This window comes from Mus caroli, unplaced genomic scaffold, assembly GCF_978045245.1.
Source record: "Mus caroli unplaced genomic scaffold, Mus_caroli_1 scaffold_7, whole genome shotgun sequence".
Classification (NCBI taxonomy): domain Eukaryota; kingdom Metazoa; phylum Chordata; class Mammalia; order Rodentia; family Muridae; genus Mus; species Mus caroli.
The window spans coordinates 135,524,527-135,812,884 of record NW_028227262.1 but is presented as its reverse complement, the minus strand read 5'-3'; the positions used below and the strand labels follow the sequence as shown (position 1 = coordinate 135,812,884).

General features: G+C 38.1%; 2 protein-coding genes, 1 long non-coding RNA gene and 1 pseudogene across 6 annotated transcripts; 1 reads left to right on the top strand and 3 right to left on the bottom strand.

Annotated features, from left to right (window-relative positions):
• Window positions 1–44,239: 44,239 nt before the first annotated feature.
• Window positions 44,240–49,817, bottom strand: Gpr85 (G protein-coupled receptor 85). Of its 3 annotated transcripts, none has more exons than XM_021165702.3 (3): window positions 49,547–49,817; window positions 48,472–49,093; window positions 44,240–47,005 (listed from the first exon to the last, which is right to left on the bottom strand). In XM_021165702.3, the coding sequence occupies exon 3, from the start codon at window positions 46,833–46,835 to the stop codon at window positions 45,723–45,725; it is 1,113 nt and encodes a 370-aa protein (XP_021021361.1). In that variant the 5' UTR covers window positions 46,836–47,005; window positions 48,472–49,093; window positions 49,547–49,817; the 3' UTR covers window positions 44,240–45,722. The 3 variants fall into 3 exon arrangements, with proteins under 3 accessions (XP_021021361.1, XP_029334059.1, XP_021021362.1); XM_029478199.2 differs by having other exon boundaries at window positions 48,472–49,089; XM_021165703.3 differs by lacking the exons at window positions 48,472–49,093; window positions 49,547–49,817 and adding an exon at window positions 48,203–48,305.
• Window positions 49,818–80,325: 30,508 nt separating this feature from the next.
• Window positions 80,326–82,056, bottom strand: Smim30 (small integral membrane protein 30). Its single transcript, XM_029478293.2, has 3 exons — window positions 82,015–82,056; window positions 81,630–81,722; window positions 80,326–81,232 (listed from the first exon to the last, which is right to left on the bottom strand). The coding sequence occupies exon 3, from the start codon at window positions 81,201–81,203 to the stop codon at window positions 81,024–81,026; it is 180 nt and encodes a 59-aa protein (XP_029334153.1). The 5' UTR covers window positions 81,204–81,232; window positions 81,630–81,722; window positions 82,015–82,056; the 3' UTR covers window positions 80,326–81,023.
• An 83-nt stretch (window positions 82,057–82,139) lies between these two features.
• LOC115031335 (uncharacterized) lies at window positions 82,140–261,175 on the top strand. Of its 2 annotated transcripts, XR_003836964.2 has the most exons (7): window positions 82,140–82,688; window positions 85,326–85,382; window positions 161,836–161,920; window positions 184,228–184,303; window positions 250,880–251,146; window positions 255,351–255,433; window positions 260,741–261,175. It is a non-coding gene; the product is annotated as an uncharacterized LOC115031335 (long non-coding RNA). The 2 variants fall into 2 exon arrangements; XR_015047695.1 differs by lacking the exons at window positions 161,836–161,920; window positions 250,880–251,146; window positions 255,351–255,433; window positions 260,741–261,175 and adding an exon at window positions 185,449–188,350.
• Window positions 126,437–126,737, bottom strand: LOC110296494 (fatty acid-binding protein, heart pseudogene; annotated as a pseudogene).
• Window positions 261,176–288,358: the final 27,183 nt, after the last annotated feature.

The window sequence follows — 288,358 nt, the reverse complement described above, 5'->3', positions numbered from 1 at the left end:
ATTGATATTTTCTGGTCAAGATTAAATCATGTACAGATAGAAGCTGACTAGGCGATGATAATAAACTCTCTCCTTCCCCTTTTCTTCCTCCCATTCTCTTCTTCCTTCCTTTTTGTTTTTGTTTTGTTTCCTTTTGAGACAAAGCTTTACTCTGTAGCCAGTGTTTGCCTTGAACGTGTGACTATTCTTTGCCAGCTTCTCCAAACGCTGAGTGTTTTAACTAAAGGAAGGAATATAGTATGATTAGATTCCATAAACTCTTAAATACATTTTTTAGAAACAGGGCAAACAACAGGATCCATCTTCCACTTTAATAATCTCTAGCTTTATTTTTTTTTTCTAGTGCTAGAAAAATGTGGGAATGTGTCATTGTTGAAAAAGCAGACTGACTCTTTGGGCATTTGGGTAAAAGTCAACTCCTGGTGTCTCATATCTGTGGGATCTACATCTATGGATCCAAAAAGGAAAAAAAAAAGATAAAAACATTTTTCTGTTTAAAAATGTGCAGATGTTTTCCTTCTTATTCTTTAAAAATACAGAAAATCGGCCTTTTTTAGCATTAGGCATAGGTGGGATTTTAAAGTATACAGGAACAGATGTACACAACTATGTGCAAACACAATGCCATTTGTATAAGTTTTATCCAGATTTTTGTATCTGCAGAACACATCTGGGAACCAGGCCTCAGTGGATCCTGAGGATTAACTATATTCATCTTAAAACAAACAAAAGCAACAACAACAACAAAAACAACAACAACAACACTTCCTCAGAAATACCCTTAGGCAAACAGAAAGAGAGACACTAAACTGAGATGGGTCTGGCCCTTCATTTCAGAGCCTTCTACATAAGTTGGAGAGCAGATTAAATTGGGAAAGCTTTTCAGCTCAGCTGCTCTGTGCGGACAACACAAGATTGCATTAGGACAAAGAAATGGGTAAACAAATTCTGATATTCGTGAAGGGAAAACATAAAATTTGATTTATTTGATTTGGACTTGATTTATTTTCTACGCCATTACTGGCAAGAAAGTGACTTGTTTGACACTGGACTCACATTGCAACCCAACTTCATACACATTCATGACAGTCAGAAAACACGGTACATGCTAATCACATACAGTCACAACTAGTGGGCATCGGCTCCATTTTAGATGAATATGGAAATCATTTTTTGTTATATTTTCTTTTATATATTACAACTATCATAAAGTTCCCAATGCCAAGCTAACCTTCAGAATCTTGCAATGCCTTATAAATATTTACTACATTTGGATAATTACTTGCTATGTGTGGATGTAAAATATAAGGTTGCAGAAATTTAATATATGCCAGTAAATATATTTGCTAATTTTCAATGTGTTTATTTTGAATATCACAGGATTTTGAGCATTTCCCAGAAAGCACATTTTTTTAAAAACATTATCTTATTTTAGCAATCTAATAAAGTTGGCTTTTTTCTATATAATTGAATTTGAACTTTATAGATTTTTCTGCTGTAGAAGTCATCTAGGGAAAATATATTGTTTTAACCAAGAAAATGTTCTTCACTAAAAGAGAGGCCTTTGGTTTTTCATCTTCTAGTTTAAAAAAAAGTTCTAATATGAAATAGCAGCTTAAACACAAAAACTTGCAAATAACCTTGGAAATTATTAAATGCCATTTATTTTTTATAGTAAAGATATATAATAGGGACATCTTAAATATGGAAAAAGTCACTAAAACAAATCTGTTATAGCCATGCACCCACTTAGAGCTTCTTCATATAAAACAAAGGATGGACTAGTTGACAGGAAGTTAAGATGGTCATAATGTAGACACTTTGCTTTTGAGGCAATGATTTAAGATCCATTAAACTTGCTTCAGTGTTCTAATAACATTAGATAGTCTTTAGTTTGGATTTATTGCCCCAAACTCTTTACACATACAAAGGAAGAAGAGATGATTGGATAATTTCACTCTTATAGGTGACTAATTATTTCTACACTGCTCTATAATTAGTTGGAAGCCTGAAATTATCTATATTTCTGTTTATTTTATTATATCTTCAGCTTTTCTTGTGAGATTGAACAATGGGAATATTGCTAAATTAAAGGCTACATACGTCCTCCAGATATATAGTATGTGAAACAGGCAAAACCTGGTTCATATTTGTACTAGTTATTTCTTTGCTGTGATAGAACACTATAACCAAAGCAGCTTACAGAGGGAAAGAAGGTTCACCTGGGCTGATAGTTCTATGGGAAAAAGGCTCTGTTACTATCAAGGCAGGGAAGCATGCTATCATGAAGGCATGGCAACTGGAAGTGCTGAGAACTCACATCTGCAAGCAAGAAGCAGAGAGGGCTAAATGGGAATGGCATGAGACTTTGAATCCTCAAAGCCTGCAGCTCCCAACTCTTAGTGGCAAACTTCCTCCAGTAAGGCATACCTCCAAAATGACCCAAACAGTATCATCACCTGGAGACCAGGTATTCCAATCTCTGAGACTATGGGGGACATTGCATTAAAACCACCACAACATTCAAATCCTTTTTTAGGAATCTAGAAATATCTCTTTTAAAAATTAATTTTCAAATAAATTTATCTTAAGTGAAAGATGTGTTTTTAAAATATATTTAACAAATAAATACAAAACTCTGATTGGTTTTTACAACTGTAGATTCTGGGCTAGAGTAATAATGAAATTGAATGTAGATCATAAGCAAATAGGTAAAGTTATTAAGCATGTATGAAGAAGATGATAAATCATACTTTTAAGAAAGTTAAAGAGGAGAGTGGAGGATGGTTCAGTGGTTAAGAGCACGTCTAGCTCACAACCAACAGTAACACAGTCCCAGGGCACCTGAGACCATCTTCTGGCCTTCCAGGTACTGAACAGACATGGCACACTTACATGCATTCAGGCAAACACAGAGAGAGAGAGAGAGAGAGAGAGAGAGAGAGAGAGAGAGAGAGAGAGAGAGAGAGAGAGAGAGAGAGAGAGAGAGAGACAGAGAGACAGAGAGACAGAGACAGAGACACAGAGACACAGAGAGACACAGAGAGAGACAGAGAGAGAGACAGAGAGAGTACATAAAACTATTTTTAAAAAGTTAAAGAAGTAGATACTGCGGAGATAGCTTCATGGGTAAGAGTATTAACTTTTCTTTTCAAGGATTTGGATTCAGTTCCTAGCATCTACAAGGCATCTCAAAACTACCTGTAACTCCAGTTCAAAGCCCTCTTCTGACCTCTTTGGGATCCTGAAGTTACTTGGTACACATGCATAAATATAGGAACATACATTAAAAAAAAGAAAATTAAAGTAGATTACAGAGAGATGGAAAGAAGAGTGGGTGTTATACGTTCTAGTTTATGGAGACAGGTTCAGAGAAAATTCTGAGGACAGTATAGGGAGATGTCATCAGTAAAAACTTAAAAGAAATGAAGCAGACCTAAGCAGGAACTTATTGGTGGTGTTTATTGGGCAAAGGGAACACCAAGAGAAAAAGCCTGGGTTTGGAGAGATGGCTCAATGGTTGAAAGCACTGGCTGTTCTTCCAAATCTTCTGAGTTCAATTCCCAGTAACCACAAGGTGGTTCATAACCATCTGTAATGAGATCCAATGTCTTCTTCTGGTGTGTGAAAAGACAGCAACAGTGAACTCACATATATAAAATAAATAAATAAAAAGACAGCAACAGTGAACTCACATATATAAAATAAATAAATAAATAAATAAATCTTTAAAAAAAGAGTAAAAGCCTGAGAATGTAGTACTATATTCATTACAATAGGAAAGAAGATTGAAAAGGAGATTGGGGAAGAATGGATAGGTAACCATTACAGTTACAGAACAGTTAATCAGTGAGCTGAAGTTTAATCCTTGGTTCAATAAGAGGTACAGGAAGATAGGACACTTTATCTATATTTGGGGCTCTTTCTAGAAATGCTGTAACATAAAGATATAGGAACTGAGCAAGGTGTGGCAAAGTCTAGGGAGTGTCATTAATAGGGTTTGAAAGGACACAGGTTGTATACAACAATGAGGATTTATAGTTTAGCCTAAGAGAGGGCTTTGGTCAGGAAGTGACATTATTTAATTATAATTTGCAAAGACATGATGGCGTATACTCTATAGAAAATGTGCCATAAAAGTAGCAAGGATACAATCAGGAGAACCATTTTCAGGGAGTTGCAATTGTACAAGCCAGAGAGGAAAGTTATTGTGGCTTGTTCTAAGGTAGTAATGGAGGAATATTGGACTCACTTTGGTAAACACTACTTATGTAAAGTAGATGTAATAAGAGGCTGTGTGAAAATATGGCAGCTCCTTCTGGTACTCTCTGTCAGTTCCCATTCATTTCTCAATGGATATGCTTATGGTTTGGACTGGTGTCAGAAAGGATTTTCCAAAGCTCATGTTTGCAAAGCTTAATCCCTAATGCAACAACAGTATCCAGGGATGTGATTTTTGGGAAGTGATTAGATCACGAGGATCTATTCCTTCATCAGTAGATTAAACCACCAATGAGTTCATAATTTGATTGGTTATTGAACAGTAATGATCACTTCAAGAGTGGGATCTAATTGAAGAAAGTAGTTCCTTGGAGGTAACCTTGGAGACTAACTTGTTCTCTTTATGTCTCTCCCTTCCCCAGAAACTATGTAGTAAGCAGTTTTTGCTTCCTTGCCATGTTTCTCTGTCTCATTTTCTGCATTGTACCATAGAACATGGAACCATGGACTGAAATCTCTGAAACCATGAGACAAAATAAATCTTTCCTCCTTCAAGAGAATTTTATTATTAGGTCAGATATGGAAGTCTGACAGTAGAGGAGAAATGGACTACTTTTAAAAATTAATTAATTAATTAATTAATTAATGTTTTACACTCCATATTTTATTTCCCCTCCCGTCCACATCCCATGCCTCCTCCCCATCCCCCTGTTTCCACGTGGATGCCCTCACCCCCCAACCCACCTGACCTCTAAACTCTCTGGGGCCTCTAGACTCTTAAGGGTTAGGTGCATCATCTCTAAATGAACTCAGACCCAGTAGTCCTCTACTGTATGTATGTTGGGGGCCTCATATCAGCTGGTGTATGCTGTCTGTTTGGTGGGCCAGTGTTTGAGAGATCTCAGGGATCCAGATTAATTGAGAATGTTGGTCCTTGTACAGGATCGCCCTTCTCCTCAGCTTCTTTCAGCCTTCACTAAATGTTGGTTAACCAAAGCTATGGGGAAACCACTATCCTTATTATCTTTATGTGTGTAAAATCCTTTGAGTTCAATATGTTTGTGAATCAAATGACATTTAGGGTGACAGGGTACATGCATAAATCTCTTGTTTCAGGCTTCATCCTACTTTTATTTTAAGACTATGGTCCCTTACCTGATTTCAGTTCTTTTAAAAAAATTTATCTCTAGAATTTCATATGTAAATACTGCATTTTCTTAACCTTCCCTCTCCCTGTCTGCCCTCTGCTTCCTCTGGTGCCTCTTCTGTCCTCAAATTCATAACTTCTTATATTTTTAAATTATAATTGTTACATATATGTACACAAATGCATAACATACCCACCAATACATTTATATTTACATGCATATAAATATGTAACAATAATTAATGAAAAAGGCCATGAATTTGATCATGAGCAATGAGGGATATATAGGAAGATTTGCAAGGAGGAAAGGGAAGGGAGAGTTAATTAATTATAATCTCAAAAACAAAGTGAAATTATGTAAAATCTATTTTAGAATTACATATTATATTATGGATTTATGTGATAACTTTTTTACTTATCTACACCAATATGTGCTTCTAGGAACTAGGTAGTTATTGGAGAGATATATCAATCTGAAGAAAACTTTGGAATTGTCAGTTTTAAGTTTAATAAACTATATTTGAAGAATGAGATGGCATATCTCTATCTATCTATCTATCTATCTATCTATCTATCTATCTATCTATCTATCTATCATCTATCTATCTCCTCAAGTGGGTATATAGTCTGAGACCTGGAGATAAATTTGAAATGCACAGTGGATTTTGAGATTTATATTAAAGCTGCCTGAAGTCATGGGACATATAGGAGTTCTGGGAATGTAGGAAAAGAAAAGTGCAGCCTGTGGATGGAGGAGAATCTACTGAGGCCCCACCATTAGCTGAGGTACTGGTAGTTGAAGGGTACTTGATAATATCACATTTGAGGGTGATTGTAGACGTTAGTTCTTGGTACTTTCTCCCAGCCCTAAGCTCCCAAAACTGAGGTTCAGACTCAAATTACATTTACAAACACTCTGGCCATATAGCTAGGTTCTTTTCTGACTAAATATAGCTTAAAATAGCTCATTGATTATAGCCACATTCTGCCATGTGACTAGTTATCTGTGCTCAAGTACTGTTCATTTGGCTCATTACATCTTCTTGGCAAAATTTCCCTGCCTCTTCTTCCCCAGAATTCTTTTTCTTGCCATGTCCAACCTATTTCCTGTCTAAATCATAAGCCACAGGCTTTTTAATTGGCAGATGATGCATCCATACAATACCCAAAATGTTTTCTCTACAGATGGTAGCAACTCTTAGACTGTGCAATCCCCAATCGATGACCCCATGTACATGTAGGCAGTACTAATTGAAATCCATAGGTGAAAATTACACAAATCCAACTTTAAAAGATGACCTGAATTTCAAAAATACATGAGTTGTCAGGCTCTTGTATACATATATGAGAATTTCAAATAATAAAGAAAAATTATAATATAATAAATAAAAATGGAAGAAACTATAATTTAAAATGAGAAATTGGTTATGATACAGTGGAGTCTTTTAAAGTGTCTGGGATGTCGATGAAGTGAAAAAAAATTGATTAGGATCGATTCACTTAGGCAGATGATGATGTTGAGAAATGGAGAATCATCAGAGCAAAATGTTTGAGGGAAATTTGGAGCAATAAGAAGGCTGAAAATAATTTATTCTATTGGGTATCAGGTCTTTAACATGATGGTGTCACTGGCATGCTGAAGATGAAACAGTTTCAGTGAACTCAGGAACAAGTCGGTCAGAAGTAAGCTGAAATTCAGATAACTCTTTCTAGAAGGTTGAGGGAGATACATATGTGGTAAACAGGAGAAAGAAAGGTAAGTTATCAAGGGTGAGGCATGGATATTGTGCACCAATCACAGAGAGACCAAGGCACAAAAGGAAGGGACAGAAGCTAGGTGTTGAGCAAAGATCACGCTGAAGTGCTCTGGGAATACAGAGCACAGGAAGGCGAAAGCACTTTCTTTTTGAAACAAAAACAGTGAGAATAGTTGTGAGTAGAATAGACTGGAGAGAGAAGATGCCTCTTTTCAGAGCTAATTATTTCTTCTTGAACTTTTGTTTTTAATTGTAATGATGTTGTCTATGTTACACTTCTATAATGTCATAAAACACTCTGAATTTATTTCAAAGCAATTAGTTGAGCTTCCTACTCTTTATCTCCTCCACCCCAAGATAACTATGTATGATTTGGAGAGTCTCTGCATGTGGCTTTGATTTCATGGTGCTAACATGTGAGGACAGTGAAAATGGTGGTGTCTAAACAGAGGAATACAACAATGGTTACTCTGTGTTTGCATGGAAGCAAAGGCTGTTAGCAGGCAGAACGGGAGCACTTTTATTTCACTTGGAAACATTATTACATTGACACGAAAATTGGATTTGTGAACAAGTTCCCTAGGAAATTGCATTTTAGAAAAGTAGGTCACCATGATTTCTGGTTTTATTGGGAAACCATGAAACATTTGAAAGACTGGTATCACCTTCCAGAAACTTCCAGTCTATCCCAGCCTGGATGCAAAGAAAACTCATTTCTTCTTCCCTAGTTGAAGCATCGAACACATAAAAGGAATGAGCAATATTATTTGTGTAGTGTGCAGTACGTATCTTCTTTACTGAGTAAAATTTGGGGAGATAGCTGTTTTACTAAGTGATAAGTCCCTGCTATTTCACTGTTGATTTATTGTGTTCCTGAAAACCCACTTCAGAATGCTCTGGAGAAGGCAGAGACAGCATTGTCCAGATTGTCCTCTGACTTCCTCTCTCTCTCTCTCTCTTCTTCTCTTCTCTCTCTCTCTCTCTCTCTCTCTCTTTCTCTCTTTTAGTCCAGTGAAGTACACAGCTGAGTTGCCTTGTGGAGAGAGAGAGAGAGAGAGAGAGAGAGAGAGAGAGAGAGAGAGAGAGAGAGAGAGAGAGAGAGAGAGAGAAACTGTATGTAGGCCAAATAGGATTATCCTCTTAATGATGCTAATGTGAATTACCTTTAATAGGATTAAATCCCCTGGGTTTGGAGTAATAGAGAGAATCATCTTAACTATTTCAACAGAATGTGCCTAAGTGGTGTAGAAGTGGTCTAAAAAATATTAGCATTCTGTAGGTAAAGCAGACCCTGGACATAATTAAATATCATCACTCAAAACTGGAAATTATGTTAATGTTTAATATTTAATTTAATGGTTTTGAGTAAAGTCATTCTTTTTTACAAAAAATGGAAAACTGGATAAAATATTTATATACAGCACCACCCTTTGCATATGCAGTGTGATATACCAGAAAAAAGTTGCTTGTGAATTATTTTCCAACAGATACCCTAAAAATAAATTAAATTCTTTTCAGCATTAGATAATAAGAATTTATGCTATAATAAATGTTGATCTCTAAAACATAGGAGAAAAAAATCTAATACATGGTGTTGGAAAATTGATTATTTGGTGAGATATTATCACCCTATCTTAGTTATACCTAGAATTTACCAATAAATTAAATTTTGTACTTTCAGATACTAGGAAAACACAGATCAGTATGGATACATTCCTGGGGGTGATGTATATTGTTTTAAGCATGTTTCCTTTCCTTTTAAAGAAACTATAAAGAAAAGATGAGTCGGGCAGTGGTGGCACACACCTTTAATCCCAGCAATTGGGAAGCAGAGGCAGGTGGATTTCTGAGTTTGAGGCCAGCCTGGTCTACAAAGTGAGTTCCAGGACAGCCAGGGCTACACAGAGAAACCCTGTCTCGAAAAACCAAAAACCAAACAAACAAACAAACAAACAAAAAGAAAAGATGAAAGGTTTTGAGCATATGAACTAAGTCTCTGCTGCCACATGTCATAAAGAATGTGAAAGAAAATATTTCAGACTAAGTACATTTGCATGGCTTACAAGAAGTCTTTTATCTTACTCTAAAAATAGCTCTCAAAAAATAGCTAGACCAACATTTCCCCTGGCAAATCACCGTAATAAGAAAATAGGTCAATATCATGAATAGGCAATTTATTAAAGGATGCAAATTACCAAGAAAGAAGACACATTATTCACTTTTTAAGTTGCAGAACTGACACAACTAGTGACACATGGAGATGTCAAAATAAGGGATGCTAGGCATACTCATGAAGTACTGGTGACACTAGAGTAGAGGACAATGTGATATGTCACTTATGCCATCCGTTAATGGACGCTTAGTAATCCAGGTTCTGGGACTGTCCCATCTATAGAGATTCATCAGTAAATACAGTAGAAGAAAGCCTTTATCCAAGCACACATCTGTTCCTTGCACGGTCCACATCTCATGACTGGCCAATGTGGTGGTAAAAGCACTCAGTCATGTCAGCTTAACTAAGAGTCATTATTGCTGCTGATCTCCTGGGAGTAAGCTAACCATCACTTCTGGGCCATACTGGACATTCATCGCCGCTCCTGTCCAATTCCTCCTTCCACATAAGCCAGTTCCAACAGTATATTCAGTATATTAAACTCCAAATCCTAGGTTTTCTGTTTAGGGGGAATTGGATCTGCTACTTGTAATTTCTATACTTTTCAAGAGAAAATTGCTTATGGGTATCAATAGCTTGCCATTTCACTTGGAGATTTCATTTCCATAAAGATAGTCATGAGAATAAGAAAAGTGTATCTCTAACAATGTTCATTAGCCAAAGTCCTGATGATGTAAGAATTACAAAGACAATCTATTGGCCATCTGTTATATATTGGCAAGTTGTTTCAACTGTACAGTTACCATAAGGTCATAAAAACCTTGAACCATGAACATGAAACTTTGGCAAGGTATTTCGTAAAATTGGAAAATAATTCATAATATGATATATAAGATGACAGATTTCTGGGGAATGTGTTCAGCATAACATTTTATTTTCATACATGCATCAGCGTAGACAAGAGAAACTGTAATTACCTACTGTTTTTCTTTGAGAATTAAACTTACATATTACTTGCAATTTTGTGCCCTAAAAATTAAACATAATTGAAAATGTGTTATAAAATTAAAGAAAGCAGGCTGGAGAGCTAGCTCAGCTGGTACTTGAGTTCAATTCCCACATGGTGGCTTACATGGTAATCACATGGTGGCTCACAACCATCTATAATGTGATCTGATGCTCTCTACTGGTATGCAGGTGTACATGCTGATAGAGCATGCATACACATAAATAATCAATCAATCTTTAAAAACACCTATTTTAAAAATGTTTATTTTCCTTTTTTTTTTTTTTTTTGGAAGGCTAGGGCGAAAAAGAAATTTGAGCTCAGACCCATGACTTTTAAAAAGGACACTACTTTTATTTATTTTGTCCTGCTTGGGAGACTCCCCAGAAATATACTTATCTTTGGAATCCTTTTCAAAACAACTTCTAAGCAGTGAAGACACTCACCCCTATGTATGTAAAAACTCCTTTGCCAAGGATCTTAAAATTAAAGGATGACTTCATACTCAGAGTTTGCCTAAGGATAGCTGGTGTGAACTCTTTTTGAGACAAAGTCACAGGATAATTTAACCAAAATTTCTGGGGCAGTGATTTTGGAGGTCTACCTTACTCTCGGAACTGAGGAAAGTTGGTGTTGGTAAAGTGAGAGAGAGACAGCATGCACACATGCATGGGATGGGGTGGGGGTGCCTTTATAACCATCAGCCAGCAGAGCAGGGACCTGTGAGAGTCAGGAAGGAAGTTTGGTTCAACACTGCCAGGTAACTGGCAGTGGTTCAAATTTCAAGAGTCTGACCCTCAGTAGTTAGTTTATTTTAGGCATACTTAAACAGCAGAGTTTATTGAAAAAAATTATGACAGTAACTCAAAATGCAACATGAAGCTTAAGACTTAAAAACTCTCTGTAAAGAACAAGTGACAACTTCCATAAAAATGAGTTCTATCGGTGGACTGAATGTGACAGGTTCCAAAAAAGTAGGTTCTATAGATTGGCAAACACACAATACGGGTCTGGGGAAGAATCTGGCGTGGTCTCAGACACAGAGAGTGCGAAGGTCACCAGGCCATTAATCATGTCTCTTTCCAGCCTCCCAGGCTGAAAATATATTATACATCCCTCCCTATAAAGGGACAACATGAAGTGTTTAAGGTTCCTGGGTGCCCTAGTGCTTATCTGTGAGCACAAGGACCTCTGTACCTCCCAAAGGATGGAGCTGGGAAGTAGGATCTTGGGCACTGCATGTTCTTCTTCCTTCAAAGTTGCTGCGTTTCAATGTTTTCCATTTTTAGTTCTGAGTACATTCAAATATCTTCCTTTGATTGACAACTTTGAATGCCAGTTTCCATGTTCTTTTAGTTTTATCTCTTGTAGTAACCTAGATCATTAAAAAAAAATATTTGGACTGAACTGGGTAATCTGCTTTTAGAAATGTTTTAGTAAATTACACTTTAGTATTTAGTTTATATGCAATAAAATCTGAAAAAGAAAACAATAAAATCATGTTTGTAGTTTTAAAATCACTTTCAAAAGACCATTTTGTTAATCTTGTTATTTCTCTTATTTAAGAAAGCATGTAGAAAGAATGGACCATCCAGAGACTGCCACACCCAGGAATCCATCCCACAATCAGCCACCAAACCCAGACACTATTGCATATGTCAGAAAGATTTTGCTGACAGAACCCCGATATAGCTGTCTCTTGTGAGGCTATACCAGTGCCTGGCAAGTACAAAAGTGGATGATCACAGTCGTCTATTGGCTGGAACACAGGGTACCCAATGAAGGAGCTAGAGCAAGTACCCAAGAAGCTGAAGGGGTCTGCAACCCTATAGGTGGAACAACAATATGAACTAACCAGTACTCCCAAAGCTCATGTCTCTAGCTGCATATGTAGCAGAAGATGGCCTAGTCGGCCACCATTGGGAAGAAAGACGCCTTGGTCTTGCAAATTTTATATGCCCCAGTACAAGGGAACACCAGGGCCAAGAAGTAGGAGTGAGTGGGTAGGGGAGCAGGATGGGGGGAGGTTATAGGGAACTTTCTGGATAGCATTTGAAATGTAAATGAAGAAAACATCAGGGTCCTTTCAGCAAAATTTTGCTAGTGTGTGCAATGGTGTCAGCATTTGGAGGCTGATTATGGGATGGATCTCTGGGTATGGCAGTCTCTAGATGGTCCATCCTTTCGTCTCAGCTCCAATCTTTGTCTCTGTAACTCCTTCCATGGGTATTTTGTTCCCAATTCTAAGAAGGAGCAAAGTGTCCACACTTTCGTCTTTGTTTTTCTTGAGTTTCATGTGTTTTGCAAATTGTATCTTGTATCTTTTATCTTGGGAATTCTAAGTTTCTGGGCAATATCCACTTATTAGTGAGTACATATCATGTGAGTTCTTTTGTGATTGGGTTACCTCACTCAGGATGATGCCCTCCACGTCCATCCATTTGCCTAGGAATTTCATAAATTCATTCTTTTTAATAGCTGAGTAGTTCTCCATTGTGTAAATTTACCGCATTTTCTGTATCCATTCCTCTGTTGAGGGGCATCTGGTTTCTTTCCAGCTCCTGGATATTACAAATAAGCCTAATATTAACATAGTTGAGCATGTGTCCTTCTTACTGGTTAGAAAATCTTCTGGATATGTTGCGGGATTCTCCGGTAGTACTATGTCCAATTTTCTGAGGAACCGCCAGACCGATATCCAGAGTGGTTATACAAGCTTGCAATTCCACCAACAATGGAGGAGTGTCTTTCTCCACATCCTCGCCAGCATCTGCTGTCACCTGAATTTTGATCTTAGCCATTCTGGCTGGTGTGAGGTGGAATCTCAGGGTTGTTTTGATTTGCACTTCCCTGAAGGATCTTGTGCTTGCCTCTGGCCATTTTGCTGAAAGAAATCTACAGATTCAATGCAATCCTCATCAAAATTCCAACTCAATTCTTCATAGAGTTAGAAAGAGCAATTCTCAAATTCATTTGAGATAACAAAAAACCCAGGAGAGGAAAAAATATTCTCAACAATAAAGGAACTTCTGGGGGAATCATCATCCCTGACCTCAAGCTGTATTACAGAGCAATAGTATAAAAACTGTATGGTATTGGTACAGAGAAAGGCAGGTAGATCAGTGGAATAAAATTGAAGACCCAGAAATAAACCTACACATCTATGGCTACTTGATCTTTGACAAAGGAGCTAAAACCACCCAGTGGAAAAAGACAGCATTTTCAACAAATGGTGCTGGCTCAACTGGTGGTCAGTATGCAAATCTATCCGTTCTTATCTACTTGTACAAAGCTGAAGTCTAAGTGAATCAAGGACCTCCATATTAAAACAGATACACTGAGCTGGGCGTGGTGGCGCACGCCTTTAATCCCAGCACTCGGGAGGCAGAGGCAGGCGGATTTCTGAGTTCGAGGCCAGCCTGGTCTACAAAGTGAGTTCCAGGACAGCCAGGGCTATACAGAGAAACCCTGTCTCAAAAAAACAAAAACAAAAACAAAAACAAAAAAACCAGATACACTGAAACTTATAGAGGAGAAAGTGGGGAAGAGTCTCGAGCACATGGGCATAGGGGAAAAGTTCCTGAACAGAACAGCAATGACTTAAGCTCTAAGATTAAGAATTACCAAATGGGGCCTCATAAAATTGCAAAGCTTCTGTAAGTCAAAGGACACTGTCAATAGAGCAAAATGGCAACCAACAGACTGGGAAAAGATCTTTACTAATCCTACATCTGATAGAGGGCTAATATCCAATATATACAAAGAACTCAAGAACCAAATAACCCTATTAAAAATGGGGTACACATCTTAACAAAAAGTTCTCAACTGAGGAATACTGAATGCCTGAGAAGCACCTAAAGAAATGTTCACCATCTATAGTCATCAGGGAAATGCAAGTCAAAACAACCCTGAGATTCTACCTCACACCACTCAGAATAGCTGAGATCAAAAACTCAAGTGACAGCAGATGCTGGTGAGGAAGTGGAGAAAGAAGAACACTTCTCCATTGCTGGTGGGATTGCAAGCTGGTAAAACCATTCTGAAAATCAGTCTGGTGGTTCCTCAGAAATTCGACAGTATTACCTGAGGACTCAGCTATACCCCAAATGGGCATAAACCAAAAAGATGTTCCAATATATAAAAAGGACACATGCTACACTATGTTCATAGCAGCCTTATTTATAATAGCCAGAAGCTGGAAAGAACCCAGATGTCCCTCAACAGAGGAATGGATACAGTAAATGTGGTATATTTACACAGTGGAGTACTACTCAGCTGTTAAAAACCATTTCATGAAATTCATAGACAAATGGATAAAATATCATCGTGATTAATTTAGCCCTATCACAAAAGAGCACACATGGTATGTACTCACTGATTAGTGGAAATTAGCACCAAAGCTTGGAATACCCAAGATACCATTCACATGAAGCTCAAGAAGAAGGAAGACCAAAATGTGGATACCTTGGTTTTTCTTAGAAGGGGGAACAAAATATCCCCAGGCCGGGCGGTGGTGGCGCACGCCTTTAATCCCAGCACTTGGGAGGCAGAGGCAGGCGGATTTCTGAGTTCGAGGCCAGCCTGGTCTACAAAGTGAGTTCCAGGACAGCCAGGGCTACACAGAGAAACCCTGTCTTGAAAAACCAAAAAAAAAAAAAAAAAAATATCCCCAGGAGGAGATAAAGAGACAAAGTTTGGAGCAGAGACCGAAGGAAAGGCCATCCAGAGACCGCCCTATCTGGGGATCTATCCCATATACAGACACCAAACCCAGACACTATTGCGGATGCAAAGAAGTGCTTGCTGACAGGAGCTTGATATAGCTGTCTCCTGAGAGACTCTCCTAGAGCCTGAGAAATACAGAGGTGGATGCTCACAGCCAAACCATTGGGCTGAGTACAGGGTCCCCAATGGAGGAGTTAGAGAAAGGACTGACAGAGATGAAGGGGTTTGCAATCCCATAGGAAAAATAACAATATCAACCAACCAAACATCCCCTTCCCCCTCCCAGAGCTCCCAGGGACTAAACCACCAATCAAAGAGTACACATGGAGGGACCCATGGCTTCAGCTGCCTATGTAGCAGAGGATGGCCTTGTTGGACATCGATGGGAGGAGAAGCCCTTGGTCTTGTGAAGGCTCGATGCCCCAGTGTAGGGGAATGCTAGGACCAGGAAGTGAGAGTGCGTGGGTTGGTGAGCAGGGGGAGGAGGGATGGAATAGGGGGTTTTCAGAGGAGAAACCAGGAAAGGAGATAACATTTGAATCGTAGATAAAGAAAATATCTAATAAAAAAATTTAAAAACTCAAGAGAAAGAAAGGAAGAAAGAAAGAAAGAAAGAAAGAAAGAAAGAAAGAAAGAAAGAAAGAAAGAAGAAAGAAAGAAAGAAAGGAAGAAAGAGAAAGAGAGGAAGAAAGAAAGAAAGAAAGAAAGAAAGAAAGAAAGAAAGAAAGAAAGAAAGAAAGAAAGAAAGAAAGAAAGAAAGAAAGAAAGAAAGAAAGGAATAAGAGAGAAGATTCTCCCCAGTGGGGCATGAGATTTTTAACAAGGGAAGCTAAATAACCAATTACATTCTCATTTTCTACAGTGTTGACAGACTCCCCAAATTGTGTTCTGTTTTAAGCACTTAGCTTATTTTTAATCTCAGTTTTGCAAATGTATTTTTTCTTTTCAGGTTGATAATCTCTGTTTTCATACTTAATGATCTGTGTGATATTAATCAATTTTTATTATAAGCTATCTTATATAATTTGACAATGAAAAGAGTATACATTATCAATGAAATTTTTGTCATATCATATAAATTCTTTATCGTCCTGACTGATTTGTAATTTTAGCACACATGTGTTCATTGTACAAATGGATCAGTATGGGTTATTAGTGGTAAATGAAAAAAATGTTTTCTTGCTTGTGAGATGGAAGACCAGGATATGAAGACTTTTCACAAAGACATGTGCAAATCAAATGCCAATACTTAGAAGAGAAAGTAAAAAAAACCCTTCCTTTCATGGATGGCAAAGGTGATTGTGGAAATCAGTTAAGACATGAAAGTAAGTCTGTGCTTATTAGTTAGGTGAAGAGGGAGAACTAGACTGTGCTAGACTACTTTTTTTTTTAATATTTTTATTACATATTTTCCTCAATTACATTTCCAATGCTATCCCAAAAGTCCCCCATAGCGCCTCCCCCACTTCCCTACCCACCCATTCCCATTCTTTTGGCCCTGACATTCCCCTATTTTGGGGCATATAAAGTTTGCAAGTCCAATGGGCCTCTCTTTCCATTGATGGTCTACTAGGTCATCTTTCGATACATATGCAGCTAGAGACAAGAGCTCCGGGGTACTGGTTAGTACATCATGTTGTTCCAACAATAGGGTTGCAGATCCCTTTAGCTCCTTGGGTACTTTCTCTAGCTTCTCCATTGGGAGCCCTGTGATCCATCCAATAGCTGACTGTGAACATCCACTCCTGTGTTTGCTAGGCCCCGGCATAGTCTCACAAGAGACAGCTATATTTGGGTCCTTTCAGCAAAATCTTGCTAGTGTATGCAATGGTGTCAGCGTTTAGAAGCTGATTATGGGATGGATCCCTGGATACAGCAGTCTCTAAATGGTCCATCCTTTCATCACAGCTCCAAACTTTGTCTCTGTAACTCCTTCCATGGGAGTTTTGTTCCCAATTCTAAGAAGGGGCACAGTGTCCACACTTTGGTCTTCATTCTTCTTGAGTTTCATGCGTTTAGCAAATTGTATCTTATATCTTGGGTATCCTAAGTTTTGGGCTAATATCCACTTATCAGTGGATACATATTGTGTGAGTTCTTTTGTGATTGTGTTACTTCACTCAAGATGATGCCCTCCAGGTCCATCCATTTGGCTAGGAATTTCATAAATTCATTCTTTTTAATAGCTGAGTAGTACTCCATTGTGTAAATGTACCATAATTTCTGTATCCATTCCTCTGTTGAGGGACATCTGGGTTCTTTCCAGCTTCTGGCTATTATAAATAGGGCTGCTATGAACATAGTGGAGCATGTGTCCTTTTTACCGGTTGGGACATCTTCTGGATATATGCCCAGGAGAGGTATTGCTGGATCCTCCAGTAGTACTAGGTCCAATTTTCTGAGGAACCGCCAGACTGATTTCCAGAGTGGTTGTACAAGCTTGCAATCCCACCAACAATGGAGGAGTGTTCCTCTTTCTCCACATCCTCGCCAGCATCTGCTGTCACCTGAATTTTTGATCTTAGCCATTCTGACTGGTGTGAGGTGGAATCTCAGGGTTGTTTTGATTTGCATTTCCCTGATGATTAAGGATGTTGAACATTTTTTCAGGTGCTTCTCTGCCATTCGGTATTCCTCAGGTGAGAATTCTTTGTTCAGTTCTGAGCCCCATTTTTTAATGGGGTTATTTGACTTTCTGGAGTCCACCTTCTTGAGTTCTTTATATATATTGGATATTAGTCCCTTATCAGATTTAGGATAGGTGAAGATCCTTTCCCAATCTGTTGGTGGTTTTTTTGTCTTATTGATGGTGTCTTTAGCCTTGCAGAAGCTTTGTAGTATCATGAGGTCCCACTTGTCAATTCTCAATCTTACAGCACAAGCCATTACTGTTCTATTCAGGAATTTTTCCCCTGTGCCCATATCTTCAAGGCTTTTCCCCACTTTCTCCTCTATAAGTTTCAGTGTCTCTGGTTTTATGTGAAGTTCCTTGATCCACTTAGACTTGACCTTAGTACAAGGAGATAGGAATGGATCAATTAGCAATCTTCTACATGATAACAACCAGTTGTGCCAGCACCATTTGTTGAAAATGCTGTCTTTCTTCCACTGGATGCTTTTAGCTCCCTTGTCGAAGATCAAGTGACCGTAGGTGTGTGGGTTCATTTCTGGGTCTTCAATTCTATTCCATTGGTCTATTTGTCTGTCACTATACCAGTACCATGCAGTTTTTATCACAATTGCTCTGTAGTAGAGCTTTAGGTCCGGCATGGTGATTCCACCAGAGGTTCTTTTATCCTTGAGAAGAGTTTTTGCTATCCTAGGTTTTTTGTTATTCCAGATGAATTTTCAGATTGCACTTTCTAATTCGTTGAAGAATTGATTTGGAATTTTGATGGGGATTGCATTGAATCTGTAAATTGCTTTTGGCAAGATAGCCATTTTTACAATGTTGATCCTGCCAATCCATGAGCATGGGAGATCTTTCCATCTTCTGAGATCTTCTATAATTTCTTTCTTCAGAGACTTGAAGTTTTTATTATACAGATCTTTCACTTCCTTAGTTAGAGTCACGCCAAGATATTTTATATTATTTGTGACTATTGAGAAGGGTGTTGTTTCCCTAATTTCTTTCTCAGCCTGTTTATTCTTTGTGTAGAGAAAGGCCATTGATTTGTTTGAGTTAATTTTATATCCAGCTACTTCACCGAAGCTGTTTATCAGGCTTAGGAGTTCTCTGGTGGAATTTTTAGGGTCACTTATATATACTATCATATCATCTGCAAAGAGTGATATTTTGACTTCATCTTTTCCAATTTGTATCCCTTTGATCTCCTTTTGTTGTCGAATTGCTCTGGCTAGGACTTCAAGTACAATGTTGAATAGGTATGGAGAAAGTGGACAGCCTTGTCTAGTCCCTGATTTTAGAGGGATTGCTTCAAGCTTCTCACCATTTACTTTAATGTTGGCTACTGGTTTGCTGTAGATTGCTTTTATCATGTTTAGGTATGGGCCTTGAATTCCTGATATTTCCAAGACTTTTATCATGAATGGGTGTTGGATTTTGTCAAATGCTTTTTCCGCATCTAACGAGATGACCATGTGGTTTTTGTCTTTGAGTTTGTTTATATACTGGATTACGTTGATGGATTTTCGTTTATTGAACCATCCCTGCATCCCTGGGATGAAACCTACTTGGTCAGGATGGATAATTGTTTTGATGTGTTCTTGGATTCAGTTAGCAAGAACTTTATTGAGTATTTTTGCATCAATATTCATAAGGGATATTGGTCTGAAGTTTTCTATCTTTGTTGGGTCTTTTTGTGGTTTAGGTATCAGAGTAATTGTGGCTTCATAGAATGAGTTGGGTAGAGTACCTTCTGTTTCTATTTTGTGGAATAGTTTGTGAAGAACTGGGATTAGATCTTCTTTGAAGGTCTGATAGAACTCTGCACTAAACCCATCTGGTCCTGGGCTTTTTTTAGTTGGGAGACTATTAATGATTGCTTCTATTTCTTTGGGGGATATAGGGCTGTTTAGATCATTAACCTGATCTTGATTCAACTTTGGTACCTGGTATCTGTCTAGGAACTTCTCCATTTCATCCAGGTTCTCCAGTTTTGTTGAGTATAGCCTTTGGTAGAAGGATCTGATGGTGTTTTGGATGTCTTCAGGATCTGTTGTTATGTCTCCTTTTTCATTTCTGATTTTGTTAATTAGGATGCTTTCCCTGTGCCCTCTAGTGAGTCTGGCTAAGGGTTTATCTATCTTGTTGATTTTCTCAAAGAACCAGCTCCTTGATTGGTTGATTCTTTGAATAGTTTTTCTTGTTTCCACTTGGTTGATTTCGCCCCTGAGTTTGATTATTTCCTGCCGGCTAGACTACTTTTTATTACAGGTATCTTTGAGTTACTGCAGAAATAAGAAAAGAGTAGTCATATTTACCATCCTTGCAACAATGATTTCAAAGAACATGTGATTTTATAGATGACTTTCTCTTTAGTCCTATTGCTGTTCGTTTGGAATGCTATATAGCAACTCTCATACTCATTAAGTTTTTAAGTATTATTTTGGGAAATCCCATAACAGATCAAAAATATAAAGGTGAGTATTTTCCTAACAATACTTACATTTTTAATATTGTCAGCTTTTCTAAGCCATTATTAGAATAAAGCTTTTTTAGAACTGAGTACTGGCTTCCTGAGATTACCATTTGTCTGATCTTTGAGCAACATCATTTATGAGGAACCATTTGTCAACAATAATTTCTTGATCTTGATATGCTTTAATTGTGGTCCATCAACAGGGTACTGATAATTCCCAAGACTGACTCTTTTCTCAGCACTGCATGGTGAAAAATACTACAAATACGTATTAAGAAAAAAGTTATAAACATCACAACTGCTTGGTTGGAAAATGTCCCTCCTGCCTGTGACACACAGTATCTCCCCTCTTTTTTTAAATCATAGAATTTACCATTCATTTTCATTTCTCTCTACACTTACTATGCCTTCACCTCTTTAGCCTCTATCCATCTATTTCACTGTCTTGCAAAAGCCTTCCTATGTCTTCCAAGTATTTCTTAGTGTGTGTGTGTGTGTGTGTGTGTGCATGTGCACACTCAGGGGAGGGGCTTGTGTATACCCTCAGATATGGATGCTGGGAACTGAACCATCAACTGCACTTAAGAACTGAGCCATCTTTCCAGCTGTCGCCCTTAGTCATGCAGCCAGTTCTGAAGAAGACTGTTCTAGGTGGAATGAATATCAACACATTTGAGGTAGTTTTGGAAGTGAAGACAAACTATGGCTGTGGATGAGAGCCCATGAGGAAAGCATTGTATATAAAGAGATGAATTGTTGGATGACAGATTCAACCTTCCAAAGGGTTAACAGTACTGATGCCTTTTTAAGCTTGAACCTTCTAGAGGTGAAATGATGCTGATGCCATAATCCAAAGACCATGATCACCCTCCTGAGGCCACCTGATCAAGTGTATCCTCTCCAAATCTCTATAACTTTCCTAGAGTTCCTGATGTTTATCCCTTCTTTTCATCAACTGCATGATTCGGTTGCATGAAGTGAATACTTGAAGAACTCATACATAGCAAAATGAACCTTTTGGAAGAATAGAATGATGAAATAAAAATAACTTATAAGAGGGTGCCTTTGACATTCATTTACATAATTAAAAAGGACCAATAGAAAATGCTATTAAAATATCATGCTCTTGTCCAAGAAATATGATACATCTCTATGATTTTTGCATAACTGTTAATCCTGAAGTGATACAATCCATGAACAGGAAGAAGAAACAGCAAAGGCTAAGAATTTTTTTTAACCAGTTGGCTAACTGGTTAGGTTTTACTTTTATAATTTTTTTTATGGCACAGCAAGAGATTTAGGGAGTTTTTTCCTGTTTGTTTTTAGACAAATATTATAGAAAAGATTCAGAATGGGAATTTGATAATGGCTTAGTATTGAACAGAGGCTTTTGTGCTTGTGTTATAATAGTTCTAGAAAAATGTCACCAGCTAACTAGGTTTATATTATATACTCATTTGAATTATTTTCTATTGGAATGAATATGTAGTGTTTCTGTTTCCTGATTGTCTCTATAATTATGAACCTTTTCAAGGCTACGTACCTAGCTCTGTTCAGCTTTTACATATATTTCTTAAATGGTAATTAGCTATTATCTTACATATTTGTGATTCTATAATTTATTTTTATGCATCCAATTGAATACTAAATTCTTGTTTTGTTTTTGAAGTGTTATTTTCTGATAATTGTTTACTATTACATTGTTTCAAGTTTTCTTGGCCACACAAAAATAAATTTTGAGGGCTGGTAGGGTTATTTTACCGTTGTCCAAAAATTTAAACTGTTATTTTGTAACTTGTTTTAGAGTGCACTAAAAATTTTCTATGCAGAATTTGATATTTGCTTACTGGAATAAAGTGTCACTAACTAGTCATGTCCAAATCTGCTGATTTCATTCATGCTGAGCTTATGATCAGAAAGTATGAAATTTGTTTTAGATAAGACTCAGTGAATTTGGTTCCCGTGAATGGTGCCAGGTTGGCAACCTTTGAGTGGTGCCAGATGGACAAGGGAGATGTTGGTTTTTATTTTAATGAGCAGAATAGAGAACCAGGTGCTGCACGAGTAGTGTCAGGTGTTGCAGAGATTTTTGACTTGCATTTCGTCTCCAGCATTTAGTCCTGTTTTGAAATAAAATATCGGCTAGGAATGGAAGGGAAACAAAAGCTTTTCCTCACTGAGAATTCCTGAGATCAAAATAACCACTGTAACTCAGGCTCTGCGGTAGTAAATATCAAGATTTCAATACTCACATGCTTTGTGTATTAGACGTGTTAAAATATTTGCATAACTATTAATGCTTAACTCACATACCATCATCACCTCTCAGAACTGAAGGGGATATTAGCAATCCTTTCTCCTAATATAATATTTTACAGGTAGAGAGTGTTACTACTGATCACGTGTCTATTTAGGGTTATAACTTCAATCCAACTCATACTTATGTCTATATATTTTATTTATCTTTGTTCTTTGTTGTTTGAGACAGGGTTGGCTGGCCTCCAACTCACTGTATAGCTAAGAATGATATTGAACTTCTGATTTTCTTGATTCCACCTTTTAAGTTCTGTGAATTCAGGCCTGTGCAACCATACTGGTTTATCATACTGGCCAAGCACTTCCTCAACTGGAGCACAGGCCAAGTCCCAAATCTTACTCTTCAGTCTTCACTTTGAATCCGTCACTGTTATCATTGCACTGAGTTGCTAAAAATGTTAATTACAAGGAAAATAAGACTAGCCTGTCTTGGAACTCTAGTTGTACTAAGTGAGTTTTAAAAGAATTAAGAAAATATATAAAGCTGGGAGGGAAAAGTGGTGGGAAGTCATAGGAGACGAATTAGAAGCAGGGGAAGTGGGATAGATTGCTCAAAATACATAAAGCTTGTAAGAGCAATCAAACAACAACAACAACAACAAAACATCTATTTAGATGGTGATGGTCATGTTCATCTGTCAACTTGATAAAATTTAGCATCACCTGGGAAGAGAATCTGAATGAAAGGCCATCTAGATCAGGTTGGCCAGTGAATATATTTATGGGGTTTTGCTTTTTTTTTTTTTCAAAATTACATTAACTAAAAATGGGAAGATTTATCCCACTATGGACAGCAACATTCTTTAGTCAGAAATGTCTGCACTGTATAATAGTAGAAAATGAGCTGAGTACTATGCATGCCTGCGTTTAGTTCTCTCTACTCTTCAATATAGATAGGTTAGGCCTAGCTGCTTCAAGTTCCTGCTTCTTTGACTACCCCAGATTTATGGACTGTATACCCTAAAATTATGTGCTGAAATAAATGCTTTCTCTCCTAAAACAAACAAACAAACAAACAAACAAACAAACCCAAATACCTTGTTGACTTATTTCCTCCATAATATGTATTTGGGGTTTTTTTTTGTGCTATAATTATTTATTTTTTGTTTTAAATTGGATATTTTCTTCATTTACATTTCAAATGATATCCCCTTCCCTGGTTTCACCACCAAAAACTCCCTCTCCCTATCCCCTCCCCCCTCCCCCTGCTTACCAACCCACCCACTCTCACTTCCTGGCCCTGGCATTCCCCTACACTGGGGCATAGAGCCTTCACAGGACCAAGGGTCTCTCCTCCCACTTATGTCTGACTAGGCCATCCTCTGATACATATGCAGCTGGAGCCATGTGTACTCTTTGGTTGGTGGTTTAGTCCATGGGAGCTCTGGGGGGTACAGGTTATTTCATATTGTTGTTTCTCATGGGGCTGTAAACCCCCTCAACTCTTTGGGTCCTTTCTCTTGCTCCTTCATTGGGGACCCTGTGCTCAGTCCCATGGATGACTGTGAGCATCCACTTGTGTCTTTTCAGGCACTGGCAGAGCCTTGCAAGCAAAGCAATTCACTGTCTACTGGGAACTTTTATCCAAAGGTAATTTTAACATTTAAAAATGTATTTATTGTTATTATTATTATTATTGTTTATGCATGTATGTTTTTGTATGTGTGTTTGCATGTAGGAGAATACTTGCCACACATGTGTAAACATCAGAGGATTGCTCTCTATCATGAATTCTGTAGATCAACTCAAGCCATCACGTGCCTTTCTCATGGAACCTTCTCACTGTCCAACTGTTGCTACATCTGAATTGAGGCTGAACATTATAAGATCCTCTATTAGTATTTCCAGGTAGATCCCCGCCTCCTTTGGCAGTTAGTATATCAGAAATGAAAAAATATTTTCAGCCTAAATTAAATCTTCTAATTAACAGTCATTATTATTTTTAATATAATCTGATTGCATTACAAACACTGAAGAAAACAATTAAATCATGCTGAGAAAGAGCTCATCACAATCACAACACATTAATCTCTTCCATATTTTCCTGTAGTCAAAAAAAGCATTTTCTTAATCTGTCCCCTAGTTGTGTGGCTTATGGCTATGTCCAGTTTAAGCAAAAAGAAAGTCTGTCATTTAATACAGCAGTGAAAATCCTCCCTCACGATAACATAGAAAGACCAAGTTAGTGGATTTAGAGTGAACAGAAAAGAAGGCACCTGCAGGTATGAAAGTTTAGCTTGGTTTATAGCTAGAAGTTTTGCTGAACAAATTAAATCATGTTATGGTTTTTGTCTTTAATGTCCCTCTGTGCCTCCTTGTTTAAGGGTTGGTCCCTAATTTAGGAATGTTCATAGATGAAGCATAGAAGAAGTTACTAGATCATGAGGTCTCCAGTCACAGTGCTTCATTATTGGGAGAGTTAGAAATTAAGTAGTAAAAATAAAATAAAATAAAATAAATGCAGGAAGAAAAATGTTTTGCCTGATATCACACATGAACTAAGAACCGAAGTTGAATTTTGAACCTATGTCCTCCTGTCTGCAGGAAATGGGTCTCTGAGGTATGCCTTTGGGAAATGTAGTCTGCCACATGCATCCTCTGTCCTCTCTTCTTCCAGGCGGCAGCAAGGCGCACAGATTCTCACTGCCGGGGACTCCTTGATATGATGGTTTGCCTCACGACACCCCAGAAAACAGAGCAAGACCGCATGGAAGCCAGTCTCTGAAGCTGTGAGTCACGAAAATTATTTCTTCTTCAAGATGGTTAGCTCGGGGATTTTTTCATACCTGGGGAAAGTTGATTGACATGAGTAGTCAAGATGATTTTGTGTGGCATTTTCCACCTTCCTTCTCTCTCTCCCTCTCTAATTATTTGTATCAGGAGTCCCTCATTTTCAGTTTGCTATTTAACTTGTTTTGTTATCTGTTATGCATTGCTGGAACCACATCAATCTCTGGACAGGTTAAGTCTAGTTGGCCTATACCTGCCCTTCCCTTCAGTCTTTCTATCCATCATCCCAGTACAATGAGGTTCTAATAAGATCAGTCATGGTCAGAAAGGGCCATAAAAAAACAGACTTAATCTCTTCTCTGGCACAATATATGAGGGGCTGTGTCAACTTACACCTTTTGGTCATGTCTCTCTATTTCTGGACCTCTCTTCTGATGAAGATAAGCTTTACAAAGCAGGATCAGCAACAGAGGGTAAGAATTTTTGGAAATAGGAACATTTAGGTTTAAAACCCAGCCTTAATTCTTATTTTCTATTTGACACTAGACAAAATACTTTTTCTTTCTAAAGATTGTCTTTCTGAGTGTCAGAGGGAGGCCTAGGCAGATCATTCATGCAAAGACAGAGAGCCAGCTGTAGTACTCAATGTAGATTATATTGGGAGGCTGAGGTGTAGAGGAGCAAGAGCTTGGGTTTTCAAGGCAGGAAGACAGATGTTCGGCTCTGGTAGGAGTCATCACTGGCAAGCCATTTTTCTTCAGATATTTAATTTTCTCATCTGTAATAACACCTATTTTCTCAGAGGACTTAGTAAAAATAATAGGTCAGCTGCCACTCAAGGTCATAATCTAGAAGAAGAATGAGTGAGCAAGTCCACATTACATTACATTCCTCCTCCTGTTTCTTCAGTGGTGTGTTTGCTTTCCTCCAGGAGACTTTGCTCGTGTCTCATAAGCCTCCCAGGAACTGAGTGCACTATCCAGGCAACTGGAAGGAATCTACACTCATCCATTCACCCACTTACTTATTCATGCATGCCACAAAGATCTATTAATAGCTATGTGTATCCTTACTTTGACCTCACTGTGCTGGACTTCCTCTCAGAATGGACAGGCAGGGCTGTTTGCAGAATGCTGCTCAACAACTTCCACTGACCCTTGTCCTGCTGTTGTTACTGGCTTGTCTTTCTTAGTTATACATAATTCATTCTAACTTCAACCCAGAACAGTTTGTTTTTAATCCTAACAGTCCCCTAAAATTATATTTCCTTTATTTCAGGTCTAGATTCTTGTGCTGTTCAACATAAAAAATTAACTACTTTGAGAAACTATTCTGAAAAGATATGAAAAAGTTAGAGGATATTATTCATACTTCCCGTATCTTACAAGGACTTATTAGGTACTGGGCATTGCAGTAGGCTTCATGGATGTCATTAGTGAATCAGTATAAGCAACTATGTCTGCATAAATCTTAATGTCTAGAATGGAGGAGAGTAAAATAAATAGACAATTAAAATGTTATGTGGTGATAATGTCTTTGGCAGAGGAAAAATACAGGTGGTGTACCTGATCCACAACTGACCAATTCAAGAACAATGTCTTAACTAAGAGAGAGGCCTGGATGAAAAAATGAGTCTTCCAGTTCAAAGGGCATGCAAACAGTGGCAAGAGAGGGCATCATGGGATCATGGCCCCAGACAACATTGTGTGTAGTTGGAGAGGAAACATCTAGTGATAAGAGACCAGGTGTTAGGGTACATAGAGCCCTGGTTACAAGTGGCTTTGTAAGCTACAACAGGGAAGCAACTTTATCCAAAGACTTTTAGGTAGACACTAAAGAGTTTCAAACAGAGCAGAGACATTGTCAAGTTTGTTTTTATAAGGCTGGTTTTGGCAGGAGTCCATACAACGATGTGGAAGGAGGGTAGTACTGGACACAGTCCATCCAGTTAGGAGTTTGCAGTGATTCGGGCAAACAATGAGATGACTCTAGCCAGAAACATGGAGGGAACAGGCAATGTTCTGCATGGATCACTTTATGAATTTGTGCAATAAATACATACTGATGCTGGGCCAGGCATTGTCTAGGTGTTGGAGTTTAAATTATAATCAGAAAAGGACTGTTTTAGGTTCTCGTGGGCTATTCTGAATGTTTGGTGGTAATGCTCAGAATGTACATGGGTGACTCAGGACAGGAGTTTGATGAGAACATGGAGAGTTCAACTGAAAGGCAAGTGAAACATGTGAAGGGCAAATTTAGGGGAGAATCCTTTATTCAACCTTTATTGTGTGCCCCAAACTCTTCACAATGTGAAAGAAGGAGCAACAGAAAATGGCAGGAAAAGTGCTGGAGTCACAGTGCTTTCTCCCACCCATTGGAAAGTGTCCTTCCTCATCTTGACCCCCAGCTGGGAGCAGGAAGTGAGGATCAGAGATGGTAACAGAAAGATGTAATGGAGCAGTATCCAGACAACTTGGGAATATAATCTAACTTGGGAAGAACTGATGATCTCAGATATATAAAGGTTGGATATGTTAACCTGAAAGATATCAAGCAAGACTTCAGTGAATAGTGCATTGACCATACTTCTGTACTCTGAATGGAGATTGCCTAGGTTCAAAGACTGGAACGTTAATCAAGCCTGGAAAGAGGAGACACTGTCAGTCAATGTCCAGACTCTGTACGACCATCTGGAGCTAGGGAAGTGCAGGGAGCATCGAAGTAGTCTGTGAGCCTAGACTGTGTGGGCTAGCCACTTTGAAACTGTCTAGGATGAAGATTCTAAGGGAACATCTGAAGTTGGTGAGTTGTTCGAACAGTCTGTAGTTGATTTAATATCTGCTGGGACAGATAGGCTAGGGACAGTAGATAAAGGTAAGGAGATCAGGGGGAAGCTTTTATCTTGGGTCTACATTTGAAATTTAAGACCCATGATGTTGGTATTTGGAGAGGTGAATCTCAAGATCAGGGAAAGGCAGAGAGAAACCCAGAAAGAGGGAGAAATCCCAGCACCAGGAATAGACAGGTGGGAAAATTTAGACTGTTGGTTAGCAGGAGTCCATTTGACCTGTGACATGTGCATTCAAGTTGATTTCCTGAAGCTTATAAGACTTGCATAAGTTTACAAAAGAGATGCAAATTTTAGATATATTAGTATCATCATTGTTTGTAATATGTATTGAAATTCATATTGTAGAAAGGGCAGTAGATTTATGTTTTTGAATTATAGTAAAAGCTTGGAGACCTAAACAGTGGCATAGAGAGAAGGAACCAAATCTGAAACAACTTTTCATATACCTTAAATCATTTTTAAGCATTAAATTTCTAATATAGCAAGCTTACAATTTAACTGTTTCTCCCAATGGTGATCCCACTGGTAGACAAGAAATTTCAGCCTTATTAAGAGGAGAGAAAAATATATGTGGGAAGAATTTGGCGGCTCTTCAAGCATTTAGTTGTAAGTAGGCCTCTGCTCTTTGTATATTGAGCCATAGCTAACTTTTGTCCCTTGCAAGCTGGCTCCTTCAATGGTGCTGTCTGATGGGCTGGACTGTGCACTGAGAATGCTATGCTGGAATACAGATATGGGATTGTGAGCTTTAAGTATTTTGTAGAATTTTCTTGATATTTCATGCGCATTATTGGATTCTACTATTGTTTGGTTCTTATAACCATGAGTGAAATAATAAGTTGCTTCCTTTGTACATGTCACCATAAGAACAGAATCCAGATACATCACTGTTTTATGAACTCTAATGAGCTGCTTCAGTTTCTCTCTATCTTATTAAAAATAGCAACCTGATATAATTCACAGTCTTTCCACATTAAAAATGTAAAATCACAGCATGCATGATTTTAGCACATATGAATATTTGTCTATGTTTAACCTCTGTTACAAGATCCTTTCCACAAACTGAGGACTTATATAGTTAAAAGAATTAGTTATAAATAGAAGTGACAATTTTACCTTGATAGTCCTAGATTAAAAATGCAAATTGAAACTCTGTTGTCTCACACATACTTGTATCTACAAGCACTTAGAATGCTAAGCCCCTCCTTAGAATTGGGAACAGAACACCCATGGAAGGAGTTACAGAGACAAAGTTTGGAGCTGTGACAAAAGGATGGACCATCTAGAGACTGCCATATCCAGAGATCCATCCCATGATCAGCATCCAAACGCTGACACCATTGGATTCACTAGCAAGATTTTGCTGAAAGGACCCAGATATAGCTGTCTCTTGTGAGACTATGCCGGGGCCTGGCAAACACAGAAGTGGATGCTCACAGTCAGCTAGTGAATGGATCACAGGGCCCCCAAAGGAGAAAGTACCCAAGGAGCTGAAGGGATCCGCAACCCTATGGGTGGAACAACATTATGAACTAACCAGTACCCCGGAGCTCTTGACTCTAGCTGCATATGTATCAAAAGATGGCCTAGTCGTCCATCACTGGAAAGAGAGGCCCATTGAACATGCAAACTTTATATGCCCCAGTACAGGGGAATGCCAGGGCCAAAAAACTGGGAATGGGTGGGTAGGGAAGTAGGTGGGAGGGTATGGGGGACTTTTGGGATAGCATTGGAAATGTAATTGAGGAAAAGATGTAATAATAAAAAAAAAGAATGATGAGGCAGGAGGATTGTTAGTTCAAGGCCAGTCTGAATTATAGCAAGATTCTGAAAAATGTAAGAAACAAAGAAAGACAAGACAAGAAACAAAAGAAAGTTTTAGCTGAAATGTGTATCAGTCTATTGTGAGATTTTTGGAGACATTTGCTTTAATATTAAAAGTGAAGCAGATAAAGACTAGGTATCATTTGTTGGCTTACTTAAGGTTAGCAATATCACAATTAAAATACTATGATATATAAAAGACATCTTTTTAAAGTATGTCATTATACCCTATTTAAAAGTGAAAACATAAAATATGAACACGTGCTGGATATTACAATATCTGTTAGCAGACTGAACTATCCTTGAAGTTTCCTCTTAGCAAACTGAAGTGACTTGCATCCATTGATAATGTCTGAGGATTGGCAACACAAATATTTCTGGAGGAGTCTTTTAGAATGGCTCCAAATTTTTCTTGCTCCCTTGACATTTCGCTCTAACCAATGACTGTGCACTTCTTTTATTTTCCTGAAACAATGTGATGTGCTATAATAAGAATTCAATCTGCTCTGATATTATTGCGTAGGAATATTCATAAGATGCATAAGCTTAGACACGATTAGGTCTATTCTTTTCAGAGCCTTTCACACTGCTCTTTCCTATAACCTCATCATTGATATGGTTTTGTCCCTTAGAATGGCCTTTTTAGTCTGTAGACTTAAGACAGCTGTTAACTTTATTCATCCATTCATTTTATCCACAGGCATCATGCTCTTTTTCTATTTTCTCTCCTATCACTTCGGGTGCTATGAGACCTTGTTATTGAGTGCCTATGGCACTGTGAGTGGATAACTTTGATTTGTGGCCATGATCTCTCCTTTGCAGGCACCAATGATGCGTGGATCTAGTTAAATTCCATACAAGAACATGGCATAGCCAACTGAGGTTAACAATCCTGTAATCCCAACTATCAGGAGGCTAAAGCGAGAGGATTGCCTCAAATTCAAGACCACCATGAACTAAGCAGTGGTTATCTGAATAGCCAGGGTTGAATAGCAGGACATTATTGGAAGAATTAGTCTTGAAAATATGATTTTAAGGTGTGCCCCTTACAAGTAAGAAGTACCAAGCAGATTCATGTCTCTGTGGTGAGGGGGAATGTGGAAGAGGAAGCTGCACTTTCCTTTGTCTCCTATGAAAATTAAAATGATTGGATCTCAACTCTAAAACTAAATGTACATTAAAAATTCAAAGGTACCAGTAGAAGTTCAAAGTGTAAGCAATATAAATTTTGGCAAAATAGGAGCATCATGGAAGCAAAATGGTGTAGAAATGCTTGTTTGCCACAGTCATTCAAAATATTCTATCTCCTCATCCAAAAGAAGGTTCCAGTATTTTTGATATGTTTAGCATTAGCCAGATGGGGCCAGGCTAAACAGCCTTTAGCCATTTTATGAAAAGATTGTGAGTAAATTATAGGATGACGACCAAAGGCTAAACACAGAAAACAAACAGGTGTCTGCACATGGCTTCTGCTTTATTTCACTGCCATGCCAGTCTTGGTTAGTTACGTTTCAAAAATTAAAACTAACCTGGAGATAACTAGGAACAATTCCATGAGATCTCTTCCAGTTCTTCTAGCCCCATAATGTGATGCCATGAAACAGAGCTCAGAAACTTGCCCAACAATCCACTCTAGTTGCACACTTGTCCGTCTTTCAGGGTTGTCCAACACTGCTTGTATTCATGGAAAGGGGGGCTTCAGGGTAGCTATCCCTAAGTTAAAAAGGAACCTCATGCCAGACTTCAGTTCTAGGACCCTTCCTTGCAATTTAAAAAGTCATTGTCAACATGTCAATAAGGATTTAGCTGTTCCCTACTCATAGAGAATATGCTGAGTTATGCAGCTTTAAGACGGGAATATGCTGTTCCAGCCTGACTCTCATGAGCACACCTGAGGAGCTGTCCAGGAGAGCCTCTTCACTGAATCACTGCAAAAGGCTACATACTCATCCTATCTGTTAGAAACTGTTTACTACAATCCACTGGTGAGTGTTCACATCCCTCTAGATATGTCTGTTATGTAGAAAATGAAGTTTTATGACCCACTTGATCTACTAAAGTTAAGATGCCAAAATCATTCTTCTTTTTTCTTCTCCTCTTCCTTCTTCCTTCTTCCTTCTTCCTTCTTCCTTCTTCCTTCTTCCTTCTTCCTTCTTCCTTCTTCCTTCTTCCTTCTTCCTCCTTCCTCCTTCTTCCTTCTTCCTTCTTCCTTCTTCCTTCTTCCTTCTTCCTTCTTCCTTCTTCCTTCTTCCTTCTTCCTTCTTCCTTCTTCCTTCTTCCTTCTCCTTCTCCTCCTTCTTCTCCATTTTTGTAGGATAAAACATCTGCTTTCTTGATTTAGGTAGCAACCATTTCAGGTATAAGTCTATGGGAGCTGACTCCTTGTAAACTTGTAAATTTTTTGATTGCTAAAATCTAAAAGTGTTGGTGAGAACCTTAATAATATCAATGCTTTTTAAATAACAAAATTTCTCTTTGGAGTTGAGATATTCAACTTTCCAGATTAATAAACTATGTAACAAAGCACTTCACATTCATGAAAAAGCTCTACATGACTCAGATATTGTGTTTTATCCACTATAATTTGTGCTGAATGTAGTGAAACATTGCTATATGTTGTATATATGTCAGTTTTACCTAAATTTTGTATGAATGAATACATAGAAAGAGATATGCATTTAACAATCTCCTTGGGGCTGGACAAATTGTTAAGAAGATGTACTGTTCTTTCAGAGGGCCTTCATACAATCCTCAGCATACAAATGAGATAGCTCACAACCACTTGTAATTCCTGCTCCAGAGGATCCAATGCCCTCTTCTGGCCTCTACTGATACACACATCCATATGCACATACTCACACACAGACAGGCAAACACACACACACACACACACACACATGCACGTGCGTGCGCGCACAAAGAGAGAGAGAGATATGGAGAGAGACAGATACACAGACACACAGAGACAGACAGAGACAGGGAATCAGATAGACAGACAGATAGGTACACATACACAGACATAGATTTAAAAAAATGTATGGTCTCTTTGTCAAGAACAAACAACAGCAAAGTTTATCTAGTTGAATAAGATAAAATTTCAATATTAATACATTAATACAATTTTAAAAATCAAGAGATTGTTCTTGATGCTTAAAATTATTTAAGTTTCAAAAGATCCCTTGACTGGATGGCTTGTGTAAAAATACATTTCAGTTGTAATACTAGGCTTATAGAGTTCTAAATTTTCCATCTTTAAAAATAATATAAAATTAAGAAACCCCACCATTCAGCTTTGTTACCAATAAAGCCTACTAATTTTTTCTGTGAAACTCAATGTACAAGTCTTTATCATGCCTATTCAGCTGACACTCCAATTGGCCATTGATTAGATGCACATTAACTATATCTATGACCCACTTTTATTTCTTTTTAAAAAATATTATATTTTTTATTATTTAAAAAAATTTAAATTCCAGTACATTTTCATTGTACTCTCTCCCGCCCCAAGTTCCTCCACATCCTCTTTCTTACCCACTCAATTTTACATTTTTTCCTCAAAAATGAAACTCACTACAGGAAAAGTCAAAATCAAGAAAAGAAACTAAAATCACACCCAGAAAAGAAAACAGTAATAACAACAAAACCCCACCAAACTCTAACCCGCCCCAAGTTCCTCCACATCCTCTTTCTTACCCACTCAATTTTACATTTTTTCCTCAAAAATGAAACTCACTACAGGAAAAGTCAAAATCAAGAAAAGAAACTAAAATCACACCCAGAAAAGAAAACAGTAATAACAACAAAACCCCACCAAACTCTAACCAAATAAGAATACATACATGCACACACGCACGCACACACACACACACACACACACACAAACTGTGGAGTTCACTATAAGTTCCTCAACTACTCCTGAACATGAGACCTGTCCTGTAGTGGTTGATGTACTTAGTGCTATTCTATTGGAGAAAACTGGTTTTCCTTCTTCCAGCAGGTATAAGTGATAGTTCAGTTGTTAACATTTATCCTAGTTGCTACGTTTTCATTTGTTCATTTGTTCATTCATTCATTCACTTTTTAAAAAATATAACAAATACATTATAATAATATAAAACAAAACTATCACATACAGGTTGGGCAAGACAAAGCAACAGAAGAAAAAGAGCCCACGAGAAGGCACAAGAATTGCTGGAGACACAGTCATTAGCCACTCGGGAATTTCATAAAAACATTAAACTGGAAGTCACCGTATATGCACAGAGGACCTGGTTCAGCCCTGTGCAGGCCCTGTGCTGCCTCTGTGAGTTTATAGGAGCTTTGATCATGCTGATTTAACAGGCCTTGGTGTTTGTGGTGTCCTCCATTCACTCTGCCTCCCACCGTCTTTCTGCCTCTTCTTCTGTGGAGTTCTCTGAGACCTGAGGGGAGAGATCTGATGGAGACATACCATTTAAGGCAGAATATTGCAAGGTTTCTTATTCTCTGTGTAGTATCTGGCCATGGTAGGCCCGATTTTATAATAACTTAGTCATTGTGGGAAATACTCTAATACATAGGCATTATTTGTTTGTTCTTAGTTCAACTAATGTTTTGGTCTTGTCCTCAAAAATATAATAAATGACATTGTGAATTTCCAAAAATATTGACTATAATTTGACTGGTTTCAAATATATTTTAACACCTTATGAGATACTGATTAAAACATAACATATAACATAGGTCCTTACTGAAGCATAAAGAGTTATCCTTGATTAATATAACATGCCCACATATGAATGTTGTCCCATGTAAATATACTAAGACAAAATATACTGAAATATTGTTCAAATGATTACATGAAAATTGTGGTTATTATAAATCATCACACAGCCTTTCTGACATCCAGGTCATTTGTCAAAACCACAAGGAAGGAAAATAGGTGTGAATCGTTCAAACGCCACCATCTTTCGACTTTCGGCTGAAGACTGGGGAGATGACTCAGTGGGTGGAGAGCTTGCAGTGGAAGCATGTGGATTTGAGTCAAATGCTGAGAACCCGTGCTCGAGGCTGGGCATGGTAGCACTCCTCTGTAGACCAGTGCTGGCCTGGAGGTAGAGAGAGGACGATTTTGAAGATTCATTTGTCAACCAGTTTAGCCTACAAATGGCAAACTTGGTTGGGTCCAGTTCTAGACTCTGTCTCAAAAATATGTTGGAGAGAGATAGAGGAATACACCTGGATTTTTTCTCCGTGGCCTTCATATAAGCCCATCTAGATAAGCAGACCTGCACACATATGCTTACACATATTTATAACACACCCCCCCTACAGTCAAACCACAGTCACACATACACAGCCTACTTTTTTTGCAGATAATATTTGAGTTATCATCTCAATTTTGAGGAAAACCAACATGCATGCCAATTTTTCAGAGCTAAAGAGTTCAAGGGTGAAGAGAATATGCTGCTGTTTCAGAGGCCCCCAGTTCCGTTTCTATTATCTATGTTAAGCATTTCACAAACATTTGTAAATAGAACTCCATGTGGTCTTGTGCTAATTTCTAGCCTTGGTGGACACCTGTACTCACCTGTACAACTCTAGCACACACACACACACACACACACACACACACAATTTAAAATAAAATGTGTCTTTAGAAGAATAATAGGTAGACAAAATTTCTAAAATATATATTTGCTTTTCTGTCCTAGTATGTAAAGAGTGTTTCTGCTTGTTAATATATTTATTGCCTAATACTAAACTAAACTTTTTGTGGGATAGTTCTTAAGCTCAAGATAAAGTGAATGGGCTTACAATTTTTCTCACTTTTCATCTTCTGGAAACAAATTTAAATTTCACTTCTCTGGGAATCTGAATGAGTTGAAGAACACTACCAGGTTATGTAAACAGATGACATACAGCCTAGGTGATCAGAAAACTGAGAAATAGATGTGGGTCAAAATGACACCAGTTAAAATCAGAGTGGGTCTGTGGACTGAGTTGGAAAGCTCAGGGGTAAGTATATAGCTGGATGCTACAGGAAGGAAGGGGCATGGTGCAAAATGGAAAAATAATAAAGGAGCAAAGAATTTGGATAGATGAGGAGGCACCTATCTTACAAAAGCTCTTAGGAATGAGCTTTGAATTTGGCCCCATGTATAGAAGGAGATCCTTTCAAACAGTCAAATTCTAAAGCACTTACAAAATTGGTTCAAACTTTCCTGCTAGTGAATATTTTTATTTTCTTCATGGCCTTACTAGATACCACCACTGGAACAACCCTGCCATTTTTTTCTCATGTTTTTCTGTGCCTTTTCTTGGCATCATTTGTGATAACAGTGGATATTTCATTTTTTCTGCCATGAATATATATCTAAAACACCAAATTGAATATGTAATTTACCTTCTGATAAACCCACTATAATTGATCATTGTAATCAATAGAAATATAATTTTTGTTGGTTCAAAGTAGAATAATTCTTGGTTGAATATTTGAGAATGTATTTTGTACTGTAAATTTAATTTAAACTGATCTTTTAAGAGTTTGTTCTTGTGGTGGTGATGGTGATGGTGTGTGTGTGTGTGTGTGTTTGTGTGCTATATGTGCACATGTGTGTATGTGTGGTATATTTGCACCTGCATATGCAGGTGACACAGGAGAATATCAGTGATTTACTATTCTCCACTATATTTCTTTCATACTGTGTCTCTCACTGAGCCTGGAGTGAGACCGGCATTTTACAAGCCCTAGTAATTATCCTGTTTTTTCCATGAAACATTACTAGGATTACAAGTCCCTCTGCAGCTATGCCCAACTGCTTATATGGTTGCTGGGATTTGATCTCAGGTCCCTATGATTGCATAGTCAGAAGCTTTACACACTAAGTCATCTCTCCAGTTTCTAAACTGATGCTAACACAGAGAGAAAATTTCCCTTAGCAAGACTCAATAAACAGAAAACGTCTCATTTTTTTTGTACTTTCTGAAAATGACAGATTTTCATGCTCACTATGGAAATACAAAGCACTCAAATTCATGCACTGCAGAAAATCCTCAAGACCTCCCAGGCATAACAAACAACAGCACCAAAGAGAAGAGCACAGCTTCTTTCTGCATCGAGAACCTGAATTGCATCATGTCTGGAGGCTTTGGTGCATGATTGTTCAGTTTCCAATGCACTGAAGTGTATGAGGACCATGTAAAAATAGGAACATTGATTCTCTTGAATTGTGAATCCTTGGATACATGAACATTTTCTCATTGAATCTTCCAAATCTATATCAGTCCCTAAAGTCACTACCATGATACAACTAAGAACCTTTCTACTTTATCCTCTTAAAGGTCAAAAACTCATAAGACTCAGCACTGTGAAATGGTATTTTATAATAATTAAATCATTTTGTTGCTCCGAGTAAGAAGTGAACATTTAAAAATTCACCATCACTTCTAGGCATTTGGTCCAATCCTTGAAGTTGACGAAGACTCATTGTAAAACACCTTTGCACTTGGTTGCATCTAAACGGTTTTCATGCAAATTGAACACAGCAAGCACAGATACAAAAAAACAAGTCTATCTCTGTTCATTTTTACAAATCTGAAGACTAAAACCCAAGCCAGTACCAGATTTAATGAAAGGATTTATTAAGCACTTTGTACAACTTTCAGTGCACAGTAGGTGCTAACGAAGTATCTGTTCAAAGGTGGGTGGTTCTGAAGTCACAAACTGTGGAAGTATTAAAATATCTTCCTAGATTTTATGCCTCATGTATTGGAATAGAAATTGAAACAGGTTTGGCTCCCTGTAAAAGAAATCCATGAATTATTTATAATCGAGGGCAGACCATAAAAAGGAATAACAGGGCACAAATATCCATAATTTGGTCATTTGCAATGGAAGCAGAGCATCGGATCTGTCTGATTAAAATTAAAAGTGCTGTTATGAACTTAGCACATGAATAAAGCAAAAGCCTAGTGAGTGTTTTAATGTGCTATATATAGATATTAGCCAGTGTTGATATCAATAAGCTGGGAGCAGGTTGGGCCTTCAGCTGCTTAGGTAGGGACCTAGTTAGTTAAAATATTGCACAAGAGAAGTGGCTCTCAGTGGACCTCTGCCAGTTGTGGGAAGCTCTGTTGGACAGGAATAACCATGACATTAATGTCCTGGAAACATCCGTGACCCAGATAGATCAACTATAGATTTTTCCAAGCCAGAGGAATTTTATTATACAGTGAGAGAACTAAGAGGCCCAGAGAATTGATCACAGCTTATAGCTGACCAGCAGACCAGCTCCTAATACTTTGACCCTTCCATTTTTTATACACTGAATGATTAAATAATCGCAACGTTTCCCAAGACACAGAGGCCACTGTATGGGGGCAAGGGGAAAATAGCACCTCTTACTTGAGAAGATGAACTTGCCTTGACAATTACTGCTGAAGAGATCAAATTGAAGAGAATGAAACACAGCTGTTAGGGGAACAGAGAAAATGGGCAACCCAACAGATTAAAAGAGGCAGTGACAATGGGATGTGTGTGTACCTGTCCATAAGTCAGTATAAGAAACTGTATGATAATTACCGGGCTACACGAATACCATATAAACAGGACTAGCAAGGTAATTCTACAGCACTCTCTATCAATTATCTCTTTAGTAAATATAGGTCTAAACATTGGTATGGAAGCTGTAGAAGGTTTGAAGGCAGGAACATAAATGGCCCTAGCTGGAACAGGGACTAGTAATGGTGAAGGTAGATCTTTAAGAGAGAATGAAAGAGCCTGAATGAAAAGATTTTGTGTAACCTACAACAATCCACTATGTTAACATCTTCCCTTTTGAGAATGTGACTAAACTTAAATAGTACAGAAAAATTGTCGGATCTAGGTAAAACTGCCCACCTGGTGTGAGCTGTGTAACCCACTTTTAAAATCTGAGCAGTGTCCTTCTGGGAAAAAAAAAAAAAAAAACCAACCCCTGGTGGATTCTCCTTTCTGCTGTAACAGGATCTCACATGAAAGTAAGGATGGATTTTAGCAATCTGGTACTCTTTCTTGTTTCTTTCAGAGCCTCTGTGTGAAAGGAAAGCAGGCAAACAAAGTGAAGCTGAGTTCCAAAGGCCCTGGGAGCACTCTCTTCTCTTCCTCTTCCTCTTCCTCTTCCTCTTCCTCTTCCTCTTTTCCTCTTCCTCCTCCTCCTCCTCCTTCTCTTCTCTTCTCTTCTCTTTCCCTCTCCCTCTCCCTCTCCCTCTCCCTCTCCCTCTCCCTCTCCCTCTCCCTCTCCCTCTCCCTCTCCCTCTCCCTCTCCCTCTCCCTCTCCCTCTCCCTCTCCCTCTCCCTCTCCCTCTCCCTCTCCCTCTCCCTCTCCCTCCCTCTCCCTCTCCCTCTCCCTCTCCCTCTCCCTCCCTCTCCCTCTCCCTCTCCCTCTCCCTCTCCCTCTCCCTCTCCTCCCTCTCCCTCTCCCTCTCCCTCTCCCTCTCCCTCTCCCTCTCCCTCTCCCTCTCCCTCTTTCTCAGCTGTGCTCCTTCTGTCCCCTGTAGTTTCTAACCTTCAACAATGATTTTCTTAACATAAACAGCAGCAGCAGTAGAAACTCCAGCTGCAGCCATTTATGAACATCCAGTTCCTGGGTATTGAATGAACGAATGTTTAGCTTGGCTGAATAAAGGTACTTGACAGCTACCCTTGCCTTTACTAACTTATGCAGGTTACTTAACTCTCTCTTACAGCCTCAGCCTCTACATTACAAATTATAATATTAATAATATCTACTTTTGATAGTCAAATGAGTCAATACCAGAAACTATGTTTAGGATATTCTTGGGCATATTGTAAAGTAAAAATAATTATTTCATATAATTTTTAAGGCCTAATTTTTAAAAACTATTTCTCTCCAATTTGCAGATAAACATATTGGAACTCAAAAACAAATTAACTAGCAAGAGACAGTATAAGGACTTCAAACTTCAAGTGTTTTGCTGTTTAGCTACTATCCCTCAGCTTCTGCTAAATCACATAAAATTGTTTGATTAGTTTTCTGTTGAACACATCAGGGGTTTTTCACATGTCTTTTTCACTTGCCCATCCTGTTGCTGCTCTATCTGAACAGCTCTATTAACTTTGTCAAGCCAATGAAATGAAAACTACCCTGCAAAGCTCGTTCGTTCAGTTGCCACTCTTTCTCCCTCACCTCCCTTCTCCCACCTTCACAGAGTTAATTGCTTGTCTGTGTTGCTTTAACACTTATCTCACCTGTCTCCCTCACAACACTTAGCACATTGTCTCAGATTCTGTGGATGTCTTCAGTGTGAGATGATGAGGCTCCTTTGCAGCATAAAGTAAAGTTTATTTAAAATGTTAGACTCTGCCAGGGCGGCAAAGGCAATCTTTCGCTGAGTCTTCTCAACACTTGCAGAACTCATAAATTATCGTAATCCCATTTCTATTGATAAATCAGAAAGGCAAAGTCACTTGACAGAGTCCATCTAAAATAGGGGCATGGTGAGTGATTATCACATTAAAATTATGTTTCAGTAAACAAATACTTAGCAAAGGGGGTAAGAAATTAGAAAAAGAAGTTTTTATGGGAAAAACAATATTAAATTCAACGTTTTTTGATGAAAGACAAAAGAACAAATTCTGCTTCATTTATTTAATTGTTCTTTTCCCGCTCCCTAAGTCTATAAAAAGAATCAACTGATTAGCTTTGCCTACTTCAAGCTCAGTTCTCAATCCAACTTTAACATTTTGGGTATGATTATCCTTTGCCTGTGGCATATCAGATATCTTTCTTACACATCCTATGGTCAACAGTACCCATACACTCTACCCACACACTGTTAAATGCCTCAGTACCTTACTAGTTATCAAAACCTCATAAACCTTGTCCTGAATTACAATACCAGTGTTACCATTTGTGTCAAGAATGTATTGTTTTCCATGCTAATAGGAAGATGTGTCCTGAGGCATCCAATGGAGGTGGGAACTGGCTGTAAAAGTCAGGTGTGAACCTCCACCAGACCTGTGGCTTCCTGGAGGTCTGTTTGTATGGCCAGGGCTAAGGAAACATTCTCCTGGCCTTCATCTCAGAGCCTTAGGGGATCTGGGGCTCCATCTGCTTCCTGGCTTGGTGAGAGGAAGCTGGCTTTAAAAGCCTTTTAAGTCAAAAAGTAGCAGCTAATGGGCAACATCCCATTGACAAAAGGAGATGATGCAAAAGCTCCCTTCTTTGTTTAAAAACAAGGCCTTATTTATGTAACTTGTTTTAAAGTTAAAGGCTTTTGGTTTTATTATTTGTTTTCGGAATATTGCATCACAAGGCAAAAGTTTTATCAATCTGGTTAACTCCAAACCTCTCTATCTCCCTATGTTGCTCTTTTTTGTTTTTTCAAAGAATATTCTTAATTTACTTGACTATTTTGATTTATGGCAACACTAAGCTGGCCATTTACAAATGGCACCTTACTTTTAAGTACTGTGAGGGCTTTGGAGTCACACCTCAGCTTTGAGCAATTCTATCATTTTAATATGAGATAAACAAAAGTTTCGAAGGTCTAGGGGAGTGACAGAATCAATGCATGGCCATAATTGAGAAGGACAATAACATTTTCATTAATGAACAGATAATAGAACTTGTAATTTCCATTCAAAATATTCATAAAAGTCTATTATCAAATATAAAAGAAATATATTGGTTTTTATGGAAAAACAAACTCATAAGATTTGGAAATCATAAATAACTCAGACTCACCGACTTTACTTTGATTTTAGTGTTGTTAGCCGGTGTTTGAAAGCATGAGCTATTATTTTAGCTCTTTTTTAAAATTTTTTTTTGTATGGAATTTATACAAGGTAAAATTTTGTGTATAAACAAGTTATAGTTTATGCTACACATGGAATAAGATAGAATAAAACCCCCAATTTGTCTAATGGTGACTATAGCAAAGTGAAGAGTTTGGGTTCAATGTACCACTTCCCAGCAGTATCACAGAGGCAGCCCAGTTCAGTAGTTAAATGACTTATGGGAAAGGTACATGTCTCCATAAGTATACATATATGTCATTATGCTCGAAATGGAGATAACTGCTGGAGTCCAAACCAACTTCAAGCTATAGGACACTCAGCAATTGTACTTTCACCTTGCCAATAAGGAACAGTCGAAATCTTACAGGGGCAGGATATTTGAATAATAAAAATGCAACTCATTTCACGTATTGTTTCCCTCTCTGGTTGGTACCAGGGAAGATCTCCTCTCCCCCCACCCCACCCCTGCCCACCTGCCCCCCAATGCTAATCACTAAGATGCACCGGGACAAGTTTTGTCATCTGACTGTACTTAGACATTTTCCTGGTAATTTGAGAGAACTCTTGACTATTGCAGAAAAGACTCCTCTCCAAGTCTCTTGAAGGAATTGAATTATGTCCTGTGGGAGTAAACAATTCGGACACAGTGGGGTGGGGAGAGGCTTCAGGTTTATGTTCCTCTGTGACTTTATACAAACTGTAAACAACATGGGAGCTGTTCCCAAAACACAGTGTCAGCAATACATCTAAGCTTGAGTGACAGGATCCTGACACATTCCTTAGTGAGTAGCAAACGTCTTCCCAGAGTTGACAAAGTATGACATATAAAACATTCCAAGGCAAACCAGGAGATAAGGCATTAGAGAGAAGGTGCAAACACTTGATTTGTGCTCATTAATTCTGACGCTGCTCTAGGAGTATTTATGATTTCAGCACATACCACTCATTGTTACTCCATATCTGTTGATCCTTTCCCAGGTGTCTAAGGGCAATGAGAGATCATGAAGCCCAGAGCTGAGCACAGATTTACTAGGTAAATGAGGACACTATTCAGATAAGCATCCATAGAAATGTGGCTATCTCCAATTGTTAACAATGACAGATCAGTTAATTCTATAGAGAATGATGACGTTGAAATTCAGTTAGCTAGTATGTAAAGAAGATAGTCAATTGACTTTCCTATTTACAATGAATGTTTTTCAATTATAATCCATTTTGTTATTTAATTCAAGCCTATGTAGAAAAACAGACAAGCGACTCACCTCCATCTGCCTTAGTTAATATCTGCATGGGATTCCACAGCCACGAACATAAAAATCTACTGTGTACAAAGTGGCAGATGGCAGAGCACAGGCATATCCACCGAAAAACATTACCACTCTGATGGAAAAACCATGTGAAGACTGTTCAGCTCTGTAGTATAATTAGTCCAAGAAGAGCCCATTATTTATTGATGAGGAGTCTCTCTCCATGGGAAGTTGGAATCCCCAGTGAGAATGTATTTTTATGGATTGAGGATTAGTAACCTTTTCAAGTTGAATTAATTACCAACTGTTTTTATTGACTATCGAAAGGGTTGCCAAAATAGCAAAATTTTTTGTCATAAAGACACTGGGGAACACTTTTACTTTTTTTATTACTACGATTATTTACTGGCTTAAAAACCTGATTGGTAGCCGAAGTTGTGACTGATCCACCGATTCAGCCTTCATCTGAAAATTTCAAGTTGTTCAAGAGAGACAGTCACTAGAGTTAACTATGTTCACTAATACCCTCCTGGGACCAGTCACTAATACAAACTGAGTTGTAGTCCAAGTAGCTACGTGGAGTCAGGCAAAATCATTTGCCTTTCTCTATTGACCTATCACCAATCCCCTTGATCCACACCTGTTCCCTTATCTAAATAATGGAAGTATGGGTTGGTGAAACCCAAGTTCACTGGCCTCAAGATCATTGCTGAAATTTCTGATTGATATTTGAACCTTTAAGCAAAGTTCTTCATGAAAATAATTAATGTCATATGTCTCTCCTGCAAATTTTGAGATGGAAATATGTTAGCAGACCATGCTTTGGTAACAGTGTTTTTGGTAATGGTTCTCGTACCAACAAGGAGCCTTTATTGCTGGATCCACCTCACTGCTGTGTATTAAATTTTGTCCCAGATCAAATCAGCTTTGGTGTAGAAATGAGGTTAAACTGCTCACTAATAATGGCTTGAGCAAAAACTTAATAGTTGCATAGACATTGAAATTTTCAGTTATTTGTTTTTTCTATTTATATTAAAATTCTGTTTATATAAGTACTATATCAATGAGAAATCCTGTTTTACTAGGTTCTTAACCTTATTTTTCCTATACAAAAGCAAAACAAACAAACAAAATTCCTCCAGAAGCAAGCAAAACTATGGAAACTGAATAGACTAATAGCAACTTTCTGTGGCTTTGTAACACTGAGCCTTTCTTAAAGGCAATAGATTTAGAACTCAAAATTTCTACTGTACATTAAAATGCAATAATTATATTAAAATTCCGAACCAAACCATTAGACATATATTCATTTGTAAATACTACTGGCATATAATAATAAATAAAGGAATGAATTTGAAAAGCTTAATAATGCTTTTAGATATTAAGTCAGCTTTTTGCTATCATTCATATATTTCCAGTTTCAAAGTATAGTAGCTACAAAAATAAGAATTATTATAAAGCAAGTTTGTCTAGTTTGTGCTTATATGCTAAATTAAAGAAAATTATATGCCAAATATGTAAAATTTATTCCACAAAAATTAACAGGCTACACAGATAAATTTTGGCAAATGCAACTTTATATTGAAGTTCACACATCTGTATCTTAAAGAATGAGACTCACAGAATCTAATGTATTTCTAAAATACCAGAAATCATATTATAAGCTTTCACAAGTTAAAACTGAAATAATTTAAAGGACCAATACACTGAATGTGCAGAAAGTATAAAGAAGACTGTGCCTTCCATACAATAAATGCTTCACAAATTATGCCAGATGTCATACTAAGGCTGTGGGCTCCCCTGACAGCTGACATACAATATAAACACATACCAACTGTCTGCTTCTTAGACCCCACTAAAATGGGCAGCACACCTCAGAAGAAAATCTCATTATACTAATGGTGTGCACCTTAGTTTCCAAACCATGTGAGGGAAGAGGGGAAAGTATTCAATCTCTTCCATGCACTTCCGGATGAGCAGCCAGGACAGGTTACTGATTCATTGCCTCTTGACTACTGCCCCACTGCTAAAGAAGATGAAGGATACTAGATAACCCTTTAAGGCAACATGTGTTTATTCTGCATTTTTCGAACTGCTCATCTCTGGTCAGTTGATTCCATTCATGTTGCCTCCCAGAGAGATATCTAGCATTTGTAAAATAGAAACAAACTGGAAACTTTTTCTTTTTCTTTTTTTTTTTTTTACTGAATCAACAAAAAACACATAATACAGTTCAATGCTAGCAATTTCACTGGTAGGGAAGGAAAGTGGTATTTAGAAATAGCAATATATTAATACAAAAAAGGTAAACTCTAATTGGAACCAATATACTGCTTTGGAATGCTCCCCCAAACTTACAAGGCGTGTTTAAAGTGGTGTACCCCAATAATTCATGGCACATCTTTTAAGAATTACAGTACTGTTAAGTCCCCCAGTAGTGTAGTCTTTGCAAAACAAAAATAGTATGAAATGTTTTAAAGTCTTCAAACTTCTAAAATTAGCTTTTATCAACACATTTACCTCATGTCAACTTAATTTATTAAAATGTCCAATGCTAATTGTTTTTTAAGTTTTTTTTTCATATGTAATGATATACACAGCATTTAGCACTGATACTTAGCACCTGCTACTCTCGTTATCTAGTGTTCACCCACAGAAAGAAACTTAGGGCAGTGGTTCTGTCCTTTCTTAATTACAAACCTTCGCCAGCAGTCAGCAGGATCACTCCGAGATTTAAAATAGGATTATAGGTGAACTATTGCAAAGACTGCAGAATGTTGCCCAAATCCTTGTCACTGCTGATCCCATCCTTGATTTTCTTCTCCAGACATGGCTACAGGCCACAATTGCTTAGCAGAGAGGGTTAGTGTTTCACAAGGCTAAAGATTTACAGATGCTCCCTCATATAACACAGTAAGGTTCCCTTGGTAACCTGGATTTTCTGCAGTAAAGAAGGGTTGTGCTGAAACAGCGCCTCAGCTCCCTGTTGGAGAAAATGCAGACAAAGGGATTGATTCCTGCTTGGGCGAAACTCATCCAGACAGCGGCTGTTAGAAATCCCCCTGGTACTACAGGCCCTCGTGCAAAAACTCTCCAATAGCAGGCCACCAGGTAGGGACCCCACAAGGTTAGGAAGAGGAAAGTCATTATATAGAACATTCTGCTGATTCTTTTCTCCATTTTGAACTCATCCAAGACCAATAGCCGCCTTCTGCCTGTGGTATTCGCATTTTGCCTGATGCCCAGCAAGGTGGGTGGTGTGGGACCCCTTCCAAATCCTGCTAGCCAATTGGCAGCTGCCTGGCCGCTAGCTCCAGGGCCATGAAAGGTCCAGTTCTGACTCACTGCTGCTACAAACTGGACTGGCTTCATTTTCCTTCGATCGTGGACAAAAAATATCAGCTTGAGGTAGACAAGCTGTGTGGCTAGGAGGATGAGAGCAAGGAGCAGCATAAATCCTAGGGAATCGTTAGCCCTGAAGGAGCGGTGTTGGAAGGTGCACTGATCCTCCTCCCTAATGAAGGAGTAGGTGCCTACATCTAAAACTGGGGGGAATGCCATGGCCACGGACAGAGTCCACACCATGCAGATCACAGCCAAACACGTCCAAAAGGTCAGCCTCTTTGTATAGAAGCGGTGATGGGCGATGGCTAAGTATCTGGTGACGCTGATGCAGAAGAGCATGAAGGCAGTGTGGAAACAGGACAAAACCCCCAGGAAGGCAATCACTTTGCAAGTCAGAGTCCCGTAAGTCCAGGTGGAGCCATTTTTGACAGAGTTGAATACAAATGGAAAACAAATTGCAGATCTGAGGATGTCTGAGCAGCACAGATCCAGCAGGAAGTAGTAAGGAGCTCTATGCAAGGTCTTATCTTTCACTAGCAAAATGGAGATCAGAAGGTTGCCCACCACGCTGACTCCTATTATGAAACCCAAGGAAGTCAGTTTCAGAAAGGCTGTTAGAGGCGAGAGATTTTGCAAAATGTTGTCGGCTGCATGGCTATAGTTCGCCATAGATGGATGGAGGATAAGGAAACAGCCTCAGTCAAGTCTCATGATCTAGATATAAGAACAAGGAAAAGATAGATCCATACATTTTACTGAAAATGTAATCCACAAAGAGATCAGATCCGATCTGTGGCCATGCTTCCTCTTGCCTTCCGTTTGATTTGCCATCAGAATATCTGAAGAAGAAGAAGAAGAAAAAAAAGAAGAAGAGAAAAAGAGAACTATCAGTTCTTCAGTTGGTAAGTTATGATGTCAGTGCTGCCCCAAAGCTGTTCCTTTATGAAGAAGCAAGTAAAGTTTCAATGTTAAACAGTACTGTTTGCTTCAGCTGCAATTGGAGATGTCAGAGTACTTACTGACTGTTTTAGTATTCTAAGCTAGGTGAATTTAACGAGGTCCTTATTCTAGACACCATATAGTCAGATGTGGGCATCTTCAGGAGGGAAGGGAATAAATTGTTCCACAGTTGTAATATATGCCAGCCCCCAGCTTTGCAATGGAATCTGCAAGGTTGCTGAGAGGAGGCAGATAGCAGGCTCCCCACAGTTATCTGAGCTCCTTTAATACCATCAGTATTTTAAAGGAAGCGTCTCAGCTCATATGCATGCAGAGATCCTCTGCAAATGTATAGCTTTTGAGTCAAGTGCCACTGTTCATGCTGCATAAAAGTATTTGTTGATTAATATTGAAGCAAAATTCTAACACCAGACTTCAAAATGACTAGAAACCTGTCCGGAGATTCAATGTGATTTAATCTTTTGTCTTTCTTTCCCTACCCCACCCCCACCCACCCCCTTTTGGGCAAATCCTGTCCCTTTTAAAGCTACATGATTATTAAAAAGGTTAAATGTAAATACTGTCCAGGGAAACACACCCAGAGGGATAATGCACTTCCATTTGTAAACCTTGGCTCCCTGTATTCAAATGAATATAACATGAAACGGTATCTCCGAGGCAATTAAGCCTTTCTCATTTACACTGATAATCTCTGTTGCAAATCACAAGTGGCTTTATTTTCAAACAAAATGCACATTGTCTCCTAGGTGCCACACCAGGGAAATCAGTTTCCTCTGTTATTCCCTTTGCCACTTCTCACTTGCCTGGAATATGCTGATGGAAGCCCAGGCAGAACTGCATCCGATGATGTTAATTTCCCAACCGGTACATCCCCGGGTAAATACCGATCGCATCATGCAACATTACGAAACCTGAAATCCACCACCCCTGGATTTATAACAGAGATGGGGGAGGGGAAGGGAGGGGGAAGAAGGGAGGGAGGGAAAGAGGGAGGGAGGAAGGGAAGGAGAGAGAGAGAGAGAGAGAGAGAGAGAGAGAGAGAGAGAGAGAGAGAGAGAGAGAGATGCATTACATACTCAAGGATGGGAAGAGATTGCTTCTGTGCTGCAAGGGAAGGGTTCTCCTGATTCGCAGTCTCACATTCCTCAGTTTTGCAAAGGTTTCCAGAAACCGAGTTCTCAATAAGCGTTAGAAGATGCATTGTCTGAATGTACTTCCATTATGCAGTTTATTGTCAAAAAAAAAAAAAAAACCCTCAGGGAGGGCTGTATCCTGATGAACCTGCAGTTTCATCAGAACGGTGCAACCCCCTCCCCCAAACTTAACCGAGAGTATATCCTCCTACCTGTTGGTGTTGGATATCCCGACAGACTATAGCTTCTTCTTTCTATAAATTGCTGATTTTTTTTTTCCTGAGTGCCTTGACTGAGCATCCAGGCAGGGCTCGGCGGCGCCTGCGCGTTGGAGCCTCCTTCAGCTCCAGCCGCGTCCTCCCCTGTCGCAGCGGCACCGTCTCCCCCAGTAACGCAGGGGCCGCGGCGGCGGCGGCGCGGTGGCGAGGGCGGCGGCGAGGCTTGCTCCGGCCTCCGCCGAGCCAGCAGGAACCCCTGCCTGACTCCGGAGCAGGCTGGCTTTGCTTCAAAGTCCTGTCCAGTTCAGCCGGCCCCAAATCAGGCTTTTGTTCCCTCGAGGCAGCTTCGGAACTTTTCCCTCCCCGCATGCATTGGCAGTGGGGGGCTCGGGAAGGCTCTTCCCGGACCTCAGGCCCATCCTCTTCCCCTAGGGCAGCGCACGAAGCCACGGTGCCGCGGACGGCCGCCTCCGCCCCAGCTGCCCCGAACCCTCGCCTTCCCCAAACATCGTCTTCCTTTTTCTGTCAGGGTGGTCCTGCTAAGCATTGGATGCGCCTTGTAGAATTCTTCTCAAATGATTGTTTCCCCCTGCTGATCTTTGATTTGGCACGCTAGCTGGGGAGAGAAAAAGAAAGAATGAAAATTAAAAAAAAAAAAAAAAAAAAAAAAAGGAAAGAAAAAATTAAGCACAGTCAAAAATCTTGCCAGTGGGGGAAGAAGGGAAGCAGGTTGGGGCAGCCTTGTCTTTGTCAGTGGTCATCTGTTCTCGAAGGCACGCAGATCTGCGTTTAAGGAAGGAAAGGCTAAGTTCAGGCGACAAGTGCAAAACCGATCTACACTCATTCTACCTTCTCGAACGTGACTTTTGTATCAGGAGTACAAAGATTTTACATGGCTGTTCCTCGCATCCCACCCCAAGCAACAAGACTCCTTTCTCTTCCAAGCTGGGATGACCAATAGGTTGCTGATGTCAAAGCGGTGGAGTGTATGAGTTTCCCTTTTCCCTTTCTTTGTTATTAGACATAAAAAAAAATAATACCAGGAATATGATGAATACCGGAAACTTACACTAGTCCACAAACACCACATAGTCTGACACCTGGTGATTAGGAACGCCCCAAGAATCATCCACGTCTCGATTCTCCCATTTCCAAAGAGTTTTTGCGAGGGTGGGGTAAAATTTTAAACAACTACCCACTCTTCACCCCTTAAAAGCTAGCAGACAAGCTTTCATTAATTCCCGAGGTAAAACGTCTGCTTGTCTTCCTGCAAGCTTATTGCTTTATAATAATCTGTTAATGAAATAGAAAAAAATATCCCTCTACAGTAATAATTCGATCTCGAGACAGCAGTAAAATACCTCATCGCTGGGTGGTGAGATTGTGACATTCAGGGGAAGTCAAGCCAATCAGCATACAGATAATATAGGTTAATTTACATATTGTATTTCTATTGGATACATAGAGGTAAAATGTTTAAAGCTTAAAAATGAATACTTCCCTGTCATGATGTCACAGTCGTTACACAAAGACCAACGTTAGTAATACTGAAATAATGTTGAATTGCCCTGATTTGATTGGAGATTTTTTTTTTAGCCAATTAAAAAAATAATGATTAGCTGTGGGGTGTGTGTGTGTGTGTGTGTGTGTGTGTGTGTGTGTCTGTTCTTTTGGTTATCCATAAAGCATTTGCTTAGGCATCTTAGGAGAGTCAATCCTACAACAATACTGGAAGTAACTTGAAAATATTTCTACCCAAGGGAGACACCCTGGTTTTTGTAAAACATGACTCAGAAGAACTCAAAACCATATGATGGGTACAACTTTTAAGTAAAATCTCAAATTTGTTTTTTATGAAACTACAGATTAATTTTCTACTTAGATTTTCTACTTCTCAATGCATTTTGCAAAGAATGGTTGTTTGCTGAACTTTTAAGATAAAAAAAAACTATATAGAAAAAGCGATTCAAGTAAGTTTACTTAAATATCCACCATTGACAAGTTGTTAGGTTTTTCAGATTAAGAAAACATTTAAAAGTAAATGTAAAGGTGAAAATAGATTGCCAGACCACAAGGAATAATTCATTTTGGCAAAAGCATGGGGCTAACTAATCTTACATTTTTCTTTCTTTCTTTTCTTTTTTTTTCCAAGACAGGGTTTCTCTGTGTAGCCCTGGCTGTCCTGGAACTCACTTTGTAGACCAGGCTGGCCTCGAACTCAGAAATCTGCCTGCCTCTGCCTCCCGAATGCTGGGATTAAAGGCATGCACCACCACGCCTGGCTAACTAATCTTATACTTTAAGAAGCATATATTGGGGCTGATGAGATGGCTCAGGGAGTAAGAGCACTGACTGCTCTTCCGAAGGTCCGAATCCCAGCAAGCAGAGTTGAGCGAGGCTAACAGGAGCGAGCAGAGGTCCTAAAAATTCATTTCCCAACTCACATACACAAAATAAAAATAATAAAATAAAAATCTTAAAAAAGAAGTATATATTGATTCCTTAAAGATAATAGAAAGTGATATGTATATGAAAAAGCCTTTTTTTTTTTTTACCAATTTCCAGGTATATTAGAGCAATTTTTCCTTTATAATTGAGTACAGTTACACTTATTTCAGGTCCCCCTCCCCCCAGTTATTAGATGAAAATGCCATTTTTTTTTTGTCTTGCAAGGGGCTCAAAAACTAGTGAGATAATTTTTAATTTAATTCATTAATGCTACAGGAGAAAAAGCCAAATTTTGCATCTTTCAACAACAGGGGTTTTAAAGATATATTTAGTGGATGGACAAAGTTTCATATTAACAAGAAGTTCTCAAAAAAATGTGTCGATTACTGAAGATTTGTCCTCACATTGTAGGGTTACTGATCTCAGCTAATTTCTCTTTTGATTCCTTGTATCACCAAACTTAGAAAAAAAAAATTTTTTTTTTGAGTTAAGATAAAGGTACAGAGCAAATGCTACAAAGTACTTTATAGCTTAATCTTTGGGCTTACCATTTTTTTAAAGTTATCCAACTAATTTGTGATTAGGATAACTGAGGTAATTTGATCAGTTTGGTCTTCATAATCAATAGAGATAATTTTATTTTAAAAAGAAACTACCTTCTTTTAGAGTTAACCTATTTCAGATTTTTGTCCAATGATGCTCAGCTTCATTACAGGCAAAATGATTTTATTCTGTGGATTTGTCATGTGCAGACCTATCAGCATTTGAATTCATAGAACAATAAGCTGCAGTAAAATATTCTAAAATCATATCTAGTTGTTCATTTAAAATATCAGTTTTTCTGCTTATAGCTTTATAGTCATTAAGGCTTTAAAAAACATGTAAAATTGGAGTTCTGTACTAGTGATTTCTGAAAGCTTTATTGATAGAAGTTTTCCACTGGGCCCTTTTGCATAGAAATATTTTCTGATAGACTATTGAGAAGAAAGAGCTAATTTGGCATAAGTAATTAATAAAGAAAGTATACACTTATATTTTAGTAATGTTTTTTAAAATCCAGTGGGTACAAATAAACAAGCTTTTTCACAGTGATGTAAGTAGTTAAAGGCTTCTAGGGTGTTGTATTTACATATTTAAAGGGTAGAAAGGTGAACTCTACACCTCAAATATGACCTGATTTTAAAATTGTGCCTCAGGTGTGTGGACTAACCAGAACTTTGAACATCTCAAACAATGAATGAGTTTTTTTCTGAATTTTAATGGCGTTTTTCAAAGATTGAGAATCTGGCATATTTTCTTTCCAAATCACTAAGAGGTTCATTTGTCAGATTTTTTTCCTTTCTTTTCTGCCACACAACAGGCTCCAAAGTGCTATTATAATTCACTTTTAATTTTAGAGGTAGCATCTTCCTTCTTGGTTTAAGATACAGGCTTTTGAAAACGTAGCAATTTACTTTCTGTGACCTTTATGTAGAAATTTCTCTTCTCTAAAAAAACTTAAGACTTGCCCTCTTACTTAATTCATCTATTAAGCATTTGTCAGGCTGATGCTCTGTGGATCATGAAGAAAATGAATGCTCAGACGATGGGACTAGTTTATAGGCAATAGCACTGCTACTCTAAGGAAAAGCAGAAGAGGAGGAGTGAACATTCTTTTAAATATATGAAATATGATATGCTGGGGGGGGCGTAATTTCAAATGCAGTTGCCTTTTATGCAGCCAAAAGAGAAGACCTAATTCAGGAAGCACCAAGGAATGATGGTAGGGCAATCTAAACTGAAGGGTGGCATTGCCAGCTAGGAAGATGTCAAGGAGTCTCTTATTCCCATTTCCCTTAGTTAAAAGGGTGTGGGGACTTTAAATATGTTGGAGGTATAGAAAGAGAAGGGCATCTTTAATGTCTTGGTTGCTTGGGTAAAAGGCTTTTGAGTATGAGTGACTGTCATCCATGCAAACTGTGACTCAGAACTTTAGACTCATGGTGAATGAGAAGATAAGCTTTGGGTCTGGTGGAAAGGTTAGCAACCTTTGAGAGATAAATTTGTGTGGATTAAGAAGGTAGTATACAAACAAAACACCCATGGAAGGAGTTACAGAGACAAAGTTTGGAGCTGAGACAAAAGGATGGACCATTGAGAGACTGCCATATTCAGGGATCCATCCCATAATCAGCCTCCAAACGCTGACACCATTGCATACACTAGCAAGATTGTGCTGACAGGACCCTGATATAGTTGTCTCTAGTGAGACTACGCCGGGGCCTAGCAAACACATAAGTGGATGCCCACAGTCGTCAGCTATTGGATGGATCACAGGGCCCCCAATGGAGGAGCTAGAGAAAATACCCAAGGAGCTAAAGGGATCTGCAACCCTATAGGTGGAACAACATTATGAACTAACCAGTACCCCGGAGCTCTTGACTCTAGCTGCATATGTATCAAAAGATGGCCTAGTCGGCCATCACTGGAAAGAGAGGCCCATTGGACTTGCAAACTTTATATGCCCCAGTACAGGGGAATGCCAGGGCCAAAAAGTGGGAGTGGGTGGGTAAGGGAGTGGGGGGAGAGGGTATTGGGGACTTTTGGGATAGCATTGGAAATGTAAATGAGGAAAATACCTAATTTAAAAAAAAAGGAAGGTAGGATACAAGCTTGTATGGTTAGACTAAGACAATTGCACTGTCAATTACAGTATTGTCTCAGTTATAGAGGTTTAAACCGCATTCTGTTGATATTATTTGATCAAAATGGCACTTATTTAAATGAATACAGTATTCTTTCTTCTCCAAGAAGGCCAGAAAACATTTAAATAGGACATTATTTAAGTAATGTCTTGTGATGAAGGGAGCAAATGCAAGTTTCCTATTAATGCCTGGTACAATTTCAGAGCTTAAAGAAAATCCTTGCTCAATTTATTATATTCAAAGTTGTCTCATTGGTTTGTATTTTTCTGTCTCACTTTTTGGAGGCAGTTAATATTAGCTAGGAAAAACAAATGGAGATAGATAGATAGGTAGATAGATAGAAAATTGCAGGACAGGGCACATGTCTAGAGGAATGGTGGATTGGTTGGAAGGAGAACCCACATGTTGGTAAAATGACTAAGGAGATCAAAGCTAATTTAATTGTCAAGTTAATGGAGAATCATACATATTGTACATGGATTATAAATTCTTAAGGAATAAAAATGCAGTGTAGTTTTAAGGTCTCTAGAAGTAGAAAGACTTTTCCATTTGATTATTCACAGGTTACTTCAATCTTGCAGTTCATTAAGAATGTTATTATGAGTACCAGTGCTGTGATAATGTAAGCAGATTATGATTACTGAAGCTTCTGTGGTGTTTAGTTTTTTGACAAATGGCGTAATTAAAACATGCTGGAAGTAAAGAGCAGTACTTTCAGATCTCAGAATGCCATACTCAACACCTTGGCCTGCATTCGAATTTTCTGATTAGCCTTTCTTTTACATTTCTCTTAACTTTCTAAACTTTATGTTTTCTCTTTACAGAGCTATACGTTCTCTTTACAGTTTTGTCTTGGGTTGAAAATGCGTGAGTATCCTCCATGAATATTATAAATATGGATTCTATTTAGTTTTGTTAACATTTGTTAAAGGGGAATTATGCTCTTATTTACTTCATTGTGAATCTAAAGTGACTTTATTGAGACTAAGTCTCTGGAGCACACAACTCCATTCCTATAAAATTAGCCAAGGCTTCACTAGATATAAACTCAGACATATTGGCATTTTTCTTTCCCGATGTCCCCAGATAACCTGGCCCAGTGAGGGGTGCATACTTTTTGTGTGGATGCTTATGACCTACTTCACAGCAGGTGCTCGTTGGCCCCTGTAGGATACAAAAGGGACAGTGCCAGAGGCTCCAAGGAGACTCCATGTTTTCTTAATTGAGCAAAATTGAGATATTTATTTTGCATAGAAAGCTATTTTAGCCAAGGGTTCACTCTGAATGTAGAGTTCAGTTTGCTTTTTAACATTATTACATAAGCACCTGTATGATTTCTTGTTTATTAGTACTCAGAGATTTTCATAACATTTTCTAATGTCTCTTCTGTAGATTATAAGACAAAACTGGATATTCTGTTACTTTATCACTAAACTGGTATTCAAATACAAGAAAAAATGTAGAGTTACTCTCTGACTTTCTATATATTATCATTAATCTTTTAATGACAGTGAATTTTTGAAAAGCAAGGAAATGAACAGAAACACATTTAAAAAAATCCAATCTAATAAATCCTTACAGAACTGAAAAGCTCAATAATATAAAACATTTAAATGATCATCACTATTTAAGAAAATGTGACCTGCTACTGTTTCTGAATTACATTGTATTGCAACTTCACTTAATATGCAAGGAAATCTATGCCTATAGTATTATAAGAAGATGCCAAGTCTCAACCAATGTCAGAAGCAGAGCTACAGCCAATCGCAGGCTTCCAACTGCTCAGACCACATTCAAACAGGTAAATGCCCCACTCTGCCATGCAAATTTCTGAGCCATATCCAATAAAACATTGGTTCAGAACACTTTCGTTTGTCTATAAATCAATCAATTTAACGTAACTAGTTTAGATTCCACTGAGACCCCCAGTGCTTCTGAGCTCTGCCCAGTTCGGGATTCCCTTTTTCTCTGTGCAGACCAACTTTGCTAACTTATCTTTGTAATGGCTTTCTTTAAATAATAACTTCTCTTCTAGTTTTGTTTCTGAATTTCTCATAATTATCCATAGGACAAGAAGGAAGAGAGGTTAAAACAGAAATTGCTTATTTATCTACTTGGATACAGACTTTGTAAAGATCGTATAACTCTTAGGTAAATGGCAGGATAATATTTTCTTGTGTTTTGTTTTCCTTTTGGAAAATATTCTCCTTTCTTTACTAGGCATAAGTTTGAGCCAAACATAAAGCTCTTATATAAAACAGTGCTGATTCATTTTATTAATTAAATATAGTATCAAAAAGCTGCCAGCCAAATTACTCTTTAAGTCCTCTTAGTTTGAACAAAGGCCAGAGCCAAGGATAGAGTTTATAATCTTTGTAACAAGGGAACACAGGTTAGTGTTCCCATCTGAAAACAGGGCAGCAGGCCACTTTGAAAAGGCCCTGGTGACTAATTCACTGCATAATATTGTGTAGGGCTGCCTTTTTTCTTTACCTGATCTAGAAGTACAACGTCCTGTATTGGCAGTGGGTATATGATTTACAATGGCTGTTTTCTGGTATAGTTAAAGGGTAGTTAATCATTTTCACCGGGTTTAAGGAATTTTGTTACATACATGAAATTATGGTGGAAAATGTGCCTTGTGTGTAGACTTGAAATACAAAGTGGGTTATGTCCATGAACTCTAGAATCTGGGCCTCTCTCAGTTAGTCATTGTCTCTTTGATTGCCATGGACGGGCAGCCCGCCTCAATCCGCAAGAGAAATCAGGGTCCTGGTATGGGTGGGCAGGAAGTCAGCGGAAAAAGTGACAGACACGGACACACAGAGAGTGCTGTATCTGAATGTAATTTCTCAAAGTGAGCATCAGACTTATAAGCGACTTTTACACAAAATAGAGGAATGCATACAAAAAACTAACAGGAACCAATTGGGATAAAAATCAATGTTAACAACTGGGATCAAAAGCAGGCCCACCTAAGGTCAGCTTAATCTTAGAAGCCAGGGCAAGGGCATGAAGCCCATAGTTCCAATTCTAGTCTATTGCATAGTCCACCTTCCCCCTAGGCCATTGTAAATTCCTGTGTATAGGAGTGGCTCAGCTGTTGTTCTAAGTATTTATTCTAGTTCCTTCTTAGACCACAAACTTCCTCTTCCTAGGTCATTGTAAATTCCTGTGTGTGGGAGTGATGATTCTGCTGTTGTTCTAAGTATAATTATGTAGACTATCCCTGAGATTACTACCTCTATTCAAGTAAATTGTAATGCCTGATTTCTTTCACTGTGTCTCTTATAATACTAGAGGTAATTCTGAATGTTACTGAATAGGTAACATTCTTACTAAATTCCAAACCCAGGGTTGGGCTCAAGGACTACCTAGGACATTGGAACACTGGTGAAGGCTAATCTAATTTAGCTATATGTCAAAATCAATCCTTAGGGGCACTTATAATAAAACAATATTGAAAGAAAGCACACAGATCGGTTCACCAACTAAAGCAAGGACAGATTTGGAGCATTCTTTATACAGGATGCCACAGTTCCAAGAGACTATGTTTCCATGAACTTTTCGCCTAGGGACTGCATCCAAGTTTTTGGGCCTGTCACTCGAGTCACTACTGGAGTGGGTGTGGCATTTGATGTCTGTGCTGAAGAGGGGTCGCTCTTGGTATTAGGTTTATAGAGGGAGGTGAGTGGGCCATTTGCATATATTATAGCTTTCAGTTTAGTATTTTTATGAGACTTTTGAGGGTGTGAATGAGTGTGTCTCTCATTCTAGTGCCTTCCCTTGCTATCCTTTCCTTCCATGGGTTTACCTTGTCCAACTTTGATGAGTTTTGGTTTTAGTTTATTACAGTTTATCTTTTATGTTTTATTGTTATCTCTTAGAACCCTATTTTAATGAGAGACAGGGAGGGAATAAATCTATATGGGAGAGGAGGGAGGGGTAGAGGGAGGGGCAACTGTAAACAAGATATATTACTTGAGAAAATAATCTGTTTTCAATAAAAGGGGAATAAAAGAATATAGAAGTTTGGAATGGTGCTATGCAGAGAGCTCTAACATTTATACATATATATGTATACATGTATATGTATATATGCATGTATACATATATATATATGTTTGATTATGGATTTCATATTCTTCAGTGTCAATTAAGACAGTAGAACAGAGCTCTCCTTGTCTCTGTTTCCAAACTAGTTCATAGTTAGATGTCTGAACAGTTTTCTGGGGCAGCTAAAGGACTAGATCCAGGTAAACAGTTTGTACTCCTGTGAGAATTCTGAATGTGGACATTCTGGCTGTTTCACTTATTGCAGTAGTTTTCTCTAGTGTAGTACAGATCCAAAACTGTGGTCATTTTGTCTGGTATATAGACATGACTTTTTGTAAGAATCAAGTTGCTCCTAGCAAAGTACTTTTGAGAGAACGTCGGGCTCTGGCATTTTATTTATAGAAGGTAATAGATCAATGAATAAAAACAACCCCAGCATATAAAATTCCCTCTCAACTAGGCATTCATTAGTTCAAGCAAGCACTGCATCATGTATGGATGTATGCATTGCTTAGCATTACATAAAGTCCTTTTAAACATTTTGACTCCTTTTGCACCTAAAATATTGGCTAATTGTTAGTTTAGGAACTAAATGAGTTCACCTATCGACTTAGTTCAGGAAGCATTTGTCTGTTGACCTTTTATAATGCTTAGTTGCCGTTAAACCAAGCTATCAAATACCCCAATCTACTCCATGCTTGCAATTTAAACAATTCAAAAATTATATTTTAAACCACTCTTATGAAAAATATCTATAAAATGCATACAAAAGTCTTGGAGCACAAGACTTTACTTTCCACTTAAGGATGTTTGTTCTCATTCATGCACTGTTAATTCCTGTAAATTCTAATGGGAATTAAGATCATAAATTCTTGGCACTTGCTTGAGAGACGAGGAATCCTGCAGAGACAGCACTTTCGTATGTAGCTTGATTATAATCCACTCTATAAATGGTTTGGTTTTCATGCCACCTGGCACCACATAGGTGAGAGGTGCTTGCTGGGATTTCATGAAGAGTCTTATTACTGTACTGCAGAAGAACATGCATAAATTGACATTTGATGAATAGATAGACTGAATATTTTACTACAAAGATATATTCAAAATATTTTATGAAACATCAACCTGAAGGGATTCATTCCAAGCTCAACCTCAAGTGTATGTATCTATCCAGATAATGGGCACTTTTAGGATTGTGTGATGCCATGGAGAGCTCAAGAATAAGGTCTTTATGATGATTGTCTTCATTTTCTAGGTGTCTAGAGTAGCACCTACCCTATGGTAGATAAGCACTAAGAAGCTATTAGTTCCATAAATAAATCAATATTTCCATTTTTAAAAAATTCAGCAAAGTTAAGAATTAAATTATTTTTCCACTCATTTCCATAGTCAATCTTCAACTTTTTAAAAAACCAAACCAACTTTTAAATAAAAAACAATGGCCTGGTTTTACTCAATACTTCTACCGGATATTATGGCTAAAATTTATTCTTATAGTCTGTCTAAATATTTCCAAAGTATATTGTAAAGTGCTCTTAAGTTAACATGAGAACTATGTGGTGTCCAACTTGTTGAGAACCCAAGCTAAATACTTAGTGAACAGACATAATGTGAGGCTGGAGTTGGCATTAATATTAGTTATGTTGACATTTTTTTCTAAACCTTCACTTGGGGCATAGTTTACAATGGGAGAAAAAGAAATATGTATCAACAGACATGCCTACTCAAGTTCAGGGTTAAGAGGTGGGAAAAATGAGCTCATGTCTATTCCAGCAGGACTAGAAAATTGCTATTTACATTTGCTAATATTTGCCTAATCTTGTGACATAAATGAATTTTTTTGTTTTGTTTTTTGTCTTTTGTTTGTTTTGTGAGACAGGGTTTCTCTGTTTAGCCCTGGCTGTCCTGGAACTCACTTTGTAGACCAGGCTGCCCTCAAACTCAGAAATCCGCCTGCCTCTGCCTCCTAAGTGCTGGGATTAAAGGCGTGTACCACCACGCCTGGCATAAATGAATTTTAAATGTATTATTTCATCATATTCTAACTTTATATTATCATTCTCCATTCACTATAAGTAAGAGAGATGAGTAGTTAGTTATAAGAATTTCCAATTTACAATGTTTGACTTGTAAATATTTTGTCAATGGTGTGAAAGTGCTGTGTTGGCTAGAAATCATACTCTGAATTGTGGTCTTTTCCTGGGTATCTCTCTTGATTCACTAGACAGCACCTGTGAGATGTAGCTCAAGTCAGTTGCCAGAGCGTGAGAGCAAAGAATCAACACTTGACAATGGACTGTGTTGATATTGTTACATCAGCTGTATGAATTTTTGTCCTCATAATGTTTTCAGATTATGCTAAGTATTATATTATATTATATTAGTGTTGAGGAGCATCTGCAATTATATATTGCTTATAAAATAAAAGGTTTTGTTCTATTCATTTGTAAATTTATTTGAATTTCACAAACCTTGTAAAGTTGATTCTGTAATTCCATTTTATTATGAGAAATTTCATTTTACCATATGCACACAGACGTTGCCAAGACCAATGCAAAGTTTCCATTGTGGTAAATCACTTACCTAAAGAAGTAATTCAAGTAAAGAATTCAAGTTTTTTTCCCACTGAATTTGTGTACTTAAAGTATGCCATAATGAAAGTAAAAGTGAACCAGTAATGCCCATAGATATGAAGCATACATGTGATTTAAACTTTTCTGAAGGCAAAAGTAAAAAAAAAAAAATAGAAGAAACAGGAAAAACAAATTTTAAAAATATACTTTATTTAAACGAGTATATCCAGCATGCTATTATGTCAATATATAATTAATACAAAAGTACCAGAGATATTTTTTCATTTAGTCTTCAAAATTTAGTATGGATTTTTACAACTTTTACAAATCACCTTAATTCATATTGAAATGATGACAATATGCTATTCTGTTCTGACTACATGTCATGTTTCTTACACAGTTCTTGGTCCACGTTTCTTACACAATTCTTCTCTCTGAAATTGCCATGTCTACCTTGGCAACATACTGGAGATTTCCATGGCCTTGATTGATCCAGATTTATTAACCAAAATACTTAAAGTAAACTAAAATAAGTAGGAAATATATAAGTGAAAAATAGTTGCCAGTCTATGTCTAAAATAATTACTAAACACTAGCAAGAAAGAACATTTCAAGGTTATTCTGACCTCATTTAACTTTGATGACTTTTGCCTTTGAAAACTCCATACCTCTTATCTTGAACAACAAGAGACTTTTGAGAGGCACAAATCCACTCTTGGCCTGGCCATCAATTAGAAAAGTTAAAAACTGTTCATTGGCTTAATCCATGTTGTCAGTACCTGTCCCACGAGGGTCATATCAATAGTTCCAATGTTGAAGCCAGTTCTACACCGTCTAGTCCATGTATGAGAATAAGAAGCTTTAAGAAGCAAATTTCTATTGGTTTGGAGTTAATTTAGATGCAGCAAATTAAGCAGATGAAGAGCGTTAACGAAAACAAACAAACAAACAAACAGAAATCAGTTGGTAAGACTTGAGCCATTGGTTCCAGTCAGCCTGCTGGCCCTGAGACTGTCTTCCTCAGTCACTCCCTCAGAAGCTAATGTATAGACCTTCATAACCGCAGCTCATCTTGGTGTAGTCCACATTTTGCATCATGAAGCTCACACTGGCTGGTTTCACACTCCAGAGAAATGCATGTGAAACACTATTTACTTATTTATTTTTGAAAAGTTGGATAAAATATTAAACAAAAAAATTCAAATCTCAGGAATTCATAGCCTAGAAACTCCCACTATTCACAGATTCTCTGTGAAATGTAGAAAGACTGTGGAAGGCGCATTTATATATGGCTTTAGTTTGGGGAAAAGGCCAAGTTCCTATAACTTCAAGAACTAATGTTTTAGAGAGAAATTCTGACTTCTTTACAGATGTCCTGGACTCTTCCAGATTTCTATTACCTTCTGGGAAACCAAAGGAACTCATGCACTGTCATGTCAAATTCATAACAAAACTCCAGGATCCATTACAGATACATATAGTAGAAGTCTAAACTAGCAAATTTCTTTAGTAGTACTTTCATTATCTTTCTCGAGCCCATGGGGTTTTAACTTTAGAAAGAAGAGGGACCTGACAGGCTTCACTCTCATGTACTTGAGCGTTTTTTAGATGGTGGCACATTTGTCATTTACACTGATCACACTGAAATTCAATATAAAATGAGGGCAAGCTGATCTGATCTGAGGGAAGTGGGACTGGAGCTGGGGGCTGACACCCATCTCTGCTGGTCATCTCTGCTGGTCTTCTTTTGTTTGGTCTGTCAGCTCAGAAGGCATCCTATACAGCTGAGGAGGTGTAGATTAACACACTCAAGATGCAGTGATAGTATTCACACACACACACCCTCCACTTCCCCACCCCCACTGCCCTGGCTGGATGAAAGCCAGAGACATTTATAATTTAAAATATTTGTGCTTGGAGACAGTTGTCCAGTCATGAACACTACTACAATGATAGAACAACCACTGGAAAGGACTACAGAGAGAAAGGACCAGTGTAGGTCAGAATCAGAGCCTGGATATGGGATTAGAATAAGTTCGAGGTTGGTTAGCTAGGAGATTGATGATCGCACACACCCACACAAGGAAATCAGACAAGACATCCAGTGTTGACAGATGAAGTTTAATTTTAGCGATCGAGCATGAATTAACAATTATCCAGTCTCACGGAATCATCTATAAGTAGCGGCTAGTATAAAATTTAAAATTGGAGAGCCAGAGCTGGCTACATATTGTCTGTACATAGTAAATTTTTAGGACCTTCTATCAGCAAGACAATATTGAGAAATTCTACAAGGGAGTCAGTGTAAGAAGAGGAGATTAAGGTGCTGTGTGTGACTATCCTTCACTAGGCAACATAATTCAGATTTTTTTCCTTCCGTTAGTTGTCTGCTTATGTATTCCCTAAACTGATACCTTCCCTGGCCTTTCTCTGTAAAACATCATTACTGCTCATCAATCTGTTTCTCTTCAGTGGCAATGTTTTATCTATCTATCTATCTATCTATCTATCTATCTATCTATCTATCTGTCTGTCTGTCTGTCTGTCTGTCTGTCTGTCTGTCTGTCTGTCTATCTATCTATCTATCTATCTATCTATCTATCTATCTATCTATCTATCTATCTATCTATCTATTTAATGTATGTGAGTACACTGTTGCTCTCTTCAAACACACTAGATGAGGCCATCAGATACCGGTATAGATTGTCATGAGCTATTATGTGGTTGATGGGAACTGAACTCTTAGGACCTCTGGAAGAACAGTCAGCTATCTTACCCTCAGAGCCATCTCTCCAGCCCGCTCAGTTACAATATTTGATTAATATCACTAACATCAACTAATATTTGTTTACTTAATAACATCAGTTTTAATAACATATCTTGACCAAGTATATGGTTATCTAGAACTATATAGTTTCTTAGCAGATATGTGTTCTATAAATAAGTAAATGCAGTTCTCAAAAGTCAAAAAATGAAGATAATGTTCCAAGAAGGTAATCAACAGGGTAAGCTTCATAAGACAGCTCATACAGAAATTAGGACCCGGCATTCTGAATGACATTTAGGGTAGCAGTTCCTGGTGACAGAGAAAGAAAGGAACTGTTCAGCTTTGATTCAGGGTTAACCATTTGCCAATCAGCACTTCCACAGATGTGCTCAAGAACCTTGTGTGGCATAAAATGTCTCATGCTTTGTACTAGGTATGGCTGGCATTGCCAAGCTCCATGCTGTAGGGACCTGGAAAGCTGGGGTTTTGATGTTTTTCAAATCATAGTCTATCTACCATTAGTTCTGTAACCGCTAAATTAATGAACAGCAGAAAGAATAGATCCCAGGAGAGAGGGCAGAGCAGTGGGCATGTAAACAGTGGATCTGGGCCAGACCAAGGAAAGTGTTTCGAAAAATGGCTCAACCGAATGGTGGGAGCATCATGGATTTTCTCCCTCTCTTTAGGCTGAATCCTGTAAGAAGTGTTCTTGGGATGTGGAAACAGTCTGGCTTTGATTCTCTACTGTTTACTAGCTATGTGTGTGATATTGGGAAATTTCGATCCTCTTTTTGAGTTTCATATAGGGTATTACGGCAGTAAAGTAGTAAGTAACCGAGGAGTTTGTATTGAAACTGCAAGAGACAATTATATTTATAAAACATTCAATACAATATTGGTGATGGCGAGTGCTCAATAAATGGTATGGTTATTACCACACAAATAGAAAAGGATATGCGTGCATATATGTGGGTGTCTATGTATTGTTATGGTGCAGTCAGGACAGCTGGATGGATGAAACTTCTCAATGATATGAGATAGAAATATCTTACTCAGTTTAGGCTGCTTATACAGACTATTATAGACCGAGTGGCTTAAAGATCAGAAGTTTATGTCTTACCGTTCTCTAGCCTAGAAATTGGTCAAGATGTCAGACAATTTGATGTCTCTTGAGAACCCTCTGCCTGGTTTGGAAAGGACTTCTTGTGTATATTCTTACATGGTGGAGAGAAAAGAAGTGGGGTCAGGGCAGGTGAAGGAGAGAAGAAACGGGAAGAAATAGAGAGAAGTGGAGAGAAGTGAATGTCACACTATATCTCCCCACCATAAGGTCACTAATTAAATTCATGACCTAATCACCTCCCACAATACATTAATTTGGGAGAAAACTGTCCAGAGTCAGCATCAAAGATATGAAAAGAGCTCAGATTGCTCGGGTGGAACCACAAGGATGCTAGGCCAAGATGTGTAGAATATGAGCCCCTTTACAGATTGTCTAATGAAGGTAGGTCATCTAATAAGAGATTTGTTATCTTCTCCCTCTGGATAAAAACCTCTCTTTTTTTATTTATTTATTTATTTATTTATTTATTTATTTATTTATTTATTTATTGTAAACACTGTAAACATATATTGAACTTTTTTTTTTTGATATAATAGAAACATTTATTTCTAAGAATCTTGTCTCTTCAGGTTCAGGGAACCAACCAAACTGTGAAATTAGCTGTTTTAATTCACATTCATTTAGCTGACCAGAGCTTTGTTTAAGATTTCTGTGCATCTTATAAGGAATTGTAGTGGTGGCATATTAACCTTTCCAATGAGATGTAATTATGGCACCTCTGTCAGAGTTTCATGAATCCTTATGGAGTTAGTTCATAGAACACTATTGCCAAGAGACATGTTCTCAATTGATCCTTCATCAATGCAAAGTTCTCCAACATTTTGGGAAATAGAAAAAGGAACATTTTTATATTCTTTTTTTTTAAATTTTTTTTATTACGTATTTTCCTCAATTACATTTCCAATGCTATCCCAAAAGTCCCCCTGGCCCCCCCCCCCACTTCTCTACCCACCCATTCCCATTTTTTGGCCCTGGCGTTCCCCTGTACTGGGGCATATAAAGTTTGCATGTCCAATGGGCCTCACTTTCTAGTGATGGCCGACTAGGCCATCTTTTGATACATATGCAGCTAGAGTCAAGAGCTCCGGGGTACTGGTTAGTTCATAATGTTGTTCCATCTATAGGGTTGCAGATCTCTTTAGCTCCTTGGATACTTTTTCTAGCTCCTCCATTGGGGGCCCTGTGATCCATCTAATAGCTGACTGTGAGCATCCACTTCTGTGTTTGCTAGGCCCCGGCCTAGTCTCACAAGAGACAGCTATATCAGGGTCCTTTCAGCAAACACTTGCTAGTGTATGCAATGGTGTCATCGTTTGGAGGAAAACCTCTCTTTCTATACCTAGAATCCAGACTGCCCTTTTATAAATACAGACTGGTAGCATTTTGAATTCAGTGGTGTGAAGTCCCTTCAATTACTTTCCACTTTTGGTGAAAATCAGTTGGGCAGACAGGTTAGACATATATTTATGTACATCTACATGAATTATTATGAAAAAAGTAATATCTAAGAGACAGTTTCTAGGCTGGAATGTCTTGTTCTTTTTTTTCTTTGATTTTTAGTGAGAATTGTCTGCTTTTTAATTATAGTGTTATCAATAATAGCGAGATGATACAAATCACTAACATTATTAAAGAAATAGCTGTTGAAGAAGCAATGGGACATGGGAATGTATGGCCAGGAATAGTGCCCGAGTTAACTATCTATGACTCATGTAAAAAAAAAAAAAAGTTAGAAAAACTAATGTGCGTGTTTCAATGTGGTTTAGTTAACTTATACATATGAAATGTGGTGTGGAAAATGGTTGTTTCTCGAAGTTGTTGGTAAGATATAGATTTCTTTTGTTTGGATTTTAAAGACAGGGTACCTCTTTAGCCTGCCATGACCTGTAATTTACTGTGCAACCTGGTAGGCAGCTTGGCTTTGAATTTGTGATTCTCCTGCCTTGGTCACCTACATGTGTATTAGTGCACACACAAAATCACACACACACACACACACATATGTAATATATGTGTAAAAATAATCAAAGGAAGAAAGGAGGAGCGGAGGGAGAGGAGCTGGGAAGGCCTGAAAGGACGAAAGGGAGAAGAAGAGGTATATAATTCTGTTTTAGTGAAAACATATTAAAAATAAAATAAAAATATGAAGTGGAATTTAAAAATAATTGACTAAGAAAGTTTCTTATATCAAATAATCTTATAATAAGTACATCTAATGTGGACAGCAAGGAAAATAAAGTTTTGTTAATTTTTTTCTCTGCAAAAAAGTAAACAGAGCTGGGAGTGGTGGCACACACCTTTAATCCCAGCACTCGGGAGGCAGAGGCAGGTGGATTTCTGAGTTGGAGGCCAGCCTGGTCTACAGAGTGAGTTCCAGGACAGCCTTGGCTATACAGAGAAACCCTGTCTCAAAAAACAAAAACAAACAAACAAACAAAAAGTAGGGAGAGAGTTCTGCCTTCAAAGCTACTGCTAAGTTGAGGTGGAGGCCGAGTTCAAGGCTAGGCTCATAAGTTAGATTCTTTCTTGAGTATGTCCACAGATCAATCCTTAGACATCCCTGTCATTCCTTCCAGGTAGATGCAATCTACTTAGTGGACAATAAAATAGAAGCTTAACTCTCTTCTAAGCAGAGGCAACGTTAAACAATAATAAAGTGTATGCTTTTAGTGAAACACGGACACAGGACTCCCTTATGTCCATTATTATGCTTTCTCCTCCTCCCTCCTCTTCCTCCTCTGTAGTCCCAACTTTAGGAGCATAATCTTACTTGAGAGTTCTCCTCGAGGTTAATGTTTCCACGTTAAGTCATAGCAGTGCTCACAGGGGGAGCCATTTGAGAAATGCCAGTCCCAGAATGAGCACAATCAATGGTGGAACTGTAGGGACCACAAATGCAATGGGTGCAAAGCACGTGCACACCTGACTTGTGGATTCCTATTGATTTTCTTTAATCACATCATCTCTCAAGTAATTATTTCTGTTGACTTTCTATTCCTGTTCATTTCTTTCTTCCCTTTCTTTCTTTTCTTTCTTTCTTTCTCTCTCTCTCTCTCTCTCTCTTTCTTTCTTTCTTTCTTTCTTTCTTTCTTTCTTTCTTTCTTTCTTTCTTTCTTTCTTTCTTTCTATCTTCCCTTTCTTTCTTTCTTTCTTTCTTTCTTTCTTTCTTTCTTTCTTTCTTTCTTTCTCTCTCTCTTTTTTTTTGTTTTTTTTGTTTTTTGTTTTTTCAAGACAGGGTTTCTCTGTATAGCCCTGGCTGTCCTGGAACTCACTTTGTAGACCAGGCTGGCCTTGAACTCAGATATCTGCCTGCCTCTGCCTCCCAAGTGCTGGGATTAAAGGCATGCACCACCATGCCCGGCTTGTTCATTTCTAAGTGAGCTACTTGCTGAAGCAGTCTTCATTTTGCACTATGTTCTGAAGAGTGTTCTTTTGTGTTCTGGGCCTGACAGAAGAATACTTGCTTTGGCTAGTGCATTTCTATTTATTTGTAGTTTCCTTTAAGAAAGTGAGGTATATGGTAACTTTCAGGTTGCCCATTGGCTTGCAGCCTATTGTTGCTGCTGTTGTTGCTGTATAGTCAGAAGTAAATACCAACATAAAGACATAGACACATATGTTGTGATGCTTTTTTTTATTTAAATTAGCTATTTAACTCTTCCACCAGTGCTCCTTTCAATGCAGCCTTTCTAAACCATAGGCTTCTGTCCCTTAGCAACAGTACCTGGGAAAGTAACTCCTCACTGTGTGGCACAGGGCATATTATTGTAACAATGATCACATTCATAGTATTTCCTGACAGCAGTCATTACTGTTGACCTTCCAAAATAACAAAATTAGGGATCACTGGAAAACTAATGCTTATTTCAATTATGGAAACAATAGGAGCAATCTCAAAAGTGACAACTTAAGAGCATGTGACGATTCTCGCTACTGTGTTGAGTGTCTCTTGACCCTCCTACAAAACTGCCTATTATAAAAGCACACCATGATTCTGGTCTTTCTATGGTTTCTTCTAATAAGAGATTTGTTATCTTCTCCCTCTGGATAAAAACCTCTCTTTCTACACCTAGAATCCAGACTACCCTTTTATAAATCCAGACTGGTAGCATTTTGAATTCAGTGGTATGAAGTTCCTTCAGTTATCTACCACTTTTGATGAAAATCAGTTGGACAGACATATATTTATGTACATTATATTTATGTACATTTGCATGAATTATAACATAAAAAGTAATATTTAAGAGACAATTTCCAGGCTGGAATTTCTTGTTTTTTTCTTTGATATTTAGTAAGAATTGTCTGCTTTTTAATTATAATGTTATCAATAATATTGAGATGATAGAAATCACTAACATTGTTAAAGAAATAGCTGTTGAAGAAGCAATGTGACATGGGAATGTATGGCCTGGAATAGTGCCTGAGTTAACTATCTATTACTCACGTTAAAAAAAAAAAGGTAGAAAAACTAATGTGTGTGTTATAATATGGGTTAGTTAACTTATACATATGAAATGTGGTGTGCAAAATGGTTGTTTCCCAGGGTTTTTGGTAAGATACAGGTTTCTTTTGCTTGTATTTTAAAGACAGGGCACCTCTCTAGGCCACCATGACTTCTAATTTATTGTGTGTACTGGCTAGTTTTGTGTCAACTTGACACAGCTGGAGTTATCACAGAGAAAGGAGCTTCAGTTGAGGAAATGCTTCCATGAGATCCAACTGTAAGGCATTTTCTCAATTAGTGATCAAGGGGGAAAGGCCCCTTGTGGGTGGGACCATCTCTGGGCTCTTAGTCTTGGTTCTATAAGAGAGCAGGCTGAGCAAGCCAGGGGAGGTAAGCCAGTAAAAAACATCCCTCCATGGCCTCTGCACCAGCTCCTGCTCTCTGACCTGCTTGAGTTCCAGTCCTGACTTCCTTTGGTGATGAACAGCAGTATGGAAGTGTAAGCTGAATAAACCCTTTCCTCCCCAACTTGCTTTTTGGTCATGATGTTTGTGCAGGAATAGAAACCCTGACTAAGACACTGTGCAACCTGGTAGACAGCTTGGCTTTGAATTTGTGATTCTCCTGCCTTGGTCTCTTACATTCTGAAATAGTACATGTGCATCTCCATGTCTCAATCATTTTGTTATACTATATCATTATTTAATATTGCTAACATAATTTTATTAGTTGTAAAAGAAAACATTACATGATATAGTGTTGTGGCTAATCTTCATTCTTGATTAGAAACGACAAGCTACATCAACAGACGTGTTTGTGAGGCATGTTTGTAGTGAGGTTTAATTGAGGAGGGAAGAAATACTCTGAATGTGTTTGCTGCCTTCTCATGGCCTGCCATCCAGGACTGAATGAAAAGTGAAAACAGAGAAAGCAAGCTAGCTACCAGCATTCAATTTTCAGCTTCTTGACTATAGACTAATAGTAAAGACCCACCTCACACTCTCACCACGTCTCCCTAGTCATGATGGACTGTACTCTCAAAATCAGGCCTTTCCTTCCGTAAGTTGCTGTTGTCAAGGTGTTTTGACACAGCAAGAATTAAAACAAATGTATGCATCAGTGAGCATGGTTTACAATTCAGGGAAAGTGCTGATGGCCTTACTGGGATGTCATGCATCTTACCACTTTGTTCAAGAGTGCTGCTCTAAGTAGCTTACGGTATCCAATTCTTAGTGTCTTTATCTGTAGATATGGAATGAGCTCTGTGCTTTTATTCAATTGGCAAATAACTCACTCAGTGTTGGTGCCCCTGTTTCTGTTCACCTGCCTCCTCATACTCAGCTTTGGTTCATTCTAAAAGCTAAATGCTTTAAGAACATTTGAGGTCACTTGAAGAAGCACGGCATAGCACACATAAAAATACTAAACATGGCTTGAGTGCTGAGAACATCAATGAAATTTCTACTTCCATAAGAGGACTGTTATAGAGTGCTCCAAATATGCGCATAAACAAGATGACATTTTAAAGCCTACTTTTGATGTTTTATTTTCTCTCTCTCTCTCTCTCTCTCTCTCTCTCTCTCTCTCTCTGTGTGTGTGTGTGTGTGTGTGTGTGTGTAATAATTATGTTCAGCTCTTGGTTCAGAAATCATAGTACCTGGGTAAAAGCCCAGCACTACAACAGGATGGACCAAGCAAGTAGCTCTTTGGGAATCCATTCGTTGTAACTGAAGGCGAGCAGTGGAACACTATTTACATTTATTTGAGATATCTTCGGAAGTAAAGGATTTTGGGATCCTGGTAGTTTTTTTCCCTTTTGATTGACACAGATTCCTTGTTTGCATGAATTGTAAATTTGGCCTCTCCTGTAGTAGTGTTATCTAAATACTACTGTATGTTGTCAATTTTCTTGTGAATATATCACAGAGAAAGAGGAAATATTAAGTTACAATTGATCTCAGGAAAAGACAGGTCACACATTTTTCTGTAAATGGAAAACTCCCAATGGAATGTCACTGAAGAGTAATACTCTCAGTTTTAATCTGGTTCTCTGTCAACATTAAGACTCATCTGTCCAAGACCGCTGCATTTCCTTGAGATTTTGAGGAACTAAATTAAGTAGCGAAGTAAATATAGACTGAAATTTCTTAGAGGGTAGATTAGGTTTGAAAGTGCCTGCAATGATAAAAAAGACAAACTTGATTGCTCAGAAACAATGTTAATTCAATCTCAGGGTGCAACAACTAAAACTTTATCTGGTAAGCCTTATTAAATTTGATTCCTCTAGTGGTGGATCCATGATACTGGGGAAACTCTAGCAGTTACATCTTACCCTTGTGCTATCCCTGTTCTAAAAGGACCTAACTCTCTCCTGCTTCCTCTCTTCCTCTGTCCAACCTGGAAGTCCCTCCTACTCACCCAGTGATTGGCTCCTTTATTCATAAGGGGATTGGTTCACAGGAAATCACCTGAGTATATGTGACTCACTCCTTGTTCTCAGTCCCTCCCAGGAGAGCAGAATTAGCATCAAAATACAAACAGCACCAGGTCCATCCACAAGTATAAATATATATATTAATAAATAGCTGTAAAAATCAAGGTTTAATGTAACATACACAATATATAGGGAGAAACAATGCATCATGGATTCCTATGGATGACTATCATTAATTCCCTTTAGGGAAAGCTTTCAGGAGGGAACCAGATTTTGCAACGTATACTAGCATTGAATTTGGAGGCCTGGGAAAGCATTTGACTTTGGTATCTCTGGCAAATTGTCTTTGCCTGTGAATGTTATGAACAGGGAAACAGGCATTGTGCAGAAGAGAATGGCCTTACCATTTAAAATGGCGTGTATTTCTCAATTGCATGGTACACAGAGCATTGAGTCATCCAGAAAATGCAGCTAAATTTTAATAAATATCAGTTAGTCAAAACTAGTAGGCTCCAAAAATTTGTTAAAATTGTGTTCTCCAATATAAATACCAAGGAATGAGATAAAACTAAGTGAATCTTAGACTATTCTATGCAAGGTCTCAGTGGTTAGCAGAGCTACACTGAGGCAGTAACAGCACAGATGAGTAAGGAGACATGAAATCATGCACTAGCTTTTCTTCTGGAAAACCCTGAATGTACACATTTGAGACATGGTTCTTCCTCCCACAGTTTATCATTCTGAAATGGGGGTAAGGGTGTTTGAAATGAAGATATACAGATGTAGATTCCAGCTCAGTGTGATCTGTGCCTGGTAGATATCAAAGAAACCCTGTGAGAACTAAGAAAGATGAGGTGAATGTCCTAAGTAGTGCTGTTTAAGCCTGTATCTATGGAAGTAAGTCAGCCACACTGGAGTAAGCTACCCTAGGTAGTGAAGAGGCCAAGGGAGCATGGTTGCACAAGTGTGAGACAGGGAGGGAAGGGAGGAGAATGCACGTTAGGTGCTGTTCCTAAGGAAGTGAGGATAGCGGTTGTGGATGTAGTCTGGAAAAATTAAGGGCAATGAAGAAATGATTTCTTCTAACATTTAGGATTCTAAGGAATTCGTACAAACAGGAAGCTTCGCAAAGGATTTAGGGTTGGCATGTTTAATAATAGGATCAGATTTGTGTTTGTGGTTGTTTAACTACTGGCAAGGGTAGAGTGTTCCTATAGACACTGCTGTTCAAAAGGCTTCAGTAGAAGGAAGGTTTGAACATAAGAGCTCAAGGCTAGGTTGGGTAGCTGAGTAAGATTCTCTCTTTCTTTTCTTTCTTAAAAAAGTTTATATTAATTCTACATAATGGGCTTTCTTAAAAATCTCTGTCTCCTTCTCTGTCTCTGTCATATATATATATATATATATATATATATATATATATATATATATATATGTAGTCTGGTGATGTCAGTTTCTTCAAAAACACAGAATTGTTCTTGGACTGGATTTTATACCTCTCCTTGGTCTAGTGGATAGGAGTGAGTTTGTCTTAGGTTGTTTACTACAGCTGGCTATTGTTGTTTTTATATTTCTAAGTAAAAGTATGTTTTTGTCACATGTGGCTTGTCTTTTTGCCATGTTTTTGCCACATGCAGCTTGCCCTTGTGATTGTACCCTTTACTCATGTGACGCTTCTTAACTCTCAGAGTATACATTGTCTGATGAATAAAGTTGGCTATTTTACGAGAATTTTTAGGCTCCACTCTCCCAGGTTCCCACTGGCAACTAGAGTGGTAAGCACACCCCCATTATTCTCTCTTCTTTTTATTTCCAGTGACCCCTTTCTTCTTTCCAAACCAGACTCCATGTGTTTTTTCTTTTTCTTTTTAATTGTTATTGATTCTTTGTGAGTTTCACATCATGCACTGCAGTTTTACTCATCTCCCAGTCCCCTCATATTCACCTTCCAACCTTGCAAGCTCCCACCCATAAGAAAAAAAAAGAACATACAAACAAACAAGAAAACAATAACAACAAAACAAAACAAAGCATAGAAAACATCTCGTCATGGAAGCTGTAGAGTGTCAGTGTGTCCTACAACATAAACATAACCTTGTCCACACAATTTTACTGGCGAATGGTCATTGCAATGGAGACTCTATTTCCTAAAAGTTCATTACAGTTGAGCTTGGAAAACGTTGCGGAGGAGTAAGATGGGAAGTCAGAAGACCAGCTAGCAGGTGCTGTTGATTTTATCCACCTCATCATAAGGCTCTTAACTGAACTCGGTAGAACCATGGGGATGGAAATGGACAGATACTAGGGAACTTTTGAAAGTGAATGAATAGGATTTAGTGATAGAAGGTGTTTAGACTGGCGGAGCAAAAGGTGCTCCATCAACTGTCTGTTTTAGACACTGGGGAAATGTTTTAGCCAAGTTCCAGACATACCACAATGTCAGTTTAGTCCTTTGGTAGGCTTTTGGATTCAATTCAGTAGTGTCAGGGCAGTACATTTTTTGATCTGAATGAACTTGATTAGGGATCATCTCAAGAAGCAAGAACAAAAACAAGCCATTGCCCAGCCACTCCCAATCAAAGCCAACAGCCCACAAAGTGACTCACCGATAGGGCTAGCAACATTTAGGAATAAAGAGTCTTTCAGTGTTTAGTATGCTAGTTGGTGGTGGGAACTTGGGAGAATGGAGCCTAAAGTGCCACTGTTAGTGAAGAGTTGGAAGATGGAATCCAATCTTCATTGCTTCTGACTGAAAATGGGCTACTGCAATGTTGTCAGCATATTAATGATCCTTACTATTTTTACAAATAAACAACAGGAAGCCACAACATTCTGCTAAAAGGAAGCCTTGTAGAGACTTCTGACATAATTTAGGTAACCAACCAACCTAACCAAACCAACCAACCAACCACAACCAACCAAACAATCAACCAACCAACCAACCAACCAACCAACCAACCAACCAACCAACCAAAAGACCTTACTGTTGAGGCTTGAGAGGTGTTGTCTGCCAAAGCATTACACAGAGAATTGAAAGCTAGCATATAACATACCAAGACTCATAAACTTGTTTTACATTGGTGTCAAATGCTCTGAAGTGAAAGTTATTCTTACAAATTGCATGAAATAAAATATGATATAGTTTTCATTCTTGGTGAACATGCTTTCTAAATTCTTTTGCTAAGTGATTAATGCACATTTAAGTGGAACATAATTATCATGACTAGCATTGTGAGAGAGAGTATTTATAATCCCAGTGTTTAACAAAGTGCTCCATGATTAGCCCTTTACGAATTCTTACCCTTCTTGTCTATAACATTTCACAACATTGTCTCAGATTGTGGAGAATCAACTCATATTTTCAATCATTCATAAATAATAGCCAGCAGAAATGAGCATTGGAGCATATACTTTGCCAGTGAGAAATTAAGTGGCCCTTGTAGCCCATTTTTACAGCAATTATACTTTTGGATAGAAAATATTTAGATAAATGAAGTTGCTAAAAATTTGAAAACCTAAATGTACTATCCTGCAAATCATGTTAGGGCTAGTCAATCAAGCTAGGAGCTTCTTTCCTGCTCATCGTCCTGAGGAGCATACATTAACTTTTAGTTTGCTTAATATTTCTTTAAAATGATTTTATCTTATGTGTACAGGTGCTTTGCCTGTACAAATGTCTGTGCACCTCATGCATGCATAATACCTTTGAGTCTGCATGAAGGCAATGGATTCCCTGGAACTGGAATTACAGATGGGTGAGTCATGACATGGGTGCTAGGATTTGAACCTAGGTTCTCTGAAGAGCAGTTATGTGCTCTTAATTGGTGAGCCCTGTCTCCAGCCCAAGTTTGCTTATGTCTTTATGGCTTTCAATGATTTGAGAACCAATCATTTTTCCTGGTGGACCATGGACCAGATCTATTCTTCTGAATATGCCAAACCAAATTCCATGTCCCATCTTAAATGGACTAAGGCATTACTGCTAAGCATTTGTCATGCTACTGTTAAGCACACTAAATACTTATCACCGACATAACAGAAATGGTATTATCATGTGTGGCAGATACTGAAGCAGTCACTAAGAAGGTTCTTCAGTGACCACTCAAAGACTTGCTTGAAACAAATGTATCCTAGCAATTGAACAAAAGATACAAAGAAAAGGGAAATGATATATTTTAACTGAAAAAAAAAAAACCAACCATAGGATTAGTGAATCTGTGGTTAGAGCACTAGAAATTACATAATCTTAATAATAGGAAAAAAAAAAAGGCTAACTGTTAGGCCTACAACAAACCATCCAATTTTGGGTCACTGGAGTCCTAAAATAAAAGCAGAAATGGTCAGGCTGAGAAATTATTTGAAGAAATAATGGAAAAAGATTCTCTAAATTTGGGGAAAAATGTCCAATTTTTTTTCACCAAAAAACACACATGATATGCATTCACTGATAACTGGATATTAGCTCAGAAGCTCAGAATACCCAAGGTACAATTTGAAAAACACATAAAGCTCAAGAAGAAGGAAGACCACAGTGTGGATACTTTGATTCTTCTTAGAAGGAGGAACAAAACACCCCTGGGAGGAGTTACAGAGACAAAGTGTGGAGCAGAGAGACTGAAGGAATGACCATCCAGAGACTGCCCCACCTGAGGATCCATCCCATTTACAGTCACCAAACCCAGACACTATTGTGGATGCCAACAAGAGCTTGCTGACAGGAGCCCGATATAGCTGTCTCCTGAGAGGCTCTGTCAGTGCCTGACAAATGCAGAAGTGGATGTTCACAGCCATCCATTGGACAGAGCACGGAGTCCCCAATGAAGGAACTAGAGAAAGTACCCAAGGAGCTGAAGGGGTTTGCAGCCCCATAGGAGGAACAACAATATTGTCAGGGTCCAGCACAGGATCAGAGTTCTTAACTGGAAGCAGGGATATCTGGAAGGCGCAGAAGAAATATACACAGACTACTTTTTTTGAGTACAAGCTGACAGGAAATCTTTCTCTTTCTTTCTTTCTTTCTTTCTTTCTTTCTTTCTTTCTTTCTTTCTTTCTTTCTTTCTTTCTTTCTTTCCTTTCTTTCTTTCTTTCTTTCTTTCTTCCTCTCTTTCTTTCTTTTTTACTGTTTTTTTAAACTGTTTACTTTTAAAAAATTTTTTATTTTTTTTTTTATATTTTTTATTAGGTATTTTCCTCATTTACATTTCCAATGCTATCCCAAAAGTCCCCCATACCCTCCCCACCACTCCTCTACCCACCCACTCCCACTTTTTGGCCCTGGTGTTCCCCTGTTTCAAGGCTTAAAGTTTCTCTCTCTTCTCTCTCATTCCCTGCTCCCTTTCTCTCTCTCTCATTTGCTTGCAGCTTGAAGCTGCACACCCTCTGCATTCTCTTGTGCTCTCTGCTTTCTCCTGTGTGCTTTTCTTTTCTTGAGCTCTCACACTCACACACACCTCTGTACGTTCCCCTTTCACTCTCACACACACGTCACACATATCTCACACCCGCACCACATGCACTCTTCACTCACACACACACTCTCTGTACATACCTCACATTCTCTCTCCACTCACTCTTCCCATGCTCTCTCTCTTTCTCTCTCCCTCACTCTTCATTCACACTCCACATTCACCTCACATACTCCTCACTCGAGTTCTACATGTTCTCTACTTGCTCTCTTGCCTTTCTCTTGCCCCAGTCTTTTATTGATACTCCAAAAGCAGGTAGGAAAAAGACATTATACAATCACTGCCAATCAAAATCAAAAGAATAACTATGCCCCACAAATAATCAAGAATTATAATTGATCCCCAAACTTTCAAGTTTCCTTATTCCATGGCCAATAACCAAAATAATAATAATCACAAACTTATTATTATTTAAACTTCAACTTATTATACTTCAGAGCTCAGAGCTCCGAGGCCAGCTACTGCATTTTCCCATGAAGCTCTAATGATACATGACATGGGCAAAGCTGTCAGGCAGTGGCCAGAAAGAATCAACTTAACCCTTAACTCAATAGTTGTGCTAGCTTTGCTCACCATTGTGCAAAGAGTCCCAGTCTTTTGACTCAGTTTTATTAATATAAGATTTTACATATTCTATACTTGCTTATCTAGGAACCACTCTCAAATATTATTCAAAACTTATTTCATAACTTTAATAAGTTTTCCCTTTCTTGGGGTCCCAATGTTGGCTCTATTTCATTTTCTAATAATTTCTTCAAACTTTCTTTCAAGTCAAGCATTAATCTGTAACTATCATTGTGCTGTTACATTGTTTCCAAGATGAGAACACACAGCAGGCACCTGGGACATTAGGACTGTGCTGTGCTGTGCCCCATGCCTCCATTTTTAATTGTTTAGGAATCATTACATCAAGGAACATCTAGTTTCACAGAATTCACCAGAGCAGGAAAAAGAAGTAAAGAAAGTCAATTATAATAGAATAATTATGCACACCAAGGCCAACTAAGAGGCAGTCACACACAAATGAAATCTATATAGCCGTTGTCCAGGGCTGTTAGGAGAAATGAGAACAACTGTTTTTTTTTTTTTTTCTTTCTTTTTTTTTTTTTTAACAAAGAGTTGCCTCAGGCTACTGAGATATCTCCATCCCGGCCTACTGCAGGCAGTCCCTTATTTCAGATGGCAGGTCCCTTGGAGGGATGTGTCTTCTGCTTCTAAGGGTCCCAGTGGGCTTCTGAGATGTCTCCATCATGGCCTACTGCAGGAAGTCCCAGTCATTGTATGCTGTCCCCACCATAATATGAACTAATCAGTACCCCTGGGACTCCCTGGGACTAAACCACCAACCAAAGAAAACACATGGTGGGACTCATGGCTCTAGCTGCATATGTAGCAGAGGATAGCCTAGTCAGTCATCGATGGGAGGAGAGGCCTTTGGTCCTGTGAAGGTTCTATGCCCCAGTATAGGGGAATGCCAGGGCCAGGAAGCTGGAGTGGGTGGGTTGGAAAGCAGATAGTTGGGGAGGGGATAGTGGATTTTCAGAGGGGAAACCGGGAAAGGGGATAACATTTGAAATGTAAATAAAGAAAGTAGCTAATAAAAAATAAAACAAACAAACAAACAAAACAACAAAAAGAACAGCAAAAATCTTCTAAATTTAAGAACTCAGAAAATCCCATCTAGAATAAACTAAAGATACCCAGGCCAATACATGTTACATTTTACCTGCTGAAGAGTAAAATTAAAGACCTGAAAGCTATGGGGCAGAAATAAAAAATATTGACAAAGACCTTAAATTCTTTATTGACTGTTTCTGGCTTTTAAAACTAAAGTCAGCCCATCTAACTAGCAGAACATTTATCATACATCAGACACTGTGCCAGGCACCGGAGGGACACCTGTCAATCCTACAGCTGTTCTCTCTGCAAGCAATGTAATGAACTGTGCAATTGGAAAGAGTTTGAACTTGGGGAACAAATGAACAAGCAAAACAGAAATTCTTAACTGTCGATTCCTAGATGGGCTTTAGCTCTGCAAGTTTTGTGAACTAATCTGAAGATGTGAGCATGTGTAGATATCTAGTTAGGGAAAAATAAAAATCAAAAGTATTTATCAGATTCTCAAAGGAGCTGATGGTTAAGATCTACCCTAAGACTTTGTGTGTGTGTGTGCTCGCACAATATGAGTGTGCACATAAGAAGGACAGAGCACCGAACCTATTCCTCACTCAGGCTTATTTTTGAGAGCAGGGCATCTCCATGAACCTGTAACGCAGTGCAGTGGCTAGTGGCTGGGCAGGAAGGCCCAGGGACACACCTGTCTCAATCCCTGGGGTGGAGACTTTACCCATGTGCTGCTCCCCAGGTTTTATAGGGATGTTAGGTCTTCATGTTTGTACAGGAAGCATTGCTATCAATGGAGCCATCTGCCCAGCCCAGGTTTTTGTGTTTAAGCAAAAACTTATATGTCTAAGTAAGAAAGGAAGCTCCTCCCTTTGCACATTTAATTCTATTAAGCAATAATTATTTAGTGTACATGTCAGAGGTTGGGAACATGTATGGCAGTCAGGGTGTTGTCGGCTGTGGGAGTTGGTTCTTTTCTTCCTTGATGTGGATGCTGAGGATCCAGCTCAGGTAGGTCATCAGTAAAGGGATTCACCTTTATCCACTGAGTCATCTCCTTGGCCCAGTGAAGCTAAAATGTTTGGAAAGCATATCCCTCTACCTCTGCTTTTAAGGATAAAATAAGAAATGGCCATTGTTGAAAACATTTTTTGGAGTAGTTTTGGAAACACACTGTCAGTAAAGACTGTTTTCCTGTAGGAAAACAGGAGGTGATTAAATGACTGTGGCTTATAATGGGCTTTACATTAGATTTTCCCCATCCCAGAGAAGTTGAGACTGGCAAGGAAGAGAAGACAGCCTCTCTAAATCTGCTCCAATGAGCTGGTGGACAAAAGATGACAGCCGTCCTGCCACCTGCATGTTCCTTTTTTCCCTAAGCATGCACGAACATGTTTTATTAAATGCCAATTTACCCAAACAAAGACTGTTAGCCTTTTCTCTGGTGATAAGATAAAATACCTTCAAAAAACCAGTAAACCCAGTTGGTTTCCATGTCTTTAAAATGTAAGCATTCCTCACTACTTATTACTGTTAACTGGAACTCTCAGGCATGCCACATCAGTTCAGAGGGGAAAGGGTCTGCACACTAAATTTTATTGGCCACAGCCTGCTTCCTGACAAAAGTCAGGGCCTCTAAGGTAATCTGGAGAGTGAACGACTGGACAAGGCATTTTGGGGAACAACTGGATCATCCACTTTCCTTGAGAACATAGACTACTTTGACTTACTGAGACTATTTCATTCTTCAGAATCAAATAAAGGTCTGAAGATCCTTGCCAAGCTTGGGTCTTCGGGTTCCAATTTCTCAACTTCTATGCAATACAGACAGAATTAAAGGTTCTGTTTGGAACAAAAGGACCTGAAGTGACTCTTGGGTACTAACAGTTTGAGTAGTTTTTCTTGAAACTATAACATTCAAATTTAAATTCTAGCCAAAATATTTGTCCCGGGCCCAAAAATGTAAATTAAAAATCTCTGTAATCTATTGGTTTGGGGACTCTTGGGATTACTAGGGCAAAGAGGGTACACCTTTTTAGCTGGTGTACAAATCAAAGCAGGCCAATATACTTCCTTTCCTATTTGTGGATTTTCTATCAGAATCCTCATCTATCTCAAAGATGCCCATTTCTTGCCCATGGTGATCTTTTAAGGTAACATAACCAGTCCTTTTTCACTCAGATTATAAATAATTAGCTCACACATGGATACAAGCAGACCAAAACAATAGGTGAACTGATGGCATAATAGCTATGTATTTGATACAATGCATCTGACAAAGGAGAAGATACTCAATGTAAAGTTATCTTTTAACAAATATTTTCTCTATTTTAGTATTAGATATGTTTAGTACATTTTTATTAAACTTTTTCTCAGAGATAAAAGTTTTTGGCTAAGATCTAAGTACAATATCAACTTGCGAGATAAAAACTGAAGCATTAAAAAGAAAAAAACAGTAACAACAATAAAACAAATCCAAAACCCACCCCAACACTCTAACTGAGAGAGAGAGAGATCCCCAGAATGCAAGAGGCAGTGATTATAACAATATAGATTTACTAGATTCTGAACAAATACTTCCATCTTCCAATTCCATGTGCTCTGACAACTTGAAAGTATGAAATAATACTTTTGCAAACTTAAGCCCTCTCACTTTGGCCCCTTCCTAAGCAGCAAATACAAGTTATGGGCCACATTATTAGTGCACTCTTTGTTGTTAAGAGACGCCCTCCACCCCCATCTGTCCCCATTGTAGAAGAAACAAGTATGAACATGAAAGCATCGTCTTAACTGAGGGTGTTAACTCTTGGCTAACTGTAACCCTCTTGCTGAGAAGGGGAGAGATCAAATCTTGGGGTTGGCCTCGACAGAACAATGATTTTCAGCACACTGGTCAGGGTGCAGTCTAATTCAGAAGAGTCCTTCAGAGTCACATCTGTCCATTTCGCTTTCTTGCATATATCCCCAAGCAAGCACAGATGCCTGTAATGCTGAGAACCACAGCTAATAAGAGTGCAATCGCATCTCCAGCTTCTACTGCTTCAACAGCAGGCAGGCTCAAAAGCAGCGACGTGAGGACTAAGATCAACTGTGTGCAAACTGAGTTCATGATGCCAGGATCTGGAGGGCTGAACTTGCCTAGAAATTAAACACGGAACAAAAGAAACTGTTAAAAAAAAAGCCTAATTCTTTTCGAATGACAATATTAATATAAAACAATCTTTTAGACTGGAGTTTGTGAATCATTTCAGATGTCAGTTTAAGAAGACAAAACTAAAAACAGTCATTTTAGGTTAATCTCATGACAACACCCTCACATCGGCAATTCCAACAGGAATTCCAACAGTATATGCATCGACCAAACTGAAACTGGACAGCTGTACATCTTTAGAAAAGAGAGGGAAAAATGCACAAGATACTTGCCAACTAAAATACCCTAACAGGTAAAAGTCACATTTTCTTAGCACGTCTCTTATCTAGAAAATGCAACACAACACGTGACTCTGTGAAGTTGTAAGGAATTAATAAGACTTACCGAAACAATTGTATATGTAAAATTCTATCCAACGTGAAATATTCTCTTTGGAACTTCCGGATGCTGAGGCTAAGAGGTTACTCGTGACACAGCCTATTTTAAAGAGGAAGCTAGAGTCAGTGAGGAACGAACAGCAAGGACAGAAATTGGTAACGAGTACAGAAAACACTCCCTAACAGTTCGTTCAAAAAGAGACTACTAGATTTAAAGTTAGTTCTCACACACAGATTGTTAAATGAAACCAAGCCGAGAAGCAAATTCATCCCAAGATCTAACATAAAGATCTGGAATTCCTTCGCCCTGGGAGGGTGCAAATTTGTTGGGTTGTGCAAGTACACTAGGAGAATCAATCCTGGAATCCCCGGGAGCGGAGTTTGTACCTTACCGGACCCAAAGCAGCCATTACAGGAATGGAGAGCAGGGCGGTGTCGCCAGACTACATTTCCCACAAGCCCCGCTGCCTACTCCCGTCATGCACAGCGCGCTCTGGGATCCCTGACTGAGGGATAGACCACAGGCTGCTAGTTGTCCGGGTTTCGCAAGTTTGCCCTCTGGTTTTACTGTTAAAGAGAGGTTGAGTGTCCAAGAAAAGGTTTAGTGAGTTCGTAGGACTAACGAAACAACAGTAAGTGTTTTCTGCCCTGTAAAGGAATTCTAGCCGCATAAATATGTCTTGTTAGTACTCTGAAATGAGGAAGTAACTGTGGGAGAGGGTAGCTGAGGGGAGCCATCTGTTTGGGAATGTTTCAAACCTGGGGCCTTCCAACATTTCTGCAGCAGAAAATCCCCGTTATCATTTTCCAAATGTGCCTAATGACATTTGCTAAGTTTTTAAAAACTAACGGGGAAAATAAGCACATTTAATCAGAAAGTTTGGAAAATATTGAATCATTTGTGGTGCAAATCAGGTTTAGAAAATATGGTTTCAGCTCTATACCCAGATCTTTTCCGATTCGAATTCTTGTCTTTTTCAGAATGTTCACTCTCCACAGCCTCCCAATATTTTAAGATGCCAAGTTTAGTACTCAAAACCATTATAAGTATTATTCACTTGCATCTGTAAGTATTAACTTTGAAAAGTTCTTGAAGTCTTGTTACCTGGGATATCCATACTAAATGTTCCTTCTGGCCCGAGCACTTTCATACTTACTGACAATTTGCCATCTTCTCATTCTAAGTTACTCACGGTGCTGAGTTAGAGGTGCCCGAACTTGTCCTGAAAAAATCATGCGGATACTGTGGGCACACTTAGTTCAATGTCTATAATCAGCTCGTATTCCTGTGTTGTTGGTTCTCCTTTTAAACACAGTTGTATCTCTCTGACAGTAAAGATTTATACTTCTGGTTCCCAAAAGACGTTTGGCAGGAACTTCAGCAACATTAGCTAGGAACAATAATTTGATGAAATAAATGTGCCAAGATTTTACAGGAGATTCACAGAGGTGGTGAACACATTAAAGCAAGTTGTGTCTGATAGATTGACAGTGTTGTTTTTCTAAAGTTAATTATTTTAACAAATTCATTCTAATTGCACTTGTCTTATGTTGCTTTTGGCTTTGTATCTTTCCTATCAATTAGTTTTGGAATAGGACCTCTTGCTTTTATGGCTTCCAAAATATCCTCCTACATTCCAATGTTTTCATTTGGGAGGTTTTATTTTTCCTTATGTATTTGTTTCAGCTAGTGGAAGTCTGCAGACTAAAGTTAGTGCTTGTACATATCTTTTCTGTTCCTGAGTCTGTAAAGTGTCTTGCTTAAGCTTTAAGTTTGCAGAGTCTATGCATGGTAAAGATGCTCATCTTTTCAATTATTGTAGTTAGAAATTAACTAATGACTTGGTCTATCTGTAAAACCATGGTGCAAATTGGTGTAGGGATATTTTGGGCTCAAATATAGTTTTAAACTGAAATCTGTTGCATTTTGCTAATTAGGTTCTCTCCTTATTGGAAATCCAAGGAAATGCTTTTAGAACAGCACTTTTAGGTTAGAGGCCATTATAATTCTGTTTTTTTCCCCTCATTCCATTCTAACTAGTCTGTTTTTCTTTTAATGGTAATTTATTCCTTTACTTAAAAACTCCAGTTCCACCATACTAGACTAACTTTCAGGTTACTTGTCAAGATGCAAATCTCAGAACTACTCTCCTTACCTCTGAGGGGGTTCCACCACTCACATACTCTTTCCATTCCATGCACATTTAATGCTCGACTGTTTAATAAAAAAACTAATTTGTTTTCCTCTATTGACATTTTGCTCTTGCTGTTTTCTCTGCCAGTAATACTTTCCGACAGATTTGTCATAGTTATTCTTAGCATCATCCAGGGTTCAGAGCTTTGTTCAAGCTTCCCTTTCCATCTCTGTTTAACTTAGTTAAAACAAAAACACAAAATTAAACACACTCTACCATTATATTATGTAGATAAACACATTCAAGGAGAAATTCCATGTGAGGTAGAAACATTTTCATCTCGTTCATGGTTGATTTTTAATGTAGTAGAATAGTCCCCTGTATGCTAGATACTTAGTAGATACCTTGTAAATGAATGAATAAGGATAGTACTATACAGGATGGTATTACTCTTGTTACTTTTTCTGTTCATAGTAGAAAGTATCTTACAAGCAAGAAGTTTGCTTTTGGAAAAATTTATGAAGATGCTTAATATGTTATTTTGAATCTCCATTCAAAGTTGATTATCAAAAATGTTTCCTATAATGAAATATGAAAATCTTTCTTATTAATAATAAGACTTCTGTGAGAGTATAAGATGCAATTGAATCTAAAACAAGATCCTAAATATAATGCTTTATACTTATTTTCTCTGCCCAGATTTGTAAAATATATTCATTGAGGCCACCTAGATGACTACACTAAACATTTAGAGATACAGAATTCAGAATTTAGTTTCTCAATTCAGAAATCTAAGTTAATGGCATTTCCACTAAAATAAAGATTCCTGTTAGCCAGTGATAGGGACAAAGAATACTGTGGAAGCCACTGATCTCAGCAGTTGAAAGTAAATTTCCCAATCAGCCATTACTAAGAAACAATATTAAAGAAAGAAGTGGTTTGTGCTGATTTTATAACCATTAGAAATGAGTCACCAATGGGCCTGGAAGGGAAGGCACCTCTGGGATCTATCAGAGGAGGCAGAATGTGCCTACAGGAGAATTTTTCAGTGAATCGTGGGTGTCAGGGAATTCATAAAACCCAGACTTCCTCATTAGCACTTGAGCCAAACCAAGTGAGTGGAAATATGTTAGATAAATTTCACAATTATAAAGGACTAACCCAGAGCTAGTCAGTATTTCTCATCAATAATGGATATTTGACAGTGAGAACATTGTGTTAGGATAATTAATCATTAGAGTAACCAGATAGGATGTTACATTTTCTACAACTATACAGTTGGTCAAAACAGAACAAATGAACAAACTTCAGTACCTGCTGATCCTAGATTCCTCTTGTAGTATTATTTTATAGAGAATATGAAAGCTAAATAGTCATTGATGTTGAACTCTCAACTCCTCTTGCACCATGCCTGCCTGGATGCTGCCTTGCTCATTTATGGATGATAATGGACTGAACTCCTGAACGTATAAGCCTGCCCCAATTTAATGTCCTTATAAGAGTTGCCTTGGTCATGTTGTTTGTTCACAGCAGTAAAAACCTAACTAAGACAGTCATTTTGTATGTAGACCCAGGTGCCATCTAGATTCCTGGAGGATGTGGTCGTATCTCATCAATGAATCATGGTAAGGTGGGAATCAAGTTGGCAACATGATGCAATCAACATTCACCTGGCAAGGGATTCTCAGTGAGAGGTTGACAAATTAGGTTGTCTGTGGGCATGTCTCTGAGAGATATTCTTAACTTGGTTAGAAATGAGACTACTTGCTCTAAATATGTGCTTCCACTATTTCATGGTATGGGCTTGGAGTGAATGATAAGAAGAAAGCAAGTTTAGTATTGACAAGCATCCATTCATTCACATACTCTCCTTCCTCTTGAACGTGAATTTGAGTAGCTGCTTCAGGTTCTTACTAGCTTGATTTCCCTGAACAATGAACTATAACCTGGAAGTGTGAGCTGAAATAAACTCCTTTGATCCCAAGTTGCTTTTGAGTAATTATGAGCATTTTATCATAGCAATAGGAAGTGAAGCCAGGATACAGTTACATTTATAACCTTATGTTGTCAAGGAAGAGAGGGCATCTCTACCAACAACAGTGGCAGACTTAAATTTTATTTAAATTCATGGGTTCCTAATTCAGAACGCCTATGTGAGAGAAACTGATAGTTTCTTGAGGTGAGAGATTATATAGCATTTTATCTACAATAATGAACTGATAGACTTTGGAGACCATCACTACTTGTCACAAAACTCACCTCTCTCATTTATCTAGAAACACAAATTATCTAGCTTCTTATTATGATTTAAATTTTAATTGATACATGTTTATATATACACCTAATGAGGGCACTGTATATATAGTATATAGTATATATATATGTATATATATAATTATAGTTAATTTTCTCTTTTGGACATTTATAATTTCTATATGTTAAGAAATTTTAGATTATTCTCAAAGATATTTTGAGTTTCCAGTAGTAAATTGTAGACTCCAGCTGCTCCACTGTTGAAGAGGACATTGGAACACATTCCTGGTATATATCTGTACGTTGCTGTCCACTATCCAGTATTTCTTTATCTCCCCCCTTCCCCCACTTTGTAGCTTCTCATGAACACTATTCTATTTCTACTTCGATGTTATCAACTTTTTTAGTTTCCATAACTGAACAAAAGCATGTTTGTTTTTAATGTGCTGTATTTGTTTTGACTATTGTGATGTCTTCTAGTTTATCTATGTTATCACATATGATAGGATGGCCTTTTTATGGCAGATTAGTATTTCATGATGTATAAATGCCTTGATCTCTTTGTTCTTTATCAATGGACAACGTAGTTTATTCCTTATCTTAGATGCTGTGAGTAGAGCTGCAATACACATTAGAGTGTATGTATGTATGTTTGTCAAGTGAGTACATATATCACATACACACATATATGTGTGTGTGTGTGTATATATATATATATATATATGTATATATATATATATATGAATGGTAGTGCTTTTATTTATTTTGACTATGAACTCATTAGTTCGATTGTTGAGCTACATGATAGTTTTGTTTTCAAGTTTTAAAGACCCCCCATACTGTTTTCCATAATGGCTATAGTAATTCACCTCATTAACAGAGTATAGGAGCTCCCCTGTTGTGTTTCCTCACAAGCATTTTCATTTTGCAGTCTTCTTGATAACTATTTGAATAGCAGTGACACAAAACTTCAATATTGAATTCTCTTATTGATAATGAGGATATAACCAATTCATGGGAATGGCAATGCAGCTTAAATGAGGTGACATATGAAATGCCTGAGTATAGTCAGTTTTAAAGTATTATTATTAACAACAATAAGGATGTTAGAGGTTTTCTCTTTTTTTTTTTTTTTTTTTTTTCGAGACAGGGTTTCGCTGTATAGCCCTGACTGTCCTGGAACTCACTCTGTAGACCAGGCTGGCCTCAAACTCAGAAATCCGCCTGCCTCTGCCTCCCAAGTGCTGGGATCAAAGGTGTGCGCCACCACGCCCTGCAGGTGTTAAAGTTTCTTAGCAGAATGGTTTCATCCTCTATAGGATATGCCAGTCAGCTTTTAGTTTCTATAATGAAATACTTAAGGCAGCTAACTTTATAAAAAGAAAAGCTTGCTTGAGTCACAATTTTGTAGGCTTACAACTTATAGCCTTAGTCTTTAAGGACATAGAGCTGGAATCTGCTCAGTTCTTATGAGGGTTCTCTCTCTTGGCTGAGTCACATGATGGCAGAAGAGAACAACTGTGGCTGAGCTTGTATTGTTCAGTGGGAAGTCCGAGGAAGAGACTGGAGTCCCACATTCCCTTCATAGTGCTGGATAAATTTATGTCAGCTTGACACAAGCTAAAGTCATAAAGAGGAGAGCCTCAACTGAGAAGATGCCTCCATAAGACCTAGCTGAAAGCAAGCCTACAGGGTCTTTTATTGATCAGTAACTGATGTGAGAGGACCTAGCCCATTGTGGCAGGTGCCATCCCTGGGCTGATAGTCCTGAGCAAGTCATTAATGAGCACTCCTCCATGGCTTCTGCATCAGCTCCTGCCTTCAGGTTCCTGTCCTGTGTGAATCCCTACCCTCACTGCTATTGATGATGAACTGTATAGTAGAACTGTGAGTGAAATAGATCCTTGCCTCCTCGATTTTCTTTTGGCTATAGAATTTCATCACAGTAATAGTAACCCTAATTAAGACACATTCCAATGATATATCCCTGTTGAACCCCTCCCCTCCACCAAATCCCCATAAGTTTTGCCTCCCAAAAGTTCTGGCCCCACAAGAACACAATCTAGACACAGCTCTTCTATTTAAAATGTTCCTCTATAGGCATAAACTCTTTTTAAACTGTAGCATGAGGTAAGATTGTTTGACATTTATCCTTAAGAAACTTTTAAAATGGTGACTAATATATACCAATATGATCTAAGCTTTTCTTTACACGAAACTTACTCTATGCCAGCCTGACCTTGAACTCAGAGATCTGCTTGCCTCTGTATCCTGGGATTAAAGGTGTGTGTGTATTTCATCGAGATCACACAGCCCTAGAAGGTCTTTGGATGTGATCTTTTGCTACAGCAGCCATATTGCTAGATTAAAATTCCTCTATACCTTTTCCCTTTCTATTTATGCTAAAAATTGTACACTGTATAACTTTTATAATGGAAACAATTATCAATTCCATAGTAGTCTGAATGTCTTTACGAAGATCTGTTGATGCTGGGATTCTTCATAACTGCTTGTTCTGATCATCTGGCTTTCATCAGTTGTCCATTTCACCATCCAAGGCTTTACAGTCTGCCAGTCTGATGAACGCTCTGTTCTTTTCCATTCAGTTTACTGAGCTATCTCCCTGCCATATTTCAGCGTCTCTTCATTCCTTCAATTCTGTCTTTCATGCGGAAGCATCTCTTACTCAGATCAGATCTTTGTCAATTTTAATGGAACCCATAGTCTCTCGTCACCTGTGGAAGTTTAGACAAAACCTTTTCCCCAACATAACACATTCCCTGACTTCCATTCTGATGTTAAAACATCTTAAAAGTATACAGGTCTATCTAATTAAGCAGGTTTTCTTTTTTTCCTCCAGCTAATCTTATTTCCGATTTTTATTTATCAAGGTACAGTTAGATGTTTATCAATCCCCCATAAACTAGACACTTGGTATTTGAATACTGTGCCCAGATCCACACTAGCAGTCTGGGATTCTCACCTGTTTAAACAGAAACAATCAAACCACATTCCATAAAATATCAACATGCAGTGTCAGCTAAAATAGGTCTCTAATGCCTGAGATTGGAGGAATATTAATCTGTGTTCCCCATTGTTATAGTAGACCAATTCCCCATGGGTTTATGGGCATATCTGCTACATAGGTTTTAATCTTCCTATTTGACCTTTGATCTCACACATTTAATTTTGCTTACACTTTGTTTTATTGGGATAATGTTCCAATTCCAATAAACTGCGTGTATACCTTCAGAAGGGGCCTAGGTAGATGACATGAGTCTTGTGGGATTACAGTTACATTAGCTCCTGTGTCCATTAAACCTTCAATTTCAATACTATTTAACTTTAATTTTGAGTTCTGCTCATTGTTAATACTTAAGAAAAAAAAAAAACTATCTTCTGGAACCTCCAAATCTTCCTGTTCTTTCAACTGGGGCTGCTTTGCCTTTGACTTACAGAATTGGCAGAAGGTGAGAAGTCCTGTCTCCTGCTTTAAACCTGCTTTAAACTTCATATTTATTCTTTACATAAACCATAATTTCAATTTCTCCCTTGAAGTCTTGATCTATAATTCCTGGATGCACAATGAATCCTTGAGAAGTAAGGCTAATTCTTTTAGAAACCAGTTCCATTGTCTTTGGTGATATTCACTCCAATGGTTATTTTATAGCATAGAATTTTAATTGATAGTGTGATATTTTTACTTCTGGATAAGTCTAGGGCACCGATTCTTTCTGTAACTCACACTAGATCTCCAATAAATAGTTTAGTTTTCTCTAGTTGCTCTGTCAATTGCTGACAGGAAATGGCTGGGTCATGTTGTTTGTTATACCAGTAAAAGCTAACCCCCTTTGGGAGTTTCCAGGGTTATCTTATAGTGAGTTTTCCAATAACATGGGATTATCACTTGCAGATCTGCATTCATTAGTCCAATGTCTACCCTTACCACACCTACAAATACTGGAAGGATGAGGTCTTCTAGAGAAGTCTCTAGGAACACCTTGACTACAACTGCTTTTCAAAACACCTCATCTCCCACTGTGTCTTAGTTAGGGTTTTACTGCTGTGAACAGACATCATGATCAAGGCAACCCTTTTAATGACAACATTTAATTGGGGCTGTCTTACAGGTTCCCTGTTAGCAGCTTTTATCATCAAGGGGGAACATGGCAGTGATCCCACAGGCATGGTGCAGGAGGAGCTGAGAGTTCTGCACCTTTGTCTGAAGGCTGCTAGAAGACTGCAGGCAGCTAGGACGAGGGTAGTAAAAACCACATTGTCATACTTCCTCTAACAAGGCCACAATTGGTAATAGTGCCACTTTCTGGGCCAAGCATATTCAAACTATAACTTTCGACTCCCTGGCCCTGATAGGCTTATTCAAGCACATGAGTCTATTGAGGCAGGCCACACCTAGCCATAGCATAATGCAAATACACTTGGTCCAACTTCAAAAGTTCCCACAGTCTATAAAAGTCTCAACAATGTTAAAAGTCCAAAGTTCGAAGTCTTTTCTGAGATTCAGTCAATCACTTCACTATAACCCCCTATAAACTCAAAATCAAAAAGCAGATCACTTACCTAAACACCACAGGATATACACTACTATTCCAAAATGACATACTAGAACAGACAAGACCCAAAACCAGCTGGGCAAACTCTAAACTCTGCATTGCAATGTCTGTTACCAAAGCACTCTTCAGATCTCCAATCCTTTCATCTTTGTTAACTGCAGTACAATTCTCCTTGGCTGGTTCCACTCCAAGTTAGCAGCTTTCCTCAACAGATATTCCATGGCTCTGGGATCTCAAACATCAAGGGGGCTCTAAGGTTGCTCAACATTATAGCTTCTTGTTCAAATGTCTAGGATCTACACATAGTATTACATTTTGCTTAGAAGAAGAATGACCAGAAGTACAGTTGTTCACTGACTCATGGGTTGTAGCCAATGGATTGGCTGGATGGTCAGGTACTTGGAAATATCATGATTGGAAAGTCGGTGAATAAGACATCTGGGGAAGAAGTGTATGGATAGATTTCTCCAAATGGGCAAAGGACGTGAAGATATTTGTGTCCCATGTAAATGCTCATCAAAAGGTAACTGCAGCGGAGGAGTTCAATAATCATATGGATAAAATGACCCATTTAGTGGATAGTCAGTCTCTTTCCTCAGCCATCCCTGTCATTGCTCAATTAAGTGGTCATGGTGGCCTAGATGGAGGTTATACTTGGGCTCAACAACATGGATTTCTACTCACCAAGGCTGACCTGGTTATAGCTGCTGCTGAATGCTAGATCTATCAACAGCAGAGACTAACACTCAGCCCCAGATGTGGCACCATTCCTCAAGGTGATCCACCAGCAGGTTGGTGGCAAGTTGACTATATTGGAGTACTTCCTCCTTGGGTAGGACAAGGTTTTGTTCTTATAGAAGTTTTATTTTGGTTATGGATTTGGCTTTCCTGCATGTAATGCTTCTGCCAAAACCAGCACACAGTTGACAACAGATATTTTGATATCTAGGATTATTGACAATTAGTTGTCTAGTTGCATAGTCATTAGGGTCAATATCAGGAGTTCTAATCCATTCATCCATGGGTGCTGATTGAACTTTTAAATGTCTAAGAACTTTTACACTCTGTATTTGCATTTCAAAAGCTAAAGTCTCACATCTGCGTCTGATATTGCCCTGTTTAGAGAGGACACTAATGCATGTCAGCAAACATCTCTCTGGGGCTTTCCATAATTTTTGTGAATGATATAGGTCTTTTTTTCTGTGTTCCTCCACCTTATCCGAGGCTCTTTAAGATGCTATAGTATCTTATAATAATAATATGCCTGTATAACAGTACAGTCACCAAATTGCACTTGCTGTCTTAAATCAACCAAACTGATCTTTACCTATCAACTGATCTTTCATGATATTAACACCTTTAGACCCATTATGACTTTCCATATTTGCAACTTTTTCTCACTACCATGTCAGCCATTGTAACTGAGAACTAGCTTTGAATATAGCTGCTGCTACATCTTTCCAGGCTTATGAGATAATCCTCTTTTAGGTACCCAGGTATTTAGTATCTGTCTTTCAAAGGGTAAGTGCATTCCATAAGTTACTAATGATTTCTAAAAAATTATTTAAGATCTTGTATTTTAATAGAATTCCTGATTAGTTGTTCATTTTGTGAGTTTTCACCATTTTCTGGCATTTGTTCCTGGGTAACCGAGAAAGCTAGTGGGAGTGGCCACCTTCCTCAATTTCAATGTTTATCTTGATGCTTAATTTCATTAGGTACCATAGGTTCACAATTAAGCAGTTTCTGTTCTCTTAGTTCCTTTGTCTCTTGTCTCTCAAGAGAGACACAGATATCACAGATATTTTTTCTTGTTGTACTTGTAGAGTTTTTTTCAACCTTTTTGAGAGGAAATATATAAAGATTGCAATTGAAAGTAGGGAGGGGTTTACTCCCGTGGACACAGTTGCAATAACAACAATATGAACTAACCAGTACCCCCTGGAGCTCATGTCTCTAGCTGCATATGTATCAGAAGATGGCCTAGTAGGCCATCAGTGGAAAGAGAGGCCCCTTGGTCTTGCAAACTTTATATGTGTCAGTACAGGGTAATGCCAGGGCCAAGAAGTGGGAGGGTAGGAGAGTGGGGGGAGGTATGGGGGACTTTTGGGATAGCATTGAAATGTAAATGAAGAAAATACCTAATTAAAAAAAAAGAACTGCATTGCTTTTTTCAAATAATGTTTCTATCCCCTCAATGGTGGCATTGGTCTTAAGTTTACCAATTTTTAATGCAGGGAAAGCCTGTCTATATAATTAAAATAGTCTTTCAGGCTGGCTTACTGTCTCAAAGGCTCTTGTGTTGGGCCTTGCTCTTGGCTCCAGGCTCCCAATGTTCTGGAGTTTCTTGAGTTTTTCTGGGTGTCCAGCCTAACTCAAAGAACTGATGCTCCTTCTTGAGACAATTCTAGGCAAATTTCTCCCCTGTAGCTTTCTGTCAGACATCTCTTGTCCTCTGAGATATTTCTGTCAGATGTCCTTTGCTTTCTCCAATGTTGGTGTGCTTTTTTCTTCTCCAATAACATTGGGCACCGCATGTAATAGTAATTTTTATTTGCCTGATTTCATTGTCATCTCAGAAGCTTACTGACAAATAAGGTTATCTTTTCTAGTCCTTTCTGAACTCTGGCTGGCTGGTTCAACTTAGCACTTCTGGCTCAAATTCCTCTCCAAGATGACTGATTCAATCTCTCTCCTCTAGATTTTCACTGAATTGTTCTACTTGGTCTCAAACTAACTCTTGCAGTTTGTTCTAACTGAGCTACTTCTTGTACTCTGGCTTCAACTGCCTCTGCTGACTTCACAGAACTGCAAGAATTCATGAAGGAACTCAACTCCACTGCACTGAGCTCACTGCATTAACTCCTAACTGACTCTCTGTCCCTGAGCTGTTCTTGAATAGCTTCTCTTTCCTGGGCTGTTCTTGTCAGACTTGGGCATATCCTATCTTGGATTCCTTCTGTCAAATGTTAGTCTGATGTTGCTGGATTAAAATTCCTCTACATAATTTTTTTACACACACAGACACACAGACACACACACACACAGACACACACAAACACACATCTTTTAAAAGAAATGTCTATCGTAGTAGGTTTCCATACAACAGCTCAAGTAGCCCTTAGTTTTGTAGTAGGTTTCCATACAACAGCTCAAGTAGCCCTTAGTTTTATGGGTTCCTCCTCATGCTCTCTTCTTTATACATTCATTGTCTACATGCTACTACTTGAAAAGAATGTTCATAGAAATAAGTAACATTTTAATTTTCTTTGAAATAAAATGTTCTAAGTTTCTTTTGGAAGCTAGATCATAGGGAATGACTCATTGAAGAATCATATAGTTTGGTGAGTGAGTCAACATTAGTATTCACCTAATTTATTTTGAGTAAAATTCAATAAATATGCATATAATGCTTTAAAAATTAAATATGTCTAAATTGCATATGAAAATGGATTCTGATATGTTTCCAATTTTCAAGTACCACAAAATTTGCCACATTTATATATTACACCAAATTCATACAGACATAAAGACCCTTTGGAGTGCTTTACTGGAGGGCTGGAGTTACAGTGTCTGCAAAAATATGAAGGATGTGAGAAATTTAGTGTATGTAATTCATAAGGAAATATTAATTCTTCAGTAAAGACCAGGTGCTCATTATGATTAAGAGCTAGTTACCATGGGTACAGACAGCATGAAATTTGTAAAATTAAAACACACAAGATAGAAAATGCAGATAGCACAGGAGAGTGAATCATGACCAAATGGTCTTAGCTTCGTTTCCATAGATCCAAAAATGTGTAAAATTTCTGATTGGCCATTTTGTGGGTAAAATTACTTTGGTTATCTATCTCATTTTACTTACTTGATAGATGTTTTATCTGGACTCAATTTAAATATGATGGAATGCATTATGATAATTAACTGTAGATGAGCTAAGGTCGGGTTATGTGAATTTAAACTGCTCATGAGTAGTAATAATTACAATTAAAAAGTCATACTTTATGGAAAACCCTATTCCTCCTCCTCCTCTTCTTAAGTTTTTTTTTTTTTTTTTTTTTTTTTTTTAAACAGGGTTTCTCAGTGTTAGTCTTGATCATCCTGGAACTCACACTATAGACCAGGTTGGCCTCTGGCCTCGAATTCGAAGATCTGCCTGCTTCTGCCTCCTGAGTGCAGAAAACAATTTCTCTCTCTCTCTCTCTCTCTCTCTCTCTCTCTCTCTCTCTCTCTCTCTCTCTCTCTGTTTGTGCACTTATGATCTTTGTAGGCTCAGGGAGATCTCTACTCTCTCAAATTTCTATATTTTAAAGGTGGACTACTAGATATTGTCTATAAAAATGATGGCATTTGACGCTCATGAGGAGACAGTCCTGTGCAGCACTATTCAGTTTCATTGGTTGGTAATTTGGACTCATCTTAAAAAGCATGTTAAGCTCAAACTTCTCAAGAGAGACAAAATAAGTAGTTGCCTTCCATCTAAAAGTCTACCTTTGTGATCCTAGGTTGACATTAGAGAATGTAAAGAGAATGTACTGTACTTTCCAACAACAGGGTCTAGGTTTTTTGTTTTGTTTTGTTTTGATCTACTCATTAATACCATTGGTAAGATATTCTGTCTTTATTATCAGACATTAAATAAATGTAATAAAGATAGCATTGGACACAGGGAAGGATGACAGAGTCTATCCAAGGATGACAAATTCTATCCATAATTGGTATGCTCTGAATTCACTTGCATCTTACTTATAAGTGGGGCTTATTATTGTTATTATTATTATTATTATAGAAATAGAACTTTATCACAGATTCTCCAAGGAATTTTTACATTTATCTAATATTTGAACTTTTATCATTGGGGAAAACCAATTTACCCCAGGGAAATTATTTAGGAGGTAGATATCTAGAAACAACTGAATAATGTTGAATAGCTTAATTAACTATAAATTTTTGATAAGGCCCAAGTTGACTTTAGTCATGAAGTAGTAACTACAAGTGTTTTATAGTATTTGTATAGGTATCAAATGGCATTTTTCTGTTCTTTTTCATCATTATACCTTTCTCTGTAATGCTTGCTTTTTATAAGTCTGAAGCCATTCTGATACTTTCCATCATTAAAGATGTAGCAACAGCTGATTATTTAGGGAGACCAAAACTTTAGCACTGAAATGGACTGTGAACAAATGGGCAACATTTTCAGCTGTCAGAAGTAACAGTGATTTCCTAGGTGAGGTAGCACAGGGCCGTAATCCTAGCACTTAGGAAACTGAGATCAGCCTTGGCAACATAGTAAGACCTTATCTCACAAAAAAAGATAGAAAGTAACAGTATTGTTTTAAGCTTTGTATGGTTATTTCTCATAACATTATCAGATTAGGGTGCGTAAACTACAACTCGGTAGAGTTAATGGAGAGGTGTCATGTTGTGGCATCCAAATAAACACCTTTCTTGTGAGAGTTTTACCCAAAGTCTGAATTTAGAAGCCCTTGGACTTAGCTTCAGTCAACATTTCCCTCTCAGTAGGATTTTGGAAAGAGCTGGATAACCTGGAGTGTTGGCATTCTAAATTACTGGCTGAAGGCCCATCCATATGCTTTGGAACTGAGATCAGCAAGTAGCAAGATAGTTATCCTATTATGAAAATCAAGTAGCTCTAACAAGTGTTTTTGTCACACAGCTAGTGGCAGACAAAGTAGTGCTTGGGCCCATACATGCTTAAAAAAATAGTTGTTGAATAATTTCAACTTCTAAGACATTAAAGTTTTAGACACTATGAAGCTCAGTTTGAATTAACGTGGGTAATATTTCTGTCCATAGTAATAGTGATTCCAAAGGAGAAGAATTGGATTTGTTCTAGATTATTTTACTCACTGGTACAAATAGTATGTGTTTTAATTCCACATAAAGAGAAGTAATTTCAACAGTCTAAGATAGAATTGTTGGTCATGATGGGTCACAGTGAATTGATCAATCAGAAATTTAGATTGGTGAGCATGTGGTTGAGATGTGAAGAGATTCAGACCTTAAAATGATATTTGAAATGTATGTTCTTGTTGACTGTTGTTCATCCCCTGTACAAACTGGAAAACCCCATCTGCCCTCCTACCTGCATAAAGACCGACATCACCTCCCCAGTCCCCACCCCCGCTGCCACCCTCTTGGAGAAAACTCTGAGCTAACATGTCATCACTGCTTGATTCTGTTTTCCCCAGCCCACTCAAGAGTGCTGGCCTAGGAACTCAGTTTTTGAGCTGCATTCTAATAAACCTGCCTTTATCTACTTTTAATCTGTTCTAATCTGGCCTATATCTATATCACTAAGGGAGAGAAAAAGTCTATCAGATTCCTCTAAATCAGATGTTGCCTGATTATATTATCAGGTCCTCTCAACCATCCTTAAGACCTGAGTTAGTTGTCTGATGTTTATTACAAAAACTTGCTTCTGTTTGGTATGGTGATGCATGTTTATTAATCTAGAAGTGGAGAGGTTAACTCAGGAAATCTTTTTTCTCTAATGTTGAGTATGGATGGAACCCAAGGCCTTAAACATGGTAAGTTTTACCCTTACTATAGCTATATACCCTTTAGCTATACCACTGAACTTCCCTCAGCTGGATCTTTCTTTATTTCAAATTATAACGAAGACTGGACTTTTTTTTTCCTCTCTCTTTTTTTAAATTGGCTTCTCATCCCTAATAAAATTGATCACTGTGTTAAGTTTTATAAGAAAGTTGACACAATCATCTGGACAGAAAGAGTAAGTGAGAGACGCTCTTGACTAGGTGGACCTATGATGATGTCTATAGGGTCTATAGAGTGGGAAGTCTCAGCCTGAAAGTAGACATTTTCCCCTAGAAGTTATACTTAACAGTAGGCATGTACTGTATCTCTATATTCTTGACACAGATGTTGTGTAACTAGTGAATTTTTTTCAGTTGTTAACATGTTGACTTTCACACTATGATGGACAGGAGTTGGTGTGAGCTGAATTAAATCCATTTCTCCCTTAAGTTGCTCTTTTAAAGGGTATTTTTTTAAGGTAACTTATTTTATTAGATATTTTCTTTTTTTAATTTTCAAATTTTATTTTAATTAGGTATTTTCTTCATTTACATTTCCAATGCTACCCGAAAAGTCCCCCATACCCCCCACCCCTCTACCCCGCACTCCCCTGGCATTCCCCTATACAGAGGCATATAAAGTTTGCAAGACCAATGGGCCTCTCTTTCCAGTGATAGCCGAATAGACCATCTTTTGATACATATGCAGCTAGAGTCAAGAGCTCCAGGGTACTGGTTAATTCATAATGTTGTTCCACCTATAAGGTTGCAGACTCCTTTAGCTCCTTGGGTGCTTTCTCTAGGTCCTTCATTGGGGGCCCTGTGATCCATCCAATAGCTGACTGTGAGCATCCACTTCTGTATTTGCTAGGCCCCGGCATAGTCTCACAAGAGACAGCTATATCAGGGTCCTTTGAGCAAAATCTTGCTAGTGTGTGCAATGATATCAGCGTTTGGAGGCTGATTATGGAATGGATCCCCGGGTATAGCAATCTTTAGATGGTCCATCCTTTTGTCTCAGCTCCAAACTTTGTCTCTGTAACTCCTTCCATGGGTGTTTTGTGCCCAATTCTAAGAAGGGGCAAACTGTCCACACTTTGGCCTTTGTTCTTCTTGAGGTTCATGAGTTTTGCAAATTTTATCTTTTATCTTGGGTATTCTAAGTTTCTGTGCTAATATCCACTTATTAGTGAGTACATATCATGTGAGTTCTTTTGTGATTGGGTTACCTCACTCAGGATGATGCCCTCCAGGTCCATCCATTTGCCTAGAAATTTAATAAATTCATTCTTTTTAATAGCTGAGTAGTACTCCATTGTGTAAATGTAACACATTTTTTGTATCCATTCCTCTGTTGAGGGTCATCTGGGTTCTTTCCAGCTTCTGGCTATTACAAATAAGGCTGCTATGAACATAGTTAAGCATGTGTCCTTCTTACTGGTTGGAACATCTTCTGGATATATGCCCAGGAGAGGTATTGTGGGATCCTCCGGTAGTACTATGTACAGTTTTCTGAGGAACCACCAAACTGATTTCCAGAGTGGTTGTACAAACTTGCGATTCCACCAACAATGGAGGAGTGTTCCTCTTTCTCCACATCCTTGCCAGCATCTGCTGTCACCTGAATTTTTGATCTTAGCCATTCTTGCTGGTGTTAGTTATAATCTCAGGGTTGTTTTTGATTTGCATTTCCCTGGTGACTAAGAATGCTGAATATTTTTTCAGGTGCTTCTCATCCATTTGGTATTCCTCAGGTGAGAATTCTTTGTTTAGCTCTGAGCCCCATTTTTAATGGGGTTATTTGTTTTCTGGGGTCCACGTTCTTGAGTTCTTTATATATATTGGATATTAGTCCCCTATCTGATTTAGGATACGTAAAGATCCTTTCCCAAACTGTTGGTGGCCTTTTTGTCTTATCGACGGTGTCTTTTGCCTTACAGAAGCTTTGCAATTTTATGATGTCCCATTTGTCGATTCTCCATCTTACATCACAAGCCATTGCTGTTCTATTCAGCAATTTTCCCCATATCTTCGAGGATTTTCCCCACTTTCTCCTCTATAAGTTTCAGTGTCTCTGGTTTGTGTGGAGTTCCTTGATCCACCTCTTAGTACAGGAGATAGGAATGGATCAATTCTCATTCTTCTACATGATAACTGCCAGTGGTGCCAGCACCATTTGTTGAAAATGCTGTCTTTTTTCCACTGGATGGTTTTAGCTCCCTTGTCAAAGATCAAGTATCCATAGGTGTGTGGGTTCATTTCTGGGTCTTCAATTCTATTCCATTAGTCTACTTGTCTGTTGCTATACCAGTACCATAATGCAGTTTTTATCACTATTGCTCTGTAGTACAGCTTTAGGTCAGGCATGGTGATTCCACCAGAGGTTCTTTTATCCTTGAGAAAAGTTTTTGCTATCCTAGGTTTTTTGTTATTCCAGATGAATTTGCGGGTTGCCCTTTCTAATTCCTTGAAGAATTGAGTTGGGATTTTGATGGGGATTGAATTGAATCTGTAGATTGCTTTTGGCAAGATAGCCATTTTTACTATATTGATCCTGCCCATCCATGAGCATGGGAGATATTTCCATTTTCTGAGATCTTTAAATTCTTTCTTCAGAGACTTGAAGTTCTTATCATACAGATCTTTCACTTCCTTAGTTAGAGTCATGCCAAGGTATTTTATATTATCTGTGACTGTTGAGAAGGATGTTGTTTCCCCAATTTCTCTCTCAGCCTGTTTGTACTTATTGTAGAGAAAGGCCATTGACTTGTTTGAGTTAATTTTATATCCAGCCATGTCACTGAAGCTGTTTATCAGGTTTAGGCATTCTCTGGTGGAATTTTTAGGATCATTTATATATACTATGATATCATCAGCAAAAAATGATATTTTGACTTCTTTCTTGCCAATTTGTATCCCCTTGATCTCCTTTTGTTGTTGAATTGCTCTGGCTAGGACTTCAAGTACAATGTTGAATAGGTAGGGAGAAAGTGGGCAGCCTTGTCTAGTCCCTGATTTTAGTGGGATTGCTTTTAGCTTCTCACCATTTACTTTGATGTTGGCTACTGGTTTGCTGTATATTGCTTTTATTATGTTTAGGTATGGGCCTTGAATTCCTGAAATTTCCAAGACTTTTATTATGAATGGGTGTTGGATTTTGTCAAATGCATTCTCAGCATCTAACGCCATGATCATGTGGTTTTTGTCTTTGAGTTTGTTTATATAATGGATTACATCGATGAATTTCCGTATATTAAACCATCCCTGCATTCCTAGAATGAAACCTACTTGGTCAGGATGGATGATTGTTTTTATTTGTTTTTGGATTTTATTGAGGATTTTTGCATCAATATTCTTAAGGGAAATTGTCTGAAGTTCTCTCTCTTTGTTGGGTCCTATTGTGCTTTAGGTATCAGAGTAATTGTGACTTTATTTCTATGGAATGAATTGGGTAGAGACCCTTCTGCTTCTATTTCGTGGAATAGATTGTAAAGAACTGGAATTAGATCTTCTTTGAAGGTCTGATAGAACTCTGCACTAAACCCATCTGGTCCTGGGCTTTTTTTGGTTGGGAGACTATTAATGACTGCTTCTATTTCTTTAGGGGATATAGGACTGTTTAGATTATTAACCTGATCCTGATTTAACTTTGTTACCTGATATCTGTCTAAAATTTGTCCATTTCATCCAGGTTCTCGAGTTTTGTTGAGTATAGCCTTTTGTAGAAGGATCTGATGGTGTTTTGGATTTCTTCAGGATCTGTTGTTATGTCTCCCTTTTAATTTCTGATTTTGTTAATTAGGATGCTGTCCCTGTGTCCTCTAGTGAGTGTGGCTAAGGGTTTATCTATCTTGTTGATTTTCTCAAAGAACCAGCTCCTCGTTTGGTTGATTCTTTGAATAGTTTTCTTGTTTCCACTTGGTTGATCTCACCCATGAGTTTAATTATTTCCTGCCTTCTATTCCTCTTGGGTGAATTTGCTTCCTTTTGTTCTACAGCTTTTAGGTGTGTTGTCAAGCTGCTAGTGTGTGTTCTCTCTAGTTTCTTTTTGGAGGCACTCAGAGCTATGAGCTTTCCTCTTAGAAATGCTTTCATTGTGTCCCATATGTTTGGGTATGTTGTGGCTTCATTTTCATTAAACTCTAAAAAGTCATGAATTTCTTTCTTTATTCCTTCCTTTTCAAAGTTATCATTGAGAAGAGTGTTGTTCAGTTTCCATGTTATTGAAGATCAGCCTTAGGCCATGGTGATCTGATAGGATTCATGGAACAATTTCAATATTTTTATATCTGTTGAGGCTTGTTTTGTGACTAATTATATGGCCAATTTTGGAGAAGGTACCATGACGTGCTGAAAAGAAGGTATATCCTTTTGTTTTAGGATAAAATGTTCTGTAGATATCTGTTAAGTCCATTTGTTTCATAACTTCTGTTAGTTTCACTGTATCCCTGTTTAGTTTCTGTTTCCACGATCTGTCCATTGATGAAAGTGGTGTGTTGAAGTTTCCCACTATTATTGTGTGAGGTGTAATGTGTGCTTTGAGCTTTACTAACGTCTCTTTAATTAATGTGGCTGCCCTTGGATTTGGAGCATAGATATTAAGAATTGCAAGTTACTCTTGTAAGATTTTAGCTTTTATGAGCATGAAGTGCCCCTCCTTGTCTTTTTTGATAACTTTGGGTTGGAAGTCGATTTTATTCAATATTAGAATGGCTACTTCAGCTTGTTTCTTCAGACCGTTTGCTTGGAAATTTGTTTTCCAGCCTTTTACTCTGAGTTAGTGTCTGTCTTTATCCCTGAGGTGGGTTTCCTGTAAGCAGCAAAATGTTGGGTCCTGTTTGTGTAGGCAGTCTGTTAGTCTATGTCTTTTTTTGGGCAAATTGAGTCCATTGATGTCAAGAGAAATCAAAGAAAAGTAATTGTTGCTTCCTGTCATTTTGGTTGTTTATGTTGGGAATCTGTTCTTGTGGCTGTCTTCTTTTAGGTTTGTTAAAGGATTACTTTCTTGCTTTTTCTAGGGTGTAATTTCCATATTTGTGTTGGTGTTTTCCCTTTATTACCTTTTGAAGGGCTGGATTCGTGGAAAGATATTGTGTGAATTTGGTTTTGTGGTGAAATACTTTGGTTTCTCTATCTATGGTAATTGAGAGTTTGGCTGGGTATAGAAGCCTGGGCTGGCATTTGTGTTCTCTTAGTGTCTGTATAACATCTGTCCAGGCTCTTCTGGCTTTCATAGTCTCTGGTGAAAAGTGTGGTGTAATTCTGATTGGCCTGTCTTTATATGTTACTTGACTTTTCTCCCTTACTGCTTTTAATATTCTCTCTTTATTTAGTGCATTTGTTGTTCTGATTATTATGTGTCGGGAGGAATTTCTTTTCTGGTCCAGTCTATTTGGAGTTCTGTAGGCTTCTTGTATGTTCATGGGCATCTCTTTCATTAGGTTTGGGACGTTTTCTTCTATAATTTTGTTGAAGATATTTGCTGGCTCTTTGAGTTGAAAATCTTCATTCTCATCTACTCCTAGTATCTGTAGGTTTGGTGTTTTCATTGTGTCCTGGATTTCCTGCATGTTTTGAGTTAGGATCTTTTTGCATTTTCTTTGATTGTTGTGCAGATGTTCTCTATGGAATCTTCTGCACCTGACATTCTCTTTTCTATCTCTTGTATTCTGTTGCTGATGCTTGTATCTATGGTTCCAGATTTCTTTCCTAGGGTTTCTATCTCCAGCGTTGCCTCACTTTGGGTTTTCTTTATTGTGTCTACTTCCTTTTTTAGGTCTTGTTTTTTTTTGTTTATTTCCATCAACTGTTTGGATGTGTTTTCCTGTTTTACTTTAAGGACTTGTAACTCTTTAGCAGTGTTCTCCTGTATTTCTTTAAGTGAGTTATTAAAGTCCTTCTTGATGTCCTCGATCATCATCATGAGATATGCTTTTAAATCCAGGTCTAGCTTTTTGGGTGTTTTGGGGTGCCCAGAACTGGCTGAGGTGGGAGAGCTGGGTTCTGATAATGGTGAGTGGTCTTGGTTTCTGTTAGTAAGATTCTTATGCTTGCCTTTAGCCATCTGGTAATCTCTAGAGTTAGTTGTTGTAGTTGTCTCTGGTTAGAACTTGTTCCTCTAGTGATTCCATTAGCTTCTATCAGCAGACCTGGATGACTGGCTCTCTCCTGTGTTTCAGTGGTTAGAGCACTCTCTGCAGGCAAGCTCTCCTCTTGCAGGGAAGATGAACAGATATCTGACTATAGAACCTGCCTCCTGGCAGAAGATGAAGGCCTGAAACAGGACTTGTCCCACAGTCTGTGTAGCTTCTGCAGTCCACACTTTCACCTGCACAGACTAGTCTAGGTGGAGTCGTGGAACCAAGATGGCTCCCCAAGATGTTGTGGCAAAGCCCTCCTGGGCAGAGTGGACACCTTTCCTCTGGCAGGGAAGGTGCCCGGGTGTGTGTAGCTGGAAACTTGGGCTGTCCCAGAAGCTCTGACTTTCACCTGTCCCAGAAGCTGTTAGCTTCTGCAGTCCTCACACTCACCTGTAAAGATCAGGCTTGGAGGAATCCGGGAACCCAAGATGGCTCCCCCAGATGCTGTGGTAAAGCCCTCTTTTTTTCTCTTTTTGAAGAGAAATTTCAAAACTATTTTATGTATGTAAGCATATATTTTTAATACTATTCATATTTATCAGAAGCCTATTGGATTGAATTTCTTTCATAAATTTTCATAAATGGAGACTGAGATTAATAGATGAATAAATAAATTCTGTGTGTTTTGTTTAGACTGCTGAAAATCTTATAATCTGAGGAACAAAATATAAGCTTGATTATGCTTTGGAATATGGAAAGTCCGAAGAACTGATTTTGGAATATATTTATTTTATGTGAATGTGTGTGAGTGTGTGTGTGTGTGTGGGGGGGTGAGGGTGTATATATGCACCAGTTGCTATGTAGGAGCTCTCAAGTCAGAAGAGGGTTTCTATCTAGTATAACTGGAGTTACAGATGGTTGTGAGCTGTTAGGTGGGTGCTGAGAATCTAACACAAGCTTCTTTTCTACAAGAGTAACATGTTCTCTTAGATGTTGAGACATACCTCCAGGCCCTAAAAATGGATTTCTTATAAATACCTATATTTTATGTTCAACAAGAAAAAAATGAATACAACAGACTTGTAAACATCTAGCCATTTACAGATAGTGAAGTCTTAGATCATTGTAGATTTTTATGTTTTTCAGATTGTGTTTTTCTAGGAAGTGAGGCGCTTTCATTTAGTTTCCAAATATTCAGATTACTTCTACCCTAAAGTATGTTTGCCCTTTGAACATAGGAGTATCAAAAATAGTTGTCGTGCTTTTCATACAGCGCAGAGCTTGCTTAGGCACTCTAGGGATCAAAATTTAAGGGAACACAAGGCTGCATACAATTTGATAATTGTTGAATTTTATAAAATGCTTGTTATTTTGTAAAGGAAATACCCATTACCAGTTGATAGGAAAGATAAAAATGTACACAAAATTTAGAAGACAATAAACAGAATATACTTACCATGTTAAGTCCATGGTGACTTCTCACTAACCTTCAGAGGAGCTTTTAAAAGATTAGGAACATAAAACACAGATGCCATTGTATTCATGATTTTCTTTTGACAGAAAAGGCCTTACTAGATCTTTTAAACAAAATACATTTCCCATATCTCTAAGTCATGGTGATCTATTGTAGACAAATTGCTTTTATTATCTTTTTACTTTTATGCTCTTTGAAGTAGAATTTTATCTAGAATTTCTAATTACTTCTCTTATAATGGGTAATTAAAATGCAAATTTTTCTTTCTTTCTTTTTTTTTGGTTAAGCACTCAAAGTTGATCAGGATAAATTATAGAAATTAAATATAACTTAATTCTAATCTATTAGTTCCTAAAATTTGTTAGAGTTAAATGGAGTTGGAGCCAGTAGAGATGGATTATACTGTGTCATCCTCACTAAATAGTTTCATACCTCTGTGTGTATAACATTTCTGGTTCTCCTAGTGATTATGTGTGAGTACAAAGAACTCTCTCTATGCCTAGTGCAGAAGTGGACTTAGAGGTATCAAAAAAGCTAAGAGCTAGTGTTTCTTTCTGTTGGCTGAACAGGATGTAACTCTCACCTACTTCTCCAGAACCAAGTCTACATGAGGCCATGTGCCTGCTGCCACGCTTCACACCTGGATGATAATGGACTCACCTCTGGATCTGTAAACAAGCCCCCAAATTATATGCTTTCTTTTATAAGAATTGCTTTGGCTATGGTGTTCTTCACAGCAATAAAATAGCGAGGAAGACAGAAGTTGATACCAGGAAACTGAGTATTGCTGTGACAGGCATGACCATGCTGTATATTGGTGGAATGTGAACTTTGGACTAGAAAAGTGACTGAGTGGTTTAAGTCAGGATTTTATGGGCAATACTAGTAGCAAGGACCCTTGTATTGGGAAAATGTAGACAAGTGGGAGACCAGAACAGGAAGTTGCAGAGGGAGAAATTATACAAAGTGAATACAAAGCAACCTAGTGACCATTCTTGATGTATTTCAGCAAAGACGTGGCTGCTTTTGCCCATGTCCTGAAAATCTGCCCGAGTTTTTGATTAATGATGGCAGAGGAGATGTCAATTTTGACACTAAGTGGAATAAAAAGAGCAGTAACCTCAAGTAAGACCCCACCCAGTTAAAGTTCCAACTTGTAAAAGGGAATTAAAGAAGTTTAAGCAGTGAAGGAAACTATCAAGAAGGGAAAGCTGATGCAAATGTAAATGAATCAGAGGGCCAAGTTCCAGGCCAGCAAGCAGCTGGACTTGGCAGCTTCAGCCAAGTGGTTCTGGCCTTAGAGTCAAGGAAATCAAGAGACCAAGTCCTTAAAATATACAACGGAATGGCTCTTCCCCAACTGGCTAAGAAAAGGTGCTGAGTCCAGGCAAGTGCTGTGGGTGTTGAGGACCCAGGTGTCCATGCAGTGATCCATGAAGAAATGAGAATGAAACCTTGGTTCAGATAGACTTCGTCAACCTAGATTAGACTTCGGGGAGTTTAATTTTAGGCCATTCATTGTCAGCATATTAAAACAGTACAATTTGGGAAAATTACTAAATATTTTCCCTTTAAGTAAATTATTTTATTCTTTTTTGGAAGAGTTACTTAGTTTTATTTTATTTGGAAGGATGAATAAATAGTAGAAAATGTATCTAATACATTTTGTAAGGAATATTGAAATTATTCAAAATAAAATATCTGGTTGTGTGATTTGTATTACTGTTATGGATGATAGAATTAATCACCCAACAATGTAGTAAATTTGTTATCTATTTCTGTGACCATTTCCCACCTTTTTTTATTTGATTGTTTGAGGTAATGGTATAAATTTGAGTTTAAAAGTAGGAGAACCATTTCCAGGAAGATGCTTGAGATTTGGAAATTGTCTAGGTGCTATATATCTCAAGAAACTAAAAGAAGATCTAAAATATGACCATCTATACAACACCTTTGTGTATTGTAAGGACTTGCTCTCTTATTAGAGATACTTGTTCAGCCATGTTCACTGCAGATCTATATATAGTATTTAGGAAATGGCAACAACCTGGATAACCTTGAACTAATGAATAGATGATGAAAATCGACTATGTTTGCACACTGGAATTTTATTAAAATGTAAAGAAAATGAAATCATGTAATTTGTAGATGAACAAATGGAACTGGAAAATATTATATTCATCAGGTACTTCAGACCAGAAAGACAAGTGCTGAGTATTCTCTCTTATTTATGGGTACTAATTCCAAATTCTTGGGTTTGAAGTAATATTAGCAGGGGCCAGGAAAGTAGTGTGGTGGGGGTGAAGGAGCTCTAGAGAGGGAAATAGTTAGATATAGGTGCTATGAAGGGGGTATGAGTAAAATGGGTAAGACTTTATCTGTGAAAGGATGATGGAGGTTAACAGAGAGAGAGAGAAAGATGAAGGGGAGATAAATAACACCAAGAATGTTTGTAAAATTATAGGGTAACATTATTTTATAAGCTTACTTAATGAAGTATCTACTGCCATGACTGCCTAAATGTGAGCAGAGCAAGGATGATACCACTAGATATACCCAACTAAATGGAAGAAAGGCCCACAAGACCTCAACCATACACAAAGAACTACAGGCAACTGGGAAGCAGGAGAAATAGTCACGAATCCAAGAGAGAATGGGGAAGTCCTGAGAAGAGTTACAGGAGGAGAGGAAAACATGACAATTATGTAAAAATAGTACTTATACAGAAAATTCTCAAAAAAATTTAAAAATGCCTAAACACATGAGTTATTTTATAAGGAGGCTTCATACTTAAACAATATTGCATATTTGGTATTGGTTTGCTAATCAGAAATTGATGCTAGAATAGATACTAGAAAAAAAAATACCTGCATAAACATTTATTGTAATGGGAATTTTTATTCACAAAGATCAATATTTGTGACTGATGCAGGACTCCTCTAAATGTAAGCACTGTAAGGTAATTTAAAAGACCTTAGCCAGGTGTAGGAAGGCTGATGCACAGATCCCTAGCTGTCAATCTTAGGGTGACATACTAAAATTTTTCAGACATACTCTGGAGCTTGGGGTAGAGCAAATAGAGTTGTCTGCTTCTACGGGCATACTGAACACCAACTCTATGCCCTGAGTTGCGGTAAATGGCATGAGAAGCCATGGCCACACAGCAGTGTTAATCTGTAGCTTGGTTGGTAGTTTTGTTGTAGAACACTATCTTGCCTCTCATTTTCATACTTCTTTGACCTAAATTTTACTCATTTACTTGGGACTTTAGTAGGGAAACTAGCATCTATCAAATTCCCCATATACATTTTGATCCTCCTCCTCTGTATAAGGCATCAAAGCTATCTGCTTTGCTCTATCTGCTTTGCTCTATCTCTGCCAGTCTGCCCTGAAGAGACCCTCAGACCAGACTGGAGATGGTCTGCTTCTTTCTTCACATTTAGCATGGAAGCTCTCCCTTTTAAACTTATCTCCCTAGTTAGGGAAAACTGTCCTTGCCTTGGACTTTTGATGCTTGTTTATTTACATCTTTTGTATCCACAAAATCCCCTGTTCTACTTGTCAAGGTCAATCCAGACTGGAGAACCTTCTAGGATAGAAGCTGGATTTTATTTATTTATTTATTTATTTATTTGAGGTAGGCTGTTTTAGTGTCATTCTCTCTTGCTCTGAAAAATCTTATGACTGAAAACAACTTAGAGGAATAAGTGGTTTGTTTCATTTTACAGTTTATAGTTCATCATTTTGGGAAGCTAGGACAGGAGCTCAAGGAGAAAGTTGAATCAGAAATGAGGAATGCTGCTTTTAGACTCTAACTTCCTCATAGGCTCATGCTTAGCTAGCTTGCTACTTATGTAGCTCATCATTACCTTTCTAGGGGATGATACCACCCACAGTGGGCCAGGCCCTCCCACACAATTAGGACTGAAGAAATTCTCTACAAACCTGTCTGCCATTTTAATCTGTACAATCCCACAGTCAAGATTTCTCTTTCAAATGACTAGGATGTGTCAAGTTCACACTATACTCTAACTAGGATAGGGTCTTATGCATTCTAGGCTGGACTTGGATTTCTGATCCTCCTGCTTTCATCTTCCCAGTGCTGGAGATTGTAGGTAGGTGCCACCATCCCTGGTTTGTGTGATGGTAGGCGTTAGACTCAGGACTTTGTGCCTGCTAGGCAGGCACTCTATTAATTGAGTAACACCCCCTTCCCTTTTAAAAAACATTCTTTTGAAAGGTTTTAATTTCATTTTTTATTTCATCATTTATGAATGGGTCTCTGTGTATATGGACATGCATTTGTGGGTCCCTGAGGACAGAAGAGGACATCAGGCCCCCTGAAGACGTAGTAAGAGGTGTTTGGGAGCCCCTCAATGTGGGTACTGGGAAATGAGCTTTTATCCTCTAAAAGTGCAACAAGTGCTTTTAACTGCTAAGCCATCTTTCTAGTGCCTGATTTATTTATCTTTAATGCCCCCTGCCTGGCACCATGCCCAGTCACTTCCAAAATGACAAGTTCACATATTTATCATATTTTTGCTTTCACTTTTTTCCTGAACAAGTTATTTGAAACAGGAAATCTTGATGGGCAGAGGTAGTCAGGTCCAATTTATCACTGAGTTCTACCTACTTTTTCATCTAGACATATGTTATTCCCAACCTCTCCATAGCTCTCTATGAAGTTTGTCACAGCTCTTCAGATGAAATCCCTTCCCCTCCAGATAGATCCCATAATTATCTGTTAGCATGCAAATAAAAAATGCTCCTACCTAGTCTATGAAGGATAAATTTCAAGGTCCTTAGTGTGATGTGGAATTTTAATAATATGGTTTCCCAATTGTCTCATTTTATTATCAAATATTTCCTGCTCCAGAAATGCTTGGCTTGTACAGTCTCATGTGGGGTAATTTCTCATTTTGTGCCTTGTTCTGAATGTTCCAATAGCAAAATTGTCTCATTTCATGGTGAACTTCTACACCTATGCAGCATACCAAGGAGAGAAAACAGCTTAGAGCTGTGCTCCCCCACTCAGAAACTGTTGAAGTTTGGCCTCTATGCTCTCATCTGTACAGTAAGACTATGAACAGCATATCTCCTTAGAAATTATGCATATAGAAGGTGCCATTGATTATTTTATTCTTTAAGATACTTGACAGATTTTTTTTCAGGTAAGTAAAGTTTCCTTAAAACATATCTCATTATGTCTATTGCAGACTTGATTCTTAGGTTCACTGCATTTTGTAGAATTCGTATTTCTGTATGTATTAGTCTGGGTTCTCTAGAGTCACAGAATTTATGGAATATCTCTGTATTGAGGGAATTTATTGTTATGACTTATAGTCTGTAGTCCAACTACCACAACAATGGTCAGCTGTGAATGGGAAGTCCAAGAATCTAGTAGTTACTAAGTCCCATGAGGCTAGTTGTTTCAGCTGGTATTCTGTAGAAGTAGGTTACTACAGAAATGTTGGCTAGTAAGTGCAAGCAGGTGAAGAAGAATGAATCTTCTTTCTTCCAATGTCCTTATGTAGGCCTCCAGCAGAAGGTGTGGCCCACAATAAAGCTATGTATCACCACACTTGGATCTGGGTTTTGCTTTGTCCCTGGCTGATCTTGAACTCAGAGATCTCCTTGTCTCAGTCTCCTGGAATTAAAGGTGTGTATTACCTTGCCTGCGCTTAAACTTTCCATGGTCACAGTGCCTCAAGATCTCCATGCCAAGATCCAGGTCAGAAACTTGTGTCTTCCAGCCTCAAGATCTGGATCACATGTGAGACCTTCAATTCTGGATTGTAGTTCATTCCAGGTATATAGTCAAGTTGATAACCAGGTATAGCCATTAGAGTGTAGAACTGCTTCTCAAGGGAATAAGTGTCCCATGAAGCAAGAATGTTTTCTTTAGTTTTATATCTTCTCCACAACCCTTGCTCATAGTGCACACTCAATACATGTCTGACAAATCAATAGCTTGCACAGTGGGAAGGGTCTATGCTTTGTCAAAAGAAAGGTATATTCAGACTGAATGTCTGCTAATTTTGTATTCACATGTAAGTAATTTTTCTGAGGCTCTTCATGTACCAATAAATAGAAATATTTCCCTTTCACCTTTGATTTAGTATTGATTGCAGTGCTTGAGATATGGTTTTTATTATTATCTTGAAAACAATATATTATTATATCAAACTTAAACATTAATAAACAAGCACCATTTTCCTTGTGGGGAAAAAAAAACGTTTAACTGTAGAGAAAATACCTTACAGTGCTTCTGTTTTTTAAAAGTTAATCTCCTGTTAAATTTTCATTATATTACCTATAGATTCCTAAAACTATTTTGTCTGTAACACACATGGGAAATAGCACCATTTTTTTCTTGTAGATTTACAAAATTCTTTGTGCCTGTCTTGTATGTACAATCATATACATTTTGAGAATAATCATGTATTATTTATCCTTTTGCTTTTCTTTTATATCTCCCATCCACTGCTTCTCTTCCAAATAGAGACTCCTAGATAAAGGAATAGATCAATACACAGTGTTGGTTGATAACAGCCAGTACCCAAGAGCAGGCAGTGGCAACTGGAATGTGCTGGCTTTGGGAGGACCCATCTCATTTGATGTAGAATCCCAGCCAGCAGATAATGACAAAATTGCACTGAGCATGAAGGGGAACAAAAAGAAATATAAGATTTGGCTCCTTCTCAACAGGAACTGACAATCTATTTGGCAAGATAAAGCACACCCACACAGAACTGCTAAGGAGCAGAAATGGACAGAATATGATTAAGTACCCACTATGTTCTGAGGAAGAGACACTAGAAATTCTCACAAGTGAGCCTGAAGTGAGGAAATTGTTGCAAAACTCAGGTGTGACAAAGGCAGAACTCCATAGGTGTTTAAAGGTTTATGATGTGCCAGCCACTGTGATACGCAAAGCACGTGCTCTGTATGTTTAGCCACATGCATTCCTGTGGTGATTTTCACTCTCTTCTCTTCTCTTCTCTTCTCTTCTCTTCTCTTCTCTTCTCTTCTCTTCTCTTCTCTTCTCTTCTCTTCTCTTCTCTTCTCTTCTCTTCTCTTCTCTTCTCTCCTCTCCTCTCCTCTCCTCTCCTCTCCTCTCCTCTCCTCTCCTCCCCTCCCCTCCCCTCCCCTCCCCTCCCCTCCCCTCCCCTCCCCTCCCCTCCCCTCCCCTCCCCTCCCCTCCCCTCCCCTCCCCTCCCCTCCCCTCCCCTCCCTTTCTTTTCTTTTCTTTTCTTTTCTTATCATTAATTGGACCATCATGAGATGGGGCCATCTGGATCGTCACATACAGTGTTCAGCTAATGGGATTTTCTTTTTCTCTAAAGATTTATTTATTTCATGTATGTGACTATACTGTTGCTGTCTTCAGACACACCAGAAGAGGGCATTGGGTCCCCATTACAGATGGTTGTGAGCCACCATGCAGTTGCTGGGAATTGAACTCAGGACCTCTGGAAGAACAGTCAGTGCTCTTAACCTCTGAGCCATCTCACCAGCCTTGATTTTCACTCTTGAAATAAAACATTATGTTTCATTTAGACAGAAAAAGCAAAACATAAAATATTTATCTTAATCACTTTGACTCAATTCAGTGGTCACAAGTACTTTCACCATTCACATTCTTCCTTAACAGAGGTTGTCTTGTCTTCATTTTATGAAACTGAAATGCTACACACATTAAACATCAAAATCCTCATCATCTTTCTCTATGAAAGCAATACTGTATCAAAACTCTACAGCAAACTTAGAGGATAATATTAGTATGTGATTTAACAAGGAATTCAGAGGTGTAGAAGAAAAACACGTGTGTGTGTGTGTGTGTGTGTGTGTGTGTGTGTGTGTGTGTGTGTGTTGACGTGCACCAATGCATGTGTTCATGGGGTAGTATGCCATACCATGTATGTGGATGGATGCTGGTTCTCTTTTCTCATCCTGTGTGTTATGAGGATCAAACTTAAGTTGTCAGGTTTGGAAGAAAATACCTTTACTCTGAGCAATCTTGCTAGCCCTTGAATGTCTTCATGAAGTGGGAGACATTACCTATTGAGGTGACAATTGCAAGGAAGGGCAAAGAGATCTGTGTAATATTTTCCCATACATTAGTATGACAAGGGCATATGGAAATTGAGGTAAAATTTTAAACGGGAAGAGATCTATGTTGGCTGAAGCTTTATAAATAACCATTTCTATTAGATGGAATCTGGTAGATGAAGGCACTGGTTGGTAGATGAAGGTGCTGGTAGATGAAGGCACTGGTAGATGAAGGCACTGGTACCTTCCAAATAAGGATAAGGTGCTTTATGCACACTATGTCCAATTCTCAAAATACCTCTTTGTGGTAGGCACTGTTGTTTATATTTTAGTGTCTCAGAAAGGAAGACTTTGCCATAGGTTACTGTGCTGATCATTAAAGTACTATCTTTCTGCACCAAGACAGAGTGCTGTATTTTGTCTTTTAAATCCTGAGGTTGGGCATCTGCAAACTGGGCTTTTGCTTAGTCAGTAGGTTAACATTGGGTTACTTAGTCATAGGAACAGAAGAACAGTGAGGAAAATTGAACTGGGTCCTTAGGTTGATTTTTTTTTTCTCTAATATTTACCCTGAATGCAATTTGGTCATTTCCCCAACCTGGGTAGTCAGCACAGGGTACTGGCATCTTCTTTTTTAGACGTTGCAGATACAGAATCTGAGCTACCCCCTCCTCTAGCCCAGGGACCCAGAACCAGATGCTTATCCACTACCCTTATATGCTGATTGGTCTGTGAGGAGTTTTTGCATTAGGCTTCTGTTAATAATCTAAGTTCCTCAACTCTAGACCCATTAGCTGTGTCTACTGTTACCTCTGCAATATTTTAGTGTTCTCTATTTGCGTTTCAGTTTCTAATTAATGAATTTTACTAAATTAAACATTTTTTCCATTAATGTACTTCTATTTAATTGGTATTACTTTTGTCTTTTTGTCTCGCTTTTGAGACAACCATAGAGACTTTGCTCTTGTATGCATCATCACTATTGCTATTCTGGATGGCACCTATATATTACTTAGTAATGATGTGGAGAGTGTAGAACCATATTTCTCACTGTGCATGTGAATAGAATCAACATCCCTTGGCTTTCCTTGCTATCAGTCTGGATGCCTGTGAGTTTTAGTGGAATTTTCAGAGGAACAATAGACTGCTGATCCTTGTAGTTCTGGCAGTGCTTGTAAGCTCTGTCCTGACCAACCTCTTTGATCTATACATGGAATACTACTTGATCACAAAGCAATTCCAACAAAGCACTTCATAGAAGCAAAGACCATGTTTATTGTTTTTATTGAATCGACAAGGTCAGAAATAATAGTTCGTAGTGCCAAGTAATGAGTAGTGTGTGCATATTGCAAAAATGCTCGGAGGGGTAAAGGATGAATCAATAAGTAAGGATGAGGAGTATTCAAACCTCTTTATAGTGAGTAGATTTCAGAAACTCACAACATGCACTTATGATCTTTCTTGATTTTTTTTCCCTCATATTCTCAGTTAAGATTAGAGATGATCTAAAATCTAGTGTCTGTGACTGCTGCCTGACAATCATTCTAGAATTTTCCAACCTTAAATCATTTTTCTTTCCTAAGTCTTCAAGCTGTTGACCCGGATATGCTTCCAATCAGAGAGCTCATGCTGGAACCAATCATTGTCCCTGTCCCTCAGGGATGTTGGCTGTTTCCTATCTGTGCATCCCAGTGGAAGCAGCCTCTTCCCAAGAGTGGGCAAAGGTAGTGTTATGGCATTTGCATGACAGCTAACTTGTCATGGACTCTGCTTCAGCTAGGTGAGATTCGTCTGTTTCTGCACAACCCAAGTTCTCTAGGCCACATCTATAGGAGCTCACTTTCTTCCCCCTGCCAGTCTACATATCTCATAGTTAAGGGTGCATTTTTTGAGGCTTATATATTCATGTATCTTTCATTGGTACTCATTTAATGGAGCACAAGGCAAGCAAATGGACTTTCTTCCTAACCTCACCTCACTACTGAATTTATGTGAAAATTTCCTAGCTACTCTCTTACACAAATAAACTTTCCCTGAGTATGGACAATTGAGAGAAAATACATAGTTGTATAACATACACTGTACATAACAGTGATTATATTTATTTTTCTAATCAGGGTTTTAGTTGTCATGTTATTTTAAGATGCTGTCAAGGAGGAATGCCTTTGAAGTAACAACACAGTGGAATATGCTCACTGTTCTGTGATTCCTGTTTCTTTTAAATGAACAGCTAAATGATTGATTTGAGAACAAAATTTAGCACAAAATTTCAACAGTGGTGCTCCATAGAACAGGATTGTTAGAACTCAAGATCTTCTGCACAATGAGGTAGGAGACAAAAGATAATAACATCTAATAAACCAATGAAATCTTACCAGGTAGGTATGGACCACTGAGCATTGTGTACCATAAAGTAGGACCCCAGAGTGGGAATTGGAAAAAATTATAGCAACTGTCAAGACAACTATCTAAAAGAGCCAAGGAAAAATCCTTTTACTGCTCTTGAACAAGAGTAAGAAATTGGTATATTTTACATCTCTCCATGTAGATCATGAGTTGGAATTAATTGTGGAAGACACAGTAAGTCACTGTAGTGAAATACTTGTAAGTATCTAGTTTTATCTGGAATATTCTCCAACTTCTGAGGCATTCATTGACCATGATTCATGGCCAATGAAATACCTTACATTTTTATAATTTTGAGGTCATCTGATAGCCCTGGTATCCTTGGGCCCTCCCTGATCTAAGTCATGTGGGAATGAATGTCTGGAAATATTTTGCTTGTCATAAGTAAAGTTTGGTGGAATGATGATTAGGCTGCTTCATCTAGTGGGTAGAGGCCAAGCATGCTACTGAGTATTCTCTGATGTATGGGAAGACCTCTTATCAAATAAATATTTGGTGGAAAGAAGCCTAAAGTTAAATTGAGGAGACCTTCATTCTTCTTACTCTCCAGCCATCCTTTACTTACAGCGGCCAAGTTTTGGGGTAGTTGTAATACTCCTATTAATGCTTCTCACTCTCTTTTCTAGATTTGCTTTAGTTTTATTGTTATTTATGTGTATCTGCTTATGTCTGTGTATGCCATTTGTGGAGGTGTCCTCAGAGGCTAGAGATAGATACAGCATCATTTGGAACTGGAGTTACTGGTGGCTGTGTGCCACCCTAAATGGGTACTGAGAACCCAATGGGGATCCTCTAAAACAAAGGCAAGCACTCTTAACCTTGGAGTCTTTCTTCAGGCTTTGCACTTGTTTTGATTATAACAGTATCATCTTTATTACACACATGTTCATGCAGTCTCCAGAGATATATGTTCTATCTGTAGCTTTCCTGTATGTGTTTGCGGATATGTAGTTCAGCACTGCAAAACAGGATAATATCATCGTACTTTGTAAGTCTTCACAAAGGCTAAACATAAAACTTTACTTTTTGGGTCTTTTACCATCTGACTTCCTCCATGTAAGAGGTGCTGTACATAGAGCTATAGAATGCTTCTCCTTTTTTCAAGGATTCATTTTTAAATGCAGATTAGTTCCATTAGGCCCCTCACAAGCCACAAAACCCAGATCGAAATCCCATCATTCTTGTAAGCAGATATGCATATTTATCCCTCATTCAGAAACAAGAAACTCAGTCTGGATCTGGCAACATCTAGTGATGATGGAACCATCAGTAATATTTGTACCATCTGACCAAACAGGAGTGACCCTAATTACTCTGTGATGAGCAGGGTTCTTTAGGAATTTATCAGAGATGTTCTATAGGGATCATTCCATGATGAGGAATGTCTATGAGTTTTAACTACAGAACATAGGGAGCTGATGGTGCACTTTTCCTTGTAGTGTTCAGATGTTATGTGTATGCTGCATATTATAATGCTCAAAAAAAAAAAAAAAAAGACTTGAAGGAAGGGAAATCAGCAGGCTTCAGGACACAGAGCCATTTCTCCATCTGGCTGTTTAGATAACGGCATATTGTTGAGACACAGATATGCTCGTTCATCTCACATTCTCTAGAGCTGTCTTTCCATTAAAATGGAAGGCCTGCATAGACATCACAGAGAACAAATGTCCCATGAATCCAAAATACTTACCATTTTACAGAAAAGTTTGTTGGCACCAATCTCATCCACTAATTCAGTTTACAAACAAAGAAACTGAATCCCAAATGGATTAAGGGACTGTACAGAGGTCACAACACTGAGACAACTAAGGCTAAAGACAGTTAGTATATGCTTTGAGGAAGAAAAATCATGATCATACCACTGACAAGTGTGTTCTAAAAGCAAAGTGAGGGTAAAAATAAATATTTCATAAGTGGATTTAACACAGAAATAAAACCTGGTTGACTGGTTTATTTCTCCCACTGAATAAATCGGATGCGTCATGCTACAGAGATGAAGCTAAACCAAGACTTCCATCAGTAACATCACAACTGTATACAGTTAAGTGACTGTTTTCAAAATGATAGCAAAATGTTTACTGGCCAGCCTCTTGTGTCTCAGCATTACTCAAAAGTTGAATTAAGGACGATATGACAAAGAAGACATTTGGTAATTGCTAGAATCCTGAAGGTGTTAAAAACTGACTAACTGTCCCATGTTCTGCTGTGGCACCCGTTGACACTGATGAAATCTATAGAAGTAGGGCACATTTCCATAACATGAATATTCAGAGTTTGTGATGCAAGAATTATTATTAAACCACTGTGAAGGAACACATTCTCATTATTTGATTGAATACTAAATGCTGTCTTTTAAAAATAATTTAGTATGAATATTTTGATAATGTGCAGATGAGATGTTTGGTGAAAACCCATACATTTTATACATTACATAATCAGGAAATTAAATTAAGCTATATACGACATTTAGAGGAACAGATTTTTAATCATTAAGTGTATTTCACGAATCTCTGTCCTGCATATTTTGAAGTATAATGTGATAGAAATCCAACTAGAGCTTGATTCAAGTATTTTGTATAAAAATATAGTATGTAGAGGTCACTTAACCCATAATGGTGCTTGTGGCAGGTGCCCTCAGTACCATCCCTGTGACTCACATAGTAGAATGAAAGAACTCCTGGAAATCATTTTCTGGCCTCAATATCATAGTGTGCACTTCCCACATAATACATACACACACACATACATACATAATACATATAAACATAATAGATAAGTGTAATAAAATATTACATTTCTAAGCATTTGTAAGCACACATTTGTTGTCTTGGCACTAAATAAGACACTACAATAATTTGTTGTGATATTTTACATGTTTGCCACAGTTCTAAGTAAAGATAGTGGCATTTGTTTTGTTTTTGTTTTGTTTTGTTTTGGTTTTGGTTTTTTGAGACAGGGTGTCTCTGTATAGCCCTGGCTGTCCTGGAACTCACTCTGTAGACCAGGGTGGCTTCGAACTCAGAAATCTACCTGCCTCTGTCTCCCAAGTGCTGGGATTAAAGGCGTGCACCACCACTGCCCCAGTGATAGCAGTATTTCTTATTGATTGATTTGTTTATTTTTATTTAAAAAAAGTTTTATACAGTAAAATTTAATCATGTTTAATCCTTCCAAAATTCTTTCCAGATCTTCTCCATCTTCCATACAAATGCAACTTTGTGTTTTTTCTCCCTTTAAAACAAATAAGAAAAAAAACACATAATAGTAAATTGTACAAAACAAAACAATCCAAGAAACATAGACATTACATCAAGAAGCATACACATTAACAAAGAGGAAATAAGAATAAAGAAGCAAATGATGAAAATGAAAAGAAGTGCACAAACAAAATGAGATGAGATTTTAAAAAAAAAGTCTGCAAAAATAGAATTGAGTTCTTTTTGCATGGACTAACTACTCCTGGACATGAGGCTTGCTGTGGAGTGTGGTTGGTATATCCAATGGGATTCCAGTGAAGGAAAGTGATTTTCCCGTTGCCAGCAGATCTCAGCTGCACACAGCTTCTTGGTTAGAGTGGTGAGCCCATGCCCTATAGATGACACATTTAATTTCTCATTTCCCATTTCTCATTTTCCCATTTAAGAAACCTGATCCACAATTTCCCATCATGTGTGAAGTATACTCAGTTCTCCCCAGCAAGATTTCCCGTAGAGAATGTAGAAAAGGAAAGAAATTGATTTTGTTTATTTAACTGTCAAAATAAATTGAAAACTGGGGGTATAGCTCAGTGACAGGAGTGTTGCTTAACATCTGTGAATTGTTGTGTTTAAACAGCACCTTCAAAACTTCAAAACGACAACACTAATATCAAAGCATGATTAGAACTTCAGCTGCATGCCAAGATATGCATTAGGCTCTGGTCTTATACAAATAAACACTCATTTTTCCTATGAAACTTATCATCTAAATAAAGGCTATGTACAAAGAGAGTCTCAACAGAAAAGGATTTGTGTTCCATAACAAGTAAACGCAGGATGATATGATGGACAGTTTTTATCATTTATATCAGTTGCTTTTTTATCATCCATTCTAGAGCTGTCTCTTCAATTATATTAGGTGAAATTGTTCAGTTTGGCAAGAATGATCAAGGTTTCTACTCTATTTACTTCTTCCTATGGAGTGTGTTGTTTTTACTACCCCACTTTAAGCTCCAGATGGACCATGCTACCAGCCACCACCCTGGTTCCCTCGGATCCTTGGATGATACACACACACACACACACACACACACACACACACACACATACAAGCTTATTTTCAGTATGCTTTTTAATTCAATGGTCTGGCACTTCTAAGCCTTCCCTGGCTAATGTGCCCTTACCTTCACTCCAGGCTCAATCCTGCTAAATCTTCGCTCAATTAGTTGCCCGGTTACCTTCTCCTGGCTCAGCACCCTAAATCTTGCCCTCAGCTTAGTTCTGGTTCTAATCTCCCACTGGATACCCCAGACCCAGTCGAGGAAGCAGCAAATGGCCGCTCAATCTACCAGAGAGATCTCACATGGCTGATGGCTCTTTCTCCCTTGGAAGCATGGTAAATTGCCTTTCCCCCTCTTGTATCTCTTAGCCTGCCTGAAGGAACCTGGAAGCCCTGCCTCTTCCGACCAATCATTAGCCACAAGCATCTATATTGATGGAACCGAGTGGTGAACAGGATCTTCAGTGTTCACATGCAGATTCCAGATTAAAACATCAGAACCACGCCCTACATTGGTCCATCCCATTCCTCCTTTGCAGGTGTCACACGTCTGTCCCTCCATGGAGCAGTAAAGCTGTCTTTCTCCTGACTGCTCACCTTCCCTTGGGCATCCTAGTTTCTTGGGCTTTCACCTTTAAAATTTTCCTTTTTTTTTTTTTTTTTCCTCATTAAAACTAAGAAACTCAATCTCCCTTTACAAAGGTTTCATCTGGCACATAGCAAATCAAATAAGGAGACATTTAAGTCATCTGTTAGTTTTGTGTTGTTATCAGCAAGTATATCCAGGCACCATATAGCAATTTTATTTTAATGAGAAATTTTGAGGATTACAAATCATTTATCCTATAGAGTAGAAGAAGGGTGCCATCTAAAGTTTCAAATGTTGTTAAAAAGAGAAAGAGAACTTTTGGTCCTTTAGAGGACACTACCTGAACAAAAGACAAATGAGAGTGAAAGTCAGAGAGAGACTGGAGGGCTCAAAGTGAAACCAATAGATAGTTTTTCAGCGTAACTGTTAATGAGCACTTAGCTTTTCCTTTAATTCTTTCTTAAAACCAATGTCTGTGTATTGCATCACAACATGATTTATTGGAAGGGTTTGTCCTTTGGTAGAATCACAGTGTTCAAATCACATCTCATTTTTTGTTGTTGTTGTTGCAAAAAAAATGATAACACGTGTACAAAAATCTTACACATTACTTGGTTTCACAATTGTGATCAGAGGAACATTTTTATGTTACATTCTAACTTCACTAAGAATGATTAATAAGCAGAGGCTGTTAGGAGGGTCTGAGAGGTGAAGCTGTGAGGATACATGGAGAAGTATTTGGGAGGCTAATTCCCACAAAGTTAATATCCAGGAAGTCTTCATTTTTTTTATAAGCCTTTTATTGAACTGCATTCCTAGATTCATGAGGTAGACACACTGGACATCCAAACACCAAGACTGAGCATCCTTGTCTATCTCCAAGGAGAGTTGTAAAGAATCTCCTACAAAGTAGAGCAAAGCCTGTCATCAGCTCCTTAGGTGGCTGTTGGGAGCCATGACAGCAGGGAGGTACTATTATGGGATGCCTCTTTGTGAGTTGAGAAAAGTGTATATATTCATCAACATGTCAAATGGTGTGTGGTATTAGTTGTGGTGGGTGTGGGGGGGGAGTGTATATTTTACTGATTAAAATAAACTATCATATACCGCTCCTTAATTGAACAGAGCAGTGGATAGAAGCTAAAATAAGAAAATGGGTTGCAATTTGCTTTTTGTGGCAATGAAAAAGTGCCTGAGGGAAACCAACTTCACAGAGAAAAGGTTTATTGTGGGCCTTAGTTATTGCTTGGTCTGGTTGCTCATGGACCTGTCGGGTAGAATTTCATCATGTACACTTCATGGTAGCCAGGAAGCAAAAGAAATGAAGACAGAGTCTGTGTGCCTTAAGGAATGCTCCCAAGGAAATATTTCCTGCAAACAGGCTTCAACTGCTAACATTTTTAATCATCTCTTAAGAGCAGTGATTCACAGAATGTGGATCGTGACCCCTTTGGGTGTCAAAACAGCACTTTAACAGGCATCTCCTATCAGATATCTCACATATCAGATAGTTACATTGTGATTCACATATTTGAAAAATGACAAAATAGCAACAAAAATAATTTTATGGTGGGGGGTGTTCAACATGACATGAGGTACTGTCTCAAAAGGGCAAGGCATTAAGAAGATAGAGAAGCACTGTCCTAAGAGGGGCTTTATCTGAAAACCAAGACTTCAACAAATGAGCTGTTGGGCACCTTTAATATTCAAATCACAACACAAATCTAACTCCTAACAATTGTCCTCTTTTTGTTATCCAGCAGAAGAGCTGGGGTGGAATAGGCCTTGGGGTGAGCAAGTGCTGCCTGAGGCACTGGGATGAAGAGGCTATAGAATCCCATTGACCATGACTTTTAGGCCAACAGAGTCACTGTGAAAGGTTAGGTACTGAGTATTTGTGAGATGCAGTCATGCACTGTCATGTCCTTTGGAAAAGAAAGTCCATAAAAAGGCTATGAAGTGAGCTGGAGTATGAAATGTCCAGTAATGTAGTCCAAATGGGAAGGCAAATAAAAGCAGGAAGAACTAGGGAGGCCACAGCTGCTGGTATTAGTGGCCATTCCGGGATGGTTTCCCAAAGGCCAGAGATGTGCCAACAACAGTCTGATGATAACTTTTATATTATACGAGGGGAGGGCAGGTTGCTGCTTCCCCTGGTATCCTACCTCATAGCTGTTGTTCCACCAAACATCATGGCTTCTTCTTTGGTTCTGGAGTTTCCTGAGACTGTGCTGGGAGATGAAGAGCCCTTTCTCTGTAACAGCTGACTTCACCAGGACAGTGTGGGAACGATTTCAAAAAATATTCTATGATAAATGTAGGCCACATTTCTCATGTTCAGCTCCATGCAAGCATAATTTAGGATGGATTTCTTCATACTTACTCAAACACAAAAACATTTATTGAAGATGTTTCCATGCATTATGTATGATTACTGTTTCCTTCCACTGTCTCTCAAATCCTCCTAACCTCTTTAGCCATTCAGTTCTAGGACTTCTCTCTCTCTCTAGAAAGCAAATCGCCCAATAATAAAATTAAAAGGCTAGAAAAAAAAAAACCCAAAGCAAATAGAAGATTAAAAACCACAAAGGCATGAGAAACACACATACATAGAGACACATCTGCAACCACACACACACACACACACACACCATAAAACACAAAATCAGAACTCATAATAGATAAACAGAAGTAAGGTAAGGCAAAGCCCAAAGTATTATGAGACGAAATGTCAACAAAAACACAAACAAACAAACCTTTGACTCATTGTGTATTAGCTATCTGCTATTGGGCATAGGAACTCCCTTAAATGTGGGTTGTATAGCAGTGAGACTCCATTGGAGAAAACTAATTTGCCTTTGGGAGCAGTTGTCAACTGGAGATAGCTTCTGGATTTGGAATGAGGGCTTTTTTTTTTTTCCAGATTCCTTCTCAGTACTGGAACCTCATTTGGCTTGATTCTGTGCAGACTCAGTGCGTGCTGTTTGTGTCTGTGTGAGTTTATATGAGCAACAGCCTTATTGTGTCTGGGAGGCATTGTTTCTGTGGTTATCTTTTACCCACTTTTGTAGCGGTAATTTTGGCTGTACCCACCCACACCCACCCCAGTTCATTCTCGACAGTTTTGACATGCCATGACTAGCTCAAAGTCTGGGCACTCCTAAACCTTTCCCTGTTAGCAAATACTCCTCTCTGGTACTCCAGAGACTCCTAAACCTTCCCCTGCTACCCCAGGCCCAATTGAGTAAGTGGTTAGTGGCCACTTACGAGAATCTTACATGACTGGCTGGCTTTCTTCCCTGAAGCCCTTAAGTCCCATTCTTCTCCCCAAGTCATGGTAATTTTCCTTTTGCTCTTCGGTTCTGGTATCTCAGGCTGTACCAATGTCCAGGTCCCACCTCAGTCTACCTGCGCAGTCATTGGCTGTAAGACAATTCTTTATTGCCAATCAAATCCAGCAGGGGGTGGAGACCCTCAGTGTCTGGGAATGCAGCCTTTGGGAAGCAAATTGAATTGAGACAGCATTAAAACCAATCCTTAGCACACACTGGCTCATAAAATCTTTTCTTCTTTTTCACAGTTTCCTTGTCCAGGGGTTAGGTGTTTGATGAAGACATTCCATTAGGACGAAGTGTTACAAGGTCTCTTGCTTTTCTGCATATTGCCCACTCATGGATCTCTGTATTAGTTTACATCTACTGCAGGAAGCAACTTTTCGGGTCATGGCTGATTTCGACACTGATCTGTGGGTATAGCAGAATGCAAAGGACAGACTTCTTGATTGCAGGTTTCAATTTGGTTATCATTAATGCTAATAACGTCTCTGAAATCTATTGTAGACTTAAAAAGTGACCATTCAGAGTGTTTATTTCCTGTGCTTCACTGTAGATACGACAGTGTTTCCACAGTGTTTTCTTGTTTTATAGCATAATTAGAATATTTCTGCCTTGTACAAAATATAAAAAACTCCAAAGTTGTCATGTGTGTTCGGTTTAAATGGAATGACATAGTTTATAGGACTTTGTACTATTGTCTTTTAAATGATGCCAAACTTAAAAAGAAATCAATTTTGCAATGGAATTTCTATGTGCTAAGTCTAGCATAGAAATTATGTCACACTAATCTAGAGCTGGAAAAGATCAGTGAAGCATCTAAGTATATTTTCCTCGGTGACTACTCCTTTGGCAGCATGGGAAAGCATAAAGAAAGTTCAGGAGTGAGCCACCACAAAGACCAAACTTCTGGTTTGTATTGCAGAGGAAGTGCTGTATTTTAAAACAGACAGTGAGAAGAATGGCAGACATCTCCATGATTAGTTAGTATTTTCCTTAAGTTCAGCTCAGGTCCTGCTACCAGATACCATTCATCTCCTGTTAAATTACTCATTTGAAATGTTCAAACTCCACCTAGGAAAGTAGTAGTTTAATGTGGTGGCTTTTCCAGGGGAGTTGTATGCCTGTTTTGAACAGAGAGGTACGTTTCATGCTTTTGAATATATTCCCAGTGCTGAGGGACAAGTTGTTTATCACATGGGTCCTCTGAATGTTACAGAAGATGTTGTCCAGATGAAAAAGATTATTGGTACTAATGAGTTCTTAATTATATGTCTTACTCCATAATTGCATGGTTCACACTGCAGACATTTATTTACTTGTATTTCGAGAAATGGGAAGTCCAAAATCAGGATACCTCTAGCTTTAAATTTTCTGAGAATTTCATACATCTATACAATGGAACGTGACCATATCTACCTATCCCAATTTAATGCCTCTTTGTTGTGGTTGTTGTTGTTGTTCTTAACTCACTGCCCATATATGCATGAGGTGTGGGGCTATCCCTTTGGTACAAGGGATACCTACCAGTGGGCCCATAAACACAGAGTGGCTATCCTGCCCAATGCCCTGCCCATCATTGCACTGTCAATAACTCACTTTTCTGTAGTTTTAGTTCGTGATTTGCTAATGGCCATCTTCTGGTTTGTCATTACCTATATGGTCTTCTCCATATGCAAATGTTCTTTGTGTCTTTACCTCTTTTAATAAGGCCACTGATTCTCTTAGACTAAGGTGCTATCATTAGGAGGTCACTTACCCTTTATTGATTTATCAAAAGCTTATTATAAAAACAAAAGCAAAACAATGAAGCAAACAATCAGAAAAGACAACACAAAACAAAGCAAAGCAAAGCAAAGCAAAGCAAAGCAAAGCAAAGCAAAACAAAACAAAACAAAAGAAGAGAACCCCACCAAAGCAACAAAAAACTCTGTCTAAAAACAGTCATACTGAAAGTTTAACCTTCAAGTGCTGATGCTCTTTTTATTTTTGTCTTTCCCTTTGGCTCTACTTTATTGACCTCAGAGCCCCTTTGGATACAATTTTTATAAACAAACCACATACACAATAGAAACTGGATCCAGGCTTGCTCTGCTTGGCTCCAGAAAAATTCCAACCAAAGTAGATGGTGCAGCTTGGACACACCTCCTTCATGTAAGTTCAGGTGCTCACCACATTGCCATCGGTGATCATGATGAATTTCCGGTCACTTAGCTCCCACAAAAGTGTAGTCTCTTGATGGTCAATCCTTTTGTCTCAGCTCCAAACTTTGTCGCTGTAACTTCTTCCATGGGTGTTTTGTTCCCAATTCTAAGAAGGGGCATAGTGTCCACACTTTGGTCTTCGTGCTTCTTGAGTTTCATGTGTTTTGCAAATTGTATCTTATATCTTGGGTATTCTAAGTTTCTGGGCTAATATCCACTTATCAGTGAGTACATATCATTTGATTTCTTTTGTGATTGGGTTACCTCACTCAGGATAATGCCCTCCAGGTCCAACCATTTGCCTAGGAATTTCATAAATTCATTCTTTTTAATAGCTGAGTAGTACTCTATTGTGTAAATGTACCACATTTTTTTGTATCCATTCCTCTGTTGAGACAAAAGGATGGACCATCTAGAGATTGCCATATCCAGGGATCCATCCCATAATCAGCCTCCAAACGCTGACATCATTGCATATACTAGCAAGATTTTGCTGAAAGGACCCAGATATAGCTGTCTCTTGTGAGACTACGCCGGGGCCTAGCAAACACATAAGTGGATGCTCACAGTCAGCTATTGAATGGATCACAGGACCCCCAATGGAGGAGCTAGAGAAAATACCCAAGGAGCTAAAGGGACCTGCAACCCTATAGGTGGAGCAACATTATGAACTAACCAGTACCCTGGAGCTCTTGACTCTAGCTGCATATCAAAAGATGGCCTAGTCGGAATAGTCTGGAAAGAGAGGCCCATTGGACTTGCAAACTTTATATGCCCCAGTACAGGGGAACGCCAGGGCCAAAAAGTGGGAGTGGGTGGGAGGGTATGGGGGACTTTTGGGATAACATTGGAAATGTAAATGAGGAAAATACCTAATAAAAAAAAGTGTAGTCTCCTGCCTGTCTCACCTTTGCACAGAGACAAGCCTACTTCCATCCAGGGTCATGAGCAACTTCCTGTTATGTGCAGTTATCTCACTAAGTTCAACCCAGCTCATCTCCGTGTTCTTGAATGTGCTATTTATTTTTAATATGGCAGTATTCCTGTCCTTAATGATTGTGGTAGGATTGGTCATGCTAGCCACCTACCTAGTGGCAAAGCTCTTATCAAGAGACTTCATGTAGTGAGCAAAAGTCTTGCTGTCCACTGCTTTCCAGGAGCTGGTGAAGGCATCTGCCATGGTGCTGTAAGAGAGGAGGGCTGCAGGCACTATGAATGGCCATAATGATTGTGTCCCACCTCAAAGTTGAAATTTAGGAGATACAATTCAGTCTATGACATTCCTCCCGAACCTTTTAGATAATAGAGGTCACCAATAGAAATGTAGCATTAGAGAAAAGGAAGCCGGGCATTTATTTATTTATTTGTGAATACAGTGTTGAATTTTAGGATTGCTTGTTAGTGCAACAGTTCAGTCTTTAATGGTAGCAATTATAGCTATAATTTTTCTGAATTGAGCAGTAACTCATAGATCCATTTCAAGAGTCAGAGAATCATTAGAAGAATCTGCATTCCTGTAAATCTCCATGCAATTGGGTATGCAAGATCTACCTAGAAACAGAGTCTGAGAATGGAGATGCTCAGATAAAAGCTACATAGTGAAATTACAAATGTACTTTACAATTATTCATTAAATATCCACTATGCCAGTTTCAGGAGTAACATTCATATTAGAGTTTGTTTCACTGTAGTTTAGAGAAGTGCTAGTAAAATATTTTTTTTTCTTTTCAGTTTTGGCTATAGAACATCATTTTTTCTCTATGAAGTCAATTGCATCTGAAATTTAAGTAATAGTTACTACATTAAGATACACAAGAGGATAGAGGATAATGCCCTAGGTGTTAGAGGACCTGGCTATTAAGGTTGCAGTCCACAAGACTCTCTTTCCTCTTTTTTTTAACCTACGTTAATGGGAGACTCTCTCTAGGCACAGATGCCTGACCCCTGCACGTGCCTCATGATTCAGAATATGAGTCTTTCTGCCCATGTGATAATTAGGAAATGTGTTACGTATAATCAGTCAGTTCCTCGTACACACATGGTGCTGTATTACGACCAATCAGCCCCTCCTGTCTGTATTATAATTAGGTACTGTGTGATGATCAATCACCTCTTCAGGTACAGAACCCTAAGAACCTTGTATTCCTTTTCCCTGGAAAAATAAAATTAAGCTGATTCCCGGGAGTTCTTCCCGTCATAGAGTGTGAATAAGATTATTTAAAGGACAGGTAGCAAGTTAGGTTCATTCTAAGAGTGGAAGCAGAACCTTTTGAAAAGATAGGAAGATAACGTAGAAAGCATTGCTGAGAAACAAGCAGAGTGAAGAGTATAGAGTAAGGAGTGGGCAAGTCCTTCAAGAGTTAAGGGCTTGCATTTAAACATATATACATTGAATTTAACAATGTAAGAGGTGATTGGTGACAGTGAAAACAGTTAAGGTATCACCAGGACAGTGACACGAGGCATGAAAGGGAGCGAAGGAGGCAGTTCTGGGGTTGTGTAAATCCATTTCCAAATCTATGGCTGTGAGGAGGAAGAGAAAGAGGGATATTTAAGAATCAATAGAAATGGTAAGGCTCAAGTGAGGCTTATGTCTGGAACAGGGGACACTCACATGGTTCTGACAAGCGAGGGTAGGAGAGCACTAGCACAAGTTGAGAACATCTAGGATGTTGGATGACTCAGGAAAGAATGGATCAGAGGAGAAGACCATTCTTAGGCAGTGGAAAGGACATCTCATCTCTCACTGCAGTAGGGAAAATTGGCAAGGTGGCAGAGGCTGGAGGACTAGAACATTATGTGATTTTTTTCTTTTGCTTATGACTTAGTACTCATTAGCTCTGTTTATTATTCACTGTTGACTTCAGGGTATTTTGAGTTTTTATTTCTTTGTCTTCATAGATAGATTTGTTTCAGTCTGTAAGAGGGAACAAAGTTCAAATTTAGAGAGACATCTCAGTTTTCTCTTTCACAGAGTGGTTAGTAGTACTCTGAAGTGTGTCTACTTGATTAGCCAGTACGTGGGCAGAGCAGAACCAGGTGATCTGGAGAGTGAAGGAGAAGTCGCCTTTGAATTTTTTTCTGAGCCATTAAGTGAAATTGTTATTTATTTGGAAGTCACTCTAGCTTGTCAATTACACCCAGCAGTTTTATATAATTGGTTGAAATAAGAAATGAGTGAAATGTTACTTTTAGTTTTTCTTCACACAGGAGCTTCAACAGCTCACAGTTAAAAGAGTAGTAAATAACTTTCTTGAAATATGGATCCTGGATATATGTGGTTGAGTATTTTTTAAGTAAAGTAAAAATATTTCATTGGCCAAGAGAATCTTGATTGTTAACAATATAATTGAGAATATTCCCCTTCTAAATTAGTGTGGATCCCAAAGATAATGTTATGATTCAGAGATATGAGAGGATTTGTGGTCTCCCAGACACATCAAGAAGAGTTCCTTTCTACTCAAAGGAACCAATGGGCAGACACCTGAGTACAGGGAGGGAAAAGGTGCCATACTAGATTTAGGTTAATGATAAACATGTAAAGTCTGTGTGTCTTCAAAACATTTAAAGAGATAATATTACTAAAACAAATTCAGTCAATAGTGACATTAATACATAAAAGACTAAATATAAACCTTATCACACAACTTGCTAATCAGAGGCTCTTTAATATGTTCAGTTGCTCTGCTTATTTGCTCTGTGGGTGTGCAAGTATATATTTTATGTTTGTGTGTATCTCAGTCAGTGTTCTATGACTGGGAAGAGACACCATGACCAAGGTAAGCATTCAAGTGGGACTTGCTTATAGTTACAGGGGATTAGTCCATCATCAGCCTGACAGGAAGCATGGCAGCATGCATGCAGTTATGTTCTTTATGAAGAGCAGAGAGTTCTTCATATAGATCCACAACCAGCAGGAAGTGATAGAGACCATTGGACCTGGCTTGTGCTTCTTGAACCACAAAGCACTCCTCGACCTCATCCAGTGACACACTTCCCCCAACAAGGCTATACCTAATGACAAAGCTTTCAAATATATGAACATATGCTGAAATACTGATACTCCTGTTCAAATCACCATAGTGTGTGACAGTGGATGTACAAGTGTGAGCACACACACCCAGAAGCCAAAAGTTGATACTGTGTGTCAGTCTCTCCATTAATTTTGTTTGAGATAAAGGCATATATGGGACTTGTTGCTCACTGATATATCTAGGCTGGCTGGTTCATGAATTTCGGTGATCTACATACCTCTGCTGCACTCTCTATTCAGCATAGGAGTTACAGATTTGTACCTTATCTATCTTTTTACAGGGGTTCTGGAATATGAGCTCAGGTCCTTATGTTTGTACAGCAAGCCGTGTACTGACCAAGTCATCTTCTGACTCCAGATTTTTTCCTAGAAGGAAAGAACTCAAGTTACCTACCTTGCTTTTCTACTCTTACCTCAGATTGAATTCTAGCAAAGATACTTCTGTATTCTAAAGTATCTCAGTTCTTTCATGTTAATTAGGCTAGCTCTAGAGTATCTGATTGGATGTGGAATTCTTAATAATAGTCACAAAGAATATGAAAAGATAAATAAATGCTTTAATTTATACTTGTTATTTTGGCCTTGACCAGGTGAAGAAATATAATTTATCATAATTAATTTGAAATAACTTACATAGTGATTGTGTAAAAATGTCTATTTTACACAACAGAAATGCTGGGGCATGCTACTTTTATTTAAAGGGAATATTGATATTTGACTCAACTTGTTTTATTTGAGGGAGGCTTAAGGTTATTAAAAGTAGGAATAAAGCAAATTAAATCACAATAGATTAGTTAACAATTGACAGACAAGTCAGCTTAGGCTGTCTTCAATGACCCTGAAAATTTTGGCTCTGATCTGGAAGTCCTGAAGTACCGTGCACCTGACAGTGAACTTTTTTCTAAGTTTGGTTCAGTTTTGAACTATGAGCATAATAGGGCCCACAGTTCCAAGTTTTACAATTCCCAATAAGTAAGAGAAGATGAACATTCTCCTTGGCATTAGGACATAAATAGCAGAAGCTAACAAAGCAGAATGGTCTATTTTGTTTAAACCTACAGAATGGCATCTTGGTGTCTGGTGCTGTTCTCTGTAAAGTGTTACCTTACAGAAGAGAGAAAATGAAAGTAGTTAGGTTGTATTTAGGCAACAGTAATACCTGTAGCAGGTATTTGTATGAATAGTAGTTTTTATTAACTCTCTCTGCTTGAAGATGCTACAACTTGTAATAAGGACACATGCTCCACTATGTTCATAGCAGCCTTATTTATAATAGCCAGAAGCTGGAAAGAACCCAGATGTCCCTCAACAGAGGAATAGATTAAAAAACCATGGTACATTTATACAATGGAGTAGTACTCAGCTATTAAAAACAATGAATTCATGAAATTCTTAGACAAATAGATGGATCTGGAGGATATCATCCTAAGTGAGGTAATCCAATCACAAAAGAACACACATGATATGTACTCACTGATAGGTGGATATTAGCCCAGAATCTCAGAATACCCAAGATACAATTTGCAAACACGTGAAAATCAAGGGGAAGGAAGACCAAAGTGTGGATACTTCAATCCTTCTTAGAAGGGGGAACAAAATACCCATGAAGCAGTTACAGAGACAAAGTGTGGAGCAGAGACTGAAGGAATGACCATCCAGAGACTGCCCCACCTGAGGATGCATCCCATATACAACCACCAAACCCAGACACTATTGCAGATGCCAACACAAGGTTGCTGACAGGAGTCTGATATAGCCGTCTCCTGAGAGGCTCTGCCAGTGTCTGACTAATACAGAAGTGGATGCTCACAGTCATCCATTAGATGGAACACAGGGTCCCCAATGAAGGAGCTAGAGAAAGTACCCAAGGAGCTGAAGGGGTTTGCAGCCCCATAGGAGGAACAACATTATGAACTAACCAGTAACCTCAGAGCTCCCTGTGACTAAATCACCAATCAAAGAAAACACATAGACTCATGGCTTCAGCATCATATGTAGCTGAGGATGGCCTAGTTGGTCATCAATGGGAGGAGAGGCTCTTTGTCCTGTGAAGGTTCTATGTCCCAGTATAGAGAAATCCCTAGGCCAGGAAGCAGGAGTGGGTAGGTTGAGGAGCAGGGGGAAGGGGGAGTATAGGGGATATTCAGAGGGGAAACTAGAAAAGAGGATAACATTTGAAATGTAAATAAAGAAAATATCTAATAAAAGAAAAAAGAAAAAAAAGTTCTCTATAAGAAAATTTAGGTGCTATTATAGCAGCTCTACCCTGACAGAGTCAAGTCTGTGATATAAATGGGGTCAGATAAAGACACTAATGTAATGAATGTGCTTAATTTGAACCCAAGAAGTACCTTTCTTAGCCACCTCCCTTCCTCTAAAAGAGGTTACAAAGGGCTCCAAGTTAGTTGTAGCAGAGAAGTTTCTCATGCAGTCAGTGAGTCTTCCCAGCCTGTACTGTGGAGTATTTGGTTAGTAGAAAGCCTCCACATTAATTCCCCACTATCTTAACCCTGTCACAGAAGGCATCTTCTCTCTCTGGTCAGTTTGTTTCCACAGATAATGATCTTGAACCATTTGCTTACAAACCTGCTAGTGTCTCAGTATAAGCAGGAGGGGCACCCAAGAATCCATCCTTCCCATATTAGTTACCTTCCTTGGTGCTATGAATATATATATTCATATACTTAAGGAAGAATGGCTTATTTGTTTCATAGTGTATCATATTTGGAGAGGCATATGGTGTTATCATGAGGCTATTGAGAACACTGCATCCAATCAGGAAGCAGAGAGAGGAATGCTTGCTTGATTTGACTGGTGCTATGCTTGATTTCTTGGTTTTACAGTTTGAGATCATAGAATAGTGCAACGTACATTCAGGGTAAATCTTCCTTCCTTACAAAAACGTCCCTGAAAATGGCCTCACATACACACAAGACTGTGTCTCAGGTAATTCTATGTAGTAAAGGTGACAATGAGAATAATTACCATATCTCTCCAACGCTATCTCCCCCAAACCTCATAATTTTCTTCTTACAGAATCAATGAATACTACAAACCAAATGCTTTCTGTTTTATTTGAGGCATAGCTATTGTCTTATTTTATTTTCTCCATTGTTCACTAAGGTTCCCATCATCACAGCAGACAGGACTTGAGGTAGATATCCATGCCATATAGTGTACAGTGTTTTTGGAATGGATGGGAAGTTTAAAGATTCAGACCTATGATTTTTGCTTCATGTCTCCCCACTCCCCTTCTAACCAGCCACAGACAGTCCTGGGCTGGCTGTCAGTGTGCTGACACAGCCTTGTGTCTTCAGTGTCAATAGGGCATCATTTTGTCTATGACTCAGAGCATCTCTGGATTCATGACGTGGATCCCTGGGGATGCCCTTGTCATTTCCATGCCAGGAAGAGAACTAATGTTCCAGATAAGCAGTGTTGAGATTCATTCTAAAGAATTCCTTGAAGATCCTGACAGAAACTAGCATCTGTTGTCTGTCGTGCTGATCATCTCAATAAAGCAGTCTTTAAAAGAAGGTTTTAGAAAATTGAAACATAAAGTGCAGAAAAGATCATCAATATTAAATGTAGATCTTATGAAATTTTGTATATACATATATACCTATGTGGCCCCCCTCCAAGATCAAAATATAGAAGATCTTGAGTACCTCAGAATACTCATTTCTGATCACTCTGCTATTTAAGAGAAATAGCTTCAAACTGCACATGTCACTTGAGGCTGGATTTCTTGCACTCAGCGTTACAATGGAGAGCTTATGCAGATTTTTCCAAATGTCACTCATGGCTCCTTTTTTCTCACTATGTGTGGTATTCTAGGTTCAGTCATTTACAAAGTATTTTCATATTGGGCTTCCTAGTTTTCTCTTTTACTGCCTCAGGTTTTTTATCCTGTACTCAAACACCCAAAACTTATTACCTGCATCCATTTATTCTTTGGCTCTCTACCTCCCTCTCAGGATCTCAAAGCACCAATGCTATTGTTTAATGATAGGAGTTTGTTCATTCTCGTTGCCTATTTCTTGATATGTGCCCATTGAAAGCAGCTTTCTCATGGAGGGGTTTATGTCTTCTCAAAATAAAACTTGAGAAATTCTGAATAGTGTTCTTGTTTTTAACTCTGTAAGTTATGTAATCACTTTAAGAGAGATTTTCTTGGGAAGATAATGCTCAACATACAGAAATAAATGGTAGACTTCATACATGAGACACTCTAGGTGAGACATCATAGCTTTGTGTGAAGGATGACATCATGTCCTGAGTCTTCACTGCTTGAGCAGCTGTGTAGCTGCTGGGTTTTCTTGAACCAAGACAGACTCTTCTGATACAAAGGAGTAGCCAGGTTAAGAAATTGATACCTTCATGTAAAGAGGTAGCTAGAAGGAGGCAAGGACTTAGACTAGAATAGAAGGCAGTATGTGGTGTATGGATGTATGGATCTGTATCCATCATTTTCCTTCAGGGCAACTGCAGTTTAATTTCTAAGATAATTTCTGTGTCTAAATGTGTCTAACATGGGACAAGTATTATGAGGGTATCTGTTGATGCACATCGTCAGCTATGGTGGGGGAAGAAACTCTTGAAGGCATGATGCACATACTTTCAGTCTATAATATTTATTTCACACTATGTCAGTGAAACCTTTTCTAAGTAACTACTATAAATTGCACAGCCATTATAGTAATTGATTTAATATTTCACTTGCGGATGTCACTAAGATTTGCCCTCTTTCAATGACCTTGTTTCCATGGAAACTAGTGCGTTTTACATGATAAGAAATGTGAAGAGAAGAAAGGATCAATTAGTAATATATAACTCCAATTAAATAAAATTTAGATTTTACCCAGTGAAGTGAATCTTTCAAAACTGAACACGACAGTCTAACAATATGATTGTGCTTTGGCAAATGATGCATATGCTAATTTTAAATAAATCTGCATGCTATTGTGCATAGAGTCTGACTACCTCAGACTTAAGGCTTTTATGCAAATGTGAAAATAGGAAGAGCTAATCATGCAATCAGTCCTTACTTAATTATCTATTGTCTAGATCCCGCCTGCTACTTTCTCTTATTTGCCATCCTTTCATCCTTTATTGGCATTTTTAACATAAGGAAGAGGAGGGAAATTAAAATGATTTTATTTTGCTTCTCAAGAGCTCTGCCTGTGAGAACACATTAATTACTTCATTTATCAAGGGTATACTGAGCACATTCCAAACACTGATGCTTGTTGCTATTCCTCAACAAGCCCTTTTTCTGCTAAGATGTCATGTATTCAGTGTTGTCTTTGCCTAGGAAGCTCTCCTCTAATCTACAACTGGATCGTTCTCTGTTTCTTTTACCTCTCTGCTCTTCTGTCAGCTTCAAAGTGCAACCTTACTGCCATCCTTCATGAAACAGAAACTTTAACCCCCACAGAAATCCTATACATCATCTGCCTTGGATACTTTACATTCCACATTTCTTATAATGCCACCTAACACTCATTCATTCACCGACTCCCTCACTCTATATATCCTCACTAACATAAAATGTATGGGGCATAAACACAGGTTTCTCTGTTGTTTTCCTTTTACTGTTATGTGCCCAGATTAGAGTAGTTGCATGTAGTATTTAGTGGGAGCATCATCTCTGTTTTTAGTGACATCTTTATTTAAAGATGAAAGACACAGTGTTTCTCCTTTATTCCTAAAACATTTGTATTTACTAAAGAAATTTGTAAGCAAGATTATAGTGGAAGATTATGTTAGATGATTTTTTTCCTTTATTAAAAATAGATTTTTTTCATAGAATGTATTCTGTTTATAGTTCCCTTTCATTCTGCTTTCTCCTTTTCCTTGCGAGTTCCCCTCCTGTCCGGATCCAGGCTCTTTCTGTCTCTCATGAGAAAACACGACAGGCATCTAAGGAATAATGCTAAAATCAAATATATTGAAGACATCCCATAATATGGAAAACAAGCAATCAAGGTAAAGAGCCAGTGAAAAATCACAAGAAACACATACAGCTGGAGAGACACATGCACTTACATACTCAGGAATCCCACAAAAGAAGCCATATTATATAAGGACTTGCAAGGCTGAAAAAAAAAAAACATAACAAATGCTCTGACTTAACATTATGAGACAAGGCCCATCCAAAGATGCCATTGAATTTGCTTCATGTTGGCCATCTACTGCTAGTCGTGGTCCCTACCCATGGTTTGTTTTCCCATTGTAACAACCTTAGAGAAAACTAATTTTTCCTTTGTGAGAAGTTATCAAATTGGAGATAGCTTCTGGGTTAGGACTATGGGCTTTTGTCCACTTTTTTTTCTCAAATCTGGGATACCATCAGGTCCAGGCCTATACAGGTCCTGTGCATCCTGATAGCTTCTGTGAGTTTATATGTGTGCTAGCACTGTTGTGTCTAGAAGACCTTGATTCCTTGGTATCCTCCATCCTCTCTGGTTCTTACAATTTTTCTACCTTCTATTCTGCAGTATTCCTTTAGCCCTGAGGGAAGGGATTGGATGGAGAAATCTCATTTGAGGCTGAGTATTCCAAGTCTCTGCATCTGGTCTGGTTGTATGTTTTTATTTGCTTCAGGGGAATATTTCTGTGATGACAACTGAACAAGTCATTGATATATAAGTATAGCAAAAATATTGTTAGGAGTCATTTTATTGCTATGTTCTTTTAGGAGAACAGTGGTATTGGTTTTCTTCTAGGTCCTTGGCTTATAGAGTCTCAGGTTCTTGACCACCCAACGACATTGAGTTCCATCTCTTGGAATTGCACTTAATTCAAATCAGATATTGGTTAGTTACTTCCACAATCCTTGTGCTCTTATTGCACCAATGTATTATACTGGCACAAGTTACCATTGTATAACGAAGGGTTGTAGTTGGGTTGGTATTTACCATTCTCCTTTGGTACCATGCAGGGTACAGTTCAGTACCACGAATACTAGTCATCATTGGTGAGAGGTCTAGATAGGCACAAACTCAACTCCCTCATATTCAATAAGCAGGATGGCTGCTGTATTCGGTAATAGGGACTTCGCTACAGTTTGCGAAGAGACACCAATAGCCTTGAAAATAACCTGGGTTGTTTTGACATTCTCATGAGACCCCTTTAGCCAAGAATTCAATTATATATCACTTACTCCTGGTACTAGATGCTTCCTTTGGTGACGAGATATGTTTAATTGCAGCTTTGTTTCCCCCATTCTTTGACAATTTTATTTAGGTCACCTTCATCTATGTGTATATTATAGGATGCTTCTACTGTATTAGGTTTGTATACAACCCCTCAAATGACCCTTAGTTTTAGCTGTCTCTCCTAGTATTCCCCCTCATACTCTTTTCTCTATCTCCACTCCTTTCTCATACTTCTATTCAAGTTCTCTTCACATCTATCCATAACTACCAATTCTATTTACCCTTCCCAAGGAAATCCCTCCCTCCAGCCTTAGTCCTTTGATCTCTACTTAACCATATGTTTTTATTACAATAGCTTCACAGTACTATTTGAGACCCTAGCTGGTGGATACCTTCGGGAGTTTTTTAAGTTAATCAGAATATTAGTAACTATTACCATTATATTATATTTTAATCTTATTTTTAGCATTCAAGAATGTTTTTGCTATCCTGTTTTTTCTGTGTTCAATATGAAGCTTAAAACTATCCTTTTAAGGTCTGTAAAGAATTGGATTGGAATTTTTATGGGGGGGATTGCATTGAATATATTTTTGGTAGAATAACCATTTTTACCATATGAATCCTACAGATCTATGAGCATGGGGGATCTTTCCATCTTCTGATATATTTTTCAAGTTCTTTCTTCAACATCTACACGGTTTTATAATACAAGTGTTTCACTTGCTTATTAGAGTTACTCCAAGATACTTTATATTTTTGAGACTCTTGTGCAAAGTGTTGTTTCCCTAATTTCTTCCTCAGTCCATTTGTCATGTATATATAGGAAAGATACTGATTTTCTTGAGTTAATTTTGTATCCTGCTACTTTGCAGAAAGTGTTTATTAGCTGTAGGAGTTTCCCAGTGGCATTTTTAGTGTCACAACTTACACTACCATACCAGCTGCAGATAAATATACTTTGACTTCTCTTCCAATGTGTATACCCTTGATCTCCATGAGCTGCTTTGTTGCTCTAGCTATGTACTATAATGAAATAGATATGGAGATAGTAGACACCATTGTCTTGTTCCTGATTTTAGTGAACATGTGTTGAATTGATGTTTCTATGGGCTTTCTGTAAACTGCCATTAATATGTCAAGGTATTTTCCTTGAATTCCTAGTCCTTCCAGGACTTTAACATGAAGAAGTATTGGATAAGGTCACAGGCATTTCCTAACTTTAATAAGATGATCATGTGTTTTTGTCATTTGATCTGTTCATATGGTGGATTATATTCATCGATTTATGGATATTGAACCATCCCTACACCTCTGGGATGACGCCTACTGGAAAATGGTGACTGACATTTTTGATGTGTTCATGGATTTGGTTTGCAACTATTTTATTGAGAATTTTTATTGAAAAATTTTGCATCTGTATTCATAGCGGAAATTGGTCTTTAATTCTCCTTCTTTGTTGGGTCTTTACATGGTTTAGGTATCAGGGTAACTGTGACTGTATTAAAAAAAACTGGGCAGTATTCCTTCTATTTATATTCTGTGAAATAATTTGAGGAGTATTGACCTTAACGCTTCTTTGGAAGTCTTGACTAAAGCCATCTGGCCCTGGATTGTTTGTTTAGTTTTTTTTGTTTGGGAGATTTTTAATTACTTCTTATATTTGAAGAACAGTTAGAGTTCTGTTGAAATTGATTACATGATCTTGCTTTAACTTTGGTAGGTGGTATATGTTGGAAAACTGTCCATTTCTTTTACATTTTCCAATTTGAGTACAGGTTCCTAAAGGATGTGTTTATATTTCTTTTGTGTCTGCTGTTCTCCCCTTTTGTCACTAATTATGTTAATTTGGATATTCTTTCTCTGCATTTTGTTTCATTTGCTCAGTGTTTGTCAATCTTACTGGTTTTCAAAAAGGACCAACTTGTCATTTCATTAATTTTTTAATATTTTTGTTGTTGTTTGTTTCTACTATATTGATTTCAGTCCTGATTATGATTATTTCTTGGCATCTATTCCTATTCAGTGTTAATTTCTTCTTATTCTGACACTTTCAGGCATGGTCTTAAGTTGGTAATTGTGAGATCTCTTTAATTATTTTTTATGTAGGCACTATTTTACTACTATGAACTTGCCTTTTAGAACAAAGTTTATTGAATCCCATACATTTAAATAAAATATCCAATAAAAAATAAAAAGGAGAAATAAAAGAAAGAAACTGTCAAACATAAAAAAAATTGTCTTTACCAGCTTGATTTTTAAGTTCATTTGCTGAGATATCTATTTTCATCCTCTTACTCTGAGGTGCTGTGCTACCCTTGATGCTTTTAAAAAAATTAATTAATTAATAAATAATTAAATGTACATTTTGTGTTTGGCCTAGATGTATGTCTGTATGAAAGTGTCAGAGCCTCTGGAACTGGAGTTATAGGCAACTTTGAGTTGACATGTGGGTGCTGGGAATTGAAACCAGGTCCTCTATAAGAGCAGCCAATGGCCTTAACTGCTAAGCCATCTCTCTAGCCCCTACTCTTGATGTTAATGTGTGTTTCTTGTATATAGCAGAAGGAGGGCCTATTTTTATGCATCCTGTTAGTATGTATCTTTCATTGCAGAATTGAGATTACTGATGTTCAAAATTATCTGTGAGTAATGTTTGCCATTTTCATTTCTTTGTTGTTTTCCTTTTAAAATTTTTACTTATTTTTTTATTGGATATTTTAAATTTAAATTTCAAATGTTATCCCCCTTTCCAGGTCTCCCCTCCAGAACCTCTCTACCCTATCCCCCTTTTCCTACCTCTATGATGGTGCTCTCCCAGCCATAAGCCCACTGCTGCCTTCAAGCTCTGGCATTCCTCTATACTGGGGTATCAAAACCCCTCAGGCCCAAGGACTATTCCTCTCACTAACGTCCAACAAGGCCATTTTCTGCCACATATGCAGCCCGTGTTATGACTCCCTCTATGTGTACTCTTTGGTTGGTTGTCCAGTGCCTGGGAGCTCAGGGGGATCTGGCTGGTTGACACTGTTGCTCCTTTCCCCGTGGGCCTGCAAACCCCCTCAGCTTCTTCAGTCCCCTCTCCAACTCTTCCATCGGGGACCCCCACACTCAGTCCAATGATTGGCTGCGACCATCTGCCTCTGTATTTGTCAGGCTCCTCTCAGCAAGCATGTCCCGTCCCTGCATTTGAAATAGTGTCTGGGTTTGGTGACTGGACATGGGATGGATCCCCAGGAGGGAAGTGGAGCAGTCTCTGGATGGCCTTTCCCTCAGTCTCTGCTACACAATTCGTCTCCATATTTCCTCCTGTGAGTATTTTCTTCGCCCTTCTAAGATGCACTGAAGCATCCACACTTTGTTCTCCTTCTTCATATGGTCTGTAAATTGTATCTTGGGTATTCCAAGCTTCTGGGCTAATATCCACTTATCAGTGAGTGCATACCATGTGTGTTCTTTTGAGACTGGGTTACTTCACTCAGGATGATATATTCAAGTTCCATTCATTTGCCTACGAATTTCATGAAGTCATTGTTTTTAATAGCTGAATAAATAAATAAATATTTCTAAAAAATTACAAACGTAAATTACCACATTTTCTGTATCCATCCCTCTGTTGAGGGACATCTGGGTTGTTTTCATCTTCTGGCTATTATAAATATGGCTGCTATGAACATAGTGGAGCATGTGTCCTTGTTACATATTGGAACATCTTCTGGCAATACAGAAGATGCATTGCATCGCAGAAGAAGGTATATGCCCAGGAGTGGTATAACTGGGTTCTCAGGTAGTACTATGCCTAATTTTCTGAAGAACTACCAGACTTATTTCCAGAGTGGTTGTACCAGCCTGGAATCCCACCAGCAATGGAAGAGCGTTCCTCTTTCTCCACGTCCTTGCCAACGTCTGCTGTCACATGAAATTTTGATCTTAGCCATTCTGACTGGCATGAAATGGAATCTTAGTGCTGTTTTGATTTGCATTGAACATTTCTTTAGGTGCTCCTCAGCCACTCAAGTTTTCTCCATCGAGAATTGTATGTTTAGCTCTGTTCCCCATTTTTAAAAGGGTTATTTGGTTCTCTGGAGTCTAACTTCTTGAGTTCTTTGCATATATTGGATATTAGCCTGTTATTGGATGTAGGATTTGTAGAGATCTTTTGCCAATCTGTGGGTGCCATTTTGTCCTATTGACAGTGTCCTTTGCCTTACAGAAGCTTTGAAGTTTTATAAGGTCCCATTTGTTAATTTTTGATCTTACAGCACAAGCCATTGGTGTTCTGTTCAGGAATTTTCCCCTTGTGCCCAATGGATCTTGGAGGCTTTTCCCCACTTTCTCCTCTTATGTTTCAGTGTCTCTGGTTTTATGTTGAGGTCCTTGATCCACTTGGACTTGAGCTTTGTACAGTGAGATAAGAATGGATTAATTTGAATCCTTGTACATGTTGACTACCAGTTGAACAAGCACCATTTATCGAAAATGCTATTTTTCCACTGGATGGTTTTAGCTCCTTTGTCAAAAATCAAGTGACTATAGGTGTGGGGATTCATTTCTGGGTCTTTAGTTCTAATCCACTGAACTACCTAACTATTTCTATACCAATACCATGAAATTTTTATCATGATTGCTCTGTAGTACAGCTTAACATCAGGAATGGCAATTACCCCCAAAATTCTTTTATTGTTGGGAATAGTTTTCACTATCCTGGGTTTTTTGTTATTCCAAATGAATTTGAGAATTTCTCTTTCTAACTCTATAAAGAATTAATTTGGAATTTTGATGGGGATTGCACTGAATCTGTAGATTGCTTTCGGCAATACATTTTTACTATATTAATCTTTCCAATCCATGAGCATGGGAGATCTTTCAATCTTCTGAGATCTTCTTCGATTTCTTTCTTCAGAGACTTGAAGTTCTTGTCATACAGATATTTCATTTGCCTGGTTAGAGAAATACCAAGATACTTTATATTGTTTGTGACTGGTGTGAAGGGTGTCATTTCCTTAATTTCTTTCTCAACCATTTATCCTTTGAGTATAGGAAGGCTACTGATTTGTTTGAGTTGATTTTATATTCAGCCAGTTTGCTGAAGTTGTCTATCAGCTGTAGACACTCTCTGGTGGCATTTTTGAGGTTACTTAAGTATACTATCTTATTATCTGCAAATAATGATATTTTGACTTCTTCCTTTCCAACTTCTATTCCTTTGATCTCCTTTTGTTGTTGAATTGCTCCAGCTAGAACTTCAATTACTTCAGCCTTGTATATTCTCTGATTTTAGTGGGTTTGCTTAAAGTTTCTCTCCATTTAGTTTGATGTTGGCTACTGGTTTGCTTTATATTGCTTTTACTATGTTTAGGTATGGGCCTTGAATTTCTGATCTTTCCAAGACTTTTAACATAAAAGGATGTTGTATTTTGTCAAATGCTGGTGTATACTCTCTCCAGTTTCTTTTTGGAGGCACTCAGATCTGTGAGTTTTCCTCTTAGCACTGCTTTCATTGTGTCCCATAAGTTTGGGTATGTTGTTCGTTCATTTTCATTAAATTCTAAAGTCTCTAATTTCTTTCTTTCTTTTTTCTTTGACCAAGTTATCATTGAATAGGGCTTTGTTCAGCTTCCACGTGTCTAGGTATGGGTCTTGAATTCCTGATCTTTCTAAGATTTTAACATAAAGTGATGTTGTTTGTCAAATGTTTTCTCAGCATCTAATGAAATGATTATGTGGCTTTTTAATGTGCACTGATGGATTTCCATATATTAAAACATCCCTTCATCCCTGGTATGAAACCTACTTGATCATGGTGAATGATCATTTTGATGTAATCTTGGATTTGGTTTGTGAGAATTTTATTGATTATTTTTGCATCAATATTCATAAGGGAAATTGTCCTGAAGTGCTCTTTCTTTGTTGGGTCTGTGTGTGGTTTTGGTATCAGAGTAATTGTGGCTTCATAGAACAAATTGGGTAGTGTTTCTTCTGTTCCTATTTTGTGGAAAAGTGTGAAGAGTATTGGTATTAGGATTTCCTCTAAGTTCTGGTAGAATTTTGCACTAAACCCATCTGGTGCTGGGATTTTGTTAGTTGTGAGATTTTTAATGACTGCTTCTATTTCTTTAGAGGCTATGGTACTATTTAGATGGACTATCTTATTCTGATTTAACTTTGGTATTTGATATCTCTCTAGAAAATTGTCCATTTCATCCAGATTTTCCAGTTTTGTTGACTATTGTCTTCAGTAGTAGGATTTATTGAATTTCCTCAGTTTCTGTTGTTATATCTCTCTTTTCATTTCTGATTTTGTTCATTTGGATACTATCTCTGTGCCCTCTGGTTAGTCTGGCTAAGGGTTTATCTATTTTGTTGATTTTCTCAAAGAACCAGCTCCTGGCTGATTCTTTGTTTAGTTCTTTTTGTTTTCACTTGGTTGATTTCAGCCCTGAGTTTGATTATTTCCTGCCTTCTACTCCTCTTGGATGTATTTGCTTCTTTTTGTTCTAGAGATTTCAAGTGTGTTGTTAAGCTCCTAGTGTATACTCTCTCCAGTTTCTTTTTGGAGGCACTCAGAGCTGTGCATTTCCTTCTTAGCACTGCTTTCATTGTGTCCTGTAAGGTTGGGTATGTTGTTTATCATTTTCATTAAATTCTAATGTTTCTAATTTCTTTCTTTATTTCTTCCTTGACCAAGTTATCATTGAGTAGGGCATGTGTATGTGGATTGTGTGTGTGTGTCTGTGTGTGTGTTTATTGAAGAACAGCCTTAGTCCAGGGTGATCTCATAGGATGTATGGGATTATTTCAGTCTTCTTGTATCTGTAGAGGCCTATTTTATGACAGATTATATGGCCAATTTTGGAGAAGGTACCATGAGGTGCTGAGAAGTAGGTATATTCTTTTGTTTTAGGATAAAATGTTCTATAAATTTCTGTTAAATCCATTTGGTTCATAAATTCTGTTAGTTTCACTGTGTCTCTTTTTAGTTTCTATTTCCATGATCTGTCCATTAATGACAGTGGGGTATTAAAGTCTCCCATAATATTGTGTGAGGTATGATGTGTGCTTTGAGCTTAAGTAAAGTTTCTTTTAAGAATGTGGGTGCCCTGGCCTTTGGATCATAGTTGTTCAGAATTGAGAGTTTTTCATGGTATATTTTTCCTTTGATGAGTATGAAGTGTTCTTCCTTATCATTTTTGATAACTTTTGTTGAAAGTTTGGTTGAAAGTCCATTTAATTGGATATTAGAATGGCTACTCGGGCTTGTTTCTTTGGACCGTTTGCTTAGAGATTTGTTTTTCAGCCTTTTACTTTGAGGTAGTGTCTGACTTTGTCATTGAAGTGGGTTTCCTATTTGCAGCAAAATGCTGGGTTCTGTTTAGGTATCTAGTCTGTTAGTCTATGTCTTTTTATTGGGGAATTGAATACATTTATGTTAAGAGATATTAAGGAAAAGTGCTTGGTAGCTCCTGTTATTTTTTTTTTTTAGAGGTAGAATTATATTTGTGTGGCTATCTTCTTTTGGGTCTGTTGAAAGATTACTTTCTTGCTTTTTCTAGGGTGTAGTTTTTCTCCTTGTGTTGACGTTTTCCATCTACTATCTATGTAGTGCTCAACTTGTAGAAAGATATTGTGTAAATTTGATTTTGTCATGGAATATCTTGGTTTCTCTATTTATGGTAATTGGGAGTTTGCTGGGTAGAGTAGCCTGGGATGGCATTTTGTGTTCTCTTAGGGTCTATATTCATGTCTTCCCAGGATCTTCTAGATTTCATAGTCTCTGGTGAGAAGTCTGGTGTAATTCTGGTAGGTCTGCCTTTTATATTACTTTGACATTTTTCTCTTACTGCATTTAATATTCTTTCTTTGTTTAGTGTATTTGGTGTTTTGATTATTATGTGACCTGAGGAATTTCTTTTCAGGTCCCATCTATTTGGAGTTCTCTAGGCTTCTTGTAGGTTTATGGGCATCTCTTTCTTTAGGTTAGGGAAGTTTTATTCTCTAATTTTGTTGAAGATACTTACTGGCCCTTTAAGTTGGGAACATTTGCTCTTTTCTATATCCATTTTCCTTAGGGTTAGTCTTCTCATTCTATCCTGGATTTCCTGGATATTTTGGGTTAGGATCTTTTTTTTTTTTTTAAATCCTTTTATTAGAGTATTATAGCTTATTTCATACCTATATTTTCCCTTAAAGTTTTTCTCATCTAGCAATAGCATGATTACAAATTATTTTTAGGAGAAAATTGACAGACTTTTAATTCACAAAATACGGTAAAACACAGATAAGTTCTTACTATAAATCTTTCTCATTAGAGGTTTTTGGCATATCTTTTTTTAAATTTTTAATATTTTTATTACATATTTTCCTCAGTTACATTTCCAATGCTATCCCAAAAGTCCCCCATAGCGCCCCCCACTTCCCTACCCACCCATTCCCATTCTTTTGGCCCCGGCATTCCCCTATATTGGGGCATATAAAGTTTGCAAGGCCAATGGGCCTCTCTTTCCAGTGATGGCCGACTAGGCCATCTTTCGATACATATGCAGCTAGAGACAAGAGCTCCGGGGTTCTGGTTAGTACATCATGTTGTTCCAACAATAGGGTTGCAGATCCCTTTAGCTCCTTGGGTACTTTCTCTAGCTTCTCCATTGGGAGCCCTGTGATCCATCCAATAGCTGACTGTGAATATCCACTCCTGTGTTTGCTAGGCCCCGGCATCGTCTCACAAGAGACAGCTATATTTGGGTCCTTTCAGCCAAATCTTGCTAGTGTATGCAATGGTGTCAGCGTTTAGAAGCTGCTTATGGGATGGTTCCCTGGATACGGCAGTCTCTAAATGGTCCATCCTTTCATCACAGCTACGAACTTTGTCTCTGTAACTCCTTCCATGGGTGTTTTGTTCCCAATTCTAAGAAGGGGCACAGTGTCCACACTTTGGTCTTCATTCTTTTTTTTTTTTTTTTTTTTTTTTTTTTTTGGTTTTTCGAGACAGGGTTTCTCTGTATAGCCCTGGCTGTCCTGGAACTCACTTTGTAGACCAGGCTGGCCTCGAACTCAGAAATCTGCCTGCCTCTGCCTCCCGAGTGCTGGGACTAAAGACATGCACCACCACGCCCGGCGGTCTTCATTCTTCTTGAGTTTCATGCGTTTAGCAAATTGTATCTTGTATCTTGGGTATCCTAAGTTTTGGGCTAATATCCACTTATCAGTGAATACATATTGTGTGAGTTCTTTTGTGATTGTGTTACTTCACTCAAGATGATGCCCTCCAGGTCCATCCATTTGGCTAGGAATTTCATAAATTCATTCTTTTTAATAGCTGAGTAGTACTCCATTGTGTAAATGTACCATAATTTCTGTATCCATTCCTCTGTTGAGGGACATCTGGGTTCTTTCCAGCTTCTGGCTATTATAAATAGGGCTGCTATGAACATAGTGGAGCATGTGTCCTTCTTACCACTTGGGACATCTTCTGGATATATGCCCAGGAGAGGTATTGCTGGATCCTCCAGTAGTACTATGTCCAATTTTTTGAGGAACGGCCAGACTGATTTCCAGAGTGGTTGTACAAGCTTGCAATCCCACCAACAATGGAGGAGTGTTCCTCTTTCTCCACATCCTCGCCAGCATCTGCTGTCACCTGAATGTTTGATCTTAGCCATTCTGACTGGTGTGAGGTGGAATTTCAGGGTTGTTTTGATTTGCATATCCCTGATGATTAAGGATGTTGAACATTTTTTCAGGTGCTTCTCTGCCATTCGGTATTCCTCAGGTGAGAATTCTTTGTTCAGTTCTGAGCCCCATTTTTTAATGGGGTTATTTGACTTTCTGGAGTCCACCTTCTTGAGTTCCTTATATATATATTGGATATTAGTCCCTTATCTGATTTAGAATAGGTGAAGATCCTTTCCCAATCTGTTGGTGGTTTTTTTGTCTTATTGATGGTGTCTTTAGCCTTGTAGAAGCTTTGCAGTTTCATGAGGTCCTACTTGTCAATTCACGATCTTACAGCACAAGCCATTACTGTTCTACTCAAGAATTTTTCCCCTGTGCCCATATCTTCAAGGCTTTTCCCCACTTTCTCCTCTATAAGTTTCAGTGTCTCTGGTTTTATGTGAAGTTCCTTGATCCACTTAGACTTGACCTTAGTACAAGGAGATAGGAATGGATCGATTCGCACGCATTCTTCTATATGTTAACAACCAGTTGTGCCAGCACCATTTGTTGAAAATGCTGTCTTTCTTCCACTGGATGTTTTTAGCTCCCTTGTCGAAGATCAAGTGACCGTAGGTGTGTGGGTTCATTTCTGGGTCTTCAATTCTATTGCATTGGTCTATTTGTCTGTCACTATACCAGTACCATGCAGTTTTTATCACAATTGCTCTGTAGTAAAGCTTTAGGTCAGGCATGGTGATTCCACCAGAGGTTCTTTTATCCTTGAGAAGAGTTTTTTCTATCCTAGGTTTTTTGTTATTCCAGATGAATTTGCAGATTGCACTTTCTAATTCGTTGAAGAATTGATTTGGAATTTTGATGGGGATTGCATTGAATCTGTAGATTGCTTTTGGCAAGATAGCCATTTTTACAATGTTGATCCTGCCAATCCATGAGCATGGGAGATCTTTCCATCTTCTGAGATCTTCTATAATTTCTTTCTTCAGAGACTTGAAGTTTTTATTATACAGATCTTTCACTTCCTTAGTTAGAGTCACGCCAAGATATTTTATATTATTTGTGACTATTGAGAAGGGTGTTGTTTCCCTAATTTCTTTCTCAGCCTGTTTATTCTTTGTGAAGAGAAAGGCCATTGATTTGTTTGAGTTAATTTTATATCCAGCTACTTCACTGAAGCTGTTTATCAGGCTTAGGAGTTCTCTGGTGGAATTTTTAGGGTCACTTATATATACTATCATATCATCTGCAAAGAGTGATATTTTGACTTCATCTTTTCCAATTTGTATCCCTTTGATCTCCTTTTGTTGTCGAATTGCTCTGGCTAGGACTTCAAGTACAATGTTGAATAGGTATGGAGAAAGTGGACAGCCTTGTCTAGTCCCTGATTTTAGAGGGATTTCTTCCAGCTTCTCACCATTTACTTTGATGTTGGCTACTGGTTTGCTGTAGATTGCTTTTATCATGTTTAGGTATGGGCCTTGAATTCCTGATCTTTCCAAGACTTTTATCATGAATGGGTGTTGGATCTTGTCAAATGCTTTTTCTGCATCTAACGAGATGACCATGTGGTTTTTGTCTTTGAGTTTGTTTATATACTGGATTACGTTGATGGATTTCCGTATATTGAACCATCCCTGCATCCCTGGGATGAAACCTACTTGGTCAGGATGGATGATTGTTTTGATGTGTTCTTGGATTCGGTTAGCAAGAACTTTATTGAGGATTTTTGCATCAATATTCATAAGGGATATTGGTCTGAAGTTTTCTATCTTTGTTGGGTCTTTTTGTGGTTTAGGTATCAGAGTAATTGTGGCTTCATAGAATGAGTTGGGTAGAGTACCTTCTGTTTCTATTTTGTGGAATAGTTTGTGAAGAACTGGGATTAGATCTTCTTTGAAGGTCTGATAGAACTCTGCACTAAACCCATCTGGTCCTGGGCTTTTTTTGGTTGGGAGACTATTAATGACTGCTTCTATTTCTTTGGGGGATATAGGGCTGTTTAGATCATTAACCTGATCTTGATTCACCTTTGGTACCTGGTATTTGTCTAGGAACTTCTCCATTTCATCCAGGTTCTCCAGTTTTGTTGAGTATAGCCTTTGGTAGAAGGATCTGATGGTGTTTTGGATGTCTTCAGGATCTGTTGTTATGTCTCCTTTTTCATTTCTGATTTTGTTAATTAGGATGCTTTCCCTGTGCCCTCTAGTGAGTCTGGCTAAGGGTTTATCTATCTTGTTGATTTTCTCAAAGAACCAGCTTCTTGATTCGTTGATTCTTTGAATAGTTCTTCTTGTTTCCACTTGGTTTGATTTCGCCCCTGAGTTTGATTATTTCCTGCGGTCTACTCCTCTTGGGTGAATTTGCTTCCTTTTGTTCTAGTGCTTTTAGCTATGTTGTCAAGCTGCTAATGTGTGCTCTCTCTAGTTTCCTTTTGGAGGCACTCAGAGCTATGAGTTTTCCTCTTAGAAATGCTTTCATTGCGTCCCATAAGTTTGGGTATGTTGTGGCTTCATTTTCATTGAACTCTAAAAAGTCCTTAATTTCTTTCTTTATTCCTTTCTTGACCAAGGTATCATTGAGAAGAGTGTTGTTCAGTTTCCACGTGAAGGTTGGCTTTCTATTATTTATTTTGTTATTGAAGATCAGCCTTAGGCCATGGTGATCTGATAGGATGCATGGGACAATTTCAATATTTTTGTATCTGTTGAGGCCTGTTTTGTGACCAATTATGTTGTCAATTTTGGAGAAGGTACCATGAGGTGCTGAAAAGAAGGTATATCCTTTTGTTTTAGGATAGAATGTTCTGTAGATATCTGCCAGATCCATTTGATTCATAATTTCTGTTAGTTTCACTGTGTCCCTGTTTAGTTTCTGTTTCCATGATCTGTCCATTGGTGTAAGTGGTGTGTTGAAGTCTCCCACTATTATTGTATGAGGTGCAATGTGTGCTTTGAGCTTTACTAAAGTTTCTTTAATGAATGTGGCTGCCTTTGTATTTGGAGCATAGATATTCAGGATTGATAGTTCCTCTTGGAGGATTTTACCTTTGATGAGTATGAAGTGTCCCTCCCTGTCTTTTTTAATGACTTTGGGTTGGAAGTCAATCTTATCAGATATTAGAATGGCTACTCCAGCTTGTTTCTTCATGCCATTTGCTTGGAAAATTGTTTTCCAGCCTTTCATTCTGAGGTAGTGTCTATCCTTTTCTCTGAGATGAGTTTCCTGTAAGCAGCAAAATGTTGGGTCCTGTTTGTGTAGCCAGTTTGTTAGTCTATGTCTTTTTATCAGGGAGTTGAGTCCATTGATATTAAGAGATATTAAGGAAAAGTAATTGTTGTTTCCTGTTATTTTTGTTGTTAAAGTTGGCATTTTGTTCTTGTGGCTGTCTTCTTTTAGGTTTGTTGAGGGATTACCTTCTTGTTGTTTCTAGGGCGTGGTTCCTGTCCTTGTATTGGTTTTTTTCTGTTATTATCCTTTGAAGGGCTGGATTCGTGGAGAGATAATGTGTGAATTTGGTTTTGTCGTGGAATACTTTGGTTTCTCCATCTATGTTAATTGAGAGTTTGGCTGGGTATAGTAGCCTGGGCTGGAGTTTGTGTTCTTTTAGTGTCTGTATAACATCCGTCCAGGATCTTCTGGCTTTCATAGTCTCTGGTGAGAAATCTGGTGTAATTCTGATAGGCTTGCCTTTATATGTTACTTGGCCTTTTTCTCTTACTGCTTTTAATATTCTATCTTTATTTAGAGCATTTGTTGTTCTGATTATTATGTGTCGGGAGGTATTTCTTTTCTGGTCCAGTCTATTTGGAGTTCTGTAGGCTTCTTGTTTGTTCATGGGCATCTCTTTCTTTAGATTTGGGAAGTTTTCTTCTATAATTTTGTTGAAGATGTTTGCTGGTCCTTTGAGTTGAAAATCTTCATTCTCATCCACTCCTATTATCCGTAGGTTTGGTCTTCTCATTGTGTCCTGTATTTCTTGGATGTTTTGAGTTAGGATCTTTTTGCATTTTCCATTTTCCTTGATTGTTGTGCTGATGTTCTCTGTGGAATCTTCTGCACCTGAGATTCTCTCTTCCATCTCTTGTATTCTGTTGCTAATGCTCGTATCTATGGTTCCAGATTTCTTTCCTAGGGTTTCTATCTCCAGTGTTGCCTCATTTTGTGTTTTCTTTATTGTGTCTACTTCCCTTTTTATGTCTAGTATGGTTTTGTTCATTTCCATCATCTGTTTGGATGTGTTTTCCTGTTTTTCTGTAAGGACTTCTACCTGTTTGATTATGTTATCCTGTTTTTCTTTAAGGATTTGTAACTCTTCAGCAGTGTTCTCCTGCAATTCTTTAAGGGATTTTTGTGCTTCCTCTTTATTGTCTTCTACCTGTTTACCAGTGTTCCTTTGTATTTCTTTAAGTTTGTTATTAAAGTCCTTCTTGAAGTCCTCTACCATCATCATGAGATATGCTTTTAGATCCGTGTCTAGCTTTTCCAGTGTGTTGGGGTGCCCTGGACTGGGCGAAGTGGGAGTGCTGGGTTATGATGATGGTGAGTGGTCTTGGTTTCTGTTAGTATGATTATTACGTTTACCTTTTGCCACCTGGTAATCTCTGAGGTTAGTTGTTGTCGTTGTCACTGTTTAAAGATTGGAGCAGAAGCTGTGTTCCACTCACCAGCATTCTCAAACTCCTGTGGCGGGGGTCGTGGGTAGCTGGCGGGTGTCTGCCGACCCTACACTCTAGCTACCCCGGTGCTGGTCTGGCCTGAAGAGGCCTGTGGCCCTACTCAGGCCGGTTTTCTGCTTCCCTAACTAATTCAGTCTCAGGTCCCGCGCGCACAATTGGATTGGAGCAGAAGCTGTGTTCCACTCTCCAGAAGTCTTAAGATCCTGTGGCGGGTGTTGTGGGTAGCTGGCGAGTTTCAGCCGACCTTGTGCCCTAGCTACCCTGGTGCTTTTCTGACAGGAAGAGGCTTGTGGCCCTACTCAGGCCGGATTTCTGCCTCCGCAACCAAAGCTGTCTCAGGTCCCGCGTGATTGGACTGGAGCAGAAGCTGTGTTCCACTCACCAGCAGTCTCAAAATCCTGTGGCGGGGGTCGTGGGTAGCTGGCGAGTGTCAGCCGACCCTGCGCCCTAGCTACCCCGGTGCTGTTCTCCGGGTTAGGATCTTTTTGCATTTTGCATTTTGTTTGACTGTTTTTGCAATGTTTTCTATGGTATCTCCTGCACCTAAGATTCTCTCTTCTATCTCTTGTATTCTGTTCATGATGCTTGCACCTAAGACTCCTGATCTCTTTCCTAGGTTTTCTATGTCAAGTGTGCTCTTCCTCTGTTATTTCTTTATTGTTTCTATTTCCATTTTTAGATCCTGTAGGGTTTTATTCAATTCCTTTACCTGTTTGGTTGTGTTTTCCTGTAATCCTTTAAGGGATTTTTGTGTTTCCTCTTTAAGGGCTTCTACCTGTTTACCTGTGTTCACCTATATATTTTTTAAGGGAATTATTTATGTCCTTCTTAAAGTCCTCTAACATCATCATGAGATGTGATTTTAAATCAGAGCCTTGCTTGTTGGGTTATCCAGGTCTTCCTATAGTGGGAGACCTGGGTTTTGATGATGCCAAGTAACCTTGGTTTCTGTTGTTTATGTTCTTGCTCTTGCCTCTTGCTATTTGTTTATCTCTCATGTTAGTTGGTCTTGCTGTCTCTGACTGTGGTTTGTCCCTTTTACAAGGCTGTGTGTCAGCCCTTTTGGAAAACCAGATCTCTCCAGGAGGAAGTGGTAGCACAGGGTTAGCTCTGGGATGCAGATGGAAACCAGAAGGATTCTGTCCCAGGCTGCTCTTTGGTTTCTGTGTCCTGAGGGCACTGGGCAGGCCTCTCTGGGCAGAAGTGGTATTCCCTGTGCTTCCACATGTGTCAGCATTCCTGGAAGACCATATTTCTCCTGGTGGTATTTGGGTATTTAGAGCTGTGGCACAGCATCACTTCTGCGAGCATACTTTACCTTCCTTCTTCTTCTTCTTCTTCTTCTTCTTCTTCTTCTTCTTCTTCTTCTTCTTCTTCTTCTTCTTCTTCTTCTTCTTCTTCTTCTTCTTCTTCTTCTTCTTCTTCTTTCTTCTTCTTCTTCTTTCTTCTTCTTCTTCTTCTTCTTCTTCTTCTTCTTCTTCTTCTTCTTCTTCTTCTTCTTCTTCTTCTTCTTCTTCTTCGTCTTCTCTTTCTTCTTATTTTATTATTATTTTTTTATTTGCTGCCCCGGGGTTATTTTTTTTTCTTGTGTTTTCTTGGGTGTGTTTACCTTCTTCAAGTCAAAATTGTGTCCCTGTGTCTTCTGGAGATCAGGATTTGTAGATAGATATTGATTAAATTAGGTTTTAACATGTAATGTCTTATTTTCCGTATCATTGTAATTAAAGGTTTTGTTGGATATAGTAGTTGACTGACATCTGTACTCTCTTAAAGTTTGTTGAACATCTGTTTAGTCCCCTTTTGAGTTTAGAATCTACATTGAAAAGTCATGTTACTCTGTTGGGTCTGACTTTATGTGTTATTTTATCTTTTTCCCTTGCAGCTTTTAATAGTATTTCTTTGTTCTGTTCTTTAGTGTTTTGAATATTATATGTTGTGTGGATTTTTTTTCTGGTTTAGTGTATTTCGTGCATTGTATGTTTCTTATACCTTAATTGGTATCTCTTTAGGTCAGGATTTTTTTTTTGTATGATTTTGTGAAAAATATTTCCTATATTTTTGAGTTAAGATTTTATTCCTTCCTCTGTTACTATTATTCCTGGATTTTTTTGTACCTGGATTTTTTTTTAAAGATTTAGCATTTATTTATTTATTTATTTATTTATTTATTTATTTATTTATTAGATTTAACATTTATGTAACTGGGGTATCTGCCTTTTCTATCTGTACTGGCTAGTTTTGTGTCAACTTGACACAGCTGGAGTTATCACAGAGAAAGGAGCTTCAGTTGAGGAAATGCCTCCATGAGATCCAACTGTAAGGCATTTTCTAAATTAGTGATCAAGGGGGAAAGGCCCCTTGTGGGTTGGACCATCTCTGGTCTGGTAGTCTTGGTTCTATAAGAGAGTAGGCTGAGCAAGCCAGGGGAAGCAAGCCAGTAAGGGACATCCCTCCATGGCCTCTGCATCAGCTCCTGCTTCCTGACCTGCTTGAGTTCCAGTCCTGACTTCCTTCAGTGATGAACATCAGTATGGAAGTGTAAGCCGAATAAATCCTTTCCTCCTCAACTTGCTTCTTGGTCATGATGTTTGTGTAGGAATAGAAACCCCTGACTAAGAAACTATCTTGTCATCAAAGAATTAGATTCTGTCTTCCATGTCTTGTATTCTGTCAGTGAGGCTTGCCTATGGGTTGACTTTTTGTGTTCCTCAACTTTTCATTTCTAGATTGTCTTCCCTTTGGATTTCCTTTATTGTTTCAATTTGTACTTGAAAGTCTTGAACTATGTCCCTCATTTCATTCTACTCTTTATTTGTAGTTTCACAGATTTCTCTAATGGATTAATTCATTGTCTCTTTAAGAATTTCTAACGTATTCATAAACACTATTTTGAAGTCCCTTTCTTGTGCATTAGGTATCCTACCTCTCTCAGGGCATGCTGTGGTAAGTTTGCTGGGCTTAATGGACACATATTGTCATGGTTGTTATTGATTTGATTTATTCATTTATTTTTTACAAAGGAATCTGTATTTGGAAGGACTATATTTCTAGGTGCAGATATCTCGTTTTGTTTTTGTTGGGTGGGTGTTCTGTTTCTGATTTTCTATTTTTTTTTTTTTTTACTGGTGCTTAGGAGAGTATGGTGGTTTTGGTTTGCCTGGTAGGTAATGTTTCTGATAGCATGTGAAGTGTGGTCACTGGAGGTTTCAGTTAGATGTGTTTCTCAGTATTTGGAGTTGATGCTTAGGGATGAAGATGGGTTAGAACAGAGACTTGAGGTCTATAACCACCCATTCTTATTTGCTGGGCTAAGTTTACCTGATAGCAACCATAAGGCTTAATTTAATTTAATTTAATTCATTGGCTGTGAGGAATTAAATCAGGCCAGTTGGATTGGGCACAGCTCATCTGACTCTCTGACAATTTTATTGAGAACAATTAGACTTTTTATACCTCTATCAGAAACAGAATATAATGGCAATTGCCAGGATCAATTTAGTTGTACTTGCCAGGATACAATGAATTTTGCCTGCCATACATGGCACACAAATTAATGCTTAAGACTGATTATCCTGTCAAGATTCCATGCTTCCTTGACTATTAAGGGAACATACAGAGAAACACAAAGTGGCCTGAACACTTCACTATCTGAGGGAGTGCATTAGTCTCTTAGGAACTAGAAGGCACATTGTGCCCCAGGAGCCATGGGTTCTAACCTATAAAACCTATGGTGCTTTCCCCCAAGCAGCTAGATCAGGCCAACTCCATGATTCCCTGTGGAGGTCCACAGAAGGAAGAAAACCAGGTGTAACACCAGCATCTGGTTATTTTCCTAGGCATGGGAGGCCATATGCAGTGGTCTTTATGTAGCTGCATTCAAGATTTGGTGATTGGCTTTTGAATAGTGGAAAGAGAATGAAGATCTGAAGATCACTACCTGCTTCCATGGCAGACTTAGCCTTAAATGAAGTATATATATATATATATATATATATATATATATACATAATATACATATATATACATACACACACATATATATATGTGTATATATATATATATATATATATATATATAAAATCATTAGCATACCACTCATAAGAGTCAACTAACTCAGGCTTCTGGTTATCAGGAAGATTGTCTGGGAAGTTGGTATTAAGCTGAAGTTAAAGAGAAAGTAGACCTATGACAGAATGTACGCAGAAGTTGGCTAAATTGGCACAATTATTCTGATGTGACAGAGTATGTTTTTCACTAACACAAAGCTAAAATTAAACTGAATTATGTGCTTGTTAGTGCAATGTATTCTTACAGTCATCTCCAGGTTACCTGACCCTTGATTTTAGTATATGGCTTAGGTTTACATATTTAATGTACCTGACTGGGTGTTATGTGGGTTAACAATGTCTATTATAATGTGATGGCCTGATTATTTTCTGCAGGGTCATAAGTAGTGAATGCTGAGACTAAGGCCACTCATTTGAACTAATCAATCTTAAGAACCTATTTCAGGCTATCAAAACACTTTAGATAAAGTATCTTTTACTTTTAATAAAATTTTATAAACATGTCTGATAACTATGCTGCTCAGTGTCAAAAATATGTTTTATGGGCCCAAATCATATAGAATCCAGAAAATCTGAGTTTTGAAATAGGCATATTTGACATGGACTTTTAGCTCTACAAATAGCTCTTTGTATGCCCCCCCCCCCAAACATGGGATTGACATTTTTGTGCATATATTGGGTCATATGCCTAGGGATTGATTCCCTGATTCTACAAATACTGATCTCTTCGGTTGTTCCTTCTTGTAAAGTGGGGCCATGATAGTGGTTTGTTATGACTTAGTTAATTTATGTAAAGCAAGTAGAACTATATTTTTGGCATCCAGTAATTTTATAATAAATGATAAGATTACCACTGTTATCATCATTATGGTAGAATAAACAAGAAAATCCTAGATATGATATTTAACAGCTACTCATGTTACCATTAAGAAGAGGGTAATTGTAGAACAATAATCATAAAAATTCTGTAGTCTCTCTCTCTCTCTCTCTCTCTCTCTCTCTCTCTCTCTCTCTGTGTGTGTGTGTGTGTGTGTGTGTGTGTGTGTGTGTGTGTGTATGTGGGTGTACATGCACCATGTTGCCCATATAGAGGTTAGAGGACACCTTTCAGGAGTTATTTCTCTCCTTACACATTCTGGTTTCTGGGAATTAAACTCAGGTCATCAGGTTTGGTGACAATGCCTTTATCTGCTGAGCCATCTTGCTGGTGCAGAACAATAATATGATTGATGAATAAGAATGATGTCTTTTCACTTAAGAAAATCCACATCAATTTACAGAATTTGACAAAAGATATTCTTAACTTTAAAATTTGTGCTGAAAGAAGAATTTTTGCACTGTTTACCTGGGTTAACATTTTATAACTAACAATTCTGGATTTAAAAAAAAGAATTTAACAGCCTAGACAATTAAACATAGAAATGATTTTGCAAAAATTTAAAAGAAGAATCACAGAGTTCAAATATTGTATTTGTGTATAGTGCTCATGACTACAACACAATTTCAGTAAATTTTAAATTTTACTTTTAGAAGCAAAGCTTGAATGAGCAGCTTTCTTTTATCAGGGGCCTATTACTTCTTTTAAGAATAGATTTCTAGGGGTTAAACTATTGGCTGAAAGATTCAGGAACTATCTTTTCCTGAAGATTTTGGAAGAAAGGAAATCCAGCCTATGAGGTAAGATTTAGCACTAGAATCATTGCCAATTAGTAGGTAAACAATTGTTTGCGAAGAACCAAGGAGAATGTGTGCTGGCAGACAACTTGGCACTAGCAAGCACAGATCTCTAAGCAGGCAAAGAGCTGGCATGCAAATTCTGTGGCTTTAAATTCTGAGGTGAGCAAAGCATGTTTCAGGGCTGGACCTCAGTGGACAGTTTACTATAAGGGTGTTGGAAAAGAAAGATAGCGGTAAGAGTCCAGCCTGTTCCTAGTCCCAATATTATCAAGGCTCATAGTTTTACACAGCAGAAAACTGCATAAGCAACTGAGGCATACAGTTTATTTCTCGGTGGAGAGCCTGCAGCATGTTCTTCTCTTGAATTCCTCTCACCATTCCAACCCTGTGCTCCTTCCTCTGTGTTATTCACATATTTCACCTGGAGGGAGGATTTCTGTTAGCCGGGTGTCATAGTCTGTGCATTTTAATCTGAACACATGGAATGTAGAAAAAGGAGTTCAAAAGTCATCACATAGCAAGTTCAAGGTGAGCATGGGCTACAAGAGGCTCTGTCTCAACAAAACAAACACAAAAGTCAACAAGGAGGCTTGTCCAATGTAGACTGCATATCCTGGAGCTAGACTGAGGGGCATTTCAGACTACTAGAAACAGCACGGGAGACATGGGTGGATTCTCAGGTTCCTTCTTCCCAGAATAACAAAGCGTGGGCCTAGAATAGGAAGCTCCATTAGCTTTTGCCCTCTTCTTCCTTCTTTCAAAGGCTTGGACCAACTGCCAGCTCCTCTGCCTACTGCTGTCCCACTGCTGCTTGGCAGACACAGAGAGAGACTTTTGTGTTGACTGGAATTCTCTGTCTCTGCCTAGTGAGATGTAGGGATGATCCAGCTAAGGTGAGCAGTTTAAGGTCCTCAGGACTGAGTGACTGAGGAGTGAGTGCTTAGAGCAGGACGTCCTCATTTCCTGCCTTCCTCACTGGATTTGAGTCTAGAACTTCATCTCACTAGCTACGCTAGCATTGCTTTCTCAGAGATATTGTCACAAGTGGCTCCCAGCTAATAATAAAACTCAGGTATTTCTGAGGTCTTAAGTCTACACATCATGTTTCCACTTCTCTAACGCACCTTTAGTATTTGAAACAGGACACAAGATGGGCTGTGGCCACTGGAAACAAACAAGCTGTTACAAAGCAGTTAAGGTATGGCTTTGTGCTGCTGAGTAGTATGTCAACATGACATAAATAAAGTCATTTGAGAGGAGAGAAGTCAGCTGAGAAAATGCCTTCATAACATCAGGCTGTGGGCAAGCTTTGGGGGGCATTTTTGCAATCAGTGATCGATGGGGGAGGACCCAACATATTGTGGGTGGTACAATCCCTGGGCTGGTAGCCCTTTCCTGGGTTCCACAAGAAATCAGGCTGAGCAAGCCATGAGAAACAAGTCAGTAAGCAGATCTCCTCCATGGTATCTGCATCGGCTCCTGCGTCCAGGTTCCTGCTTTGAGTACTCGTCCTGACTTACTTCAAATGTCAAATATAAGCCAAATAAATACCCTTCTTCCCAATTTTCTTTTAGTGCGTGTGTGTGTGTGTGTGTTTATCATGTTTTGTTGCAGCAATAAAATCCCTAACTAATCAGGGTTGAGGTTTTGTACACCTTAGAAAACAAATCACAAACCTATTAAAATGAATTTTTAAGCCCCCAAACTGACAGTAATTGACAGAAGACAGTTCTGAGGGAGTCCATCAATGGTACATCCTATTGAGAATGGTATAGAAGCATGCTGGCTTTCTTTTGCTAAGGAGCAAAGCCCATTTTACAGGATCAGTGCAACTGCTACTCCAGATCAGCAGCAGTTTCTACACTGTTTAACGTGTCTACAGTTTGCTCCACTTGCTAGGGGTATCAAAATAATTTATTGTGTCCTGACAGTACTCTTTGTTTTTAACTTTTCAGACACCATATTTTTCTCTCTTCTTTGATAACCTTTTCTTTTCATCGCTGTTATAGGTTTTTTCTTTTCATTTTTTAAAAATCTGACTTTTAAATCACAAGTGTTTTAAGTCTATCTATATTTTCATTATCCAAACCTTTTTTTATATGCAAGCTGTCTATTCAGATGACATTAATTGTGCCTGTACTTCTCTTATAACTAAGTATATGTTAGGATTTAACTACAGTATTTTAAAAACATATTTAACACCAAATGCCTTGGCTTCCTTGCTAATTATTGTTTTGATACTTAAAGACTTTCGACCTAACCTGTCCTGCCTGGGCTACTTCTTTAAGCCGATTATATACATAGTTTACACCTTTATCTTCGTCATCTCCCTACTCAGCTGACACCTTCTCTGAGAGGCCAACCCTAACCATTTTTTTTTTTAAATATAAAATGCTACTCCTTGTCACTCCATGCCCTCCACTTTTCTTATACACTTAGTTTTATTCATAACAGTGATTACTACTTGGAATATTATGAAAACCTTGAGGTTATTTAGAAAGTGCACAATAAGCACATTTTCACAAAAATGTTCATAAACTAAAGAATAACCCATATATATATTCATTTACTTTCGAATCTACTGTAGTGGACCCAAGGATCTGAGAAACAATGGACTATGAACTAAGAAGTGAAAATGTTGGCCTAGGATGCACAATATCCACCTTACAGGTCTCCCAGTTGTTTAACCAAGTCACCTACTCTCTGTGGTCCTGAGTTTTCTTTTTGATAAATAAGTACAATTATGTAATTACCTCATAAGATGTTCTGAGGGATAAATTACTTCATTCATGCACAATATAGTACCTTTTTATGTAGTAAGTGTTTGATAATTAGATGTTTTCATTATCATTATAGTATTTAACCACATAAGTGATATGCTGGGTTACCACCAAGTCACTTAAGATCAGCAAGTCCAAAAAGCACTGCATGACCTTGTCCTCCTGAGTCTGCCTTGCGTCTTCATCTCTGGCTCACAAAACTAGAAAGAACATCTCGAATTTCTGTCTTTTTTTTTTTTTTTTAATTTACCAGCAAGTTTGTGAAGATTCTACCTTCAAAATGTATCTAGGGTTCTGCAACTCTCCTGCAATTACCTTATCCACAAGACAGGACCTCTCTGTTTGACATGTTCATACTTACCTTGAAAAGTGTCACTTTCTCTTCTGCTTTTTAATCCATTCTCACACAGAAGCCACAACTGTTTAAAAAGCCAATACTAATCACATTTTCCAGTAACCTTCCATTTCATATAGAGTAGAATTCTGATTCTGCATCATGGCCTACAAGACCTTGTAAACTCTCAGACATTCCTCCTCCTGCACTGACATGTCTTACCTTCCCGTGTGTCAGCAATGTTCAGACCCCCCCCCCCCCCATGCCTTTATCCTTTCGTCCCCGAGACAGACCATCTATCTTTCTTAACTCACACTGCCTGCTCTGGTTGTTCCTTCTGTCTGGCATGCTGTTCCCTCAAGTCTGTAAATAGGTGGTTGCTTTTCATTTTCCAGATCTTAGCTAATAAGCTTGGGAGACCTTCTAGCAATACCCTTGTTAACATTTAGAAATTCTGTATGCATAATTATATGTTTTATTTGAATAATTTGAAGTCTTTAGTGAAACTGAATTGTTCAGTGAAACAATCCTTCCTATCAGTGACACTGAAGCTATGTTTTCTCTGGACAGTTTTTCTACCAATAACTGAGAAAGTTTCACCCCAGTACGTAAAAATGATCACTGGGGGCTGCTGTGCTTGAGTGGAATGAGGTGAGGACTGACTACCTACACTCCCATCTGATGCCTTTTCTTCACTCCCCAGGTGTGAAAACCAGCGGTGCTGATAATCTACAAATACACTAAAAGAATTTTGAATTAGAAAGTTGCCCATGGATACACATGTGACATAATGATGCAGTCTTGGGAAATCTTTAAAACGAGAGATATTCATTGCCTTTTCTTATAATTTCATTGCCTTGTGTTTATGATTGCATCCCCCACATCCCCATGAGTCAGAAAATAGGCACTTTTGGGCTTCTAGCTCCTAGCACTTGGCCTTCTGCAGATAAAAGACCCTGTACGTGACTTCTGACTAAACTAATTTCAGAAAGGCAGCCAAGTGTTTACCTTTGCTTTCTGCTCTTCAGTGGCCTTCATAAAAGCTTCATATAATAACCTCATTTTTAGTTTTGTACAAGTCAACCACTGATGCATGGTATCGCTATGGCATGTCTGCTGAACAGCAGGAAATACCAGGTGCCACCCTATGTGATGGGTGCTATATTTAATCCCTGGGGGAGGGAACAAAGAGAAGCGAAGGTGGTAGTCTCCTCACACTTATTTATGTACAAGGGGAGTATAGACCAGAAAGGTTAATTAGTACCTTGTTCAGGGAAAAGAGTGTCTAGTTTTCTTTCTGTTGTGTGACAAATACTCTGACAGAAAGCAACCTAGAAAGAAGGTGTTTATTTTAGCTCACACGTCCCTGATTACAGTCCATCACCTCAGGGAAGGCACAGCAGCCGAAGCCCAAGACAGAGTATCATCTCATCTGAACAGCCAAGAGCAGAGAGTAAATGCTGTGTGCATGCTACGTGCTTGCTTTTTAACTTTTTAACCTTTTACACTTCTTTTGAACCTATCGTAGGGAATCATAGCATCCACAATGGATTGAATTTTCCCAGTGAATAACCAATCACAGTAGTCCTCCATATATAGAACCTGATCTAGATAATTCATCAGTACTCTCTTTCTAGATGATTTTTGGTGGTGTCAAATTGACATAGTACAATTTACTATGCATAGTACAAGTAAGAACATGGTGATTTGAATCTCAAATTCCCATGTTCTTTCAATTAGTATAATGAAAAACCATACAAAAAGGCAGTTTATGGCCAGTATTGATGAATCTCCAAAGAATCATCAAAAGCTTATCTCTATATTTGCTGTATTATATTTTTAAAATATGAGTTGTCGTAATTAATAAGGAAATACTAAAGTTTACTTCATTCAATCTTTAGGCTTTGATGGAACTTGATCAAGAGTGTTCCTCTAGAATCTGAAGTTTATAAATTTTGTTAACACTGAGAAATGTCTCCATCCTAGGTAAGTCAGCAACCTTAGGCTTCTAAGCACAAAAATGCCTAATTTGGATACTGCTGAATATTGAAACTGAGGAAGAGCCATGCCAAGGCATAATCAGAATGAAGTGCATGGTGTGAAATGTATGAGACCTAAACCATTGATCCTACTTCCCTGTATTACACACTCAATTTATTCATTGTGTGAGTCTGAGATAAAAAAGGAATTTTTTACTTCTTTAAAACAATAATCTAGCAGATAATCACTGGGAAAATATTAAAATGCTAATCATCAAAACAGGTATATGGCAAAGAACATCATTTTGATAAAGAAAAATACAAAAAGTTTAAGAAGTGGCATGCTACTTCTGATCTTTTTCTATTAATATATATGGTTTAAAATCATATTTGGAATATTGCATAAATATTTATTAAAAGTGAACAGAGTCATGAATGAACCAGGAAATATTGCAGCAGATACCAAAGAAATCTAGGATATTAAATAGGAATATTCTGAAAATGCAGCAGTGCTGCATCATACTGCTGATGAATTACTAGGCAGAATAGTAGTAGAACTAGAACGAGTCTATATATATATCTGTAGAACATAACAGAACATATATATATATATATATACATATGTATATATATATATATATATATATATATATATATATATACACACATATATATAGCAAACCCATAACCATTGTCATCCTAAATAGAGAAAATCTTAAAGCATCTTTTTAAAATTAGGAACAATATTGGGCTGTCCAGTCTTCCTTACTTCTTTTCAATATAGCACTAGCTAGAACAATAAGACAACAAAGGACTTACCTAAAATCAGAAGAGAAGTCCAATTCTTCCTCTTTGCAGATGGCATGAAATTATACACAAGCAACCCCCAAATCCCACCAGAATACTTCTAGAAATAATGAATGCTTTGAGCAAAGTGGCAGGATAGAAACTCAATTTATATTCCCAATGTCGGAAAGCAAGTCTCTACTGCAAAAATCAGTAGCTTTTCTACATACTTCAACAATACAGTAAGAAATAGATCATTGGCACACTCACATTCACAACCACCTTAAAATTTTCTGTGACTAAATCCAATCAAACTTGACAAAGAACGTCAAAGATCTGTACAACAAAAACTGTAAATTTCTTAAGAAAGAGATAAAGATATTTAAAACTGGAAAGACCATTCATACTTGTGGATAGGTAGAAATAATATTATGAAAATAACCATTCTACCCAAAATAAAAGACAGATTCAATGTAACTTTAGTCAACATGTCTATAACATTCTTCACAGAAATAGGGAAAAAAAATCCATGTGGAACCAGAAAGCCAAAGGATATAAAAAAGCAATCCTGAGCAAGAAGAAAAATGTTGCTGTGGTTATTAATTCAAAGATAAACTTCCATACATGTTGTCTAATCTCAAGTGATCATCTATGAACATGCACACGTATGAACAAAGCTAAAATTCACAGAGTAGGTAATATATATATGTGATTATATATATTGTATATATATATATATGTATATATGTATCAATAACTATTACTAAAGAGATCATCAATCTGGGAGAAGAGTGGGAAAAGTTAGAAAAGGGAGGGTGTAGGGTATGAGTTATATAGATACAGTACTCACATATGAAATCTCAAAAAACTCTTATCAAAACATTGAAAAGGAAAGCATAGAATAATATTGGTACATTCATAGAACTGAATGGCTTGAAACAAAAATAGTATAAATGAGTTCTATTTCAATTATGATTGAGTAATATGTATATCTAGGGTTATATTATCTACATCAATAGATCTATGAAAAATATTCTTCTTCTTCTTCTTCTTCTTCTTCTTCTTCTTCTTCTTCTTCTTCTTCTTCTTCTTCTTCTTCTTCTTCTTCTTCTTCTTCTTTGTTTTTTAGAGAAAACAGGGTTTCTTTTTGTGGCCTGGGCTGTAGATAGGCTGTTAGTGCAAATTTATAAATGTTGCAGTATTCTCTTAATCCAGCTGGCTCCCAAATTATTGAGAAGGATTATATTATTTATATAGCAGTTCTAAAGCACAACTGAATAATATTAATCTACGTTAACCTCTAAGTAATATGGCTATCTCTCAGTCAAAATCCATGAGATACTTGTATTTTGTGGCTTTGTCTGGTCCAGCTCTTATCTTGTGATGTTCCCTGGATCCTCTTCTAGTGGCTGGATCTCCACTTCCTCTCTCTCCCTTCCTGTTCACTGGCTATGAGGAAGTCCTTCTCTATTCGTTCCCCTGATCTGTCATTGGCTGGCTGATCAGCTTTTTATTGATTAATCCAGGAATATATGGGGAGCAATGTTTACACAACATTGAGACAGAAGATTCTCAGACTTGTAACCAAATATGATGGCACAGAAATCAACATTTGAATAAAACAAGGATAATATTTATACAATACATTACTCCAGAATGGCCTGGAACTTATCCAGACACACTGCTTCTGCCTCCTGAGAGCTGAGATAAAAGGCATGTAGGAACACCACCCAGTATATTCTCTCTTCTAAGACAGTTAAATTGTGCTTCCCACGATCTTTTAAAAACCTAGGATTGCCTGATTAGGAGTCATGTATCCACCTTACTTGACTGTTATGTAGCATCAAAGTAGAAACAACTATTAATCACTGCGGTTTCATAAAAAAAAAAGCAGCTATCTATTTACATATGTGCAAATCAACGTATGATTTTTAACCAAATTAACAATAAAGATAATTTAAAGTATGTTTCTCCTTTTTGTGCATTTGTTTCGAATTTATGAGAACAGTTAAACAGGAAGCTTAGGATACAAGGTAAATCGGCCCACCTGAACGAGGGAGCCTCCTTTATTTATCCTTCTTTCTCTTGAGTCCTTCATCCTCCCTCTGCTAGTTGAGCTTAAGATGTGTTCTCCACAATGTTGGCTTAGAACTTGTTGGAACTAGAATTTCCTCCTGTTTTTTCATCCAGCATAAAGGCTGTGGTTGCTTTCATGCCCATGTATCTTGTATCTACCTCCTACCCAATATTAAGATAAATTGAAACTTAGAAAGAAAGAAACAAAAGAAACTTGATTATGAACGGGGACCATGTGCTCACAGAGAATACTACCAGCGGAGGGAGACAGGAAAGAAAAAAGCCAGGAGTACAGTTTTGAGGCTCCAAGTGCAGATAATCAGGGCAAAAATTACTATCAAAATGGAATTTGGAGTTTGGCATCACCTTGGAAAGGGAGGCAATGAGATTAGTTTAAACACACAGACTCTGATGGAAAAGGGAGACATTCAAATGGCAAGATGCATTTGGAAGCATGGGATTTAATGGGGCATGAGTGAGAGAAAGAAAATCTCACGGAGAAATTAGATTGAAAATGCTAGAAGCAAAAGTCTGAGGGATGAATTTTAAAGAAAGTCTTAGAGGAAGAAAGGCAGAAGGAGGACCAAGAAATAGATAAAGAAAGTATTTCTAATACATCAACATTGAAACATAAAACAATTTTTGAGCACTGATTAACATGGCTGTCACATAGGAGAAGAGAAAATTTCACAGAGGAATTGGCAAAACACAGAGCAACCAAAGTAAGTGAACAATAGTCCAGAAGTTAGAACTTAGTGGGAACACATTAAGTTATATGTGGAGCCTGAAAGATGTATCTCAGCACCTGGGAGTTGAATGACTATAGTTTTAGCAGGCTTGGTTTACTTTTGTTTTTTGTTTTTAATGATCACATAATATCAATTTATTGATATTACTATTGGAACCATAGGTAATGTAAAAGATCTGCATACAGTTTATATATAATGGTGATAGATAATATATTTTGACTAATAGAAAAGCTTGTAGAATGTTTAAGATAGCCCACAGGAAAAGTGTGATGACTACTCTTCATTGTCAGTCTTGGGGGAATCAATTGTCAATGCATATCTGTGAAGAAGCAATCTCAATTGAAGAATTGTCCCTATTTAATTTGCCATAAACTTTCTACTCAGCCCTGGGTGGGCATTCAAGCCTCTGACCCACTCTTCAGGGAGTGGCCACGGGGCAACCCTACCTGGGAACCCTGGAGCTACTTTGCTAAAGCCACCAGGGTTATAGGAGAGAGGGATGAGGGAAGAGGTTCCCAACACTGACCAGAGTGAGTGCAGTGGATCTTGATGAACTCTCTATGGTTTTAGAGCTTTATTGTAGAAAGGCAGGGGGAAAGAGAGAAGGGAGAGAGAGAGAGAGAGAGAGAGAGAGAGAGAGAGAGAGAGAGAGAGAGAGAGAGAGAGAGAGAGAGACAGAGAGAGAGACAGAGAGAGAGACAGAGAGAGAGACAGAGACAGAGACAGAGACAGAGAGACAGAGACAGAGAGAGAGAGACAGAGAGAGACAGAAAGAGAGACAGAGAGAGAGACAGAGAGAGACAGAGAGACAGAGAGACAGAGAGACAGAGACAGAGACAGAGACAGAGAGAGAGAGAGAGAGAGACAGAGAGAAACAGCCCTTTTTATGTTCTTTACTGTTGCTAGGTAACCGGGGAGGAGTTTAGCCTGAAGGTCAGAAGCTTGGGCCATTGGCTATGTGACAACTGACCATGCTGTGGGTGGCTGTGGGGGGCAGTAACTTAGGCAGGAGCCAGAGTTCCAGGAGCATGAGCGAATGCCTACCATGTCATGTAGGTGAATTATCACCATCGGGGTTCAGACCTCAGCTCAAGTGGAGACCAGACTGTCTCTGTATAGCCCAATGCCCCACAAGAACCAACCTACTGTGAAATGTACCACTCCTAAACAGGTTGGCCTGTTCTGTATAAGAAGCCTGGGAGCAATTCTATAAAGAGTGTTCAATGGTTTCTGCTTCAAGCTCCTGCTTTGAGTCTCTGCCTTTGTTTCCAATAATGATGGATTTTATCTAGTAAAGTAAAATCAACCCTTTCTTTGCAAACCCAATCCACTTTTGGACATACTGTTTTATTACAGCAACAAAAACGCAAAAGAGGGTTAAATTTTTATTCTTTTGAAAATACAGTTTAACAGATGGTAAAGCCCTCATGCTTTGAAGAGAAATAGTCTGGATTTTATTAGGAGAGGACTCTATCATGATTGCTTGCTTGCATTTGCTTTCTCAGCAGCTCTGCATTCTGTTCATAGCCTATGGAATATGGATGTTCCTATGGCATACTTGCATCACACTGCAGACTTCGCCGCTGTGAGTGTTCTAAGTTAGAATACCAAAATTTTTGATAAAGTTTCTTTTTAGTATTAAACAATGTTTTGTTATTGATGACTCTACCTAAAAATAAGTAAATAAATAGCATCAGCATTTCTGAACATACCTTCTCAAATCCAGATTCTAATTTTATATTATCACCTATATTTTCTTGACATCCCTAAAAATATTTCCTCTTTACTATCCCCCTTCTCTCTCTCTCTCTCTCTCTCTCTCTCTCTCTCTCTCTCTCTCTCTCTCCACACACACACACACACACACACACACACACACACACACACACACGTCTATCACTTTTATTTTTTCCTTTTATTGAAAGTAGATTCTTTTCTCAAAGAATATATCCTGATTACACGTTCTCCTCCCTCTGGTACTCCTACTTCTTCCCCACCTTCCATCCCATCTGGATTCACTCCCTTTCTGTCTTTCATTAGAAAATAACAGGCTTCTTCTATGTGATAACAACAAAACAGAAAAATAAAATAAAATAAAATAAGCTGAAACAAAATCATCACATCATCATTGGACAAGAAAAACCAACAGAAGGAAAAGAGGTCAAGGGAAGGCACAAGAATCAGAGATGCATTCCCCCCCCCAACACACACACATGAGTCCATAAACATACTAGACAGAAAGCTGTAATATGTATGTAGAGGATAGACATGCCCAGACCCTATGCTTATGAGTTCAGATGAGCTTTGCTAAGTTGATTTAGGAGGCCTTGTTCTCCTGGTGTCCTCCATCCCCAATGATTCTTTCATTCTTGGTGCCTCCTATTCCATGGAGTTCCTTGAGATCTGAGAGAGAGGGATTTGGTGTAGACATTCATTTAGAACTGTGTGTTCCAAAGTCTCTTTCTCTGTGTAATGTCTCCTTATGAATCTCTGTATGTGTTTTCATCTGCTGCAGTAGGAAGCTTCTCTGACAATGCCTGAATAAGGCACTAATCTATGAGTATAGCAGACTATTGCTAGGAGTCCTTTTATTAGTGCTTTTTTAAAAAGTTGATTTTATCCTATGTCTATTGGCTATCTAGTCTCTGAATCTTGGTCACCCCAGCAGTGGTGAATATGGGTTCCATCTTGTCAGTTGTCCTTAAGTCAATTCAGACATTGTTGGTGACAGACCCACAACGTGAGGACTCCCCCACATTCTGACTCAGGAGAGGTGACACCCCAAATCACTCACGAGAAACGGTCTTGATGCAAACTGCATAAGGACTTTTTATTCCAGATGTGCTCTGGGGCCCACATTCATACACCACGGCTGGGGTGGAGAAATGCAGACCACAAGTTCAGAATTGGGACAGATTTTATGGGGTTACAACAAAGCCCATGCTTAGCAAACCAATCATGTCATAGCATCAAGAGCCCTCGCAGTGCGGGCCAATCCATTTGTACCACTCCATACTTTAGAAAGTAGAGGCCAATCATTTTAAATCATCAAGCCCACACTCCGGGGGGCCAATCAGTTTCCTATAGCCTGGGAGGTCTGCATTTGGACAGGTTCCTGGGTGGGGTCAGCAGTTTCAGTGTGTAGTCTTTCCTTCTATGGTGCAGTTTACAGAAGCTAGATAAGTGGTTAGTCAACTCATTTTGTTATCTTACTAGGCCAGGATCATGTATTCACAGAAAGTGGGGCCCTGGAGCAACAAGAAGTTTGACCTTTTACCTATAGACTGGCAGGGAGCCGAATCTGGAATTTGTGGTATTTAGGGCTTCTTAGGAGGCTGGGGTTGGGGCTGTATTTTCTATTCTTTCAGTGGTAGGTTATTCACACAAGTTTTCCCCACCAATGTCCTAGGATATCTTGCTTGTAGGACACCATTGTAAATAAAAGGTTTTGTGGCTGAGTTGGTGTTTATGTTTCTCCTTTGGTAGTGTCCTGAGTCCCTTCCAGCACCAAATATGATAGCACATAGGGGTGAAGGTTTTATGTAGGCACCAACTCAGCTTCTCCGATGTTTAATGAGTTGTGTAAGTCTTATGTTAGGCCTTGCTGTCAGTTTGTAGAGAGCAACCTAAAGTCTAGGAAGCAGTGTGAGTTGTTGGAGTTTCTCATGGACTCCTTTGGCCAAAAACTTAATTACATGTAACCCAATCTTAGTCTGCAAGTTTAACTTGGTGGCAAGAAACGACCTGTGGTGGCTCTCTGTCTTGGCAGTTTATTTTAGATCATCTTCATATTTTATGAATCTTTGGTGATTGGTATCTGTTTGGAAAACCAACCATTTCATTTTGAATTTCCAATTTTGTGGAGTACAGACTTTTGAAATAAGACTTAATGATTCTTTGAATTTCCTCAGTGTCTGCTCTTATGTCTCCCTTTTCATTCCTGATTTTGTTTATTTGGATATTGTCTCTCTGTCTTTGGCTAGGTTGGCTAGGGGTTTGTCTATCTTGTTGATTTTCTCAAAGAAGCAGCTCTTGACTTTGCTGATTCTTTGTATTGTTTTCTTTGATTCTACCCGATTGATTTCAGCCAAGATTTTGATTTTTTCCTGCCTTCTCCTAGTCTTTTATGTGCTTGTTTCTTGTTTTTTTGTTTGTTTGTTTGTTTGTTTGTTTTTTCTTACATTGCTGATATGATAACTTTCTAATTTCTTTATGGACGCTTAGGGTATGATGTTGTCCCTTCATTTTCACTGAATTGGAGAAGGCCTTTAATTTCTTTCTTTCTTTTTTTCCTGACCCAGAGTTCACTGTTCAATTTCCATGAGTTTGTAGACTTTCCAGTGTTTATGTTGTTGTTGAAGTCCAACTTTAATTTATAGTGGTCTGATAAGATACCACGCATTATTTCAATTTTCTTGTATCTGTTGAGGATAGCCTTATGACCTAAGATATGGTCAGTTTTGAGAAGGGTCCATGAAGTGCTGAAAGGAAGGTATTTTGTGTGTGTGTGTGTGTTTGGGTAAACTATTCTTTAGATGTCTGTTATGATGCTCAATTGATTCATAACGTCTTTAATTTCATTATTTCTCTGCTTACTTTTTGTTTGGATGGCCTGTCTAATAGCGAGAATGGGGTGTCAAGGTCTCCCACTAGTAATGTGTGGGGTTTGATGTGTGATTTAAGCTTCAGCAATATTTATTTCACAAATGTACATGCCCTTGTGTTTGGAACATAGATGTTCAGAATTGAGATATCTTGGTAGATTTTTTTTCCTTTGATTAGTATAAACTGTCCTTGTCTTTATTTTCTGATTAATTTTGGTTGAAAATCTATTTTATTAGGTATTAGAATGGCTATTCCAGCTTCTTTCTTGGGTTTATTTGCTTGCAAAACTTTTTCCAGCCCTTCAGGAAATGTCTATCTTTATTGCTGGGGTATGTGTCTTGTATGGGGCAGAATGATGGATCCTATTTTTGCATCCATTCTGTTAGCCCATGTCTTTTTACTGGAGAACTGAGTGCATTGATGTTGACCCATATTAATAGCCAATGATTGTTATTTCCTGTTACTTTGCTGTTGGTGGTGTGTGTAATGTATATGGGTGTGTGTGTGTATGTGTGTATGTGTGTGCGTGTGTGTGTGTGTGCACTTTCCTTGTTTTTGGTAGTATGGGATTATTTATTTCCTATATTTTCTTGGATGGAGTTATCCTTGTGTTGGAGTTTTCCTTCCAGTATTTTCTGTAGGGCTAGATTTGGATCTGTGGATAAATATTGTTTCAATTTGGATTTTCTTGAAATAGCTTGTTATCTACATATATGGCAATTGTGAGTTTTGTTGAGTATAGTTGTCTAGGTTGTCACCTATATATTTTAGAGGTTGTAAGATAACTGCCATTGTAAGATAAAGGCCCTTGTAGCTTCTTTTTTTTTTTAGAAGTTGGGTGTAATTCTGATCAATCTGTCTGTCAGTTACCTGGTCTTTTTCCCTTGATGCTTTTAATATTCTCTCTATCTTCTGTAAATTGTGTTTTTGATTATTATTTGTCAGTGGGTATTCTTTTCTGGTCCAGTATAATTGGTGTTCTATAAGCTAATTGTATATTCATAGGCATCTCTTTCTTGGTTATCCTTGGGCTGTATCATTCTAGACCAGTAGGTCTGTATGGTTCTAGACCTGAGTGCAGGTCTGGATGGTTAAGGATCCTCAAGTCCAATGAAGGAGGGATCCTGCTGGGCTAGAAGGCTGCTCACAGAACCTTGGCTTGACCCAGAGAACTCAGAGATCAGGGAAGATTTTGGAGGAAAGGAAACCTTATCTCTATGGTTCAGGATCCACAGCTCTGATAATGGTGGTGGAGAGGCAGCATGAGAATAAACTGAATTCAGGTTTTCATGCTTGTGTGACAAATACTTTACCAGTAAGCCACGTCCCTAATCCTTTCATTAATTTTCACTAGTTCTTTAATATTTTTATACAGGTTTTACCTTGCTCCGATCTCTCAGTGTGATCCAAAGTACTCTTGTATGCAAAAAGAGCCACTAGCCTGATCTCTCTCTTTCCATTACTAACTGTGTTTAACCTAGAATCCAGAGGTTGACTTTTTTTGGGGGTGGGGGGGTTCATTATTATTATTATTATTTACTTTTTGACTTTTTATTTAATTAGGTATTTTCTTCATTTACATTTCAAATGCTATCCCAAAAGTCCCCCATACCCTCCTCCCCCACTCCCCTACCTACCTACTCCCACTTCTTGGCCCTGGTGTTCCCATGTACTGAGGCATATAAAGTTTGCAAGACCAAGGGGCCTCTCTTCCCAATGATGGCCAACCAGGCCATCTTCTGCTAAATATGCAGCTAGAGACACAAGCTCTGGGGGGCAGGGGAGGGGGTACTGGTTAGTTCATAATGTTGTTCCACCTGTAGGGTTGCAGACACCTTTAGCTCCTTGGGTACTTTCTTTAGCTCCTCCACTGGGGGGCCAGTGTTCCATCCAATAGCTGACTGTGAGCATCCACTTCTGTGTTTGCCAGGCCCCGCCATAGCCTCACAAGAGATAGCTATATCAGGGTCCTTTCAGCAAAATCTTGCTGGTGTATGCAATGGTATCAGCATTTGGAGACTGATTATGGGATGGATCCTCGGGTGTGGCAGAATCTAGAAAATCCATCCTTTCATCTCAGCTCCAAATTTTGTCTCTGTAACTCCTTCCATGGGTGTATTTTTCCCAGTTCTAAAAAGGGGCAAAGTGTCCACACTTTGGTCTTCGTTCTTTTGCAAATTGTATCTTGTTTCTTGGGTATTCTAAGTTTCTGGACTAATATCCACTTATCAGTGAGTACATATCATGTGAGTTCTTTTGTGATTGGGTTCCTTACTCAGGATGATACCCTCTAGGTCCATCCATTTGCCTAGGAATTTCATAAATTCATTCTTTTTAATAGCTGAGTAGTACACCATTGTGTAAGTGTATCATGTTTTCTGTATCCATTCCTCTGTTGAGGGACATCTGGGTTCTTTCCAGCTTCTGGCTATTATAAATGAGGCTGCTATGAACATAGTAGAGCATGTGTCCTTCTTACCAGTTGGAACATCTTCTGGATATATGCCCAGGAGAGGTATTGCGGGATCCTCCGGTAGTACTATGTCCAATTTTCTGAGGAACTGCCAATGAGATCTCCAGAGTGGTTGTACAAGCTTGCTATCCCACCAACAATGGAGGAGTGTTCCTCTTTCTCTCCATCCATGTCAGCATCTGCTGTCAACTGAATTTTTGATCTTAGCCATTCTGACTGGTGTGAGGTGGAATCTCAGGGTTGCTTTGATTTGCATTTCCCTAATGATTAAGGATGCTGAACATTTTTTCAGGTGCTTCTCAGCCATTCAGTATTCCTCAGGTGAGAATTCTTTGTTTAGGTCTGAGCTCCATTTTTTAGTGGGGTGATTTGATTATTTGGAGTCTACCTTCTTGAGTTCTTTATATATATATATATATATATATATATATATATATATATATATAATATAATATATTATATATATTATTATTATAGGGTACTAATATCCAATATGTATACATGTATATATCCAATATATATACATATATATTGGATATTATTACCCTATCTGATTTAAGATTGGTAAAGATTCTTTCAAAATCGATTGGTGGCCTTTTTGTCTTATTGACAGTGTCTTTTGCCTTACAGAAGCTTTGCAATTTTTTGAGGTCCCATTTGTTGATTCTCCATCTTACAGCACAAGCCATTGATGTTCTATTCAGAAAATTTTCCCCTGTACCCATATCTTCGAGACTTTTCCCTACTTTTTCCTCTATAAGTTTCAATGTCTCTGGTTTTATGTAGAGTTCCTTGATCCACTTAGATTTGACCTTAGTACAAGGAGATAAGAATGGATCAATTCACATTCTTCTACATGATAACCGCCAGTTGTGCCAGCACCATTTGTTGAAAATGATGTCTTTTTTCCACTGGATGGTTTTATCTCCCTTGTCAAAGAACAAGTGACCATAGGTGTGTGGGTTCATTTCTGGGACTTCAATTCTATTCCATTGGTCTACTTTTCTGTCGCTATACCAGTACCATGCAGTATTTTTTTGTTTGATTTTTTTTGTTTGTTTGCTTTTGTTTTGTTTTTTATCACAATTGCTCTGTAGTAGAGCTTTAGGTCAGGCACGGTGATTCCACCAGATTTTTTTTTTTTTTTTTTTTATCATTGAGAAGAGTTTTTGCTATGCTAAGTGTTTTGTTATTCCAGATGAATTTGCAAATTGCCCTTTATAATTCATTGAAGAATTGAATTGGAATTTTGATAGGGATTGCATTGAATCTGTAGATTGCTTTTGGCAAGATAGCCATTTTTACTATATTGATCCTGACAATCCATGAGCATGGGAGATCTTTCCATCTTCTGAGATCTTTCTACAAAGACTTGAAGTTCTTCTCATACAGATCTTTCCCTTCCTTAGTTAGAGTCATGCCAAGGTATTTTATATTATTTGTGACTATTGTGAAGGTTGTTGTTTCCCTAATTTCTTTCTCAGCCTGTTTATCCTTTGTATAGCGAAAGGCCATTGACATGTTTGAGTTAATTTTATATCCAGCTATTTCTCTGAAGCTGTTTATCATGTTTAGAAGTTCTGGTTGAATTTTTAGGGTCACTTATGTATCCTATCATATCATCTGCAAAAGTGATATTTTGACTTCATCCTTTCCAATTTGTATCCCCTTGATCTCCTTTTGTTGTCGAATTGCTCTGGCTAGGACTTCAACTACTATATTGAATAGGTAGGGAGAAAGTGGGCAACCTTGTCTAGTCCCTGATTTTAGTGCGATTGCTTCCAGCTTCTCACCATTTACTTTGATGTTGGATATGGGTTTGCTGTAGATTGCTTTATCATGTTTAGGAATGGGCCTTGAATTCCTGTTCTTTTTTTTTTTTTTTTTTTTTTTTTTTCCCAAAAGTCCCCCATAGCGCCCCCCACTTCCCTACCCACCCATTCCCATTCTTTTGGCCCTGGCATTCCCCTATATTGGGGCATATAAAGTTTGCAAGTCCAATGGGCCTCTCTTTCCATTGATGGCCGACTAGGCCATCTTTCGATACATATGCAGCTAGAGACAAGAGCTCCGGGGTTCTGGTTAGTACATCATTTTGTTCCAACAATAGGGTTGCAGATACCTTTAGCTCCTTGGGTACTTTCTCTAGCTTCTCCATTGGGAGCCCTGTGATACATCCAATAGCTGACTGTGAGCATCCACTCCTGTGTTTGCTAGGCCCCGGCATAGTCTCACAAGAGACAGCTATATTTAGATCCTTTCAGCAAAATCTTGCTAGTGTATGCAATGGTGTCAGCGTTTGGAAGCTGATTATGGGATGGATTCCCTGGATACAGCAGTCTCTAGATGGTCCATCCTTTCATCACAGCTCCAAACTTTGTCTCTGTAACTCCTTCCATGGGTGTTTTGTTCCCAATTCTAAGAAGGGGCATATTGTCCACATTTTGGTCTTCATTCTTCTTGAGTTTCATGTGTTTAGCAAATTGTATCTTATATCTTGGATATCCTAAATTTTGGGCTAATATCCACTTATCAGTGAATACATATTGTGTGAGTTCCTTTGTGATTGTGTTACCTCACTCAAGATGATGCCCTCCAGGTCCATCCATTTGGCTAGGAATTTCATAAATTCATTCTTTTTAATAGTTGAGTAGTACTCCATTGTGTAAATGTACCATAATTTCTGTATCCATTCCTCTGTTGAGGGACATCTGGGTTCTTTCCAGCTTCTGGCTATTATAAATAGGGCTGCTATGAACATAGTGGAGCATGGGTCCTTTTTACCGGTTGGGACATCTTCTGGATATATGCCCAGGAGAGGTATTGCTGAATCCTCCGGTAGTACTATGTCCAATTTTCTGAGGAACTGCCAGACTGATTTCCAGAGTGGTTGTACAAGCTTGCAATCCCACCAACAATGGAGGAGTGTTCCTCTTTCTCCACATCCTCGCCAGCATCTGCTGTCACCTGAATTTTTGATCTTAGCCATTCTGACTGGTGTGAGGTGGAATCTCAGGGTTGTTTTGACTTGCATTTCCCTGATGATTAAGGATGTTGAACATTTTTTCAGGTGCTTCTCTGCCATTCGGTATTCCTCAGGTGAGAATTCTTTATTCAGTTCTGAGCCCCATTTTTTAATGGGGTTATTTGACTTTCTGGAGTCCACCTTCTTGAGTTCTTTATATATATTGGATATTAGTCCCTTATCTGATTTAGGATAGGTGAAGATCCTTTCCCAATCTGTTGGTGGTTTTTTTGTCTTATTGATGGTGTCTTTAGCCTTGTAGAAGCTTTGCAGTTTCATGAGGTCCTACTTGTCAATTCTCGATCTTACAGCACCAGTCATTGCTGTTCTATTCAAGAATTTTTCCCCTGTGCCCATATCTTCAAGGCTTTTCCCCACTTTCTCCTCTATAAGTTTCAGTGTCTCTGGTTTTATGTGAAGTTCCTTGATCCACTTAGACTTGACCTTAGTACAAGGAGATAGGAATGGATCAATTCACATTCTTCTACATGTTAACTGCCAGTTGTGCCAGCACCATTTGTTGAAAATGCTTTCTTTCTTCCACTGGATGTTTTTAGCTTCCTTGTCGAAGATCAAGTGACCATAGGTGTGTGGGTTCATTTCTGGGTCTTCAATTCTATTCCATTGGTCTATTTGTCTGTCACTATACCAGTACCACACAGTTTTTATCACAATTGCTCTGTAGTAAAGCTTTAGGTCCGGCATGGTGATTCCACCAGAGGTTCTTTTATCCTTGAGAAGAGTTTTTGCTCTCCTAGGTTTTTTGTTATTCCAGATGAATTTGCAGATTGCACTTTCTAATTCATTGAAGAATTGAGTTGAAATTTTGATGGGGATTGCATTGAATCTGTAGATTGCTTTTGGCAAGATAGCCATTTTTACAATGTTGATCCTGCCAATCCATGAGCATGGGAGATCTTTCCATCTTCTGAGATCTTCTATAATTTCTTTCTTCAGAGACTTGAAGTTTTTATTATACAGATCTTTCACTTCATTAGTTAGAGTCACACCAAGATATTTTATATTATTTGTGACTATTGAGAAGGGTGTTGTTTCCCTAATTTCTTTCTCAGCCTGTTTATTCTTTGTGTAGAGAAAGGCCATTGATTTGTTTGAGTTAATTTTATATCCAGCTACTTCACCGAAGCTGTTTATCAGGCTTAGGAGTTCTCTGGTGGAATTTTTAGGGTCACTTATGTATACTATCATATCATCTGCAAAAAGTGATATTTTGACTTCATCTTTTCCAATTTGTATCCCTTTGGTCTCCTTTTGTTGTCGAATTGCTCTGGCTAGGACTTCAAGTACAATGTTGAATAGGTATGGAGAAAGTGGACAGCCTTGTCTAGTCCCTGATTTTAGAGGGATTGCTTCAAGCTTCTCACCATTTACTTTGATGTTGGCTACTGGTTTACTGTAGATTGCTTTTATCATGTTTAGGTATGGGCCTTGAATTCCTGATCTTTCCAAGGCTTTTATCATGAATGGGTGTTGGATCTTGTCAAATGCTTTTTCCGCATCTAAGGGGATGACCATGTGGTTTTTGTCTTTGAGTTTGTTTATATACTAGATTACGTTGATGGATTTCCGTATATTGAACCATCCCTGCATCCCTGGGATGAAACCTACTTGGTCAGGATGGATGATTGTTTTGATATGTTCTTGGATTCGGTTAGCAAGAACTTTATTGAGGATTTTTGCATCAATATTCATAAGGGATACTGGTCTGAAGTTTTCTATCTTTGTTGGGTCTTTTTGTGGTTTAGGTATCAGAGTAATTGTGGCTTCATAGAATGAGTTGGGTAGAGTACCTTCTGATTCTATTTTGTGGAATAGTTTGTGAAGAACTGGGATTAGATCTTCTTTGAAGGTCTGATAGAACTCTGCACTAAACCCATCTGGTCCTGGGCTTTTTTTAGTTGGGAGACTATTAATGACTGCTTCTATTTCTTTGGGGGATATAGGGCTGTTTTGATCATTAACCTGATCTTGATTCAACTTTGGTACCTGGTATCTGTCTAGGAACTTCTCCATTTCATCCAGGTTCTCCAGTTTTGTTGAGTATAGCCTTTGGTAGAAGGATCTGATGGTGTTTTGGATGTCTTCAGGATCTGTTGTTATGTCTCCATTTTGATTTCTGATTTTGTTAATTAGGATGCTTTCCCTGTGCCCTCTAGTGAGTCTGGCTAAGGGTTTATCTATCTTGTTGATTTTCTCAAAGAACCAGCTCCTTGATTGGTTGATTCTTTGAATAGTTCTTCTTGTTTCCACTTGGTTGATTTCGCCCCTGAGTTTGATTATTTCCTGTGGTCTACTCCTCTTCTGTGAATTTGCTTCCTTTTGTTCTAGAGCTTTTAGGTGTGTTGTCAAGCTGCTAATGTGTGCTCTCTCTAGTTTCTTTTTGGAGGCACTGAGAGCTATGAGTTTTCCTCTTAGGAATGCTTTCATTGAGTCCCATAAGTTTGGGTATGTTGTGGCTTCATTTTCATTGAACTCTAAAAAGTCCTTAATTTCTTTCTTTATTCCTTCCTTGACCAAGGTATCATTGAGAAGAGTTTTGTTCAGTTTCCACGTGAATGTTGGCTTTCTATTATTTATTTTGTTATTGAAGATCAGGCTTAGTCCATGGTGATCTGATAGGATGCATGGGACAATTTCAATTTTTTTCTTTTGTTGAGGCCTGTTTTGTGACCAACTATATTGTCAATTTTGGAGAAGGTAGCATGAGGTGCTGAGAAAAAGATATATCCTTTTGTTTTAGGAGAAAATATTTTGTAGATATCTGTTAAATCCATTTGTTTCATAACTTCTGTTAGTTTAACTGTGTCCCTGTTTAGTTTCTGTTTCCACAATCTGTCCATTGATGAACGTGGTGTGTTGAACTCTCCCACTATTATTGTGTGAGGTGCAAGGTGTTCTTTGAGCTGTACTAAAGTTTTTGTAATGAATGTGACTGCTCTTGCATTTGGAGCATAGATATTCAGAATTGATAGTTCCTCTTGGAGGATTTTACCTGTGATGAGTATGAAGTGCCCCTCCTTGTCTTTTTTGATAACTTTGGTTTGGAAGTTGATTTTATTTGATATTAGAATGGCTACTCCAGCTTGTTTCTTCAGAATGTTTGCTTGGAAAATTGTTTTCTAGTCTTTCACTCTCAGGTGGTATCTGTCTTTTACCCTGACATGGGTTTCCTGTAAGAAGCAGAATGTTTGGTCCTATTTGTATAGGCAGTCTGTTAGTCTATGTCTTTTTATTGGGGAATTGAGTCCATTGATATTAAGGAAAAGTAACTGTTGTTTCCTTTTATATTTTTTTTTAGAGTTGGCATTCTGTTCTTGTGGCTGCCTTCTTTTAGGTTTGTTGAAGAATTACTTTCTTGCTTTTTCTAGGGCGTAGTTTCCATCCTTGCATTTTTTTTTTTAATCCTTTGAAGGCCTAGATTCATGGAAAGATAATGTGTGAATTTGGTTTTGTCACGGAATACTTTGGTTTCTCCATCTATGGTAATTGAGAGTTTGGCTGGGTGTAGTAGCCTCGGCTGGCATTTGTGTTCTCTTAATGTCTGTATAATACCTGTCCAGTATCTTCTGGCTTTCATAGTCACTGGTGAGAAGTCTGGTGTAATTCTAATAGGCCTTCCTTTATATGTTACTTGACCTTTTTCCCTTACTGCTTTTAATATTCTCTCTTTATTTAGTGCATTTGTTGTTCTGATTATTATGTGTTGGGAGGAATCTCTTTTCTGGTCCAGTCTATTTGGATTTCTGTAGGCTTCTTGTATGTTCATGGGCATCTCTTTCTTTAGGTTTGGGAAGTTTTCTTCTAAAATTTTGTTGAAGCTATTTGCTGGCCCTTTACATTGAGAATCTTCATTCTCATCTACTCCTATTATTCATAGGTCTGGTCTTCTCATTGTGTCCTGTATTTCCTGGATGTTTTGAATTAGGATCCTTTTGCATTTTGCATTTTCTTTGATTGTTGTGCCCATGTTCTGTATGGAATCTTCTGTACCTGAGATTCTCTCTTCCATCTTTTTTATTCTGTTGCTGATGCTCACATCTATGGTTCCAGATTTCTTTCCTAGGGTTTCTATCTCCAGCTCTGTCTCACTTTGCATTTTCTTTATTGTGTCTACTTCCCTTTTTAGGTCTTGTATGGTTTTGTTCAATTCCATCACCTGTTTGGTTGTGTTTTCCTGTTTTTTCTTTAAGGACTTCTACCTCTTTAGCAGTGTTCTCCTGTATTTTTTTTAAGTGAGTTATTAAAGTCCTTCTTGATGTCTTCTAAGATCATCATGAGATATGCTTTTAAATCCAGGTCTAGCTTTTCTGGTGTGTTGGGGTATCCAGGATTGGCTAAGGTGGGAGTGCTGGATTCTGATGATGGTGAGTGGTCTTGGTTTCTATTAGTAAGATTCTTTCATTTGACTTTCACCATCTGGTGATCTCTGTAGTTAGTTGTTATTGTTGTCTCTGGTTGGAGCTTGTTCCTCCTGTGATTCTGACATCCTCTGTCAGCAGACCTGGGAGACTAGCTCTCTCTTGAGTTTCAGTGGTCAGAGTACTCTCTGTAGACAAGCTTTCCTCTTGCAGGCAAGGTGCACAGATATCTGGCATTCAGACCTGCCTCCTGGCCGAAGATGAAGACCTGAAACAGGGCCTATTCCAGAAGCTGTGTCATTTCTGTAGTCTGCACTCTCACCTGCACAGACTAGTCACTGAGAGATCCAGGATCAGAGATGCCTCCCCCAGGTGCTCTGGCAAAGCCCTCCCAGGTGGGGAGGACACCTCTCATCTGGCAGGGAAGGTGCCTGGATGTCTGGAGCCCTAAATGGGGTCTGCCCCAGAAGCTATCACTTCTTCTTGTCCCAGAAGTTGTGTAGCTTCTGTAGTCCACATTCTCACCTGTGCAGACTAGTCTCTGAGTTGTCAGGGAACCAAGATTTCTCCCCCAGGTGCTCTGGTAAAATCCTCAGAGGATGGTTTTAAAACTCATAACTCAAGTCCTACCATGCTACCTTTTCTTCAGTCCCTTACTGCTTTCTTATCTTGGTGGAGATCTCATGGGATCTGCCTCTCTGTATTTTTTGGTTTGCCATTAAGAGTCACTTTCTACATCACTCTACATTTATTAGGTTTTAAAGAGAAATATAAATGGCATGAACACACACACATACACACACACACACACACATGATGTAGCATGTATTAGTATATACACATATACAGTATATAAGGCATAATATATTCAGTTTTTTCATTCAGATATACTACTGTTTATAGAGACGTTTATTATAATTGGTTTACATATTTATGAATGCTAACTAGTCCCATAATCTATAATCATTTAGTCAGAGAGCTAGAAGAACTGATGGCATATGTTCTAGCCTGAGTTCCCCTCTGAAACAAAAGATGGAAGATATCTGAATTAGAAGACAGAGGGGAGACCGAATTTCCTCTCAGTCCACATTTATGTTTTTTTCTTTCTTTTTCAGCCTCTCATCTGGAAATACAAATACAATCATTAACCCAGTCAAGTTGCATACAAAATTAACATCTACATTGCCAAGGGAAAAACACATGTATAGGATCAGGGAAACAAGGCAAATGTTTACAAAATTGTAAAATTTAAAAACATTCAGCAGAACACTTATATTTAAGGTTCTTTGATATTTGTCTTGTTTTCTAAGTGGGACCCATCAAAGAAAGTTTAGTTAATGCTTAGCTTGACAATAAGTAGATTTATTTTTAAAAGTACAATTTCTGGAATTGTTTTTTTTTTTTTTTTACATTCCCTGACTAATAGCTTATTTAATTTTCAAAGGGCTGTAGCTACATGAGACCATCATTTTCTGTCTACATGGATCCCATGTACAGAATCAACAAAACCCTAGGTTTATTTTACTTAGAGATTTGATTGCTACACCTCTTTCATTGTGATCAGTATTTGGTTTCCTATTACTGCTATTACAACCTTCCATATCTTTGGTGGCTTAAGTGATGCATGTTTTTCTTTTTCTTTTTTTTTTTTTTTAAGATTTATTTATTTTAAGTACACTGTAGCTGTCTTCAGACACTCCAGAAGAGGGAGTCAGATCTTGTTACAGATGGTTGTGAGCCACCATGTGGTTGCTGGGATTTGAACTCTGGACCTTCGGAAGAGCAGTCGGGTGCTCTTACCCACTGAGCCATCTCTCCAGCCCCGTGATGCATGTTTTTTCATCTCACCATCTTGGAGGTCAGTAATCTGATGCAGGTCTTGGCAGTAAGGTCAAGATGTTGGCCAATGGATTCTTCTTGAGGAGCAAAGAAAAAGTCTTTTTATTTGCTGCCAGGGCTCGAGGCTGTCTTAACTCTTCAAAGCCAGCAGTAACTGGTTCTTCTCTAACTCTGAATTTTCAGACATTCTGTTTCATATATAAGGACTCATGTGCTCTATGGGTCACACCCAGATAATGCAAGAGTTCACCTGGTAAGAAGCCTTAATTCCCTCTTAAACTGTGATTCCATTTTACTGTGTAGCCTGATATACTCGTGGTTACTATACATTCACTGTGCAGCCATTGGTCAGCCTACTACACATAGAATGTTAAGGAAGTCTGTATTGCTAGATTTTAATCTGTCTACAATAAACTAACTAGGCCTGGATCTATTGGCTTTCTTGAGTACATTTTCTTGTATGAGTGAAGAAGAAAGGAAAATGCCAGGGAATGACAATTTCTAGCTTTTGGAGATTTTCTGGCAGGCCAATTATGAAGATCTCTAAGGAGAGTCACAAAAGTAACATTTATCTTCATTGATCACTAATTCTGTGAATATTCCTGAAATGAATTACGAATAATGAACTTTCAGAAAACTCTCATCTATTTTCTTTCTGCATTATTTTTGGTGCTCAGGGATCATGCTAGTACTTCCCATGAATGCATCCCACGACTGCTGAAAATCAGGCAAACAAAGATTTCTAATGCTATGGATCTCTACAGAACTCGATTTGGTTTATGGCTTAGAGTGTATGTATCCTAGCAGTGACTGTAATAATTGATACTCAGTATAAATTAAAAAGTGAGGGTTAGTGTGAATTCTGGATCTCTTGTGAAATAGCAGTAATTTTCATAGCTATTTTTGACTACTGCAGACTTAGTTTTAAGCTAAAATAAAAAGGTTAATATAAATGTTTGATGTGAACTACAGAATTGTTTCATTAGAAAAAACTCACGTTCTCTTTTTAAATTAATTTATGCTATTAACTTGCACTTTTCTCATAGGAATTATTTTCTGAGAATCAGAGCAAGATATGCCATATATGGAGCACCCATTTTAAGTTCTTGTTCTTAAGATGTATTTACTGGCATCTACATTTCTAGAAAACCAATTATTTGACCATATCATGGCTATTGACAGACAAAATGTGTGATATGTGCTCAACTAGATCTGTTTTAGTAGATTAATTTTAGTTTGATGAGAAGATGACATTTTAGAACACATCTATGTCAGATCCAGTGTTTTGCAACAGTGCTCTAACCTATAGAAAGTGTGTCTGGCCTTCGTTCTTATATTCTTATGAACATTGCTGTTTCTCTCCTTTACTTCCCATTTCATTCCAACTCTTTGGATATTGTACATTTTATCTCATCAGTGCTATATTTTCACATATTATATTTTTCATATGATATTTTACTGTGAACTTTTAACTGGGCCATTTCAAAATAAAACTTAAATTTGACCAGTAACCACTGTTGTTAAATTGTTTCTAACTTTCAACACTTTAAGTAATGATGAACAGACTTTTAACATGTCATATTACATATGAAGGCATACTTGAAAGCTCATCATATGCTTTGGTATATATTGGTCCTGTTCACGTTGCTTTTTAAATATCTCCCATTATAGTTTTGCTTTGAACAATAATTATTTAAAAGAATATCTGGGGATTTAAAATTATAAAAATATTACTTTTATTATTAAATATTACAATTTACAAGTTCTTTGTAATAAAGTCTTCATAAATTTAAAATAAAATGAAAATAACTTTGGGCCTTGTTTTAAAAGATTATGGTTTAAAAATGTGGTCTGTGTGGTTTCTGTTTTTGGGTTTAACTCAGTGACTTCTCTAGCTCTGTACTCACCCTGTTATCAGTATTTGTAATGACATGGAAGGCATGATGCAGAGCATAGCAAGTCAGATGGCCTAGAGTTTTATTTTTATTTTTATTTTTTTATAAAGAACAGATATTCGAAGTGGGGTTTTTATTTTCTTCTATTTTTTTTCTTCCACGGTGACAAGAAATCTCACAAGAATTTGGCTCTCCAGAAAATGGACAGTGTAGACTCTAGACACAGTAGAGCATTAATACTATCAATCAACATAGATTACATGGAAGAACTTGGAGCGACGCCTGCTTTATGTGTTTCTTTTAATGTTTGAAGTTAAAAAATAGTTACATCATTCATAAAATGTTTGGAGTGATGTGAATGAGATCATCTCGTTATTCAATAATGTAAGGAAGAATATCAGTTTGTAACTAGAGTGAGACCGTAGAAAATCTATTCTAGATTCAAAGAGGCATTCTGAGACACAAAATAATGTCTTTTGTTTATTAGTTTTATATTTAGGACCTGGTATTGTGAATAAAGCCACATCACTCCCTCCCTGGAAACCCACTGGCCAGGAAATCAGGTGAGTGATCTGGAGTGTTATGTGGGGTTCTGCATCTGCACTGCCACAGGGCTCCGGCTGCTTAGAGAGGCAAGACATGGGAGTTTTGATTGTGCTTACCATATGCTGGCCGCAGGGCTGGTGTTGGGCTATGGGAAGCCGCATGACACTGTTCCAGGCCAGGGGAGAGGTCTGAGGTCCCGTGAACAGCTGGAGCTGGCTCAGGGGTCCCAGGATCTGCAGGGAGGCTGAGGTTGTCTGGTTCTCAGGCTCTAGGGAACCCAGATGCTGAAAGCTTCTGAAGAGTTGAGAATGGAGTGGGGGCCCACGAGATGGAGCTAACCGGAGGTTGGGGGGGGCATAGGGTAGCCTCAGCTGGGTCCCTTGGGGAGCAGTACTTGTCTTGTTGGTGGGCAGCTGACTTGGCTTGGTGATCATGGCTGGAAGCAGAGAGGCCTTGTGTGGGAGACTGGACATCCATCTATAGGTGAAGGCCTTCTCTATGGCTCCTCCAAATGAATTCCTGTGAAAAGAGACAGTCCATGGTTTTAAGGCATTCATTGTCATGGTGGAAAGTGGATGAGTAAAACCGTACCACACTTCTCAGGGTGGGCCTGTGATTAAATACCTTTTGCAGGGAGGAGTGTCTGGAAAGTGGAGCTTAATTAGCTAAGCCTTGAGGCCTTTAGATACCTCAATAAAACGAAGATCTGTCTTGAGCCTATATGACCACAGGTCATATATTCTATCTGTGGAGGGGCTTGGGGCATTGCCCTTACTTGACTGACGGCCACAAATCTATGGAGGGCTACCGCCTCCTGTCAGGAGCCTGGTATCCAGAATCATGACAAAATATCTTCCATCCCTTCAAGGTCACCGGGGTTTCTAACGTTTGCTCAACCAGGAACCAGACTGCTTTTCAAGGTCCTACAGTGATCTTTACTCTCCAACCTAGTCTCCATTTACAAATCCCCAGTCTCATCCCCTTCCCTGGAGCAAACCACTTGCAAGGGCCTGTTTTCCTTCTTTCCCTCCTTTTCTTATAGAACCTATAAATCCTTATGGCAGACCCATGTTACCTCCTGTGGCCCTCTCAGGTGCCCCTTCTAGCCCATTCCTATTTCAGTGTGTCATATTCTCATTACAAGATATGTTTTCTACTCTAGACCTTGAGTGACTACACGTGTCAGCAGCTCAGAAGGACTCCCTATCAATCAACCTACAGTAACACTCACTCCTAAGATCCAGAGAGAGCAAAAGGAATGAAGGACTGGAAAACCTACCCAACAATGGCACCCTGAGAGTATTATGGACACTCCAAACCAAGATTTCTAGACACCAATGTAAAAATACAATCACCATAGTCAGGACATTATGTTTACCCTAGAGCTCAGCAATCCTTCTACAGTAGGCTCTTAGAGATGAAATATAGGTGAAACACAAGACAAAGACTCCAAAATTGACATTATTAATACTCTCAGAGACTTTAAGGACAATATGAATAAATTTCTTAATGAAATATATGAAAACAAAGGAGTAGAATGAAATGAAGAAAACTGTTCAATGCATGAAAGTATAAATATGATCAATAAAATAAACTCAAACAGGGATAAAACTGGAAATTACAAATTTAGTAACTCAACAATCCCTCACAGGCATGTCTCACTAACAGAATACAAGAGACAGATGAGAGAATTTCAGGCATTGGTGACAGTATAGAAGAAATTATTACCTCCATCAAAGAAAATGATGAATGTAAAAGGATCCAGGCACAAAACATCAGGAACTCTGGGACACTGTGAAAAGATCAAATGTATGAAGAGAAGAAACCTAGGTCAAAAGCACAGAAAATATTTTTCAGAAAATTACACAAGAGTTTTTTGTAATCTAAAGAAAAAGGTGTCTATTAAGATTAGTCTTTGAAATACAAAGAACATCAAATAAACTGGGCCAGAAAAGAAACCCCCTTAGTACTAATAATCCAACCACTAAGTGTACAGAATAAAGAATATTTAAGCTTTAAAATAGGAAGCACAAGTGGCTGAGAAAAATTGAAGAAGTTTGGGTTTGGCTTAATGTTGCTTGTATCCTAATGTTAATTTGGGTCCCCAAAACGGTTTACATGAGTGTCTGCATATAGCTTCTGGGAAACTGCTCCCAGTTGGTAAATAATGATGCCAGCAGCCAGTGGCTGGGCAGGGCACACTGAAGGAGGACTTGAGAGTACCTGGGCTTGGAACCAGGAGGAGGAAGAAGGAGAGGTACATCCTATAGGGGAGGGAGAAGAGACATGATACCTGAGAAAAGTGAAGAGCAGAGAGGCATGACCACCATATGAAGGAGCTGGGGAGTGTGGCCCAGAGAAGTCAAGATAAAATACAGAATTTAGTAAGTAATAACTCTGGATTATCCGTGGGAGGTGGATTAACCACATCATGGATGTTAAACAGTAGCCAAGCTACTGTGCTGATTAAGGCATATCAAAATATAAAAGCTGATTGTGTGTGTGTCTTTCTTTTGGGAATATAAGGTATTGAAGTGGGTAGTGAACCGGCCGATGGTTTTTATTAAATATTTAATTCAACAAATGTATAACACCCTTATTCATAAGGGGAGTATAAATCATAACTACTTTGAGATTTCATTTTACACATGTCAGAATGGCTAGGATCAATAAAACAAATGACAGCTCACGCTGGTAGGATATAGAATAAGGGGAACACTCCTCCATTGCTGTTGGGAGTGTAAACATGTACAGCTACTATGGAAATCCATGTAGCAGTCTCTCAGCAAGTTGAGAACTGATTTACCTCAAGATCCAGCTGTACCAGCCTTAGGCATATACTTAAAGAATGGTTTATCCTACCACAGAGACACTTGCTCATCCATATTAATTGCTCACCTATTCATAGTATCCAGGAAGTAGAAACAACATAAATGTCTAACAAGAAATGGATGGATAAAGAAATATTGTACATTTCAACAATGAAAAATTACTCTGCTTTTTAAAAAGATGAAATCATGAAAACTTCAGGTCCTGGATGGAGCTAGAAAACCACTGTGAATGAGGTAACCTAAATCCCCAAACATAAACATGGCATGGATTCACTTACATGTGGATGCTAGCTGTTAAGTTTTCAATAATCTGGCTACAGTTGATAGATCATAGAGCATAGATTAGGAGTATAGATAGGAGTAAGGCTGATCACTAAAGGGAGGGAAAATAGGATAGATAGTTATGGATGGATGAAAGAGCTGAAATTAGAGGATCAAGGGAGGCAGAGAGAGAAGCAGGAGATAAAGGAGGGAATAAAGGAAGGAACAGCTAAATCTAAGGGCCATTTGAGGAGATGTATGGAAGCCTAATACAGTATAAGCATACTATAATGCATGCATATATGAAGATGATGCAAATGGCGTTTCTAAATAATGAGAGAGAAAAAGCATCGACTGAGCATCTCTTGTCACTAAATGAAGCCTCCAGTTCCAGGAGTCAGTTCCACCTAATGGAGTTGTTGACCCAAAGAATTCCATTGGAAACCCCAAACAACCCAAGGTATTACCAAGGTCATTGATTGCTCTCTGGAAACTCATGTGAAGACTGGGATGCTGAAGACAACACCTACACAATTCCTTTAGTAGGGAGATGTCAAGCTGGTGCCCACTTAGTGCCTTTATCCCTACGGACTAGTGTTCATATACTGGAAAGTATGATGCACACTACCAAAGGAGAAATGTGAATACCAACTCAGCTATAAACCCTTTGATCTAAAGTGGTGATGTACATATGCAATGAGCTATTGTAATAGTGGCAAAAGGCTTATGGGAGCAACAATCAGATATTTATTTACTTTTAGCACTTATTTCATGAGAGAATCAGTTTTCAATGATGCCCAAGGACCTGGTACTAGATAGGCCATGGATTTAGGGGAAAACCAAATACTACTAATCTGCTAAAAGTGGAGCAACAAAATGATTCCTATTGATATTCCACTATCCTCATAGATGCATGGCTTCCTTAGCCAACATCAGAGAAGCTTCTTTTAAAATAGATGGGAATAAATTCAGAGACCCATAACTGTGCCATATGGAGAGAGAGAGAGAGAGAGAGAGAGAGAGAGAGAGAGAGAGAGAGAGAGAGAGAGAGAGAGAGAGAGAGAGAGAGAGAGAGAGAGATTTGAACTCTCAGTTCTAAATGGGATGTCTCCATCAGTTCCTTCCTTCCATTCAGGAGTCAGGGAACCTTGCAGGAAAAGGGGGCAGAAATGTTTTAAGAGCCAGGTGGAATGTAGAACACCCAAGAAAAAAGGCCTTTCAGACATAGCAAGACCAATACATACATGAATGCACAGAGCCTGGCAACATGATCCACAGTCCCGAGCAGTGTTCTTTTGTTTGTTTCTTAGTAAATTCATAGAAAGGCCCCACCTGCAATCTTCCTTTGAGAGGAAACTGCATACGATGCTGTAGCACGGATCACGCAAGAGATAAAATGAATATCCCAACCTTGTAGACAGTCATTTCTTTTAAATACCCACATTTACATTAAAAACTGTTATTTCTCACAATCCAGAAAAGATTGTAACATAGCAATTGTATTACACAGATTCAACATAACCAAATTCATTATCTATCTGAATAACAAAAGTCATCCTTCCTCCCCAGCACTGGTCTCATTTCTTTACCAGCCTTTCCTCTTCATTCCTGATTTTGTATTCACAATGAGAAATGTGAGCAATAATAGCTTTAATAATGGCAACAGTGTCTTGAATTTTTATAGCACATTTCCTCTGGGAGGTTTAAAGTGGTTCAAATGAATTTCCTCGTTTCACTAATGCTTTCTAGTGAGTTAGAGTGTGTGATAGGACATAACCTCAGCTTTGCAGTGACCTTTCTCATTATGTTCCTGAACTTTATCTCTCATATGTCTCTGGAATCAGAGGAGCCTATTAGTTCCTGGAAGTGGTAAATGTATGTGCATGTACGTGTGTTTATATATGTGTGCAGGCACATGTGTGCATGTGTGTGTGTTGTTTTAAACTCTTTTTCTTCCCATGTTCTGCACATCTGTAGGCTTAGCAGTGTTGTAAACCAAAGAATATAAAATGGAAATGCAAGGAGCTCACTGGAAGCAATACTTAACAGAAGTGCCAATTCTGTTTATCAGAAATGTGACTATTTAACCTTAGGTTATTTGCAAAATGGCAATTTCCATATCTAGGCAAGTAGAGGAAAGAATAACATTCAAGAAAATCTATCTTATAAAACATTCGGCTTTGGAGGAGTTGGAGGCAGGAAGCAAAGGTTGAGAGATATGGGATAGCACTCTCTGCATGCTAAGAGCATTTGATTAAGCAACATTTCTGTGATGTTCCTGTGGTTAGCTCTCAGTGCAGCATGCAAAATCGTAGGGTATTGAAATTATTTTGGAGCTATAATGTCTAAAAAGGAATGACTCATGGCTTAATATTTTTGTGATTTTTGTTTGTTTAGTAGTTTTTAGTTCTAAATACTAGGAAACATATAAACATGAAAATATAAAGACAACCATGTTTTTCTTTTTTTTTCTTTTTTTTTAATTAGGTAATTTCCTCAATTACATTTCCAATGCTATCCAAAAAGTCCCCAATACACTCCCCCCCCAGTACCCCACCCACCCACCCCCACCCCTTGGCCCTGGCATTCCCCTGTACTGGGGCATATAAAGTTGGCAAGTCCAATGGGCCTCTCTTTCCAGTGATGGCCTACTAGGCCATCTTTTGATACAAATGCAGCTAGAGACAAGAGCTCTGGGGTACTGGTTAGTTCACAATAATGATCCACCTATGGGGTTGCAGTTCCCTTTAGCTCTTTGGGTACTTTCTCTAGATCCTCCATTGGGGGCCCTGTGATCCATCCAATAGCTGACTGTGAGCATCCACTTCTGTGTTTGCTAGGCCCCGGCATTGTCTCACAAGAGACAGCTATATCTGGGTCCTTTCAGCAAAATCTTGCTAGTGTATGCAATGGTGTCAGCATTTGGAAGCTGATTATGGGATGGATCCCTGGATATGGCAGTCTTTAGATGGTCCATCCTTTCTTCACAGCTCCAAACTTTATCTCTGTAACTCTTTCCATGGGTGTTTTGTTCCCAATTACAAGAAGGGGCACAGTGTCCACACTTTGGTCTTCGTTCTTCTTGAGTTTCATACGTTTAACAAATTGTATCTTATATCTTGGGTATCCTAAGTTTTTGGGCTAATATCCACTTATCAGTGAGTACATATTGTGTGAGTTCCTTTGTGAATATGTTACCTCACTCAGGATGATGCCCTCCAGATCCATCCATTTGCCTAGGAATTTCATAAATTCATTCCTTTTAATAGCTGAGTAGTACTCCATTGTGTAAATGAACCACATTTTCTGTATCCATTCCTCTGTTGAGGGGCATCTGGGTTCTTTCCAGCTTCTGGCTATTATAAATAAGGCTGCTATGAACATAGTGGAGCATGTGTCCTTCTTACCGGTTGGAACATCTTCTGGATATATGCCCAGGAGAGGTATTGCTGGATCCTCTGGTAGTATTATGTCCAATTTTCTGAGGAACCGCCAAACTGATTTCCAGAGTGGTTGTACCAGCTTGCAATCCCACCAACAATGGGGGAGTGTTCCTCTTTCTCCACATCCTCGCCAGCATCTGCTGTCACCTGAATTTTTGATCTTAGCCATTCTGACTGGTGTGAGGTGGAATCTCAGGGTTGTTTTGATTTGCATTTCCCTGATGATTAAGGATGTTGAACATTTTTTCAGGTGCTTCTCTGCCATTCGGTATTCCTCAGGTGAGAATTCTTTGTTCAGTTGTGAGCCCCATTTTTTAATGGGGTTATTTGATTTTCTGGAGTCCACCTTCTTGAGTTCCTTATATATATTGGATATTAGTCCCCTATCTGATTTAGGATAGGTAAAGATCCTTTCCCAATCTGTTGTTGGTCTTTTTGTCGTATTGACGGTGTCTTTTGCCTTGCAGAAGCTTTGCAACTTTATGAGGTTCCATTTATCGATTCTCGATCTTACAGCGCAAGCCTTTGCTGTTCTATTCAGGAATTTTTCCCCTGTACCCATATCTTAGAGGCTTTTCCCTACTTTCTCCTCTATAAGTTTCAGTGTATCTGGTTTTATGTGGAGTTCCTTAATCCACTTAGATTTGACCTTGGTACAAGGAGATAGGAATGGATCAATTCGCATTCTTCTACATGATAACCGACAGTTGTGCCAGCACCATTTGTTGAAAATGCTGTCTTTTTTCCAGTGGATGGTTTTTGCTCCCTTGTCAAAGATCAAGTGACCATAGGTATGTGGGTTGATCTCAGGGTCTTCAATTCTGTTCCATTGGTCTACTTGTCTGTTGTTATACCAGTACCATGCAGTTTTTATCACAATTGCTCTGTAGTACAGCTTTAGGTCAGGCATGGTGATTCCTCCAGAGGTTCTTTTATCCTTGAGAAGAGTTTTTGCTATCCTAGGTTTTTTGTTGTTCCAGATGAATTTGCAGATTGCCCTTTCCAATTCGTTGAAGAATTGAGTTGGAATTTTGATGGGGATTGCATTGAATCTGTAGATTGCTTTTGGCAAGATAGCCATTTTTACAATGTTGATCCTGCCAATCCATGAGCATTGGAGGTTTTACCATCTTCTGAGATCTTCTTTAATTTCTTTCTTCAGGGACTTGAAGTTCTTGTCATACAGATCTTTCACTTCCTTAGTTAGAGTCACGCCAAGGTATTTTATATTGTTTGTGACTATTGAGAAGGGTGTTGTTTCCCTAATTTCCTTCTCTGCTTGTTTATCCTTTATGTACAGAAAGGCCATTGACTTGCTTGAGTTAATTTTATATCCAGCTACTTCACCGAAGCTATTTATCAGGCTTAGGAGTTCTCTGGTGGAATTTTTAGGGTCACTTATGTATACTATCATATCATCTGCAAAAAGCGATATTTTGACTTCTTCTTTTCTGATTTGTATCCCCTTGATCTCCTTTTGTTGTCTAATTGCTCTGGCTAGGACTTCAAGTACAATGTTGAATAGATAGGGAGAGAGTGGGCAGCCTTGTCTAGTCCCTGATTTTAGTGGGATTGCTTCCAGCTTCTCACCATTTACTTTGATGTTGGCTACTGGTTTGCTGTATATTGCTTTTATCATGGTTAGGTATGGGCCTTGAATTCCTGATCTTTCCAAGACTTTTATCATGAATGGGTGTTGGATTTTGTCAAATGCTTTTTCAGCATCTTAACGAGATGATCATGTGGTTTTTGTCTTTGAGTTTGTTTATATAATGGATTACATTGATGGATTTTCGTATATTGAACCATCCTTGCATCCCTGGGATGAATCCTACTTGGTCAGGATGGATGATTGTTTTGATGTGTTCTTGAATTCGGTTAGCGAGAACTTTATTGAAGATTTTTGCATCAATATTCATAAGGGAAATTGGTCTGAAGTTCTCTATTTTTGTTGGGTCTTTATGTGGTTTAGGTATCAGAGTAATTGTGGCTTCATAGAATGAGTTGGGTAGAGTACCTTCTGATTCTATTTTGTGGAATAGTTTGTGAAGAACTGGGATTAGTTCTTCTTTGAAGGTTTGATAGAACTCTGCACTAAACCCATCTGGTCCTGGGCTTTTCTTGGTTGGGAGACTATTAATGACTGCTTCTATTTCTTTAGGGGATATGGGACTGTTTAGATCATTAACCTGATCTTTATTTAACTTTGTTACCTGGTATCTGTCTAGAAACTTGTCCATTTCATCCAGGATCTCCAGTTTTGTTGAGTATAGCCTTTTGTAGAATGATCTGATGGTGTTTTGGATTTCTTCAGGGTCTGTTGTTATGTCTCCCTTTTCATTTCTGATTTTGTTAATTAGAGTATGTTCCCTATGCCCTCTAGTGAGTCTGGCTAAGGGTTTATCTATCTTGTTGATTTTCTCAAAGAACCAGCTCCTCAATTGGTTGATTCTTTGAATTGTTCTTCTTGTTTCCACTTGGTTGATTTCACCCCTGAGTTTGATTATTTCCTGCCGTCTACTTCTCTTGGGTGAATTTGCTTCCTTTCGTTCTAGAGTTTTCAGGTGTGTTGTCAAGCTGCTAATGTGTGCTCTCTCTAGTTTCTTTTTGGAAGCACTCAGAGCTATGAGATTTCCTCTTAGAAATGCTTTCAGTGTGTCCCATAAGTTTGGGTATGTTGTGGCTTCATTTTCATTAAACTCCAGAAAGTCCTTAATTTCTTTCTTAATTCCTTCCTTGACCAAGGTGTCATTGAGAAGAGTGTTGTTTAGTTTCCACGTGTGTGTTGGCTTTCTATTATTTATTTTGTTATTGAAGATTAGTCTTAGTCCATGGTGATCTGATAGGGTGCATGGGACAATTTCAATATTTTTGTATATATTGAGGCTTGTTTTGTGACCAATTATGTGGTCAATTTTGGAGAAGGTACCGAGAGGTGCTGAGAAGAAGGTATATCCTTTCGTTTTAGGATAAAATGTTCTGTAGATATCTGTCAGATTCATTAGTTTCATAACCTCTGTTAGTTTCACTGTGTCCCTGTTTAGTTTCTGTTTCCATGATCTGTCCATTGGTGAAAGTGGTGTGTTGAAGTCTCCCACTATTATTGTGTGAGGTGCAATGTGTGCTTTGAGCTTTACTAACGTATCTTTAATAAATGAGGCTGCCCTTGTATTTGGCGCATAGATATTCAGAATTGATAGTTCCTCTTGGAGGATTTTACCTTTGATGAGAATGAAGTGCCCTTCCTTGTATTTTGATGACTTTGGGTTGGAAGTCAATCTTATCAGATATTATAATTGCTACTCCAGCTTGTTTCTTCCTACCATTTTCTTGGAAAATTGTTTTCCAGCCTTTCATTCTGAGGTAGTGTCTATCTTTTTCTCTGAGATGAGTTTCCTGTAAGCAGCAAAATGTTGAGTCCTGTTTCTGTAGCCAGCCTGTTAGTCTATGTCTTTTTATTGGGGAGTTGAGTCCATTGATATTAAGAGATATTAGGGAGAAGTAATTGTTGCTTCCTTTTATTTTTGTTGTTAGAGTTGGTGTTCTTTTTTTGTGGCTGTCTTCTTTTAGGTTTGTTGAGGGATTACCTTCTTGCTTTTTCTATGACGTGGTTTCCATCCTTGTATTGGTTTTTTTCTGTTATTATCCTTTGAAGTGCTGGATTCGTGGAAAGATAATGTGTGAATTTGGTTTTATCGTGGAATACTTTGGTTTCTCCATCTATGGTAATTGAGAGTTTGGCTGGGTGTAGTAGCCTGGGCTGGAAATTGTGTTCTCTTAGTTTCTGTATAACATCTGTCCAGGCCCTTCTGGCTTTCATAGTCTCTGGTGAAAAATCCGGTGTAATTCTGATAGGCTTGCCTTTATATGTTACTTGACCTTTTTCCCTTACTGCTTTTAGTATTCTATCTTTATTTAGTGCATTTGTTGTTCTGATTATTATGTGTCGGAAGGAATTTCTTTTCTGGTCCAGTCTATTTGGAGTTCTGTAAGCTTCTTGTATGTTCATGGGCATCTCTTTCTTTAGGTTTGGGAAGTTTTCTTCTATAATTTTGTTTAATATATTTGCTGGTCCTTTGAGTTGAAAATCTTCATTCTCATCTACTCCTATTATCCGTAGGTTTGGTCTTCTCATTTTGTCCTGGATTTCCTGGATATTTTGAGTTAAGATCTTTTTGGATTTTGTATTTTCTTTGATTGTCGTGCCGATGTTCTCTATGGAGTCTTCTGCACCTGAGATTCTCTCTTCCATCTCTTGTATTCTGTTGCTGATGCTCATATCTATGGTTCCAGATTTCTTTCCTAGTGTTTCTATCTCCAGTGTTGCCTCAATTTGGGTTTTCTTCATTGTTTCTACTTCCCTTTTTAGGTCTTGGATGGTTTTATTCAATTCCATCACCTGTTTGGTCTGGTTTTCCTGCAATTCTTTAATGGATTTTTGTGCTTCCTCTTTAATGTCTTCTCCCTGTTTAGCAGTTTTCTCCTGCAATTCTTTAAGGGATTTTTGTACTTCCTCTTTAATGTCTTCTACCTGTTTAGCAGTGTTCTCCTGCAATTCTTTAAGGGATTTTTGTGCTTCCTCTTTAATGTCTTCTACCTGTTTACCAGTGTTCTTTTGTATTTCTTTAAGTGTGTTATTAAAGTCCTTCTTGATGTCCTCTACCATCATCGTGAGATATGCTTTTAGAACCGGGTCTAGCTTTTCCGGTGTGTTGGGGTGCCCTGGACTGGGCGAAGTTGGAGTGCTGGGTTCTGATGATGGTGAGTGGTCTTGGTTTCTGTTAGTAAGATTCTTACGTTTACCTTTTGCCATCTGGTAATCTCTGGGATTAGTTGTTATTGTTGTCACTGTTTAAAGATTGGAACAGACTCTGTGTTCCACTCACCAGAAGTCTCAAAATCCTGTGGCGGGTGTCCTGGGTAGCTGGCGGGTGTCAGCAGACCCTGTGTTCTAGCTACCCAGGTGCTGTTCTGACCGGAAGAGGCTTGTGGCCCTACTCAGGCCGGTTTTCTGCCTCCCCAACCAAAGCAGTCTCAGGTCCCGCGCGCAATTGGACTGGAGCAAAAGCTGTGTTCCACTCACCAGAAGTCTCAAACTCCTGTGTCGGGTGTCGTGGGTAGCTGACGGGTGTCAGCAGACCCTGCGCTATAGCTACCCAGGTGCTGGTCTGACCTGAAGAGGCTTGTGGCCCTACTCAGGCCGGTTTTCTCCAGCCATGTTTTTTTTTTATCACAAAAATCTTAAAGTTATGCTAAAACATGACACTCATAGTAGCATATTGAATCATAAAAATGGTCATATTGTAGCCAAAAGTCACATGAAAGATTTGAAATGTGATTGAGAAATGGCGATTAAGTAACTTACTATTATTGGAGAATACATTTTTAAACATCTATATTTGAAATGCTCATTAATTTTGCACACTGTTCTGAAATAAAATATGGATGCCAACTCTGTAGAATCATTCTTCATTTTGTAACAAACTTTTGGCTTAAATGTCATATATATAAATATACATATCTTGAAATGTGAAATTCTGGGCATTGGAGAAACAGCTCCAAAGCAAAGTTCTGTGCAAGCATGATGGCCTGAGTTTGAGGCCTGGAATCATGGAAAAAGTTGGATATGATGGTGTTTGTGTGTAATCCAAGAGCTGGAGAGAGAGAGAGTCAAGAGTACCTAGGAACTGGTTTGCTGGTTGGAAAGCCTAGCCTAGCCAACTTGGTATAGCCAGGTTAGAGAGAGACCTTGTTGCAAAATATTCACAAATTGTTATATGCAAGTATTTACTCTGTGTATCATCACATCTTATATGCAATTCTTTTTTCATCCTAAGGGACAAAATAGCCTTTAACTGCCTTTACTCCACTGTACTTGGATTAAACTTTAGTTAGAGTTTAATTGGCCTTCAGTTTTCATTAGTTTCTCTTTTCTCAAATAGTATTACCCTTGGAACGCTTGCATTTGTAAACTCTTTGTTCCTTTTTTTATTTTTTGAGTTTTTCGAGACAGGGTTTCTCTGTATAGCTCTGGCTGTCCTGGAACTCACTTTGTAGACCAGGCTGGCCTTGAACTCAGAAATCTGCCTACCTCTGCCTCCTGAGTGCTGGGATTAAAGGCGTGCACCACCATGCCCGGCTCTCTTTGTTCCTTTTAGATGTATGTATTCTCTTAGCTACTTCCAGTTATAGAACCCTGGAGTATATTTTTAAGAAGATTCCTTCGAGACATGGCCATTTAAGAGTAAAGAATCCAATCCCCAAGTGTTTAGGAAAAGCAGGAAAATCAATACCACCCATTAGTCAGCACAAGTATCCTAAATCACTTTGACACCCTCTTCACTTAATATTCTCTGGTACTTTTCACTATCTAATCACAATGCTTAAAACTCTTTTGCCTTTTGTTTTAGAGGGGCAGAGGCCAGTTTTTACCTCACTATAGTAGTGTGGTCCTTATGTTGCAACCATCTTGAATAAAGTCTCTTGCCTGTTTATCTCTGTAGTCAAAGACATTTTTAGTGCTAAAAAATATAAGATTCAAATGTATTTTTTTTGTGATTCTGTAGTTTGAAAAGTATGAATTCATTTAAATAAGATTTTGTGTTATATTTATACTGAGCTTATTTTACATTCTATTTATCAAAATATATTTTTGAAATTATATGCAAAGTTTTACATATGTAAGAACTACAGTTTGTGGCTGGAAAGATAGCTCAATTGAGTAAGTGGTTGTGATTGCTGTACAAGCATAAGGACCCATGGTTAGATTTCTGACATCCACATAAAAGCAGTATGTGCTTACATCTTTAGAACACCAGTGGCAGTAGGACTTGCTGGTGAGCCATCTACACCAAAGTTACCTCCAGTTTCAGTAAGAAACCTTGTCTCAAAAATTAAAGTGAAGAGTAATGGAGGATGACATAGGACCCTGACCTCTGTCCTACACGCAGCAGTGCACCTGGCCCCAAACACTTACACCTCCCTAAATCATTATGGTTTATTATTTTAAAAATAGCTTTGCATTTATGAGAAGAAAAGGTTCATGTTATAACATGCTGGCAGATACATAGCAGTGTCTGGCCAATTGTCACTAGCATTTCCATTTGGTGTTCTTCCCAGACCCTAACCTGAAAAAGTAAGACTACAATAAAATAGTGGCTGCTAGTATTTTTGTGAAGCTACACATTTTTTTCCTGTTGTCTCAAACTGAAGTCATTTTATTTCAGCATCCTAAATGGAGTCCAAATGCTTCAACTATTAAAAACAACTTTAGCAGTACATTGTGGAAAGCTATAGAGAGAAATTCAGTTCGGAGCTCTCATGTTTGTAAAGCTCCTAACAATTCTCTCTCTTCTGCCTCTGCCCAGCACAATCATTTCTTTGGAAACTAACAGACAAAAAAGGCTTTGTCACTGGAAGTATTGACTTCTGAGTTATACAAGCTAGTGACTCCTGCTCAATACAAGCAGGTTTCTAGAATACACAAGAAAAAATGAAGGTATGCAACCAGAAAGCTTTAGTCTTTTAACGAAACAAATATAAGCAGGACTCAGGATCCAGCTCTGAACCTCCATTTAGCAAATATAACTTGTCAGACATAGAATTGAATGTCTCTTGTTTTTCTTTTTGTTCTTCTTGTTTTCCTTGTTCTTGTTTTAGTTCTTGTTTCTTCTCCTTCTCCTTCACCTTCTCCTTCCTCCTCTTTCTCCTCCTTCTTGTGTTTTGGTCTCATCCTCTTCCTTCTTCTTCCTCTTTTCCTTATTCCCCCTTCCTACATCCTTTCTTCCTTCCTTCCTTCCTTCCTTCCTTCCTTCCTTCCTTCCTTCCTTCCTTCCTTCCTTTTCCTTCCTTCCTTCCTCTTCTTTCTCATCCTCTTCTCTTCCTTTTTTCCTTCTCCTTCATATTCTTTTTCTGGATTGTTTGCCTCAAAATGTCATAATATAATGTGAGAACATCAGTATTGTGAATTATTTGTATTTATGATTCAACACATACAGAATGATTTTTTCAACCCTCATATAAATAAAATTACTCACCAATTTCTTTTGGGGAGAGTATTTTTAGAATACTTTTTGGAAGAAATTCTGCAATCTCACTTATATTCTGGTCTTATTGTCTAAAACATTAATCATCAGGGAAATGCAAATCAAAACAACCCTGAGATTCCACCTCACACCAGTCAGAATGGCTAAGATAAAAAATTCAGGTGACAGCAGATGCTGGCGAGGATGTGGAGAAAGAGGAACACTCCCCCATTGTTGGTGGGATTGCAAGCTTGTACAACCACTCTGGAAATCAGTCTGGCAGTTCCTCAGAAAATTGGACATAGTACTACTGGAGGATCCCGCAATACGTCTCCTGGGCATATATCCAGAAGATGTTCCAACTGGTAAGACACATGCTCCACTATGTTCATAGCAGTCTTATTTGTAATAGCCAGAAGCTGGAAAGAACCCAGATGCCCCTCAACAGAGGAATGGATACAGAAAATGTGGTACATTTACACAATGGAGTACTACTCAGCTATTAAAAAGAATGAATTTATGAAATTCCTAGGCAAATGGATGGACCTGGAGGGCATCATCCTGAGTGAGGTAACCCAATCACAAAGGAACTCACATAATATGTACTCACTGATAAGTGGATATTAGCCCAGAAACTTAGGATACCCAAGATATAAGATACAATTTGCTAAATGCATGAAACTCAAGAAGAACGAAGATCAAAGTGTTGTCAATTTGCCCCTTCTTAAAATTTGGAGCAAAACACCCATGGAAGGATTTACAGAGACAAAGTTTGGAGCTGTGATGAAAGTATGGACCATCTAGAGACTGCCATATCCAGGGATCCATCCCATAATCAGCTTCCAAATGCTGACACCATTGCATACACTAGCAAGATTTTGCTGAACGGACCCAGATATAGCTGTCTCTTGTGAGACTATGCCAGGGTCTAGCAAACACAGAAGTGGATGCTCACAGTCAGCTATTGAATGGATCACAGGGCCCCCAATGGAGGAGCTAGAGAAAGTACCTAAGGAGCTAAAGGGATCTGCAATCCTATAGGTGGAACAACAATATGAACTAACCAGTACCCCACCGGAGCTCATGTCTCTAGCTGCATATGAATCAGAAGATGGCCTAGTTGGCCATCAGTGGAAAGAGGGGCCCATTGGTGGTGCAAACTTTACATGCCTCAGTACAGGTGAACAACAGGGCCAAGAAGTGGGAGTGGGTGGGTGGGGGAGCGTGTGGGGGAGTGTGTGTGGGACTTTTGGGATAGCATTGGAAATGTAAATGAAATAAGCCCCCCCAAAAAAAAAGTCAGCCTGAAACTAAGTATCTGACTCTGCACCTGAAAAAAAATATTGTAAATGCACCACAATATCTAACTATGAGATCCTAAGGTAAAAATAATGAAATAAAACAAACAAATCTAAACAGGCATGTAAGTGTATTGCCAAGACCAACCTTGGTTTGGATAGGAGTTCTTGAGAGAAGGGGTATTTGAGAGTGGCTAAGCAACTAGTAGTCAAATAGTGGATACAAGCTGACACTCTGTGTTCTACTCAAGACAGTTTTCTCTGAATATCTCCAGACAGTTCATTCAGATAACTTAGCACCTACAGACCAAAGCCCAGTCTTTTATTTACACATCAATTCAGTCATTTACTCTAGGTTTCCTTTTGATTATTCCATGAATCAGATTCCCATGACCTTTGCCCCTTGATACTTAGAATAAGACAGCAAACACATTTTTGTGATCATTGCAAGTAAATTCAGAAATCAGTCTGCCTTTGTAAACACAGACAGTAAGCTAGCTGAGATATTGCCATGAAACCACTACTCCACAAATCTCTTTATCTCTTTCCTTAATCATTCTAACAAAGTGGCTCATAGTACAGCTGCCCTTGCTCTTTCAGATTCATGAAGTTCATCATATAATTCATATTGCATCCCTATATTTTGCACAATTGAGAAATTATATACATTTGAACTCATGTTTTCAGAGTTCTTTCCCACAGCCTTAAGAACTGTCCTACAGGCCATAGTGTTCAGCACCTTATTAAGGATCACAGACACACTCTTGACTCTTGGACTCATTCTGTTTCTAATTATCATGGAGTAATTAATCTTAGCAGGGAGAACATTCCCAGATAACCTTGGCAGCAAGAATATTTCCCAGAAGAACATGAATTTATATAACATATATTTTACACACACACACACACATCAAACAAGCCTCATACCCAGTAACTTTTGATACCCATGGATGTCTGTGTCCTGCTGTCTCTGTTCCAGGGTTGGGGAAATCATGACACACAAGATCTTCCATAGCTGTGCAGGACTCAGCAGCATATGCTGGTTTTTACCTTGACACACAGATATTCAAATTGAAGTTGTCTTGAAAATACAAACCCTAATGTAGTAAAAAGTATTTAATAAAATCCCTGTGTGGGGCTCCTTCCTGCTTTTGACCACTTACGTTCCCAGGTGAAAGACACACCCCCCCACACACACACAAACATACGCACACACACACACACAACTTTTATATTTAGTATGGCTTAAACAGCACAGTAGTTGGGGAAACTGCCTACCCTCAATACTGTTAAAACCTGTCTTGCTATCCATTACTCCATTATGTTTCCTTTTGTCTGCTCCTATTTCCAATTGGCCACCACACATGGCCACATTTTATGGCTCAGATAACCTATGGTGGCCCTCCTTTCTCCTCTGCTGCATACTCTTCTATTCCATGGTAGCTCTCTCATTCTCTTCTCTGATGCTTTTTCAGGCTTTCTAATGCTTAATGGCTTAGAATACCCAAGATAAAAGATACAATCTGCAAAACACATGAAACTCAAGAAGAACAAAAACCAAAATGTGGACATTTTGCCCCTTCTTAGAATTGGGAACAATTCTATTCCATATGCCATATATGTTTCTTCTCCCCAGCTATTGACTGCTGACATCTATATTTATTTATTTAGTCAATCAGAATTAACTGGGGGCAGTGTCCCTCTGGGGAGGACACCACTTACCATTAGAATACAAGCAGCATTAGGCCAATCCACTATATCCTAATTTTGTTCTGTGGATTATAGTTTTTATTATGATAATCTCTGATTTCATTAATAAACATATATGTAATTATACCAAGAATAAGTGATATATCAAATGGAAGATATTTAACTGTGCTTGTAGCAGGAATATAGTTGAATTAGTTGAACAAAGTTTCAGCTATATCTGGGTCCTTTTAGCAAAATCTTGCTAATGTATTCAATGGTGTCAGTGTTTGGAGGCTTTTGATTATGGGATGGATCCCCGGGTATGGCAGTCTCTAGATGGTCCATCCTTTCCTCTCAGCTCCAAACTTTGTCTCTGTAACTCCTTCCATGAGTGTTTTGTTCCCAATTCTAAGAAGGGGCAAAATGTCCACATTTTGGTTTTTGTTCTTCTTGAGTTTCATGTGTTTTGCAGATTGTATCTTTTATCTTGGGTATTCTAAGTTTCTGGGCTAATATCCACTTATCAGTGAGTATATATCATGTGAGTTCTTTTGTGATTGGGTTACCTGTCTCTTGTGAGGCTATGCCGGGGCTTAGAAAACACAGAAGTGGATGCTCACAGTCAGCTATTGGATGGATCACAGGGCCCCCAATGGAGGAGCTAGAGAAAGTACCGAAGGAGCTAAAGGGGTCTGCAACCCTCTAGGTGGAACAACAATATGAACTAACCAGTACCCCCCCCCCCCCCAAGAGCTCATGTTTCTAGCTGCATATGTATCAGAAGATGGGAAGAGAGGCCCATCAGTCTTGCAAACTTTATATGCCTCAGTACAGGGGAAACACCAGGACCAAGAAGTGGGAGTGGGGGGGGGGAGTTGGGGGGAGGGTATGGGGGGACTTTTGGGATAGCATTGGAAATGTAAATGAAGAAAATACCTAATTAATAAAAACAGCTTCATTAATTTACCAGAAATTAAGCTAAGAAAATCAATTATTCAACTAGGTGTTAAATATTAAACTATAAATAATAGAGACTATATCTAAAAACAAAGAGTCCTACAATTTATTATTAACAATAAATAATTGCCAAATTGTGGTAATATTATATATAAGTTAAGTGTAGAGAAACTCTTCTAGAATTAATGTCTTCTTGTCTATTTTCTGACTTTCCCCTTATAACATTGTGTGTTAGTTGACTTCCGTGACAATGATTTCAGTGGCTCTTGTATCAGCTAAAAATGGATGGAAATATGAAGCCTTTGATGGCTAAACAAGCATCCTGCCAACATATTGTCTAATAAGTGCAGTGGACAGCTTATTCACTTCACTTGTGTATTTCTATATTTGCAATACGTTTTGCAGTTGTACTTAGCATCTAACCTTTGGGCTTTGAGTAGCAACAGAGAGGTAAACAATTCTTGGACTCACTTCATCCATAGGCAATGGATTTAAAGGTAATAGTGCACATAACTACATGATAGCAACTGAGTAAAGAAGTAGAGGTCCTGCATTTATAGGACTCCTTTTGTTTGCTTGTTTGTTTTTTTGTTTGCTTTTGGGTTTTTTTGTTTGTTTTTTGTGGTTTTTTTGTTGTTTTGTTTTTTGTTTTTTGAGACAGGATTTCTCTGTGTAACCGTCTTGGCTGTCCTGAAACTGAATTTGTAGTTCAGACTGGCCTCAAACTCACAGAGATCTTCTTGCATCAGTTCCCCCCCTGTTGGGATTAAAGCTAGAACACTTAATTCATTTATCTTAAATTGTTCTGAAAAGATGTTACCTCTTATCTCTTTAAACCAATTTTAACCAGTCAGGTAGTATCATTAGTGGCTTAAACATGCAAATATAGAAGTGAGAGTCTCTGTGAACACACCCTTGAATATGGGTAAAGTGGTGGAAGGGAACCAGTGACTTGGCTGTGAAGGTAGCATAGTGGACATGCTCAGGGCCACCTCCTAGGATTGAAAATGCTCTCATCTATTAACTTTTAAGAATTGACTTCAGTCCTTTTTAGAAGGGGGAGCAAAATACTCATTGGAGATAAAGGATGGGAGGGAATTTGGAGGAATAGAGGAGGGGGAGGGGGAAAAAGGGGAGACAGGATCAGGTATGAGAGGAGATAGACTCAGATGGTGATGATATATAGAGGGTCAGGAATTTGAACAGAGGTATGTAGCAATAGGGGATGGGGAATTGGGGGTAGCCACCAGCAAGTCCCAGATTATAGGAAAGCAAGAAGCTCCCAGAACCCAACAGGGATGAGATTAGCTGAAATTCCCAACAAAGGGGAGGGAGAACCTATAGAGACCATTTCCACAGATTAGGCAAGGCCTCCTGTTGGGGGATGGGACCACTCACTCATCTCCAAATTATGAACCCAGACTTGCTCCTGTTTAAAGGAAATACATGGAACAGAAACTGAAGGAAAGATTGTCTGGAGACTACCCCACCTGGGGATCCATCCCATATACATACTCAAAACCCAGACACTATAGTGGATGCCAAGAAGTGCTTGCTTCCAGGAGCCTGATGTAGCTGTCTCCTGAGAGACTCTGCCAGAGCCTGATAAATACAGAGGCAGATTCTTGAAGCCAACCATTGGACTGAGCATTTGGACCCCAATGGAGGAGTTAGAGAAAGGACTCAAGGAGCTGAAAAGATTTGCAACCCCAGAGGAAGAACAACAATATCAACCAACCAGAACCCCCAGAGCTCCCAGGGACTAACCCACCAACCAAAGAGTACACATGGAGGGATCCATTGCTCTAGCAGCATATGTAGCAGAGGATGGCCTTGTCTCGCACTAATGGGAGGAGAGACCCTAGGTTCTGTGAAGACTTGATGCACAAGTCTAGGGGAATGCCTGGGTGGTGAGGTAGGGGTGGATGGGTGGGTGGGGGAGCACGCTCGTAGACGTATGGGGAGTGGGGATGCGATAGGGGCTTTCTAGAGAGGAAACTGGGAAAGGGGATAACACTTGAAATATAAATAAATAAAATATCCAATAATTAAAAAAAAAGAGTTGGAGCTTCTTATGTCTTTGAAACCTTGAGTTTCCATAAAAACAATTGTTGATAAATTTATAACATGCTTATCAAATTCTATAACATGTTTATCAATTTATAACAGTTATCAAAACTAAGAAGAGGATTGAGAGCTCTATAACCTTGTAAAGAAGGGAAAACTAAGGCTCTGGTAAAGATGAAGAGAAAATCACCTAGAGGAGGCTGAAAATGAAATGTGCTCAAATTAGAAGAAAATTACAAGATAAAATTAGAAAATGAGGGAAATGTACCTTTAAAGTGTTTTAACAACACACGGCGATAATAACATATTTGCTGGCATTTTAGTGTAAAAAGCCCTAGTTAATATGAAAATTTAAAATGCTAAACCATGAAGGAAAGATATGACTCATAAAATTAAAAGCTAAGAGGAGGATAAAGAGGAAAAGGACTAGCTTTATAGACGAATGAAAGCTAAGAGGAGGATAAAGAGGAAAAGGACTAGCTTTATAGACGAATAGGTACATTGTGACTTCTAACAAGACTGCGGGTCCTGACTGCATCCAGAGTGTCTGTTGATTTCCTGTGCAAAAACATGGGGTCTTCAAAAAGCTGTTAGTACTGCTCTCTGGATTCTCTCAGCAGATCCTGCCTTCTCTGGTATATTGGAGGGAAGGGATATGATGCTGCAGTCATTTTGGTGCTAATCTGATAGGGTCCCACAATAGCTGGAAGATATACCCAAATTATCTCCATCTGTATGTAAATGTAATGCATTCATAATGAGAGCTAAACCCCAAATGTCTTCCATTTTTACCCAGCTTTATCGATTGCATGCCATATAATAAAAGGAGATTTATAAACAGCACAGAAAGTCAAAGAGCATATTTGCACTATAGGAAGACTCCCGGAAGCATTTAGACAACTGCCTTCCTGTGATTCGCATTTGACAAACACGATCTTCAGCAGATTTACATAGCGTCTCCTGAGTGTGCTGTTGCACTGCATTTATTAACTGCCTTATAGACACTCTTTAACATTTCCCCTGCTTTGCTTAATTTCAAAATATTAAAAAGTAAGCCCCTGACACGCTGACAGCAGTATCAATAATAATGAAGTATGTTTCTTGGCTTCTTCCGAAGAGCTTAGGTAACTTTTACTATCTGCCAAAGATTTGCCAGAAAATGCAGTTTTTAGTAGTCTCATCAGGCTTTCACAAGGGAATCTGTTTTCCTAGAGCTACAGAGAGAACTCTCTTATCAACGGGGAAAAAGTGGCCTATTTGATATTACAGAGCAGATTCCTGGCAAAAGACTGCAGTAGGGAACTGTGGGCAGGATTCCCTGGGAGAGCCTGGGAACTGAGTCCCTCACAGAGCTGCAAAGGAGGCAGGATGTGCAGTGGGGAGGGAGAGGCTTGCAGTGTGTATACAGCTGGGTACATAGCAGACTCCACCGATCCTGCAGGAACTCTAACCCTAGAGGCCCTACAGAGATCCCAGTGAAGACAGATTCTGTTTTTAATACCCTTACTCAAGCAACCTGACTTAGCTGCCTATGGAGGCTTCCAAGCAAGCATTACACAGCTACAGAAAAGATCCAAAGACAGGTTTCCCAATAACTGATTAATTTGAAAGGGTGTAATTTTTTTCCTCCCTAAAAATACACATTTTATGGTCAGTGTGGTTGGACGTTAGAAATCTAAGTTATGCATTTCATGTTCCGCTCTGGTTTAGCTCAATTACGTGAAACAACATTTCACCTGGAAAGCATCAATTTCTCTATCTAGTGATATTTTTGAAACTGAGTTGATATATCAGCAGGAAGGTTCTATTTTTTTCTAACTTCTTGGCATCAGTCTCTGTACACAGTGAGAGAATAACAAGACTATCTTTGGATTCACTGTGGTTCTCTAATCTTGTTTGAGATGCTTCTTTTTGTTATGAACAACCACAAGAGAAAAAAACACAAGGAAAATCTCTTGAGATACTTAAAAACTACTTAGGTCTTTGACTATAAATATTAAATACCTTTTTATTACATATGTTTAAGTATACAAGTGTAAATGTTAAAAGGGTAAGATAAGGAACATTGTACCAGATCAACATTTAGAATACAAATTAGTTTCTGATGAGCATGGGCAGAGCACACTTTCAATACCAGCCCTCAGGATGCAGATAAAGGTGGATCTCTGTGAGTTTGAGGCCAGCCTGGATTATGTAGCAATTGCTATGCTGGCAAGAATCGCACAGCCAGACCCTGTGACAAAATAACAAGGAAACAAAAATAATAACCATTTATTTTGCAAATTTCAGAATTTTAGATGACTGCAGTTTAGAAGAAAAATTTTACTTTGTTGTAATATGAATTTAGGAATTCCCCCACCCCTGTTTTTCAATTACTTCTAAGAATAAAGTACGCTGCTAGGCCAGGGACTATGAGTCTCTTCTCAAAGATTTCATAGCACAGTGGCTGCAATGGTTGAGAGAAATTCATAATATGAAAAACTAAGATTTCTTTTACATATATTTCTACATTATTGTTGATGGAAGAATTTTTTAAAAATTGACTTTAAGAAAAGGACAGTATATTTTTATTTATTCTTACAAATTTTCCTGTTAACTAGTAAAAAAGTATGTTGGTATGAGACATTTAGGTTTGTGAGGTGGGACTGACAATATTCACCTTTGGTGGCATTAGTGCAACACATTTAAAATTACACAAATTGATACAGGCAATTAGTGATAGTCACAAGTGAAATATTTGAAACATGCCTGTCAAACATTTTACAGACCACAATGCAGGCATAGCACACATTCAATATGTGTATACAAATCAATTATAAAAATTTGTGTGGCACAACACTTTCTGAACAGTAACATATAATTAATTGCAGTTTAAAGCACTCAACAAATCTTGAAATCCATCAACAATCCTCAGGCCCGCTGAGTGCTTCTGAAGTCTCCAGCAGTTTGTACAAATGAAATAGAAAATTAAAGATGAAAGAGACCTGTCTCCAAATTGAGGGTGGCTCAGAATATAACCTTGGCTTCATCCATTCCAGTGCACACAAACTCACACAATTATTTCTAATGCTTCTGTGTCGCTCGACAGGAGAGCACAGGGTGGGTTGCAAGGTGCTTTGTGTCCTCTTGCCCAAGCACAAGCATCTTTCTCTAAGATGCAGACACAGAGGCAGCCCATCACTAACTATCTTTTCTTGACCTTACTTTTTAGCCTTTTGGAACTGGGATCATGACTCTGTAAAAGGTCTCTTTGGTTTTTGGTTCCACAAGAAAAGCTAATGAAACTTATTCATAAGATACTACTTTGTGTTTTCATTCTGGAGTTACTTAGGGAGGGGGGAGTCAGAATAAGTTAGAATCAAATAAATCAGTACTACTGTAACAGTATAAGTTATAGACAGTTAAGCCTATTCTGTACGTTTCTATTTCATGTTCATAGCATCTGTGAGATGCACCCAAGTTACAAAATGCCTAATAGACAATAAAATAACTAGCAAACTAGTAGTTCAGAAATTTCTATTATCTATCTATCTATCTATCTATCTATTTATCTATCTATCTTTCATCTGTCTGTCTGCCTGTCCATCCATCCATCCATCCATCCATCCATCCATCCATCCATCCATCCATCTATTATGTGTGCATGGGTGTAGCTGTGCATACGGATATGTGAAGGTGATAGGGAAACACTTGGAGTTCATTCTGTCCTGCCACCTGTGGGATTTGAAGATTCAACTCAGGTAGTTCAGATGTCACACAGGTGCCTCTAACTAGTGAGGTATCTCATGAATCCTCACAGTTAAGTTTAAAGAAATGATTGGAACCCTAAGAGAAATGCAGGCAATGAAAACCTGTATTATGAAGTTTCAGAGAGAAGCAAGAATTTTATAAAATTTTATAAAAAGACAGTGTAAAAAGTAATATAGTTACAGAGAAACCCTGTCTTGAAAAACCAAAAAACAGAAAAAAAGTAATGTAGGAATTAAAATGTCATCTGATTATAAGATAGCATCACATAGGCAACACATATATGAGCAAGTCCAGCTGCTCTCTTGAAGATGTATCCTTGGCCCTCTGTGGATACAGCTTCTGCATGCTGACCCTGAGGAAACAATTTCTAGAATGTTTTACCTCACATATAATTTCCTATCACGGATAATTTCTCAGCCCAGACACTGATTGTACCTGTAAAGCAAAGGTTTCATTTCAGTGGTACTGATTTCTTGTTAATCACAGCTGATTCTTCAACTGCAGCTGACCAGAAACTACATATTATTTATCAAAAATATCATAAACTGCCTGCCAATAGAATTCCTATTTCTCTCTGAAACTCCATAAGACCGGCTTCCATTGTCTGCATTGCTCTTAGCATTATCTTTCAAGTTCATACAGAACAGGCCCTTAAGCTTTGAGCTCTCAGCTTTTCTCCTTCACCTTTTCAATTCCTGTGGAAATTTCAATGTCTGTGGAAAATCAATGCTGTAAGTCACAAACTCTGTCAGAAAAATGCTGGGATTTTTTTTTAACCCAAAGCAACAAGCACCTTCACAATCCTTTATTAAACAATATACCTCAAGTCTGTCACAACAATACATCATGATCTTGGTACCCAATTTTGTCAAAGTTGGGCTATTTTGCTCTGGTAAAATATCATGATCAAAACAAGGTGGAGGAAAATGGTTTCTTTGGAATACTCATCCCAGTCCCAGTTAAACATGAAGAGGAAGTCAGAGTAGGAACTCAAGCAGGATCCTGGAGTCAGGAACTGAAGCAGATGCCATGGACGAGCAGTGCTTACTGGGTTGTTCTGCATGGCTCCCTCAGCTTGCTTATACAATTCCTGACCATCTGCCTAGGGGTGGCACTGCTCACAGTGTGTTGGGCCCTCCCACATCAATCATTAATCAAAAATAAATAAATAAATAAATAAATAAATAAATAAATAAATGAAAAAAAGAAAAAGGAAAAATAAATGGAATGCCATACAGACTTGCCTTTCTTTCAGACTATTCTGAAGAAGGAATTTCCCCAGTTGACACAGTGTCTTCCCAGATGACTTTATCTCCTAACAAAAGATTAACCAGCACAGAAGCTTATATGAACATATATTTTGTATTAAGATTGCAGACAACCATGGGGAGAACTGCACTGAGATAGAATCCCAAAGAGTGAAGAGGAAAGTGCATAGCTGGAGTTTATAGTGAGTCTGAAAACTGCTCAGGCAGGGCTTGGTGCTGACGAAAGGCCAGTGCCATATGACATCTGTGGAAAATGAATGCTGTAGGTTACTGCCGCAGTCTCCGACCCACAGAGACAAGAACGACACGGACACCAAGTGGGGTTCATGCAGCAGCTTCTTTACTTGCAGCTTCTTCTCTTACAGCTCTCTCCCCAGCAGCTTCTTCTTCCCCTGTCCTTCTTGCAGCAAGCGCTATACTCCTATACTCGTGGCAATTGACCTCATCTCGCTCCACACCACCTCATCCAATCAGAATCACACATGCTCCAGGCATGAGCTCAGGTCGGTCACAGATAGGCTGACAGATCCGGGTCACGAAGAATAGTCTAGCTTGGCAGGCATCTTACCCATGCACTTTTACTGTGCATATTTCGGCAAGGCAGTAGATATGTGGGGTTCACGGGGCCTGGCAATGGGCCAGGATGCCATCTTGGCCCATGAAGCCACACCCACTTCCCGCATCTCCCCCCTTTTGTTTTATTAGTAGCTCTGGGATTAGCATCTGTCTTAGGTTGTCCCCATCCGTGCCACATCCTTACCCATCATGGGAGTGATGAACTCACTTTCGCCATCCTGTCTTAGGTTGGTATGCACACATGAGGGTCTTACCTGTCATTGATTACTGATCCAGCATGTTGAGCCAACATTGGGGGGATGTTCCTGCTTCCAAGGCTGCCATAGCCTGCACTAAGGCTCATTTATCAGCCCTGTGCCGCCTTCGCATGCGTGCCATCCACCAAAGCATTCTTCCACACACAAGAGTCAGCAGGAGCACCCAAAAGGCCATCCCTCCCCAATATTTTAAGAATCCCACAGTTCCCTGGATGATATCCAGCCATTGCTTTGCAGTTGCAATCTCCACATGGGTGTTGTTTATGGCAATAACCGATGCTCGCAATTCCTTCATCTTTGTGTTGAGATCATGACTCCTATTTCCTAGCAGCATCGCACCAATTGCACACGACAGATTTGCAGCTCTGGAAAAATTCTAATACTGAACAGAGGTTACACACATTCCTGACATATGAGTAATGCAGGAAGCAAATACTAACTGCTCCAAAATATTCATCTGTTCCTGCAACCAATCCACTCTTTGGTTAACCATAAGAATACCAGCTTTCAAATTTGTATTCCAGTGGAGCCAAAGCCCCAATTTCCTCTTTTCAGTCCCCTTGAAGGGAAGCTAGCATGGTGACTAGGCAAAAGCAAAATTTGAGCAATTCTCTCTTCAGGGGAAATGGCAGACACCCCTCTGGGGGAGGAAACCATGATCTTAACCTCTCCCTCATAGTCAGGATCAATGACACCAGTATGGATAATTAATCCTTTAATGGCTGCTGAACTACATCATAATAAGAGGCCAACTGTGTTTTTAGGCAAAAAACCCTTAAAGTCTGAAGCAATCATCTGCACACCCATTTCTGGGGTTAATAAAGTCCTGCACTTCCAGTTGTAGCTCTTCTGGGGACATCCATAGATGATTGTGTCAGGGAATGTGTTGAAGGTTTGGCCATGGTGTGGGAGTCTGTTGCATGGCCCCATATATTTGTGAACCCTGAGGCTGGAGGCCCCACACTCTGTTTTTTGGCCTAGCACCTGTGGAGTGAGAAGTTAGTGGGCAACCATCTACATCCCACTTGGCTTGACATTCTCCGACCCAATGATTTCCTTTGTGAGGATATAACTTGGGCTGCCACATGCCTGTCTGAATCTCCTGTCTTCCTTTATTAAGACAGTCTCGCTTGAAATGACCTGACTGCCCACAAGAGAAGCATCCCCTCTGGATTCCCCCTGCCATGCACCCTGACAAGGAATCTCACTTTGAGCCTGAACTATGGCTGCCGCTAACCCCTGGTTGGTCAGTGGAGTGTCCAACACATCTTGGCAAACTTTTAGCCATACATCCAGTGATTTGCTCTTATAAGGGTGTGTGGCGTCTCTGCAGGGTTTATTGGCCTGCTCATAGGCTAATTGCTTGACCAGTGGCATTGCAGCATCAACATCCGGAAATACTTTCCCAGCTATCTTCACTAGTCATGCTAGGAAGTCTGCAACTTTTCATTGGGTCCCTGTATCACCCTAGACAAGCTGGCCCCAAGGTCTCCAGTGCCTGATAGCATCTTCCAAGCTCTAAGAGCACAGTTATTAATCTGCTCATAAACCTGTATAGGATAACCTGTTTGATTGTTGGCAAAATTCCCTTGCCCCATTAACATGTCTACATTACAGGCTGCATTGGGGAGTCCAGTGGCAGCATTAGCCACAGCCTGTTCAATGGCATGCTCAATATAAGCAGCCTTCCATGTTAAATAACCTCCTCCCGAAAGAATGGCCTTGCGGAGGTTCTGCCAATCAAAAGGCATCATACAGTACCACTATAGGGACTCAACCTGAGTTATGGTAAAGTCAGCCTGGACCCCATAAGTCGAAACTGACTCCTACAATCTTTGTACAACCTTCCAATCCAGGGGTTCATGATACTGTTGCCCCTGTTGATTCTGAAATACTGGAAAGGCCCCCACAATGGTGGGCACATTTTTCCAGACTTCTGCATGAAGACTATGCTTTCCCCTTTTGTCTCCCTCACCTTTATAGGGGGGAGGAGAAGGCAACTGAGGGGCTGATGGTTTGGGTGGCCTACCATGCCTCAAACTCCAGCGGGGCATCCGACTACAGACATCACTGTTGCTATCAGTCCTGTCACTGTCACTAGTAGACCCTTCAGAGCTAGATTCCTTCTTCTCTTTCTTTTCTTTGGTTTGTTGTCTAAGCTGTTTAGGTTTTTGGTGGCTAGCCTGAGAAGCAATCTCCTTAGCCTCCTCAAGCGCTGCCGCTCTGCTCCTTCCTCTATTTCAGCATTGTACTTTCCACTGGCATCCCTCAAGCACGCCCTGACCAAGATCCAGATGGCTAACATTTTTACTTTCATTTTAGTCGCAGTTGAACCCATGTTACTGAAATTGCCTTCGTCTCTATTCCTGAGAACCTTAGTGCTCCGTCCCCTTTTTTCCGGGGAACCTGCCAGGCCTATGCTTTCTTTAGTTGCTGGAATTCCCTTCGTCTCGATTCCTGAGAAACTTAATGCTTCATCCCTTTTTTTCCGGGAAACCTGTCTTTACTTACCACTGCTTACCAAAATTTCCTTACAGCTGCTTACTCAAATTTTCAAAGGCCTGTACTTTCTTTACTTACTGTTTCCAACCAACGCGATGAGTTCCCCATATGGGCCACCACTTGCCGTAGTCTCTGACCCACAGAGACAAGAACAACACTGACACCAAAGCAGCTTCTTTACTTGCAGCTTTTTCTCTTACAGCTCTCTCCCCAGCAGCTTTTTCTCTTACAGCTCTCTTCCCCTGTCCTTCTTGCAGCAAGCACCATACTCTTATACTCACGGCAACTGACCTCATCTCGCTCCACACCACCTCATCCAATCAGAATCACACATGCTCCAGGCACATGCTCGGGTCGGTCACAGATAGGCTGACAGATCCAGATCACGAGGAATAGACTAGATTGGCAGGCAGCTTTCGCATGCAGTTTTACTGCTCATGTTCGAGCAAGGCAGTAAACCTGTGGGGTTCACGGGGCCTGGCAATGGGCCAGGATGCCATCTTGGCCCATGCGGCCGCACCTGCTTCCCACAGTTACAAACCTTGTCAGTAAAATTTGTAGTGCAGTGGAGATGATGGAGAAGTGCCAACTGGAACAGATGTCATTCCCAACTTCATATCTCCAAATGCTTGAGGATTTAAAATCGGAGCATAATTTTCACATAAACAATTATGAATTGCCAGAATTAGGGATTTGAGGAGAAGGCCTAGAGAAATCTTGAAAAATAAAGACAAATGAATGTTTGAGAATCTAATTTTCACAAATATGTGATGGTATAGGGTAGACTTTCTATCCATCTAAAATATCCCTGCAAAGTTATAGACATGGGTGTTTTCATACCAGCGTGTTGTGTGGCTAATATCCTGCATTCATTCTGCTGGGATGTGGCACACCATTCAGCTGTTTGATAGGAATTAGGATGGGTCATGTCCTTGGCATCTACTATGGCCTTTGTATAACCACATTTCAGAGACCTTACTGTCTATTGTCATACTACTTACCATCTGTAAGTCAGGTACTTGATTCCTCACTGAGGGATTCCTCCTTCTTTAGTTGTAATGTATATATACTTCTTGACATTCACCATTGAAATAAATCCTATTTACTTTATCCTCTATAATTTACTGAGGTCTAACTAAAAAAAGAACCTAATTTCATAACTGAGGTTGTCAATAAATATTTATTATGCATTATTTATTTGTATATCTAGTCTCATGCCCAGACAATTTTCTATATTGATTTTAGAAGTAATCTGGATTTAGTTGTAATTCTTTGGATAACCAAGTAAGAGATCAAACTTCGTTATAGTCAGTCCCTTCAGCCCACTTGGTGGAGATCCAGCTCTCATCTCACAAGCTCACTGTGTGATTTTCATGATAGAGAATTATAATACGGCCAAAAATGCTGTGAAAATATACAAAGAATATTGTAAAAATATAATATTCTTATGGAGGAAGTTAGATATAAGTGCTTCAGCAGAGATTTAAAAACATCTGGGAAACATCTGAAATAGCACTAGCCTCTTCAGTGAAGAGTACAACATGGAGCATTGTGAAGTCCAAAATCCTCCATGAGAAAAAGAAATGCAACCTACATAGACAAAATCAGCTCCAGATTTCCAGAGTTAAAAGTTGGATAATGGACCACACACATGAGGCCTTATTGGTCATTCAGTAATATTACTTACTTACTGCAGTCATTCTTTCTACATCACAACTGATAATTCATTTGTGACTTGAACTTTTACAGCTTTGGAAAATGCTTTTCTTGTAAATAAGCCTCCCCTTACTGCAAAATATGGGATGGCTTTTACTCTTAACAAATGAACATGGTCAATGATATAACAGTAGAGTTTTTCTTTTTTTAATTTATTATTATTTATTAATTATTCTATTCATTTACATCTCAAATGATATTCCACATTCCACTACTTCCCTCTCCTCCTTCCCCTTTGCTTTATGAGAGTGCTCCCCCACCCACCTACCCTCTCTGTCCCACCCCTCCATCATCCCCTTTCACTGGGGCAGCAAACCTCCACAGGACCAAGGGACTCCCCTCCCATTCATGTCAGATAAGGCCATTCTCTGCTACCTATGTATCTGGAGCCATGGATCCATCCCTGTGCACTCCTTGTCTGGTGGTCTAGTCCCTGGGAGTACTGTATTCCATTCAGATGACATTGTTATTCCTATGGGGTTGCAATCCATCTCTGCTCCTCTCTAGGGTCCCTGAGCTCCGTCTCATGGTTGGATCCAAGCATCCACATCTGTATTGGTCAGTTGTTCGCTGAACCTCCCAAGTTGCAGTCCTACCAGGCTCCTGGATGCCCTGGTGGGGCAGTCCCTGGATGGCCTTTCTTCAGTCTCTGCTTCTTCTTTTTCTTTTTTCTTTTTTTTTGTCCCTGTTCTTCCTTGTGACAGGAACATTTCTGGGTTGAAAACTTTGAGATGGGCATGTGGCCCCTTCCCACCTCTGGGGACCATGCCTGTCTCCTGGAAGTGGTATCTACAGGTTCTATCTCCCCTTCTCTGTTAAAATCATCCCCTTTGAGTCCTGGGAGCCTCTCATTTCCCTGGCATCAGGGACCCTCCAGTGGCTATCCCCAGTTCCTCAACCATGATGCTACATATTTTTATTCAATTTCCTGACCCTCTGTTCCTCTCGCCTGTCCCCTTCAATACCTGGTACTGCCTCCGTGTTTCCTCCACTTCTCTCTACCTCCCGGGTGCCCCCTCCCTCTACCTCCTGTGATCATCCTGTTCCCCCCTCAGTGCCTGACTGAAGCATCCACACTCTGGTCTTCCTTCCTCCTAAGCTCCCTATGGTCTATGGGTTGTACCATGGGCATTCTGGGATTTTGGAATAATATCTACTTCTCAGCAAGTACACACCATGTGTGTTCTTTTGTGTCTGAGTTACCTCACTCAGGAAGATATTTTCTAGTTCCATCCACTTGCCTGCGAAGTTCATGAAGTCATTGTTTTTAATATTAGAGATTTTCAATGCCTATAATTATCAATATTTTCAACGGGAATGTAATATATTATCTAAACTACATAGAACAAGGCTCCAAACCTCAGTGCAAATGTACTATCACACAGCAGTACTAATAAAAAAAGGGATCTGCAACCCTATAGGTGGAACAACATTATGAACTAACCAGTACCCCAGAGCTCTTGACTCTAGCTGCATATGTATCAAAAGATGGCCTAGTCGGCCATCACTGGAAAGAGAGGCCCATTGGACTTGCAAACTTTATATGCCCCAGTACAGGGGAATGCCAGGGCCAAAAAGTGGGAGTGGGTGGGTAGGGGAGTGGTGGGGGGAGTGTATTGGGGACTTTTTAGATAGCATTGGAAATGTAAATGAGGAAAATACCTAATAAAAACAAACCGAAAAAAAAATTCCTAATTACATTAGCTCTTCTCATATCTGCCGAGCTGGGTTTCTAAGACCACTGCTGTTAATTCTGTTGTACTGGATCATGCCAAATCTCTAAGATGGAGAAGCCAAAATGGGGCTTATACATGCATACATACATACATACATACATACATACATACATATATATTACTATAAAGGCGATGTTTTTGAGTTGCTAATTATTCAGTAGTCAGCTTTCATTTGGATACTTACAAATTGGGCTCCCCAATCAGCAACGTTTAGATATCTTCTTGTCAATGTAAATCCAGTCAAGACAGGGCTGGCAGCCAAGCTAATTGCTTAGTATTGTCTTGAAGAAGATATAACCAAGACATAAGAATTATTATTAATATTATAATTATTATTTCCAAAGACTCGGTCTTGCAAGTATTAACTATGTGATTTTTATTTTGATAAGCTTTTGGTTTTCAGAATCTTGAAATAACAATTTTTATATGATTAGCTAGACTGAAGAAATTCAAGTAAGTCTGGTCTTAAAACAAAGTTCTAAAATGTAGACACAACTTACATCTCTAAGAAATTATAATAACACATACTGGTTGAATTAACTAATATCTATTGTTAGTAGAGTAAAATACAGAAATGATTTATGTAAAGAATTATAATATTCTAAACTTACATGTTTTGAACATAGGATACCAAGTAAGAGAAGACAAGTGGAAATGTAAACATTATAAAATTCTCCAGAACTAAGAAATCCATAAAAATCAAACTACCCTTCCAGTGCTTGAATAGTAATAAAGTAACAGTATTTTCAATAGAAGATCCATAAGTAAAGACTTCTATTGAATGCCATAGATTTACTATGAACAGTCAGAAATAATTAGGACTTCCTGGTGAATATAACAGAAATTGGGGTTGGTGTCTGGTTCAGTTTGGTCAGGATGGCTTATTTGGGTTATAGTACTTTTTTATAAATGAGAGGAAGAGACAAACAAGGTGGGAGCAAAGAAGAGGGAGAGGGAGAGAGGGAGAGAGGAAGGAGAGTAGAATCTTATAAATGGAACAGTTTTTAATGCATAATACATTTTTTAATTCTTAATTCATATCATTTTTGTTTTAAAGTATTTGTAGAAATAAAGCTAACTCTTAACTGATAATTTATAATGGGAAATTGGTAAAATCTCTTTATCCTTTTTGATATTTTAACTCTAACTAATTGATCAATAGAGCATATTGAATTTCACTTATATCTATCACTTTGCCTTAATTGCTAATCCTGCCTTAAGTTGGTGCTTGTAATCTATGCTAGGAAGTGCAATATCATACTTCTAATTGGCATTCTTGCTTCCTCTATATTCTTCCTTCAGGCCACCTTTCATATTACCTTTTAATTATCTCTGTAAGAGAGAATTCCATTTGCCCCTATCAAAAGCAAGCAAGACCTGGACAAATCTTCCTGCATGCCTTTTCTACTATGAATTCTTGTGGCATGCTCAGGATTGGTAGCCCATGCTCTCATTTTCATTCTATCTTTTCTTTGCAGTACATTAATATTAATATATATGTTGAAAGTCCTGATCTCTGATTTAATTATTGACTTATTATTGCCAAGGCATCAGCCTTATTTCAAGTGGTTTGCTCTCCCAGAATGGTGATTTTTGTGTTGAAATGTTCAACAAACATGAAGGTTAAATGGGAGGGTGGGGGCAATTTGGCTATATATATTTTTAAATTTTTTGAGACAGGGTTTCTCTGTGTATCTCTGGCTGTCCTGGAACTTACTCTGTAGACCAGGCTGGCCTCAAACTCAGAAGTCCACCTGCTTCTGCCTCCCAAGTGCTGGGATTAAAGGCATGTGCTACCACTGCCTGGCAATTTGGCTATAATTTAGCTTAGTTATCTACTCTGAAAAATCCTTGGTTATCACCTTTTCATCACCTCCATTATCTCCGGGGTCTTTATCCCTTGATATATACTCTGTCATCTCTCTTCTCTGTACAGCAAAGTCTTACCTGCTCTGGAGTCTGTCTCCTAATTCCATACTTTCTTTGAAGCTCTGTCTTGTATCACTGACCTCATTCCTTTCCTGTGGATCTGTTTGCATGCTACTTTATATGTCTACCACAGTGCTGAAACCTTTCTCCCTGGGAGTACAGTTAGCTCTCAATCTCCTGTTTTCTATACACCTCTGAGAGGTTCTTGAGGATGCAAGCCTTGTCTGACTTTATTCCCCCATGACATGGATGAAAGCAATAACTTCACGAGGAAGAAGCTGGCTAAGCCTATCAGTTGGATGGGTCCATATTTTCATAAGTATCTTCTGAAGCAATATTTTGTGGGAAGTCAGTGGGCTTTCTGTAAGAATGAAGAATCGTGGTCAACTTAGTTTGGGAAATTTAGTTGAAATAAAAACTAAAAACCCTCTTTCTTTTTCTGACATGGTTACCTGAATCTAAAATGCTAATGTGTGTTTTTCTCTGTGATGGAATAGTAGTATCGAATACTAGGATGTGCTTAGTATTTCCAAACTATAGTGGCTACAGAATAGGTTTTTGACATATTGTCCTACTGCACTAGCTTAGAAGATCTGTCTGGCTCATGTTTTAGAGGTGGGAACAATTGGTAGAAGGATTGAGTTAGGAACCCCCTCTTTACCTGGATTTGCCATGCAGAGATGCTCTGATCTACATGCAGCTGCAGCCATTGGCTTAGGCTGCAGAGGCATCTCAGCATACCTCAGTAGGACAGTATTAGATGATTTCTAACATTTAGAATGTTGACATTGTAAAGAGTTACAGACCATTCCTGATTCTGTAATTTATACTAGTATATTATGTACTGTAATAAAATTTGCACAATCCAATTTTGTTACTTTATTGCTCTTACCTTATTCATGTTGCTCACAAATTTTGCATACTTTCTGTGGCATTTGAGAATTCTAAAGCCATTCTTTTATAGCACACAATTGTATGAGCTCTCAAAAAGAATGGTATGCCATTGCTGAGAGGCAAAATGACATATGACTTAAAGTAGCTCCTTTTTAAAAGAAGGGACGTTGTTATTTTCTAATTTCAATATGCATGTCAGTGATAGATATGTCCAGGAGTGCAGTTCATATGTGATTGCACCAATTTATTAGTATTTAATGTATACCCATTTTTCTCCTGAAATCAGCACTTTCAGATATTACCAGGAGTTGCCTTGGTATGCTTCGGTTTCTATCATTGCCTTCATCTCTAACAGTCTTTAAAAGAACTGAGCTTCAGCCTTTGTAGTTTCCTTTAGCTTGAGTGCTATGCTGTGAACACAGCATGTCCTCTGAAGATATTACTAGGCTGACTCCCAAGGAAGTAAGCACCTTCATTAGGTTTTACAGGCATATGATGATAGGTAGAGTGTTGTTCAGGGTGGTGGGCAGAAGTACCAACCCCCTGGAGACCAGAAACATAATTCAAAAGTCCCTGATGAGTAAGAATTATATATATATAAGGACATATGCTGGTAGAGTAGAAGGGGAATAATGAGGATACAAGTGTATAGTGAGTAATGAGGAGCTAGATCCAAGTACCTCAGGAAAATAAAAGGAAAAGAAACAAACAGCAAAAAGCCCCAATGAATCACAAAAGCATCCATGAGTCAGCCACATAGTGTTTTGAAAAAACACAAGACTTTCTCTCGGATCCGTCAAAAGGACTATAAGATGCAACATTAATGCTTGAGGACCATTTCATATAAAGTTTGGCAACTGAGATGCCTTAAAATGTTTTTTGAGCTAAAGAATTCTAATTCAGTTGATATGCACATTGATATATGACTGAAATTCAAGTATTCAGTAGACCACTGAGAAAAGGGATCACTATGTGAGTTCAAGGCCAGCCTGGGCTACAAAGTGAGACCATACCTTAACAAGAGAAACAAAACAAAACAGAAAAAAAATGAAAACCCAAATAAAAACAGACATACATACAAATAAACTAATCCCTTGATAGATAGTTCAATGATGCAACATTCCTGAAAACTTCTGTGCCCATTAAATTTCTCTGAATATTGAAAGAATCTCCTGACCTAAACTGAGATCTCAGATTCCCTGTTATAATATGGGGTGGAATTAACATCATGTATCCTTTGTGTTTTTAACCATAATAAAATGACAGCTGCAGATATTGAAAGATATTTATGGATGATGAAGATTGAATGTCTTCCTGTCCATATAGTTTCTCAGATAGTCTAGAGAGTAGGAGTTCCATGTAATCAACTTGGGTGTACTCTGATGGTGAATAATCACTGCATTTTGAATACACATGTTTTAGGATTTTAAAGGCGTATAACGAATCAATAAATTTATATGACTATTTTGAAAAATTCATGATGAATATTAAATAAGTAAAATTATTTCTGTTTCAACATTCATTAAAACATTTTTTAATACAAAGGTAACTTTTAAATAAAGCATGTAATTGGAGAAAACTGAAGCACGTAGAGTTTTACCATAATTTTTGACACATTGTAAAAGGAATCTCTCACAGACTTATTTCATTAGTGGGGTGTGGATATACCAAAAAAAAATTCTAGAACCAAAAAGTAGAATTTCCCTGTTTTATGTAGCATAGTCAAAACAATATAGTTGGTACTTAGATGAGAACTACCTCAGCTTCACAAACTTAAAGCAATGATAGTTAAAAACAAATACAGACAAAAAAAAAGGAAAGAAAAACAACAACAACAACAACAAAATCCAAAACAACAATCCAGCCACTCTGCTCTGAAGATTCCCACATATCCTATGTTAGCACCACAACAGTTGAACTGGAGCCTAGGGACCAATCCCCAGCTTCTCTCGGCTTATGCTCCAACTCACTAACCCCAGCAGTATGCCAGTTTGAAAGAGAATCTCCCAACATCCATTTGTGCTCCCTGCTTTGAGTCTAGTACTCTGCAGAGAAATACCGGAAGCAGTCTGTGATATAAGTGGGCAAAAGACTTGTGAGACTACTGAGAAAGGAGAAATGGGCATAGGAAGGAACTAGCCACTGTGGAATTATTAGTGGCCATTGGAAGCTCTACATTGGATGGTAACTTTCAAACTGCCAGTTTGAGAAAATGGCTAGTCCATTAATATTTCTGCCTTTCTCAGCCATTAGATAGGAACTTTCCTGGAAGAGTATCTTCCCAGATGAAGTAGATATTTGTAACTTAGATGCTGAAGAAACAGACCACTTGAATATCTGCAGTCACAAAGCCACTGTTGGACCATAAACCCTCTCTCCACATCTTGCTGGTGCATCTTTTTATCTGTCCTACTGATAGCTGGAGCAGAGGCTAATTGTCTTGAAGCCATGATGTTACACATCGTTTATTCAAAGGAATTAAATAAGAAAGTAAAAAAGAAAATAAGACCTCTATTTTCATAGGTAATAGTTATTTAGTAATTTATCCATTCACCTTCTCTATATAATGGAAATAATTTTTAAAAAGAAAAATATCAAAGGGTAAACATCTCTCTCTCTCTCTCTCTCTCTCTCTCTCTCTCTCTCTCTCTCTCTCTCTCTCTCTCTGTGTGTGTGTGTGTGTGTGTGTGTGTGTACTTATGCATCTGTATACTGGAGGCCTGAGAACATGGTCTTATTGAAAAGTTCATACATCATCATAGTAGTGTTATTATCAATACCTAAGACCAAATCAAGCTAAGCATGTCAATGAATAAATTGATTGGGCTGTCTGTTCTCTACAGATGATGGGATTAAATTCAACATTAACAGTGTGCTAAAAAAAAAAATACCATTATATGTTTTCAAATGGATGAACCTTGAGAACATTGTGCTAAATGCACAACAAAAGGACATACTATAAGATTGTCATTACATTCAACAGACAAAATATTCAAATTTTTGGAAAAAGGAAGTTGAACAGTGACTACCCATAGTTAGTGGAACCTAGAGGGAAGGGAACTGTTTATCAGGCATAGCACAGTTCTACATTTGCTAAAGCAAACCTCCTGGAGATTTGCTCTCAGAAATGAAACTTTGAACTATATACTTCAAAATGGTTAAAATGTTTTTTGTGCATCTCAGATGATGTTAAAGGTGGTGAGAGAGGCACCCTGAATGAGCTGGGTACATCTTCTCTGACATCAGTCCTTACAATGGGTGCGGTGAGCGGGAGACAATCAGTCATAGAAAGTATGAAGATAAAAGTAAGAAATTGGAATAAATTGGATAAAGTAGAATCCAGGCGGTTCTAAAAGTTGGAAGAGAAAATCACAGAATTCATTCTTGGAGCTCCTAGAAGAAAGTTGTCCTGTAGATGCTCTGACTTAAGCCTATAACTTCTTATTTCATGAAGTCAGAGTAAGAGAAAGTGATAAATTAACTTTGTTTGAAAGTAGTAACTCTGTGATGACTTGTTATCAGTAGGAAACTATTGCATATGCAAAAGCTTTGAGGAAAGAAGGCCTTTATAAGGAGCCCATGGTAACTAGTTAGCAGAAGGCAGGCATACTCTTCTTTGATGTACTCAGAAAAGGGCTGAATCAAAGTGAGGTAATAACTTACTCATTTTTCCCTGAAAGAATAAAGGTTGATTTAGAAAGTGTTGGATTCCCCAGTGACTATGGTAAAACTGTTTCCTACCAGCTTCTTGCACATCTGTTAGGATTTCCAAATACTGCTCACATCTAAATTTTTTACATTTTAATTGGAAGAAATACAATTCTTTCCATAAACATGTTCACATAGATTGCTTGAAATTTGATTAATGTTAACCCAAATTTAGGATGATTTTGTATAACTCTATTTATACTGATATTCTGAAAGTTGTTACAGTTGAACTCTGCTTTCTTCTAAACGAGGACCATGAAAATGTCAACTGTTGTCACTTGTCCAATCATGTTATTTCACAGGAACAACTTATCTTTCTTTGTATATTTTTCAAATGGAGAAACATTATGATGAGTTGGGTTTAGTTAGATCTGTGCCACTCTTGTTAACACTAAATTGTATCTAAATCTAATATCACTGAGAGATAGATTGTATATATCCATTGAATTGCTGCCTTAGCAACCATTGTGTTAAGATTCTTTTCCTTTGGAAAATGTAAATGTCTTATTTTATGATGGCAATTAGTATTCATAGACTAATACAGAAATACAAAGGGAAGACAGAAAGAAAAAAGTAATAAAAACATGCTCCTTATGCTTGTGTGTGTTATTATTTTGTAGGTATTAATGAAAACTGATACTAAATCCAATAGATCTTTTTAATTCTACCTTACTTTCATTATAGACTAACAATGCCGTCTAATTTTCCCTTTTCTGTGGAATAGAAACCCTCAAAACATTATTGTAAATCTGAACAGATGATGCAAACCATTTTAAAGATATTTTATGATAAAACTTGTGGTCTACCAGTTAATGAAAGAAGAGGGTAGAAATGCCATCTTTAATGTGACATTTTAGCTCTATGAGTATGTGATTGGAGATACTTTTTCTTCTTTTGTTATATAATAATTCCATTGCTATGTAGATTTGCACATAGATTCTTAACATTTCTCTCTAGTTTTATTTAGCTCCATTAGAAAGTATATATCTATCAGTTTTCTATTAGCATAAAAAACAGATCCTTTATGCATCCTATTAATGTGTAAAAGGCAAAACATAAGACTTAGACTTTATGGGCACAGCATTCTCATATGGATATGTAGCATTTTTAAAGCAACAATTTTATTGCAACACCTTTAAGTGTAGGATTTATTGAAGATCTTTAATAAATTTTGGTTTTATATTAGGATAATAATTTACTTTTACTACTCTTATCTAAAATAAACCAATCACCAACTCTTGAAAAATAAGATTTCCTAATAATATATCAACATACTCTAAAGCACAGAGGAGGTGGTCTCTGATGTGAGCATACCAGCCTCTTTCTTCCTATCATATATGACTCTAAAATATAGTTTTTAATATGTAAATGCTATAGATAAACTTTTATGTATCTAGTTTAATAAAAACTGAAAGTTGGTTTCTGAGTTTTAATTTTAATCAAATTCTGTACTGTCAGAAATTTGTAGTTACTTCTGAATACAGTATGTAATGATTCTATTAATAGAAATTAATGCTTCCTACCTCTGATTAAGAACCACAGTACATAATGGTTCATCATAGTTATCAAATTCACTGGGTTGAAAAGTGCCTTATAACTGAGTTAAATGCCTGTGGGTGTGTCTGTCTATAGAGAGAAGTCCAACCAAGAATGTGTGTGCCCCATAGGTTATAGCAATGAGTAAAATAAGACAGGGTAAAGGAGACACTGCAGTAGCAAAGATATATTTCATATTCTCTCCCTCTCTCTCTCTCTCTCTCTCTCTCTCTCTCTCCCGTCTCTGTCTCTCTCCCTCACCATCTCTTTCTCTATCTCTGTGTTTCTGTGTTTCTTTGTCTCTGTCTTTCTGGATCTGTCTCTCTCACTCTCTCTCTCCTTACTACCACCATTGCCACCATGTTTCTTCAATGTTTAGATGTGAGCTGCTTTTTTTACTGTAGTGTTTTTTCTGCCCTTGTGGACGGAAGTCTTAAAAATTGTGAGCCAAAATAAGGAAGTCTTTCTTTAACTTTTCATTTTATTTGCTTTTAAAGAGTCTCTGTGTATCCCAGACTGAATTTAAAACTATTGATTCTCTTTCCTCCACTAACCACACACTTGAAATACAGGAGGATTTTTATGTCATGTATGTTGTCAGAGTTATAGAAGATCTAGCAGAGTGAACATACCTTTAGACATAGGAAGGTATGTGAGTCTGGTAGTGTAAAATTCAAGCTAAGGGTTTTGTTTTGTTTTATTTGTTTGTTTTTACCACATACAGTATTTTCTCTACAACACTTTGAAATATCTATGAATATGTATTTTTCTCTCCCACAGTGTCAATTCTCTAAAGACTCATTACACACCAAGCACTGTTAATAGGGTCCCTGAGGGAGCTCACATTCTAGTAGAGAGATAAAGCTGTAATCATGTAAGAAATATAATGTCAAACACCCGGAGGTGCTTAGAGAGGACAAATGTGATGGGTAATGCGACTGCTGAAGAACACTGCTGTTATCGATGGTCAGGGATATCAAAGTCTTTCTTTGAGTATCTTGAAGGAGACCTTGCTTGGGATTTCAGTAGACAGATGATAAATTCCACCTAATGGGAGCTCTGAGAAAGACTAGCAAGCACGAAGGCACTGAGAAGTTATTGGGAGATTAGTAATTTTCGAGCTTTCTATGGAAAAGAGAGAAAGGCTGAAGCTGAGGCTATGAACTTGAACCAGATTTTATGATGTCATGTAAATCTTGGGAGCTGAGACTTTAATTGGATTTCGAAGTACCTGGAATATTTTAAGCAGACAAATAATGAGATTTTAACTGCACTAAGGAAGATGTCTCCAAGGCTGCTCATTTTGCTTGTTAGCACTCACAGTCATGAGCGCCCGAGGTCTGTCAACATTATGTTTATAATTTCCCTTTATCAACCTCCTCCCCTCCAGTCCCACCATATCCATTTCAGAATAGGACTACTGATCTATTTTCCCTATCTTCCTGCCCCCAATCCCTGTCTTTTCTCATCTGCTCTAGATTTGCCCTTTTGCACTGTCTTGACTTGAAAATTCACCTGCTTCCCAACATTTCTATGTTAGGTGCAGCATCCCTGTGAAGACAGATCAAGGAGGAAGTCTGGTTATTTGACCCCAGCTGTCAGGAGGTCAGGAAAATTGGATTAGCTCTGAAATATTGGCATGAAGAATTGAATTTTTCAAAGGAAGAGATTTACTGTTGAGAAAAATTTAATCTTGAGTTGATACAAAAAGTAAGGACTCAATAATATCGTAGGGATGAACAACACCCTGCTTTTCTTTACTCTGAATCCTCATAAAGGATATAATATCTTTGGGCTACCTTGGGTTTGAAAGATTGGCTCCTGAAAACAAATCGTGATCACATAAGTGTAGGTGCTGTGTACTTCAGAAATGCTTAGCAGTGGGATTCTGCAAACACTGAAGGAAACATTAGCATCCATTTATCTGCCATGGGAAAGATCCCAGTTAGGTTTTAACTTCATTTAAATCTGGGTCAGTATTGTACAAGTCAGTATGTTATTCAGGACACTGCTTGGCCTAATGGAAATGATATCAGACAGGTTTGTGCATCACTGGGTGATAACACCCTAGAACTCTCTGTGCTGTAAGTTTATACCACAGTGATTAATCCTCCACATGGGAATGACATACAGACCTGGTGTCCCCTTTTACTCACAATCATTTGTCGATGTAGCTTTGTCTATCTCTGACTGAAAATAAAGGGCCATAGTTGGTAGTCACCAGATCCTGTTGAAAATAGGTCATTATCTTTTGCTCTATTCTCAACTTTCCTGCTAAGTATGCAAAAAGACAACAGTATTAATGTAAATTTAAGGCTGTAAGAATTAATGTTTTTCTCATCTGTGGGCCAACCATATTCTTGGTATCATCTCTGGAGTGGCTGTGCATCTATATAGTGTTTTCTACTCATGGCTGTTTCCATGACAACAAGGAAAGCAACCATTTTAAAAGGAAACAAAATGGTCAAGACAGTAGACTGATAGCTTTTTGCTATCACAAAAATTATTATCCATGTAAAAACAGAGCTTTAATGTTTTCTGTGAAATGATGTAGTCCAGCTAGGTCAAGAAGGAGGCTTGCTTCTTCAAGTTTCATCCTAGAAGGATCTGTGCTAACTCCTGGTATTCATCATAGCAATGTTGCAGGTGTGCCAGCAAAATATTCAGCCACTCTCATATCCTGTCGAGAAAGAGGTACTAAGGTGTCCAGGGTTAAAACAAAAAATGGGATTGACTTAGAGCTCAATCTCCCACTGGATTAGCTTTTGACGAAATCTCCTAACCTTGCTCTCAGGATTTTATTACTAAAACACATAACATTAATTTTTTCACTTTGAATACGTACAGGTGGTGTTGAATATACTCATATTTCATGGTAGATGCCCAGAGCATTTCTCTCTTTACAATATCCACTCAGCAGCTCTCTTTTCTTCCTCATCCCAACCTCTACTACTCTGTGATCTGCTTTCTCTTTCTGTGACTTTGATTGATACTCTTGGTCCCTCACATTAAGAGCATCATATAACACATGTCTCTTTGGGCTAGCCTATTCAACTTAGCACAATATATCCAAAATTTATGTATGTGACAAACATTTTCTTTAAAAGTGATTAACATTCCACTACACTTATGAAATACCACACTTTCTTTCACATGCTGAGTTTATGCTTAACTTTTCACAAAGCAGGAAATGGTAAGTCATTTTTTTCCTCAGGGGATTATTGATATCATCCAGTGAAAACTATGAAACACTACATATTTATTTATCACTATTATTTAAAGAGTTATACTCAAGTAGAGAGGGTGCTTAAGACATAAAATATGGATTCTCATATCTTTACTGTCATTTTTCTTGTTATATGCAAATAATCTACTTGCTCTGGGGCCACGACATATTATCTGTGTTATCAATTCTCCCTTAGCTGAGTAGGTGTGCTGAAAAGACAGGAGAATCATTCCTCGGATATGTATCTGAAATTCCTCAAGTCCTGATGCTGAGACCTCAGCCATTATAGATCTCACAAAGCCTCATTCTTCCAATCTTTAATATGGACAAAAGCTATGCCAGAATAAGTTAAAAACAAACAAATGATGAACATTTTATACCCTTGAAGTTATTATATTTAAAAATTCTGTTACTAAAGCTAAAATTTTGTTGTATTCTAGAATTCTCATTTCAGATATTCCAACCAATTCCTTCTTTCTTCCAGTTCTAATGGCAACATAGACCCCAATTATCTTAGACTTTAGTCATCTACAGTATTGAACCTGACAAAAACCAGGGTCCATTTGAGATTATTATCCCTTGTATTTTTGGATCCAAATACTTTTTTTTCTGTACTATCTAGGTACCAAATAAGAGAATGACTTTACCACTAAGGACCTGTAACAGTGCAGTTGTCAAGGTATTAATAGATACAGCAATAGGTACTGAGAGGTAAACGTTTTGAAAGACTCCAAATAACAAATATGCTGATACAAATTTAAATTATACTCACTTTTCTTAAAGTTGAGGAAAACACCAAAGCAATTATCAGAAGACTATCACTTCAAATATTTTATTAACTATCTAGACACATGATAATGTAAGTTATTGGGCAAAGAAGCAAGCAGAGGACTCAGGTTCATCCAATACCTTGATGGCCCTAAGAAATTTACCACAACTCATTCACCTGGACATAATATTCACTTCATGCTTGTGTTGGGGATAAAGTGAGTGAAAGAAATCAGGAAGTATCAACTTGACTGGATGAGAGAATTGTTCAGATTAAAGTTATCTTAGTTGTATAACCACTCTGGAAGTCAGTCTGGCAGTTCCTCAGAAAACTGGGGTGGATCCAGCAATACCACTCCTGGGCATATACCCAGAAAATGTTCCAACTGGTAATAAGGACACATGCTCCACTATGTTCATAGCAGACCTATTTATAATAGCCAGAAGCTGGAAAGAACCCAGATGTCCCTCAACAGAGGAATGGATACCGAAAATGTGGGACATTTACACAGTGGAGTACTACTCAGCTATTAAAAAGAATGAATTCATGAAATTCTTGGGCAAATGGATATATCTGGAGGATATCATCCTGAGTGAGGTAACACAATCACAAAAGAAGTCACTTGATATGCACTCACTGATAAGTGGATATTAGCCCAGAAACTTAGAATATCCAAGATACAGCTTCCAAAACACAAGAAAATCAAGAAGGAAGACCAACTCATGGATACTTCATTTCTCCCTAGAATAGGGAATAAAATATCCATTGAAGGAGTTGCGGAGACAAAGTTTAGAGCTACGATGAAAGGATGGATCCACCCGGGTGTCCATCCCATAACCAGCCACCAAACGCAGACACTATTGCATATGCCAGCAAGATTTTCCTAAAAGGACCTTGATATAGCTGTCTCCTGTGAGGCTTTACCAGTGCCCATCAAATACAGAAGTGGATGCTCACAGTCATCTATAGGACGGAACACAGGGCCCCCAATGTAGGAACTAGAGAAAGTACCTGAGAGCTGAATGGGTCTGCAACCCAATAGGTGAAACAACAATATGAACTAATCAGTACCCCCGAGCTCGTGTCTCTAGCTGCATAGGTAGCAGAAGATGGTCTAGTTGGCCATCATTGGGAAGAGAGGCTCCTTGGTCTAGCAAATGTTATATGCCCCTGTACAGGGGGAAGCCAGGGCCAAGAAGTGGGAGTGAGTTTGTAGGGGAGCAGGGCAGGGTTGGGGGGGTATAGGGTACTTCCAGGATAGCATTTGAAATGTAAATGAAGAAAATATCCAATAAAAAATAAAGTAAGCTTAAGATTTATGAACTGTTCTTTGATTTTTAACTCTGTAACAATCCTGCCAGTAGACACATGACTTCATCACAAGTCTATAAGCTAGAGACATGAAACTTGGAAAACTTCAGTTATTCAGCAAGGAAATTCTAAATGAAATTCAAGTCCTAACTGCCTTATACCACATCCAGGATGTAATGCTCACTGTTATCCACAGAGATCTCTGTCAAATGCCATCCTTGAAGACAGAATAACTGTGATCAATTATGACATAGCACCCCACCCTTCTCTACCTAAAGTCATATTCCCCTCACTGCTCAAAGCACTTCATTCTAGCCATGACTCTTATCCCCAGAAACAATTCTCATTAGTGGGCATCCTCATGCACACAGACTTTTCAGAGTTTTGGAAATCGTGACAGGAGTTTAAATATGTTCCAAGCTCATATTGAAAGGGTTCCTCTCCTAATGATGCAAATCCACCAGATTCAACCTTATGAAGAAAGTACTCACTAAAAGTACTGAGAGTGCTAAATATATTTTTACATTCCAAAATTATTCACACAAAGCACATTTATTTTTAAGAAGTTTCTTGAAAATGCCTTTTATAATTGAGTATATGGTAATGATAAACTTAACGAGATATTCCAGTTCTATTTTTCCTACAAGTTATCTTATGTATTATAGATTGTTATCATAGTTAAGGTAATAACTTCAAAAGTCTATACAGTCAACATAATTTTGCTTCTTTATTTATATAAACATATAAATTATCTTTGATTATTAAAATAATATAGAGTTGTGTAAGTACATATTAAAGAAATATTTGTTAGTCAATTTAATAACTTAAAATGTGTCCATATAACATAAAATAATTAATACTTTTTTATCAACTGATTGAGTTTTATCAATAGTAAGAATTTGTGTGAGCTTTGCTAAGAAAAATGGTGAAAGCATAAGGTTCAGTCTCACAGTTCTCATCTATAGATATACTTTTGAGTCATCCACTTGGTTGATTTTGCCCCTGAGTTTGTTTATTTCCTGCCATCTACTCCTCTTAGGTGAATTTGCTTCCTTTTTTTCTAGAGCTTTTAAGTGTGTTGTCAAGCTGCTAGTGTGTGCTCTCTCTAGTTGCTTTTTGGAGGCACTCAGAGTTATGAGTGTCCCTCTTAGAAATGCTTTCATTGTGTCCCATAAGTTTGCGTATGTTGTGGCTTCATTTTCATTAAACTCTAAAAAGAATTTAATTTATTTCTTTATTCCTTCCTTGACCAAGGTATCATTGAGAATAGTGTTGTTCAGTTTCCACGTGAATGTTGGCTTTCCATTATTTATGCTGTTATTGAAGATCAGCCTTAGTCCATGGTGGTCTGATAGGATGCATGGGACAATTTCAATATTTTTGTATCTGTTGAGGTCTGTTTTGTGACCAATTATGTGGTCAATTTTGGAGAAGGTCCCATGTGGTGCTGAGAAGAAGGTATATCCTTTTGTTTTAGATAAAATGTTTTGTAGATATCTGTTAAGTCCATTTGTTTCATAACTTCTGTTAGTTTCGCTGTGTCCCTGTTTAGTTTTTGTTTCCACGATCTGTCCATTGATGAAAGTGGTGTGTTGAAGTCTCCCATTATTATTGTGTGAGATGCAATGTGTGCTTTGAGCTTTTCTAAAGTTTCTTTAATGAATGTGGCTGCCCTTGCATTTGGAGCATAGATATTCAGAATTGAGAGTTCCTCTTGGAGGATTTTACCTTTGATGAATATGAAGTGTCCCTCCTTGTCTTTTTTGATAACTTTGGGTTAGAAAGCAATTTTATTAGATATTAGAATGTCTACTCCTGCTTGTTTCTTCATACCATTTGCTTTGAAAATTGTTTTCCAGCCTTTCACTCTGAGGTAGTATATGTCTTTTTACCTGAGATGGCTTTCCTGTAAGCAGCAAAACGTTGGATCCTGTTTGTGTAGCCAGTCTGTTAGTTATGTCTTTTTATTGGGGAATTGAGTCCATTGATATTAAGAGATATTAATTAAAAGTAATTGTTGCTTCCTATTATTTTTGTTGTTAGAGTTGGCATTCTGTTCTTGTGGCTGTCTTCTTTTTGGTTTGTTGAAGAATTACTTCCTTGCCTTTTCTAGGGCGTGGTTTCCGTCCTTGTATTCCTTTTTTTCTGTTATTATCCTTTGAAGGGCTGGATTGGTGGAAAGATAATGTGTGAATTTGGTTTTGTTGTGAAATACTTTGGTTTCTCTATCTATGGTAATTGAGAGTTTGGCTGGGTATTGTAGCCTGGGCTGGCATTTGTGTTCTCTTAGTGTCTGTATAACATCTGTCCAGGATCTTCTGGCTTTCATAGTCTTTGGTGAGAAAAGTCTGGCGTAATTCTTATAGGCTTGCCTTTATATGTTACTTGACCTTTCTCCCTTACTACTTTTAATATTCTCTCTTTATTTAGTGCATTTGTTGTTCTGATTATTATGTGTTGGGAGGAATTTCTTTTCTGGTCCAGTCTATTTGGAGTTCTGTAGGCTTCTTGTATTTTCATGGGCATGTCATTCTTTAGGTTTGGGAAGTTTTCTTCTATAATTTTGTTGAAGATATTTGCTGGCCCTTTAACTTGAAAATCTTCATTCTCATCAACTCCTATTATCAGTAGGTTTGGTCTTCTCATTGTGTCCTGGATTTCCTGGATGTTTTTATTTAGGATCTTTTTGCGTTTTGTATTTTCTTTGGTTGTTGTGCCGATGTTCTCTATGGAATCTTCTACACCTGAGATTCTCTCTTCCATCTCTTGTATTCTATTGCTGATGCTTGCATCTATAGTTCCAGATTTCTTTCCTAGGTTTTCTATCTCCATCGTTGCCTCACTTTGGGTTTTCTTTATAGTGTCTACTTCCTACCTTTTTAGCTCTTGGATGGTTTTATTCAATTCCATCACCTGTTTGGTCATGTTTTCCTGCAATTCTTTAAGGGAATTTTGTGCTTCCTCTTTAAGGTCTTCTACCTGTTTAGCCGTTTCTCCTGTATTTCTTTAAGTGAGTTATTAAAGTCCTTCTTGATGTCCTCTACCATCAACATGAGATATGCTTTTATATTCGGGTCTATCTTTTTGGGTGTTTTGGGTTGCCCAAGACTGGGTGGGGTGGGAGTGCTGTGTTCTGATGCTGGTGAGTGGTCTTGATTTCTGTTAGTGATATTCTTACGTTTGCCTTTCACCATCTGGTTATCTCTGGAGTTAGTTGTTATAGTTGACTCTGGTTAGAGCCTGTCCCTCAGGTGATTATGTTAGCCTCTTTCAGCAGACCTGGGAGACTAGCTCTCTCCTGAGTTTCAGTGGTCAGAGTACTCTCTGCAGGCAAGCTCTCCTCTTGTAGGGAAGGTGCCCATATATCTGGTGTTCGAACCTGCCTCCTGGCAGAAGTTGTGTTCCACTCACCAGAGGTCCTATGATCCCATGGAGGGTCCTCTGGGGACCTTAGTGGTGTCCTCAGACTCTGTGCCCAAGGTTCCCCAGTGCTGGTGCTTGTGCTGACTAGAAGGGACTTGTGCCCCTGGTCAGGTCGGGTTTTCTGCTTCCCTAATTAATGCTTTCTCTGGCCCTATGCAATTGGATTGGAGCAGCAGTTGTGTTCCACTCACCAGAGGTCCTAAGATCCCATGGAGAGTCCTGTGGGGACCTTGGGGGTGTCCGCAGACTCCATGCCCAAGGTGTGTCGGTGCTGGTCCTGACCTGAAGGGCCAGAATAATCTTCTTAATCACAGTTTAGTAACTTTAAGCAAAAGGTGAAAAATAAGCCAGGCTTGATGTCTCATGACTGCAATACCAGCATTCAGAAAGCAGGGGAAGGAGGATCAGAAGTTAAAAGAAGTCTGAAAAACAAGATGAAACCTTGTCTCAAAAAGCCAAGGGACTCTGTAACTCCTTCCATGGGTGTTCTGTTCCCAATTCTAAGGAGGGGCATAGTGTCCACACTTCAGTCTTCATTCTTCTTGAGTTTCATGTGTTTAGCAAACTGTATCTTATAACTTGGGTATCCTAAGTTTTGGGCTAATATCCACTTATCAGTGAGTACATATTGTGTGAGTTCCTTTGTGATTGTGTTACCTCACTCAGGATGATGCCCTCCAGGTCCATCCATTTGGCTGTGAACTTCATAAATTCATTCTTCTTAATAGCTGAGTAGTACTCCATTGTGTAAATGTACCACACAGAAGTGGATGCTCACAGTCGGCTAGTGAATGGATCTCAGGGCCCCCAATGGAGGAGCTGGAGAACTTACCCAAGGAGCTGAAGGGATCCGCAACCCTATGGGTGGAACAACATGATGAACTAACCAGTACCCCGGAGCTCTTGACTCTAGCTGCATATGTATCAAAAGATGGCCTAGTCGGCCATCACTGGAAAAAGAGGCCCATTGGACATGCAAACTTTATATGCCCCAGTACAGGGGAACGCCATGGCCAAAAAAATGGGAATGGGTGGGTAGGGAAGTAGGGGGTAGGGTATGGGGGACTTTTGGGATAGCATTGGAAATGTAATTGAGGAAAAGATGTAAAAAAAAAAAAAAAGCCAAGGGCTGGGGTTTTTATGTCAGTGGTAAAGGCATCTCCTATCATGTGTGTCTGGTACCTGCAGAAGCCAGAAAAGAGTGTTAGATTCCTTTGAAATGGATTTACAGACATTACAGTTTGTTGTCTGACTGGTACAAGTCATATCTAGGTGTCGCTCAAGAGTACCAGATACTTTAACCACTAAGGTGATTCTCCATTCCCTGGATCATGTTTCTTTAGTCGAGTTTGCTTTATGTTTATGTTCACATTGATTATTATGAAAATAATACTGTCCAAATTTCCAGTTTATTTTGTAATTTCCACACTTCCTTTATTGAGCCCTTGGAACACCATGGTGTGAAAAATTCAGTGGAGGCTACTGAAGATCAGTCTTGAAGGATAGTAGTATCGAGGTACCCCATTGACAGACAGCAATGTACTCAAAAGGTTGTTTTGTACATGAGGATCCAAGCAAGATCATAGCACAATGAGTGAATTCAGACAAGACCACAAAATGGAACATCCAACTGAGTCACAGACTTACAGAAAAAAATATTATGATTTTAAATCACTAATTTTAAAATGTGGCTTAATATGCTAGATTTGGATTTTTTTAGTATTTATTTATTTGGAATTACATCCACGAACACTGTATTTGTTTAGCCTGCCACCTTTTCCCCAACTCCTGTCATGTGTCCCTCATTATCTCTCAAATTCTTCACATTTTCAAATGATTTTCATTACATACACCTGCTATGGTATTCTATCACTGTGTTCCAAAGTTTTAGTTTCTGGAGCACTTGGATTTTGTGTTTTCAGATTTACAATGGCCAGCCTCTACCTTTTGGTAGAATGGGTGTCAGTAGATACTGATGAATATTTTCCAAAGTTGATTCAAACTCTAGTTTGAATCTTAAAGGTCTCCCTGTGCAGCAGGCTGAGTTCCCTGGCATAGGATCCAATGCGAAGGAGAAAGACTTCAGGTGTTCGTGGTGTACACACACAGGAAATTGTGACCTTTGATATCTTCCTTTTAGCTTCATGGGATGAGCAGAGCAGCTTGACCCTATCACATGCACCCTGCCACTCTGTTCTGTATTACCACAGAACCAATGCAATAAGATTAATTCTGAGTTGGCTGAAATGTGCTAAACTGTAATAAAAATACAACTTTCCGATTTTAAATTAACTAAACCTCTGACTAACAAACTGCTCTGATGTATATTTCTGTTAGGGTTTGCTCCATAATTTTAATCATCATTAGTACTGTTTTTGTTTGTTTGTTTGTTTTTAGTCATTCTATGTAGAATAATTTAAATCTAGCACTGTGGCTGCTTGGGCAGTAGATTACATATAAGACCTAGGTCTGGGTAATCTGGCAGGAATTCAGACACACTACACATTTTTCCTCCCTCTGGCTACAATACAGACATGCCCTTAGTACGTACATTTAATCTCAAAAAATGTAGGTAAGGCCGGTTTGTAGAAGAAAACAGCCATGTTTGAAATTGATGTCTTATTGAGGGGAAGACAAAGTGACAACTCAAAGAAAGATTTGATGAAATGAATCAGAGGTAGGATATGCCTAATTCTCCTGAGAAAGGGCAGGAAATAGGTTACTTAAGGGAGGGATGGAGGGAGGGAGGGAGAGAGAGAGACAGACAGACAGACAGAGACAGAGAGAGACAGAGACAGAGAGAGACAGAGAGGGACAGACACACACACACACAGAGAGAGACAGAGACAGAGACAGAGACAGAGACAGAGACAGACAGAAAGAGATTGCAGGTGAAGAAAATGTTGCTCATTAGAGCCATAGAATGAGAAAAAAAAAATCAGAAGATTAGAACAGATTTCCAGAGTTAGTTTGAAGCCAAGCAGAGAGATTCAGTCAGAAGTCAAGAGAAGACAGAATCAGTCACTTTGGAGAGGAGTTTGGGCTAGAACAGGTGAGTTGAATCATTCTGCTTCCTCCCAGCCCGTTTTTCTCTTTTTCCCCTTTGCCCTGTCCTTCTGGCCCAGCCTCAGTTGCCAGTTCCTTATTCTACCAAAATAGAAGAGAATCACATTTCTTATTCATCCAATTATCACCAATCAGCATCAGGACAGCACATGGCTCATCTCCCTTTGGTGCCTTTTGGTATTGAGGGCCATCTTCACCAAGACTGGTTGCTTTTAAACATGAAAATCTTAGACAATCATCTTTTGCACAGGTGAGGAAGGACAAGTATTCGACGCCCTTCTATGGTATTCTATGACAATACCAAATATCCTGACAGCATTTGGCTCTGCCAGCACAGCAATTAACAATTGAAAATACAGGTACACACCTACATAGCCATTTGATACCCTGTGTTTTGAGGGTAGGTTATCTCAATAAGTTCTACTATGGATCTCTTCATTCACTTGTAATAGTGGTATTTTAATAATGGCCCTATCTTATAAATCTCTCTTAAAGTTTTTTGTTGATATCAAATTTCTATTTTCTTTGGGGACTTTCAGCTCCTTCATCATATCTTGGCAGCTTTAAAGTAGCTTACAAAGTATTTTTAGTTGTACTATCAGCTATCAACATTAATTGAATATTTTCATTTCACATCATTAAAGATGGAGTGACACAGACTGACTGTCTTGTCTGAAACATGGAAAATTTAATGTTTTCTTTTTTATTCATAATTTTCCTGATACATCTTTAACTTTTGTCTTTAAATTTTTATGTAAATTTCACCAATAATTATAACTCCATTAGTTTTTAATTAATCAATTAGTTTTACACTCCATTTCATTTGTAGAGATGTATATTATGTCAGCAACTTAGACTCAGAGCAAGAGGATAAAATAGAACATGAATTTGGAAAGTTACAGTGAGTATAATTCACTAAGTAATGGTCTCATCTTCATTTTTCTTCAAAGGGAAACTAAATAATTTTAAGCACATTTAAGCATTTATGAAAACAATTAGCATATATTAGGCCACAGAAGAAACCTAGATAAAATATTAAGTCAGAAAGAACACAGCTTTGACTTCTGACACTGCAAGACAAATTGTATATCCATAACAAGAGAAGAATTGAACATGGGTTTCTCAGACATTTGGAAAGTAAAATAAATAACCAAATACAATTTTTGAAACTTTTAGCAACTCAAATGTGGTAAAATATCTAGACATTAATGAACATTAAAGATTTCTTGATAAAATTATGGGTTCCTAGCAAAGTACAGTGAAAGAACACATTTAAAACAATACTTTTAGTGCAGAAAAAATAATGAAAACAGTGGTTTAATATCATCTTTGCTAAGCTAAGAAAAAAAAAAGTTAAGATAAGCAGAGGGAATTCTCAAAATCACACCTAAAAGTCAATGAATTAAAACTAAGAAAAAAAAATACAAAAATATGAAAGCATCACTTTTTCCCCCAGGGAGAGCACATAAATGCCTCCCTGAGATGTCTTCTTGCAATGATTAGAATGGTTGGCCTAAAACGACAAAACATGCCTTTCCTCAGATGCTTCCAAGGAGCAAGGTCCTTTTGAAGAAGCTATGGTCACACTGGGATGAGGGCCTCACTTCATGCCACAACTAGCACAATGTGATGCAGGCAGTGCACAACATGGCCTCTGTCTCCCAATTCACCTGCATCTACTTGGCCTTTATTGCACTACCTTGGTGAGGTGACAGTCACAGAGGTTAAGATCAATGCCTTCATTAAAGCATCTGGTGTCAATGTTGAACCTTTCTGGCCTGGCTTGTTTGCACAGGACCTCCCAAAGTCAACACCAAGAGCCTCATCTGCGATATAGGGGCTGGTGAACCCGCTCCAGCAGCTGGATCTGCTTCTGCTGGTGGTCCTGCCTTGTCCACCGCTGCTACCCTAGCTGAAAAGAGGAAGGTGGAAGCAAAGAAAGAAGAATCTGAGGAGTCGGATGATGACGTGGGCTTTGGTCTTTTTGACTAAACTACATTTGTTTAAATGACCAATAATGAGCTGAACCTGGTTTCATTTTTTTTTTTTTAATGAAAAAGGAAAAACAGCGACTGTTGGTGAGGATGATCAGGCCGAGAGAGAGAGAGAGAGAGAGAGAGAGAGAGAGAGAGAGAGAGAGAGAGAGAGAGAGAGAGAGAGAGAGACAGAGAGAGAGACAGAGAGAGAGAGACAGAGAGACAGAGAGAGAGACAGAGAGACAGAGACAGAGACAGAGAGACAGAGAGAGAGACAGAGAGAGAGAGAGACAGAGAGATACAGAGAGAGAGAGAGACAGAGAGACAGAGAGAAAGAGACAGAGAGAGAGAGAGACAGAGAGAGAGAGACAGAGAGAGAGAGACAGAAAGAGAGAGACAGAGATAGAGAGACAGAGAGAGAGACAGAGAGAGACAGAGAGACAAGAGAGAGAGACAGAGAGAGAGACAGAGAGAAAGAAGGGAAGGAGGGAGGGAAGGAGGGAGGGAGGGAGGGAGGGAGGGAGGGAGGGAGGGAGGGAGGGAGAGAGACTGAAATAGATGAAACAGAACGATTTACTAATGTCACTTCTAATTGAGTGTATACTTAGAGGAAATCAGCATAAAGAATAAGTGTTTCCATGGTCTTGCCTCTTGTTGGAGTTCTCAAAAGTCACACTTTGGAAACAATGCAAGCTGGTATGTAGAGAAAATGTGCCATGTATACACACCGGAATACTATTTAGCCTTTAAAGAAAATGAAATATGACATTTTTAAAATGTTGGGGTTGTTAGGCAAAGGGACAGACTTAGAAAGGCAAACAATGCATGACCATAATCAATGTGAAATCTACAGTAAGTTGATTGTATAGAACTAGAATGGGGAGGTGGTTCTGGGGTCATGGTGAAGAGAAGCACCTGGGAAATGTTGATCAGTAGATATTAAATTGCAAGTAGAAAGGAAATATTCAAAAAGATCAGACTATTCATTTTTACAGCATGGAATTTGTGATTAATAGCAATATGTTGAAATATTTTAAAACACTAACAGCAGATTTAGTCAATTGCAATTTAATAGAATTTTGAAAATGAGGATGGGAGCAGATATCTTAGAGCAAATTAGTAGATCAGTTCAAAAGTAAACAAGTCACATCCTTGAAAATATTAGTATAAGCCATTACTATACAATGAACAATTAGAGAGTTCAAGCCTTGAATTAACCTATTATAGAAATCACTACAGACACAGAAAATGATTATAATATAATATGAAAATTTCAGTGATGTATCTCTGAAATATTAGTGTAATATAAATACAAGGTAAATTTAAATGCTAAGGTTTTTTTCAGGAAAAGACAGAAGTGATCATGCATCAATAAATACAGGAAAATGGGAAAATTTCTTAAACTACACATTAGAAATGGCAGAAAGTTTATTTTGTGAACTATTAATTTTAAATAGAGTGAAAAATAATTGATATAAAGTACATGATTTTCAGGCACTGAGGGGTGAGGAAAGCTTCAAATTTGTCATTACTAAATATCATTTGTGCCTATATTATTCTATGAAAACATATAAAAATGAAACTCCTAGACATTATCTACTGAAAAATTGTAAGCTGCCTGGGACAATGTAAAATATTTTATGTAAAAATAATTTAAAGTATTATTAAATATGACAAAGTATCCAGATTTTCTTGTTCCATGAATGCTACTTATGTTATTCATATGTGGAATCTATGATACAGTTTTCTCAAATTTGAAGTGAAATCATGATTAATTTCATACCTTACCTTCAAAGGCACTTGATAACTTTAAATGTCAATAAAGACTTTCGGTAACCCAAGTCTAGAAGACAATTCCTTTATAGAAACCTGTACAAATGTATCCAACTGTAGATACCTGAATGCAGTTTCTTTAACATTAGGGAAAACCCAAAATGAAATTTACTTCACTAGTAAGAAAAAGTCTTCATCCCCAGAAGACCTCTGTCCATGTTTAGGGAAGAAAAGGGGAGGTTGTGAGAGAAAAAATACCCATCTCTTTGTAGGGCTTTCAAACCTTTCAAATAAAGTTACTTTGACACTTACTGAGAAATCCTATGCACAAGGTACCTCAAAGCTTCTGTCACAGGTGAATTCACAAATATGATACAATTTTGCCCCAGCAAGTTTATTCTCTATGAAAGGAGGTAAGAAAAGACTTAATTTTACCAAAGTCTACCAAGGTCCATGTATGATATTAGCTATGGCTCTGGGTGTGTCTCAAAAATAATTAGGCACTTCAGAGGTATGGACCTTCTTCAGAGTGCTAATGATTTTAGAGTTCTTTTTTTTTTTTTTTTTTGTATCTAATGATTCAAGTTCACAACAGTAGCTTCTGAAGTGCATCTGTCCCTGAGGATCCATGCAGAGCTGTTTCTAGGATTCCTATGGATATTGAAATTCGAGGATTTAATTTAAAATGATGTAGTATCTGCATACAACTTCCAGACATACTCTCAAACCTTTAGTTATATCCTGAGCTCTACAAACACTAAATATAATGTAAATGTTATGTAAAATAATCATATTTGATTGTTTAGGGGATAGTGAAACAATAAGGGCTATATAACCTAAGAAAATAACTTTGCATATATATGTATATATGTATATATTAATTTTGGTTGAGTTCGTGAGTACAGAACATGCAGTTATGACGATTGCTTATGGAATGGTATTCTGCACTTTTAATCCATTTTGAGCGCATGCCTCAAACCAGGAAATGCCTCCCCTAAGGTATTTTATGGCTCATGTTTCCAAGGGAAAAATTTCTAGGGTAACTCATGGGTAAATAATAAATAAATATAATTTAGTTAATTTGTGACTTCTAACTCCTTTACTGTTTAGAAACACAAAGCAAAGACATAGTAAGCTATTCTATTATTTGGTTAAGCCATGGGGACTACTGTGGTACTCACAGGAGAGTGAGATGAGTCAGTCCTCCTCAAATCACTCAATTGTCAGCACATTTTAATGAAATGCCAGTTTTTTTCATGGCAAATCCAGAAGGGAACATCTGCAAACCAATTCCCTAAGGGCTTTGAAACTGAAATAAAGTCTTCATTTCATAGAGCTCAGCACTCTACAAGTTCCAAAGCTAAGAAACTCTTCCAGTGTGCATAGACTGTAAGGTGCATCTGAAAAATAAAAGTTTTGATCATGTTTGACATCACAGGCCCATTGTTGTCAGCCAACAGGAGCTTAACATCTGTTTTGACATGGCCAATGCTGAAGACTTTAACTAAATATCTAAGTTATTTAAGTGCTGGTTAATCAGCATGGCTGTCATGTTCTATTCACTAACTCATTCACAGGAGGAAGAAATTAAGTTGGCTTTAAACTTAATATGAAGATTTTTAAAGAAGAAAATCTAAATTTATTTTGAATATGTTACATCTCTATTATCATTAAGTGTAAGATTTGAAAAAATACAGGGTAGCTAAATTTTAAATTAATATAAAGTTTGAAAATATTTGTTTAATTCCTCAGTGAACTGATATATTTGTCTTTCAGTTCCTGATCATGCCTTTGCTTCCATGTAAGATGGGCTAGGTCATTATAGGATACTCTACCCCTCAAAACGTTAAATTTGATGTGAAGCTCAGAGTTTTAGTGAAATCGAATTTGTTGTTTTCCAGAAGATATGATGTAAAATTATAAGAGCAACTTTTTATTTTTTGAAATTTAAATTGCAGGTATTAGAATGATATCATGTTTCTTTGATGGTTATATAATCTTAATGCCCCTATACTTGCCATAATCATTAGATTTAAAGACAGCCAGTGAAAGAAGTTCCCTGTACTGATCACGTTTTCCATCTTTTTAGTACTTTTTAAAAACCACACACATCATTTTTAGGCATTTCTCATAAAAGATAAGCTAGTAATTCCTTTATTCTGAACTTTTATATGAGGAGGCACAGACTGAATGCTAACTTATTGTCATGATTTGATTAGTTTTATTATAAAATATATGTAAGTTATCCATTTTAAATAGGTACCTTCATTAACTCATTTTATTTGCCAAGGTGGAGTTTTAGTTGCAAGAAATATAAGCTTGAGATAAGCTAAACTTTTTCTCAACAAAATGGAGAGGGATAGAGTAAGAATATTAGTGTCCTTCTTATTTCCTGCACATGATCCTGTGTATATAACACACACACACACACACACACACCACATACATGGTCTGTCATTATTAATTTCCATATAATATGTACATTTACGTAGTATAAAACTTAAAATATTATACTTTTCTTCTCATATTTTAGTCACTATAGTTATAAAAGACTGGTAGTTGTCTTGAGATTTAGGAGAGCTAGAAGTGATTATTTCTTCAATAAAACTTCCAATTTTGAGTCTAGTAATCGATTTTTACTTTTAAACATTTTTAGGTCATATGGTTATAGCATGATTTTGAAACAAGTACTATTTGAGATTGATAGAGATAGCTAGAATGTACATATTCACTTTTGGTTTTGCACATATATGTGGGCACACATGTCCAAGTGGATGCGTGGGCATGTAGAATGCATGTGTTTCATACTCACAGTTGATATCAGATACATTTTTTCTACTCTCTCCACAGTATTGCTCAAGGAAAGATCTCATGATGGTCCTGGAGCTCACCAGTCCTGGTTCATGTAGCTAACCAGCTTGCACAGGGGATGCCCTGTCTGTCTCCAGAGTGCTGGGATTGTAGATGGCTATCACATCTGCCTGACTAGGGAATCCGAACTATGGTTTTCATGCTTATACGCAGAGTACTTGATCTGCTAAGCTATTTTCTCAGCTCTAAAAATTCAGAATTGTGAATATACACTAATCTATATCATTTTACACCACAATGCATAGAATGTTTTACAATTTTTCATTTTTATGTATGTATTTTTTAATATAATAGTGTGAGTTAGTATAATTTTTCTGTATTTGAATGTGATTAAATACAATTTGGTCTTTCAGTCATTGTGTAAATAAATGTAACAGTCAGCAATGACTAGGTTAACTTGATCACTAAGTCCTGCTCTTTGCCATGTTCATACATATTGATTGGGTTTGGAAGAAAAATCCCAAGCTCCACTTTAGACTATGTATCATATAAATTTTTAGCTTTTATTAGTAGCTTGATAATGATTAAATAGCAGCAAAATATTTTTATTAGTTGGAATTCTAAACATTTTTTCTAATTTAAACCTTGAATATTTTAATAATATTAGTTTTATTCATTGTTCCTAAAGATACATTTTACTGTTTAATGACTCAAAGTTGTACTCTATAAAACCTACCACAAATAAAGTATATCTGCATCAATGGTTCTTTTATAAATAAATTATGTAATAAATAAACAACAGGAGGGAAAATCCTGTGTAGAACTTCAAATAAGTGTTTAACTACTCTTGGTACCCCTACTTACATTACTTTCTACTCTTTGGGCATATTGTTTGTTTGTTTGTTTACAAGGACCCCTTAGGACTGCCTTTCATGGTACTAAAAAGTATCACCCCAAAGCGGGAGGTATCCAACAGTCCTACCCAGCTATGATGCCTATGAATCACATTAATGACCAGCATGGCACAGTAATAACCCTAGGGATACAATAGTGGTATGCATATGTTGGAGTTAACTAATGGCTCCTGAACTGAACTTAAGACCCATTTAACAAAAGGGAGACCATGCCTGGTTATAGAAACCTAGATAACTAATTATTCTGTGCTAGTGAAGTCCAAGTTATTGAAGGAAAATCTACAACAACTGATTTACTAAAACAGCATGATCCTTAACAACAATCTGCAGCACTGGTCCTTATGTACCCTCAGACAAATATAGTCTTCACTCTTCATCAAGAAAGCTTTGCTTTGAAACAAATGCAAACTATTGCAGAAAGCCACAACCAGTCAATATGCAGAATCGTGGGTCCCAGTTTCAATGGATATATCTAAAAATAACCTTGAACATCTTAGGTTCAGGGAACATTGTGGGAGACAGGGATGGAAAGATTGTAGGATCCAGATCATGGAGTTTGCTGTGAGATTATGTCTCCATGTGTGTGTGTAGTATAAGTAACTACTGTTACAGAGATCCCACTGGAGAAGGCCACTCAGGTGCAGTTTATAGACAATTTCAAATCTTTTTCCAGCTGTCTGGGACTACACTCAGGTATTCAAGATCCAAGTGTAACACTGAGTATTTAGGGCAAGGGTAATTAAAGGCTAAAACCATATCTCAGTATCTCTTCCACTTTGGAAGCCTTTTCTGAAAGTGATCTAATTCTCCCAGCCCAGTAAAACATTTGTTTTCATCAAGGCCCCCTGCTCCATCCCAGGAATTTGATGATTTATAGCAATGACCCCTTTCTTCTTTTCCTTCATTTCCTGTGTGCTAATCTTTTAAGATAATCCAGCTGACTAAGATAGTGCCAGACCTCATTGAATGGAGAAAAAATGGAGTTATGCCTAGAATTAGAATAAAAACAAAGTGTTCTTCCTGTGTTTGTATGCTTATTCTTTTGAGCATATACTCTTTTTTTTTTTGAGACAGGGTTTCTCTGTGTTCCCCTGGATGTCCTGGAACTCACTTTGTAGAACAGGCTGGCCTCGAACTCAGAAATCCGCCTGCCTCTGCCTCCCAAGGGCTGAGATTAAAGGCGTGCGCCACCACTGCCCGGCTGAGCATATAGTCTTGATTAAAAATAAGGGTTTGCTTCTTTCAAACACTTAAATATACTATGATAATAATGTATATTATCACACATATTTGATACATATTTCTTTTATACCTTTTGCCTGAGTATATTTTATTCCATAACTTTTAAAATTTATTTTTATTAGATATTTTCTTTATTTACATTTCAAGTTTTATTCCCTTTCCTCATTTCACCCCTGAAAACCCCCTATACCATCCCTCCTCCCCCTAATCACTAACCCACCCACTTCCCACTTCCCTGTCCTGGCATTCCCTTACACTGGGGCATAGAGCCTTCACAAGACCAAGGGCCTTTCCTATCATTGAAGTTCCCCAAGGCCGTCCTCTACTACATATGCAGCTGGAGCCTTGAGTCCCTCCATGTGTATTCTTTGGTTGGTGGTTTAGTCTCTGGGAACTCTGGGGGTTCTGGTTGGTTCGTATTGTTGTTCCTCCTATGAAACTGCAAATCTCTTCAGCTCCTTGGGTCCTTTATCTAATTCCTCCATTGGATACCCTATGCTCAGTCCAAGGGATGGCTGTGAGCATCCACTTCTGTAATTGTCAGGCACTGGCAGAGCCTCTCAGGAGACAGCTGTATCAGGCTTCTGTAAACAAGCACTTGTTGGCATCCACAATAGTGTCTGTCTGACTTGAGAACTATATATGGGATGGATCCCCAGGTGGGACAGTCACTGGATGGCCTTCCCTTCAGTTTCTTCTCCAAACTTTGTCTCTCATCCCATGGATATTTTGATCCCCCTTCTAAGAAGTAGCAAAGTATCCACACTGTGGAAATCATCCTTCTTTAGCTCCATGTGGTCTGTGAGTTGTATCTTGGGTGTTCTGAGCTTCTGGGCTAATATCCACTTACTAGTGAGTGCATATCATGTGTGTTCTTTGGTGATTGGCATACCTAACTCAGGATCATATTTTCAATTTCCATCCATTTGCCAAAGAACTTCATGAATTCATCGTTTTTAATAGCTGAGTGTTCCATTGTGGAAATGTACCACATTTTCTGAATCCATTACTCTGTTGAGGGACATCTGGGTTCTTTCCAGATTCTGGCTATTATAAATAAGGCTGCTATGAACATAGTGGAACATGTATCCTTATTACCAGTTGGAAATTCTTCTGAGTATATGCCCAGGAGAGGTATTGCTGGATCTTCTGGTAGTACTATGTCCAATTTTCTGAGGAACCTCCAGACTGACTTCCAGAGTGGTTGTACAAGATTGCAATCCTACCAGCAATGGAGGAGTGTTCCTCTTTCTCCACATCCTCACCAGCATCTGCTGAATTTTTTATCTTAGCCATTCTGACTGGTGTGAGGAATCTCAGGGTTGTTTTGATTTGAATTTCCCTGATGATTAAGGATTTTGAACATTTTTTCAAGTGCTTCTCATCCCTTCGGTATTCCTCATTTGAGAATTCTTTAGCTCTCTATCCCATTTTTTAATAGGATTATTTGATTCCCTGGAGTCTAACTTCTTGAGTTCTTTATATATATTGGATATTAGCTCTCTATTGGATGTAAGTTTGTAAAGATCTTTTTCCAATCTTGTGGTTGCCGTTTTGTCCTATTGATAATATCCTTTGCCTTACAGAAGCTTTGCAATTTTATGAGGTCCCATTTGTCAATTCTTGATCTTAGAGCATAAGCTCTTGGTGTTCTGAACAGGAAAATTTCCCATGTGCCCATGTGTTCATGTGTAGTTTCAGTGTATCTGGTTTTATACGAAGGTCCTTGATCCACTTGGATTTGAGCTTTGTATAAGGAGATAATGGATCAATTTTCATTCTTCTACATGCTAACTGCCAGTTGAACCAGCACCATTTGTTGAAAATGCTGTCTTTTTTCCACTGGATGGTTTTAGTTCCTTTGTCAAAGATCAAGGGACCATAGGTGTGTGCGTTCATTTCTGGATCTTCTATTCTATTCCATTGATTTACCTGCCTGTCATGGTACCAAAGCATGCAGATTTTACAATTACTCTGTAGTACAGTTTGAGGTCAGAGATGGTGATTCCACCAGAAATTCTTTTATTATTGAGAATAGGTTTTGCTCTCCTGGGTTTTTGTTGTTCCAGATGAATTTGGAAATTGCTCTTTCTAACTCTATGAAGAATTGATTTGGAATTTTGATGGGGATTGCATTGTTCTGTAGATTGCTTTCTTCAAGATGGCCAGTTTTAATCCTGAACAATCCATGAGCATGGGAGATCTTTCCATATTCTGAGTTCTTCTTCAATTTTTTTTTCTTCAGAGAATTAAAGTTCTTGTCATACAGATCTTTCACTTGCTTAGAATCACACCAAGATATGTTTATTATTTGTGACTATTTTGAAAGGTGTTGTTTCCCAAATTTCTTTCTCAGCCTCTTTATCCTTTTAGTAGAGGAAGGCCACTGATTTGTTTGAGTTAATTTTATATACAGGCACTTTGCTGAATATGTATTTATTTCTTTTTGTAGGTTAGAGGCCATGTAAAAAAATAATGAAAAAAGAGGACATGAATTTGAAAAGCACCAAAGAGGAGTATTGAGAGTGTTTGTAGGGAAGAAAATCAATGGAAAATGATATAATTATTTTATAAGCTCATAAAACTAGAGACATAATAAAAATTAAAATAAATAAAATTTGTGACAAAAATATAAAAGACTTTATATAATTACATCATGTTACCCTTCCCTTTCTTCGCTTCAATCTCTCCCATCCATAACCTTGCTCCCTCTCAGATTCACAACCTCTTTTTGGAGGAATTGCAATTGTACTTGTAATTGTAATTATTAGTTACTTTTTCACACTTATTACACGCATACATGTCAATATATAAATACTAAGTACAACCTTTTGTGTCTGTTTAGTATTGAATTGTGTATATAATTTCAGGGCTGACAGTTTGTATTATATAAAGAAGTAAGGGTCTCTTCCATGGGGAAGACTAGTTCTCCTGTTTTTACCATTCCTTAGATGACTATCATTCTTTGTCTATGAGCTAGGCCCTATGAAATTCTCCTTTCTACATAATATGTCGATTGGTTATTGTCTCCTTGTTTAGGTCCTGTTTAGGCAGTCATATTGTTATGGTATCATTGGTAAAATTTTCCTGCCATTTCTTGAAAACAACTTTACTGCAGAGCATTCTAGCTTTTATAACTTTGTCTTCTGTTTGTGAAGTTCTAGAACCTTGGGTGTAGGGGTTTTGCTGTAGAGTTATCTGTTTACCCATAATCTGTTTTTTCCTTCTGCATTTTGATCAGGTGGTTTTCTGTAATTGTCTCTATATGTTTCAAGTAGACACTTTTTTAATGAAAGTGAGAGATATCAGATAAAGTCAGAGGCCTGGGTCCAGAGTTAGGCCTGTGTTATGGAAATGGCAGCATGGTAATAGAGTTTAGATAGGTGTGGTTGGGAGGGAGTCACCAGAAAAAGCTAGTTTGTAGGCCTCATGTCTGGAGGCAAGTCTGTAAGAGTGGAGATGGCTTTAGGGGCTGAGGGTATGGTACAGGGACTTACCAAGCCCTGACCAAGAATTATTTATACTGTGAATGTCATTAGAAAGAAGGGAAATTTGAGAAAATGTCAGCCACAGGAAGCCCTAGGATAGATGACAGCTGAGTATAGAGAGTGTGTCTTCACTGTCGAGGTTGAAAGAGAACAGATACTTCCCTAATATCCAATTTAGTTCAGGCTACTATAAACAGATAATCTAATTTCTACAAATTTTAACTAATTTTTCTATAACAGAAAAGATAACATTATGTAAAGTCTAAGGAAATACTAATAAAATTGATGCTTTATTAATTGAAAATATTTACTTGATAGACAGACTCTCTTATTGATGGATCAACTTTGTTCCTAGACTATTCATTATGCTTTTTTAGACATCCAATTTTATTGAAAATAGGATTCAGTTCTCAGAAAAAAAGACAACCTGTAACAAAGCCAACACATCCTTCTTTTTTTAAAAATTTATATTCTTACATGTCAAGTAAAATCATTAAAACAGAGTTTAGAATACTGCAGTAAGAAAGAACCAATTATTCAGTAAGGTCTTTTTTTGTGTGGATGAAAACTAACATGCAATTATTTCTAAATTTAAAAGGGAAATTTATACACTACAATATTGTTTATCATAACTACTTTGAGTACATTACTTGGAATTTTATATGTGATATCTGTCTCTAACACAATCTGTATTGGAAGATATGTCAGATTTGTCTCTTTATGGAATCATGCAATTTTAGAATTTACATCTGCCATTGCTGAAGGCTATAAAGGGTTGTCTCTATAACAACAACAACAACAACAACAACAACAACAACAACAAACGTTCAGCAAAATATTCAAGTAGTAGTTGCAATCTAGTTCCTACTTTCAAATTTTATTATAAAACAGATTATATTTATTAAATCTGTGAGATAAGTAGTAATGGATACCAGTTCCATGTTGTATTCCTATTGGCTAAGTCTTTAGAACTTCACCTTTTGGAAGAGTCTGGTAACAGAAACATAATTATTTTGATCCTCTATTGACTGCAGTGCATATATTAACATGCATATTCTCTGGTGAATGGCAGCATAATGTAGAGAAAGAGGACTCTGGAGAACCATATGCAGTTCACTGTTTCCATAGCAACTTGAGCATACACTGAGAAGATCTGTTTCCATGACTATCCTCTTGTACAGTGTAATGGACTTAGTAAAATAAAGTAACTGATTGTCAAGTTCTCATTGTTCGGTTTTATCTGACTTTAGAGTGGCATGGAAAGGTTATCAACATAGTGTATTAAATTAACCTCACTCTGTTACTTACTACCAGTGTGATTGTTTAAAAATCACATTTCTATATATTTCCTATAAATATTCTGGTATACTAGGATGTCCAAAGAAGCAACTGCCATTGTTTCAATAATCTGGCTGACATCTAAAACAGATATTGCTAAGATAGGTTTCAGAAGCAGAACTGATTCTATTCTGGAAAAATTACTTTATTCTAACTGGAATTTAGTATGCAATTATAAATGCAAGTAATAAGCCACAGAAGTATTAGCAGTAGTTATAATGTTGGTGACCACTATAAGTCAGAGATGTTTTTATATTGTTTACATTGACTGTTATTACAAACTGCAATAGTTATCAGATCATCACAGTCCTTGTTATTTATAAGGAAAAGGAGTTTTGCTTTGTCACTTATATGTTTTAAAATATTTCAAAAATATAACTCAGACTAACCAGCTTTCATTCTAATCTTACCTGATTTGCCTGATACATTTAAAAACCTCATTTTACTAGGTTATCCTTTCAACGTTAGACTAGATATAAGCTTTAGTGTTCGGGTGGAGATATGATTGGTTTCAAGGTTCATGATCTTGCACTTGCAACAACATAATCGCGAAGAAACATCACACTCTAATTCTTCAAAGGCATTTGCATGTGTTAGGGTGAGAAAGTGATGCGAGTTTGCCGTTCAGTTATTTAAATATACAAGCTGCAGAATACACAGTAATAGAATAATCTAAACAGGAAAGTAAACAACATAGGAGGAACTCCTTGAAATTCAGCATATGTAAAAGTGTAGCTTCAGAAAATGAAGAGATGACAGTTGGAATTATATGTGAAGATTTAATAACAGGTGTCTTTAAAAATTAATTCAACAGGAATACAAAACCCAAAACAACATCAGGAACCTTACACAAGAGAGAGAGAAGAAGAAGAAAAGGAGGAGAGGCTATGCAAAAAGACAATTAGAAATTCAGACAAAATATTGAAAGGATAAAGACAGCATCTTGAAGAAATCAGGAGACAAAATAAATGTTACTGATGATGTCTCAGAAGATGCACAATCCCCGTGAGTGCTACCCATGGGAAACTGCCAGTCTATAATCCTGCATCCAGAAAACATACCATTTAAAATGTACAATGAAGTAAGTACATTCTTCATATAAAGAACAGAAAAATTTTCTTGCCAGTAAAAATAAATTATATGGAACATTAAAGAGAGGTATCAGAAAGATGTCTGAAACAAGAAATTTGTCCCTATGTCACAAAAGTGAAGAGTGCTGCAAATGATAAAAGTCATCTCTCATATTAGTAAAAAATGTCTTTATAACATATAAGAGGGACAATGTATTACTATAAAATATTGAAAAGATTCAATTAAATAAAGACATTAATCTGTTTGTAGACAAAAGATTCAATATTATGAAATTGGTAATTTTTTTCAAATTTTAAGTATAAAAATTGAGTCCAGCCAGGTGGTGGTGGCGCATGCCTTTAATCCCAGCACTTGAGAGGCAGAGGCAGGCGGTTTTCTGAGTTCGAGGCCAGCCTAGTCTACAAAGTGAGTTCCAGGACAGCCAGGGCTGTACAGAGAAACCTTGTCTCGAAAAACGAAAAACGGAAAACAGAAAACGGAAAACGGAAAATGAAAAACGAAAAATGAAAAACCAAAAACGAAAAACCAAAAACCAAAAACAAACAACCAAAAACCAAAAACAAACAACCAAAAACTACCAAAAACCACCAAAAACCAAAAACCAAAACCCAAAACCCATTACCCCCAAAAAACTGAGTACAAAAGTGTGTAGATTGTTTATCATTTCAAATTAGTTTAATTCTAAAGTATAAATAAAGGTTATAATTTCAATACTTACTACCATTATGAAGACAATGAGCTTAGGTACTTGCCTGAACAGAATAGTTAATGATAGACATTTGCACACAAGAGTGCAAGTATGTAGAGAAGAGATTCTGGGAGGTAATGGTGAGAAAGTGACCACTTGAAATCTGAAGAAAAGTCCATATTTAAATGTGCAAAATAAAGTATTATGTAAGCTATCCAGTGTTTGGCATTTTGCTAAGGAAGTTCTAGACACACTCAGATTTGTGTCAGGTGATAACATAGGTAGATTCTAGAATGATTGTTGTCGTTGTGCTCATCAATGTTAACAAGGAACTTGAATCATCACAGAGTTCTAAGAAATGTGAGTATTGATACTTTCAATGGCAGAAATAACCTAACAATTAACTATGATTCTCAACCATTATTTTCATGGAAATGTATGTCACTTTAACCAATGTTTTAAGTTTAAAAACACATGATTTGTGACATTGTGACATCACTTTGAATAGGTACATCACTTTGTTAAAGAGTAGGTTAGCAGCCAATGACTCTACTGGACAGATATGTGGCATTTAGATGGTAGGTTTTATTGGAAAGGTAACATTGGGACCCTTCTTTCTCTTGTTCCTCCCTGCCTGTTCTTTGGTCAGATGCTTCATGGTGTGATGCCCCTCTCACCTCTTGTGCAAATACAGCAAATACCATAAGTAAAACATCCTTCCTTATGAATTGTTCATCTCAAGTGTTTGTAAAATGATGAGAAGTTAACATCCATCTTAAATAGGGTTCCTATTCTTATTGGTGATCAAGCACCATGATCATAAACAACATGGTTAGGAAAGAGTTCATTTGCTTTCACTCTTCTCATCGCAGTCTATCACGTAAGGAAGTGACAGTGGGAACTCAAACAGGGTAAGAACCAAGAAGCAGGACCTGGTGAACAGGTAATGGAGGAGTGCTGCTTACAGGCTCGCTCTCCATGCCCTGCATAGCTTTTTTTTTTTTTTTTAATTGCTCTAAGTACTACTAGCTTAGGGGAACTAGAAGCACAATCCTTAATTGAGAAAATTTATCACAGGCCTATTTTATGGAGGTGTTTTCTCAATTGAGAGTACATCTTTTCAAATGACTAACAAAGGTTAAGTTAAATTAAAACTATCCAGCACAATACCACTGTAGGTTCAATAAACTAAATAAAAAGTATCAAGTCAATTTGATCAGAAAACATTTTATACCACCTAGGAAAGAATTCCTGCATGTTATGGGCAAGGTTCAGCATAACAAATTCTGTTATAAAATATGGAATAATGGCTTCTTTCAAAGTAATAACTGGCCATCAATCCCTTTTTCTGACCTTGGTTTGACAGGACCTTATTTTAAATGCATAAGAAACTTTACTTTTTATCATAGTCTAAAATTCGGTTAAGTCTTTTGTATAATTAATTTGATAGTGGAGGCATTTAAGTGACCAAATACTATCACATTAATGACAATGTCTTTTATGTTCCACTGTAGTGACTTTTGGTGTAAGTTTGTGAACCTGGGTTCACCAGTTCATCAGATAAGGCAGCAACAGTTAAAATTATGTAAAAACATTTTCAGTAAACCTCCTTACCACAGATCCTTTATGGGTTTTAGATGTATGACTGCCAATTAATCTTAAATGTCAAAATGTCCTTATTTATAGAAACAAAACTGTGGATACTTTCATCATTATATTTTGCAAGAAGAATGACTTGTGAGAGGTAAAATATATTCTATGTCTATAATGAATAAAGATGACAAACTTTGAAGAAACAAGGGTATTACAAAGGAGTAACCTAATACTGAATGTAAGATCCTAATTAATGCATGTCTATATGAAGTCATTTTATATTAGAGATAATTAGTGTGCAAGTGGGAAATATCTTGCTTCTGTATTTCTCTTTGCTATATCTTCAGATTCAGATGTAATCTCTAATTAATGAAATGTAAGATTCTTAAAGAGTAAAAATTTAAAAATCTAATTATTTTTCTCATGCAGCTATGACCACAGCAGGATATGCCCACTGCTACACTAGTGGTGTGGTGTTAGAAGAATAACCACCCTCTTGAACATTTTTTATTTAAAGCCCACTCCATGAGATGTTATCCATAACTGACACTTAAAGAGGCAAGAGTAGATAGGACATTGAACCTAGCAGAAAATCCACTACTATTATTCTGATAAATGAATATAGCATTAAAATAATAACTAATGACATATTTATATACCCAGAGGTCACTCTATCACTCTTTCTCATCTCGTCATTGAAGCTTCTTGCAGTAGATGGAAATTAACACAGAGATCCACAAGTTGACAGCATACAAAGGGTGTGAGATTGTGGAATACTCTGCCCTAAATGGGATGCCATTATCAAATACTTCCTCTAAAGTCTCAGGAACCCATGAGAAATAGACAGAAGAAAGATGGAAAGACTTAGGGATGACTCAAAGGAAACAGTTTTTTTTTTCCTGACACAACTGGACTGATGCACATATGAAGTTACAGAGACTATAATATCATGAATAAGACCTGCACAAATGCAAACCAGATGAATTCAAGAGGGACAAGGTCAAGTGCACACAGTCTGAAACCTAGCCATAAAGTTATCTACAATTGATAGCTGCTGGAAGAATAAAAATCTATCTTTAATGGAGTATCACTGGGTATACCATGCACACATAGGGCAGAGTCCAGCCTCATGATTAGTTGGCCAACACAAAGCACAATCCATCTATTGTTTGCTGCATATGGTTGTAGAACGAGAGAGAGAGAGAGAGAGAGAGAGAGAGAGAGAGAGAGAGAGAGAGAGAGAGAGAGAGAGAGGTTATAAACATAAAATAATTCTGGGCTGGTGATATAACTCAGCTGTTATAGGGTTTGCCCAGCATGCAAGAAATTCTGAATTCAATTCAAAGTATTGCAGTGCATAACTCTAATCCCAGCACTCAAGATGTGAAAGAAGGAAGAGATGTTAAAAGCTACTTTGGCTATAGAATGAACTCCCCTCTGAAAAGTATGGAGGGAAAAAGTCAGAAAAACATTGGTCAGCATACTTCTAAACCTGAGAGTAATTGTGCGTAAGTAAGTAGGAATGGAACTGCTGATTAGATTCTTTACCTTTCTTTCACTCTTAACTGTCAAATTTACATGTGTTCTCTTTCATAGCATGTTTATTACATGAAGTCTATACAGTGTGGAGGAAGAAAACTTGAAGTTACTTATAAAATAAAAAAATATAGTTAAACTGGAACTATGTAAAGATTATAAGTATAGGAGTATAAATCACTTTAAAATTTCATCTGCCATACACCACAGCAATTACATATCATGATAGATATTTTGAAGTTTTTAAAGAGACCATATATTTATATGGGTATTTGTATTATGAGATTGTTCTCTCTCTCTCTCTCTCTCTCTCTCTCTCTCTCTCTCTCTCTCTCTCTCTCTCTCTCTCTCTCTCTCTCTCCCTTTCTCTCAACAGAGACCAAAAGAAGATTAGGGATCTCCTGGAGTTGAAGTAATAGGCAGTTGTGAGTCATCCAGCATTGGTCCTGGGAACCAAAGGTAAGCCCACTGAAGAACAAGAGTGCTCTTAACCTCTGAGCCATCATTCCAGCCTCTTCTATGAAACTTTTAATATAGCTGAAACTGAGTCTTTATGATGCTTGTATCTATTGTAAGTAGATTATATGTGAAGTATTTTTGACTGATTCTTGGGGATTTGCATAGGATATTTTAGTTATTTGACTGTATACCTAGAAGGAAAACACAAGGAAAGGTATTGGCAGAACATCTCCACCTCTAATCCTGGAATGTCAACCACATACCCAGCAGGTGTTAACATGTCCATTTCTCTTTTTCATCCTCCCTAATTTTAGAATTATGGAAAGAGAAAATATGATGAATTGTGTGAAAGAAAATGCCAAAATGTTAGAACACACTTCAGAGAAAATGTTTTATGTGAGTCTTTCAGAAACTGGAACCAAGAAGCATTGGAAGATATGTCACGATGAAAGCACATAATGAAATCAGTGTTTACATCAGCTTTTCTTGTACTGTCGTTTCTTATTTGTATTGACTAAATATAGGTAACTTCGCCAGTACACAATGAGGAAGACAGCCCTGTTTTGGTTAGGGTTTTACTGCTGTGAAGAGACATCACCACCACCATGGCAATACTTATTTGAAGGCAGTGAAAGAAGGTTATTTACCACCCTGTGTATATCCTGAGTGTATATAACCTCAAAGCCTGCCTCCACAGTGACACACTTCTAATGAGGCCATACCTCCTAATAGTGCTACTCCCTATGGGTCAAGCATTCAAACATATAAATCTATGGGGGTTTCCTATTCAAACTACTAAAGTTCCATTTCTCAACTCTAGCGCTCAGCTCTGTTGTGGGCAACAGAGAATATTTTCAGGAAGTAACAAACAATAAAATGCAGGCTGTGATGAGTCCCATTATTAGTAACATGGAGAAACATTTGAACGCTGTAACATGCATATGTTTGCATAGTACCACTACTCCTCTCTCTCTAGTGACATTTGATGATGCCTGAAGACATCAAACTCTGGAGAGGAAGCCTGCAGGAAGTTTGAGTTGTTGCTTGTCTCTTGGAAAATCGGACAGTGGAGTAGGTTGTTTGCATGCCCAAGTGCCCAAGGCTGAGGCTGTAGCCAGCCATACTGATTAATTACTGTGAATTTAGGTCTAAGTAAGCATGTAGCAAAAGCATGTAGCTTCCATTCATAAAACCTGAGTTCCAGACCAGCTGTTAGAAACAGCCTCTTAACCTCTGTAGGATAAGAGTTTCATTTGAAGAAGCATGAAGGGCTTGGAGAAGGTGAGCTCATTGCTTCAACTCATTGTTTATATTGAAGTCTGATAAGGCATGTTCAGAATTATCTCAGGACTCAGCATTTCCTGTTTGGGTTTGGCTGAGAGCTCAGGTGGTTGCCATACCGGGCTTTCCTGTCTAGTTCATCTTGACTTTATATCAGGATTTTGACTTGTTTGTGTCTGGCTTGCAGAGATACGAGTCAATATTCAATCAGTGGAAAATGTGTTTAAGCCAACGATTTGACCCCTTCCTTTTCTTGTTTTTCCTGTTTGTAGGACAGGTCTGTCACAAAGAGTGTGTACAGGTTAGAGAGCATCAGCAGTCTTGAGAAAGTATGATTTGAAAGATCTCAAGAAATAACTATTCTGTGTCTGAGAAGACTATGATTCTTCAGCCACCAAAGTATTTTCAATTCATATTATTTCTCATGCTTGCTTTGTATGTGTAGGAAAAATATACACACAGAGACACACATAGAAACACACACAGTCACAGACAGACACACACACAACTAATGATGTAGATGAGTAACTAGTGGACACAGAGGCACAGAGAGCATTGCCATTAAGCAGTCTGCTGGCAGAATCTCTATTCTATGGGAGTTACTTCTCTTTCTATTAAGGCTTTCAATTAATTGAATAAGGTACATGCATACGATGAGTACTCAGATTCACTCACATGTTCAAATTCAGGATTTGGCAGCAAAAGCTTCAATTCCCAGGTAAATGGGAGGTAGAATCTTACCTGAACAACTGAGTGAAAGCCTGTCACCAAGCTAAAAGAAATAAAAGGGAAAAGGAAAAGAGAAGGCACACAAAGACCAAGTTTGAAGACTACCCTCTCTGCAGCCCTCATTTCCATGTTAGCAAAAAGCAGAACAAGCAAGGAACAAATCCTCCCAGAAACAGCTCGAACTATGTTTGATCAGATACTCAGGTACTGAGGTCTCGTCAAGCTGGCACCATTACCACACAGCCTTCCTCCGATTTAGTGATTTAGTGTTTTCTCTGGGATGTTGTTCTGAGTCCTTTAGCTAAGCTATGAGGTATATGTATTATAGGACAAGTAAGGACTTTTTAATATATATTGTTGCTTCTCAAAATCTTCCCATAGCTCCAGTTGATAGTGTCCTGAATATCTCTCCCTAAGAGGCCTTCAGTTCCTTTTATCTTGAGGATGTTGAAAACAGCAAGTTATTTTTCTCTTTCATCTACTGCTCTGTTTAATGATAACATCATTCAACTTATAAACCTTAGTATCATTTAATTATTCCCCCCTTTCTCTATTAAATGTCAAACTCACTAACTGGACAAAGTTTATTATACACCTTATAAAAGTCAGGTCATATTTTTAATATTGTACACACAATAATGAAGAGTTGATAATACACACAATTGCCCAAATAATTTTAGCTGTGATAAAATGTCATGAAGGGAAGAAACTGGGTGCTAGAAGACTGTAAAACTGAGGAATATCATGCAGAATGGAAGGGATCAGGCCAATCTGGAAAGACAATCCTGGACTAGACAGGGTAAGTGCATAGGCACAAGAGTGAAAGAACAGATGATAAAGATGTCTAGCCACAGGTGAGGAGAATTTATTTTCACAATGACCTTTAGGTAGCTGTTATGAGGTGGATACCACATTTCTATATTAATTATGTAATGCATTATATATTATATATTATATTATTATATAGCAAGGGTTAGACGAGTATCTGGAGTATCTGTTCCATAAATGAATTCCTGTGCGAACTGAGAAAATGGTGGTTATAAAGAGTTTCTAGAGCTTAAATTTACCTATGATAAGTGGGCCAAGTAAGGACTTTGCCCTCTGCAGGAGACTTTGAGAGCCAGTGCCTGAAGCTCTTTTACTGCTCTACCATGAGTCAAAGAAACACTAAAAAACTTCTACAATATGTATAATCCTGGCAAAGCACAGGCAATGTTCTGATTTTGCTAGACTAGGCATTCCTGTTCAGTGTTTGGATTACACTGTCTTGATCACTTTGGAATATATTCACACTAAATAACCCTGGAGATTGATTAAAAGATTAAGCTTTTCCTCTCTTAATTAATCTCAGCATCCACTTATTGCTTTATCTACTAAAAGTAATATGATTTGCTCAATCTACCAAAATATTTGCTCTAATCTAAAAATGAAGAGGTAATGAATTTAAGAATTTAGCTAGATTTCAAATTAACTTAATGCACCCTCCTCCTTCACCAACCCTGTAGAAAAAAAGGCAGATACTGTAGCTTAGAATATAGCATGTCATGAAGATGGAACAACATTTGCATAAATCCCAAGTGATTTACGATACAAAGAATTGGTATAATAAATCAGTCATATTTATTAGGAGAGTCACCTTGATTTTTAAATCTATCATAGATTTACAATATTGATATTCATAGTCCATGAATTTGGACAAAGCTAAAAAATTGAAATAGAGCATGGCATTCTAGACACAAATGTTCACTGGTAGTGGAGACTGGAGGTGCTCTTATTCTGTCTGTGGACTCCACACCATACAGCATCACAGGTTCTGGCCCACCTCTCCTATGAGATGTTTTTGTACAGAGCCTCAGAGATGCCTAATTCACTGAATTCACTGGCAAAAGGTCAATAGCTTTCAATAAACATCACCTCTTTTCACTCTTTTCACCATTATCTTATTTATCCGTGTATCACTCAATATGGTTTCCTGTTACATGCACATGTGCGTGCATTTTCATGTATGTGTAAGTGCATTTGTATGCATATATATGTGTGTACATGTGTCTTCCCTCTCCTCATTCTCTCTCTCTCTCTGTGTCTCTCTCTCCTCTCTGTCCACTCTCCCTTCCCCATCCCCTCTCTCTCTTTCACTGAATCACATCATATTCTTTCCTGATCCCCCCTTTCTACACTCATGAACTCTGGAATGGTACAGGTTGAAATCATACTGTTCTATCTTCTAGAACAACATGCACGATCATGTTCATTACCATAACTTTAAATATCATCTGTGCATCAAAGGTTTTCTAAATGTCCTTGTGGTCCAGATCCTATTCATAGCTTCAGTATCATTAAGTCAATATTAATTCCCTTTCATTTATCTCCTCTTTCAAAGACTCAAGTTAATCTTATGATCTAATATGTTAATTACTTTTACTTCATTTTGGAAGTTCCCTGCCATAAAAGCCACTGTCCCCTTTGCATGGCTCTCCTTGTTTCACTCTTGACGTCCTCAATACAGAGACTGTTTAGAAATGCAGGGCATTGTTCAATGCTCAAAATTCTTTTGTTTGTACTTAGACTAAACCAACTGTTGATACACAGCTTCCTTGGTTCCATGGCATTGTCCCTGACATTTTATATATGCTAGAATTATTTGATCCTCTAAGTAGGCAATATCTCCCTAAATATTTTGGAGCTTGTTGTGGTAGAATTTACCTATAACATTTTTTACATTTTCACCTAAAATGATATCTGTATCTTTAAAATTATTTCATTTTATTTTAAAAAGTATAAGTACATAATTTTCCCCCTTTTTGTTCTCTCCTCCCAATCCTCCCATGTATTTCAATTGCCCTCTCTCATAGCTCCTTTTTCTTTAGTTGTTACATATGTACGTTCCTAGCTACACAAATATAACCTGCTCAGTATGTATGCTGTTACTTGTTATCTGTATGCATATGATTTTGGGACTAACCACCTTAAAAACTGAAAGTTTCTTTCTTAAAAAGGCATAGGTCCTCCCTCAAGTCCCAACCTCATAGTATTTCTTTTAAGTCTATATTCATGACTTTTGTTCACTTGAAATTAACCACAATGTTTATTACCTTTCTTCTCCAGCTATATTATAAGCTTACTGATGTTAAAATATGTAGTTTCAAAAAAATTTTTTTCAGTCTACAAGAAGTGAAAGGACAAAGATGGAGCAGGCACTGTAGGAATGGCTGACCAATGACCAGTCCAACTTGAGACCAGTCCCATGGTCAAGAACCACTCCCTGACACTATTAATGATGCTCTGTTATGCTTTCAGACAGGAGTTTACCATGGCTCTACACAGAAGCTGACTGATACAAATGCAGAGACCCACGGGCCAACATTGGATGGAGCACAGGGAGTCTTCTAGAAGAGCTATGGAAAGGATAGGAATTCCACAGAAAGACCAACAGAGTCAGTTAACATGGACTCTTGGGGGCTCCCAGAGACTTAACTGCCAACCAAAAAGCAAGCACAAGCCGCACCTAGCCCCCTACCCCTACACATATGTAGTAGATGTGCAGCTTGGTTTTCAGGTGCGTCCCACAACAACTAGAATGGGGCTGTCCCTGAATCTGTTGCCTGCTTGTGGATCCATTCCCCTAACAGCTGCATTGTCTGGCTTTAGGTGAGAGAGAATGTGCCGTGTCCAGCAATACCTGGATGTGCTAGGGTGGCTTAGTACCCATAACTTCCTGCCTTCTCCCATACCTCCCACATCTTCCTGCCTTTACAGAGAGACTGTATGAGTGGGACTGGAGGAGAGGGAGGCTACAATCAGAATGTAAAATCAATCAATAAATAAAAAATTATAGTTTCTTGATTTTTCATCAGTTTTCTTTTAATTCAGTATTGCCATCCAGAACACGAATTAAATAAATATATTGAATAAGGTAATTTATATTACCTTTAATTTAACAAAGAAAATAAAACAGTAATGCATATAAAGAAGTTGACTAAAGTCATTCACATACCACCTGTACTGGCTAGTTTTGTGTCAACTTGACACAGCTGGAGTTATCACAGAGAAAGGAGCTTCAGTTGAGGAGATGTCTCCATGAGATACAACTGTAAGGCATTTTCTCAATTAGTGATCAAAGGGGAAAGGCCCCTTGTGGGTGGAACCATCTCTGCGCTGGTAGTCTTGGTTCTATAAGAAGCAGACTGAGCAAGCCAGGGGAAGCAAGCCAATAAAGAACATCCCTCCATGGCCTCTGCATCAGATCCTGCTTCCTGACCTGTTTGAGTTCCAGTCGAGTTCCTCGGTGATAAACAGCAGTATGGAATTGTAAGCTGAATAAACCCTTTCCTCCCCAACTTGCTTCTTGGTCATGATGTTTGTGCAGGAATAGAAACCGTGACTAAGACACCATCAAAGATTGAAATTTAGAACCAAAACTCAAACCATGTACTCTTCAAATATAATACATATTATGTACATACTACAAACACACACACAGACACACACACACACACATACAGAATCCATTTCATTTGGTCAGGTTAAAAGTCACAGAAGATTTCTATAGATTAATTGATAAAAGAGTACTTATGATATTTATTATAACTATTCTCAGTTTATAATCTACTATGGTCCAGATTATTTAAAGAAATAATGACAAATAATTTTCTCATTTGAATGACAGAAATCAAACCACAGATGCAGAACTTCCAGAGAACATGAATAAGACCAAATCTGAAAAAAGGTGATGCCAAGTGTATTAGTGTCTTTTCTGCTGCTGTGATAAAACACCAGGAACAAGGCAGCTTATAGAAGAAAGAGTCTATTTGTTTAGGGCTCATAATGATGGGGACAGCATGGCAACAGGTGCTATACATGCCTGCTGGATATAGAAGTTGAGGGCTCAGAGATCACTTCTTGAATGGGAAGCAGGAAGTAGAGAAAGGAAATGGGAATGGGACAGGGCTTTTGAAACCTCACTGGCTACCCCAGCAAGGACACACCTCCTAAACTAACACAAATAACGCCAACAGCTAAGGATCAAGTGTTCAAATGCCTGAGACTGCAGAACATCTCATTCAATTTACTACATCAAGATATATTACATTTATAATGTAGCAATGAAGACATATATGAAATATTAACTGTGAAAGAGGACAGGGAATTTTTTTTTTCTTACCTATAACTTAAGAACTATAGCAACCATCACTGAGAAACCAATGTGAACTGATTTTCTAGAGTTTCTGTAACAGAGTAATTATAACAGAACAGTAGACTTTATTCTTGTCCTAGTGTGGTCTAGAATTCTGAAGTCCAGAGGTGGTTGGGACCACATTTCTTTTGAGTTCTTATCTTTATCAGTATAAAATCCTTCTCCATGCTCCCATGGCCCTCTTCATGTATCTTCAGCAACATGGCGGAGCTTCTTCATATTACTTCCTTTATCAGGGCACATGCAACAAAACTTAGAGGGCATTATATTTCAATGTGATATCTTATCTTGATTCAACTGAAAGCTCTTATTTCGAAATAGCACTATTTCTCAAATACAGTGTTTTAAAATGTCCACATATCACATTGTGTGGATATTTTAATTCAATGTATAATACACTGGAACCAAGAAAAGAGTGAAATATTATAAATTTTGAAATTAGCAAGTCACCAACTTAAAATTTTACACACACACACACACACACACACACTGAAGTCACAGTGAAGTCAAATTGAAGTGTTTTTTGAATGGCTCACACAGCAAATTCTCTTTGTCTTAGGAAGGCATCTTTGGATCTTTCTGTGTTTCTTGGTGAGTATTATAATACTATATTGTACTGTACATAAAATTCAATACTGTACTATATGCTAAGAACATCTTTTCATTTAAACCACTTCTCATAATTGTTTACACTGAAGATACACTAGAAAATCGTGGAAAAGCATACCATTCTAAAACAACACTCGGCTGCTGTCTATCTGAATAGAGACTAGCCTTGCTTACCTCCCCAACAAAAACAACGTGTTTCTCAATCCAGGCTTCCTGGCTGCAGTACACTCCACCTGTGCAGGCTCTACTTCTTTCTACTGTTCTGTGAAATTTGGGCTTCAGTAAAACATACTAGTGTGCTGAACAAATTTCCATAGTTTTACTATAACAGGTCATTTTCTGTCTTTTCATATAAGCTTCCACATGTCATTGGAGAGGTAGCTTACTAATTTGTGTTGGTGGAAATTCTGAATTTAGTCTTCCTCAATGTCATCATGTTCATCTCAGTAGCATAAAAACATCTCAATGAAAGAATCAATTCTCAATTCTCTCTTTTTTTCTGCAATGTATTATACATGTATTAGATTTTTTGCTGTATTCTTTTATGCTCTAATATTGGTATTGTTATTACTATATCATTTATTATTATTATTATTAATTATTATTATCCAGCCTATTGAATATGAGGGCCTCTGGTTTCTTCAGTTATATGGAAAGCTCTCTTTATTTTATCTTTTCTTTTGCTGAGTCTATGTCGTTTACTATTTATTTATTTTTTTAAACTACATACTTTATTTTCCCCCTCCACACTGACTGCTCCACATCCCATACCTCCTTTGCACCATCCTGTCTCCATGTGGATGTTCCCACCCCCTACCCCACCTGACCTCTAAACTCCCTGGGGCATCCAATCTCTTGAGGGTTAGGTGCATCATCTATGAATGAATATAGACCCGGCAGTCCCGGCAGTCCTCTGCTGTATGTGTATTGAGGGCCTCATATCAGCTGCTGTATGCTGCCTGCTTGGTGATCCAGTGTCTGAGAGATCTTGGGGATTCAGATTAATTGAGACTGCTGGTCCTACTAAAGGGCCACCCTCCTCCTCAGTTTCTTTCAGCCTTCCCTAATTCAACAACAGGGATCAGCAGCTTTTGTCCGTTGGTTGAGTACAACTACCTGCCTCTGACTCTTTCAACTGTTTGTTGGGTCTTCTGGAGTGCTGTCATGCTAGGACCCTTTTTTTGTGAGTGCTCCATAGCTTCAGTAATAGTGTCAGACCTTGGGGCTCCCCTTGAGCTGGATCGCTCTTTCTACCTATCTCTGGACCTTCTTTTCCTCAGGCTTCTCTCCATTTTCATCTCTGTAATTCTTTCAGACAGGAACAATTATGGGTCAGAGTTGTGACTGTGGGATGCCAGACCCCTCCCTCATTGATGCTCTGTCTTCCTGCTGGAGGTGGACTCTGTAAGTTCCCTCTCCCTACTGTTGATCATTTAATCTAAGGTCCCTCCCTTTGAGTCCTAAGATTGATTATTTTACCTCCCATGTCTCTGGTGCATTCTAGAAGGTCCCCCCAACCTCCTACCTCCTGAGCTTGTCTGTTTCCATTCTTTCTGCTGGCCCTCAGGACTTCAGTCCTATTCCCTCACCAAATACAAGATCAGGTTCCCCTCTTGCCTCCAACTCCCCACCCCACCATTTTCCCTCCAAGACCCCCCCCTACTTGTTATTACTTTCTTCTCCCTCCCCAGTGGGACGTGGGACTGATGCATCCTCATTTGGACACTTCAGCTTGTTGACCTTTTTGAGTTTTGTGGACTGTATCTTCGGTATTCTCTCTCTCTCTCTCTCTCTCTCTCTCTCTCTCTCTCTCTCTCTCTCTCTCTCTCTCTCGCTAATATCCACCTATTAGTGAGCATATATCATGCATGTTCTTTTGGGTCTAAGTTACTTCACTCAGGATGATATTGTCTAGTTCTATCCATTTGCCTGTAAAACTCAGTGTGTCCTTATTCTTAATAGCTGAGTAGTATTCCATTGTGGAAATGAACCACATTTTCTGTATCCATTCTTCTGTCATGGGACATCTGGGTTTTTTCCAGCTTCTGGCTATCACAAAAAACGCCACGATGATCACAGGAGAACACTTGCCCCTGTGGCATGGTAGGGCATCTTTTGGGTATATTTCCAAGAGTGGTATAGCTTTGTCTTCAGGTAGATCTATTCCCAATTTTCTGAGGAACCTCCAGGTTGATCTCCAGAGTGGTTACCAATTTGCAGTCCAACCAGCAATGTCAGAGCGTTCCTCTTTCTTAATATCCTCTCCAACATGTGTTGTTACCCAAGGATATCGTTTTAACCATTCTGATTGGTGTAAGGTGGAATCTCAGGGTTGTTTTGATTTGCATTTCTCTGATCACTAAGGATTTTGAACATTTCTTTAGATGCTTCTCAGCCATTTAAGATCTCCCTGTTGAGAATTCTCAGTTTAGTTCTATACCACATTTTTTGATTGGGTTGTTTGGGTTTTTGTTTTTTTTTTTGGGGGGGGGGCGGAGTTTGTTTTGTTTTGCTTTTACAGTGATTGAATATTAATTCAGAGATTTCCTTTTTTTAATTAAGTATTTTCTTTATTTACATTTCAAATGTTATCCCCTCTCCTTGTTTCTCCTCTGAAAATCCCTGTATCCCATTGCCCCTCCCCCTCCTCACTACTTCTTGAGTTCTTTATATATTTTGGATATTAGCTCTCTATTGGACATGGGGTTAGTGAAGATTATTTTTTTCCCAATCTGTAGGTTGCTGATTTCTCTTATTGACTATGTCCTTTGCCTTACAGAAGCCTTTCAGTTTCATGAGATCCTATTTATCAATTCTTGACATTAGAGCATGAGTCATTGGAGTTGTGTGAGAAATCTCTTCCTGTGCCAAGGGCTCTTTCCCACTTTCTCTTCCATTAGATTATCAGGTTTTTATCCTGATTCACTTGGATTTGAGCTTTGCACAAAGTGACAAATATGGGTCTATTTTTCATTCTTCTACATACAGACATCCAGTTAGACCAGCACCACTTATTGAAAAATGCTTTCTTTTTTCTATTACATATTTTTAGCATCTTTGTCAAAGATCAAGTCCCCGTAAGTGTGTGGTCTTATTCTGGGTCTCCAATTCTACTCCATTGATCAAAGTGTCTGTCTCTATATCAATACCATGCAATTTTTATCACAATAGCTCTGTAACAAAGCTTGAGGTCCAACATGGTGATTCCCCCAGCTGTTCTTTATTGTTAAGAATCATTTTTGCTATTCTGTTTTTTTTTTTTTTTTTTTTTGGTTTGGCTTTCCAGATGAATTTGAGAATTACTCTTTCCATGTCTTTGAAGAATTGTGTTGGAATTTTGATGGGGATTGCATTGAATCTATAGATTGCCTTTGATAGGATGGCCATTTTTACTCTGTTAATTCTGCTAATGCATAAGCATGGGAAATCTCTCCATTTTCTGAGATCTTCTTCAATTTCTTTCTTGAGAGACTTGAAGTTATTGTCATACAGGTCTCTCACTTGTTTGATCAGAGTTATCCCAAGATGTTTTATATTATTTGTGGCTATTTTGAAGAGAGTTGTTTCCCTAATTTCTTTCTTAACCTGTTTATCATTTGTATAAAGGGAGGCTACTGATTTATTTGAGTTACTTTTATATCAGGCTACTTTGCTGAAGTTGTTTATCATCTGGAGAAATTCTCTGGTAGAATTTTTGGGGTCGCTTATCGATACTATCATATCATCTGCAAATAGTGATACCTTTATTTCTTCTTTACCAGTTTGAATCCCCTTGATCTATTTTTGCTGTCTTACTGCTCTAGCTAACACTTCTAGTACGATATTGAGTAGATAGGGGGAGAGTAGGTATCCTTGCCTTGTCTCCGATTTCAGTGAGATTGTTTCAAGTATGTCTCCATTTAATTTTATATTGACTGTTTGTAGTAAATGGCTTTTATTATGCTTAGGTATGGGCCTTGAATTTCTGATCTGTCCAATACTTTTAACATGAAGGAGTGCTGTATTTTGTCAAATGCTTTTTTTGCCTACTTGATTGTGGTGAATGATGGTTTTGATGTGTTCTTGGATTTGGTTTTCAAGGATATTAGTGAGTATTTTTGCATCAATATTCATAAGAAAGAGTGTGCTGAAGTTGTCTTTTTTGGTTGAGTCCTTGTGTGGTTTAGGTGTCAGAGTAATTGTGCCTTCATAGAACAAGTTAGGTAGTGTTCCTTCTCTTTCTATTTTACGGAATAGTTTGAGAAAAATTGGTAACAGGTCTTCTTTGAAAGTCTGGTAGAATTCTGCACTAAATCCATCTGGCCCTAGGCTTCTTTTTTGTTGGGAGGTTTTTAATGACTTCTTCTATTCCCTGTGTGATATGGATCTGTTTAGTTTACCTGCTCTTGATTTAACTTTGGTATATGTTATCTATCTATAAAGCCATCCATTTCATCTAGATTTTCCAATTTTGTGGAGTATAGGCTTTTATAGTAGGATCTGATGCTTTTTAAAAATTTCTTTTCTCTCTGTTGTTATGTCTCCCTTTTCATTTATGATTTTGTTAATTTGGATACTGCCTCTTGGCCCTTTAGATAGTTTGGCTAGGGGCTTATATATTTTGTTGATTCTCTCAAAGAAACAGCTTTTTATTTTGGTGATTCTTTGTATTGTTTTCTTTGTTTCTATTTGGTTGATTTCAACCCTGAGTTTGAGTATTTCCTGCCTTCTTCTCTTCTTGCTTGCATTTGTTTTTTCTAGAGCTCACAGGTGTGCTTTTAAGTTGTTAGTGTCAGATCTCTTCAGTTTCTTTACCAGGGCACTTAGTGCTATGAACTTTCCTCTTAGCACTGCTTTCATTGTGTACCATAAGTTTGGGTATGATGTGTCAACTTTTTCATTAAATTTCAGGAAGTCTTTAATTTCTTTCTTTATTTCCTCCCTGACCAAGTTATCATTGAATATAGGATTGTTCAGTTTCCATGTGTATGTTGGCTTTCTGTAATTTTTGTTGTTATTGAAGACAAGCTTTAGTCCATGGTGATCTGGTAGGAGGCATGGTATTATTTCAATCTTATATCAGTTGAGGTTGTGTTGAGACCAATTATATGGTCAATTATAAAGAAGGGACCATGAGGTGCTGAGAAGAAGGTGTATTCTTTGTTTTAGGATGATCCTATTATCTTCATGAGATAGGATTGAGGAATAGATTCCTGATTTTCAGTTATGTTGTTTTATTCAGGGCTTGCAGTAGTGGAAGAACTCGGTTCTAATGATGCCCCTGTATTTTGGCTTCTATTGCTTATGGTCTTGTGCTTGACTTTTGCCATCTGGATATCCCTGATGTTTCTTGGTCTGGGTGTCTGTCTGGAGTCTGACTGTTGTTCCTGGTTTGCTTCAGGTTTCCTGGTAGGCCTGTGGCCCTGGCTATAGCAGAGTACCTGTGGGGCCTTTCAACTGGGAACTCTTCACAGGGCAGAAAAGCTGCTGATCTGTTGCTCTAGCTACAGTAGATCACCTGGGAGGCCTTCAGACTGTTGGTCTTCAGTGGAGCAGTCAAGCTGTCGTCCAACTGCCCTGAGTGTAGCTGATCTTCAACTGCTCTGAGTGCAGTGGATCCTCTAGGATGGGATGGGATATGGTGTCTTCACAGGAGCAGACCAACTAGGAATCTGCCTCGGCAGATGAAAGGGGTAGAAGGGATGGAAGGGAAGTGGAATTTGGGAAGGCAGGGGTTTTGGTGGGTGGTCCTGATTCCACCAGGCTCTCAGCAGCAGCTCTAGGACTGGGGAGGTGGGAGAGTGCAGTGGGTCCTCTAGGATGGGTCCAGATATGGTGTCTCCATGGGAGCAGCAGTCATTTACTATTTTAATGAGTTATTTGTATTATGTTTCTTTGAATTGATTATTTTGTAAATCAGTAATGTTATCTTTTTATAGAAATCTCATAGGTGTTATTTTCAAATCCAACAAAAAACTTTTTAAAAAATGCTTTCATTCATTTCTTAGATTTTTGAATGTTGTCTTTTAATTCCTTAAGTATTTTAACCATACTTTACATTTGATAATTCTGACAGCTTAGTTCTCTGAGATTTTACTGCATGTTTTATGTTTTGTGTTTTATAATTTTTAAAGTACCCATTAAGTAGACCTGGTTCAGTAAACGTTTCTGAGATTATTTTTAAAAGGTATTTAAAGACATTTCAGTCAGTTAACACATAGCAGCTGCATTCAAACAAATTTATTGTTAAAATGTAAAGATTCTACCCATCCAAGCCATCTCTTAAATATCAAATGCAAAACCTAGAAGATCAAAATGTTTCCTCTAGCACAACATTTCTAGTTCATGGGAAAATTTCAAAGTTCACCATGCCAATGAAATTGTATCTTTGAGACATTCCACTATGAGGGATTCTACCTTAGTCTGGCTACTATTTCTTGGTCATCTATAGGTAGTTGTACTTTTTTACTTCTAATAAATACATATATACTTAATATATATGCACATAACATATGCTCATTTTTTATATGTCATTTATAACCTTTTGTTGTAACTTTAAAATTTTAATATGTTATTGGTACAGAGATAGGTAGGAAGATCAATGGAATAGAATTGAAGACCCAGAAATGAACCCACATACCTATGGTCACTTGATCTTTGACCAAGGAACTAAAACCATCCAGTGGAAAAAAGACAGCATTTTCAACAAATGGTGCTGGCACAACTGGTGGTTATCATATAGAAGAATGCGAATTGATCCGTTCTTATCTCCCTGTATAGCGCTCAACTCCAAGTTGATCAAGGACCTCCACATAAAATCAGATACACTGAAACTATTAGATGAGAAACTGGGGAATAGCCTTGAATACATGGGCATAGGGGAAGAGTTCCTGAATAGAACACCAATGGCTTATGCTCTAAGATCAAGAATTGACAAATGGGACCTCATAAAATTGCAAAGCTTCTGTAAGGCAAAGGACACTGTTCCTAGGAGAAAATAGTAGCCAGCAGATCAGGAAAAGATCTTTACCAGTCCTACTCTGATAGAGGGCTAATATTCAATATATACAAAGAACTCAACAAATTAGAACCCAGACAAACACATAATCCTATTAAAAATGGAATACAGAGCTAATCACAGATTTCTCAACTGAGGAACCTTGAATGGTCATGAAGCACCTAAAGAAATGTTCAATATCCTTAGTCATCAAGGAAATGCAAATCAAAACAACCCTGAGATTCCACCTCACACCAGTCAGAATGGCTAAGTTCAAAAACTCAGGTGACAGCAGATGCTGGCAAGGATGCAGAGAAATAGGAACATTCTTCCATTGTTGATGGGATTTCAAGCTGGTACAACCACACTGGGAATCAGTCTGGTGTTTCCTCATAAAATTGGACATAGTACTACCTGAGGACCCAGCTATACCACTCCTAGTCATATACTAAGAAGATTCTCCAACATGTAACAAGTAAACTTGCTCCCATATGGTAATAGCACTCTTACTTATAATAGCCAGAAGGTGGAAAGAACCCAATGTCCTTCAACAGAATAATGGATACAGAAAATTTGATACATTTACACATTGGAGTACTATTACTCAGCTATTAAAACCAATGTATTCATGAAATTCTTAGACAAATGGATGGAACAAGAAAATATCATCTTGAGTGAGGCAACCCAATCACAAAAGAACACGCATGGTATGTACTCACTGATAAGTGGATATTAGCACAAAAGCTCGTAATACCAAAGATGCAATTCACAGACCACATGAAGCTCAAGAAGAAGGAAGTGTGGGTGCTTTGGTCCTTCTTAGAAGGGGTAACAAATACTCATAGGAACAAATATGGAGGGAAAGTGTAGAGCAGAGAAAGGCCATCCAGGGACTGTCCCACCCGGGGATCCATCCCATATACAATCACCAAAAACAGATGCCAAGTAGTGCATGCTGACAGAAATCTGATATTGCTGTCTCCTGATATTGCACAGAGAGAGACTCTGCCAGAACCTGACAAGTACAGAGGCAGATGCTTGCAGCCAACCATTGAACTCACCACAGGGTCCTCAATAGAGGAGTTAGAGAAAGGACTGAAGGAGCTGAAGGGGTTTGCAACTCCATAGGAAGAAAACAATACCAGCCAAACAGAGCTCCCATGGTCTAAACCACCAACCAAGGAGAACACATGGAGGGACCCATGACTCAAGCTGCATATGTAGCAGAGGATGGGCTTGTTGGGTATCAATGGGACTATCTATTTTCTTCCCACAGAGTTATACAATTATTATGTCCTTTTTATTTAGGGATCATTATCTACCTTGTCTTCATAGAAAAATTTCCCCTACAAAGGTAGATCTGTGTCAGTTCTTTCACTTCTGTTCTAATCGGTTTTGTCCATTCTTGCAGCAACACCATCTAGCCTTGAATAAAGTATTAATAGGTAAACAAATCCAGTTTACCCTCTAACTTTTTTCTATATGGTATTTAAGGAGGTTTTAATTTTATTCAATCTGTGTATTTATATACTCATTTAAAATTATCTCAACAATTAAAAATATTGTTACAATATTGATTTGAAATTTATTAAATTTTTAGATCAGTTTGGAAAGATTTTTTTATCTTTACTCTGTTGAATTTTCTAATCCATGAATATAGCACATCCTTCTATTTAGGCCTTAGGAGAATAAGATGGATTGTGGATTTCATATTTCATAAGATTTGCACAACAAATTAAAATGAAAAAATATCCAAAGAGCTAAAATAATTAACAAATAGTGGGAATAGTTTAAAAATGAATTAGTACTGGTAGTTGTTTCCAAGAGCTGTTCAAAGGAGAAATGAAATAATGAGTAATTAGAACACATAAGAAAAGAAATGTTGCTGTGCTCTGTGTAGGTATTTTTTTAAAATAAACTTTAGACATTTGCAACTACCTTTGAGAGGTGTTAACATCTTAATCTATGAAAATAATATAATGAAGTTTATTTTGAAACTCAAATAAACTTAAAAAACAGAGAAACTAAATATAGAATAACAATTTTTTATTATTCAATGTTTTTGGACTAATTAGAAGGAGAGCTTACCTTGAAATCACAAGCATCTGAATGAAAGGTGGTAGGCTACTCTTGAAACCCAGGTTTACTCTCTTTGGTACACATAGTTATTTAAATCTGTTCTTTTCAAGTTCTCATATACCTTCATTAAATAACTAATGAGACTTACTTGTAATTAAGAGCATTCATTTATATAAGCATTTGTTTAAAAAATCTATAGAAATGACTATTTTTTGGAAATCCAATATTTTCCCCTATAATTTTTGTCTATGATATTAATTTGTTTTCAGCCATTGCCTTTTCTTTGTATGAATTTCTGCTTTAATTATCATACATTTAAAATTGTTATAACTTAAAATAATTAGTTTCCAGTATAATTAAACAGTGGTATTTTTAAATAATATAGTATGCATCTATCTAAAATGATGAGACATAGATTTATAGAAATACATGTTTGCCATTTTTTGAAAAAATTGTTTTGACATTGTCTTAATTAATTTTCTATTGCTGGGAAGAGACACTTTAACCAAGGCAACTTATAGCAGGAAAGACATATGAGGCTTATAGTTTCAAAAGGTGAGTCTATGACCATCAGAGTCATAGTAGCAGACATGTATGGCACTAAAGTAGTAGCTGAGAACATATGTCATAATCCAGAAGCTATTAGAATGACACTTGGAATAGAGTGGGCTTTTTGAAACCTTAAAGACTGTCCCAAGTGACACACCTTCTCTAACAAGGACACATCCCTAATTTTTCCCAAACAGATCCACCAACTGGGGGCCAAGTATGCAAATATATGAGCCTTTGGGACCATTCTCATTCAAAAGACATAAGCATAATGGTTAATATTATTACTGATTTTTAGGTACGGCACTTATTTTGAACTTAAATAATCTAGCCATGTAGACACAAATCCTTCCTTTAAGGTATACATATATATTCATTTATTTATTTAAATCAACAAATATTGAAACTCCTTACATAATACATACTATTGTGAGTATAGAAGATAAGAAATGGATGGAATAAAAATCTTTCTTTTCTTTTGGATTAAATTTCTAATGGATACATATAATGCTCAAGATAACTGTCTTAGATAGGGTTTTGATGCTGTGAACAGATACCATGACCAAAGCTAGTCTTATAAAAGGCTACATTTGATTGAGGCTGGCTTACAGGTTCAGAGGTCCAGTCCAATATCAAGGTGGTAGCATGGCAGCATCCAGACAGGTATGGTGCAGGACATATTTAGAGTTCTACATCTTCATCTGAAGGCTGCATGGAAAAAATTGTCTTCCAGGCACTTAGGATGTGGGTCTTAAAGCCCATGCCTACAGTGACACACCTACTCTAACAAGGCCACACCTACTCCAACAAGGCCTCACCTTCTAACAGTGCTACTCTCTGGGCTATGCATATTCAAATCACCACAATAAGTAACTTATTAGATGCAAGAAGTGTACATGTGTATACTTCACATATGTATGTATTTATGTATGTATGTATTTATGTATATGTACATGTATTTCTGTATATAGCCATTTGTGTTATACTAAACTAAACATGAATTAATATGAAAATATGCACCCTAGATTTTACATGAACCTCATGATTCAATCTTGTTTATCTGTTATTTCCTGCTCTAAAAATAGTAAACAAGGATGACAACACCGATGACTTGTACAAGATAGAATAATAGTTTTCTTTTAGTGTGACTAAGTGTTCATATCGTAGATCTGTGATGTCAGACAACAATACCTTGTTTTAAAATCTAGAGTAATTGTGACTCCTTTATTATATTTAGAAGAAAACTGTTTCCTCAAACCCACTACAGTTCAGACGAAGAATGCAGAAAGAAATGGTGGAACTTAAAAATATGTGCGTTTTGTAAGTCATGGTATAGAACAGTTCACATCATTTCTGCTTATACCACGTTGATGGGATTTTAGTCAAATGACCACACCCACTAAACTAAAGGATGAGAAAGTAGTATCATCAGTAATTGTATGTAACACATTCAAAGAGTGTATAATAAAACGCATTCGGAGAAAATATTGTTACAAAATATAAAAACCATTTAAAATCACTATTATTTGAAGGAGAAATTGAAATACATCACGAGAATGATACAAAGTTATTTGGTAATTAAAAGAAATAAAAACTGGTTAAGAAAATCTTGGATGAACCATTCTGACTTTAAAAGTTTTAATAAAAGTTTTAAAGATTAACTTCTGATAGGAGTAAGAAGGGTTCAAAGTTGAATTTTTGATAAACAAAACACTCAGTCTAATGTTGAGACATGCTTAAAGAGTAGAAGTAGTAGTAGTCAGCCAAAATTGCATTAATAGAGAATATTCAATTTCAAGATATACTCTATGCTGGTATTAATAGATGGACATTATAAATGCTGTGGGTTTGAGTGTTTATTAAAAATTTCTAGGCTAATATTCTTCAAAATATGTTGCCTTCTTGTCTGCTGTCTATATGCCTGTCTGTCTGTTTGACTGTCTGTCATCTTTCTTTTTGCAATCCCAAATACTCTGGAGGCTGAGGCAAGAGTATAACAAATTTAGACCCACTGTGGGTGACAGTAACTAAATGAGACTTTCAGTGCAAAATGTTAAAATATATTAAGTGATGTAGTTCAGTTATAGACCACTTACTTAGCATGTAGAAAGCACAAGATTCACATTTCAATTTGGGAATGGGGAAGGAAAGGAAAAGAAAGAGAGAGAGAGAGAGAGAGAGAGAGAGAGAGAGAGAGAGAGAGAGAGAGAGAGAGAGAGAGAGATTGAGAACACCACTTTAATGTGGAAAGATTGCTATTTGTGTAAAAGATGAATTTTTCTATGTACAGAAAGAAATTACTATTTAAAAATTGGACACGTGGGACCTGAAACTTTGTTTGAAATGCCCAATTTTCCAATAAAACTGACAAGATCTGAAATAAAAGGTCAGTAAGTCACATATTGAGTCTAACATCAATCAATTGAAATTAATTCTAAGTCAACCTAGATGTTGACTATAGGAAGTACTTCAAGGTAGTTATTGCAAATCAAGTTTTAAAATATATTTAAAGACTTCATGGAAAGTATGACACTGATTTTAAAAAAGCAGAGACTTTTAACAAAGATATAATATGAAACAATTGTAAATTTTATTGCCAAATCATGAAGAGTTATGATGGCAAGTGATAGAAATCACAACCTGAAAGGTCTATAGAAATCATCCAATGTCAAGAGGAAAGACAAAAGAAGTGTGAAGAAGCAGAAGCAGTATGGATTCAAAGTCATGCTATGAAAATATTACATACACATCAATTATATAAGTAATTGGACTCCAAGAAACAGTGGGAACATGGCTCAAAGGTCTTGAATCACTATAAAGAATAGATAGACTCATGAAACTTACAAATGCCAAAGGGAGTGTGAATGACCACACCCAACACAAGAAAAGTATTTGAAAATTCCAGTACCTTTGAGGGAACACCCAGATACACTTTGTCTTAGGGTTTCTATTCCTGCAGAAACATCATGAACAAGAAGCAAGTTGGGGAGGAAAGGGTTTATTCTGCTTACACTTCCAAATTGCTATTCATCTTCAAAGGAGGTCAGGACTGGAACTCAAGCTGGTCAGGATACAGGAGCTGATGCAGAGGCCATGGAGGGATATTTCTTACTGGCTTGCTTCCCCTGGCTTGTTCAGCTTGCTCTCTTATAGAACCCAAGACTACCAGCCCAGGGGTGATGGCACCACCTACAATGGGCCCTTCCCCCTTGATCACCAACTGAGAAAATGCACCACAGCTGGATCTCATGGAGTCACTTCCCCAATTGAAGCTCCTTTCTCTGTGATTAACTCTAGTCTGTGTCAAGTTGACACATAAAACCAGCCAGCACATACTTGTTCTGAAGTACACACCATAAATTTTGTAGACAATGGTTATAGTTGGTTTTGAACAGTAATTTCCACATTAAAATATTTCTTGGCAGCTATACAATCAGTTGAGTATTCAGTGAAATTTTTAAGAATCAGTTACAGACAGGTACCAGCAATGTTGTTTCCATTTTAATTTGGTTGTGCTGTTTATGACTATCTAAGCAAATATTAGACCAAAATTATCTTCTGCTTAACCTTGCTTTTGGAAACTTGTTCCATCATAATATATTACAGTCTATTCCAGGAGACAGTAAGTTTCAAGAGGGAATTCTTCCATGTAAATAAAAGTAAAAGACAAGAAAAACAATGTGTGAATTGAGATAAAGGAGATAATCAAGAGATACACTCAGAATGCCCTGAGTTTGGGAGATGCCATATTTTTCACTTTAGAAAAAGTGGGAAGAAGTGGAAGGCAGGTTAATTTTGTAAACAATCTCTTTACAATAATTGAGAAATGTCAGTACATGATGCTACAAATGAGCATTGTAAACAAATTATACTTCAGTATATGTGAAATTAAAACAGTAAATACTATATAGCTTTATTCTTTCCAATAGTAAAAAACTAGATTAAATATTTTACCATTAAAATATTATTTTTGTGTCATAGTATGGATCATTGAGATTTTCCATTGTTAATCTTTCTTATTCTATCTGTTTCTGCTATTGTTTCTATTATTCATTTTCTTGTGCTTGCAACTTAATTTGCTGTTTTCTTTCAAGAGGACAATGTAAAATAATTAATTCTTGATCTCTTCTTTTATGTATTCTAATATAGTGTTTAAGAGATGTCTCTGAGGTTAAGAGCACTGACTGTTTATTCAGAGGTCCTGAGTTCAATTCCCAGCAACTACATATGGCTCACAACCATCTGCAATGAGATTGGGTACTCTCTTCTGGTATGTCTGAAGACAGCAACAGTGTACTCATATACCTGAATAAATGAATAAAATCTATTAAAAATTCAAATATAAACATTTACTATTATAAATTGAATGTTATTACTGCTATCACTACATTTAGAGTATTGTTTTACTTTTATTTTCTTGCAAATATTTTCTCTTTGATAAATAATTAGGAAACATGTCACTAACTCTAAACTTGGGGCTTGGAGTGGTTCATATATTCTTCTGTTATTCATCTGTAGTTCCATTTTATTACAGACTAACATAGACTCAACATGCTTTCTTTTCTTTTTTTTTTTATTTAAACAATTTTTAATTAGATATTTTCTTCATTTACAATTCAAATGCTATCCCGAAAGTCCCTTATACCCTCCCTCCTCCATGCTCCCCAACCCACCTACTCTTGCTTCTTGGCCCTGGCATTCCCCTGTATTGGGGCATGGCCTAGAACAGTGGTTCTCAACTTGTGGGTCACAACCCTATTGAGAGTAGCATACCAAATACCATGCCTATCAAATATTTACATTATGACTCAGTCGTTACAGTAGTAAGGGAAGAATTTTATGGTTGGCATAACCACAACATGAGGAAGTATATTAAGGTGACTCAGCATTAAGAGACTTGAGAACCACTGGCTTAGAGTATAATCTATGTTGGTGAACATCCCATTGTGTTTTTAATAATGTCAGTTTTCTTTGATTATAAAGTGCTAAATATTTGGATGTTGCACTAGTGAACAGTGTTCTTCAGTCTTCCACACCTTCATGATTTTCTGTTCAAGTTTACTGTGTGATATTGAAGGCATTGAAGTCTTCAGTTATAGTTATTCCTTTATTTACTTCTCTTTTCATTTCCAATACTGGATTAATAGTGACACATTTAAAACTAATTTTAGTAAGTACTCTAGAATTTCCAATGTGCATATGCAATATGACAGTCTTAAAATATTATTATACCATCTATGTATATATAACTTAAGCAGCATTCAATGCTGAGTTACAAGGTTCTTTCTTAATTTTGTGTTTTGTTTTATTTTGATTCTGCATATTCCACATATATTTTTGTGTTACTATTTTTGTGTTAGACATTTAAGTGTTTCTAAAGTGGCTGAAAATAATGTGTTCCAGGATAACACATTTTTTTTTTTTTTTAAAAATCTGGTTCTCTCTGTCTGGAATTCAGAGACCTTTTTAAGTATCACTATCATGTACATGAGGAGGAGGCACCTGGAAGTGTACATGGGTGTGCATGTGCATAGGAGGGGTGCTTATATATATATATATGTATATATATATATAATAGGACATATATAGATATGAAATATCTTTTTAAGTAATTTTCAATCTCAATTTTTAGTTTTATTTACTTCTGTGGTGTGTGTGTGTGTGTGTTCATGTTAGTATGTACTAGTTCCATGTGATACATGTGAATCACAGAAGAATGTGCCAGATAACTATAGGTACAGGTGGTTGTGGGATGCTGTGTGGTTGCTGGAAAATAAAACTGGGTCCTCAGCAAGTTTCTTCAGACCCTTCTTGCTGTGTTTGAAACAGGACCTTTCTTTTTAATGATTGGACCATAACAATTTGGTAAGATCAACTTTCCATGGACCCAAGGGATCATGTTCTTACCTGGTACCAGAAATCTGGATTCATATCCTCATGCCTAGGTGACAAGTACAACTACGATAAATATATAACCCTTCACTGATTTGAGTGAGGCGTGTACAGTTTCATCTTAGAAATTTCGTAATCCCCAGTTCTTGCGGTCTCTATTTGTGTTGTTGTTCTTGTCATCTGTTTTCTCTCTTCTTATTTAGTTGAGAAAATTAATTTGCTTTAGCTCCAAGTTTATTGATTTTTTCCTTACTATATACTTTGGGAGAAAGCACACCAAAGGGATTTTAAAATCTCTATTTCCATGTGTTTTATGCATTTTTTAATATTTTCCATTAATGCTAACTGTTATAGTGAATTATTTTTTTATATTCCTACATGCTTTCTAATGTTTCCATTACATATTTTTATATATATGTTAGAGTTATCAAAAAGCCATCTTTGGATGGCTAAGGGTCAGAGTCAACTCTAAGTCCGGTTCTTTAGTTGCTTTGTCTTGTGACTGCATGCCATTGTTTTTATTTATCATGACTTTCCTTAAACATTGACATAACAATAGGAATGCGGATATAGTGTTTATACTGCTCAATGATATCACAGGGTTTAGAATTACCTTTGGCACAAATCTCTGGCCATGTCTGTGAGGGAGTTTTTGACTTGGACAACTCAAGTGAGAAGATATACCTACAAATGGTGGCACCCTTCTATAAGCAAGAGTTGCAGAATGCATCAAAAGAGAAAGTTAGCCCAGCACCACTTCCCTTCCAGCTCAGAATATCGTCTCCCACATCCTGACTGTGCACAGAATGTGGCCATCTGCCACATACAGATGTGATCATGTCTTCCCTTTTCTAAAGTACTTCCCCTTGACTTACACCCTAAAGAAACCCAACGTTCTTACGTTACTTCTCTTCAGGCATCTTCTTACTACAAAAAGGAAAAGTACCTAGTCTAAGAGGTTGATGCTGGATATGCCTTGTCTCCCTGTCAAATCACTAGTAATGAACCAATATCGCCAGGAATAGAGCTGATTATCCTTTGGCAATGCAAAGAAAAAGTCATTTTAAAAGGAGTAAGACCAACGTCGAGACACTCCAGTGCATCATGGGCTTTGGTGTTTCCCAGAGTCTGGCAAGAGTTATTCTTAGGAGTTTTGTGTCTTTGTAACCAATTCATAAGGGAGAGACTTTCTGTGGGTTCTTGTTTCTTCCCTAACACCAGACTGCTATGACTTCTTGTGTAGCATTGACCTTATAGTAATATCAGGAGGAGCTACTCCTACCCCTTCAACCCTTCCTCCTGATTCTTTCCCTGTTCCTCTTCTATGTTCCTTCTTCCTTATCAACCCCACATCCTCTCGCTTCTTCCCCATCTATCATCAGTGCCTGGCACACTGCATGCCTGCCTTTCAGAGCTGTGACTTTACTTACACTTCTCCTTCCTTACCATGGAAGCTAAACTCTGGTTTTGCTGTGTTTGCTTTGGTGAGGATAGTCACTAGTTACTTGCCAAGTGTTCACAGCCTAGTAGTTGCTGTTGTTATAAATTCTGGGGTTAAGAAGCCTTTCCTTTATTCTCAGGGGCATAGTGTTAGGGCCTTCTCATTGTAGTGAAACGTTCTGTGCCTCTGTCCTGAGGCTTGGGTATGTTCTTATCCCAACCCTTGTTGCCATGGATATTTATTTTATTCCTGTACCAAAACAGGAGATTTTACCTTTCTCACCAGGGACAAAGGAGTTTGTTGTCCATCTTTGCTGTAAAGTTTTTAATTCACAAAACAAAAGGTACAGAACAGGATGATGTCTTTTGACTTTATTCAACAGTTAAGTAAATCTCAAGTGACTATGGCTTAGCAGTGAAGATCCTCTCTGATAGTGCTCCCCAAAATGGCCTTTGCTAAGAGCATGTAAGCCTGGCCACCTGATAAGTGAAAGCTTTTACATGAAGGCAATGTTGTCATATTTCTGGAAATTCAGTTGTGACAATAGAAATTCTCCCCATGCTTGTATTTGAAACTTTATTCAAAATTAGGTTGTTTACTTTCATGCACTTAGGTCTTGCACTCAATCTCTCTCCCTCTCTCTCTCTCTCTCTCTCTCTCTCTCTCTCTCTCTGTCTCCTCCATTTTTTCTCTCTCTCTCCCTCCCTCTCTCTCTCTCTCTCTCTCTGTCTCCTCCATTTTTTCTCTCTCTCTTCCTCCATCTCTCTTCTCAATCTTTCTCTCACTTCCTCTCTTCCTCTCTCTCTCTCTCTCTCTCTCTCTCAGTCTCTCTCTCTCTCTCTCTCTCAGTCTCTCTCTCTCTCTCTCTTAATATATCTCTATTATTATGGTCTTATCAGCCTTTGGAATTCACTTTCCTTAACTACTTAGAGTCTTGAGTTCCCTGATGGACTGTGAAAATCTTAGGATGTGGTGGGGGTTTTTGTATTCCTCATCATTAGTGTGAAAGCAGCATTCTCTCAAAACTTTTCACATGTCATAGAAACTGGAATGGAACCAATTCTGACAGGCATAGATATTTGTGTTTCATTTAGAAAATCCACATAGGTTACATAGCTTTATAGGTGTCTTGGGAGGGGATCTTTCCAAAAGGGAAATTAGAAAGCAGTATTATAGACAATGGGGAAATGAGAATAGGGTGATTAAATTGTAAGAGAGTGGGAAACTAAGTTAAAGAAAGGAAGATGGGAAGATGAAGGTAACCCTAAAGGTCTTTTCAAAAATCATATAGAAACTTACTACTGTAGTGGCTCCTAGAAGATATACATAGATAAAAGTAATTTAAATGGAGCTCTCATACAGTGTGTACAGCAGCGGGGTACAATTACCCAATGAGACATCATATGCTATCATCTAAAATGTTAAATTTTGGTAAAGGTTTAGGCTTTTGTTTTTGTTTATTGAGAAGGAGGAAGAACACAAAGTTGGCTGGGGTAGGGGTTAGGGAGGATCCGGTAGGACTCAAAGGAGAGAATAGAATATCAAAATACATTTTATAAAAATTTTTAAAAAAATAATAAAAATCTAAAAAGAAATAAAAATTAATTAAGTGAAAATTGTTAATGTATTTTCTGTTTATGTTGTTTATAATTTCAGTAGTTGTCCATGAAAAGCTCTCCAGTGTTTTCACAGAAATTTATATTTTAATATGAAAGCTGAATAGTCATGGAAAAATTAGTAGATGGAATGTTATGACTAACATAGTTTCAGTGCATTGCATGAAAGCAAATCTACAGAATTCATCTCCCTTAACAAAAATCAGAGTGGATAATGTACTGATTTTCATCAACTGAAAAGGAAAAAAAAAGAGATGTGCAAGTGTTAGGTTATGGAATATTATTGATTACAAAACATCTATTCATATATTTTTTTACTTAAAAATAGGAATTTTAGAACAATATAGTATTTTCTTTTTAAAAGACATATCTAGTGAGTTCTCTCAAGTTAAGAACACTGTTCTTCCAGAGGTCCTGAGTTCAATTCCCAACATCCACATGGTAGCCCCAAACCATCTGTAATGGGATCTGATGTCCTTTTCTGGTGTGTCTGAAGACAGCTACAGTGTACTCACATACATAAAATAAATAAACAAATCTTCAAAAGAAAAGAAAAATGCAGGGAAGTTTAATTCCCTGTGATGAGGATACTGGTTAATTGGACTTGCACTGTGACGAAGCTACTTACTATTGGTGCTGTCATTATTGGTCTTTGAAAGGTAGATATATATGACCTGTTAACCATTATACAGACTTCAAAATATTCAATTCTCATAGCTTACCTTTACGATGTTTATGTTCACCACCCCTGTAAAAAGTAATGTAAACATTTTTGTCTCTTTAAATTCTTAATTGTGTTACAACAATATCTATATATTGACACTCAAAGGTTTCCTTCAATCCACACAGTTAAAGAGCTCCCTAAGTCCAGAGGCTCATTGAGGCTGATGATCTTAGGCACTTATTCCACAAATGTTTCTAATCAAATGGAATCAACCGTGGTCAGATGCAATAATATTTCACTGTCTTTTGTTACCTGCGTCCTGTGAAGAAAAAAGTCTCGTTAATTTATAGTATAATGAACAATTTTTTTTTTTTTTTGGTTTTTCGAGACAGGGTTTCTCTGTGTATCCCTGGCTGTCCTGGCACTCACTTTGTAGACCAGGCTGGCCTCGAACTCAGAAATCCGCCTGCCTCTGCCTCCCGAGTGCTGGGATCAAAGGCGTGCGCCACCACGCCTGGCTTAATGAACAGTTTTAAATCATACTGTTTGCAAGCTCTCTTACTTAGAATTCTAAAAGAAATTTGTGTTTATAAAGTGCATTTAATATTCAAATTTATTCAGAAAGGATTTGCAATATTCAATTTAGAACATGGATTTAAATCTATTTCCTAGAATAATTCTCTGAGTTAGGTTGAGTTTATTTCCATTCTATAGAGAAAAATCAGCAATTTGAGATTTTTAAAAATCTATCCTCATATGTACACTAAACAATAAAGAGACATTCATTTCTTGAATGGGTCACTGTATTTCCACAGGGACTTTTATAATGTCAGCTGTGTGCTAAACGTTGATGATTTATTAACAATGTTACTCCTGGGTAGAAGGGGATAATAGTTTTCTGAGATAAATTAAAGAATTTGTAATGATATAGTTATTGGTCCAATAAGAGTATAGATAAAGTGCAATCAGAGCACAAGTAAGAGAAATTTTAACAGTATTTGAGAGTATTAGAAAACACATCACTTAAATGTATCACAGAACTTTCAAATAAAACAGTTGAAGAAGAAACAAATATTCATTGGTTAAAGTTCAGGTCAAGGGATTGGCTAATGTTTGGGCCAGGGACTGGTTAGAGAACAGAGCTTTCAAGGTATGTATTATAGTTTATTCTACTGCTAGTATTTCTGGGATTCTGAAGTAGAAATTGAATACAGAAGTGGAATATAGAGGTGAAAGAAAACGCAGTGTGCATGGAAATGATGACAGACTCATTAGTAGAAGGTAGTTTATATTACTTTATATTTGTATTAGAGTTTAAAGTTTCCACTTTAGAAAGAGGTCATCAGAAAGTTAAGGAGGGGAAGAGGAAAAGTGGGGGGTCAGGATCAGGTGTGAGAGGAGACAGGGGAGATATACAGAAGGCTGGGAGATTGAATAGAGGTGTGTAGCAATGGAGGATGGGGAACTTGGGCTAGCTAACAGAAAGTCCAAGACACCATGAAAGCAAGAGGCTTTAAGTATCCAAGAGGATGACTTTAGCTGAAATACCCAGCAAAGGAGAGAGAGAATATATAGACATCATAGCCAGAGGTTAGGCGTGGCCCAGTTGAGGAATAGAGGTCACCCACCCTTCTCAAAATTTGAAGCCAGAATTGCTCCTGTCTAAAAGAAATGCAGAGACAGAAAAATGGAGCAGAGACTGAAGGAAAGGCCATCCAGAGACTGCCCCACCTGGGGATCAATCCTGTATGCAGTGACCAAACCTGGATGCCAGCCAATGCTTGTTGACAGGAGCCTGATATGGCTGTCTCCTGAGAGGCTCTGCCACAGCCTCACAAATACAGAAGCAGATGCTCACAGCCAACCATTAGACTGAGCATGGGGTTCCCAGTGGAGGAGCTTTGGGAAGGACAGAAGGAGTTGAAGGGGCTTGCAACCCATAGGTAGAACAACAATATCAACCAACCAGACCTCCCAGATCTTCCAGGGACTAAACAACCAACCAAAGTGTACACATGGAGGGACCCATGTACCAGAGTTTGACCTTACCTGCATCAATGGGAGTGGAGGCCCTTGGTCCTGTGAAGACTTGATGCCCCAGCATAGGGAAATGCTATGGTGATGAGGTCCGAGTGGGTGGGTGGGTGGGAGAGCAACCTCATAGAAGCAGAGGGAGGGGTGGGGTCATGGGTTTTAGGAAGGGATACTGGGAAGGGGGATAACATTTGAAATGTAAATAAATAAAATAACTGGTAATTTTTATTTATTTTTTTAAAAAAAATACCAAGTTACAGCAAAATCAGGAAATATACTTCAGAAGTGCAATGGGTAGTTATCCAGTCTTTCTTTATTTCACAAACTGGTTAGAAAACAAACTATGTACTGAACGCTGGGAAGTCAGCTTGCCATACAGCTGTGTCCCTAACTCGTGCAGTACAGTTGAGTAGTGAGAGAAGCTCCAAGCTGAAATGAGAAGAATATAGTAGGAACGTTCAAAGTCAGATGTGTAAGAATCTTCTTTCCTTTTGGTTGTGTTTTACTCGTGACCAACTATCTAATGAAAACCGTGTTGTCACATCATGTGAGATTATGTTACTGAAGAACTCTGACATAGCAGCCAAGCTGGAGTTTCTTATAGGTTTTTGATTTATGATAATAAAAAAATGTTTTATTACAGTTGTACAGTGAAGAGGTATATTTTCCAGTGCTGGTGAAGATGTGAGTTAGGAAAGATCAATACTTCTGGAAGTTATGGCATTTGTATGGATCATTCAAGTTCAAAACTAAAAATCAGTAAATAATAATTTAAATTCGAGCACTTACAAAGTTATTTAAAGATTTCTCACTGTAATTAGTATATTTAGTTTGCAGTTACTAGACAAAAATGGGATCGGTGTGACTTGGCCATGATGGTTATGAACCATGCATTGTAGCTTTGTACCGAAGTTCAGAAAGGCACAGTGCAGAGAAGTGTACACCAAAAAGTATTCATTAGGGAGACTTTTTGGCAATATTTTTGAAAATTAACAATTTGAAACAACCACATCCTACTTTTAACATATGATTTTTTTCAGTGTATACTTATTTGAATTTGTTATATGCTGTAAACTTTCTTATGAACGTTCTTATGATACACCTTGTATTCTTCAACTAACTTTGAAAGATCCAAGGCATCTTTTACAATGTTCCCAAGCAATTGTATACTTAACATAAGGAACAAATTTACATAAGGTGAGTGTTGAAATGTAAGTGTGACCTATATCTGCATGGCATCTGTAGAAATATTCAGTGTTGTTACTCAAGGGATATTCGTGTGTTATATTTTTTTGCCTTGGGGATACACGTATTTATTACAAAGTATACAGTATGTATGAAGCTATGTAAAACTCTAGTATGCTTTCAAAACTATCTTCAATCGTATCCTTTGAGACATTTCAGGACCTGCTTTCTTCTTTTGTATTAAAACAGATGGCTATATACAGTGTTCTGATTATGGTTTCCAGTCCTCCAAGTCCTTCCAGATCCTCCACACTTTTGGACGCACCCAAAATCCACACACCCATTTTTCTTTTCTTTCTCATTAGAATAAAATGAATATCTAAAGAAAAAAGTTAGATAAAATAAAAACAAACAAACCAGAATAGGACAAAACAAAGAAGAATAAAAGTCAACAAAAGAAATAACATAAGAAAATACATATAAACATAAGAAAATACATATAACAACATAAGAAATACATATAAACCAAGAGACACATACATCCACAACACAGTAATCCCATAAAAACATAACCCCATAAACCACAATATATGTACAAAGGACCTGTAATGGCATTGGGTGGTGGGGCAATCCCTGACAATGCATTATAAGACAAAAATCTTCCAAAAATGTCATTTAGTTCATTTTGTGCTGACCATCTACTGCTGGGCATAGGGACTGACATTAAGAGCAGTTTGTATATCCGGTGAAGGCTGCATTGGTGAAGTCTAATTTTTCATTTATGAGTGGTTATAAATTGAACCTTTGCAACTCCTGTGCATACTGCCACAGTCTCCATGAATTTCTTAGTGTGCCAGTCCTGCTCTTTTTAAAGGGACATAGTTCTTTGTTGTCTTCCATGCCCTCTGGCCCTTATAATCTTTCCTCCTCTTCTGCAAGATTCCCTGAGAATTAAGTAGGGAGATTTGATGGAGACATCTTTTTGAGACTCGAGTGTTTCAAGGTTCTCATTCTCTATGAATCTTTTTGTTTGTTTCCACCTACTGTGGGAGGGAGCTTCCCTGATGATGGCTGAGCAAGATTTGGATCTATAAGAAGAGACGAATGACATCAGGAGTCATATTGCTACTTTCCTTTAAGAGAACAATAATATTTGGTTTTCCACTAGCTTCCTCGCCTAGCTAGCCTCATGTTAGCTACTTGAACAGTTTTAGTGTTGGTTACATTTCATGGAGTAGGCCTTCAATTTAACCAGTTATTGGTTGTTTTCTCCTACAGACTTTGTGCCACTACTGCACTAGTGCATTTTGCAGGCAGGTCACTATTATAGAAGAATTTATAGATGCATTGGTATTTATCTTCGTCCTTTTGTAGCATGCAGAATGCCGCAGACCCTCTGGGTCGCTTTGTCTGCGTGGAATGGGTCTCTAGTTGCAGAAGTGCAAGGAGTCAGCAAATGCATGACAGACAGACGCAGCACGAGAGGTTGTGTAGAATCTGAATGTAATTTGTCAAACTGAGCATCAAACTTTTTATACAGAAGAAAATAGGGAAGTTAGGTGACACATCAGCAAGGTACAAATGAGGTTACCGGATGCTTAATGACTCTTACACAAAACAGAGGAATGTAAACACAAAGACTGGCAGGAACTGGGCCATAAAACAACTGAGACAAAGTCAGCCCTATCTAAAGTCAGCTATAGTCTTAGAAGCCAGGTGTGAGGTCTTTATACTCCTAGGGCAAGGGCTTTCACACTCAAGGCATAGTTCTAATTAGGGAGTTCCACTCTAGATAACCATCTCATAAATAATGCAATACTCTAAAACCACAGCCCGATCTACTTCCTAAACCATCGTAAATTCCTGTATATGGGAGCGATTTGGCTTTTATTCTAAGTGATAGTGTAATACCATAGGCAATTCTGAATGTCACTGAATGGGCAACATTCTTACTGAATTCCAAGCCCATGGTCAGCTCAAGGACTTTCTAGGACGTTGAAACACTGGCGAAGGCTTAGCTATGTCAGAATTCAATCTTAAAAGGCACTTACAATAAGAATACTAAAAGAGAGCACGTGGATCCATACACTAGACTAAGGCGGGGAAAGGGTGTGAGTATACAGGTTAATGAGAACACCAAAGCTCTAGGAGGTGAGTTCCTTTTGAAACTCTATGCCTCGTGAGTGCTCCCAGGCTTCTCAGCCTGTCAAGCAGACTTCACTGGAGTGTGTGTGACAGCAGAATACATTCAAGTGGTATGAACACTATTCAGTAGGGGTGAAGGCAGCAGATAGAAGGGTGAGGGCTTAAAGGATGCACAGGGAGGAGGGAATCTGGGTCTGTCAAAAAGGATCTGAAAGAAATGAAAGAAGGAAAGCTGAACTCTCCATGATCTCTTCAGTTCAGGGTCCTCTTACCCCTCCCATCCAGAGACTGTTCCCGGAGCACTCCTGAACTTTTTACCCCAAGGTACCCCCTCCCAATTGGAAACAGCTCCAGGAACATTTTTTAGATAAGGAGTCTCCTGGAAAAAACCTAGTCCTACCCCTCCTAGCTGAAGACTATGCCAAAAACATTTTTGAGATAGGGGCCTCTTGGCACTACCTTAGAATGTTCCAATAGATCAAGTACATTGCCAAAATATAGGACACGACCCCTTGGTTACGAAAAGTCTCT

What these genes read in the sequence shown, in the direction of transcription:
- Gpr85 (XM_021165702.3), bottom strand. Translation starts at nt 46,835, where the DNA reads ATGGCGAACTATAGCCATGCAGCCGACAACATTTTGCAAAATCTCTCG.
- Smim30 (XM_029478293.2), bottom strand. Translation starts at nt 81,203, where the DNA reads ATGAACTCAGTTTGCACACAGTTGATCTTAGTCCTCACGTCGCTGCTT.